The 243,793-nt window shown below is 41.7% G+C and overlaps 2 protein-coding genes across 4 annotated transcripts; one reads left to right on the forward strand and one right to left on the reverse strand.

The window, feature by feature from the left end:
- The first annotated feature begins 81,274 nt into the window (after nt 1–81,274).
- On the forward strand, nt 81,275–109,372 carry PDHA1 (pyruvate dehydrogenase E1 subunit alpha 1). Of its 2 annotated transcripts, XM_077816573.1 has the most exons (12): nt 81,290–81,425; nt 87,510–87,524; nt 91,616–91,684; nt 96,545–96,718; nt 97,721–97,847; nt 99,172–99,263; nt 99,880–99,972; nt 102,606–102,761; nt 102,906–102,977; nt 104,762–104,829; nt 106,748–106,856; nt 108,881–109,372. In XM_077816573.1, the coding sequence occupies exons 1-12, from the start codon at nt 81,360–81,362 to the stop codon at nt 109,043–109,045; spliced, it is 1,206 nt and encodes a 401-aa protein (XP_077672699.1). In that variant the 5' UTR covers nt 81,290–81,359; the 3' UTR covers nt 109,046–109,372. The 2 variants fall into 2 exon arrangements, with proteins under 2 accessions (XP_077672708.1, XP_077672699.1); XM_077816582.1 differs by lacking the exon at nt 87,510–87,524 and having other exon boundaries at nt 81,275–81,425.
- A 283-nt stretch (nt 109,373–109,655) lies between these two features.
- On the reverse strand, nt 109,656–243,309 carry MAP3K15 (mitogen-activated protein kinase kinase kinase 15). 2 transcript variants are annotated; one of them, XM_077816560.1, is made up of 30 exons: nt 242,988–243,309; nt 210,989–211,128; nt 207,187–207,210; nt 185,633–185,826; nt 183,089–183,257; nt 175,888–175,994; nt 169,230–169,400; nt 167,406–167,518; nt 166,187–166,346; nt 165,338–165,488; nt 164,887–164,994; nt 163,319–163,368; nt 159,197–159,292; nt 155,900–155,987; nt 151,370–151,503; nt 150,266–150,393; nt 144,793–144,923; nt 144,406–144,511; nt 134,383–134,540; nt 129,588–129,771; nt 127,958–128,135; nt 127,004–127,178; nt 124,115–124,300; nt 121,989–122,094; nt 117,262–117,374; nt 117,161–117,210; nt 111,540–111,652; nt 111,146–111,243; nt 110,973–111,049; nt 109,656–110,214 (listed from the first exon to the last, which is right to left on the reverse strand). In XM_077816560.1, the coding sequence occupies exons 1-30, from the start codon at nt 243,298–243,300 to the stop codon at nt 110,133–110,135; spliced, it is 3,903 nt and encodes a 1,300-aa protein (XP_077672686.1). In that variant the 5' UTR covers nt 243,301–243,309; the 3' UTR covers nt 109,656–110,132. The 2 variants fall into 2 exon arrangements, with proteins under 2 accessions (XP_077672686.1, XP_077672677.1); XM_077816551.1 differs by adding an exon at nt 198,260–198,337 and having other exon boundaries at nt 117,161–117,374.
- Between the last annotated feature and the right edge of the window lie 484 nt (nt 243,310–243,793).

Genomic DNA, 243,793 nt, shown 5'->3' on the forward strand with positions numbered 1-243,793 from the left:
AATGCGGAACAAAAATGATTGCTTTCATAATTAGAAACATTTTCAGTTAATTATACTCAATCTGATAAGTGATCAGCATCCATATGTAACAGCTGGAGGGTGGCGAGCATTCAAATCCAGATTTTAAAGGCATTTAGGCATTGCTGCACTCAGCGTTGCAACGCCTAACAGATTTAAGAGCCTAAATCTCATTTTCAAAAGGGATTTAGGTATTTAGGAGCCAAAATCCCATCAACAGTTGAATGCCTAAATGCCTAAATCCCTTTGAAAGTAAGATTTAGTCTCACTGAGTGTAACAATGCCTATATACCTTTAAAAATCTGGTCCTCAGACCCATTCCAATATCTGGGTAAATCACATACATTTGGGAGGCACGGCAGGACTGCATAAACTAAACAGCTGCAGCTTACTGTCTCATGTGACCATCTCATAAATAAATGAGAGAAATATAGCCTAGAGACGAACCTACTCTAAGCTGTTGCACAACTGGCTGGAAAACCATACTCAGAGTAGTTATGAGTGGTTCACAATTGAGCTGGAAGGGCATATCAAGTGAGATTCCACAGGAATCTGTCCTGAGTCCGGTTCTTTTCGATATCTTCATAAATGAGTTGGTTAATGGCATACAGAGTTTGTGGATGATTCCAACCTGGGAGAAGTTGCAAGTGCCTTGGAAGACAGGATTAGAATTCAAAATGATCTTGACAAAATGAAGAAATGGTCTGAGTTATAGAGGATGAAACTCAACAAGGACAAATGCAAAGTACTCCACTTAGGAAGGAATAAGCAATCACGCAAATACAAAATGGTAAACGACTGCCCAGAAATGAGGGAGTAGTGCAGAAAATGATCCGGGGGTTATAATGGATCACAAGCATCGAGTCAACAACTGTTGCAAAAAAAGCAAACATCATCCTGGGATGTATTAGCAAGAGTGTTATAAGCAAGACACAAGAAGTAATTCTTCCAGTCTACTCCATGCTGGTAAGGCCTCAGCTGAAGTATTGTGTCCAGTTCTGGGTACCACACTTCAGGGACGATGTGGACAAATTGGAGAAAGTCCAGAGGAGAGCAACAAAAATGATTGAAGGTCTAGAAAACATGACCTATGAGGAAAGATTGAAAAAATGGGTTTGTTTAGTCTGGAGAAGAGAGAATTGAGGGGGGAAATGATTGTATTCAAGTATGTAAAAGATTGTTATGAAGAGGAAGGTGATAAGTTGTTCTCCTTTAACCATTTAGGATAGGACAAGAAGGAATGGGCTTAAATTGGAACAAGGGAGATTTAGGTTAGACATTAGGAATTTTTTCCTAAACAGCAAGGGTAGTTAAGCACTGGAACAAATTACCTACGGAAGTTGTTGAATCTTCATCACTGGAGGTTTTTAAGAACAGTTTAGGCAAACACCTGTCCAGGATGGTGTAGATAATATTTTGTCCTGCCTCAGTGCAAAGAACTGGACTAGATGACCTATTGAAGTCCCTTCCAGTTCTGGTTTCAGAGTAGCAGCCATGTTAGTCTGTATCCGTAAAAAGAAAAGGAGGACTTGTGGCACCTTAGAGACTGACAAATTTATTTGAGCATAAGCTTTGGTGAGCTACAGCTCACTTCACTGGATGCATGCAGTGGAAAATACAGTGGGGAGATTTATATACACAGAGAACATGAAACAATGGGTATTACCATACACACTGTAACAAGAGTGATCAGGTAAGGTGAGCTATTACCAGCAGGAGAGCGGGGATGGAGGGTGGGGGAAAACTGCTGGAAATGGCCCAAGTTGATTATCACTACAACAATAATAATTTCAAATAAAAAGGTTTGACACAGGATTCTAAAATTTCCTAGTGTAAATTCAAAAGAAGTCTCCAACTCACAACTCCTAAAAAACAGCCTATACGGAAGTTAAAATATTGGTTATGGTCAGGAAAATGACTACTGTGATAGCGATTAAAAAGTCGACATGTTGCCAGACCATGGAATCTGAGACATGAAAATGAACGAGGTTCTTCTGATACTCTTGAACACCCTGGATATTAACTTTACTCCTCCAGGAGTCCCATTGAAATTGATGGGGTTGCTTGCAGAATAAAGTACTATTCAATATGAGTAAGGCTATCAGAATCTCATCTAAAGTAAGAAAATGCTCTGGTACCTCTGATATCACAGTGTGGTAACTATTGGTAAATGTTGACTCTATAACAATAATTGCTGTAGGTACAATTTTATCTTCTCAAAAGATCTCTTCCCTGTATTTTTCCTAAGTTAGACCTGCTTACATGACTTTCAAATATAAGTTATTACCACTATAATCCTGTTAGCACCACAGGGCCAATACAGCTGTAGAAGTGTGAGCAGGATTCTTTTCTGGCTTGCTGGTCAGCATGAAAGTCATGACTTGAGCCTAATGCTCTGAGTGAGGACTAAGTATCAGGAATGGTGTTTACATACATTTATCCATAGTAATTTTTTAAAAAATAAAGTAGGAGGGAAACAATACGTATATTGGACCAGACTTTCTGCCCAGTTAACCTTAATGTCAACAGAGTTGTTAAATATATTCCAGTTACAGAATCTTTATGACTATTGATGTTGTGCAAGCCAAAAAGATCCCACTTGGACAGTCAGCTCCCAGTCTGACTTTTGAAGGTAAAGAGAGAACATTTTTAAAAAAATTTTTTGTAAATTAAGTAAGCTTGATGCTGAAGTTATTGATCTTATCATGCCATTCATTTTTAAGCAGAGGTCTGCGTTTATCCAATTGGGGAGCTTTGTTTAAAAGTGGATCTACCTGTCTTATCTCTGTCCACCTGTTTAGGCAAACTGAGAGGCAATATAAATGAATTCCTCCAATTTGTCCCCTTCAACAGTGCACTTAAGTTCAGCAATATCGAGAAGAGCTATTGCAGGAAATCCAATCCTTCCTATCTACAAATATCCTTGAGCCTGTGATGCTAATAGCCCATTAACATTTATATCCAGATAACAGTTTGAAGGAAAGTAATTCCCTCTTCTCTACTGTTCTGCCTACGAGTTGCAGGTACGCAGAATTAAAAATTGGATGAAGGAGAGCTCAAAGACCTTTTACACATTTTGTACTCTTTAAAGATGTCTAAGTAGATCTATTTCTTCCAAGTCTCCTGGCCATATCTGAATGCAGTATTCGCAGTATTGAGGAACACCTCAAGTGTTACCCCTAACCCAACTCCTGTTCATATACACAGATCTCTAGCTCAAGTTAAGTGGAACTCAGAGGTATGGATTAAAGCTCAAGTGTTGCTGACATTGAAGCTAACAATACAGTGCAGTTGCAGCTACAGAGTTAGCACAACTCATCAACTGCTAATCCCATCACTCTGTGCTGCTAATCGAATTGCTCTGTGCGGTACTGTTTAGCAGTGTGGCTGCTCTCATTGGGAGCTAGACTAGCTCAAGTGCAGTAAATCGAGTTATAGTGAAGCCAAAGCCCTGAGACATGATATCCTAAGGCTACTTGTATATTCTCAACTCTTGCAGCTAGCTATCATTGTTATTAGAGCTAGTTGAATTAATGGTTGCACATAAGCCTTCTTTCCGTTTGTGGTTAATTCACAAACTGATCCTAACGTCTACAAACATTTGTTATTGCTAAATATGTGCCCAATAGTTGATGCAAACAAATTTCAATCATCTTTTTTTTTCCCAGGAAATGTTTGATTATTGGCTGTTCACTATTCATGGTATGTGATTAGTCTCTTCTATCTCACGATATTGTCCCAACATTCTTACGGAACAACCAAAAGATTTTAAACAGGAGAATAATGGACGAAGAATAACAAATAATGAATAAACCACCCATACAACATTTAAAAAACAACCTCGCATGGTTCCAACTGAACATGTGAACACATCTTCTGTAAAAGGCAACACCTGCTTGAGGAGAGAGCATCTAAAGTTACATTCCATTATAACTATTGGAAGAGGAAATGGATTAAAAGATTCATTATTTATTATTTTAAAATGAAAGTACATGAGTGCTTTATAACACGTCAGTACCAACACTCTGTGTCTCCTTCATTAGAATATGCATGGCCAGTCTGGGTGTTCCCAGTTTCCCCTCAGTGTCTTGCTCATGCTGATTACATAACGACAATTTCATAATTCCCTGGAAATTATTGTGTGCAGGGGTTAACATCAGCTTCTTACTGTTCTGTTTTTCCTGAGGACCTGCAAATAATGTGAAATCTGTGGTTAAATTATTAACTATAAATATGAAATGAGATCAGTGCAAGGCTCATAGTTGACATAACAACCACACAAAACATTTTAAATCTTAGAACACAGATGAATTCTATATGGGGAACTGCATCTAGTGGGAAATAGACCAATGTAAAGTGCCCTTGAAACAAACACTAAGTGCAAACCAAATGTAAATGCTTTCAGAATCCAAAAAAAATTATTTTTTTTAGCAAGTATTAACAGGTTTACCAATCCCTGCCTTGTAAAAATCAGAAATAATCATTGCAACTGTGAGCTTTTGTTTAAAGAGACATTATACGGGAATGTAGTAATCAGATGTTCCTATCGAATAGGGTGTTATGATATTATACAGAGCATCATTACACCTATGACGTGGTTTCTAGTGATTTTATTGAATTGAGTGAAATCTCTGATTACACATATTTAAAAGACCAGGCATGTCTATCAAATATTAATATTAAAAAAACCTGGACAGCTGCACTGATTTTTGTTGTTTTTGCACGCTGGGTAGACAGACTCGCACTAGCAGGGCTTGAGCTAGCATGCTAAAAATAACCATGTGGATGTTTCATTTTGGGCAGCAACTCGGACTCTCAAGCCAACCAGACCCCCTGGGTCTGAGCTGGGGGGCCAGCCCTAGTCTCCACAAGAGCCACAATATCCACACTGTTGTTTTTAACATGCTTGCTTGGGCCCTGCTCATGCAAATCTGTCTACCTGGCCTGGGAGGCTCAGTTCCAGCAGCAGTGCGGACGTACCTTTGGTACCTATTTGTCCTCTGCTTATTTCTACTTATTCTGCTGGGTGCATAATTGGTGTCAATATTTCCATAACATCAACCTCCCGTATTTTTGAACCATTCCTCTAAAATTGGACTACTTTTTTCAGAATCATTTTTTAAAACACAAATTTAATTAATCACTTTGAGATTCATTTAAAATCTTATGTCTATTCTTTTCTATAGTAATTCCGTAAGATCAATTTCAACATTAATCAATCATAGAGTAAACAAAGACAGCACATAAAATATTCCCTAATGGACCAATGTTTGTCTGTTAACTGAAATGATATTACGAAAAATCCAGTTACTGTATTGTTCAGTAAAATCAGCATCTTTTAATGGTATTAACAATTCTTTTCCATGGTAAGGAAACGGCAATTTGTACATAGCTCCTTTTGTTCTACGTAATACATATGCTATTAATATGCTAGTGACTAAATATTTACTTACTACATTCTTCCCCTATATTACTAGTTCAATCTATTATTTACACAGTCATATGATTTGAAACTGTTGCACAGGGGGATTATCAATGATTAACTAAATTACTTTGGGCTAGGTTGTATCCTCACAAAAATCCCATTGAGGGTCGGAAAATTGATACATGTTTGCAAAAAGGCTAATGCTTTTTAGTGAGTGTGTATAGAAAAATTATCCCCCCTTACCTCGATAGAATCCTTCCTCTGACCAACAAAAGCCCCTTTCTGTATTTTTGTCGCTCTGCAGTTTTGGCAGGGAATTAGAGTTAGTCAAAAATAGGTTTTTTTCCCCGACTGAAAATATTGACAACCTTTTTTTAAAAAAATCATTTTCATTGAAATTGTCAGTGAAATGTTTTGACTCTTGGTCAAAAAACCTGAAACCCAAAAATTTTCAGCCAAAACAACTGAAAACTGAAAATATTACAGTTTTTGGCCAATTTTTTTCATGAGTTCAGGTTTCCAACAAAAATTAGAAAAATCTCCAGGAAAGCAGACACTATCTGCCAAAATGTGTTTATTCAAACACCTAATTTTCTGTCCCCCCCAAAAAAAAAGTTTCACAGGAAAGTTTTTGATCAGCCCTTGAAGGCATGAATTAGTGGTTAAAGGAGATGACACCCAGGGGTCAAAGTAAGTAGTTACAGGCCGGTATGGCGTACCAGTAAAAAGTGGCCACTGGTATCGGCCCATATAGCTGACTTGAAAGCGCTGCCAGGGCAGCACTTTAAGGACCCTGCTAAAAGTGCTGCGGATTCACAATTGTGAACCCTCTCCAGGAGTTAGGCACCTAAGCCAGGTTATGCCTCTCTCATGAAAAGAGAGGAGGAGGAGCTGCCACCATCTCTTCTGTCTCCCCTGCCATATCTAATAGCCCAGTGGTTAGAGCAGGGGTGGGCAAATGCTCATGAAACTGGGGGTTGTGCTGATATTTTGCCTGAATAAATACCGAATAGTCACACTGGGATGTGGTCCTAGCTGTGCTTGTGCAACTATGATCACAAGCACAGTGAACACAAGAGGAAAGATCCAATGATGTGCTGTATAGAGATTAATTAAAACAAATGCTTAAGTGACTTCCTGAATGGAGGCCTTAGCATTTAAAAAAAACCCAACCCACCTCTGCTCTCCCCATCAACAAAACCTCTGTTTTAGAAAAAAGAACAGGAGTACTAGTGGCACCTTAGAGACCTTAAATTTGTTAGTCTCTAAGGTGCCACAAGTACTCCTGTTCTTTTTGCGGATACAGACTAACATTGTTGCTACTATAAGTTAAAAACAAAATTGAAATCATTATTTTAGAGCTATAATTAGTAAATGGGAAAGGCTCAAATCACTGTATAGAGTTGTAGGGCATCGCCACAACTGACTCACAATAACATGTTTAAGAGATTTAAAAAAGACATGCTAGGTAATCCAGTCAATCCCCACTGCCAATGCAGAATTATTTCCTACAGTATATTGTCCAGTGCTTTGTTCAGTCCTGTGTACATTTTATTTATAACAGCACATGGCATTTATCTTACTCCCTAAGTGAATTACATTTATTTTGTGTTTCAGTAGCACAGAATGATTCCAGTCTGGATTAGGGCACATTGTGCTAAGTATTGTACAAACACACAGGGAAAAAGTCCTTATTCTAGAGAGGTTACAAACTAGGGCCCTGATCCCGAAAACACTTAAATACATGCTTAACTTTATGCACATGAGTAGTGTCATTGAATGCAGTAGCAATGCTCTTGTAAATAAGATTCTTCTTGTGTCTAAGTGTTTACAGGATTGGGCCTTAAATCATTTTGGTATTGTTCTTTGCTAACTTGTCAGCATCTTTTTCTTTAAATGTGCCCCCTTTTTGAGATGTAGACACACAAGAACTTTCTGAAAGGCCATGAGTGCTATCCTGCCCTTCCATATAGGATGAAATTCATCCCTGGGCAGTGGGCCAATGCCAGATTTGTGCACTCCTTCTGACTTACTTATGCTACTCTTGGGGGAATTCTGTGCTTCTACGCATGCACAGAATTTATGTCCCCCACAGATTTCTTTGCTTCCATGCAGAAAAATGACTTCCTAATGGGGAAGCAAAGGGAAACCACAAGAGCGGTCATGAGATCCTCCCCAGCAGTATGTTTTGGATGCCCAGGGAGGCTGGCAGAGAGGTAAATCAATGTGGGGCAGGGCACGAGACTGAGGACGAGCCGGCTGTTAGCTCCTACCCTGCACTGGGCTCAGCTGCTTGTCCTGGCTGGGCTGGGGAGGATGGGACTTCCTCTTTCCCTGCATGGCACCCGAGGCCATGTCAGACCCACCCCCAGATTTCTCCCCGACTACAGGAAGCTCTGCAAACTCTTTCTCTCTCCGCCCTCCGCCGTGCTTCCTGCACCTATCGCTCTTCTGTTGCAGGGGGAGGGATTGCTGTACAGGGAGCTGCTCCCCCATTCACCCAACCCCTGTGCATCCAGACCCTCTCCTACCCAAAACTCCCACACACACAGACAACCCCCACTCTCCCTGCACCTGGACCACCCTGACGAGCCACCTGCAACTGGATCCCTACCCTACCAAGCCCCAACCAGCTTCACCTGGATCCCCACCCCACTGAGCCACATTCCCCCAGCATCTGAACCCCCGCTGAGCCTCCCGCACCAAAACCCCCCTGCCGAGCTCTATCCCTCCCACACCCAGACCCCTTCCCCACTGAGCCCCAATTACCTTCACCTGGACCCCCTTGCCATTACCATTGCATCCAGAACTCCCAAGAAGCCCCTTTGCATCCAGATCCCCCCCGCACCCAGATCCCCCACTGAGCCGCCTGCACCCAGATTGGCCCACACAGAACCCTCTCAACCCGCACCTAGATCCCTGCACACTAAGCCTCTCCACACTTGGAACCTGCCTTACTGAGTCTGCCTGCCCAAACCTGGTGCTCCTGGCATGGAGGGGCAGGGCCCTGGGGTGTTTCTGGGGCAAGCCCAGTCCTTGTGCTGTGTCAGGGTTCGGTGCAGCCTCACCACTGAGTCCGTGTCCCAGGGTGGGAGCCGCACAGTGATCTCCCACCTCTGTGCAGCCAGTGGCTTGTGCTCCCTAATGCCCTGCTGGAGCCTCCACATTTATTTGACAAATAACATTTGCAGAATTTGGCAGAATTTTAAAATATTCTGCCCAGAATTTTAATTTTTTGGTGCATCATTTTTATTTTTTGACGCAGAATGCCCCCATTTAAGTGATACAGAGGTCCGTGTGCTGGCATTTTGTACCTAGGTCAATTTCACCCACAATACAAAGGACACTCGCCATTTCAAACTCACAAAAAGCATAACTCTGTATTTCTCAAATTTTTTTATCATAATCACCATCGAATTATAAATGTAGCAAGAATGTCTGATTGTAAGCTATGCATTCCTGGAGAATTATTGAGGTTCTTGGATGGCAAAGCCATACAATCTGCAGTGTTTTTCTCTCTGGGTGCCAGAGGCATACAAAAATTATGCAGGAAGGCAAAGCTTTTGTTTAATGTCAGAAGAAAAACCTGTTCCCTGCCTACGCACATTTTACTGTATATTACCTGGCTGCTTCCATGTTTTCGGAGAGCTAGTAACCAAAAGAATTTATCTTTGTGAGGATCCATTTTTGATACTTGTATGTGAACCTGTGTTATATTGTTATTGTTTGGTTTACAGTAGGGCTGTAGATTAATCACAGTTAACTTGTGTGATGAACTCAAAAAAATGAATCGCAATTTAAAAAATTAATAGTGATTATTAATTGCAGTTTTAATCACACGGTTAAACAATAGAATACAAATTAAAATGTATTAAATATTGTTGCATGTTTTTCTACATTTTTCAAATATATTGATTTCAATTACGACACAGAATACAAAGTGTACAGTGCTCACTTTATATTATTTTGGATTACAGGTATTTTCACTGTAAAAATGATAAACAAAAAACAATATTTTTCAATTCATCTTGTACAAGTACTGTAGAGCAATCTCTTTATTGTGAAACTGCAACTTACAAATGTAGATTTTTTTGTTACATAACTGTACTCAAAAACAAAACAATGCAAAACTTTAGAGCCTACAAGTCCATTCAGTCCTACTTCTTGTTCAGCCAATCACTAAGACAAACATGTTTGTTTACATTTATGGGAAATAATGCTGCCCACTTCTTATTTACAATGTCACCAGAAAGTGAGAACAGGTGTTCGCATGGTATTTTTGTAGCTGGCATTGCAAGGTATTTGCATGCCAGATATGCTAAATATTTGTATGCCCCTTCAAGCTTTGGCCACCATTCCAGAGGACATGCTTCCATACTGATGACGCTCGTTAAAAAAAAAATACATTAATTAAATATGTGACTGAACTCCTTGGGGGAGAATTGTATGTCTCCGGCTCTGTTTTACCTACATTCTGCTATACATTTCATGTTATAGAAGTCTTGGATGATGAGTCAGCACATGTTGTTCACTTTTGCTGCAGATTTCACAAAATGCAAAGAAGGTACCAATATGAGATTTCTAAAGATAGCTACAGCACTCGACCCAAGGTTTAAGAATCTGAAGTGCCTTCCCAAATTTGAGAAGGACAAGGTGTAGAGCATGCCTTCAGAAGTCTTAAAAGAGCAACACTCCGATGTGGAAAATACAGAACCTGAATGACCAAAAAAGAAAATCATCTGACTCAGAGGATGAAAATGAACATGCGTCAGTCTGCACTGCTTTGGATTGTTATCGAACAGAACCCGTCATCAGCATGGACGAATGTCGTCTGGAATGGTGGTTGAAGCATGACGGGACATACGAATCTTTAGTTCATCTGGAACATAATTTTTGTATGTAATTCTACATTTGTAAATTTAACTTTCATGATAAAGAGATTGCACTACAGTACTTGTATTGGTTTCAGAGTAACAGCCGTGTTAGTCTGTATTCGCAAAAAGAAAAGGAGTACTTGTGGCACCTTAGAGACTAACACATTTATTTGAGCATAAGCTTTCGTGAGCTACAGCTCACTTCGCTGTAGCTCACGAAAGCTTATGCTCAAATAAATTGGTTAGTCTCTAAGGTGCCACAAGTACTCCTTTTCTTTTTGCGAGTACTTGTATTAGGTGAATTGAAAAATAGAATTTTGGTTTTTTACAGTGCAAATATTTATAATCAGAAATGAATATAAAATGAGCACTGTACACTTTGTATTCTGTAATTGAAATCAGTATATTTGAAAATGTGGAAAACATCAAAAATATTTAAATAAATGGTATTCTATTATTGCTTAACAGTGCAATTAAAAGTGATTAATCCAAATTATTTTTTAATCTTGTGATTAATCACAATTAATTTTTTAATCGCTTGACAGCCCTAGTTTACAGTTACATGTGAATGAGAGGTGTAAAACTTAGACGTGCATGTCTGCCATTACAACATAAAGAGCATACGCTTGATCTTTCTTAAATGGGAAGAAAATTATTTTAGAGCCACACTTTTCTGCAGTAGGCTTTTGTTGAATATCATGAGAGGAGGATCCTCACTTTTTTGTCCCTTGTGCTGCAGAGATTCGCAGAGTAGGGTGCATGGATCATTAGTGGCTCATAAGGCCCTTCCTACTGGTCTGCAGAATGAACCTAACAGTCATGGATGTAGGTATCAAGAGGGGTGGATGGGGTATATTGTCACTTATGAAATGGGTCCGCAGAATGCTGAGGATCGCTGTCAATCAGTATAATGTTGTAGGTTATTTAGTCAAGGAAAACAATGCTTAGAACTCGGTGCAACATCTCCCCTGGCTCACCTGCAGAAAACAAAAAGGGATTTCAATTTCTCCTCCCTTTCTGGCAGTTCTGTTTCGATCAGTACTCACTCATCTTTTCTGGATGTATTTTCTATTCATGAAGATGAAAGGATCAGTAATGCTGAAAATGGCTGCCTTTACCATTTAGCCAATGAGAGTGATGCAACCCAAGCATAGGCTACTCCTTAGTCATGGAGGGCATCATCACCCTCTTTAGCAATCAGCATCTGTGGCTTTGGGTGTAATATCTGTATTTCTACAATATGAATCAAAAGTCATTACTTTATTGGTAAGCTCTAGTTATGAGAACAAGATTTATCTTGATAGAAATAAGCCCTTTTGGTATTTCTAGTTTAATTGCTAAGAACAATAAGAATGCGTGATGGTGTTAGCAAAGATTGTCTGGGATAAGAAAGAATTTTTCAGATTATCTAGCACAAACAGGAATGTGTTTCAGTTAATGCTGATGATAGTCTATAAGAGGTTGTAGGATAAGGAAGGGACTGTTTTGGGCACTTTGAAGCACCACCGCACACTTCAATCTAACCTCAGATATAGAGTGAACTGTACCCAAAAGCTACTAAACGGGGGGGGGGGGCAGGAAAGACAGTAGGTAGCATCAATCTTTATCTGAATGTCCTTCAGGTCCAATCATATTGTACCATAAATTTCAGGTAATCCTAGCCACATGATCACTGACATAACTGTACCCCTAATCCCAGGATTTGTTGGTCACAAGGTTACAATGTAATCTTTTTTGAGCCTGTCATGGTGTATACAAACCCCACACTGGAGAGCAAGGAACAGCTCTGGGCTTAGGCAGCCCTGTCTGGACCCACTGCAAAGCCTGCCCAAGCTGGAGGCAGGGCTTTACAAAGGAGTGCAGAGCAGTTTGGGGAAGGTGGGCAGCAGGAGGCAACAGATGACTGCTGCATGGGGAAAGCACTGCCCAGAACCTCATTGCCTGGGACCTGACAGCACAGAACTGTACAAACATTCCAAGGACAGGCCGGTGACTACGTGTGCAGGTCAGAGTCTAGACTGAAGTGATTTACTCTGGGAAGCTAAAGGAGGCTGAGGTTGGAAGTGGTCCCACTGGCGGCTGATTAGCACCCGAAGGTGCTGATTGGAGCTGCCCATCCCTGGACTGGAGCCTGGTGGAGAGGGTGGTCCAGGGCTCCCCTACCCATTCCAAGAGGACATTACAACAAAAAAAAACCCCTTCACCTACATGAGAGTCCAGCTGGAAAAGACTTTGACTCTTTGAGGGGCCCAGTCCCCGTTCCATCCCTCCCGCACCCCCACCCCACACAAAGCCCTGTTCTAAAAGGGAGGACTGGAAACACTTGGGGCTGGGCACTGAAGGACAGGACTGTGTTTCAAAAGAGAGATGACAGGTCAATTCTCGCCTGACCACTAGGCAGTCATGGACCCTTTACAGAGCTGCATACAATACATATGCTAAGGTTGTGCAGATCATCTAGGGAAAGCGAACCACCTGCATTCATGGCAACATAAACATCACTCATTATACTATTTGAAAGTTGAGCCTTAGACAAACAGCTCTACATGAATTTAATTATAAAAGTACACAGTCTCAGAATTCAGCCCTCCCAAAGGGATGTCACCAGATTCCCTATAATCTAAGCATTCATTTTAATACAAATGAAAAGTGTTCTTCTGGGTGCTGAGATCAGCTTCGCAATGTAATAATGTTCCGTTGAACAGCTGGGCTGGTTTTCTGTCTCACTTCACTGGTATAATTTGGAGGAGCTCTACTGAAACTGATGAAGGTACTCTGGATTTACACAGTGGTAAATAAAACAAAATTTTTCAGAGATACTCCTTGATTTGAGTTTGCTCAATCCATCATTAGTTTCTCCCCAAGCATAAATGTAGTGGTCTAGATTTTCCCTAGCCACTCCTTGCCTGTGCCAGGGTCTAAGGCCCCATAACTACTTTCTTTGCAAGGCCACATGAGGGGCTCATGATGGGGGCTCTAGACACAAAGGGGTAGCCAATGGTTGCTTACACAATATTCCCCCTATGAGCAAGTTGGCAGGGAGAAATTGAAGTGGCTGCCCCTAGTGTACAGGGGGAGTATGTTGCACTCCAAAAGAGAGTAAAGTAATTTGCTCCCTCCTCAGAGCAAGGTTGGAGACAGGACAGGAACTGGGGCTCACAAGGTAGCAGGTCCAGTGGCAGCATGCACTTCAAGCATGTAACATTCTCCTTACGGTAACTACCACAAGGCGGGTGCCTGGAGATTTAATGGCAAGTATACAGTGGGGGTCGCACCTATGGAATAGTTGGACGTTTCAGCAACCCACATTGTAGGTAATGCCTACATTTAAAATTTGAACACCTAGGAACAAATCCTACCCCTCCTCTGGTCATGTGGAAATATTCCTGGCAGTGTAGTTCTCTTACACAAGATGAGAACAAGATTTTACAGGACCAGACAAGAGATACGCACCCTGTGTACAGTGCATAGGCCAACTCTGCAGAAGCACAAGGGTTGTTTGGGGACAGGGCTGGTGATGCCTTGGGAAGAGATCAGGCCAGAGCATTCACCATTTCTCTAGTCGTATCTCTGCAGCCCCAACCTCCATGCATAATGAAAAGGATATTCCATCTTCCAGGGAGGATTCCCCTGCTCCATCAGCAGAGATCCCAAATGTTCAGTCAAGATACATGAGCTTAGTACTCGGAGAGATTTGTGCCACAGTGCGAAACCTTTTCATGAGGCCTGCAACGTCCCTAAAATAATCGCTGTTATTTACTATCTTTCCTAATATTTTTCTAAATATAGAAGCTCAAATTAGTGTTTGTAATGAGTTGTGAAAAGGTTGGAATGCCCATTTTCTTTATTTATTATATTTTTAAAAACTACATGCAAACTGTCCAGATAAAATGCAGAATAGGTAGCATTTACAAGGCAACTGGAAAGGCCTGATAAACACTAATAGGTTGGTGCACACATTGTCAGAATTATACCATCCACCACTGGGTCAATAGTTAGTGCTACTTAGCCTGTGAGATAGCACCTTTAAATCAATAGCTCCTTTTTAATTTTTAATGTCCTTATACCATTAGCCTGTTCCTGTGTCCCTTTTTATTGCTTATCCAAGCTATTGGCAATGACCTTGACATTATTCTAGGTTTTTAGAATGGATCATGTTTCACTTGAATTAGCAAGCAGAGGAAGAGCTTTCAGTTGATTTAAAATCCTCCTACATTTTAAGATCCTCAGGTGAACTGCTATTGTTTAGGCAAAAGACAATTCTGTTGTTCTCAGTATAAAACACAACCTGGATTAGATGACACTGGATAGTACTGGTTTTACTGTATATAATAGGAGACACAAGTAAGCTGACACGTTGTGTAGTTACTTGTGTGTAACGACTACATTGCAATAGAAAATAATTTCAATCTGTTTTAAATTTTAGTTAGCAAGAGAAAACAACACCAGTCTTGGCTCCCTTTTTATTTTTCTTTATTTGGGATTTTATATATTTTCTTTCCCTATGTTCTTTACACTTTTACTAAAGTTTATGAAATGTGGATGTGAGTACTTTTGTCTTCAAAAGATTCTATTTTCAATAATAGTCAGATAGTAAAGTTACTATGGTAATTAATTATATTTCAGTGCATTTACTCATCTATAAATTACCACATTAAATAATATTTTCTATGGCAAAATAAAATAAATGCAGGAGCTCAGTAATTAAATTATGTAGCTAATGGTAAAGAGCAGAGTTTCACAAATCAATTCATACTGCAAGTTAAATGATCTTTAATCGAACTCTCCTTTTACATTGACCAATCCCCAGGGATTGCTTTCTTGCTAGTGGTGTTTTAATTATCATTCCCTTATTAACATATCACTGGCTTACAATATTTTACTGCTCTGCAGAAAGAACGAGGAGTACTTGTGGCACCTTAGAGACTAACAAATTTATTTGAGCATAAGCTTTTGTGGGCTAAAGCCCACTTCACACTGCCTGTACATTGGACTGGTATTAGATTGCTGCCATAAAATGAACCTTGGTGATTGCATTAAAACACTTGTTTACTTTTCAGTGAGTCACAGGAAATACTTTAACTGGATTGTTTGGTACAAACAAATGCATTGCACTAAAAGTAACAAAAGCAGCTAGGGCATGATCCCAAAGCCCTTTGAAGTAATTTGAGTCTTTCCTTGATTTCAGTGGGCTTTGGAACAGTCTTTTATATACATTCGCTCTGATCTGAATGTTTTTGTTATCAGGGTCCCCCTCAGTCTTCTTTTCTCAGGACTAAACATGCAATTTTTGTAACATTTCCTCATGGATCAGGTGCTCTAAACCTTTTATCATTTTGTTGCTGTCCTCTGTACTCTCTCCAATTTGTCCATCTTTCTGAAAGTGTGGTGCCCAAAACTGGACACAGCTTTTCATAGCCTTCAAAGAGAAAGCAAAGCACAGGCACTGGCCTCTTTAGGTAGTCTGGCTTGCTGGGGATATCACAGTATGGGCAGGGAACTGTGTAGCCTGGAAAAATCCTGGTATGGAGGGAGAGAGACACAGGGCTCTACCCAAGAGAATGATCGCTGAAGAGCCAAGAGCCTAGTGTGTTCTCAAGGAACCACATAGGGGGAATGCAGGTGCAGGTGCCCTGAATTGTGGCATATGAGATAGTGTGGGGTCTATGACAGTGTGAATTCTCAGCAGTCACACAGCTCTTTCTAAGTAAGCACATTTATTCTTAAGGTGACAGCATTACATAGAAAACACATTACAAACAATAAAGAAATGTACATGCATGCTCAAAAGCTTACCAGGGATCACCCCCAGCTCCAGTGAGGGTTCTGGCAGGAGTCAGTCCTTCAGAGCCCACCAAGGGGTATATCTGTGGTTGCAGGTTCATAACTGCCTTAGCTCAGAGCTAGCACACCCATGAATAGTTGAGTCTTTCCTTTATATTGCTTGGGCCTTTGATTTTGAGAGTCTAGGAGCGGCAGTCAATAGAGAATGGTCATCTCCTCGAAGCATAGTTTCAAAAGGCTGGGGGAGGTGAGGTGGATGTAACTGGAGGTGTGGGATTTGCATTCACCTCCCCCTAGAGATTCACCAGGCAGGCCACTTGACTCTGTTTGTCCCAAAAGGCCATTCTTGTCTGGCGCATTGTTCAGTACAGTCTTTTTGAAGTTCATAACATTTCCCAAGGCTCACATTACATCTCCCCATCTAGAAAGGTCACATACAATCCTGGCCCACAACAATATATAACCTCTGCATTTAGTACAATGGACCCCAACAATACTTAAACTTTACTCAATAAGGTTTTTCAAGGCTATTGCAGAAAATTGCCATGTTGGTCACACACACCCCACCAACTCCCAGTCCCCTTACCAAGCCACTCCCAGTCCCCTCCCTCCAACCCCCAGTTGCAGTTCCTCTCTCCCCCACCACTCCCAGTCTCACCAGACTCCTTGTCCTAATCTATCCCCTTCCTTCCCCCAGGTCCAGCTTTTGTCCGCCCTGCATTTGGTTTGGGAAGCTTCCTCCTCTCTCCTGTCTGCAGGACAGAACGAGGGTCACAGAGACCATGGGAGAGACAGGCTCCCTGCCTCAGTCCAGTCACTCATAGGAGCTGTGAGGAGACGGCTCATACTCAGTTGCTGTGTGGGGATGGGGGGATGCATGGTTTAGTCAGCACTAAGGGGGGGGTCAGAGGCTCGAGCATGCTCACTGAGGATGGAATCCTCAGAGATTTTAGCTGCTAAAATTGAGCACATACGATCTGTGATTTTCCAAAAGTTTATAAATTTGGGATGCGTGCTGGGGTCTACTGGCCCAGCACTGAACCAGAGCTAGGAGCAGAGCCACAGGTGCAGGGCATGGTACCAATGTTAGAACAGTCTGAAAGGACACTGGTAGCCCAGGAAAGAGATGATGGAGCTGCATGCTGCATCAGGAAGCAAGGCTGATCCTGAGCGCTCTGTCAGGAGTGGCAACAGCTTTGTAAAGGCTGCTCTCATTCTCAAAAATGGCTGAACAGAGTTGGGTGGAATTAAAACAAAACAAAAAATAGCACAAGGCAGGCACCTGGCATGTAAAATTTCAGCCCAAACAGTTACAGTTTGGCAAAGTTATGTGCCACCATAAACAGGGTTTTATAGGGGGAAGTGTCACCAGCCCTGCCTATAATATTCCTGGTTCCACACTCCTAGTACTGCTGGTGACTTGGTCTACAACCTTGCTTCTTGGGCAAATGACTTGGGCAGTTCTGTCTCTCAGGCCTGGTCTATACTACTGCGTTAGGTAGACATACACCGCATTAAGTCGAATTTCTAATGTGTGTCTCTACACTACTGAGCCCTTTCCGCAGACCTAAAGGACTTGTAAAATCGATGCCTGTACTCCACCTTGGTGAGAGGCACAGTGCTAGAGTCGATCTTCCTGGGTCGAATTAGGGGTAGTGTAGACACAACAGTGTGTAATTTGACGGGATTGGCCTGCGGGAGGTGTCCCAGAGTGCTCCAGTGTGACCACTCTGGACAGCACTTTCAACTCCACTGCACTTCAGCCAGATACACAGGAAAAGCCCCAGGAACTTTTGGATTTCATTTCCTGTTTGATCAGTGTGGAGAGTTCACCAGCACAGCTGACCATGCCTGCCTAGGGCTGCAAATACACTCCAGCACGGAGAATACAGGAGACACTGGATCTGAATGCTGTGTGGGGAGAAGAGTCTATGCAGGCAGAGCTCCAAACCTGCGGAAGAAATGCTGACCTCTGTGCCAAAATCGCACAGGGCAAGGGAGACAAGGCTATACCAGGGACACACAGCAGTGCGGTGTGAAAATAAAGGCGCTTTGGCAAGCATACCAGAAGACAAGGGAGGCAAACAGTTGCTCTGGTTCTGAGCCACAGACATGCTGCTTCTATGAGCAGCTGCATGCGGTTCTAGGGACCCAACACTCTCTGTGGATACTTCTGAGGGGCCCCAGGCGGCCTAAGGCAATAACAAGGAGGACATTGTTGATGAGGAAGAGGAGGAGAATATGCAGCAGGCAAATGGAGGATCCATTCTCCGCGATGGCCAGGACCTTTTCCTAACTGTGGAGCCAATCCCCACCCAGGACCTATTGTCCCGGGACCATGATGGCAGGGAAGGCACCTTTGGTGAGTGCACACTTGTACTCATGCTACAGGGGTTAAATGCAATTGTGGTTTGTGGTTAATGTTTAATCTGAGGTAAACAATTGGGATACAGTGGCTGCCAGTCCAGCTATGCAAAGGGTGCTCCCCAGAAAAGCCTGTTTATGTACCAAGAGTTTCCCCACCAAAAAATGTCCCTGAGTGTGCCCTGACACCTGCTACCCTTTGTGTTCTTACCATGCCTGCCTGCAAGCCGAAGTCTGCTGCCCAGCGCTCTGCCAGGCTCTTCTTTTAAAAGACAAAATGTGGCTGTGAACCTCAGGGAATGTATTTACTGCTGTGAAGTGTTTCATTCATTGCAGGACTTAACCATCTGTTTTCAACATTGTATTTTCTATAAGGCTACCCTTGTGGGTTGTTTTTTTTTTCCTTGTAGCTGAAACCTTGTCTGTGGGTGCTTCCTCCACACCAGCACAAAGGCTTTCCCAGACTAGACGGCGAAAAAAAGCAGACAAGGGAAGACATGTTCTGTGATTTGATGCGTTCCTCTGAGACTGACAGGGCCCAGCTGAATGCATGGAGGCGTACACTGTCGGAGAGCATGCACACCAACCAAGAGGGCAGGAAAGCATGCAGGGAACAAGAGCATAACATGCAAGAGGAGATGTTGCAGCCTATGGGGAAGTGAACAGACATGTTGAGACATCTGGCTCAGGTTCAGGAAAGGCACCTAGACCTTAGAGTCCTGCTGCACCCAATGATGAACCAGCTGCCCTCCTCACCGAGTTTCATATGCTCCTCTCCCAGGCACCTTAGAATGTGGTGGCGGGAGGAAGCTCCATTATCCCTTGAACTCAACTCCAGGGGATGGTTCATGGAGCAGAAGGCTCTCATTCACACAGCTCTGACTGCTAGACAGTGCAATTGTAATAAGCTACGTGTCTTTGCCCCTCCCTCCCTGTGTTATCAGGCCCTGAGACCTGAGTTATCTTTGCTATTCATTGCTGTCTCTGTTCAGTGTGTTTATTAGTATAATAAAAATTCATGGATTGAGGATGAGAGGCTCTTTATTCACTGTGCACACTGTGGCTGGTGGGGGTTTAGTTTACAGGGAAGTACATGCAAAAAAGAGGTCAGCGTGGTAAGGAACACCACACAGAACTGTCACATCAGTGTTGGGTCATTCACGAAACTGGTTTTCAAAGCCTCTCCGAGACCCAGTGCGCCTCAGTGTGCTCTTCTTATTGCCCAGGTGTCTGGCTGCTCATAACTGGCAGCCAGGTGATCTGCCTCAACCCCCCACCCCACCAGAAACTTTTCCCCCTTACTTTCACAGATATTATGAAGCACAGAGCAAGCAGCAACAATGGGAATATTGCTTTTGCTGAGGTCTAACCTAGTGAGTAAACTGCGCCAGCACCCTTTTAAACATCCAAAGGCACATTCTACCACCATTCTGCACTTGCTCAGCCTATGGTTGAACTAGTCCTTACTGCTGTCCAGGCTGCCTGAGTACAGATTCATGAGCCATGGGAGCAAGGAGTAGGCTGGGTCTCCAAGGATAACTATTGTCATTTCAACGTCACCAATGGTAATTTTCCAGTCTGGGAAGAAAGTTCCTTCTTGCAGCTTTCTGAAAAGACCAGAGTTCCTAAAGATGCATGCGTCATCTACCTTTCCCGACCATCCCATGTTGATGTTGGTGAAATCATAGAATGGCCCCTGTGATCCACTAGCGCTCGCAACACTAGTGAGAAGTATCCCTTACAGCTTATGTACTCTTTGGCAAGGTGGTCTGATACCAAGATAGGGATGTGCGTTCCATCTGCCTCACCACGGTTAGGGAACCCCATCATGGCAAAGCCATCCACTATGTCCTGCATGTTTCCCAGAATCACTACCCTTCTTAGCAGAAGTGAATTGATTGTCCTGGCTACTTGGACCACAGCAGCCCCCAAGGTAGATTTACCCACACCAAACTGATTCCTGACTGACCTGTAGCAATCTGGCATTGCAAGCTTCCATAGGGCTATTGCCATCCACTTCTCAGCTGTCAGAGGTGGTCTCATTTTGGTATTTCTGCGCTTCAGGGCTGGGGAAAGCAATTCACAAAGTTCCATGAAAGTGGCCTTACGCATTCAAAAATTATGCAGGCACTGCTCATCCCATACTTGCATAACGATGCAGTCCCACCAGTCTGTGCTTGTTTCCCGGGCCCAGAAGAGGCATTCCATCATGTTAACAAGCCCAGCTGCCACAGCCAGCATGTGCGAATTGCTCTATTCCATGACTTCCAGCATGGCTATTTGCGTGGCATCACATTCTTCCTCACAGTGGCTCCTGGCTAGGTTCTGCAAATACCGCAGGACAATGCGTGAGGTGTTTGCGATGCTGACAACAACAGTGCACAGCTGAGTGAGGTCCATGTTTGCTGTGCTATGGCGTCTGCACGAGTAACCCAGGCTTAGGCGCGAAAATGATTGTTTGCCGTTGCTTTCAAGGATGGAGGAGGCAAGTGCATCCTGGGAGGCTGACAACATGTATCCAAAACAATCCACGAAAATGTTTTTGTCCCATCAGGCATTGGGAGCCTAACCCAGAATTCCAATGGGCAGCAGGAACTGTGGGATAGCTGCTCACAGTGCATCACCCAGTGGGTTGATGCTAGCTATGGTAGTGAGGATGCGCTCCGCTGATGGAATGTGCGTAGTGGGGTCATGCAGCATCTACTTTGTAAAATCAGAGGCTAAATGTTGACTTAAATAAATTTGACTTAATTTCATAGTGTAGACATACCCTCAGTTTCTCCATCTGTGAAAAGACAGTTTACTAATATGTAGCTACTACATATGGATGTTTTGAGGCTTAATATTTATAAAGTGCTTTGAGATCCTTGAGAGGTGCTATAAAAGTTTTACTGTATAAGTTTTGATTTTATTGTTCCTGTTGTTGAAACGGTGCTTAGATAGTACAATGATAGGGACTTCCGAAAACCCAGGGAGAGTGAGAGACTAAACGTTGCAAATTTCACACTGGAAAGAGGGTGAGTCAGCAACAGAATGAGAACATAAATCAGAAAATTAGAAGCATAAAGTTTGCAGTGCTCCGATGGGTCTCACTTCAGCTACTGGACCTAAAACAGGACTTCCTCCTAAAATAACCTAAAACAACGATACTTGTCTGGAATACATTTTCACAGCTCCAAGTGGAATACAAAAGAAATGATGGAAAAAAATAGTGTTTTAATCTTTATTTAACTAAAAATACATTTACAAGAACTAGAAGGAAACAGCTTCTAATGTTCTCATGAGACCATCTTTGGCTCTGCAGAGAAGCTCTGGAACTTTGAGCATAGAACTGTGATTGGCTGAAAATGTATCCTGAACATGTAATAACTACTGCATGGAAAACCACAGAAAGAGGGCAGTAAATGGAATCAGAGAATGGGGATCCAGGAGAAATATTTTCTAAGCCTTTTTCCAGCATTTAGTGTAGTAAGACATCTCAATTTTCTCTATAGCCTAAGTCATTTCAAATAGTAATTATGATAACCTCCCAGATTACACATGTAAGTAAGAAAAATGAAAAAATTCTGCTTTGTAAAGTAAGACCAGAGCCTGTCAAAGAATTATTACTCTTGAAAAAACAACCAGCATTGCCTGAAAATTGGCCTGAGTCAGGAAATATCATACATCCTTCAATGTTAGTGATTTTTTGACCACCACCATACTAGTAAACGCCACAGTAAGTAAGTTGATTTAATAACTTACTTCTCAAAGCCTTTCTGAATAAATAGAGAATTTTTGCAATCCCCACAAATATACACTGTTCAGTTTTCATATAACTCTTACTTGAAAATGTAAAGTGGTATTGTGAAACCCTTAGCAGATATTTGTTATTAAAAAAATCTTGTTCAATTTGTACTTCTGGGTGTACACTGATAAATCCTGCATTTATGGTGAAAAATTGGGTACAGTATACCTGAAGTAAGTGATAAAAGTAATGAATCTGAATTAGTGCTAAGAAATATTTTTATAGGCTGTATTATAAATGGCTAACTCGCAAGTTATAAAAGATACAGCAGATGAGTCTGGTAGACAAAGAGGTTTCTCCTTTAGAGAAAAAGATCTTTACATAGTCCAATAAAAAAGTTTTAAAAAAACCCTGGATAGGAAGATAAAAAACATCAGGAATGAAAGATGGATCTTTGCCACAGGGGAAGTTATTTGGCTCAAGTGGGATAAGTTGCTAAGGCCTAACTACCACACCAGATCAGATCTTAATATCTGTGCAGAAGCACCATTATTTAGATTCCAAAGATATCTGAAATGTGTTGATCCATACTGATTTCTGCAATCCTACAGATTACCTGATTAGCTGGGAGAGAGGAATATGGCCGAACACCTCTGCACTCTGCCTGTTCTCAGCTACTTGGAGGCCATTACAATGTAGTGTAAATTGTTCTAGCTTACACTGGGACCAGAATGATTGCCAGCCAGCTCCAAAACTTGGAAGCCACAAAGGGAATCTCCAGAATCCATGGAATGCAAAACTTGCTCCCTACCCTTAAACTGTGCTGAGATTAACTCAGAATTTGAGCCATAGTCTGTAACTTCTTAAAAACCCCTCAGTAAATGTACTTAGTCCAAATATAGCACATCTGACAAAGTAGGAAGCTGATTCTGCAAACCATTATTTGTATGAGTAAGGGTATTCAGGATCAGGCCCTAAATAGGAAAACAAAATAAAAGAAAATGTGGAGATTAGTGTCACTACGGGGCAGGGTCTAGGTTGTTTGGGTGTTTTAACTGTGCATTTCCAACTTTCAAATGTTTAGATTTCTTTAAGGTTTAACCTAAACTCTTATTTTTCTGAGATTAAATGCCTTATTTTGTTGTTGGTTTTTAAAACTACAACAGCCTAGAGAGGTTTCTTTGGCCTTAAGGCTGATAATAATATATATCAGTAACTTAAATGCATCTTAATGAAGTTTTGCGTGTGTGAGAATTTCCATATAATATAAGCTAATCTACAGTTGTATCTCTCTCAGCCATGTCCAGTATTTCTACCAGAAAGATTCCACAATGTAGAAGATGATTATTAGTCTAGCTAAAGGGAGTCTACTGTAACAGAAGACTTAGAATATCTGATAAAAGGTGATACAAATGGCAGGTAAGCACAAGTAAGTTGTGTGATGAATACCTACCTCAGAAAACAATTATACTACCCTTAAAGCAAGAAACTACTATCCATGCTAATTTCAACCCAAAATCAAGAGTAACAACTGTGACAAGATTGCCAATTTTAGTCTGGTGGGTCCTGCGCTTTTCTTGGCAGGGAGCTAAGATGCCACCCTTTGCCCCTGCTCTTGGGTGCAGAGGGCCTAGCTACTAGCCCGGGAAGGTGGTAGAGGAGGGAAGCAGGGGAGGGGTCTGGGTTTGCTCCTTGCTCTGAGTCCCAGCCCCTCTCAACCCCGTGGGTTTCTTACCCTCATCCCCCTTAGGTGGGGTTACCCTCGGTCCTTAGATGTGGGGGGGATGGAGTCTGCCTTACTCCCATTCTCAGGTCTTCCAAATCTCTCAACACACCTCCAAGCTCCAGTCCTTCCTCCTCCTCCTCTGTCTGCCTGACGCAGGGGGGTTTATTAGGTTCCTAACAGGGCCTTAATTGACTGCAGATGACCCAATTAACCTGCAGCCACCTTCCCTAGTCTACAGGGAACCATGCCTTAATTAGCCTTGAGCTTATATATTTCCCTTTAGCACTCTCCCACTGCTCCCTGGCCCTCCTGTATTACACAACCATGAAATTATATGGTCTCAAGCATTCTAAATTGCCTTCATCAGCTTGACATGGCTCTGTTGAACAAGCCTGTGTTGGCCCATTTATATTTTACCAAAAGTTTCCTAATGCAAACAGATGCCTCTGATGTAAGTTTTGGCACTGTATTTACTCTAAACATTGAAGAGGCGGAACATCCGGTCAAAGAGAAAATCGTTTCCTTAGAAAACCAGATTGTCTAATCAAATAAAGAATGTCTCTTGGTCACAAAATGGGACACAACAACTTTTATTGCAGAGAATTCACATTTAACGGCATGAAGGCTCATTAATTTGTTATAAGTGTTTCAGTACTATTGAACACCAAAGGAATATCCAAAGGGATATTTTAAAAAGCACCTAAAATAACTTGAAGTTGTTACAAAATAATTATTTAAAAACCAAAATGAAATTTGTTTATTCTACAAAACACCCACTGTTCTTTCCAGGGACTACAATATATAAAGAATAGAGCTAGTTCATTTCAACAAAGCGGAAACTTTTAGTGGAGACATATCAGTTTCAACAAAAACTTCCGGGTGATCTGGCATGACAAACTCTACTCTGAGTGAGCCAGCATAGAAACTTGAACCTTGGTTCCCACATGCCAGGCCAGTGCCCTAAGTACCAGGCTACAGCACATGAGTCACTTACTTACTAAAAACTTCCTAAATCAAAAGGCTCATCTGAAAATGAACATTTTGACACCGAATGTTGCCTCAAAATGGAATCATTGTCCTCCAGACAGCTCTAAAGAATATATTAGCACAGATCCCCTGCTCATATCCGAAGTCTGTATAAATATGACTCCAATGCAAATGTATGTAGAATTGCTGTTAATTGGAGGTTCCCTGGAAAAGCATCCAGTGGAAAAAAAAATTGTGGATCATATAATTAAAGACTGCATCATAATGGATACATAAACAGAGGTGGAGTTAAGCGTGGGTTACCTTAATTCTGGCGTTTCCCAAAATTTGAGAGCTTGAATTTGTAATCTTAATGTCCTTTAAATCATAGTGTTTTGGATGTAGTTGCCTAATTTTTTAAAAAACAAACTTAAAAAAATAGAAACATCATCATGGGGAACCACACCGACCCCCCCAATTAGCAAGGCTCAGATCTTTAGATCCATAGTACAGACCTCTACCACTTGGGCTAACAGAACTACTACTGGTAGCAGTAGTAGGCTGTTATCTCTTATGAGGCACAGCCATAGAAGGGTATGAGACATATCCTACCAGTGGGTTTCAAAACTATTTGCGGACAGTAGAGGAATGTAGATTCTTAGGCTTGGCTCACATCCCTGGGCCCCCTCTTTTCTTCTTCTTCTACTCCTCACCCCTCTGCTGTAATCTGGTTGCTTCCTCCCTCTTCCTTCCTACTGCTTGGGGTCCAGCTGGGTGACTATTAAGAGCTCAGGTGAAAGCTTCCCTGCTCTACCGGTGGCTACCGGTGATTGGGATGACCAACTGCTAGGAAAGCCTGGTCAGTCCCTGCAGCCCTGGAATAGAGCATGTTCAGTTGCTTTGTGGGAGTGGACCATGTGCAGAACAGTCACAGGTAGGAGTTCTGAGGGGATGGAGTAGACTCGCTACAGATGAAATCTTTGGAGAATTTAGCTGCCAAACTTTCAGATGTCTCTACTGAGCATGTGCACACAGATTTTTCAGACTCTCATAATGTGGCCACATTTCCATGAATTGTCACAGGAATAACAAAAGACACATCCCTGACATGACACCAGAGTGACTGCCAAATTTCAAGCCCTTCCTCCAAAGCACGGGGGCACTACAGCTGCTCAACAAATTGGTTGTAAGAATTTTTTAACCTGGACAAAACTTGTTAGAGTTTCTCTAAACGCATTCTTGGAAATCACTGAGGCATTTTAGCTAAAATCTTCCTGCACTCCTCCCCTCCCGCCCCCCCCCCCCCAAAAAAAAAAACAACACAAACACACCCACAAAAAGTGTGAGACAGACACCCAGCTTGGCAAATTTCAGTACAAAAAGTTAAACTTTGGCAAAGTTATGAGCAACTGTAAACAGGGCCTTATGTGTCAGTCAGCCCTAACTAAGGCAGTGGTACCAGCTGCACCTATAATATGTATTCATAAGTTTGCTTTGTCTTGTCAAGCTTTCATTTCTTCACACAAACATTGCTCATTGCCCACTCTACCTGTACTGTGTCTATTATTCCAGCATATATCTTTATGTTTGAGTCCAGGAGAGTGGGGTCTAACTGTACCCTTATATGCTACATTTCAGAAAATTAGTTTTCTTCTGAAGACCAGAAGCCTGCCTTTGTAGTTTGAGAGTGAACATAGGTACATCACGTGGTTGTAGGTACAATATCTAGTCTGGCATTACCCCATGATTATCAGTGATGAAAACAATAGCTACCAGAGTCTGCATTTTTAGTGCTAGATTTAAAACATTACAATAATGTTGGACCTAGAAAAATTATTTCATTTGGAATGAATGTGTCCTTTTTGAAATTTAATTTGATGTCTCTGTCTTTGAAGGGAGGAGAGAATGTGCTTTACTTTGAGCAAGGACACTGAAAGATCTGAATGGAAAATTAAAAAAAAGTAATGATTGCTTACAAAGAGCTATAGGTACATTTTTTAAAATATAAACTTTCCAAGTGTCACACATTATGTGTGCTGCACATTTCTTTGCCCACTACCACCACCCTGCTGGAGTCTTATGTGCAAAGAGTTGTGGAACAGTTGTTTCTATGGAAAAAGGTAGGTGTTGAGGAGGGATCTGAAGGAGAGGGAGAGGATATTTATTTCTAGAAATTTTAAATGGCAATTCCAGAAATGCAGCACAGCAAATCCAGATGCCAAGCTCCTGATTGTTTTACAATATCACATCTTCCGTTTGGACACATAAAAACAATATAAAAGTGCTTCCTTATGTGCATGTAATTTCGTATTTTAAAATGAAGCATTTCTAAACATTGCTATTAAAGTAGCATCATTTGCCCTAACCCACTGCTTCTATTGCAATTAACGTAGATATGAGAGGATTACCCCATTCACATTATATTTGTACATGGATCCATAATAGTGAAGGTATTCAGCACAACTCAGATAGCATTTTTTTTTTAAAAGGTGATAGTCTGTTGATGTTGTGATGTGTCATGCCCAATTTACCATGTGTTGTAATTGATCATTGTTCACTATTAGTCAATGCCCCAAACCTGCAAACACACTTGTGCTAAACTTTACTGATGTAAATGGTCCCATTGAATTCAATGGAATGGCTCATGGTTGTAAAGTTTAGAAAATGTCTAAGGTTTGTAGGATCAAGACCAGTGGCTATTTTAACCTCAACGACTTCCATCTTGATGTTTTGTGGTTAGATTGATTGATTTAAAAAGAAGTGCCATATAATATAGGAGTTTCAGTTTGGGATTCCAACCCAGTAGAAGAAGCCCATGATGTTTGTAATCTTCCTATTTATAGGGTCATTGCTGTGTCTGGATACTCCACATTAGTCATGTGGGAAGAGAGACTGAATTACTGTACTACACAATCCATGTGGCTACATATTAAGACCAATTCAACTGTAACTTTACTAACTGCTATTGAAACTGTAGCTACCTAACCTTAGTGCTGCAAATCCTGTCCATGTTAGAGTTAGTCAATAATTTTACAACAAAACACGTTATCAGAAAATGCTCATCCAATTAAACCTAAATATTTTGTGGCAAGGTATCTGTTTCATAAGGCTTCCAGTGAATCACAGGCAGGTTTTTACTGAAAAACCTGCCTGATGCTCTGACAGTTTGACCTGGTAGACTGCTAGGGACGTCACATCTTCCAGGGTCCGTGGCTCCAGGGCAGCACAGCCATGAGGACTGCCTTCGTGTTGGGGATGCCAGGGCTTCCACAATCAGCAGCTCCAGAGCTGTCCTGACATACAGACAGCCCCAAGGTCTACCACAGAGCCAGGAGCCTGGAAACTTTGAGTGTTCTCACAGCTCCAGAGCTGGAAGTCCTGGGAGCTCTGGCTGAGATGGGAGCCTCTGAGCATGGAGTCTCAGGGTCAATTACATTTTAAAAGTTCCTAAACAATTTTTTTTCAAATTTCCCTTCCACAGGAAATTTCAAAGTGCATGCTTTTCATTCTGAAATGGAACAAATTTATTTTAAGAAATTCTGAATTTTCCATAGAACAGAAAGTCCAACTTTCTGAAAGCTCTAGTCCTTATACCTGCTCCCAACCCAGTGTTAATGTTCCATCCATTGTATAATGTCTGAAATTACAAGGGAAATTCTTTGAGGCATGCAACTAGTTATCTGTAATGTAAGGATTTATCACATTTATAGATTCCTAGATTTTAAAGCGAGTAGGGATCATTGTCATCATCTAGTCTGACCCCCCTGTAGAACACAGGGCATAGAATTCATCCAGTGATTCCTGCATCTAGTCCAACAAGCCAACACCTTGCATAGAATAGCACACTTTTTGGTGCATGCTTGGGTGCTGTAATATAAATTATAAATATGAAACTGGGAAATATATATACACACACATATAAAGAATGTGAGAACTGGAGAGTCTGATATCATAAAGTAGAGGGCAAAGAAATACTGTACTAATCCAGCAACCTGTAAAGAAAACCCATGCTGAAGATATAATCAGCACTTTGAGATCCTGGGTGAAATCCTGGCTCCACTGAAGTCAATGGCAAAACTTTCATTGAGTTTGATGGGGCCAGGATTTCAGCCCTTCTCTTTTTCTAACACTCTGAGTACTTATTTTATGTACTAATATCTGATTCACATGTTTCAGTATGCAAATAGCATTTTTCTGCTATCACAGATTATCAAAAACAAAAGTCAGAGCTCTCTGTAGCAGCATCAGTCCACCTGCAAGCTATCAGCTGTAGGACTGGGGTCTTCCTATGAAATGCAGGCAATGTGTTGCTGAATATAAAGCACTGTTATGTAGTGTAGTCTTAATTATTTAGCTTTAAATAGGCTGCTGAAAAAAATCTGACATCTTTTTCCTTTTTCAAACATTGAGTAATGTGTCTTATCTGGTATCTGAGTAAATGTTAGGGCTGGTATATTTCAGATTGGCTAGCTACAAAGCAAGTGGGCTTGTCATACTCCTAAATTAAGTGCAGTGAAAGAAAGTAGGAAATATTCATCTTATTTAGGAAATGATGAAAGAGGTGGAAGAGGGATTTCTATTTCCAATGTTCGCTTAAAATCCCTTGGAAACTCCAGAAATGTGGTCATACTCTAAGTGAGGACAGATCCAGTCTGTATTGTTGGAAAGTTTAATCACTGTATAACACTTGGAGAAACACTTTATTGGCCTTGGTTACACCAAGAAAACATCACTTAGAGAGTTCTGCTCCAACTCCTCTCTTTCCAACACCCCCACAATATAACTGACACGCTTTTCCAGCTTTCAAATCTAAGTACATTCAAATGACTATGTTAATGTAACATTAAGGTCATGCAATTAAAATAACAAAAACCTACGGAAGACAAAAGTTTAAAGTTCTCATACCAACATTAACTCATCCGCATTACACTTCCCCCACAGTATGTAGTATTTTATTACATTACATGAATAAAGAGTAAGGGTTGAATTGTGGCATTTATGCTGTTTTCTCTTGGTGAAGGGAGGAGCTCCCTCACATGTTGTGCAGGTGGTTCCTAGACTGCAGTCACTGCAACTGTATTGCCAACCCCAAGCACTCAAAATGCATGTCAAGCCCTCCAAAATCATGAAATTAGCTGAAAAATAGTGAGATTTTTAAAAGCACTCAATTGGGAGTACTGTTTATTTGGCTTTTTGGTGTCTGGTTACTTAGGGCACAGCTAATTCACATTTTCAGGCTGGTCTCTACAACCACGAGAATTAGAATTTTTTTTAATGAAAGCTAAGTTTCTTGACTCCAGAAACTTGGGCATTAAGAAAAACCGTACATATTGCAAGACTTGCAACAAAATTGCAAGGGCTATCAATCCTGCTGCCACCTGGGGCGGCTTGACCAATTTGGCCGCTCCAAGCAGTCACCGCCGAATTGCCGCCATGGGACACGGACTGCTGCCCCATTCTGAATGCCGCCCCAGACACCTGCTTGGAAAGCTGGTGCCTGGATCCGGCCCTGGCTGCCACTATACCCTATAAAGAAGTGTAGCGTGCACCTATCCCTCGGTGATTGGCCAGTTCTACCCTAGCCCCACTCTCTTTCCTGGTCTATATCTTTTTGAGAAACTGTCATTGCTGCAGGTGCTATCCCAGAGCAGTCTGTCTTTTCCCCCTGAATAAAAGGGCTAGGCTCTGCTTCTGCAACCAGTTGCCAATTGGATTGGTAATGTATGTAAAGTTACACACCTGTGCACTGTTTGCACAACTGGATTCTAGCATTGTGCCCAGCCTCTGTGCAAGGGAAGGCTCCTTATACCCACACAGAGAAAGGCACCATCAAGACAAAATTAAGTTACACGTTTAACCAAAAATAAAGGTGTGGTAAATAGATGCAATCTGGGCGAGCTAATTTGCTGTGAGAATTATAGCTATTGCATTTCCTGACTTTGTGATTTGAGTGGGACAGCCTTAAAAACATATCAATGTGGTTTTTGCATTTAATTTCCTTGTTTTGTCATAGTTTGCCCCATATATATGAGAGAGATACTTTCAGCAGGTCTGTTTACATTGTGATGATAGCTGAAACTATAAGAATTTTATTTTAAAAAATGAAAAGTTAGAATTTTGCAGAATGCAGGAAAAATTACAGAGAGACTGTAATATAGTGGGATTTATGATTTCTTTTCATGTCTTCAGTTTTCATCTGTCCTTTTTTGTGTGTGTTTGTGTTGGGGGTAGATGAGGATTTTGTTGTGGGTGTTCCCATTAAACAATCAACACTTCCCTCATGCTAACTATCCTAGCAGAGGCCTGGCTGGTAGTAGCAGTGTCTCTCTCTCCCCTGACCTTAGTCAGGCCAGGCTGGGAGAATGTGATTTGTGATAGCATTAAGGGTGGGGCTTCATTAGGATCTGCTAAAAGTCTTAGCAGATACCCTCTTAACATGCTTGCAAGTGATTTTTGCATCACTTGTAATTTTTACTTTAATCTGTTTTTCCTGAAACCAAGCAAAGTACATCCTCCTCAGTGAGGAATATGTCCCTGCCAATTTTCAGAATTCAGCCATTAAAACATCAAACTTCAGCTGTAGCCCAATTGAAAAAATAGGGATTTTTTTTTTAAAAAAGAAAAGCGATTATTTGTCACCATCACCTAACTCAAAAGCAGCTGAAGGGATTTTGCTCATACTTCCAAAAAAAGGTCACCTACAGGCAATTTTTAAAGGAGATTGTTTTGCAACTTTAACTATAGCAGAGTTCAAGCTAGTAGAGAAAGATATAACAGTCCACAGGCAGGAAGTTTAAGCTAGGCAAATTCAGACTGGAAATAAGGTGTACAATTTTAAGTGTGGGTAATTAACCATTAGAACAATTTACCTAGGATAGTGGATTCTCCATCACTGAAAATTTTTAAATCGAGATTGTATACTTCTCAAATATATGCTCTAGGAATTATTTGAGGGAAGTTCTATGGCCTGTGTTATACAGAAGGTCAGACTAGATTACAATGGTCTCTTCTAACCTTGATATATAGGAATATAAACCGTAGCAGAAATGATCAGTGCCTGTTACAGTATAGATAATATGCAGTGTTGTTATAGCTGTGTTGGTCCCAGGATATTAGAGCGACAAGGTGGGTGAGAGTATTTTTTATTGAACCAACTTCTGCTGGTGAAAGAGACAAGCTTTCAAGCTCTTTTTTCAAGAAGAGCTCTGTGTAAGCACAAAATCTTGCTCTCATCAACAGAAGTTGGTCCAATAAAAGACATTACCTCAGGGGTAGTCAGTAGGCAAACCACAGTCCAAATCCAGGCCGCCAGATGCTTTTGAATGCACTGCAAAATCTTTCTATTTACTTATTATCATTATTGCTATTGCAGCGTGAAAATATGTTTCACTGGAGTCTGGACCTTGACTATACTTTGACCAAGAAATTTGGATCTTGATAAAAACAATTACCCCTGAATTACCTCATGCACAATATAGATAACTTTTTTATTTCCACCCAAGATATCTAACCACATCTAATTACCCTACTAACTAACATACCTTTAATCATCTACTGTAACTGGTTTTATGTGTCCCACAGATTTGGCGTAGTTATTGTTCAACTAAAATTTTTTCCAGCTGAAGCTAAATGGAAGTGTTGGGGTAAAAATGCAATCCATCAAAATGATAGTGCCTGATCCAGCCACTGAAGTCAATTGAAAGGCTTCCACTGACATTACTGGGCTTTGAATTGGGCTTACAGCATGACTATCCAAATTATTTTGTGCAGTGTGGCTTTAAAGAAAGGTTAGAATTGTAATGACATTGGTGGGTGAATATGGGGAAAAAAATGAGAGAACTGGGAAATAAGAGCAACAACATTCCAAGCTGTCTGTTTGTACCACCAACAGCTTTATTTTGCTCAAGGAGCTCTCCAAGTAGCTGGTCCTTGGCAAGGAATACTGTTGAAACATCTTAGCAAGGCTGCAGGGAACCGTGACCTACAGACTCTTGGCATGGTAGTAGGTTGGGGATATTTTCCTTCTATTTTATGAAGTCCCTTGCTGTGGAAATTGTGACTGTTGGCGACTGGTACAGAGTGATGGCTGCAGTGAGTGAATAGCTTGTATTCAGCAATTTATGGTATTCATTCCAGTAATAACATAGCAAAAGCTAGTAGAAGGAGCGAAATAAAAGGGGAGAACATAATCTGGAAATGAGAAAAGTAAAAAAGTGAATTTCTCAGTATAGAAGGAAAGTGAACAATCACGCTACAAAAAAATTATACTATGCCTCCTCACAGGGGTTAATCTACTAGTTAATCTTCACCAATGTGGAAAAGAAACATAAAAAAATAAGCTAACTATTGCAATAAAAGCATATTCAAATTTACCATCATAGAACATAGCTAATAGTTTGCCTGTGTATCACATTTGTTTTTTTGGGTCCTTTCCCTGCAAATGTTTTAAAACATGACTCAATGGGGGTAGAGACCCAAGGCATATTTGGTAGAAAAAATATTCAGCCAATTTTCAGATGTTAATGAATGCAGATCTCACTAGCCTAAAGCTCTATTAGAGATTTATGGTGCAGAAATAACTGAAGGGTTGAGGTAACTTTTCCATGTGGTAACCCAGATATTAGAATGGACTGTTTTAGACTATTTGTACCTGGAATGTGTCCAGCACCACAGGCCAAAACTCATTAATGTGGAAGAAGAGTATTGGGAAAAGTCTTTGACTGTTGCTGCAAAAGGGAGAGAGCTTGGAAAGTAATTAAATGTATTGGCCCTTGGCCTCCAAGTATTTGAAGAGAGCTGGTGGTACAAAAAAAAAAAACCTATAAAGCACCAGGGTTCTAGAAAGATGGATAAGCATTTCACAGCCGTTTGCGTTATCCAAATGAAACCCTTGAACTAGAGATGGGTCCTGGATTTTGATCCCAGTTTTTTCAGAGTTTAACTATCTTCAGAGACAGATTTTTTGGTTCTCTCTTTCAGGTCGCTCTCTGAGCTGAACCTTTTGAGGTTCACACATTAACAAAAGAATAGATCATTTAGAATGATGGAAAAAGCCCTGTCAGAATCGGCCTAACAGGACCATTTCCAGAAACTGAACATTTCCCAAACAATGATTTTGGTACTACTATGATTTAATCCTGTTCATTATGATTCTTAATCCTTTTGTGGATCTGGGCCTTAGTGTATTTAAATAGTGCCTCAGATTTCAGAGTAGCAGCCGTGTTAGTCTGTATCCACAAAAAGAACGGAGTACTTGTGGCACCTTAGAGACTAACAAATTTATTTGAGCATAAGCTTATGCTCTAATAAATTTGTTAGTCTTTAAGGTGCCACAAGTACTCCTGTTCTTTTCACAATAGAGATAATCCAAAGTCTACTGTTGTTTCTTAGAATCAGTGTGTTCTATAAGCAGTAATTCCATCAATGTATTGAAGTGCTTTATTTTATTCTGTCATATTCTGCTTTTCATTTTAATGTGGCCTAAAATAGGCTTGAACATTAGAGCTTGAGTTTTCCTGCAATGCAGTATCAACTAGTTTTATCACAGGAATTTTAGTTGCCAAATTCTTTAAGCTCTCTTGTAACAGATTCTGTTTATTTTGATGAAACTTTATCCTCAGGGTCCCACAAAGAAGCTTCCTCATACCACTTTTAGAACAATATTCTCCTATGATTTCCCCCCCCCGCACCCAATTTTCTCTGTTGTCTTTTCGGAAAAATATTTGCTGTGGTAAATTAATGTGTTTTTATACAGTAATCCTATCCTCCTATGTAAAAGGTTAAGAATTCTTATTTTCTCTGAACATGTCTTTCCTCTACCAAACGGTAATCTTCATGACATAACTACAATATGGGTGTACATGGGTCTGCAGTATGAAGATGGGAGGAAGTAGACCAAACATCATTAACAACCATTGTTAACTTGCCTCTGAAGTTACATTATTCTGCAGTAATAAATCATACAATCATAGAAACAAGAGCTGGAAAAGCTCTATTAGGTCATTTACTCCATCTCCAGCCAGTGCAGGATTTTTCTCTGCAGTGTATTATTGAATGCTTTGTCTAGTCTTGTTTTAAATTACTCAAGTAATTAGGCTTCCACTAGTTCCTTTGGGACACTATTCCATAATCAAAATCAGGGTTATGAATTTTTTTCTGCTCTTCACACTAAATTCCCCTTTGCTTAATTTCAACTCTTCGTAAAAACTATTTTTGAATTATTTTTTATATTGTGTTTGGACTTCTTGTGGGTGCAGAAGTCAGGGTGGAGAGAATCAGTACCAGGACCTTGGATGGGATTTCCAAAGAAATAAGGGATTTAGGTGCCCAATTCCCATTGAAAGCAAATGGCAGTTGGCACCTAATTGCCTTAGGCCCCTTTGAAAATCCCAGCCCAGCCCTTCCCTCTTTACACACCCTACAAACAGGAGGCAAACACAACTGCAGTGCAGGTTCTCTCCTGAACACAGGGATTACTCCCTGCCAGCACCCTGTGAGGCACTAGTCACTCCAAATAGGGCCATAGAGGGGCAGGGAGGAGAAGGGCCATAGACATAACCTCACTCCACACCAGCCAGCTGTGAAAGAAAGCACAGTGTGTGTGACCTTCTAAAGGAAGGTTTGGCCAGCATACCTGCCACTGCCATAGCACAGTGCCTCCTGGAGCTCCCCTTGGGGCGTGTAGCTCCATACCGCCCCCAAGTGGCACAGTCTGGCCCTAACGGCTAAGCACATGCACGCAAATGTAGAGAACTGCTGTACCACCAAGATATTAAAACGAACCCAAAAAATCCTTCCTATCCCAAAATATTGGATAAAAGTAACTGCATACCTAATATCGTCCCCTGTGGTACAGAGGGAAGGCTGTAGCAAAGGCACACTCTAAATATAAGTGTGTAGAAAAACAGGAGGATAATTACATAAAATTATTAAAACAATCTATAATAGAAAAACATAAGGATTAAAGAAATAAATCCTTGTTCCCCAGTAGTCAGCCTACGCTTTGTAGAGTACTCAATGCAACTGGTCTACAGTAATATTCTAGTACACATTAGAAGAAATAGTTACCCAGTAATAATGGCTTAATAATTAATTGGTATACTCTACATCAAGGGCATGCTCCAAAGTCCTTTTGAAGTCAGGGGAAAAACTCCCATTGACTTCAAAGGGCTCTGAATCAGGCCGTAAGTACATGCTGATGGTAATTAATTTTACATTTAGAAAAACCACCAAATGAAGTGGGAGGCAAGGTCAGACACCCAGACGACGTGTAACCATGGCCCTTCTTAGCTGACTACCCGTGTTCTAACTTGGGAAGAGCAGAAGTAGCAGCAATGGAACTCACAGAGCAACTCGCTGGCCTGACCAAAAATGTAGCCCTTGGCTGTTGGCATGGATGGCAAGATAAAGCAGAACCTGAGGCTGGCTGAAAGTCCCTGCAGCAAAATGTACTACAGCAAAAAGTATTAATACAGTGATCAAAATCATGGAGGAAAGTAGCCATTCTCTGTGTAGTGCACTGATATTTTCCCTTTAGTAGCAAAGGGAAATAAGTATCCCTTTTGGTTGATCCAGAGCTGTAAAGGAAAAATGAATATTAGCTGGCTAACACCAACAATTTCATTACTTGGAGCTGGAGCTTTCTACATTCTGACAGAGAAGAGGCTATGTAGGACAGAGTTTTTCCTGAGTTTGATACAGGAAAAATTAAAAACCTGACCCTGAGCTAGGGAGTAACTGGTAAGAATCACAGTATGTCCTCAAATGATGATGATGATGATGATGATGATGATTTCCCCCTTAGCAGGGAAGATGCTACGCAATATATAAAGGATTAGAGAGCATTGTATGTTATGGTGTAAATTGGCATAGCTCCATCAATGCTAATTTACACCAGCTGAGGATCTGAAAGAGGAACAAAGTTGAAGCCAGAGAGCAATAACTGAGTATATACAAGAAGAATTTGTTCTGGTTTAAACTAGTCATTGGCAAAGTTCTAGATGAAGTTCATCAGAATAAGGTCTAAACTGAGGGACAGATTCTGATTGCCTTATGTTGAGTAGCATCTTACTCAATGAGTAGTCCTTGTGACAAGTCCAGCACCTCAGCGCCCCTTTGTGGGAGGGGTGGATGGGGTGTCGGGGCCTCGCCACTCTTAAGTTCCCATGCCTGTCCCTTTAAGGCCATCCCAATGTGGCCCAACGGCCAGAGTCCATACAACTCTGCCCCACGTATCAGGGCAGTGGGGCCCAACAGCCAGAGTCCATAGCCTTCCCCCTCTCAGGCAGGGAAGTGTATCCCAATGGCTGGAGTGGTAGGGGGACCCAGGCCCACCCTCTCCACCAGGTCCCAACCCAGGGCTCGCCTATTGGCAGAGTTCCCCCTCACATGTAGCTCAGTGGGGATCCGCCTGCAACATGCTCAGTGTCAGTGCAGCTTTAACCCTGCTTGTCTCTAAAGTTCCCCTGGGTCACTTCCTACCCTCAACATCTTGTTCTGCACTCCAGGTGGGGGGGGTCCCCCTCTGGTCCATCTCCTCTTGTCTAAACCTCCGTCTGGGACACCAGGTGTGTTCCGGCTTGGCTGGCCCCTGTATCCTGGAGCATTGGCTGTCCCACCACAGGTGCTGGCTGTGTGCCTCCTTCTCCCCCAATGGTCAGCCCAGACTGAGCAGCTTTGCAGGCTTTTATACCTAGTCTCCAGTTGGAGCATGCCCAGCAGGGCTTCCGAGGCGGGGCTTCCTCTGCCAAGAAGGAAGAGTTAACCCCTGCGGTACCAGTGCGGAGCCACTCTGTCCCGTCACAGTCCCACAGAATTAAGTTAAACTACTTGTGGAGTATGGTATTACTCAACATGAAAAAAAGATCAGAATCTGTCCCTGAATAAGGACTTCAAGATTTAGACCTCAGCTCTTGGTTTAGAAGGTTACCAGGATCAGAACTGAGTGACCTATTTGTTATAAAATATATTTTTTCTTAACTTAGCATTCCTTTTGGAGAGTGAATTTTTTGTGAACTGATCCTGATTTAATTTGGGCAATAAGGTGTTCATGTTTTTGATTTATAGTTTGGACAAATAATTTTGAGACTGAGTTCTTTGCAATCCATTTGCCTTAATTATTAACTATTTTCTGTTGTGAAGAGGTAATTATTGAATTGTTTCTACTTGGCCTGAAACATTTTAAAGAGGAGAACAGTCAAAAAAAAGTATTTCTGATTGAAATCTTCAGCCAAATAATCTTCATGCTAAATATTATGAAATTTTCCAGATTCACAAATGTTTTCAACAATACTTGGCAGCTGTACAAATATTTGTGAATAATTATATGAATCTATGAATTGTAGTGGTGCTTTTATTTATATTTTATATTTTTAACTGTTCAATGAGCTCTAATCAGAATTATCCAAACCACTTGGGTCTATAAAATTAGATTGGAAGTTCCGTGATTTAGTTGGGGATTGGTCCTGCTTTGAGCAGGGGATTGAACTAGATGACCTCCTGAGGTCTCTTCCAACCCTAATATTCTATGATTCTAATAGGTTCTTATGAGATTTCCAGTAGTCCTGACCTGACTAGAAATACCACAAGAACAGCTTTCCTTGTTGTGTTTAAGCACTACTGCTTCTGATCTCAGCTGGAATAATAATACTGAGTTTCACATAACAGAGATATGAATCTGAGTTCTGGACGATAAATGTTTTTGTGGGGAGAAGTTAACTGCACAAGTTTTCCCATTCCAGCACCTAGATGCTAGGGTGATAAGCACTTTAGAAATGTCTGTAGGCAACTTCAAATGTACTCACCATTTCCTCTTTTAACTGATTCAGTGACAACTGAACATCAGCCTTACTTGTGTAAAACATATATAGTAGCATGTGCCCAGAGATAAACTTCTTCTTGATAGATTTAGGAGCAAGAAAATAGATGGTGGGCAGATCAGATATTTAGACGTGGCATTAAAAATGTTATGTGTTCTCTCAGGAAGTGAATACATAACACTGCTTATGAAATTTGTATTATTAACAGATACAACTTGGTAGCAATACAATAGTAATATTCAGGGTGGATTGATTTAAATCAGTGATTTTTAAATTACCAAGTGGAAAGTCTTAATTGAAATAATCAATTTTAATCAATTTTTCCATTTGTACTTAATTTTCTAATGAAAGGTGCATTCTCATTGGTGATATAACCATTAAAACCTGTTGATTTACAACTAAATAGAATCTTTATGCCAAATTTGGTATATCTTTTTGCTACCTGGGGTGGGAAATGCTCTAATTGTATACATTTAGTTAAACAATTATGTAGCTTAATATTTTTAGATTCTTATTAACTAATTGTACATTTTAGAATGTTAGAAATGGTGAATAATATATTGCTCATTTACTAGACAATTAACTTTTTGCTCATAATTTGTGTCAAGCTGCATTAGGATGGTAACTGGAATTTAATTAAATACACAAATCAGCATATACAATTTATTCTTATTAAACAAAATCCCTTAATATACCATATGACCTATTGTGCACTATCTATAAAGCTTGATCTGAAAAGTTAGATTACTCCCTCCCCTCCCCCATTTTTTCCTTATATAGAAAAGCAGCCTTTAACTCAAAGGTTTTGATAGAGGCTCCTGGACTCAGCATATTTATTTTTTATTTCAATGTTTTAAGAGATTATAATAAATTTAGGCCTTAACACATTTTTGTATTAAGTTCAGATTTCATTTTAAACAGGTTTATTTTTAAAAAGAAAAAATTATAATTTAAATAACAAAATAAAAAAAAATCCAATTTAAGTAAAAATATCTGTATTTTTTCTTTAATCATGGATTTTTATCCACCCTAGAAATATTGAAGATTACAAATAAGAGTGGTTTCAAGGTAATACAGAGATCTGAAGGTGCTGGGAAAGTGTCTGTTTGTCTTAGTAAAAGGAATGGAATACATCATGAAAAGTCTTTTTTCCTCCCAATGTGACAAAGCCCTATTGCTCTATTACAGTGGTTCCCAAACTTGTTCAGCTGTTTGTTCAGGGAAAGCCCCTGGCGGGCCAGCCTGGTTTGTTTACCTGCCGTGTCCGCAGGTTCGGCCAATCGCGGCTCCCAGTGGCTGCGGTTCTGCTCCAGACCAATGGGAGCTGCTGGACGCAGCACGGGCCAAGGGATGCTTTCCCTGCACAAGCAGTGGAACAAGTTTGGGAACCACTGCTCTATTAAGATATGTTTGGATATGTTGCTATGAGATGTCAGTTAAGTGGGTGGATAATATGCTCGTAGACTTGTGTACTGAAACTATTACTGTCATGCTATCTATCAACTTCTGTTTTGTCTCTTCAATACATAAAGTGGCACCCCTCAGACTGTATAGTGGACAAGCTGACAAGTTCAGCCAGCAGTCCAAAAAATTCAGAAGAGAGACTTACTATACTCTATTTTTTCAAAGAAAAGCATTTTTTACTTCCCAGTTAACCAACAGACTGTTCCAGTTTTCCTTTTGAATTTGGTTAATGTTTAGAGTGGCTGCCATTAAAGTCAAGAGTTACCACATAGATCCTGCAGTTATTTCCTATTTTATTAATAGCTGGCAAATGGTCACTTATTTCTAATGGTGACCATTTGGTTGGCATCAGATTAAATATATTTAAAGGGACATTATCAATTTAAGAATAATATTTTTAATTGTTATCCTTAGTTAACTTAATAACTAGACCCAGAAACCTCAAAGTACAACTTGCCTTCAAATGGGGCTTGTAATTCTCCAGTTTTACATGTTTTCATCTGCTTATTCCTGTGGAGGTGGAGATGCCTACTGACACAGCCTGGTGCTTCCTGATCATGTGCCCCAGCATGGTGCCATCATCAAGCTTCTGAGTTGCTATGGAAGCCACTTGCACTCTTCCCCATTCACTCAGTAGGAACGGGACACGAGTAAAGCAACTGCTCCAATCTCTGGGCGAGATTTTGCCACCATTGAGTAGTACCTTGTTCCATGCAGAACCTCAGGCTCTCTGGGAAGTAAGATAATACTCAGAGTAAGGTGGCAGAATCTAGCTCTTACTATTAGAGAATTGAATATGTGTAAGTAATATAATGGACGGTTTCATGTTACCACTGTAAAATCTTTTTTTAAAGGATTTCCTGCGTGTTTTTGTTTTTCATTTATTTCTATTTGGAGCATACTATCCTGACTTTCCTCCAACCCCACAGCAATCATCATCTTCCTTTAAAAACACCAGGCTACCAACAGATTTCTCTCTTCACCCAATCCCCCAAAATGTCCCTGAAAAGATGCCTACAGGAGGTGGCCAGTCCCTCTGTGACACACAGGATGCTTTGGGTGGGGACAGAGGCCTGACATGTGGGAAAGTGGGCTGTCATACACAAGATTTTGGAGAGGAGGGAGCAGCCATGCGTGCTTGCTTCCGTCTTGAATGTCTCTTTATTCTGCATGACTTCTCCAAGAAGTGCTCCTCCTGTGACTCTTCTGGAGGAATCCCTGCAGGTGATAGCAATGTAGCTTGGCGTTTTCCTAAATGGTATTTCAGTGCCTCATGCTGCTTGTCCTTATGCATTCCTAGGCTAACATTTGCAAGGGTCTTCCAAACTAGCCTAGCCTGGCATGTTTATTTGCCAACTAAAGCACATTAACATAGGTAGACTGCTGCTCCTGGGACTAGGGTGACCAGATGTCCTGATTTTATAGGGACAGTTCTGATATTTGGGGCTTTTTCTTATATAGGCTCCTATTACCCCCCACCCTCTGTCCCCATTTTTCACACTTGCTGTCTGGTCACCCTACCTGGGACAGAGAGTTTAAATATTTTAAAATAGTAAATCTGAGCTGATAATATTCCTTTAAAGCTAGCTGTCCATAGTGAGGAAACTTTGAAGCAGACTTAAAAATAATTCCATTTACACTTGGTTTTTCATAACTTTGTTTTAGCATGTTTACAAATGTTATCAATGTGATTTGTGTTCTAAATAGTTTGCTCTTTATCCCATCTTTTCAGATTTGAGACTTCACTGAAATCATAATGTTAAATTTGTGACATCAGTCATTCCTAAAGCAACAGACTGCTGTCATAAACACCATTTATGAGGCACTTCTGTGCAATATTAAGAATGAGAGGCTGATAGAGGCTGCTTACTAAAACATAAATATCTGAAATACAAGCTGAGGGAATACAGAAGAATAATGTACCGTAAATTTTCCTGAGTGTTGCCAACACTCACAATATTATTCCAAGTTTTGCAATATCTGGTGTTTTTCTTAAAGCCCCGGTTCCCGGAGCCCTTTGATTTTGTGAGAATCTCAGCTCTCATTTAAAGAAAAAAAAAATCTTCTAGCCCTCATGGCTGCAGAGAAAAGCTTGAAAATGTGACCCAACTATACCAGAAAACAGGGGTGGCCTAACTACAGCCTGCAGGCCGGATCCGGCCCCTCAGGGCTTTGGATCCGGCCCACGGGATTGCCACCCCCATGGTGCCATGGGCCCCGCGCTGCTCCCAGAAGTGGCCAGCAGCACGTCCCTGTAGCCCCTGGGGAGGCAGGGGGCAGAGGACTCTGCACGCTGCCCTTGCCTGTGGGTACCTCCCCCGAAGCTCCCATTGGCCATGGTTCCCCATTTCTGGCCAATGGGAGCTTCGGGGGAGGTACCCACAGGCAAGGGCAGCGTGCAGAGCCCTCTACCCCCCTCCCCCAGGGGCTGCAGGGATGTGGTGCCGGCCGCTTCCCAGAGCAGCACAGGGCCAGGGCCAGGGCAGGTAGACAGGGAGCCTGCCCTGGCCCCTGTGCGTGCCGCTGCCACCCCGGAGCCACTCCAGGTAAGCGGCGCCAGGCCAGAGCCTGAATCCCTCCTGCACCCTGGACCCCTGCCCTGAGCCCCCTGCTGCACCCCACACCCCAAACCCCTGCCATGAGCCCCCTCCTGCACTCTACACCCCTCCCTGCACCCCAACCCCCTTCCCTGAGGCCCCTCGTACGCCCCACACCCCTCCTCTGCCCCAACCCCTTGCCCTAAGCCCCTTCCTGCAGCCCCTCCCACACACCGCACTCCCTCCTGCACCCCAATCCCCTGCCCCAGCCCTACATTCATGGCCCTTCATACAATTTCCCCACCCAGATGTGGCCCTTGGGCCAAAATGTTTGCTTACCCCTGCCATAAAGGCTCAAACCAAAAGACAAATAAAAAGAACCCCACTGTATTATTGTTTTTAAAAATCATAAACTGTTAAGCTAGTTTCATGATTTTGGGGGTCCGATACTTGGTTTCTAAACACATGGAGTTGGTAATACTGTTGCCTATGTAAGCAGGGTCTGAATGAGTTCTCCCCTGGGAGAGTGGGAGAGTTAGCTGGGAGTGGGAGAGACTTCAGGAGAAAACTGCATTTACATGATGTTATAAACATACAGCTAAGGGTAGCCTAGAATTCCTCCTTACCTGTAAGGGGTTAAGAAGCTCAAATAACCTGGTTGGCACCTGACCAAAAGGACCAATGGGGAAAGAAGATGCTATCAAATCTTGGGGTGGGGAAGGCTTTGTTTTGGTGTGTTCTCTTAGGAAGCAGAGAAGCATCAGGTCAGAAAGCTCCTTCTCCTATAAACCACCCTAAAAGTATCATATATTACAAAAATTGTAAGTAAAAGCCAGGCAAGGCATGCTAGATTATCTTTTGTTCTGCTTGAGAATTTTTCCTTTGCTGGAGGGAGGTTTATTCCTGTTTTTTGTAACTTTGAAACTAAGCCTAGGAAGTTCTGTTGTGTTTTTGAATCTTTTGTTACCCTGTAAAGTTATTTTCCATCCTGATTTTACAGAAGTGATTTTTACCTTTTTTTTAAAAAAATAAAATCCTTCTTTTAAGAACCCGACTGATTTCTCTATTGTCGTAAGACCCAGCGGTTTGGGTCTGTGATCATTTTGTAACCAATTGGTTAGGATATTATTCTCAAGCCTCCCCAGGAAAGGGGATGTAAGGGCTTGGATATTTTTGGGGAATAGGAACTCCAAGTGGTCCTTTCCCTGATTCTTTGTTAAATCACTTGGTGGTAGCAGCATACCCTCCCAGGACAAAGAATTTTTGCCTTGGAGAAGTTTTAACCTAAGCTGGTAGAAATAAGCTTAGGGGGTCTTTCATGCGGGTCCCCACATCTGTATCCTAGAGTTCAGAGTGGGGAGGGAACCCTGACACATGAATATACCTACTCTGCCTAAATATCAAGCAGATAGAGCAGTATTGCTCAAAGTGATCAACTTTGGCTGGTGTTGGGTTACAAATCACTTTAGTACTGAATTCAAGGGTAGTGAAATGTTATCAATGTTATTGTCTTTATTATATGAGTAAAGGGGAGCAGAACTTTGCTTAACCTGTCCCAAATGAGGGAGTCACCCTCAGCTGAAAGGACCTTGGTAAGCCAGGGGCTCAGACCCCGTGGCACAGAAAAGGAACTGTTGGTTGTAGATCTCAAGACCACGAGGCAAAAGACAGTGCCCCATGCATTCTGGGGTGGGTGTCCTGCTCAGTTTTATAATTATGAATCCTGCTTGTGGCGTTTTCCCTAAGTAATCTCAGGGGACTTCCCTCCTTTCATTATAAGTTTCTTTTCTAGACTCAGACTCTGTGCTTGTGAGTGGGAAAGTGTTGCCTCTCAAAGGCACCAAGGGTGGTATGTAATTTTCCCAGGTTACTAGGTGGGACCTCAAGCTAGTTCTGGGTTGTATTGTTGAAAAGAAACCCCGAGATTGTGAACTCGGCCCTGGTTGCTGCCGGATCCACCTGGCAGAAGGGTTACACCTATAAATGTCCTCTTGTCAAATTTACTCCAGTGTGAAAATCTCCTTCTAGTTTCTGAATGTGTATATTTCTTTTCCTTGTAAGGCAAAAAAAATAGGTTATAATAGACCTACCAGTTGTACAAGACTTATTACTTTTTTTTAGCAGGCAGACTGGTTGTTACATGAGACCACAAGGCAAGATCGGACTGGCTGGTAAAGGAAGTGCTAGAGATACATATAGCCAGATAACACAGACACAGTGGGCTAGACTAAACTCTGGTGTAATCCTATTGAATTTGGTGTAACCCTATTGAATTTGGTGTAACTAAACCACTGATTAATTTGACCCACAAGTCATCTATGTTGCAAAGGCTGTCAGGATGTCTGCTTCTTAACTGGAATTTGCAAGAAGAGTTTGTACTTATTCCTAGTTCTAATAAGCACATGAGCTATACAGTAGGTATGCCCATACAGGAAGTCATTAGCAAAATGTGGAATGCGCTAAATTCTACCAACATGCTGTCATGCATTTCTATTCTACCCTGTCAAAAGGACAAAATACAAGTGAGAGTACGACCCCTCTAGCAATTTATTATATAACTGCATGCACACCAATTTACAACAGTTGATTCCAAAACATTTTGAACAGCGATCAATAAGTTCAATAATTATTATGTTAATACAAGACCGCTTAAGCAACTTACACCTTCATTTGACATTGAATTGACCTTTTGCTGTCTATACTGAGCATCTTTGCTTTGGCTTTTGTTGAATCTCAAACACCTTTTTCATTATAGTTTATGTTGTGGCAAAAAAGTATCTGGCCCACAAAAATGCCCTTATAAAAAATAAAAGTGTCCTGGCTGAGGAATACCAGTGTTTCTTTTCAGAAAAAGAAAAAAATCTGTTTCTGATATAAATAGAGGATAATATCCAAACCCAGAATTAACTGGTAACCATCCAAATGCAATTTTTTGAAGTAGCTATTGCTCTGTTAACTGATGAAATTTGATTGTAGTTTGGTATCAAATAGTTTTAGCTGGATAGAAAAAATTGTAGAACAGCCAAGTTGTATGGATAACGGAAAGTCTGTAGCATACAGATGTTTCTGTCCTTTCAGGTCAGGTGAATAAGGTAAAAACTTTTAACTGCAAGGGAAGGCCCAGCTAAGTTAAGTTTAACTCTCTCTCCTGGGCTTGTCAGGCTTATTTGGCTAAGGTGAGTCCCTTCTAGTTCATTTCTGGCTACAGATAGAGTTACTCCATCCTGCAACTTCATGTGAGACAGCAACCACTGAGTTTGTAATTTTCCAAAGGGAATTATATTACATTTCAGAGCACATTTGCAATATTATGTTGTCCCCAACGTTTTCCCTATATTTTTCCAGTGACCAGCTGAACAGATGCCTAAACTGGCTTGTATTCGTACAATGTGATCATTTTTGTAGCAATTGAACAACAAAGTTAAACCACATCCTAAATCAGCAATTTTCAGCCAGCAGGCCATGAGTGCGTTTCAGGGGTCTGCCAAAATAAATTGGGCTTCAGCCCCGAGTGGCAGGGCTTGGGCTTCAGCCCCAGGCAATGGGATTTGGGCTCAGGCTTCAGTCCCAGGCAACAGGACTCGGGTTGGGGCTTCAGCCCCGGGCAATGGGGCTCCAGGAGGCAGCACCACCTCCACCCCCTGACTCACCTCAGTGGGCCACCCAGCCTGTGGGTCAGCGCCAGCAACAAGTTTCACCCTGAGTAAGTAAAACAAAAATAATATTCAGTTTTTTATTTTTATACCTATATTATCCTTTTCTTTTTTATATTATAAATGTGTGTGTGTTTAACTCTATAACTTATAATTTAATACAGCTATTCAGAAAAACAGTTGTGGCACAGATGGGCTGTGAAGTTTTTATAGCATGTTGGGGGCGGGCCCTCAGAAAGAAAAAACAGCACTGAAAATTGCACGTATCTGTTGATTCAGAAGTATTTCTATTTGTGGTGTTGTAATTATTATAATAATGCCTTGGAATTGAGTGAGGAAATAGCCCCATTGTGCTAGGCACCGTAGAAACAAAGAGTAGAAGACAGTCCCTGCCCCAAAGAGCTTACAGTCCAAATAGACAAGACAGACAAAAGATGGGAAAAAGAATATACAAGCGCAAGGAGGTGCTCTGCAAACATCATATTGGAGCCACAATTTGTGGGATAGTGGTGGGGGTTTGTTAGAAGAGGACATACTTAATGAAAAGACAAAAGGAGAGAGGACTTTGAAGGGAGAAGGATGAAGAAAACAGGGCGGGGAGAACAGGGAGGAAAGGATGAAGGACAGATGGAGCGAGGCTGAGTGACTGAGGCAGCATGATAATCAATATTATAGAGATCCAGATGAGAGAGAATTGAGAAGCTCAGGCTTAGAGACTGAGGGTACATCTTCCCTTCAATAAAAGCCCCGGCTGCCCTGACTGAGGCTTATGGGCCTTGGACTGGGGCTAAAAATAATGGTGTGCATGTTTGGGTTTGGGATGGAACAGGGCCAGATTAACCTTTTGTGGGCCCTGGCGCTCAGACCCCGCCCCCTGCTCTGCCCACACTCCACCCCAAGGCCCCCGCCCCCCCCACACTCCACCTGCCTTCTGTCTCAAGGCCCCATCCTCGCTCAGCCTCTTCCCCTGGAGGCCCTGCCCACCACTTGCTCAGGGGGAAGGGGTGGAGAGGAGCGAGCAGAGGGTGGGGGGGGAAGGGGTGAGGCAAAGAGGGGGTGGATAGGAGCAAGGCCTCAGGGGGAGGAGGCCAAGCGCAGGCAGGGACTCTGAGCAGAACACAGGCGAAGCAGTGGGGGTGGGCCCCATGGTCCAGGGACCCCTTCTGAGCGTGGGCTGGTGCCACTGGCACAATTGTCAACCCGGTACTTGGATGGAGCCCAGGCTCTGAAACCCCAGGAGGGGGCTGGATCTCAGAACCCAGTATCCAGCCTGAGCCCAAACATCTACACTGTTATTTTTATCCCCGCAGCCCAAGCCCTGAGAGCCTGAGTCAATTAACCCGAGTTCTGAGACTCATTACAAGGGATTTTTTACTGCAATGTAGATCGGGGAGGGCAAACTTTTTGGCATTAGATTTCTGAAATTGTATGGAGGGCCTGGTTAGGGGAGGCTGTGCCTCCCCAAACAGCCTGGCCCTCACCCCTATCCGACCCCCCCGCTTCTAGCCCCCTGCTGCCCCCCCCCCCAGGACTCCTGCCCCATCCAACCCCCCAGCTCCCTGACAGCCCCCTAGGGACCACTGCCCCATCCAACCCCCCTGCTCTCAGTCCCAACAGGCCCCAGACCCCTCACCGCCCCTCACCACCCCATCCACCCCCACACTCCCTGTCCCCTGACCGCCCCCCACCATCCCATCCAACCCCTCCTCTCCTTCCTGACTGTCCCCCCTGGGACCCCTGCCCCCATTCAGTCCCCCTGTGACCACCCCAACCCCTATCCACGCTCCTGACCACCCCCCAAACTCCACTACCCTCTATCCAATGCCCCCCCTGCTCCCTGACCGCACTGCCTGGAGCACTGGTGGCTGGCGGTGCAGCTGCAGCAGGACAGGCAACTGTGCAGCACAGAGCACCAGGTCAGGCTGGCCCCGCTGCCCAGAGCATTGTGCTGTGCGGTGGCATGGCTGTGGGGGAAGAGGGGGCTGTAGGGAAGGGGCCAGCTCAGGACGGTCCCGTGGGCTGTATGTGGCCTGCGGGCTGTAGTTTGCCTACCTCTGATGTAGATGTACCCTGAACTCACTGTATTCAAAATTAGATAGTCACTGGGGGCTTGACCAGATAGGAATTTCCTATGGATAACCTCTCACAGGCTTAGGCCCTTTGTCTATCCAATCTGTGATCAAACTGTAAGAATGTACTATGCGAAAGGGAGAGCCATGAAACGTAACATCTAAACACACACCCTGGATGAGCTGGCTCTATGCAAGAGCCTTGAGAGGTGTTTTAGTTGGGGTGTGTCAGCATTTATTACTCAGGTGGTTTAATCCTTATATGCTTTGAGCAAGAAGTGAGCGTTAATCTACATTGGTAGGGGGGGTCTTTGTTTTTCTGAGCCCTGGTATTAATCATTCTGCATGACATTTTCAGGTATGTACATTGTTTCTACTGAAGATTGTAAGGAAGATTCTGAGTGTTTAATAACCGCCTTGATTTAAGGTTGCATAAATATAAAGGTCTGGACTCTGAATTCCCTACTAGTAGATGCCATTAATAACCAAGGCAGAAAACATAGGTTAAAGTCCACTCTCTACAATAAGGGCCATGAGAGACTAGGTCTTTTTGGTCACAAATCTTATTCTTCAGCCACACTTCAGTTCAGAATAGCAGACTATCAGGTGCTCATGGCCAAATACAAGTATTTGAATTACAACAAATTTAATTCATTTATAGAGTACTTGTCAGAGGAACATCATGAACAATTTAAGGCCATTATACAAGACATTGCTCCAGGCCTCCTTTGATGCTGCTGATATGGCAACATGGTCTATATCCACTGCAGTGGTCATGAGAAGAGTGTCTTAGCTGCAGCGGTGAGGTTTCACAAGAGAGGTCCAGCGTATGGTTGAAGACCTCCCCTTTGACAGTCATAAGCTCTGTGTGTACTCAGTGGATACATTTCTCCACACTTTAAAGGACTCAGGAGCCATGCTGTTATCCTCAGGGATTTATACGCCTGTAAATAAGAGGAGATTTAGTGGGTCTCAGATGGCACAAAGAGCATACCCCACCCCGTATTCTACTTATCGTAGACCATTTAAGCCCTCCGCCAAGAGACTAAGATATTCTAAGACAAAAACCTGCTTCCCTGACAGCTATATCTTCTCAGACACCTATATCCTCCAAGCAACAGTTCTGATGGTGTGTTTGAGAGTCTCAACCATCCAACCGACAGAGTTTACAACTGCAACATCCTACCCCACTCCTTCCAGTCAGATGTTGCCTCTCCCATTTTCAGGCTGCATGGGCGAATATAACAGACAAAACGGTTTTGGAAGCTGTAACGTCGGGTTACACTATCCATTTCAAACCTGTCCTTCCTGCCCACTCTCCCTCTCCATCGCTCCTCAGGGAGCGTTCTCACAATCAATTGCTGGCACAAGATGTTACCACACTTCTGTGCTTAGGAGCAATAGAACCAGTTCTGGTACAGTGCAGGAAAGAGGATTCTATCCAAAGTACTTCCTGGTCCCCAAAAAGAATGGAGGGTGGAGGCCAATTTTAGACCTCAGGTCTCTAAACTGATATGGAAAACAGTAGAAATTCAGGAAGGAGACCCTTCCAGCAGAAATTCCCTCATAAGATTTAAGAGATTGGTTTGCGAATCTCAATCTACAAGATACACATTTTCATGTCACTATTCACCCTTCACACAAGCAAGAGGTTTCTTTGTTTTCTAATCAACATCTAGCACTACCAGTACAGGGTGCTCCCTTTTACAGTATCTTCTGCCCCAAGGTATTCTCAAAGATTCTGGTGGTAGTTGCTGCCCACCTATGTTATCGGGTATAATCATTTTCCTGTATCTGGACAATTGGTTGATCGGGGCAGATAGTATCAGGAAGTGTTGGTGGTAGTAAAGGTAGCATTCAGTTTCACAGCCTGCCACTTCAAATCAACCTCGAAAAGTCAGTTTTGACTCCAATACAGCATCTAGACTTCATAGGAGCTTCCCTGGATCCAATGACAGACAAAGCGTACCTCCCTTCCAGCAGATTTCTCACAGTAATGACTCTCAAAGAGTCAGGGCAGACTTCAGGTAACAGTAAAAAATTGCTTTCAACTGCTGGGGCACATGTCATCTTGCTTCTTTGCACTAAAAGATGCCAGATTACATCCCAGAGGTCTACAGGGGTGGCTTCAAACAGTCTATAAACCAAGCAGGCACACAGCCTAGGCAGGCTGCTGTCTGTCCCCCAGTCACTCAGCTGGTGGAAGGATCTGACCAACAAGTGCGCAGCTGTTCTGTTCTTGCAGAATACCCCTACCATAACATTAGATGCTTTGCTATTGGATGGAGGACACATCTCGGACTTCACATAGTGCAGGCAAATGGTCACTACGAGAGCAGCTTCTCCACATCAAACTTTTGGAATTGAGATCCGTCAGAAATTCATGCCTACACTTTCTACCTCTAATCAGACCCATGTCAGTAAAGATAATGATAGGCAATGGGGCATGCATGCATCATATCAACTGTCAGGGAGGGGCACATTCCCCATCTCTCAGTGCCAAAGCGATAAAGCTCTGGAATTGGTGCACAGCCAAATATTCATCTCAGCTACTTACCTACCCAGTAGTCAATACACCTTGGCAGATGGCCTCAGCAGACATTGCTAAATAATTAATGGGAACTGGACTCAAGTCCGCCCCATGATAGTTTTAGCTTGTGGCTTCCCAGAGGTCATTATGCTTGCCACACAAAATGCATCAGGTCTTGTTCCAGAGAGGGACTCAATCCCCCAATCCCTAGAAGACGTTTTCTCATCTCATGGCCGAAGGGGCTTCTGTCTGTATCCACTGACATGATTAATGTTAAAGGTTCTCAGCAAGATCAAACAAGAATGGGCCAGTGTCATGTCCAAGACAAGTTTTGTATCCCTGTCTAATCAGCTTTACCTGTCACCCTCCATGGCACCTTCCATTCAATCCTTGCCTACTGACTCAAGGTACTGGTCAAATACTTCACCCCAACCCACAGATTCTGAAGCTGCAAGCATGGTTCCTTGATAGTTCTTGGGAATAGAGATATCCTGTTCAACAAACATATTAAATAATAGAAAAGACTCCACAAGATTTACTTAGCTCCAGAAGTGGAAAATATATTATCTTTGGTGTAGCAGTCAGATTTTGCCAACTCTCCCCTGTTCCCAGCATATTCGATTACCTGGTGGAATCAAAAACATCGGGTCTTTCTATGAATGCCATTAGGGTACACTTAGCAGCAACAACTTTTCACACACCCACTGGGGATTTTTCACTCTTTGCTCACCCTACCACAACAGAATTCCTGTCAAATCTCTCCCCACAAATCAGAGATCCTACTCCTAGCTGGGACCCCCAGCTAGTCTTTAAATTGCCTTATGAAACATCCTTTGAGCCACTTGCTATGTGTTCTTTATTAGATTTATCTGTGAAGACACTCCCTGGTAGCTATCACTTCTACCCGAAGGATTGGAGAATTGGGGGCTTCAATGGCAGACCCCCCATTTCCAGTATTCACCAGACAGAAAATATTGCTATGGGCCCATCCAAGATACCCAAGATGTCCTCAGAATTTCATATTAATCAAACCATTCATCTTCTGTTTTTTCCCCCAAAACTGCACTGAACTACTCAAGAAGTCATATTCTATAGCCTAAATGTCAGGAAGGCATTAGCCTTTTATCTAGGGAAGGCCAAACCATTTAGAAGATCTGCTAGATTATTTGTGTCCATTGCGGACAGAAACAAGGGTTCAGCAATTTCAAAACCGAGGATGTCAAAGTAGATCTCCAGGTGTATTAAGATCTGTTATGACTAAACTCATGTTCAATCCCCTTCGAGGGTGATTGCACATTCCACCAGAGCACTATTTCTATAGCCTTACTAACAGGTATTCCAGTTGCAAAGATCTGCAGAGTGGCAACTTGGGCCTCTGTTCATACTTTTTCCTAAGCATTATGCATATGTTCCTGTGGCTGGATCAGATGCTGTTGTAGGCAATGCAGTTCTCTTTTATATTGACTCTGCTCCAAGCCTCCCACCTCCTTAGGGGGGTACTGCTCAGGAGTCACTTGAGCTGAAGCACCCACAGAGACACTATTCAAAGAAGGAGAGTTTACTCACCTTGTGCAGTAACTGAAGTTCTTGGAGGGGGTGTCCCTGTGAGTGCTCTGCTACCCTCCCTCCTTCCTGACTGCTCTGGAGTCTCCCTTGTGGGACTTTGTGGTTGAGAAGGAACTGAGGACAGTTTGCCTGCACAGCCCATATAGCCTCAGTGTGGGGCACAAGGATATGTGGGGCACATGTGTGGGCTGAATGGACACGGCTACCAAAAATCTCCAATCAAAGGCACACTGGAAGTGGAACATCCATAGGACACATCTCAAAGAGCTCCAGTTACTGCACAAGATGAATAATCTCTCCTTTCCTTCAAAGTCCCCACTAGAGGCTTCACTATTGCTATTAATTTTAAGTGGAATGTGCTCAGATACTACAGTGAGGAGTGGCAGCATAAATCCCCATGACAGATAGGTAGATAGAAAATATATTTTCTAATCACAAATGGTTATGAAAATAACATCAAAAATGTAAACTGAGTATATAATGATGCAGCATTGCCTTCATGAGTCTTCAGACAGCCTGAAACAATTATTTTTAAAGGGGTAAACTGTACTCTTAACGAATTCACTTCTAATCATGCTAACAGAAGCTACCAGCCAATGTGCTTATCCCACAATCCTAAACTGTGTCCCCAGGTGCCAAAAGCCCCAACGGCTCCCTAACTAGCTGATCTCCCCTGAGAAGTTCTGGGATAGGATTATGCAGTATCAGTAGCAAAGATCTACAGCACTTTGAAAGGCAAGAACAGCCTAAAATTAAATAAATTTGAGAGGAGAATAAATAACAGAGGCTTTACTGCATTTCTTGTATTATTTGATTTTGTATTTCATTTTTAATTCAAATGGTGGTGCCATAGGAGACCACTGGAGAATCAAATAAAGCCAACTACATTTTTGCATGCGCAGTTTTTCCATGGCCAAGTTTTAGCCAAGAAAAATACTGACTTGGGCAGGTGTACAAAAATGCAATTTGTGCACACAAGTCCAAATCTGTGCCTGCACAAAAACTTGGCTACACAAAACTGTGAAATTGCATCATTTTACACTGAGCTTTTTCAATTTAAAAAAATCCATTAAGTTTTCATGAAGTAGTTTCTGAAGTTGGTTCTTTCATAGAAGTATGCAGTTGTTATATAAAAAAAAATCCACTGCTTTTCACAGTTATTTTTAACCATATATTCATCTGCTATATAATGCAGAGAGCAAGCGAGACCCCTTGCTCTCTCTCCAAATGACTGCAAAACAGGCACAACTGTTACTACACTCTTTACAGTCATTATAAAATGGTGACATGACAGCATAAACAATAACAGTTGCTTTCAGCAAGGTCTCTTCCCTAGTGGAATAATCTTCACAGCAAGAAAATAAAAACAGTTAACATAAGGAAAAAATAAACACAAAAAACTCACCAGTTTGGCATTCAACCTAGACTTACATCCCTACATGGGGAGTCCCAACTTCTAAGCTATTCAGCCCTTCCAGTGCCTAAGCAACTAATTTATAGTTTTTCACTAGAGCACCTGTGAAACCAGAGTGGGAAGCTGAGATGACTCATTCACCAGGGACCCAATAGTAACCCTGCATCCTATCAGTAACATGATTAGTTACTCATGTGTTGGGCACTTGTGGGTTGATGACAGGTCTAAGGTGGCAGTGTGAGATAATACCAAGTTCAGAGCTGAATCAGGGGCGTTTTTGAGTATTTTCTCATCAACTGGAGAAATTACCAATTTTTCAAACATTTTCCTCTACATTGTAACCTTCTAAAGGTGATTAAAATATTTAAGTGGCAAAAAGAACTACAGAAAGGATCACCTGGCCTTTGTTTTTTGTGAGGTTTTTAAGCAGCGTGTGTGTGTGTGTGTGTGTGTGTTATTACTAATAAATTATACTTGTCTTAAGAACTGTCCATGACAACCTTGCTTTCCTTCTCACCTGTCTGGAGCATTACAATCACCAAAGGGTTATATAAAGGCATTCTACTGATCTAAATACCAAACGACAACTACTAGAACCATACTAGCCCGGATTCAAACCTGGGAGTTACATCAAGGGTGTATCTGGTCTACTTTGTTGTTCAGTTACACTTACTTCAGATTTGTTGGAAATGGAGTAATGGTTTTAGTTTACTCTTTTGTATCTACCTCTAAGAACTATATATAAAATATAGCCAGCCAGAATTTCTTTGAAATGAATGTGGATGGCCTCAGGGAGATATTATGTTTATGGAAGGGGCTTATCCTTCCTTAAAAAAAAAAAACACAAGTAGTCTTAAGCTATATGTTCTCATTAAAAGTACTCTGACCAGTCCTGAAAGAGTTCCTGGTTTTTTGTTTGTTTGTTGGTCAAAGTCACCGTGACAACTAACTGGTTCTACATAAAGTTATAGTACAAGCCAGCAGAGCTGTAATGGAATACATTCCTTAGAATGAGTCAATGCCTTTGCTGCAAAGGAAGCACACTGTTATGGAAATAAATTCTAAGCTGATGTGCTCTGCTCAGAGTGGAAATAAGAAATTGTTCAGAATCAGGTTTCTCATTCCTCCACATATGTAAAATTATTAGTACACTAGTTACACTTTGTTTTGTTGGATCAGTAGTCCAACTCCTGTATGGTCCAAAGCACCTGGGCCCAGATCCTCAAAAATATCTAAGCACCTAACTCCCATTGATTTCAGTGAAAGTTAGGCACCTAAATACCTTTGAGGATCTGTGTCCTTCAGCTCCTGTTGGATTCAATGTGACTGTGGCAATGAAAACTGAGGAAATGGGAGCTGAGGTTGCTCTGTACCCCAGGACTGAGACCTGTAACTATCACGTTGAAGGCAGCCCAGGAGAGTAGAAATTCAAAATTATAATTGGATAATGTACACTATGAAAACGTAAGGGCCCTGATTCTGCTCTCATTAAAACGGTGTCCGTATGGAGTAACTTTATTGAAGACAGTAAAATTATGCTGCTGTATGTGCAATCAGGCCCTTGATTTCATCTGACCAAATTGATCTGGCTTCTGATCTATGAAAAATCTTGTGTATGAACTTTTCAGGTACACAGGCAGTTAACGTTTTTTACTTTAAATATAAATCTAGAGCTCATACAATGCTTTCCACAAATTAGTAACCTGACAAGTTTGTCACATCAAATGAAATGAGTTTACACTATACGTAATTTAAATCAGACTATGACTTTGAATTGCTGTTAGAGATAGGATTTAATGTTACTTTCCCTCAAATTATCCTTCATAAATTGTTTATGAAGCCATAAACTTATGAGCCATAAGTTCTCAAAAATAAAACCAGATAGCAAAATATACTTCCTCTTTTGCTTCTTAAACCCAGTGAAGGCTTAAGAAAAGTCAAATGAGAAATATCACACTGAGAAATAAATTGGTCCATAAATATGCTATTTTTGCCCTGACCTCAAAGTCCCAGACCAGTCTCTCTTTCAGATAAAAACAATTAAATTGCCAAATATAATGCTATAAATCTTGGAAGCTCAAAAGCTTATTTTCATGCCACTACTAATGGGCAAACAGCAATCAATTTACTTTCACGGACTTTTCCAAGTGAACCTGTATGGTTTTCCTCAGTAAGGTGTGACTCTCAGGGAAGTTTTAAGGTAAAAAATTCCTTAGTAACCTAAATAATGCACTGAGTTGTTCTTTTCTGTTACAACAAATGGTAGAGTCTGTAGAGAGGGGAGAAGAAGAAAAGCAAGTTAATTTAAAGTTTCATCCTGAACCCTTTATACACACCAGTAAGCCCATTAACATCAACAAGTATACACATGTGAATTGCAGGATCAGGCCTATTCAGAGATGGAATTTCAGAGATGGAAATATTTTAAGGCCAGAAGGGACCTTTATACCATCTAGTCCATCGGTTCTCAAACTGTGGGTAGGGACCCCAAAGTGGGTCATGACCCCATTTTAATGGGGTAGCCAGAGCTGGCTTAGGCTTGCTGGGGCCCGGGACAAAGCCTGAGCCTCACCACCTAGGGCCCTCAACAGCTATCTCAGAATAGCTTATGGCAGTGTTCATTCTGTGTGAGAATGGAATGCTCTTGGCATATTGACCCTGGAGGGCCCCATCCACCTCACAAACTTTGCTGATGTTTAATATTGATTGTTCCCTGAGTTCAACACACCCTAAGTCCAAACACAAAATTCCTTCAAGCACATCTAACTTGTTCTACAAGTTGTACCTCCTAGGATTAACCACAACAGAAGCCAAATCGGGTCAAGTCAATCATATCACAGTCTATGAATAGAAATCAGTGTTGTTTATAACATGAATCAGATTAGTCCTTCGTGGGCTGTTCCAGAGTGCCCGGCACATTGCAAAAGTGACCTCTCTGGCCATTTAACTAACCTCCACTGCTCATGGCTCACCCTGGCCTGAAGCCTCTTACTGATTTACATTTCTCAGCGCAGTCACATAGTTGTGAGCTGCCCCAGTTCTGAGCCCCCTACAATGGCAGCTTGCAGTGGTAAGGTGGCTTCCAGAATGTTCCAGATCAGGACTGTGAGAGTTTTCAGAGTCTGGCCTCTCCTTCCACAATCCACCTGGATAGGTATGAGGTCTCCTGGAAGGCTGCATATGATCATCCACAATCCATTTCAGTTTGCAGTGATGATGGAAACTCTGGGATGTTTGTCCAGAAACCATTGCTGTAAACATGAGTGCAGTGCTAGTGAGGATGTGGGGTGTAATAATAAGCCCACTAAACATGTGTGTGAATACTGTGTGCTGGTTCCAATTGAGATAACTCAAGTTAGTTAAGTACAACTGAAGAATTCTCTTGTGTAGACCCAAACCCTAGGAGTGAGTAGAAGTGAAGGGTATGCTTGGCCTCTCTGACATCATTTTGTGTATCCCTTGGGCTCCATTACTAATTTTTCTCTGTGATATGTACTAATAAATATCTAGAGCAGTACCATGTGTTGTGCCATGAACTTTGCTGCCTTTTTATGTTCAGAAATTGCAAAGGATATTGAATATGGCTTGTATATGCCATCTTGGGATTAGTGGATGGTGATGTTTATGCTGTGACCATGGTCATCTCATCACATTGCTCTGTAGACATTTGTGTATAGTGGGAAAGGGCAGGGTAGCACTGGCACATGGCTTAATGCATCCTCCAGTCACTTTAGATTGCACTTCTTTCCCTGTCTGAGCAGAGCACCCATGGATGGGAAATAATGCTGGAGCGATTGTTTCATAGCCAGACTCTCTTTTGCCTGTGCTTAGAGCAGCAGTAGCATGCACCCAATTCATCAAGCTATTTGCATGGGAATGATTAAGAAGGAAAAATTCTATTTATTTAAGTTCTTATACTGCGCTTTTCATGTGGTATTGGAGTACTTTTCAACAGTACATTAAGCAACAAGACTAGCATCTGCCATGTATGGCTCCTTACCCAGTCCTTTCTGTAGGGCAAAAATTGTGCCTCGAGATTAGTTTGTTAAGGTTTCTTTATTAATGAAGGTCAAAGAAGTGTTCTTTGCACATGAGAAGAAAAGTTGTAAAGTTTCAGGAAGTTCTTGTTTCCTGAGGGGAAGAGTTCCACAGGCTTGGACCAGCCCCCTGAGAATGCTCTGTCTTCTGCACAAAAAAACTGTGGGGGATAATTCCACTGCTCCAGAGAAGTGGAACTGACAACCATCTTGATGCTGGCATGTAAGGTGACCTTTTCTGTACCCAAAGAACCTTGAAGATACAGACTGAGGCCCAGACTTTTTAAAGATATGTAGGCAATGCTTCACCCAGCATTGCAACACCTAACTGATTTAGAAGCCTAACTCTCATTTTCAAAAGTTATGTAGGCATTTAGGAGCCTAAATTCCACTGTCTCTGGGATTTTGGCTCTTAAGTGCTTTAGAAAATGAGATTTAGGCTCAGGTAGTTATGTCAGTGCTGAGTGCAGCAACACCTAACTACCTTTAAAAGTCTGGGCCTGAGATTTCAAATGTGGCAGAGTATCCTCTGAAGAGCCAGTGAAGTGAGTGGAGGGTGGGTTCTGTGTTACTGAAGTGGCGCTCTGCTATAATCTGTACCCCTTGCTGTTTTCTCAGGGCCAGCAGGATGTGTCACACACCACCAGGGGAACCATTAGTCTCTTTATTTATGTGAACTGGAAGGGAACTCTAAAATATACCTATGGCTTATTGTGTTGTTCATATTATTAGGAATAAGTAGGCCACAGAACTGAGGGCTTTTTTTTTTTTTTTAAACACCTTATTTTGTGCTGGCTGTTGTAAGATAAAGAATCAGGCCTTTTTCCCAAGAGAGCGTTTTCTTTCTAAAGTGTCTCCTGTTGTTTCTGAGTTTAACTTTAGAACTGGACTCTGCCAGAGTACTGAACAGCTCACAGGAGTACCCTCAATTCCCTTTGACTTTAATGGGAGTTGAGAGAAGCTCAACACCTTGCAGGATTAGACCTTATGATACACGAAGGTTGACGTCAACCAGATTTGTAACTTTACATATTGCAATCCACCAAAACAATTTAGGGCTTTTTTTCTATACTTCATAGATTCACAGATTCCAAAGCCAGAAGAAACCATTGTGATCTAGTCTGATGTCCTGTATAACACAGACCATAGAACTTCCCCAAAATAATTCTTAGAGAATATATGTTAGAAAAAAATCCAATCTTGATTTAAAAGGCCCATGAAGGCCCAGTTCCTGCAATCACTTACACTTATGCTCAACTTTACTACAATGAGCAGTCCCATTGATTTCAATGAGACTAATCACAGCAATAAGCATGTGCATAAGTGTTTGCAGAATGAGAGCCAAAGTGAATGTCAGTCTATATGAGTTTACCATAAGTGGGTTCCATTATATTTACCCCTTATCAGCTGCACACATCTAGAGAGTTTCTTAAAATGTGCATTTGAAGCCCGGTTGGTTGGTTGGTTTGTTGAGAATTAGTGAGATTAGTCTTGAGTTTTAAAAAAAAGTATAAGGGTAGTCTGACTAAATCTCTGTGAATCAGATATATTCCTTTTCCTTGTTTTCTAGCCCTGCATGTGGACAAATTGGAGAGAGTACAGAGGAGAGCAATGAAAATGATAAAAGGTTTAGAAAATCTGACCTCTGAGGAAAGGTTAAAAAAACTGGGCATGTTTAGTTTTGTGAAAAGACGACTGAGAGGGCACCTGATAACAGTCTTCAGATATTAAGGGCTTTTATAATGAGGACTGTGATCAATTGTTCTCCATGTCCACTGAAGATAAGACAAGACGTAATGGGCTTAATCTGCAGCAAGGGAGATTTAGGTTAGATATTAGGAAAAACTTTCTAACCGTAAGGATATTTAAGCATTGGAATAGGCTTCCAAGGAGGTTGTGGAAGGCTTTAAGACCAAGTTAGACAAACACCTGGTAGGGATGGTCTAGGTAAACCTGGTTCTGCCTCAGCAGGGGGCTGGACTTGATGATTTCTCATGGTCTCTTCCAGTGCAACATTTCTATGATTCTATAAATGAAGCACACATTGACTGTAGTCTCTTTCTTAAGTTAAACCGTGTAGAGTAACCCTGCTTTATAAAATACTGGTTTAAGGAATAAAGCAGAATGCCAAAGAGCGAGTTTAAAAAAAACACATTAATTTGACACTCTGTTTTTCCAGAGAACAGAACCAGCACCTGGTCAAGATGCACTCCAAGAGTCTCTAGACTGCAGTTTGACAGGTGAAGATTCCAGGAATGATGCAAGTGGACACTTCTGACTTTGATCCTAGAGACGAGGCACTTCATTAAATCATGTAATTATTATGTAGAAAGTCTGAGGAGCTGTGTACCATCCTTAGCATAGACTTCCCATTGATTTATTTTCCATCACTGGCTGGAGATGAAGCAGAGCAGGCACACTGAGATTTTTTAATAATAAAAAACAACTTTACCATCTGTTTGCTGACCAAGCCAAGCCAAGCTGTTCTGTAAATTTCATCCCTATGTAGCATTTGGCTTGGTCAGCAAGCATATAGTTGGCAAAAGTTCTGGGGTTTTTAATATGATTTTAAAAGTTACCTGCAATGTCTGCCCTGCTTTGACTCTAGCCAGATAGAAGGGGAAAAACCTTCTCAAAGTCATCTGGAGCATTGTTGTTAAAGAGCTGTTGTGGTTTTTGATTGTTTTATGGGAACTTGGAAAGAAGAAACAGAAGTAACTGACAGAGGATGCCAAGATCTCTTTTTCTGCTTCTTACTTCCATTTTTTCTTTCATAAAAAAGAATTTTAACAAATATATGTAGTGATATAAAATATGAAAAAATGAAGATTGTACATTAAAAAACATGCTGCTTCAGTATTTTAACTATATACTCACAGGAGTAGTACAAATACACAAATGAGACCTGGGCTGCTGACTTTATACACCATTGAAGAGTGTCGAATCCTAAGTGTTTGGTAAGCATTGCTCTGAACCTGTAGCGTAGGAGCTGATTTTCGTGATTTATACATGGTGCTAGGTATCAGAGATTAAAATCTGGATTTTTGTAAAATGCACATCTTCTCTTTTAGTCAATGTCAGTACAGGCTATCTATGTTCAAGTTATCATAGCTGGTGAACTGATGCAATGAAACTTAAGTGATGTCACCAGCATGTACTCTCAAATGATCCTATTTTGCTCCATAACACACTGAAAATTAGGTGTAAGGCCTTTTAAATCAGTGGAGTTGCACTGGTATAAGATAGGTGTGAGAGGAAGATCAGGCTTAATGTTTTGGCTTGTGTTTTTAATTGCCCTTCTGAAAATTGGGATCATCTCAAGATTCATTTTCACTATAACTCAAGCTCTAGTTCTCCCCACAACCCAAAATATGTCCCCTAATCTGCAGTCTTTACTTATCTGAGTAATCCTTGCTTATGTGACTAGCCCCATTGATGCCATTGCTCTATAGGCTTTAGAGAGAGACTGTCTGTGTAAGGACTACCCACATGACTGAGGGTTTCAGGAACAAGCACACATATTTTTACTTTACTCTTGGTAGTATTACAATTCAGTTTAGCAACCTCAAATGTTCAAATGCATCAGGAACCGATTGAAATATCCGTCTAAAGATGCTTTGAAGAAACCTTATTTTAGAGCCTGATCCATCAGTTCTTATGTGCATAAATCTCCCATTGACAACAATGGAAATGTTGTGCATGCAAAGTCAGGATTGGGTCCTTAGTTTGTTTTCAGGGAATTATAGATCATTATCCAATTCAAGTGGCTTGAGGGAGAAAACAGAACTTAAATGTTTTTTGTGATGGGGAATAGGTTTATAAAATTTGCAGATGACACCAAACTGGGAAGGGTTGCAAGCACTTTGGAGGACAGGATTAGAATTAAAAATGACCGTGACAAATTGGAGAATTGAGCTGAAATCAACAAGATGAAATTCAATAAAGACAAGTGCAAAGTACTACACTTAGGAAGGAAAAATCAAAAGCGCAAATACAAAATGGGGAATAACTGACTCGGCAGTTAGTTTGCAGACAAGGATCTGGGGGTTATATTGGATTATAAATTGAATATGAACTGACAATGTGATGCAGTTGCAAAAAGGCAAATATCATTCTGGGATACATTAACAAGAATGTCATATATAAGAGACAGGATGTAATTGTTCCACTCTCCTTAGCCTGGTGAGGGCTTAGCTTTAGCACTGTGTCCAGTTCTGTGCACGATGCTTTAAGAAAGATGTGGACAAATTGGAGAAAGTCCAGAGGAAAACAACATAAATGATAAAAGGTTTAGAAAACCTGACCCATGAGGAAAGATTTTTTAAAATGGGCATGTTTAGTCTTGAGAAAAGAAGACCCGGGGGGCGGGGGGACACGGGGGGGAAAGAGGGATCTGATAGCTGTCTTCAAATATGTTAAGGGCTGTTATAAAAAGGACAGTGATCAGTCCACTGGAGGTAGGACAAGAATTAACGGGCTTCATCTGCAGCAAGAGAGATTTAGGTCAGATATTAGGAAAAGCTTTCTAACTATAAGGGTAGTTAAGCACTGTAATAGGCTTCCAAGAAGGTTGTGGAAGACCTGTCACTGGAGGTTTTTAAGAACAAGTTAGACAAACACTTGTCAGGCCTGGTCTAGGTCAGTGGTTTTCAAACTGTGGGTTGTGACCCAGTACTGGGTCTCAGAATGGAAGGCATTGGATCGCAGTGGCTCTGGTCAGCACCGCCGACCGGGCCTTTAAAAGTGGTGGCTAAGGCAGGCTAGTCCCCACCTGTTCTGACACCGCGCTTGCCCCAGAAGTGGCCAGCAGCAGGTCCGGCTCCTAGGCAGGGAGACCACGGGGCTCCGCATACTGCCCCCACCCCGAGCACCGTCTCCGCACTCCCATTGCCTGATTCCTGGCCAATGGGAGCTAGGAGGGGCGGTGCCTGCGGGCGAGAGCCACGCAGAGCTGCGTGCTTACCTCCGCCTAGGAGCCAGACCCGCTGCGTACCTCCACCAAGGAGCTGGCCACTTCCGAGGCACAGCACGGTCCGCAGTGTCAGGACAAGCAGGAAGCCTGCCTTAGCACCCCTGCTGCGCCACTGACCAGGAGCCGACCATGCCCCAATCCCCTGCCCCAGCCCTGAGCCCCCCCAAACTCAGATCCCCCTCCTGCACCCCAAACTCCTCATCCCTGGCCCCACCCCAGAGCCTGCACCCCCAGCCCAGAGCCCTGACCCCCTCCCGTACCCCAACCCCCTGCCCCAGCCCTGAGCCCCCTCTCACACTCTGAACCCCTCATTTCTGGCCCCACCCTGCAGCCCTCAACCCTGCACCCTAACCCTCTGCCCCAGCCCTAAGCCCCTCATTCCCAGTTCTGTTGGGTCGCCAATCAACAATTTTCTTCAACTGGGTTGCCAGAAAAAAAGTTTGAAAACCACTGGTCTAGGTTATTCTGCCTCAGACTCAGTGCTGGGGACTGGACTAGATGATGGCTCAAGGTCCCTTTATTTCTATCATTTTATCATCTAGTATTTAAGAAATAGGCAAAGTACGACATTCTGAACTGAAACAGTAGTGACCTAAGTGGTAAATCTTCAGCGGGTGACAGTACACTGCACTGAGAGAAGAATATAGCCCTTCATATGGAATAACTTTTTAATTCATAATCTCCTTTGAGTACTTCAATAACGTTGCAAAATTAATTACTACTGCATCACTCTCAGATTAAATGTGCTTTTGAGGATCTGACAGCATTCTTCATTCCAAACATTTTGTCTGACAATATTATTCTCCTCTCCTGCAAAACATGTGGGTCCTCCTATCCTCATGTCCTTTCCAGTACTAGGTCACGGAATGGAAGGCATTGGGTCACAGTGGCTCTGGTCAGCACTGCCGACCGGGCCAGTCTCCAAAAAGGGGCATGGTTTGGCCAGTCTCCAAAAAGGGGCATGGTTTGGCCAAATATAGGTGTATTAATAAATTATTCCTATTCTACTGTCTGGAAAAAAGGACGATCTGGAGGCAATTTGTTCAGTAATTTATTCCAGATCCTTCCTGGAATAATTTATGCTCTTGAATTTCCTTAGATGTATGTCTAATTGGGAGCTGTCTTGCTACATAAATTTTTATAAATCTTTCAGCTATATTGGAGGCCAAATGCAGAATTAGGGCCATTATGTGGATTCAGGACTGTTCCTGAAGGGGATTTAGCACCTGAAATTAATTAATAATCAATGGCAGATTAAAGCAGTCTTTAATGGAATACCAGTATGGATCCCAGACTCGGAAAAGCCATCATCCCCCAAATTATGTAACTGCACCACCAATCTCGCCCCTGCCTTGGAACCATGCAAACAAGTTTGATGCCCCATATTTTTGTTTTTCATATTTATATTTTTTATTAATTTTTCCAAATACAACAAATATAGCAACATACCAGATTCAAAGTAAATAAAGAGGGTTAGGTTACTATCTTCAGGGTCCATGTTAATGATAGACCTCTAAAAAGTCAGTCCAAATTGCTTTCTTTTTCTGTGGCAAGCCGGTAGTTGGTTACCTGCAAAGTCAGCCAAATCACTGAGCCAGGCGTCAGTATTTGGTGGGGACTGACTTTTCCATTTTGCAGGATTAATTTTTTAGCAACCAAATCTGTACATTGGAACCACGCTGCCTTGTTACCTGGTAATCTCCAGATATCAGGAGTATATCCAAGAATGAAATTTAAAGGGGAAGGCTCCAACCTAGCATCCAATATCAAATTGGTCCTGTGACTCACCTCATCCCAGAAATTCTTGCAACGGGGGCACTTCCAAAAGATATGAGCTAATGTAGCACTAACAGAGTTACATTTCCCACAGTGGTCAGCATTTATCAGGCCCATTACCAGTAGCCCATGTGGGGACTAGTATTTTCAAAAAAGTGTCTTTTGGTGAATAAGCTGTATCCTCAGATCTATAGTTGCTTTTTTAACTTTAGATACAATTCTATTCCATTGTGTTGGAGTTAGTTAAGTATCCAAATTTCTATTCCAAACAATTCTCAAATTCTTGTTCAACCTGAACGCAAGGTGGGGTCTGTGTAGTCATATCTAACAGCCACGAAGATGCCTGACTTAACGAAAATGAGATGATCATTTTCCAAGTTGCGAAAATGAAATCCTCTCAGAGGTAGGGGGAGCTGTAATTTGTTCAGAGCCAATCTAGGTGTCTTACTTGTGCCCCAAAGGAATCTTCTGAAAATATTATTGAATTTCTTAAAATAAGTTTGAGGACTATAAGTAGGGAGACCCCACAGGATATACAAAATGCTGGGAAAGCCAGTCATTTTCAGCATATAAATTTTACCCCACAAACTGAGGGTTAACGAACTCCATCTCCAAATCATTAGCCACTTGCATAATAATTGGTTCTATATTTATTTTAGGGATGTCCTGAATATTTTTGGGAATCACTATTCCTCAATATTTCATATAAGAAGATTGCCATTGAGAAAAGGTCTTTGTGGGCATATTTATTAATGCCTAAGATTTTTGATTTACCCCAATTAATTTTATATCCTTAGGAATGGTAACTTCAGGCTTAGATACAAGTACTAAAGCATCATCCACAGAAAGCATAATTTTGTGCACTGTTGTACCTGCCCTGATTCCACGAATATGTTGATTTGCTTGAATGGCAATGGCAAAAGATTCTAGAGCTAAAACAGAAGAGGAGAAAGGGGGCAGCTCTGCCTTATACCTCTCTGAATGGAAATGGGGCAGAAATAATACCATGGATAACTACCCTGGAAGTGTACAAAAGCTTAATCCAAGCAACAAATAGGTTACCACATTCAAATTTTGCTAACAATTGAAAAAGATAGTCCCAGGCTATGCAATCAAAGGCCTTTTGCCATCTAAAGAAATGACAGCTAAGGGTTTTTCGAATCTCTCGAAGTGGCAATACAATCAATCAGTTGACGTAAAGTATCTAAGCCATGTCTGTTATTAAGGAAGGCTACCGGATTTATGTGTATAATACATGAGAAAACTTGTCCAATCACATAGCAAGAGCTTTAGCTAAAATCTTAGCATCACAACTGATTGGAGAAATTGGCCTGTAATTACTACATAGTCTAAGGTTTTAGGAATAACTGAAATTACAGCTTGTTTTAGAGTAGGCAGGAGAATTTGCTCATTCCTGGCTCATTGACCATATTCAATAATCTAGGTGTTAAAGTTCCAGAGAACTTTCTGTAATATTCAGTTGAGAACCCATCTGCACTAGGAGTCTTTCTGACCTTCATTTCTTTTATACCCTGAGTCAGTTCCACAATTTCTAGAGGGACATCTAAAAGTTCCTTCTGAGTCAGAGATCTGTGGCGGAGACAATCCACTAAAAAAGTTATCTAGGGCATCTTTACTGACGTCCTCTTCAGCTAAATATAGTTTTGAGTAAAACTGTTACAATTGTTTTTTTTTTTTATATCTGACTGAGTGTAGGGCTAGGGGAGAAGGAGTGCAGGAGGAGCTGGGGAGAAGGGGGCACAGGAGGGGAGTGCAGGGGCTAGGGGTGCAGAAGGGTGTGCAGAGGTTATGGGCAAAGGGGGGTGTAAGGTTAGCAAAGAAGGTGTGCAGGAAGGGGGCACACAAAGAGTTTGGGGAGAAAGGGCACAGGAGGGGGTTGAGGAGAAGGGGGCACAGTACAGGGGTTAGGGGCAAAGTGGGCGCAGGGATTAGGGGTGCAGGAAGGAAGTGCAGGGTTAGGTGAGAAGGGGCACAGGAAGGGTTAGGGGAGAAGGGGTTATTCATCATTATTGTTATTATTGTGTATTTTACAAATGATTTCAGATTTATGTCTCAGATTAGGTGCCTGAAATCACACTCAATTTTATCAATGACTACCATCTCTCAGCTTCTCTGCACTAGCACAAGATGGGCCCAACATCTCCTCCGTCTGCCTGGGGTCTCTCCTTCCCTTACTTTATTCTCAGGAGCATGCAGAAACCTATCAGCAGAAGACAAAGCTATGATCCTGAAACCTTTACTCTGTAAGTAGTCCTTACTCATACACTTAATGTCACTGAGCTCATGAAGGTTGCAGGCTCTGTCTCCCAGCTCCTGCTGTAGTTCAGCAGTTCAGAGTTTTGGAGCATATTTGTGTTGATTTGTCTGCAGACGTTTAGATATTTTGCCGCCATGAAGAATAAAGAACGATTCTATGTGCTACCATACAGTTGTTGCATCCTGAAGTAAAATAACATCTGGCAGACTCCTGTTGGCTATATATAGCACGTGCTGTGAGAGAGAAAGCATATTTCCTTGCCCATTCTGTGACACACATTGCAGATGTGTAATGTTGTTAAAGCTAGAATGTATGGGTTTGCACAGGAGGAATTTCCCTACAAATGAATTCCTAATAAAGATAATTTCTTCAGAATAAGCACTGAAATCAATTTTTGCAATATTGATTAGCCTATTCAAATTATTATTTTTGTAAAGACTGTTTAATAGCAGACAATGTATGCCCAAGTCCAAAATTTATACTCCTTTTTGCACTTGCTTATATATTTTTATTTTTGCTTTTATTTTTTAGGTAACATAGAAGTTGCTAAGTGGTTGCTAAGTTATACAGTTATAAGAACAGAAGCCTGGAGAAGTAAACACTATGTGTTCTATATTCTGTTTGACGGGTTATTGTGAATATGTTTTTTAAGCCTTAATCTTTTGAGACTCCAATTCCACATCTATATATAGTGGAAATTCCTGTAGTACATGATGCAGTGTCTAGCCTATTTTACTGGAATGTGTGAAAGCATCTACTTCTGTTTTAGATTATTTACCACCTACTTTTACGTAAAAATTACAAATACAAAAACAAAATGGGTAGAATAAGTCTTTCTCTATCCTTTCTCCTGGCATTATATTAAACCAGCTGGACAGAGCAGAGAAAAGAGACAAGCTCTGGTAGGAAGTGGCTTCTTTTATGATGTACAGAAAGATTGGTTATTCTGTGTAGCATTTAGAAGTTGAAATTTTTCCCCCAAATCAAATTTGTGACAATGTGATAAATTTCTTGTAACTTTGCTGTTCTCTGGTTTTTTGCCGTCAGAGCTGGGTGGCCGGAGAGCAGTGACTGCTGGCTGGGCGCCCAGCTCTGAAGGTAGTGCCACCAGCAGCAGCGGCAAGAAGTAAGAGTGGCAATACACCATATACCATGGCACCCTTACAAATATATATAATTAATAATCAAATGACAAGCTCAATGTAAAATCTTTCCCAGGAGTTAAGACAATAGGAAGAAAATTGATAATCACCCTTCAACTCTTCACACCCAGTGAGAGAGAGAAAAAAAGAAAAGCAGATAATATATCAATATCAACTGGCACCCATCAGTTTATTTAGAGCAGCCATATCAGATCTCAGAGAGTAATACATAAATTCCTTTCAGTTGGATCATTTCATAGATGTCTCCTATAGCAAGGAAGGAGTTTGTAGATTTTTTTCGGTATTTTTCTGCCTCCTGAGGGGAACTGAATGATACAGTCTTCTCCCCATAAGGAGTGTTGCCAGGTATTTAATAAAATACTTCAGGTCCATCTTCCTGGTCAATTGTTTTGTTTGGTTAAAAGCCAACTCTTGTAACTCTGAAATGTTCGTAACGCTGAACAAAACGTTATGGTTGTTCTTTCAAAAGTTTACAACTGAACACTGACTTAATACAGCTTTGAAACTTTACTATGCAGAAGTAAAATGCTGCTTTCCTTTTATTTTTGTAGTAATTTACATTTAACATAGTACTGTGCTATATTTGCTTTTTTTTTTTTTTTTTATGTCTCTGCGGCTGCATGATTGCGTACTTCTGGTTCCATATGAGGTGTGTGGCTGACTGGTCAATTTGTAACGCTGGTGTTTGTAACTCTGAGGTTCTATTGTACTGTATTGGAGATGGCAGAATATCTCTGAAGATATAAGTTGCCCTCATGTCCAAAGAATTCAGGTCTGTAAGCCAAGCATTTCAGGCTGTTTTAAGTACACTTGATATTTCCTTCCATTAAAGAATTGCCATTGCATATTTCAATATTGCATTACTGTTGCCATTGCATATTGATCTCATACTATGATGTCCAAAAGAATGTAGAGCTAATACTAATAAGATGGCTAAATGTAGTGGCAGTAACACTAACAAATTTTTGAATTTCATATGTGAGTGGTTCCAGTCTGCATTGCTGGAGTTCTGTTGACTTAGATCAATGGTTCCCAAACTTGTTCCGCCGCTAGTTTATCTGCCGTGTCTGCAGGTTCGGCCAATCGCGGTTCCCAGTGGCCACGGTTCGCTGCTCCAGGCCAATGGGAGCTGCTGGAAGCGGCAGCCAGTACGTCCCTCGGCCCGCGCCGCTTCCCCTTCCCCCCACCGGGCTGCGAGCTCAGGCTGCCATCGGGCATAGGGGCACCAGTTTAATAATACTGTGTAGGGCCCCATAAATCCTAAGGACGGCCCTGCCAGTAGCAGCAGCTGTAGCAGCTTGCTGACTTCTCAGTGCTCATACCCACCACTGTGCCTCCTCCTGCATTACCTTGCTCCTGCAGCTCTTGTCTTGCACCCAGCCTTGCCTTTGTCCTGTCCCTACCTTGAGCCTCTCCTTGCCTGTTACCCTGCTAGCTTCAGTTCCTGACTTTTCATTTGAACCTTGGCTCTAGCTCCTGATTACTGACTCTGGCTTGACCTTTGGCTCTGATATCCAGTTCCCTTCAGTGTGACCTTTGGCTACTGATGCCCCCTCTGACCACTATCCCTGATGCCTGCTCTGACCACTAGGCTAGACTGCCCTTGCCCCAGTCGGCTGACACCAGGGTATCATGTAGGTTTCCCAGCTCCTGTCTCAGCACCGGAAACACCCAAAAGCAGTTAATTTATCTCACCCTAGTCCCAGCGTTGGGCTGAGGGGGACTATTTTCAATGGCCTTTGTGCAGTATTAGCTAAATTAGGTTCTGCTTCCTGAGGATTCTAGGTTTTACCCAGTTGGCACTTCCCAGGGAGATTGGTACTGCTCCAACATTGCATCTTGTTAAACTATCTACTGGAAGTTATTAATTCCTTAACACACTGGTTTTAAATGTGTCTTCATCTATTCTAGAGCTTTCTTACCATTGTCTATATGCTGTTGTTGGTACTCAGCTTGAGTCTTGTGCTCTTTTGTTCCCTGTGAGGGGGGGCCGCTCACCAGAACAGTGCCTCCTGCTGGCTGTCTGAGGGATTAGCTTTCTCAACCAGTGCACCCTCTCCTGGTGGTGCCGCCTTCTGTGCCGGCAGCCCTAACTCAGCCCAGGAACAGCAGCAGCTTTTTCATGCCTTGGCCCTCTTGCTGTGTCACCATCCGTGTTTTCCCCCTCCTGGGGGGGGGGGAAGGATCTCCCAGTTCTATAGTCCACTTCCCCAGTGGCAAATGGGGGCGGGAAGACCTGGGCCCCCTGCCTCTCCTTAACTTCTCCGCCAATATTGCTTCAATTCCCTGGGCCACTTCCCCATGGTTCCAGCACCTTCTTCACCCTCTTCTCAAGGCCTCAAGCCTGCAAGTCCCAGCAGCCAGCTAGGTACTCCTTCTTGCTCCCCTGATCCTGGCCAGCAACGTTCAGTCTGTCCAACGTTCAGTCTGCCCAGGACAGCTCATCCAAGGCCTTAATTTCCTTTAAGGCCTTAATTTCCAAGGGTTCTAATCCTATGTTCTCTCATTTTCTTTTTAAAGGTGGCAGGGGTTAAGGGAATTTGGACCATGCCCCCAGGGAGCAAAGTCCCGAAGGAGAGCTGGAGGCATAGGCACCGAGCATCCATGGAAAAAAATTAGCAGATGCTTTGCACCCACTGGCACCCTGCCCTTCCCCTCTCCCCGGTGCCTCCTGCCTGCTGGCGTCCCTGCCAATCAACTCCTCCCCCTCCCTCCCAGTGCCTACCGCCCACCGTAATCAGCTGTTTTGTGGCATGCAGGAGATGCTGGGAGGAAGGGGGAGGAACAGGAATGGGGCACGCTAAGGAGAGGGGGTGGAACTGGTCAGGAAGAGGCAGGGAAGAGGCGGGGTGGGGTGAGGACATTAGAGAAGGGGTCAGGTAGGGGCGGGACCTGGGGCAGAGCAGGAGGTTGAGCACCCCCAGGGCCCAGAGAAAGCCAGCTCCTATGCCTGGAGGGGCAGCCAAATGACCAGTTTAGATGTAGGGGGGGGACCCCAGCCCTGCCCTGTGTAACCAGGACGGCCATGAAACCCTTTGCCAGCCCCCTATCAGCTGAGAGACACCAATGGAGCTGGTCAGTGATAACAAAATAAACTCAGTTGACAAAACTATCTGGCCGGAGAGGGAGTTCCCAGCATTGCTGCTGCTTTCTGTTCATCAGCTGGGCGTGTCCTCTCACCTGGGCAGGGTGACTGCAGAAGGTAGTAACAGGGGCAGGTTCAGCAGAGTCCCAGGGAATCACCCAGCTAGACAACCCAGCTTCACACTCTTTGGAGGGGGATTTTGTTAACATTTCAATTAACATTTCAGTGGCCAAAGGCTCAAAGATCTGTTGACAAATAGTTTTTCCTGCATCCCCGTCACCCAGGGAGTGGCGTCTGCTCTGGTCACTAATGCTTTTTACTAAGCAGCAGATCATAACTTTTTCCTATAGTGGCAGTTGTATCATCCCCTCTTCCAGCCTCCCCTCTGCATTAGATCTGGCTTTTCACCCCCTCCCCGCCACCAAGAAATTGAAGCTGAGCCCCAGTTCCTTGCTAAGCATTTATTCTGCCACCAGGAGCTTAAGTCAAACCCTTCCTTTCATTCACAGCCTCTTTGCCCAAGCCCTGGGATGAGCTTCCTTCCAAGGACATGCCCAAGTGAAACATAATGACAATGACTTGGTGTGCAACAGAATGTAATAAGAGGAGTATGGAATGGATTTTATTAACACTATTGAGCTGCTTGTGAATGATTTTGTCACTGTACAAAGTGGTGACTTCTTTCTCTGAATATCTCTGTAATTGGCAGTGAAAGTGGCTAGATTTATCGCAGGTCGCTTTGACACTTATTTCCTCACTAGGAAAACCAAAAAGTCACTAAATCTAGTGACAAAATCATTAAGTTGGCAACACTGCGACTGCTTTTGCCCTGCATCTCCCTTTTATGTGAGCTCGCTGGGCCCTGATTGGCTGCTCCATGCAGCCTCCCTCCAACTGGCTGCTTCCTGTGCAGCCACCCTTGGCTGCTTTTAACCCCTTCCTTTCCGGTGTGGGGTGAACACCCCATCACACTCCCATATACCATTAGGAAGTTCATCTCCTTCAATCTTCACATGAACTCTAATAAAGCCAACCATATATGCAGTTGCATGATTTAGTATTACTTAAACTACTTCTGCCTCTGGAATATCCAGTTTCTTGTGTTATATAAAATTTGGATACATAACAGGAAATCTGATGGGGGCTCAAATCTCCCTTGCTCATGTTTTCAGAATTGCTCTTCAGCATAAACGTTTCCAAAAAGAGCCATCAAAAATTCAAATTGGAAATCAGCACAACCCTTAGCTGATCCAATTCAGCCAGCTGGATCACATCTAAGAAACTTTTCCCACCATTTCTTCATGTTTTCACTTGCTGCATTACCTTATTAGTTTTTTAAATTAAAGGTATTGTACTGCAAGGATCCTCCAAAAAACATCTGAAAATTAGGATCATGGCTTCATCTATTTCATAAGGTCCTGTAACCTTCCTGAGTGGACCATTAAGTAGAAATAATTGTGTGTATATCCCTGATCTCAATACTATCCATTCCTCACAGATTACCATTAACAATCATTGAGGTATGACATACTAAATACTTTCTGGATGAAATGTAGTACTGGAAATTGATGTACAGTCATAAAGTACCCTGCAATGGGATTAGTTAAGTATTTTTCAAACATAAATCTCTGGACTCTTTCAAAGCATTGATTTAACTGAGTATCAAAAAGGAGAGTGCTCTGCAACTAGTAACAGCTTAAAATATTTTATTTTTTGGAAGTTAATTTATTTGTGACCTAGAGGTTGGAAAGAAAGAAAACCCAATAACACTGAAAATCTAAATAAGTTTCTTTATTTTCAGCCTTGCAAATTCATCATGGAAATTTACTAGGCCAGATGCACAATCTGCTCACCCACCCTCGCTATAAAGTTGACGATGGAAAATACTAATGAGCCCAATTCTCCATCAGGATAAAAGAAACTCCCTTTAGCTGCATTGGGAATTACTGTTGCCCTGCAGTGGAAGAATATAGCCCAAAAATTTTCCCTACTCATCCCCCCTTCCAAATACCTATCTCCTGCCCTCACCAAAATGGGCATGTGGATGAATGGGCCGTTTTTCAAGGTTGTTTTATTTAGCCAATTTGTTAATCAAAAGTAATTAACCAATGTAATTAAATAATGTTTTGTATTCGAGAATGAAGTCATCTGAACAACCAAATGTGAAAAGTTCCACCCAATGTCATTTAAAGCAAATTAGTTAATAATCGGGTTTATAATCGGGAACTGAGCTACTTTACATGGCACCATAGCAAGACTATTGGAGTCTAGCTGGCGAGAGAGGGTAGGAAGGACATAGGAGAGGATTGCTTGTCACATAAAATAGGAGACAGGTGCTGGAGGAAAAAGCAAAGTCAAGGGACATAGTATCACACTGTAAAAAAGAAAAAAAAAATCACAGGCATAATCTTTGTGTAACCCTTCTGCCTGTCAGAGTTGGCAGCAACAAGGGCCGGGTTCAATACCTAGGGGATCCATTCCAATAACACAATGCAAACCGGCTCGAGCCCCCACCCAGTGACCTGGGACAAATATATACCACCCCCGCTGGGCGCCTCCAAGAGGCAATACTTCCCCACTCGCAAGCACATAGTCTGAGTGTAGCAAAAAGCCTTTTAATAACAGAGAGAAACAATGTGGCATTATGTTGGGGAAACACCACCAACAGGATTCATAACACAACCCATGAGCAAAAAAACCCACCCCAAGCAAATTGGGGCATGCCCCTTTCCCTTTGGTTCTTGAGTCCAGCAACCCCAAATCACCCAAAGTCCCAAAAGTCCAATGACCCAAAAGTCTCTATCCCTGGTCAGGGCAGCCCCAGAGTACGAAAGTTTATCTGCGGAGTTTTACCTCCCAACCTGGGTGGAGATGGGACAGGGGTAAGAGGCACCTTACATGATCTGAAGCTGACTGCCCCACAGCTCCATAGGTCTTCGCTTCGCTCCACTCCGCCAGCCGCCCCACGAACTCCTTCGCTCAGCTCCGCGGCCCACAAGCAGCTCCCACCGTCCCACAAACTGCTCCGCATCCCACCAGCAGCTCCCGCCATCCTACGAGCTGCTCCACCAGCCTGTCCACAAGGCACTCCAGCCATCCCGCAAACTGCTCCACAATATATCTTCAGGCTCCCCCACTACTTAACACAATGCTCAGTGATTTCAGCTCTTAGTCAGTTCAGCTCTTTGGTGAATTCAGCTTGCAGTAGGGGAGCCTCAGTGCTGGTGCACCATTAGCCCAAAGTGAGCTCAGCAGCCTGTAACTAGACTCCTAATAGAATCAAAATTAGCTCTAATATTCCACAGTGGAGAGAGGAGGAAGTGCAATTAGCATGTAAGGCCCTCACCAAGGGGCCCATGCCACCAAGTATTAACACTTGTCCCCAGCCTCTCTCAATTCACAGAGTTTTAAAACCGATGACCCTTGCCTAGCGAGTGCTACTTAGTTGATGGTGAGTCCTTCCATCATAACAAAAGGCCAAGTACAGTTCCAAGCACAGTTCCCATAATCAGGGTAATAACAACTTATTCTTCCTGCCCCAATAACAGAGACACTGGGGATCCCACAGCAGCCAAAGTGACCATTTGGGCAGCTATGGCCTCATTCTAGGCGGGGTGGGTGTGCCTATGCAAATGAGATCGGCCCCTGAAGTTCTTTTCCACAACTTGCCACACCTCACCACCAGATGTCAGGGTGGAGCTCATCCTGACGCTGCTTACATCTGTAAAATATATCCATTGCCCAGGAACAACTAAAGCTCATGAGGCAAAAGAGACAAGCTAATGGTACAGAAACTAAGACTTAAAAAAAAAGAAATTAGTTTGTCAACAGTCAAAAACAGAGTATTTTTTTTATGCAAGATGGTGGTGAATCGCAGCATATGGAACTAAACGTTTAAGTACAATGAGCCAATATACCCAATGTAATTCATGTCTTTCACACTTCGAAGATAGGTGCGTTACACACACCAATGTCTTTTGCTGATTTGTATATATTATGTGAAAACTACTACATACTCACATAGGCATGACCAAAAATATCCATATTTATTGATTATTTGAAAACTAGTGCATAATGGGCCTGATCCAAAGCCTGTTGAGTCAATGGAAAGTCTAAATAAGTCTTGGAGACATTCCATTGACTCAATGGGCTTTGGAATAGGCCCATAATATGAAAACTAGTATTATAAATGTTTATCTCATCAAGATGGGTGAAGGTCCACATATGACCTTTCCCTGTCTCCATCAGCTTCTTTCTAAGAGGTGAGGTCTTGTTGCTATGACAACTGGAGACAAAGCCAAGGCTCCACTCAGCAGGCTTTGTGGGCAACTTTTTGTCCTGGAATCACTGTTGTAAATAGGACAGGCTCTGCAGGGAAAGACTATTGATGCTCACAGACAACTGGAAAACCCTGTGGGAGCTGTACAGCAACAACAATAAACGATGTGAAATGTTGCTTTTGTACATTGACAGCTGTTTGGGATTTTACTGATAGCTTTCTTGGGTATCATTTCAAGTACTGAACTGAGCAGAGATTTTAAATCCAAGTGTAACCAAGCAATATGGTCAAGAAGTTTCTCCTAAATCTCTAAGCCAAAAATAATATATAACCACCCATTTATCAGAGCAACAATAGAGGTGTGGGATAACATTTACCAAAAACTAAGCCCATTCCCATCACTAGAGCTGTGCAGAGGATGCAAGTTCCATTTTGTAAAGGATTATGAGATTTTGAAATTTGGCTTTGTTCCAAATTGGAACAAAAACTGGAAATTTTGAAATTCTCCACAAAGGAAAATTAAAAAACAAATTGGTAGACAGGGAGTGGGAGGGGTCAGTTGAAACATTTGTTTTAACAAAATTGAAACACTTCATTTTGATTTTGACTCCTTTTAATTTTGTATATTCAAAAGCCAAAGTCATTTCAAAACAAAAAACCACAACATATTGGTTGTGAGCTTTACTGGCCTGGACTGCAATTATGACTACTCCTGAGGTGGCACTTGCACCTCCACAAGGACATATCACAATCTGGTCCTTAGGTTTTAAAAAAAATGTTAAAGTATTATTCAGTCACATAAGATCCTGTGGAACCTGCAAGCTGTAAAGGGACCCTAGGGGAACCTGCACAACTTTAATTTGGCCCCTTTATGCATATGCATTATAATGCAGTCTTTAACTACATGATCATATGCTATATGTTGAACAAGACCCTTCCTCATGTCAGCAAGAAGAGAAAGAATGTTCTTTTACGTTTGTGGCACTGGACTGGGATCCAAGAAAGTGGGATTTTATTTCTGGCTCTGCCATAATCTTCCTGTGTAGGGCAAGATTTTATCATAATGCATACTCATGAGGAGCGAACTTAAGGTTGTACAAGCAACCTTCATTCTGACCTTTGCAGGTTTGATTTTGCAGTCTTAACATTATCTCACATCATTTTGTATATGTTTTACAGTGAAAAAAAGGGAGAAAAAAAACTTGAAGTTATATCATCATAAAACTGGAGTAACCCAGTGGTGGCAAGTCAGACCCACTAACAGTATTGAGAGAGAGAATGGTTTAGTGCAATGGGTCTTAAACCGAGGTCAGTGGAGCATAGATGTCTGACTGCACGGAGCTACTTTTGTCACACTGGTGATGACACATCCCACAGCCTTTAAGAAATGACACTTCCTGTTCACTGTGGACTCTTGTTGGAGCTCCAAAAACTTTTTACCATGTACAGCTGTTTCCTGTCTTTCTTTGTTGTGGGTTCCACTATTATAAATACAGTAACAACTGTGATCAAATTTGTAAATGACACTAAAACCAAATGCACAGCAGAAACACAGGAGACAAAACTAAACTGCAAATAATTGGGGAAAATTAAAGCAGTGGGAGCTGAGGCAATGTTGAGAGCTTTGTTACTAAAATAATAAATTCTTGCACTCAGGGATAGGAAATAAATAGCCTAGATATGAAACAGGGAACTATACCAAGCAGCCCCACCCTTTGCATTGAAACAATTTTATTTTCATCTCATCTCCTTAATATTGTCCTAATATTGCTTTTCCAAGTAACCAAGCAATGCTTTTCTTCTAACAGGAATTGAGTCACTACTGTGACTCTCAATAGCTACTTGATATCAGTCAGTATCTGAAAGTGAGGGAGATAGCTTTTCTCTATTCCTTATGCCATAGTGACACCTTATGGCATTTTTGTTACAATGCTGTGCTTTTTTATCTTTGTCTTATATGGTCTTTGACCTTGAACGGTTTCCAGTTGTTTCAACTCAAACATGTAAGCTATAGTACAACCTCAGTTATCCAAAAGCTTACAGAGCATCTAAGTCTTTAGATAATCATAGGTTTGATTAATTGGGGGAAGTCATTTTTATGTGCTGAAGTCAAACCTTATGGACAATATTCAGCCTTTGGATATCTGAGGTTCAGATAATTGAGAGTTGGCTGTTTTAGCAACTGTGAAAATGTCCCTAGGATCATTCATCCACTGCATATAGGCTTGGAAGGACTAGATTTTTATCAATAAATGTCAACTTCATCATATACATACACACACACACACACACAATATTTCCATTGATATAAATTGAAATTTACAGATAGGCAAAACAAGAATAATGCTGCTTGAGAACTTATTGCAGTTTTATTTAATGCTATCTAATTTGTAAATTTTGACATGTGATGTTGATAATTTGTGTTTTAATGATTATAAAGCTTTAGCTTCTTGAATCTCAAAATCTACTGTCATTAAATAATTATTGCTTGATCACCCTATTATCTGACCCCCTACATAATTTCCTGCAACTATGAAAATGTAAATAAAAACAATAAAAATGCTTAAAATATTATACATCAAAATAATAAATAAAGTCAAATTCTAAATATGCTATTGATTAATTATGAGAAATTATATAAAACTGTTACTTTCAGCAAGAGCGTTATTTTCTCCTGGTGTTTTCTACTGTTCATTTTATGATATCCTCCTTTTGATCATTTACCTCATTCAAGGGTTAGTTTTCTGAATTAATATCTGTGGCATTCAAATTATTTCAGAATAATAAAAATGACATGCTTTTCAGTTTTAAATGGTGAGACTGTATTAATACAAATAAAACAAAATGAACAAGTTTTTTGTAAACCACAGAAATGATTTAGAGTAGTGCTTTATTATTTTTCAAGAGAGAGATAAAATGGGTTCCTTTCCAATCAGATACACCTTGCATTTCCATGACTGTTAAAATATTCACAATATGTCAGTTTATAAAAATATAATTATGAAAAGTAATCTGATTTTTTGAATGAGGGCGGGGAAGAGCAATGGCCCCAATTTATATTTTTTAACTAATCCTGACATTTTCTATTTGAGCAGGAGAGATGATACAATGGTAACTGCTACATTCACAAACTTAGGGTTTCTACTTCTTGAAATGTTCAGGATATTGCAGATTTTTAGTACTCTCACCTGCATTCTGAAGGATATCAAAGAGTCCTAAATTTAAGTCAGGTTGGAGGTTGTATCATAGTGTTGCTTCTTGACACTGAAGAAATCTCAGAGCCACTCGTAATGATATTTGCAAACTCCTGGATGATGGGAGAGGTGTTGGAAGACTGGAGAAGGGTTCACAGTGCCCATCTTTTAAAAAGGGGAAAAAGGAGAAATTGGGGAACTATAGCTGAATCAGCCTGACTGTGATACCTGGGAAGCTACTAGAGCAATGTATAATACATTCTATTTGCGAATACCTGGAGGATGAAGGGGTAAATCACTAGCAACCAGCATGGATTTACCAAGAACAAATCCTGCCAAACCAGCTTGATTGCCTTCTTTGACAGGGTAACTGGTTTGGTGGATAGGGGGAATGTGGTGGACATAATACACTTGGACTTCAGCAAAGCTTTTGACACAGTTCCACATGATATTCTCATAAGTAAGTTGGAGAAATTCAGGCTTGGCAGAACTACCATTAAGCAGATACATGATTGGTTAAACAATTGCAAACAAAGAGGAACTATTATTGGAATGAGGAAAGGAGGACTTGTGGCACCTTAGAGACGAACAAATTTATTTGAGCATAAGCTTTTGTGAGCTACAGCTCACAAAAGCTTATGCTCAAATGAATTTGTTCGTGAGCTACAGCTCACGAAAGCTTACGCTCAAATGACTTTGTTCATCTCTAAGGTGCCACAAGTACTCCTTTTCTTTTTGTGGATACAGACTAACATGGCTGCTACTCTGAAACCTGTTATTATTGGAATGATGTCAGATTGGAGGGAGGTCTCAAGTGGTTTCCCTAGAGATCTGTTCTGGGTTTGGTATTGCTTAACATCTTTATTAATGACCTGGATATAGGAATAGAGAGCATACTGATCAAATTTTCAGATGACACAAAGCTAAGGGGGGAGGATGCCAAGACTTTGGAGGATAGAGCCAAAATTCAGAGGGATCTTGATAAATTGGAGAACTGGGCTATTGGCAACAAAATGAAATTCCACAAAGACAAATGTAAGGGAAAAAAAACCAAATGCACAAATACAGAATGGGGGAAAACTGGCTTGGCAGCTGCACAGCTGAAAAGGATCTGGGAGTTCAGGTGGATCAAAACCTCAACATGAATTATCGATGCTGTTGCAAAAAAAGCAAATGTGATTTTAGGTTGCATTAACAGAGGCACAGCATGCATGTCACAGGAAGTGATAGTACCACTCTACTCGGCACTGGTTAGGCCTCAGCAGTACTGTGACCAATTCTGGTCATCAACATACAGAAAGGATGTGGAGAAACTGGAAAGCAACAAAGGACGAAGGGGTAAATCATGAGCAACAAGCAACAAAGGATCCAGGAGGCAAGCAACAAAGATGATCAAAGGGATGGAATGCAAGCCATATGAGCAAAGTCTGAAGGAACTGGCTATGTTTAGTTTGGAAAAGAGTAGATTAAGGGGGAAACATGATAGTGATCTTCAAATATTTGAAAGGCTGCCATACAAAAGATGAAGAAAAGTTGTTCTCTCGTGCCACAGAAGGCAGGACAAGAGGTAATCAGTTCAAACAGCATAGCAGGTTTAGATTAAGTCTCAGGAAAGACATCCTAACTGTAAGAACAGTAGGACAATGGAACAGACAGCCTAGGGAAGTTGTGGAAGCTCCTTCACTAGAGGTTATCAAAAGGAGGCCAGATAGCCATCTGTCTTGGACGGTTTAGACACAACAAATCCTGCATTTTGGTATGGCATTAGATTAGATGACCCTTGCAGTCCCTTCTAACTCTGTGACAAAATAGCATATTGTCATGCCACAAACTTTGCAGTTCTCATGTCTAACTCCAATATACTTCGCTACCTTGAGCTAAAACAGATAACCCCTAATGAATACAGCAGCAACACTAAAGAAGATTCTGTGTCCTTTTGCCTAAGTTTACTGAGCCACACAGACACACACACTAAGTGGTATGTAGTATAGTATTACTATTTAACTCCATAGTACAGATATCAGCCATACTGGATAGTCTAGGTACTGACAGTCAAAAGAGAAATTAACTAGAGTAGGTTGAAAAACAGAAATATTTTTCATAATTTTTTAAACTATATCCCTTTTTTGTTGAAAATTTTCAAAATCTTTCAGTCAGATCTAGCCTGAGTGGTTTTCTGGCTCGAGTCCCATTCAGGTCATTACATTCTGCCTTCCTAACTTTCCTTTGCCGTCCCCCGCAGCGCATCCACACACCACCGCCAACCACCAGCACTGAAAGATCATGCGCCCCCCCACCCCCCATCTGAGATTTTTTTTTTTTTTTTGAAACAAAAGCAAGTGAAAATAATACAGGCTGATGTTTTTAACTGGGTCTTCTCTGGCGTTGACCATTGAGGGCTTCAGCAACCAGGGACAGAAACGTGCCTTTAACCTCCCAACCCCTTTCGCTTCTGCTGAGAGTCCCGGCCAGGGGCAGAGGAGCGGGCGCGCGGGTGGGGCCGAGCGCGCGCGAACGCAGGGCAAGGCGTCGGTCGGCCGCCGCGCCGCGCGCTCTGGCACGTCACTCCGCGCCGCTCCGGGTCGGCCCAGTGGCCCTCGCTGAAGGAGACTGGAGGGCAGCAGGCTGCTCGTGCCCCCTCATGCGCAAGATGCTGCTGGCCGCGCTCTCCCGCGTGCTGCAGGGCCCGGCCGCCGCCGCGAGACCGGTGAGGGGGGCCGGGGGCGGCGCTGCGCGGGGAGCGGCGCGATCGACCCGCGTCCGGGTGGGGGCGGGCCGGGCCCGAAGCGGAGCGTGGGGGTTTGTGGGTCCGGCCGGAGCGCGGCCCCGGGCTGGAGAAAACTGGGCCCGTGCGGCCGGGCGGGGCACCGGGGCCGCTTCAGGCCGGGGGCGCGGAGGCAGGAGCCGCCCCTAGGTGCCTCCTCGTGACTTGCTAAACGTAACACTAAACCCCCTGCCCGCCCGCTGCTGCTGCGGCTGCGGAAACCGGGGCGGCTGGTGTCGCCCGCACTCCGGAGTCACTGCGGGCTTGTGGCTTTTTCAAGGCGTTTAAAATGAGAACGCGAAGAATGGAGTGAGTCCGTGTCTGCTTTCTGTGATGTGAAGGGGGGATTCCCGGGCCCAGAAAGGGGCACTGCTGAGGGCAGTGTCTGGGCTCATGCTGCCACAGTGAGATGAGATCCTCTTTTACAAAATCGGATTGTTTACGCCAGAGGATGTTCCCTCCAGGGGCGCTCTCTTGGAGATCCAGGCACAATTACCCTTTGTACATGTACACAGCTGTACACAGCAAATTGGAACACAGGTTTGGTTTATTTAGATTCGCTACAAGTTGAAAATATCTCCTTGAAGTCACCTGCCGTTTCCGACCTGTTTCTGTTAGCCCGTGCTGCGTCACTTTTTGTCTTAAGTTCCTAATTCGGGTCAGATCATCAGTGGGTGTAAATGGGTACTCTTTCACACCAGCTGAGTATCTGGTCCTCTGTCTCAGGCCTGATCTGCACTAGAAAATTAGGTCAGTTTAACTGGTTTCAGAGTAACAGCCGTGTTAGTCTGTATCCACAAAAAGAAAAGGAGGACTTGCGGCACTTTAGAGACTAACCAATTTATTTGAGCATAAGCTTATGCTCACAAAAGCTTATGCTCAAATAAATTGGTTAGTCTCAAGGTGCCACAACTCCTCCTTTTCTTTTTGTCAGTTTAACTGCATCAGTCAAGGATGTGAAAATCCACGCCGCAGAGCAGTGAGGTTAAACCAACCTAAATCCCAAGGTAGACAGTGTAGAAGAACGAATTCTTCCATTGATCTAGCTATCGCCTCTCGGGGAGGTGGATTACTTACACCAGTGGGAGAATCTCTCCTGTTGGTGTGGGTAGTGTCTACACTGAAGCACTACAGCAGCGAAGTTGTGCTGCTGTAGTGTTTTAAGTGCAGATGAACCCTCAAACTGTTGCTGCATAATGCTCTTTTTCTGATCGCTCTGAATTCTCTCTACCATCACCATTTATTCTTGAGCATTGCAGACTCTCCTCATTCTGCCAGTTTCCCCCATTTATTTTGTTACGCATCTCCCATCATGCTGCTGGTACATTTGGAACAGTCTCCCTCTTTTCGTCTCTCAAATCTTGTTTCCTCCTTAGACTTTTCTTCAAAACTCACTTCGAGATTCTTTTTACCCTTTCAGTATCAATCCCCACACCTTTCCTTATAGCAGCTGGTCATGTCTTGTGTCTGTCTTGTTTAACTTACTTTGTAAATAGTTCAGGGTGAAATATGTCAACACAGGTTTGTAAAGTGCAGTATAAACTTGCAGTGGTATGCATATTATCACATGAAATGCTATTAAAACCAGATAGTAGGAGCTGGTCCTGTGTTCTAGTGGCAGAGCAACACTCTTTTTTGGTTTTGGCTCACTAGGAACTGGAAGGGTGTGCTATTTGACCCTAAAAGAAAAGAAGTACTTGTGGCACCTTAGAGACTAACAAATTTGTTTGAGCATAAGCTTTCATGAACTACAGCTCACTTCATGGGATGCATTCAGACCCTATTTACTAACTTCTATAGTTGATATGAAAAATGTTTGTTTTTTGACAGGCTTTGCAGAGTGCTTTGTCCTACCCTACTTAGGTCAGTCCAACCTTTCCTTCACCCAACGTGGGAACTCTTGGTAGTGAAGGGAAGTAAGGAGCAAAAGTGGGAGTTATCTTGAGGCACTGAGAGGGTTAAGGTGGGCAGGGAGTAGCTTGAGCTTCTTAAGACTTCAGTTGTCTTCAGTGCATCTTTTGCCAAATGTACTTAATGGAACAAAAATGTATGAGTTTAAATAGAATAGCAACTTAAAACATCAGCAGAGGAAAATGCAGAGAGGTTCAATACTGAATGGGTTAATGAAAGGTAAATATTTTGGGAAGGAAAAGGAGACTTAATCTTTTCCTGACTGCGAACCTCAGTGATCTTGGGTCTGAGGTCAGTCCACACTAATCTAGTGTAAAATTCCATCTTCACTCTCCAATTGTTTTTAGTGATAAAATAACTAAGGCTTGAGGATTAAAATGAGAATAGGTGGTTGAGAGGGAAAGTTCAAAATGCTAACAAAAATGCTAATTTACAGATACTGTCAAAACATCCTACCATTGTATGCATTTTTTTTACATACTGTTGTTGCATGTGTAATCCTAAAGTTACTAAAGATCAGAGAATACAATTCTTATTTTTCAGTTTGTCTACTTCGTACATTTGACATTTTATACAAAGGAAGCTTCACTGTTTCCCATGTCTAGTCATTTGTGTGTGTAAACTCAGAACAGTTAGGGAGGACACCAGCCTTTTTTTAAAATTGATTCAATTTCATTTTGGTTGTGAGCTTTTAAAAATAACTTTTGAAGTGTTGAAACCAAAGAAAGGTAGTGAACCACAGAAGACATTATTGAATTACTACTGTGTGATTTTACAAGATTTTTCATCTTGTGCTATGTTCTTAGGCTGTGTAACCCAATGTCTGCAACTGTGCAGATAAGTGATCTGGTGTTAGCATAAGTGGTCAAATTCTCTTAGTATGCTTTTGGAAAGAAAGCTTTTAAAAATAGTTGCTAGGTGAACTAAAGAGATTCATTCAAAGATGGATTACGATCTGAAACAGATAAGGATGTTCTCTAAATTAAGATTTCCTACATTTCTTCTGTTCACATGTCTGAGCAGTGATCCCAGTTTAAGTGTACTAACATGATTATGAAGACTGTTAGTATATATTTTTTTTTGCTGTTTGTTTGTTTGTATTTTGAGTGTGGAATTCATATGTCTCAGGAAGCATATAGTCAGACAACTCCCTAATCTTGTACTGAGCTGTTGAAATTGCTGACTATTTTAAGGAAAAAATATCCCATGCTCAGTGAAATTACTTTGTTTAATGAAGTTTTATATGAGCTTACATCTTAACATTTTGATCCCTACCCTTCTTTCGCAACTCATTTCCATATAGACAAGAGACCCCCCCCCAGTGAGTGAGACATAGCTCACGAAAGCTTATGCTCAAATAAATTTGTTAGTCTCGAAGGTGCCACAAGTACGCCTTTTCTTTTTGCGAATACAGACTAACACGGTTGCTACTCTGAAACCACCAACTTCCTGGTGTTGAAACTAATCAGTGAGGAGAATGACTTTGGGCTCTGTTCTCAGTGTGCCACTGACCCTCCTCAGTATCACATGGGGAAAAGAGCTTCCCCAGTGACTTCTTTTGCATGGATCTCACACCTGGTAGAAAAAGGCTGGCGAAGCGAGCTTGTGCAGCAGTGTGCTTTCCACTCAGTACAGACCTCCGAGGCTTGGTCTACACTAGGAACTTATGTTGGTATAACTGTGTCGCTCCGGGGTATGCATTTTCTACACCCCTGAGTATACAGACCTAACTTCTGGTGTAGACAGCACTATGTTGATAGGAGGGCTTCCCCCATTGACACAGCTACCACCTCTTGGAGAGGTGGAGTACCTATGCTGGATTAAAAAAAAAAAAAGCTCTCCTGTTGGTGTAGGTAATGTCTTCACTCAGTGCTATGGCGGTGCAGCTGCAGCACGGTAAGCGTAGACAAGCCCTCAGACCGATAGAGTGACTTGCTCACTCTTGCATGGTAGGGGCTAATGGGGAGAAGATATTGGAAGGGAGGCTAAGAATTAATGCATCTGACTTTCATCTTTCCTACACTAGTTTTATACCTGTGTAACTCTGACTTTAGCAGTGTTACTTCTGGTTAACCGGTGAAAGCAAACCAGAATCAGGCCTGCTGTATGGAGAGAGGACATGGGATTGGAGGAGGATTGTCATGCGTAGGAGTTACTTTGACAAAGATAAGGATTTAGTGGGTTAAAAATAGGAAGTAAAAGTGGTTATTAATACCTAGTTCTAATATAGTATTTTTTATCCAAAGATCTCAAAGCACTTTACAAAAGAGGTAAATATAGTTATCCTCATTTTATAGAAGAGGGAAACTGAGACATAGAGGTGAAGTGACTTGCCTAAGGTCATCCAGTAGGCACAGCGGATAAATGGGCAACATTCTGAGGAGAATAGTAATAGAGAAACTTTGTAAATGAAAATTGGCAAGTTTGAGGGCTGCGTAGGAATATAACAGGGACAAATGAGCTGAGTGGGGTATCCTATTACTCCCTCCTCCTTATTCCACACCACATTGTCTTATTACATGTCTGGAAAGCACCAAACACACTTTTGAGCACTACACTAAAAAGGTAGATGTTTTCTGAGTCAGGTTTGTGCTGACATGGTCTGCAGCCTGAACCAATGAGTTTTGTCTCTGTTGATTAAACTTGCCAGGCTGATTGACCGACCAGTCATCAACTTCCAAGATTATGGAATGAGGGCATGAGTAGAAGCAGCGAGAATTCTTTCAGTTGTCAATTGCCTTTCCTTTTCCACCCACTCGATGTCTCTGTTGCAGCCCAATTCTTATATTTGTTTTTTTTCCCATTCTTCTTTCATTGTGTATTCTTGTACACCCCACTGCTCTTATGTTTGGGGTTTTTTGCCAGTTGCTCCACTTTATGTTCAGTGTGCTTACAGCAAACTAAAATGTATTAAATTTAAGATCCATGAAGCGGTTTAAAAAATTGATTTCTAGTATATTTCATTTTGAGAACAGCTTGGGGTGAAGCAGATAACTCAAAAAACAAACCAACCAACCCCCAAACCCTTTATAAATTATAGCTTTATAGACTGACAGTACAGTCGCAGAGTGCTACCTCAGGAAGGGAGGAAAGCTCTCTTGCAGAAATCAGGAACTCTGCAGAAGGGGAGGGAGTCTCTCTTGAGAGGAAAAATGCCTTTAGGAGAATCTGTAAAGTAACTTTACCAATGAAGTGTTAAATTATTTAATATTTGACAAACTTTTTTCCCCCAGATTATGAACTTAGTACCAGGCTTTTAACTCTTAAATGGTGTCCTTTTATGCTGCTGGCATTAGTTCTTGACAGTACATGTTGTCACTGCTTTTGTGAAAATCATTTTAATCAAGAACTGAAATTTTAAGTACATTTCAGGACACTTAACATTATAAAACTGTGTACACCAATTTCAGCATTTATTAGTCTTTACTTTCAGAATGATAGTCCCTATAGAAGGAAACTTCAGGATTCTTCCCTGAACAGCAGAGACTCTAATAAGTGAAAGGGTTATTTTGTCATTTTTGTAACTGAAAGTAGCAGACTGCCCTTTCTGGATGTTAGGAGGTAATCTTTCACTGGATCTGTTCCCTCTGATGCAGCTCATTTGCCACATGTGATCTTTAAGTCATAAAATCCAGGAGCTGATTGCTAGTTCCTCAGGCTACATTAAGGCACCCAATTAGAAATGGCCTGAGCTTTCCTGCACATTTGAGTGCCCAAGCTAGTTCTATTGAGATATCTTAATATTGATTTGGAAACCTAATTTTAGGCTTCCAGGTTTGAAAATTTTGGGTCTGATTCTTTTCCTTGGATTTTGTTACTTACACTGGTGCAAGTCAGTGTTAACATACTGCCAATCAAGAGTAGCACTTATATCCACTTCATAAGGTAATGTTTTACATCTACTTTGCACTCCATGTGCACAGGTGTTAAATGACTTCATGAAGTCCAGAGCTGGGAAGAATCAAGTCATGAGGCCTTAAAGTACATCCATAAGCAAGAGAAATTATAGCACTATCTTTTATTTTGCTAGGCTATTGATTATTTTTTCCCTGAATCGATTTATTACAGCTGTTGACTCTTTTCTCTTTTTGTTTCCTCCAATTGCTGCTACCTTAGGGAGCTGTTAGTGAGGTAAGGCACATCACTTCTGTAAAGGTTTGCTTTTAGCCAGTTAAAATTACGTACATATGTAATCTGCTGTACAAACTTGCTAGCCTTTTTATATAAACCTAAACTCCTTGCTCATTTTTAATGTCACATGTAAAATGGCTAGAGAGCACTGTTAGTATTGCTACATTTTACTTATTTAATCTAATTTTCAGAATGTTTCTTGAATATCTTTAATCTTAGTAGTTTTTTCTTTTAATCTGTTGCATTAAAGAAGGGTTAAAAGGATATTGAGGTTTTTAGACTGCTTCAAAATGTTTATAGTCTGAGGAAAGTCTTCAGAGTCTAAAAGTGGAGGGTTTTTTGTTTTTAAATTTGTACTCAATTTCTGAGAGAGTACACCAGAACAATATTTTTTGTTAAGCATGAAAATAGTTCTGTTGTTCTGTCAGTTGATGCCAAGCAACAAACTAACAATAAGTATCCCAGATCCGTGGTTACTGATATTAATTATCAAAGAGAGATGTTTACCAACCCTCAGGCCAAAACTTTAATTGTTACTCGAGAAAAATAATTGTATGTGTCATCTGCTCCTTTCAAAACATTGAGGGGAAACAAACCCAAATGTAAACCAAAACAGGATAAAAATGCAGCCTCTTCCCACAAGATTTTAAAGAGTAAGTAATTGAGAGTGTAAAGAAGTCAGTGTCCTTTTAATGTAGTGATGGTACCAGTGAATTCAGTCATGTAATGTGGATTGTGCATGGTATGCCAAATTTTGGTGAATGTGGATGAAAAGTGATGGGCTGCGGGATGAAGGTTGACAGATAGAAGAGGAAGAAATGGGATTATATTTAGCTTGCTAATAATGTTCTGTAGACTGGTAGTAACTTTGTAGTATGTTGAAATATAATGTGCTTGAGAGATACTGTGTATATATATGTAATGTATGTAGTATTTGCTATAGACATAAATTTATGTGTATATATGATATGTTGTGTGTATATACATTTTTTCACAGTCCTGAGCAATGTAGCTAGGTCAGCTTACATTTTAGGTGTAGGCCAGGCTTAGATTGCAGTTCACTCTGGTTTCTGGTAATTAATTGCAACTTCATTTTTAAATATGAAAAATTTTGCACCATGAGCACCACAGTTAGGTCAGCCTAACCCATGGTATAGATGTGGTGAGATGAATGGAAGGATTCTTCCATCAACGTAGCTACCACCTCTCAGAGAAGTGGATTAACTACATTGATTGAAATGATGCAGGCTCTGGCGGGACACTACTGAGAGTATTAATTCAGGACAAATTGCTTAGAGCAGGGCAGTTACAGCCCAAAGCTGGGGTTCCTTCACTACTGAGGTACACCAAACCAGCCAAATAGAGAGGACTTTGGTTTTACCCCGCTGTCTAACCAGAAGTCATACAAGGAATTCCCTTAGACACTCCAATTTCCCAGTATCACCACCAGCCCCACTTCTTATGGGGATGAATGGTTATGAAAAACAATACCCCAGTGAAAGAAAAAGGGTTCTCCAGATCCCAAAGGACCAAGCCCCAGACTAAGGTCAGTAAACCAGTTAGATCTTACCCACAAATCACGCTGTTGCCATTCATTTAGAATCTAAAATCTAAAGGTTTATTCATAAAAAGAAAAAAAAAAAGAGAGCTAAAACTGGTTAAATGGAATCAATTACATACAGTAATGGCAAAGTTCTTGGTTCAGGCTTGTAGCAGTGATGGAATAAACTGCAGGCTCAAATCAAGTCTCTGGAGTACATGCATAGCTTGGATGGGTCATTGAGTCCTTTGTTCAGAGCTTCAGTTTGTAGCAAAGTTCCTCCAGAGGTAAGAAGTAGGATTGAAGACAAAATGGAGGGGATTCCAGGGCCTTTTATATCCTCTGCCATGTGGAAGGACACCTCTTTGTTCTTACTGTGGAAAATCACAGCAGCAAGATGGAGTTTGGAGTCACATGGGCAGGTCACATGTCCATGCATGACTCAGTTCTTTACAGGTAGAGCAGCCATTACTCACATGCTACCTTGACTGTTGTGGATTGGAGTCTCCCAAGGTCCATTGTCAGTTAAGTGTTTCTTGATCGGGCACTTAATCTGAAGAGTCCCTTCTCAAAAAGCTGGCCAAATGCTTCATTGGTGCTACTTAGAATCAAACACATTGAGATACAAGTACATAGCCAATATTCATAATTTCAAATACAAAAATGATACAGACAGCATAATCATAACCAGCAAATTACAACCTTTTCATAGACCCCTTACTTGATCGCCTTTGTACAAGTTTTGGTGCAACTATAGGACCTTGGTTGCAACAATGATCTATACTGTCACAATAATGTCACACCCGGTATGTCGATGTAGGAAGTGTCTACACCATGGTGCTGCTACAGTGTATTTCTATAGTGTAGACCTACCCCTGGGACTCTTATTCCAAAGATGTACGTGCACTGTTATGTACTGGCTTGTCTGTTTGCCCGCTCCTGGTAGAATGTCTTACCTGTTCATATTACGAAAAACATTAGGTTATAAAATCAGTTAAGCAATAGAATAAACTGCCAAGGTAACTTGTAGGATCACAATCCTAACAGACTACAGTGACATCCATCTGTAAGAACTTTTTTTTTTTTTTAAAGTAAAACTGAAAAATATCCTGTCATTGTGGGGTGGGAGGTGAACTACATGATGTGCTATATGACCCTTTCAGGTGACCATATATGTCAGCAGCTTGGCTGAATGAGTTATTGGAATTGCTCTTTTATATAGCTAGATAGGAACTTGGGCGGGATGTTAGATGGGGTGGGATCTGAGTTACTACAGAAAATTCTTTCCTGGGTATCTGGCTGGTGAATCTTGCCCATATGCTCAGGGTTTAGCTGATCGCCATATTTGGGGTCGGGAAGGAATTTTCCTCCAGGGCAGATTGGAAGAGGCCCTGGAGGTTTTTCACCTTCCTCTGTAGCATGGGGCACGGGTCACTTGCTGGAGGATTCTCTGCTCCTTGAAGTCTTTAAACCACGATTTGAGGACTTCAATAGCTCAGACATAGGTGAGAGGTTTTTCGCAGGAGTGGGTGGGTGAGATTCTGTGGCCTGCGTTGTGCAGGAGGTCGGACTAGATGATCATAATGGTCCCTTCTGACCTTAGTATCTATGAATCTATGTTGTATTCACTATGCTGTATAGACAGTGGGTGGATGGATGGATAAGCAATTGTTGCAACATAACTATCATTTATGAGAGTTACAAAGGAGTGTTGAGTGTAGAGTAGCCCCCTAATCTGTGCCCACTTTATTTTAAAATGTACCGCCTGTTCTTTTACATTTCCTTCTTGAAGCTTTCTGTGTCTTAGGTCCCTGGCCCTTATGGTTTCACACTGTTTTCAAGATCTGACTGTGCTGCTCTGGCTCAATCTATGCTATTCTTTATTCCTCAACTATCTGTTCCTGTCATTACCTTTCTAAAGTGGGTCTAGGTTGTCCCTAGAAGTGAATAATTTTAAATCCTGCCAAGTCATGGGGACTGGTCTAGGGATGAAAGGTAGCTGTTAACTTGAAATGATTAGAGCAGCCTAAATTTCAGAAAATTTGTATTTTTCTTGCTATTCTAATATAGGTGAAATTAACCCCTATGCAGAGGGCCAGGACAAAGCCTATGTCCTACTCACCCTGTGTTCTCACACGGTAAATTTCACACACCCACAAAGACAACTTCCCTTTGAGTTTGATGCTCTTGATGCTTGCAGGATCTTAAGAACTGTTCAGAATCCTCATGTTTCCATTATTACTTAGTTATTGATCACTGTTGCGAGCTTAAGATAGCACCCAATCTTCTGTTTAAAAAAACTTTAAATTCAAGTTAGAAAAGGAGTTCTAATATCTAGGGAGGGGTACAAGTTCAAATCCAAACTACTCTCTAGTACTATGGGAAGATAAACATAATTTGTGAGTTAAGCACTTTCCATTGGTATCTGGAAGTACTGAATGTGCTACATATAATGTTGACTGATTGTTTAAATGACTGGGGAAATGTTCTTTTTCCTTGGGATTGTTGTTGACTTCTACATTTAAATAACATGTACTGGGGTTTTTTTTAGGTTTCCCGTGTGGTGGTGGCATCTCGTAACTACGCAGATTTCACAAGTGAGGCTACATTTGATATTAAGGTAAGGAAGTTGAATATTTCATTTTTGAGAATTAGCATTAAATAGAAGTATTGTTGTAGATATTACCACTGTGGATTTCTTTGTAAGAAAAGACATAATTTATGACCAAACCAAACCAAACATTTTTATATCTATCTGCACCTGGCAGGAGTTCACAACTGTTATTTCCTCAGTATGTGAAAAAAAGTCAAATTATGCGACGAGTAAAAATTGTTGCTGGTTGGGATATTTAAAATGCTAATGTAAGATTCTGAGGTAACTAAAAACAGAAAATAGCATAAATTATTGAGATGAAAAACTGAAATATCGTGAATTTAGGACTGGAAGGGACCTCCTGAGTCCTGGAGCCCAGTCCCCTGCTGTTCAGGCAACCCTCACATATAATCCTGTTCATAAGTGCATCAAGCTCTATCTTAAAATTAGGGAGATTGTTTACCCCTACTAATCCTATTGGAAGGCTGTTCCAGAACATTACTCCTCTGATGGCTAGAAACCTTCTAATTTCCAGTCTATATTCATGACTAGTTTATACCCGTTTGTTGTTGTGCCAGCTTTGTCCTTTAGCTTAAATTGCTCTTGAGACATGTACTAAGCATCTGCACGGACTCATGGGGATGAAGGTCTCTTGTCTTTATACCCAGCATGCCAGCAGGCATTGGATTGACCGGGCCCCTTAGTAGTACACAATACCATTTTTCACCTCTTGGCCCTATCAGTATCCGCAGAATCTAAAGTTTGAAGTCAGTTAGTTCTCTTAAGGGGCTCAGTCATTCTCTCCTATTTGGGTTTCCCTCACAGTCTTCTATCAGAGGAATGGCATTTGCTGCTCCCCATGTGTGACAGTCAGGGTCCAGTTACCCCAAGGAGAGAACAGAAGGTTTAAGTCATTAGTCTCATAGTCATTATGAGATGTATACAGTTTATGGTTGTGAATATATGTATGTGTGTATGTAGAAAATTGTAATAGATACTGTGGTGCGACTTTAGCATCACCTCACAACAGGGCGGTGAAGCAATCAGACCGAGAGGAATTATCTCCCCACCCAGAGGAGACTAGCTTCAAACATGTAGCCATTGGCCAGTCCAAGAAAAAACAATGAGGAACCATCAAAGTAAAGGGAAATGGCTTGAAACTGAAAAGAAAATCACAGTCTTCAAAAACTAAGAAAGGAGGGAGTTTTCCCCACTTTGAATATCTATTGTGAGTAGTGACTGAAGCCGGGGGGGGGGAGGCAAACCATTTTAAATGGAAGTGATTTGAATTGAAGAGCCTCCTGCCTTGAGACTGTCCCCCAAGTTCTGGATGCTATCAGTGAATACTGACATAAGCACCAACTCTGTGGATGCTCCAGCCCTGGAGCACCCATGGAAAAAAACTAGTGGGTGCTTAGCACCCACCGGCAGTCAGCTTCTCTCCACCCCCTGCCAGTGTCCCTGCTGATCAACTCCTCTCCCTCCCTCCAATCGCCTCCTGCCTTCCGCAATGAGCTGTTCCTGCAGAGCAGGGGTGGGACGAGGTGGCTGGAGGTGGGGCCTTGGGGAAAGGGGTGGAGTGGGGGTGGGGCACTGCCGGGGCAAGGAAGAAGCCAGCGCCTGTGAATACTGGATCCCCCTTACAGCTAAGGGGTAAGCTGGGAAACTTTTAAGGCAATAGGTAACTCTTATTAGAAAAGGGATTTTATCTAATAGGAAAGTGCAAAGCCTGTGATTGTCTTTGTTTATTTTCAAACCAAGCAGATCTCTGTTGTGCAAACTGGAACACACGCTCCACACAAAATAAACTGGTATCTGAGGGACTGGCTTCATGTCTTCAAGGATGACAGATCAGATATGAAAAATCCAAGTATCTGGTAGTTAAGAACTTGGGATGGACATATTTAGGGAGACTTGGGACTGGAAGGGCTGGCATCACCCGGCAAAGAGTAATTGGGCTGGTGAGAGCTAGGGTCAAACCTTATGCTTGTGGGCCGGCTGCTGGTGTCAGAGATCTGAACCATGGCTGCACAGCACCAAGGCATCCAAAGGGCAGGCATTAGCCTGGTCTGGGTGGACCCCAAAATGTCACACCATAGCAGAAGCCATGGGTTCCATATCCCAAAGATGCAGCCTTTCCCTCAGGTCTGTGTGGATTCTGGGGAACATGCAAGAGGGAATGGGGCATCCTCCTGTAATTGTTTGATTTGCTACAGTCCCTGGAGAATGTGTTCCCTATGCCACTAGCTACCCCAGGAAGGAGAGGTTGCTTTGGAGCACAGAGAGGGGAAAACAGTTTCAGTTACTTCAGACTCTGTCTGCAGTAATTTATGCTCACTTCCTGTTCAGGTTTTGGAAAGTACCCACTTCCCACTCATCCAGACTGGTGGAAGCTTCCTGCATGGTATAAGGGTGGGGAGGGCAGTATGTTGCAAAGGTGGCGTCCCTTTTGGCAGGCAAAGGGAGATCCTGCACACAACGCCCATTGTGTGCTGGTGCACAGAATAAGACCTGGTCCTATTGTGATGGGGTCCCCGGGGTGCAACCTGGACTGTGGGACCGCTGAGCCCTCCAAACCCACCAGCCTCGCTTGCCTCTCACACTGTGATGCTGATATCAAACTATAAACCTCTGACAGGCACTGCACTTACACAGCCATCCACAGGCAGGGACATACCCAACTGACTTACATGAGTGATCTCCCAGCCACTCATGAACCAGCAATAGAGAGGTTCCAGCCAATTCTCCGCCCTGCGCCCCCACCAGCTCCCCAGCCTTGTACCCCAGAACTGTACTATCTTGCACTGGTCAGAAGCCTGACCAGTGTAAGTTCATTACTTAGTTCACCACTTCTTCATAGGAAAGTGGACATACGCCAGCCTTTGTGACCTGAGTAGATTTCCCAAGCACTTTTGACAAACTCACTGGTAAGGATAAAACATTAACTTGGTTTATTAACTACAGAAAGATAGTTTTTAAGTGATTATAAGTGGTAGGTATAAAGGAGATAGTTACCTTAAGAAGTAAAAATAGAAACATGTATTCTAAATCCTAAACTTTTATTCTAAGCAAGTGTTGGATCGAACAGCTTTTCTCACCCTGACAGATGGTACAAGCAGGTTACAGTTCCTCAGTACATAGACTGGAGTCCCTTTCCAGCCTGGGACCAAACTTCCCCATTTCAAAGTCTTTGTCCTCCAGATGTTCTTCCAGATGTTGGGGATGGGGGAGGGAAGAGACCCACTGTCTCTTTTATACTTTCTTCCAGCTTGCTGGAAAGATCTTTGCTGTGATGTGTTAGTCTGCCCCTATGGGGTACTTGTCTTCTCCAGCAAGTCTGTGGGATAGTGGATTGGGTGTTAACGAGTCATTAATACTGTCTGGCTATTGATGGCTGCTCCTTTGTTGTAACTGAAAGGCTGGTTGTGGGAGTTCCCAACCTCAGAACATATTTCCATAACACATATAGCAATACTTCACATCTTCACATACAATGATATGGTAGTATATACAATCCCACAGGATATTAATGTTCACCAGATCAAGACTTATAAAATGATATCCCTCAAGGCATACTTTGTACAAAACATATCCTAATATCACAGTGGTGAATATGGGGGCTCCAGGGTGCTCCTTTGAGGTACAGAGTGTCTCACCTATGTTGCGAGCCATTATGGTTTTTAAGATTATCTTTGGAATGTGACTTATGAAGCAGTGCTGTCTTCCTGAGTCTGCAGATAGAATAGTTGGGTCAACTTCTTCCTGGTGTAAGCCCACTGGTATCAGTGGATTGTCACTGGAGATGAAACTGCTCTACTAGCTGTGGGGTACAAAATGGAGCATTAACTTTGAAATGTAACAAAGACTGTAAATGTCCCCACTGCTAATTATTTTACAGCCGACCCCTTTAACAAACATTCTGATCATCACAGTCTTGTGGGGAGAATTTGAGTAGATTACCACCACTTCCCTATCTGACCCCGGATAGTACTGTGACCCCTTCCTCCACAGAAAGACAGCCATGTAAAAGGATCAGACTCTTTTTTTTCTGTCCTTTGATAGGGCACATACAAAGTAGACTGGCCTGCTGAAAAGGAATAGCCATACTAAAGGACTGAGTATCTAAGTTCCCTCTAAGCTGCGCAGCAGGCTATAAAGGACCGTGCAGGCACACAGCCACAGGGGCCTGGACAGGGGAGAGGTAGGGGCTGGGCAGGGAGGGGAGGAAGCTGGGGTGTGCAGGGCTGGCCCCAGAGCTGCTGCTGGTGGGGAGATGGCTAGGGGGAGTTCTCTCCTGCTGGGGGAGCCTGTACCCCACACCCCCAGCCAGAGCCCTCACCCCGCTACACCCCAAGCCCAAACTCTCTGCCCCAACTCCTGCACCCCAAATCCTTCATTCCCAGCCCCACCCGAGAGATTCAATCAACTCATCTAGATATTTGCTTTTTAGTGAAGTCAGTACAAATTAAAATTTCATACAGATGATGACTTGTTTATACTGCTCTATATACTGTACACTGAAATGCAAGTACAGTATTTATATTCCGATTGATTTATTTTATAATTATATGGTAGTAATGCGAAAGTAAGCAATTTTTCAATAATAGTGTTCTGTGACACTTTTGTATTTTTATGTCTGATTTTGTAAGCAAGTAGTTTTTAAGTTAAGTGAAACTTGGGGATATGCAAGACAAATCAGACTCCTGAAATGGGTACAGTAGTCTGGAAAAGTTGAGAACCACTGGCTTAGACCTAAAGATTCAGGTTTTACTGTTCAAAAACTATCTGGAACTTGAACATAATAAATTAAAATATTGGATTTTTAGTGCTGAGATGAGAAACAGGGACATGTACCTTATTGAAATACCTCCTTGATCGTTTCTTTAGAAATGCGATCTCCATCTCCTGGAAGAGGGCCCTCCTGTCACAGCAGTGCTGACTCGGGAGGAGGGACTCCGTTACTATAGGACTATGCACACCATTCGGCGCATGGAACTGAAGTCAGACCAGTTGTATAAACAGAAGATTATTCGTGGCTTCTGCCATTTATGTGATGGTCAGGTGAGTGATAGGTCCAGAGAGTTCATAAAACAGTGTGGAGTCTTTGTTTGTTGCATTATTTAATGTAGGGGTTTGAATGAAGAGGGAGCTAAGTTTAGAAGCATAAATAAATTTTAGAAGTGGAAAATACCTTAGTCTTAAAGCATAGCTGGATCACTGACACCCCTTCTCTTTCAGCATATGTATAAACCAAAATTTGGTCTATTTTTCCTTATTTAAAAAGACAAACAAAAAATCCACTTTAGATCATATGTGCCCCAGCTAATGAGGTTGGAAGAAGATCTACCAGTAGCTTCCTCAGGGCAACAGATGGGAGGGAGAAGGCAGGAAGCTGCTGAAGATGGGCACAGGGAACCAGTATCTGCAATGTTCTGTTTACAGCTAGTCTGGAGGTGGAGGCAGGGCTTGGGGTTGCCTGTTTCCTCCACATCAAGCTTCCCAGATGTCCTTTGGGAAGGCTGGGGCAAAAAACATTTGGCCTCTAAAATAGCATCTGCCAGCAGGGAAAGAACTTCAGGGATGTCTGTGGCCTAGTTTTGCTGCCTGTCCTTTTTCCCCCTTTTTGGGTGTGGTGCAAAATCCCCTCTTCTGTGAGATGGCTGGTGATACTTGTCTCCCCCGCTCACTGATCACGGGGAATGGAAAGGTCAGTCACGGTGAGCATGGGAAGAGCAGTGCTTAAGAGGTTGAACACACAGGCAGTGACAGTGGTCTGCAAGCTTTCCTAGTTTCTCACCTTCCTGAACATAATCATCAATCTCCTCCTCTGCTGGTTTTGATTATTTTGGAGTTGCAGACTGTTGTAGTCAAAGGACCTAGCTCCAGCCCCATGTCAGGCATATGTCTCTGTTGGGGTGCAGGACAGTTGACTGTACCTGGTGCCTCCATTGCTACAGGTCTTCTAAGTATGGACTGGGGACCTTGGCCCCCAGCCTCAAGAGCTGGTTAGAGGAGTCTCCTGTTTTGTCCCCTGTTGTCAGACTTATTTTTCCTTTACAACAGGAAGCATGCTGTGTTGGACTTCAAGCTGCCATGAAACAAACAGATCACTTGATAACAGCATACCGGGCTCATGGCTATGTCCACACACGTGGAACTCCTGTCCGAGAGATCCTTGCTGAGCTTACAGGTTCATTTTGAATAAAATAATAAAGATAAATGAGGAACCAGGCACTGCTGTACTTATCTTGCATCAGCATTTCCAGATAACATCTAAACCAGTGATACTCAGACTGAGGCTCGTGAGCCGCAAGTGGCTCTTTAATGTGCCTCCTACAGCTCTTTGCTGCACATGATATTAAAACACTGTGTGATTTAATTATTAACCAAGATGCTTTTGCTATGTTATTAACCAATTGTAGTTGATAAAATAATAATACTTGATCATTTTGCTGTGAGAATAATATACATAAAAAACTAAATATTTCCTGTCATACTGTTTAAATATGAATATATAGTCCTATAGTAAATTAAACCGTGAATTTACACTGCTGTGGCTCTTTTGGGTTAATGAGGTTCCTGAACCACTGAGGTCTGAGCATCACTGATCTAGACTAACTATGACATACTAAATACATTGGGACATGGGATGTCACACAGTAACATGGGAAAGTTAAATCATCAGTATTCTGTGACCTCTCTGGATGCCTCACAATAAAGTCACAAGGTAACTTTAATACTCAGATACTTCTCATGACTTGGAGTAAATAATACAAAATGCTATTCCTTTCAGTTAACACCACTTCTGAAAGCTTTTCTTGATATCATAGACTCTGTCTACATGAGCATTATCTAGAAGCATGTCTTGCTACAGTAGCTTTATTATTACTTGTGCTATACGTCCCATCTAAACTATGCTTTTGGTGGACCTTATTTATTCATGATAGGACTTGACGCCCTCCAGTTTTGCAGTTTGGATGGTTCTGACCCTGAGCTGTACTACTGCCTTGGTCTTTACAGGAGTGGTAGCACAGCATGGCTTCACCTATAATGCACAACTGAATTGTGTCAGGGACGACCTGATTACACGAGGGAACTCTTATTATAGTAATTGCTACAGTGAAACTGAGATAATAGATTAGACTGGTCAGGAACACCCAGGTTAGAACCTTTGTCTCAGGAACCATATTTACACGAGGTTGTGACTAACCGTGTTTCTCTGATATAGCATGTATCAGAGGTATGAGGGGACTGACTGAACACAGATAGGATCTGCTTCCTTGTTAGAAAATACTGAGCTGTTATAGAATGATGGGACTCTTCCTGTAGATGTTTGTTTTTCATTTCTCTCGCTAATCTCATTTAGTGTTTACTTTGATGCTAGTGGTAATGGTTGCACTGTTTTCTTCTATTCCCCATCTGTTTGTAGCTACCAGTTGTGTCCTGTCAGATACTTAAAACGTAACCTCTTTGGAAAAGGGTCTGTCTTTTCATGATATGTCTGCACCTTTCAGGTCGAAAAGGAGGATGTGCTAAGGGAAAAGGAGGATCCATGCACATGTATGGCCCGAACTTCTATGGGGGCAATGGTATTGTTGGTGCTCAGGTACTATGATGCAGTGTGCAAATGTCTAGCATTTTAAAATCAAATTAAATCTCACTTAGAGAGGTTCTGTGCCAGCGTCACCTTTCTTGCTGTGGGCCTGCCTGCAGCAATCACTGCTGTACGTGGCCATAGTCTAAATTGGTTTCCACTTAATCCTTTCCAAGCCAAAACATATAGCTGAATCTAACAGATTAAACTACTGATATTAGTTAATGTTATGTGAAAACTAGAGTTAAGATTTGATTCCTGTTACAATCTAATGGAAATAAGTTAACAGCCTTTGTGGCTATACTCTTCATATATACTCTTCTTCGGGGGGAGGGATAGCTCAGTGGTTTGAGCATTGGCCTGTTAAACCCAAGGTTTAGAGTTCAATCCTTGAGGGGGGCATTTAGGGATCTGGGGCAAAAATTGGGGATTGGTCCTGCTTTGAGCAGGGGGTTGGACAAGATGATCTCCTGAGGTCCCTTCCAACTCTGATATTCTATGATTCATTATTAATTGCATACATCTACAAAAGTTAATTTTTATAGTTCTCAGCTGTCTCCAACTGTTCCAAATGTTGCTCTAAAAATATCAGTTTGACTTGTTAAATCTGTTTTATATTTCACTGTAGGTTCCTCTTGGAGCTGGGATTGCCTTGGCCTGTAAGTACTTTGGCAAAGATGAGATCTGTTTGACTTTATATGGAGATGGTGCTGCCAATCAAGTAAGCTTTCTTGATTTTAAATGTGTTAAGTAAGAGTAGTCCTATGTATGCCCTATTGACATTCATTTCAATCACTTTGTGATTTATATGTAGAAGTCAGTAAGTCTGGCAGTTGTGATGGAGGGAGGGTTTTAGAATGTGGACAGTTGTCCACTGGTAACTGCTTAAGAACCAGACTCATGTCATATAGATTGCTGAGCAGTTGTCAGAGAACTTTTGGTCACTGTCAGGCTGCTGCTCTGTCTAATCACTCTATGTACTTTAAAAAGAAAAGGAGGACTTGTGGCACCTTAGACTAACAAATTTATTTGAGCATAAGCTTTCATGAGCTACAGCTCCCTTCATCGGATTAGTCTCTAAGGTGCCACAAGTCCTCCTTTTCTTTTTGTGGATACAGACTAACACGGCTGCTACTCTGAAATCTATATACTTTAGGCATTCACACTGATTGAATTATAGAAATATTTTAGAGCTTGAAAAATTTAAGTTTGGAAGGCTTATAAGTTAGGGAACCAGGCTTGCTTTCTGAAGGTAGATCTGAAAGACAAGAGAAGTGGTGGTGGAAATCTTCACCCTAGCGGTTCTTCGCATACCAGAAGTGTAAAGGATCCTGGAATGCCTACAAGGGTCTGCTTGGAAGCACATCTTTCACTTAAACTTATTGCTAGTAGGTGCCTTATAATTTTGAAGCGCCATATTCCCCACCACTCCCCGCATTTGGAGCTCTGTTCCCCTGCAGGAAGCTGTGGGGGAGTGGGGCCAGATCTTCACTATTCTAGCACTGTCTAGCCTGCAAGTTTTGAGTGGAGAGGTCTTTACATACTCTGGACCTGCCCTGTGAACAACTCTCATACTGCCTGCCTCTGCTGTTGCTCATGGCTTTCCTAAGTAGGAGAAGCATGATGTTGACATGATTCTTGAGTTTCTCTGCTGTCCAGAGTTCTCAAGTGCCGCACTCAAACTGACTAGTGGTGTTAATTTCATTCTGACTTCACTCTGTTGGTGCTTGGAAAAATCCACAAGCTGTAGCAGACATAATAGACCTGTCTTCCTGAAGACCTGGGGTGGGGAATCAGCTTATATTTGATTCACATATGAAAGGTTATTTACTCCTGAGGGCATTCTGCACCAAAATATTAAAATTTCTGTGCACAGTGTTTTAAAATTCTGCAAATTTTATTTGTCATATAAATGTGGAGGCTCCAGCATGGCATTGGGGAGCACAGGCCACTGGCTTCACAGAAGTGGGAGATCACTGTGCAGCTCCCCTCTCGGACATGGACTCAGCAATGAGGTTGCAGCCAACCCTGACGCAGCCCCTCCATGTCAGGTGCACCAGGTGTGGGCAGGCAGGCTCAGCAAGGCAGGATCCAAGTGTGGAGGAGTTTGGTGTGGGCTGAGAGGGTTCTGTGTGGGGCAATCTGGATGCAGGTGGCTCAGTGGGGGATCCAGGTGCGGGGAGGATCTGCATGCACAGGGGCTTGTTGGGGGGGTTCTGGGTGCAACAATAATGGGACTCTGCAGAGGGGGTCCAGGTGAATGTGGTTGGGGCTCAGTAGGGTGGGGATCTGGCTGTGGGTGGCTCATTGAGGTGGTGCGGGGGAAGTGACGCTCGGCAAGAGGGTCTGGGTATGAGCGTGTCTGAGTTCACAGGGGTGGGCAGTTGTGGTAGCAGCTCCCTGTACAGTGATCCCTCCCTCTGTAGCTGAGGAGCGATGGGCTCAGGAAACGGGATGGGGGAGGAGTTTGCAGAGTTTTCTAAAGCTGGGGGAGAAATCTGGGGGTTCCATGCAAGGGAAGTCCCGTCCTCCCCACAGGGTAGGAGCCACCAGCCAGGTCTTCCCCCCCGTCCTGCCTGCTGACCCGCGGTGATTTTTCTCTCTGCTGGCTGCCAGGGGCACCCAGAAAATACTGCTGGGGAGGGCTGCATGACCACTCTTGTGGCTTCCCTTTGCTTCCCCATCAGAACGTCATTTTTCTGCAGGGAAGCAAAGAAATCTGCAGGGGAACATACATTTTGCACATGCGCAGTGGCACAGAATTCCCCCAGGAGTAGGTTATTTTACCAATAAGGGCTAGAAACTTAACTATAGCAACTTCTACAGAAATCTGGGCTTTAAATCTCCTCTCCCCACACTGTGGAAGCCATTCCAGTTTCCACTAGCAAACGGAGTTCTCAAGTGATGACCTTTTCTGTGACCTCTACTTGCATAGAGTAGTTGATACAACAGTGTTGGAACTTTCTTTATTTAGCAGAAGTAGAACTGTAACACATTACATGTGTAGTCCAACACTGCTTTTATTAAAGTAGTTTTCAAATTTTGTATTGAAAATATTTTAGTGTTGTGAACTCTTTGGTGCATCAGTTTATCCTGAATGTTGCTACCTAGGGGTTAAGGATAATATTTTTTAATGGGCGAGTATTTTACTACAGATGGGTTAAGATGAAAAGTAGATTTTCAACCCTATGATTTTCTTTCAAGACTGAACTGACTCAGAATTTGAGTTCACTATCAGAGTTAAATACTAGCCAGACCTTTGATGGAAGTGAAAGAACTCCTGTAGGCCTTGATACTTAAAATTTAAAGAATCCAAAGGGGGACCCAACTTACATGTTACTGTTTTTCTTCCAGGGTCAGATATTTGAAACATATAATATGGCAGCCTTGTGGAAGCTGCCATGCATTTTCATCTGCGAGAACAACAGGTATGGAATGGGTACTTCAGTAGAGAGAGCTGCAGCCAGCACTGACTACTACAAAAGAGGAGACTACATTCCAGGGATAAGAGTGAGAACACTTTCCATATTTATGGTGGAGTAGATCATTACAGATCATGAATTCATACTGAATTTATGGGAATACTTAAATTGATTGTTCACCCTCTGAAGTCTGCTCTGACCTTATCTAATTAAAAAGCTTTTCTGTTAACAGGTGGATGGTATGGATATTCTCTGTGTGAGAGAAGCAACAAAGTTTGCAGCTGAACACTGTAGATCTGGAAAAGTAAGTTACTCAATATCAGTCCTTTACCATGGATAAGGTAATTATTTTGTGCTATATTGCTCTCACATACAAAATCTCATACCAAGCCCGTACTCTGCAGTTAAATTATTTTTGAAATTCTCTTTGCATCTCTTTTTCTCAATTAAGGAAAGTTTCAGTGTCAAACATTTATTTATATACTATTTATTTGACCAAATTTTTCTCTCTTTCTCTCAGTTTTACAGAAATGGACGGTCTAAATACCTTTTACCATTATTAATTGACTTAAGTAAAAAGACCATATTAAAACTGAAAAGCATGTATTTTCATCCATTTTATGTCTTCTGCTGAGAGGATTCCTGAATATGCTTTAAACAATTGGTTCCCAAACTGGGGGGCGGGCTGCCCGGCCCTTGAGCTCCTGGCCGGGGAGGCTAGCCCCCAGCCCCCCCCCCCCCCCTGCTGTCCACCCTCCCCCATAGGTACGCTACTGCGTAGGCAGTGTGGCTGGCACCTGCCCACCTCCCAGGCTTTCCAGTAAGCCAGTCCTGCTGCCCTGAGTGTCCTGGTAAGGAGGGAGAGGGGAGTCCTGGGGGGAGCAGTCAGGGGACAGGGAGCGGTTGGATGGGGCAGAGGTTCTGGGTGGGGGGGCAGTCAGGAGACAGGGAGCAGGAGGCATTGGATAGGCGTGGGGGTCCCGGGGGCGGCCTGCTGGGGGTCGGGGCAGTCAGGAGACAGGGAGCAGGGTGGGGAGGTATAGATATGGGGCGGGTCCCAGGGGAGTGGACGGTCGGGGACAAAGAGCAGGGGGGGTTGGATAAGGAGTGGGGTCCCGGGGGGGTGGTTAGGGGCAGGGGGTCCTGGGAAGGGTGGTCAGGGAACAAGGATGATAGTAAAGGAGAGATGCGGGGTGTGAGGGTTTCTTGAAAACTAAAAAGGGGGCGTGATGCCGAAAAGTTTGGAAACCACTGCTTTAAACATTTTATTTACCAATTAAAAGATCAGTGGGGGAAAGAGTAACAATTCTGCTGTATTTGCAACTAATATAAAATAACTGAAGTAAATCTTTGTGAGATCATGTAGGAAGAGTAAAACTGAGCACTAAGTCTGAATTTTTAGAAACAAACTGAACACTAAGTCTGAATTTTTAGAAAGTTCTCTTTAAAGAAGGCATATACAGTAATTTGAACTAACTCAGACATGATATAAAATCACAATGAAGACCTTCTGTATTGGAGTGTTTGTTCCACTTCATCTGTTCTTTAGAACCAACGTGTAGACTTTATTTTTATTGTGTAGACTTGAATTTATTTTTGAATACTGTTTTTGACACCAGAAGGGTACTGGCATGAAAGAAGCACAGGAGACCTCATCAGTGCTGATAGAGCAAGGTCAACTCCGTTACAATCTTGAAAGGGAAGGACAATTTTATGCAACTGAAATTTGCTGAATAATGATGTACTGATATCTGAAGCTGTGGAGCTATGCTGTTTAAATACTTGAGAACCAGGTAGTGAGAACAAGCTGCCAAGTGAGGTTATTAAATTGCCTTCACAAAACATATATCCAAGGTTCTTCTTGAAACCCATCAAAGAATAATTTAAGGATAATGAAATATCTCTTGTCCATGTTGCAAGAGATCATGTGTAATGCGAAGAGTGAGCTTGGAAAGGTGTTTTGGGGGAGCATTGGTGTCTCATTCAAACACAAAATTTGTAGCTGAGGCGAGTGGGTAATGCCTGGATCTGTAGTATGTTGTTGTTGCTCTTTAGGCTTATGAAAACAACCATAAACTCTTTTTCCAGGGTCCTATGCTGATGGAGTTACAGACATATCGTTATCATGGACACAGTATGAGTGACCCTGGAATCAGGTACAGTAAAAAGGGTTGTGTGAATTTACTCTATTGGTTAATCTACATACAAGGCCTAGTGAGTGGTAGAAAAGATGGTAGTAATGTTTCCTTCTTTCTCCCTGTACCTGCACACTCGGAATCAAAAAATCAATGTCACTGACCAAAATGTAGAAATGTGGGTATCTTGCTGAAATCCACCTTTAGGCATGTAAAAAAAATTAAGGTTGAAATATTGCTGCTTATGAGACTCAGTTTGACCACTCCTATCCCATTGCCCAATAACACATCACCAGTCAGTAATGCTATACTGTATCTCTTCATAGGTTTATATTGCACACATCACCGTAATGTCTGACTTAATATCTCTCTCAGTTGCTTTGACTCCTAATACTTCAAAGTGGCATAAGTCCCAATGTTAGATATATTTTTCAAAGATTCACATTCAGTAAGACCTTGTTTATTCTGCACCAACAAATTCCTTTTTCTACTATTTTATGTAAGCTTTAACTGAAAAACAGCTTGCTTTTAAACCTCTCTGGTGCATGCTTTCAATGCAGGTGATGATTGTCCTTTGGTAGAGAAATTAAAGTAACAGTATTTTATGTAGTTTTCACCCTTAGCACACTAGCTCTACTCCCAAGCGTTTTTAAACACATTGGGGACTGATCACTGTGCTAGAGTTTCCGTGTGGATTCTGTATTTCAGGAAGGATATTTTCTAGCTATTGGAAAACATGGTCTGGTAATGAGAATTTCTAGGAGGAGGTAGTCCTGTTACACCATTCCCTCTGTTTGTGTGTGTGATAATACTTGATTTTAGTCCCTGAAGGCCGGCTGCCAGTTTCTTCAGTGATCAAACAATTTTCTGATTCATAGCTGAGTATAAGAGCAGGATTCTGTTCCTTCTTGTGCTTCATCGTTAAGATTTTTTTTTTTCCTGGGTTCTAACCAGTTACACCTGTGTGATCTAAGGGCATGTCTACACTTACTGGTAGATCAGCACTGCTGCAATCAGTGCAGCGAGTGTTGATTTAGCGGGTCTGGTGAAGACATGCTAAATTGATGGGAGAGCCCTCTCCCATCGATTTGTGTACTCCACCTCCCTGAGAAGTGTAAGGGAAGTCGATGGGAGACGCTCTGCTGTCGACACCGTGCAGTGTAGCCACCGCAGGAAGTGGATCTTACTATGTCAGCTTCCGTTACATTATTCACGTAATGGAAGTCGCGTAAGTTAGATCGATTTACCACGGTAGTGTAGACCAGCCTTCAGAGAGCATAATTTGAAAATAATGGAGTTGCATGTGTATCAGTGGGGGACTAGTTTTCCTGCAGGTGGTTTGTGCAGGAAAGGAAAGACTCTGGACCCAGTTTAGAGGGCCAGTGAAGACAGCTGGAAAAATTTTGCAGCCAAACTGAGCGCTAAGTCTGAATTTTTAGAAAGTTCTTTAACCTGAAAAGGGAAGTAATGGAAGCCTAAAAGTGCAGTCACTGAACCCTAGAGGAGAGATGAGACTGAAGGGAGCAGTCCTCCAGGGGCTAGGGCATGAGATGGCTTTAAGTATTTTTCATTTCTAAGTTTAGGCACTGCCTTATGTAGGCAATTGTCTTAAAAATACAAATATATTCTGTCTAAGTACTTAAATTCCCCGTCGTCTGACAGAGATGAATTCATTAACACACCCCTCACGTGATGGAGCATTATCCCTTTTTGAGGGAGTAAGTCACTTGCCCAGTCATGCAGAGTGGGAGCTGGATCCAGATCTCCCAACATTTTATTAGCCTTCACACCAATAATGACTTTTTTCACCGGTAAATAAACTGTGTTGATTGATTTCATTCTAATTCTTGCTCTGTGTCAGTGGGTAATCACAACTCCGATGTCCGGGTGTTCGTGTGGGGGGGACTTATATAATCATGTCTTTCCTTGGCTCCCACAGCTATCGTACTAGGGAAGAAATTCAGGAAGTCAGAAGCAAAAGTGACCCTATTACTCTGCTGAAGGACAGAATGGTTAACAGCAACCTTTCTAGCGTCGAGGAATTGAAGGTATTAAGTGATATTTTGCAGATGACTCTTGGTGATAACCTGTTAAGGCGTAAATGAGCAGCCTGTGAAAGAGCAACAATACGTTGCAGTAAGTGGCCCCGTGAGATGGTGCTGCCAAGAGTTTAAGGGACTAATAAAAATATTCAGGGTTTTCCTATTTAAACAAAAGGAGTCTAATAACGTTAACTAACTGAGACAAAACTACATGCAAGTGAGTTTATGCTTTACTCCATGTGTTCTGTTTCTGAACAACAGAATTCAGTGCAGTATTTCCCCTTGCAAACTTTGAAGTGAGTGACAGCTCTTGGAGGGGGTGGAGGGAAGGCTTTTTGTCACCTGGGAATTGTATTTTAAAATACCTACTACTTGGTGCATTTAAAAACAGTTTTTTTAAAATTAGGCTATTTTGAAAACCCCAGGGATAAACCACTGCTTCTAGGGATTAACTCTGAAGATGTCAGTTTGGTGGTGGCAGGTCCCAGAAAGTCCTCTCTAACATCTCCACCCAAGTGTTGCAAATACTACACTACGGCTGTGTTACACTCTTTCTGCACTTCTTTTCAGTTTCTGCTGTTTATCAAGATAAGATTTTTCTTCTTTGAATTGACTAAACAAATCTGGCAAGAGGCACAGGCCACTTAAAAAGATGAAAGCTTTAACATCTTAATTTGTAACCAGAACTGAAAAAGAGGAAATGTAGAATATGCGTGTTGTTAATTACAGCTGTAGCTCTTTAAGTAGTGTGTAGGTTTGAGTCTACAAAATAAAAGCATGTCAAATAGTTTAGTTTCCGATAAAGAACAGAACTTTATCATAGGACTTCCATGTAAAAGTAAAGGGGATTGGCCAGATTTACATGCTTTCATTTTCTGCCCGGTTCATAGAAAGGTGGTTATATTTTACCTTTGAAGGCAATTTGTGTATAAGAGCCTTTCCTTATTCTGGTCCCAATCCCAGCATTTGGAACGTGAGAATATGCCAACTCTGAAGTGTTCCATCAGTGCATTATAAATTTCATGATGAGGGAGTTATTTTGTTTTTAAATTGGCCTGGAAGGATTAAATGATGATAACCATCCATTTAACCACACACACAAACCCATGAAAAAAATATTTCCATTGAAGTTCACAGAAAGACGAAGTAAGAAAAATGCGGTAAGAACTAACTTAAGGATATTTACTTTATGATATAGACATTGAGATTCAAAAGTTAAAACTTTGTCATTAAATAATTGTCTGACCCTGCCCCCCCTCATAATTTTCCACATCTCTGAAACTTTAATTGTGCGGGAGGGGGAGCTTTATCATTGATATTGTACACTGCACTTTTTTAAAAAAAGAAAAGTAAATTCTGCCAAGCTCATCTTGTAAGTCTACTAATAATCATACTAAGCAAGTTACTGAAACATAATTAGCAGTAATTCTAGAGAAGAGTTAGACTTCTGGTAGTTTATTAATTCTCAGTGTCCTGCATGTGATTAAAAAGTAATTTACCTAACAGGTTAATGACTGCAGTATAGTCATTTGGTCCTGTGGGGAGGAGATAGTTGCCAGAGTTCAGTAACCCCTCAGGAAATGGCTTATTATTCCCTGCTTGAGAGTTTTGTATGCTTAACTAACAGGTAAAGTTTGCAAAAGCTCTCTCCACATGTGTCTGCCAGTCAGCAGCTGTAATAGAAATGGATAGTGTGATCATGAGCCCTATGGAATGACAAGATGACTAAAGTGACCTTTGGGCTTGAAGTTTAATTTTAGCCTATTAGGCATTTGAAGCTCCCATGTTTGGCCAAATCTTGCCGTTCTCATTCAGGCAAATGTAGTTCCTATTGAATACCACTAGAAGTTTGCCTGAATATGGATCTTCTGATGTAACCCTATCTCACTCTGCATTAGTTGCTGAAAGGAGGAAATCCAGCAATGGGGCAGTAACTATTCCATCTGCCACGCCCTTTTATACAAACAGACCAACATTTCTTTTAAGATTGCTTTCTCTGTCACAGCCTCACCTGTCTTCTGTGTTTTTAGGAGATTGATGTGGAAATAAGGAAGGAAATTGAGGACGCAGCTCAGTTTGCTACCACTGATCCAGAACCACCCTTGGAAGACTTAGGCAACCATATCTACAAAAACGAGCCACCCTTTGAAGTACGTGGCCCCAGTCAGTGGATCAAATACAAGTCTGTTTGCTAAAATGAATGCAGTTTACTCCAGCAGCCTGTGGCCTTTTTGGGAGGATTAAATTTTGTATTCATAGTAAGAATGAACTGTTCATATTTAAGGTTTGTTTATTTGGAAGAATAAAATTGCTTTCAGCCAAGGACAGCTAAACATTATGTAGAAAAATGCATGAACCCATAGATAAGGAGCTGAATTAGGATAAAGCAATGGTTATTTAAATCGCTATAAATTTGCTTCAGTGGGTGGTTTTGGATTGCTTTACTTACGAAAGTTACTCCACTAAATGTTTTGAATAAAAATCATGTTATGTACAGTATATAAATATACTGTCACACGAAAGTGGTCTACCGTGCCTGTTCGCTTTGGGTGTGAGATCAGAGGCTTGTGATACCATTTTTTGTTGTCAGGCCCCAACTCTTTCAATAAGTTGTAAAGAGATTTACTTTGGAATTTAATTAATAGAACTTGAAGATGGGACTAACACTATACAGATTAGTGTTTATGATTTTGTTAAATTGGTTTTGCTGCTTAAGGAAATGAAACTCTAGCCACAGAAAGCAAACATTTCAATATTTAATTATCCAGAAGTTCTAGGTAACCGCATACATTTCCCTGTCTTTTATATACATTTGGTTAATACTTAATAATCAGTGCACATGATAGCAGAACAGTACAACACATTCTAAAAAATCTGACGTATCTAAAATTAGAATGCATTTTAAATACAAGACTGTTCAACAAATAGACTGGTCTAGGTATAAGGCATGTGCTTTATTAAAAACAGCAAGCTGGTTTTTTCAGCTGTAGTTGTATTTACATTGACAGATGCATTACATACATAATGCACTTAATTTTTACAAATGATTAGAGAGTGGTTTTACAGACTTTTCAACATCCAGGATCTAATGGGCAAAAATCACAAACACCCGCTTAAAGAAAGCTATGCTAATGTCCACTGTGCATTACATTTTGAAGTCAAATTTTTACATTGATAAACAGGCCATTTAGCTGTGCAAAATTGCAGGACCAATATACAACAATCTAATAATTTAAGGCTTACTTGGAATGTGTTTTCTGCCTGTGCAACTGTAAGAAAGAATTAACTGTTGGTTTCTGAGGGCTTATTAGCCATTTTTCTGTGGTTTAATATTGCATTCCAAATTCTGCAGAGAAGACCACCACTATAAAGATGAAATGAAAATAGGAAATAACACTGAATTAGAAACTATATTTAAAATTCCAAAACATTATGCCAATAGTAATTGCACTCTTGGAAAGCGTTGGGAGAATTTTTTTAAGTTCTATGTGTGATCTCTCCTAGGGAACAGGAAATTCCAAATAGTGATAGAGGGGAGAGCTGGCTAAAGGAAACTGGGAATAATAATTTTCATCTATCACTAAATATGTCAAACTGCTTTTCCATTACTGCCAGAGGTTAATATTTTTGAGGAAGAATTTTGATTTTTTTTTAAATCCTTTCACAAGGCTGTAAATAATTTGTGCATAATTTCCAAAAATTTACTCTCTCAGTTAGTAAGTAATTCAATCACTGTGAACTTTCTGGAATGCCAACATAGAAAAGCCACCCATAATGGCCCTCATGTCCAAGAAAGGATGACTATGTAAAGAAAACTTCACTTAATGTTAAGTCTGTGGCATCCCAACTGTTCTAGATAAAATTAAACTTGCCCCAGTGATCCTGCATGAAAGTGTCCCTTGCGCCATAGGCCTTAACACCTACATATTTAAATATTCTTTCACGTTTACTAAAAGAGAAAATTAATCTTTACAAGGGGTTCTTGCTATTAAATAAGCTTTCACAGCTTCGTTGCACAAACTCATTTTTTGATAAGGACCACTACAGTGATCCTTGACATCTTTATATTAAGACCAATAAAATGGCAAGCACATTTCTGGCAGTATTCAAACATTGCCTTACCGTAGTCTAAGGTATCTCAAGTCATCCTTAGTGATACTATTAAGGACATCATTTAGTGCGTAATCCTCTTCAGCAAACTGAAAGGCAGAGTTGTTCCTAAATTAAGTTATGTTATTTCATTGAAACCAAACTGGTATTAACAATAAACAGATTGTTAATTTTTGGTTTTTTACCCTCTCAATTGCATCTGAGTCAGCTCCTTGTTGTCTTAACCAGTCTAGGAGCTCCTGGTCTACATTCTGTAGAGGAGCTCCTGGGGGCCTTTGAAATTCTGTAATAATTTAAATATGTAGGTTAACTGGTCAACAACATGTAGAATTGTACAGCTGTATGGGTATTTTCTAGGGCAAAAATAGTTAGCATCAGCTTGCTGATGCTTTCCTCAAATAGAAGGCACCCTATGTCTGTGGGCCACCCATTTCTTCTTAGACTATTCCAAGGCCGAAAATACAATCATGCAAAATTATTTAGTAAGTCCCATTTAATGAGAATCTGATTCAAGCAAAGCTTTTGGTAAGCATTTGGAATTGAGTGCAAGGCAATCTACAGAAATATAACCCCTCCTACCTGTAGGCTTGGACTGTAACTGAAGCAGGTGTAACTCTTGTGTTTTCTGCTCTAGAGTTTGCCGTAAGAGGGTTTGATACTCGCTCTCCTTCTGAACCAGGACTTCCAAAAGCCTATGAAATGTGACCAAACCCGTAGATAGTCAAGTTGAGAATAAAATCTGTATTCATATTTTAATGTCCCAAAGAGTATCTTGAGTACTTTCAAAAATAAGAGCTGTTAAATATCAGTATTTACAGAAGAGCTATATCTACACATTACTGAGTTAATTCCCTTTCCAAATGAGTACTTTCTCCTACACAAACAGCCAAACAAAATGCAGTCCAATTCCTAACCCAGAGTTGAAATCCTTTCCTGTAAACATACAAATACAGTAACTGTAGTCAAATATTCTAGCAACTATTTTCCTTTTATTAAGTAATTTTGGTTTGACGTTTTACAGTCTCTGAAAACTAGGATAAAAGTGGCATTAAGAGAGATGTATCCTATCAAATCGTGTTTCGTAAACTCTTCGGTGCAGAGTGTGAGTGGAAAAGGATGTTTCAGGTTGACAAGTGCCAAATAATTTTCTCCAATATTACTAAAATTTATAGTTTAGAGAAACAAGAAAGGTTCGTTAAAAACAAATTTTAATTATGTGCCAATACAGCGAAAGTCCTCCCACTATTTTAATCACGTGGGGTTTTTTTGCCAGGCTTTAGGGGACACCAAAATTATAAACAAGCAAAATCACAACTATTGACTTTACTAATAAAATTAAAACTAAACAAGCAAGCAATAACTGTTACTTCAGTTAGTCTTTTCGTATGTGGAGAATTAAAAAGATTACACCTTAAAGAGTGGGCCTGCCTCTAGTAGGGGAGCTCTTTTCTTGCTAAATTAAGACCCAAGTACATTATTCCCCAAATTAGTATTGAGTCCAGCCTCAATGTAAAACAGCTTCTAGAAGGGCTAGCGAACTTTAAGCAGCTCCGACACCCGTTTCCACATCTATAAACTGTTTTATGATGATATACCAAAGGTAAGTGATCCTAGGCTAAGTCTTATGAACCCAAGGAAAGTGTTTTAAATCAGTTACTCAAAAGAAGCCATTCACAGAGCTGTCTTGGGGTAGAGAAAATAATCCAGAATTTTAACCCAAATTACATCCCACATTTTTGCTGTTTGCCAAGGTTAGTTTATGACACTCTGTAGCAATGCATAGGCTAAACAATCTTTGTTTTTAACAAAAGGAGCTGTTAATACCCTAAGTCCAAATATTGCACTGCAATTGTAAAAGTCACTGCAAGAAAAATTTAAATTCTTTGAGAGTCCTTTGGCAAATTGCATCTCACTCGTGCTGAACTGGAAGGCTGCTGCATCTTGATGCTGTTCTGTGGCTTCTTTCTTGTTAGCTGTCCAATTGCTGTTATTGCTTGCTTGCAGAAGTGTCAAACAGGCTATGTCATGAGTGCGCTTCTGAGAGCTGCCTGCTGAAGTTGAGAGACGTGAGCATTGTGCTACTGGTTGCTCAGCACAGCAAGCTTTTATATCCTTTCCGTAGTCTTACTGAAGGAGGAAAACGTCCCTCTTTGGCCGGATTAAAAAATTAGCTGCTGTTATCCTTTCATTGACTCAGTGCCTTCATGGATTGGCTACAGCAACATCTTCAGTTCAGGAATATGCACTCTGCTACTGTCTATGCAGCAGGGTGGTAATTTTTCTTCCATTCATTGGCTATATTGACTAAAGATGCTCTAAGCTGAAACTCTTTTTCTTACATTTCCCTTGAATTCCTTTGGGGGTTAATAATTGAGTTTCTACTTCAAATGGGTCCAAATACCCTTTTGCCATATGTAAAGGCCTTACAGCTCTCAGTAGCCTTTTTAAATTTCAGCATCCTGAAAATTGAATAGCCATTCAAGAAGGCATGGGAGAAGTGACTCTTGGTAAGTAATTTGCCAAGCAGTGCCAGAGAACTAGTAGAGAATTATTTATATTAATGTGTGGAACTAAAGTGGCTTTTTACTGTAGTAACTGCTGATAGTATCAAATGATCTTGCTATAAAATCTCTGTTCTCACAATGTATTAGGAATTTGAGACTTGCATTTAGATACAAAACATTTGCAAATACATAAGGTGCTTAACCATCATTAAGTATTTGTTGGAGTTTTAAAATGAAAGTGTTTTCTTTGGTGAGAAAGCCCGTATATATGGCTCCTGGTAACAGTGCATCCCTGAACATTCCTACAAAGTCTCTTGCTTTAGACAAAACAGACTTGTATCACATACCAGAGAGCCTCACTTGGATCTTTAAACAAACAATTTTACTGGTCTGCTGGCCCTTTTGACCAAAATGGTCCTGAGATTTAGGATTCAGAATTTGCATAACACTTTCAACTTGCAATTTAAAAGCGTCTTTTTAAATATTGTATACAAAGAACAAATTAAACTACTGCTTTATATACACCTAAGAAAAATATGAGAAGCTAAAGGAAGACTGAAATTATAAAAGCTGTATGGGGGAGTATGTGCTGTTGACAAATCAGACTTTCTGAGGCTTTCTTAAAATTCAGTCAAGGCGAAGGCAGGTTTGTAATCACCCAGCCCCTAGGTACCCCCTCCCTCCACCCTAAGGTGTTTTCAAACTTTTTGAGCTAAGCCACCAACCTTTGAGTTACAAGTTTTGGTTGCACCTCCCTGCCCCAACCCAGACAGGCTGGGTGGCCTGCTGAGGTGAGTCAGGGAGTGGAGGTTGCACCCCTTCCCTGAACCCGACCATGCAGAGGTGGCTCAAGTCCTTCTGGCCCCAGCCCCCTAGCAATAAGTCGTCAAGCTATACCTATGCCCTGCACTCCTACGCCCCTGCTGGGCCCTGGCATTTTTATAGCATATCAAGGGGGGGGGCCTCAGAGAGAAAAAGGTCATTTATCTTCTAGCCAGTTATAGTTAGTTTAGTCTCATTATTTCCCAAAGAAGAAAGGGGGATGGCACCCTTCGAACCTCTGAAACTCAAGTTCATCTATTGGTTCAAATTCCTAATCTCAATGCTGGATCCTCAAGATGGGCTCTTGGCTTGCAAGATATACTGTCATGTAGAAGTCTAGCTGGCCCACAGGAAATACGTCAGGTTTCTGATGGAGAAGTCTCATTATCGCTATACATCTGGCTACACATCTGAGAAGGCAAGGAATTAAAATTGACCCCAGAGTGGCTGATTCGAGGTCAGTCAGCTCCACCCGTGAATGACTCCATTTGAGTACTTTTGGTTCTCTTTGCCATAGTGTGCCTCAGAGTTAACAGACCAAAGTCTACTTTCAGCCCTGTCCCAAGTATAGAAGTCATGGGGGCCTCCCGGACTCCTTACTGGCAAAGGCCTATCTGCCCCAGGACAGATTTCTCACCATTCACAACCTCGTCAAACAGCTTCCAACTTAGCTGACAACATCAGCCCAGAACCTGTTTGAAACTTGTGTCTCATGCCATGTGAGACAGGTTGCCAGAGTTTCCCTGCACTGCATGCAAAGACACCATCCCCTGGCAGGGAGGGGTGTGCAGCACTAGGTGCAGGCAGGGGGTAGCTCAGGTTGCAGGGAGAGGGATGGTGAGGGGATGCGTGCGGGCAAGGGGGTAAGCTCAGGGTGTAGGGAGGGGGTAGGGGCTGTGTACTGGGAGGACTCCCCCGCAGTCCCTGTTCCCAGAGGGTGGCTGCAACTGCACTCCAGTTCCTTGTGTTCTGTATCACAGCCCCTGGCAAGCACATGTAGTGTTTACACTGTGTCATGTTAAAGGTCATGATGTAGTATACAGAGGTTACAATTCCCCAGGGGGTCCTCTCATAGGATTGGTTGAAGGACCATCTACATGTCTCCAGCAGTGTCCTGCTCCACACCTCTCTCCAGCGTGACAGACTTGTTCATAATAGAATGGGGACTGTATCTGGGCCATCAGAATCAATGCTTCTGGCTCCCCGCAGAAGGCCAATATTCACTAAAACATCCTGGAATTGAGGGCCATTTGGCTAGTGTTCATAGTTTTCCTCCTGACTCGTCAAGGTGTCACAATATTATCTGGACAGAACAGTTGTTTTAAGACTTCTCCTAGACTGTTCCTAGCATTTACACACAGAACCTATCGCCACCTAAAAACTGTCAAAATGGGTCTCTGATTGTATTAAGGCATGCTATGTGGTGGTACGCTGAGGTGCAGTGAGCACATTAGGACCCGTTCCACCAGAGCTTAGGCAGCTTCTGCAACTTCCCTGAAAGGCATCCTAATCATAGAAATCTGCAAAGCAGCTACCTGGAATTCAGTTCACACTTTCACCCTGCACTATTTGCTGGTGGACAGCTCCAGCTCTGACAGCCGCTTCAGCAGAGCTGTCCTACATTCATCAGACTCAGTTACTGCTTGAATCTCACCAGAAGTGGAATCCATGTGGGCAATCGCTCGAAGAAGAAAGGTTACTTATCCTACAAAAACTGGTTCCTCAGGATGGTGTCGTCCACATGCATTCCATAGCCCACCCTCTTTCCCAGCTACTGTACAGTCCTTGCCCCATTGGATTCAGCATTAGCGAAGGAACAGGAAAGCAGTAGCAGCTGTCCCATTCTTTACACACTGAATTACGAAGCACAAGGGGACCCATGCACGGCCTCACTGGCTGTTCCTCCTCAAAGAGTCCAGTCTCGCGCACATAAGGCATGAGTATACCTTAAGTGGAACACACATAGACAACACCTCTCAAAGAACCACAGTTCTTTACTGTACAGTAAGCATAGTTACTAGGGGGTAAAGAACCATTCTTTCATCAATAAGAATTTTTTACATGAATATTGAGTTTTCTCTGCCATGAAGGACTCTCTTTCCTTTATGTTTGCACAGCACCTAGCCTAGTGGGCCCCAATCCTGATTTATCATGATGGTGCCCAGAGATCCCAAAGTTTTAGTAATTCAACAAATCAGTGCAGTCCTTATTTTACTGTGTGGTCCCATATTAAGCCTGTGTTGACAGAGCTGCAGCTTTTACAATATTATCTACGGACAAGGACTCCAGATTTTTCATTACTGGGGTGAAGGGGCTGATGTGAGTCCTACTGTACAGGCATATATAAAACCTTCTGAGTTGTCTAATGCAGATTGTGTCCCCACCACTGGGCATTACATCCTGAATTCTTAGACCAGTAATTGTATGTGATTATTTGGAATTTTCTGACGTGACATTTGACACCTCCTTTTAGTTGCCACTACTCCACAACACTGGTGAGAAAACTGGAGTTCAGATCACACTGGGAATCCTGTGCTTATATTTAATATCCAGTGTTTGGCACCCTTACCTGAGCACTCTCATTTACAAATAAAAAGCGTGTGTCAATGCTTACTGGGACTCCAACATTTTTTCCATGTACTTGCTGTGAATTGCAAGATCCTAAGTGGTGGTGTAAGATTTGGTGAAAGTTATACAAGTGCCTAGATATATTGCTGGGTACCTTTCTGAGACCACTTGGTGAACTCTTGACTAGAGGATACTGTGGTTGATGAACATATGCCTATGAATAAACGTTCTTTTTTGAGTGCATTTATTCTTGAAGGCTTTCGGAAGGCCACATGAAAAAAGGCATAGCTCTACACGTGAAAATACCTGTTTGTCTCTTGTTTAAGTTTGGCTAGCTGCAGATTAAGATGTTGCTGCTGTGATTCATGTGACACCACAGAACCGAGTGTGCTCACTCCAGATGTGACAACTGGCTCTTCATTTCCATTTTGTTCCACTGGGTGGCAATCATCTTCCACTTCATCGGCATCTTTTTCCACTCCTTCAGTCTCTGAAGCTGGCTCAAAGTGAGCTTGAAGTTCTGCACAAACCAACGAAGAAGTCCGTTTAGTACCACTTACCCTTGGTTTTTTGGAGGCAGTGAATGTGGGAAAGCTACCAGAAAGCAACTCCTTTTCTGGACAGCTTATGGGCGGCATATTTCCTCTTTAACTGAAAAAAGCTGCCTCAGCTGAGTAAAGTAGTGATGAGATTTTATCCTGATGCTTCCCACATGGAATGTACTTTCCTAGGGTGTTTAATAAAGGAGACACCAGTAGCTAGGAGTGAAATGTAACCTTGGCAAATATTAACACATGATAGCATTCATCTCTTACATTAATTGGACCACAGACTTTGTGGCATCATTTCCGAACAGGATTAAACAGCAGCAGTAGCAATATTAGTGCATTCATCTGTGGATAGGTCCCTGTTTGTATGGTGTTCACAATCTTACTAGTCTATAAAATGGCAAGCGCACTGGTGATGTAGCAGAAGTAATAAATAGCATGGATAGGCGGTAGCTATTCAGGATTCTGTTTACATAATGGGGAAACAGAGTTGCTTTTAGAGAAAGAAGAATTCCAGAAAAGTTTGGTTACTTACCTTGTGCACTAACTGGCATTCTTCAAGATGTGTTGTTCCTATCTGTATTCCTCCTAATGTGCACATGTGCTCCATATGCCTGAGACCGGAAGATTTTCACTAGCAGTGTCCAATGGCTCATGCCTGCACCCTTCTCCTTCTGCTCCAAACCAAGGGTACAAGGAGTGATGTGGACTGACTGCCTCTCCAGGTCCTTCTCCACAGCAAATAACCTTTGGATAAGGATCTGAAGCAGAGGTGGGCAGTGGAATACACGCAGGGACACATCTCAAAGAACTCCAGCTGCTGTACAAGGTAAGTTACCAGACTTTCTTTGAATGATGGTCCGTATGTGTATTCCATTCGAGGCGACTCACAAGCCATACTCATTGAGGAGGAGGGTGTGAGGAACCCTGCTGTACCACAGACTGAAGGATGCATTTTCTGTAGAAGCTTGTACCAGGACAAAATGTCTCAAAGGTACGCACAGAGCCCCACGCTGCTGCTCTGCAAATCTCTAGAAGAGGGACATCTCTACATGAAGTTACAGATGTACACTGGGTTCTCGTCAGGTGTGATCTCTCACGCTGTGGGGGAGCAATTGCTGTCAACTCATAGCAAAGCAGAACGCAGCCCAAAATCCATTTAGGAAGTCTCTGTGAGGAGATGGCTAAATGTATGAGGGGGGAAGCAAAGGAGACAAATAATTTAGGAGATTTCCTGAAAGATGTTGTCCACTGTAGGTAAAAGGTCAAGGCTCAATAGACACTGTCCTCTGTGGTGGCATGAGGCTTTGGATAGAAGACAGGTAAGTGGATGACCTGAGTCAGATGGAATTATGAGATTACTTTTGGATTGAATTTAGAATGTAACCTCAGGGAAACTTTATCCTTATGGAAGGACATATAAGGTGGGTCAACCGCAAGGGCCTTCAGCTCACCTACTCTTCTGGCTGAGGTGAGCAACCAGATAGGCAACCTTCATGAACAGAGGAGTGAAGGAACTTGAGGCTAAAGGTTCGAAGGGAGAATTTGTTAATGCTGACTGGACTAGATTGAGGTTCCACGTCAGAGTAGATTTCAGCACTGGGGGAAAGGATCTTGACAAGTCCCTTCAGAAACCTGACTATAGTCGGGTAGCTGAAGACTGAATACTTGTCCATTGGAGGGTGAAAGGCACTAATAGCCGCCAAGTGCACTAGAGAACTTCGATGTTTTCAGAGAGAGGAGGTAGGTCATAATTGTTGGGAGTCTTGGAATTGATGTCATAAGGAGAATCTCTTCCATTTTGCTGCTTAGCATTTTCTGTTATTGTTGAGGATGGACTGTACGGTCTCCAAGCATGCTCTAAGTTCATCATCCATCCAAATATCAGCAAAGGGAATGTCGCTCTTGAGCCCCTAAAGGTATATAATGGTTAGTCCGTCTTCTCAATGAACAGGTTATTTCCCTTGATGGGCAGATCTTCCAAGGTTGATTGGGCTTCTTTGGGAAAACCGGAGGATTGGAGTCACAAAGCCCACCTCATGACTACAGATGGTGCCATCGAGTGGGAGGCTGTATCTGCTGCATCTACCAAAGCTTGGAGGGCAGACCTGGCTAGCAATTTACCTTCTTTGATGATTGTTTGGAATTGAAGTCTGTGTTCTTGAAGCAGCCGGTTGACAAATTTAGAGAACGGATTATAATTAATAAACTCATACTTGGCCATTAAAGCCTGATAGTTTGCTATTCAGAACTGTAAACTTGAGGAAGTGTAGTTCTTTCTCCCAAAGAAGCCTAGACATTTGGCCTCCTTATTTGTGGGTGTAGATCTGGGTTGATATTGCTTGTTCCTTTCAGTGACAGCCTGCACCACTAGAAGTTCAGAGTGGGATGCAAGAATAAGTATTATGCCGCTTTAGACGGTATAAAATATTTCTCCTTTGTTTTTTTCAGAGTGGGAGCACAGATGGCTCGAATATACCAGACCATCTTGGCTAGACCTAATATAGCCTCATTGATTGGCAATGCCACCTTGCTAAGATCTGAACTTTGAAGGATATCCAGTAATGTATGAGGGATAACCTATGCTTCTTCCAGGGGGATATGAAGCATGTCTGCAGTTCTCCTTAGGAGATCCTAAAATTGCTATAGTCATCAGGTGGTGGGGCTGGTGTGACTGCCTCATCTAGTGAGAACAATGATATCCCCACAGTGGCTAGTGGCTCTGCCTTGTTGAGTTGTTTCTCTTCCTCAGAGCATTCCTGAGTGGGTTGGGGTTCTTCCTCAACTTGCATTCTTGTCTGTCTATATTCAGGATGTCTCATAGAGGGATCCCTGGGACCCCAGTAAAGCCATTGACAGAGTTCATAGGGATAATGAGGTGGTCTCCAGGGAGAAGGGTACTACTGGTCCCAAGCTAGGTCCTGTGGGAGTGAGAAGGTGCCCGTGAGATTTTAGAGCCTCTGCTGGAGCTGACTTCCTGTCTTGATAAGACTGGTAAGCTCTCCCCACTGATCCCAGGCTTGTTGGAGGAGCACAAGGCCTCTGCGTCCATGGGCAGGGCTGTTAGTACCAGTGATGGTCTTACTATGCTTCCACTGGTAGATGGTACCAATGAGTGACGAAATAATGGTGTGGGGACAGAATCAGTGATTCTGGGTCTGCACAGACTGTAACATCCTCCAAGATAGCATAGCTGACCACTGTTGCTGGTGGGCTTCTGTCTCTTGGTGGCACTGGCAGTGCCAGTTTTGAGCAGAGAGTGGTTCTCAGTACCAATGAATACTCCTCCATCCAAGTCAGCACTTGTATAGGACTTGTCCACTCACTCCTTTCGCCCGTTGGTACACAGGACGGTCCTGCTCCTTCAGGGGTTGATGGTCTCGGGGCACTTTTGCCTCTTGGGGCCATGGAATTGGTACTGTGTTCCTTAGGACCTCCTGACACACCCATATTGGGGTGCAGAGTGTCGCCCAACATAGAATGCGCTGGGGAGAAAGTCCTCTCCTTAGATGAGGACTTAGAAGGGGATTTCTCACATACGTTCTTGTGAGAGTGTTTACTCTTACCCTTCTCATGTCTGTCCTGTTTGCTAGAGTCCTTAATTCTGTTCCCAGTGTGGACACATCCACGCTCTTAAGACTGCTTCTTGGTGCCTCTGCCCAACGTACATAAGGTCTGATGGGCCAAGGTTGGACTGTGGCCTCCTTGAGCGATCCATCAGCAATGTTTGAAGTCAGAACTCTCAGGGTTGGTGGGTCGAGTGAGGAAAGGACCGACAAATATTATACTTGGAGGAGATGTGAGCTTCCCCGAGGCAATACAGACAAGTGTTGTGGTTGCCGCTGACCAGGAAGGCCCAGGGGAAAACCATGGAGATCTTGAATCCTGGCATCTTGGACATGCTAGGAATCCTCTACATGGGCGTGGGGAGTGCAGAGGTACCCCCAAACAATGGCTCCTAAAACTAACTAGGTCTAGAGGAAACTTATATAAGAACAAACCATTTACAACTTTTTACACATAAACAAAGAACACTAGCTAAAACTGTGGATAATGGAGGAGCCCTGTCTCAGACCAAAGGTGATAGGAAGGAACTAGAGAGGCAGTTGGTCTGCACCGCCCCTGGTTGGAGCACCAGGAGAAGGCGGCCACAGGCACGGACCAATGGACACTAATAATGAAAAGTCTTCCAGTCTTAGGGGTGTGGAGCGCATGTGCACCTCCAATGGAATACACGCAGAGACCATCAAATGAAGCACTTCCCTTTCCGTTTAAGGGTAAGTTATGGCCTAATTCCAAAAGCTTTTAGAATTAGGTTTCCCCAGTTATAAAACTATCAAATATAAATGAGTAAATCCATTTCACTCTGTGCAGCCTAGTTCACTGGTAATTTGAAAAAACTGTTGTCCCTGTCCATCGCCCCGTCCCTTCCAGCTGAAGAGAAATCACTCAAGCCCCTATGTCCCCGCTACTAACAAACCTTCAGAAATTAGATGGATCAATCAGCTGGAAAGAACGTGAAACCATTTATGATGCATTTTGTAAGTGTTTCATTTAGAAACTAGTACTGATGTGTTTTGATTTACCTGGAATAAGAATAGTGACTGCTGCTTGGACTGCACGGCGAATTATGTTATCCATTGCAAACATCCAATGAGGCCTAATTAAATGATTCCTTAATACTTTGTTCACCTACAAGTATAGAAATAAGCAAAAGCATCAGCCAAGGACCTAGACACTACAGACAAAACTTTGTTTTGTAAAGATTCAGATGAAGCTCTGTAAATTAATGGGAATCTGTATTGTATAAGTCAGCACAACCCTCTCCTCTTGAGACTAAAATTATTAGATGCTGAGTTCAGACTTCACCAGCTCATGAACAACAACTTCCAAATCTCCCATATGTTAATAAAATGCAGTGCTCTCAGCAGCCACTCAGATATCTCAGCATTTGTAGCCATACTAAACAAAATTAAAATTTTGCAAGACTAAGGATACACCCATATATATATATATATATATATAAAGACAGGAGTTTCTTGAACACTCTTCAATTTAGCTTAGAATAACTAAACTGATAAATGCAATGGTGGGGTTCACAGATGAAGGGAGACTGACAAAAACTTATTTAGCCTGGACAGAATAGGATTAACAGGAGATGTGATAAGACAAGAACTAGGGCATAAAGGGAATATAGTCAATGCATAAGAAGAATTTGAGAAGTATTTTTTTACAGAAAAATTGGTGAATGGGTTTCCAGGTAAGATAGTGGAGCCAAGCAGTCATGTATTTAAATAAAATAAAATAAAAAGATAATGACAGGGAATGTATAAGTCACGGGATCCTGTCTGGTGCTTAGGAGGAGTCAACCAACCTTATTAGGGGCCCCAAGGAAGTTGTTCACTGGTAACAGCACAATGCTGCTGTCGTCACTGCACGTGCAACACCAGCTCCCGCTGAAGCCAGTGGAAATTCTGTACATGGAGGCGCTGAAGGATCCGGCCCTGAGCTGGTTTTTTCCCCCCAGACGAGCAAAAATATATAAACCTTCTGATATTTTGTAAAAACCTACAAAATCAGGACAGTGAGGGGCAGTGGGATGTATCGGAGTGGCCTCTGGGGCAGGAGAGATCGTAGGGAAAGCGATGCTCTTAGGATTTGACATCTTGGATGAAGCCCTTACAAAAGCCCCGTCACAGTTGCCAAATTCATTCCTGAACTACAGGGCCTGATATGATTATCATGGGACAAGACAACAAAAGAGCTGGGACCCTAAGGAGATATGGGAGTTCAGCAGAGCCCCATTTATCCAACCCTCCATTAACCAGCTCTCTGAGTTAACCAAATAACCAATGCACACAGGTCCAGAAGCAGGTGATCTCTCCTGTGACCACCAGATCGCACTGCAGCCTCGCACTTTCCCATTCTCTGGATTATCCAAATTTTTGATGATCCAATCCAGTCCCAATTAGATCAGATAAATAGGGCTCTGCTGTGTAAGTGAGGATGGGGCAACAAACAGAGAGCAGGGATGAGTAGGGCCCTAGTGGGCGTCACTAGCAATGTCTCGGGGGCCTGCTGGGATGAGATGTATGTGCAAGGACCCTGGGATCACCCACACTGTGCCAAGACATAGCGTTGAGGAAGCACCAATGACCTTGGCTTACTCATGCACCAGGCAGTAGTGCTTGAGGAGCCCAAGTGTTTCTGCACTGAGATTTCCATGCACCTAGAGCTCTGCATAGTGCTCAGTATGCCAGGTAGCAATGACTGCTGCATCAAGAGAGACCATTTAGCATTGATGACTCAGCACAGAAGCACTGGGCTCCTCCCTCACCCTAGGTTGTCCACACAGCTGTTCCCCACTACCCAGGTCTCCTCCAAACAGACCTTTTCCCCGGACCCTCAATAACATCGAGCACACATCCCTTCTCACCTCCCAGCTCACCATATCCCAGTACCTCTCTCACTTACCCAACATACCCCCCCAGTGCCTGACACATCACACAGAAGGGCCAAGAGGAGGTATAGGAGTGAATGGCTGTGCGGAGGGGACCATTAGGAATGAGCAGGGCTGGGGAGCAGCGAAAGCTGAGGGAAGTAGCAGGGGTTCAGCCAGGAAGGCCCTGGGAGTAGGAAGAGGAGTACAGGGATTTCGTTTATCAGAGTGGAATGCCACTCCCTTCTGCTTCTAGACAAAGGGAGGACGTACTGCATCCTGAAATCCAAACAGCACCAGGTGAATCTGATTGATGGAAGTGCTGTCAAAGTCCAAATCCATTTTCAGCTTGGATATAGTGGAGGCCATCACTCTGTGCTCGGGAGAACGTATGAAGTCCCTTAAAATCTCAATTATCTGCTTGATGTGGGTGACTGAAAGTTGCAGTTCTTCAGAATTCTGGAGAAAAGGTATTCAATGCACTATATCAAGACTCATACGAAGAAACAATAAATCCACTGATAAGAACCTAATGGTTTAGCAGTGCTAACATTACAGGGTTACAATTTATATTTGCTGCTGCTGTTTCTCACACAACCACACACAAATGACGGAACTTTAATCACCCAGCTGCAAGTCATACTAAACTTGTATTGTATTCTCTGCTCTAGTCAAACCTTAAGAATTATATTTACTGTAACTTAACATTTACTTTGTGAAAACAAAACCAAGGGTTGTAATGACTGTCCTTGAGGACAATGAAATGAAAAGAGAGTGGATACATAGTTGTTTAGTCAGTGCCCTTTATATTTGCTTCTCTGTATGTAAATAGAGAGGATGACAATCATATGAAAGTCCAGTCACAATATGGGTTCTCTCAATTTATCCCATTAGTAGACGTGTAATTAGTATATAATTTACAGTTTAGTGACTTCTTGTGATAAATTAAGACCTAGTAAGTTTGTTAAATACAGAAAGAATTTGTTGTAACTCAGCATGAAAATCACTGTGTCAGAAGCAGTCACCAGCCCTAAAATATATTTTAAGCCCTAAAATATATTTTTGCTTTGTTTCCATTCCAATAGGCTTCTCATGTAATTCTACCAATTCACTGCAACTGCAGCTTTCTCCAAAAATGCAGGCAATAGTGCACTGCATGACTAAGTTGGCTGTTAAGGCAGGATACAGATAGTGAGCTAAATTCAGCCACAGTGCAAGAGATAGAGTTCCACCTGGTTACGCTAGGGCTGAACTTGGCTCAACATGTCAGACCAAGTCACTCATGTCCACAATGTTTAGCACTGGAGACAAGGCCTGTGCACTACACCCTTTCTAGAAAGGACTCAGTGCACTGGCATGACACCACTCAGCATTTTACCTGGACTTCGTCTGTGCTTCTCTAATAGAATTTAGATTGTTTTGTGTCAGAGAAAATGTAGATGAATAAGAAGAGCTGCATTGACCAGTGAAATTAAGATGGTAGTTTTCAAAGATGTCCTACACTTTCAGGATCCAATAGAAAGCAGAACTTTAAACCAATTCATTCACCATCATTTCTGGGTGGGAGAGGTTTATATAAGACAAAAACGTACTAGAGACAAACATTTTCATTTCTATCCGATGATGATAAATTTTACTTCTGTTTTCTTGCTTGCAGATTAATTGCACTGATACCGAATACAAAAAGTATGTAAAGAATCCACCTGCTGACTATGTTAGGAGTTCAACATACTTGGAGTGTTTCCATCAAAAATTTCACTTGAAAACCACCAAAAAAAGCCCCAAAAATGTCTAATTTTTTTTATCAGAATTGGTTTCATTTCTCATCCAGCTCGAATTAATTTACACTTATGCAACCACACAAGCTCTTAGATTATTGGAGATTTTCCGCACTAAAAGGAAATTCCTGCCTCTATCTCTGTAGGTGTGAAGGTCCTCAAATACAGTCGGACTGTTGCCGTTCTTTTGGAAGCCTACTTGACTCAGCACACTTAGGGCACGCTCCAGGCTTCTTGTTCTGCAAGCCAGGCTTGTGGGGAGGGAACGGGGGGAGGTGGAGGTGCCGGTGGAACTACCTCTACACCCATTGTTCTCCATTGAGCAGGGGCACAACATAATGACTTATCACTCACAATGGGTATGTCTACACTGCAATTAAAAACCTGCAGCTGGCTCGGGCCAGCTGACTCACGTTCGGGCTAATGGGCGGTTTAATTGCGGTGTAGATGTTTGGTTTCAGGCTGCAGCTCGAGCTCTGGGATCCCCCTTAGACCAAGCCCCTTACCCCAAGGCAGCTGACACAGGCCAGCTGCGGGTTTGTATTTGCAGTGTAGACATACTCACTGTGGCCTGAGGAATGGACTCTTTCCCTCCAACACCTGCAGAGATCACCAGTTCACACAGCCTGGCTACTCAAGAAGATTTTGTCCCTGAGAGAAAGGCATTTTTACCTTTGGTTGTTCAAGTACTTCCCTACACACTTGGTTAGCTGGGGTTTATATGTTGATGATTCAGAAGGTGGTGCTCTTCCCTTTGGTTGAACACTGAACCAACACCCCACTACAATGTATATGCGCTTCTCATACAAGTAAAGTCATAACCCCCAGTTTCCTGGCCAGTTTCCAGTTTGGATAATTACATTCTGCCTGCCTAAGTTCCTCTTGTGTTTAAATGTATAAAGTAATTGTAATGGAAATCACTTCTGATACCATGTCATGTACTCCCTGTACATAACAGGTTTCAGACTGCTACTATCAGGTCAGGGTCCTGTACCAGATATGGACTGGCTACAGAGCTACCATCACAGAGAGAGTACGAGAGAAGTGCACTCTAGAAGATCTTTAAATGCACTGCCACCTATAGCTGTTACACACTCAAGTAAGGCATGTGACACATGCTATAATACAGTTTAGCATTCCATTACAGAAATCTCTTCCTGGAGGAAGACAGTAAAGAAACAGAAAGTTAAAAAATCAGATGCGACTACCAGCCAGTGACCACTGAAAAGGGGTACAGTATAAACCTGGAATGTGGAAGGATGAGTTGCTGTGAATGGTAAAATCTACAAGTACCCTCTCTCATCTGTCATAAAAGAGGAATGCTACATACTACTGGATTTTTAATTTTCCTTTTTAAACACGAAAAGCAGCATTAAAATATTACCTGTGCAAGACACTCCTGTAAGTTTGAAGCAACTTTATTTTGTTCCTCTTTAAGAATTTTATAGAGAATTGCCCGGCGTTCACTGTCCTTCCTTAGCAGAAAGAGACCAGAATCTCTATCCTCAAGGGAAGGAGAAGCACTCCGATCCTCTAAGGCAGAATTCTCATCAGGAACACTGGAGCAGAGACAAGAGAAGATGTAGAAGACATAACTAAGCATTAGAAAAAACAAATCACAGTTGGAAGTGGGTAGGGATATTTACATAGATGAATAAATAATAACTAGTACTAATCTCATCTTATTTCACTGTCACTGCAATTTTCGTTTCAGAATCATTGTTGAAGACGGTTCAGATCTCCAGCTGGTAAAATTCATCTAGCACCCCTGAAGTCAATGGAACTACACCAATTTACTTCAGCTTAGTCTGGCCCTTTAGGCTGCACCAAGTCAATCAATAACAAGCAGTGAAAATAAAACAGAATGAGCATAACCATGAATTTCATTCTGAGCACACTTTGCAACAAATGTATCTGAAGGCGTCATGTTTCATGTTCTCTGATCAGGACACTATTTTCTTCCCAGGCTTCTTAATGTGTATTTAAATAGAGGGAACACTTGCAATTACTGTTCAAGGGCCTGAACCAAATCCTGCTGAAATCAACAGAAAGACTGCCACTGACTCCAATATCTATGGAGCCCTCATGTGCCCCATGCTTTATCTGCTGTTATAAACTGGCATAATACTTGGAGACATTTGGGGGAAATCTCCATGAATCAGTTAAATATAACCAATATTTAAATCAACTGACATTTTGATTAAGCAACTGATTTAATTGTCGAATACATCTGTTATCTATTCATTACATGCTCAAATTGCCTTGGACAAAATGTGATGTGACTCTAACCTGCATAAGCTTTGTGTAGGTCACGCCAGAAGCAATTAGACAGCTTTACCTTAATAAGTGGGAAATGGGATGCTTCGTTGGGTTCTCCGAAACAGATCGCTTTGTCTTGTCAAAGAACATATCATGTTGTACATCCGAATCTGGCGAGACAGAGCCATGTTCACTGCTGCTACTGCCAGCCTGTTCCCCATGGACTGGCAGTGGGAGGGACACACTACGATTATAATCTAGCAAGAGACCACAAACAAGCAAACCACACCCATCATTTAATAAAGTATATCACACAACTGTAAGAGAGGGCAGTGCTTTTCAAACCATAGAACTCCAAAACACTGAACGCTATAATTTGCTCATTTGGCAAGGTACTTAGAGGTAATTCTGCAGGGTTGGTCATTGTGAATATAATGAATCAGCATTTTTAGCTAATTAATATTTTCCTCCTATGACATAACTAACACCAAGTGCATCCCATTTCCCCAGCCAAGGCCACGACTATGGGACCAAGATTTGATCTCTCACTGGCCTCCTAGCTATCTGCCTCTCTTGCATCCCCTGCCTTCTGTTATCTCCTTCAGGACAAGCCAAGAGGCCTCTTACAATCCCTCCCATTTCATCCAGAAGCGAGAAAAAAATAAATGAGTAGTTGGGTGCCCGCTATCGCCCTACAGGCCCATTTACTAAAATACGATGCAGGAGGGGTGTTGCAGGCTGGGAGTACATATTTAGGCTAGGAGGCTAAAAGGCCATACAAGTTTCTGAGTGTTTGTCTCCACCATCGCAAACTGTTGATATTTTGTAAGGGAGGGTTGGGTGTAAAATTCTGGCATAGTCATTAGGACACAGTTAATCTTCAAATAGGAGTTTAAATTGCCACCAAAATAAAAACACATGTCAACTTCTGGCTCTTCACAGTCCTGTGTTTACTGGGTAGGCCCACGTCCACTTGCCACATCAGGAAGTTGCCTGTGGTCATATTAGGAAGAGCTGGGGCCACCCAATATTGGTCAGACAAGGAACCGCCACTTGCAGCAAAAGGAAAGGAAGCAAGGTTGCTTGGCATGGAGCAGTTCCTAGTGTGGGAAGAAGGCACCTGCAGACCTTTCCTGGTGTGGGGTGGGTAAGAGGATGAGAACAGGTGAGCTGAGGAAGAAAATCTGAATCTGGTATTCTGTGAACCATTGAGGCACGGTGACAGCACCAATGTTTGAAAATCCTGTCCAATATGTATAAATTGAACACAAAACATCAAGGTGCATGGCCAAGATTTTCAAAACTGATTAGTACTTTGGGTATCTTAAAATGTGGGTTCCCTTAACCCATCTGACGCATCTTAAAAGGGACCTGATTTTCAGAAAGTGCTGAGCACCAATCTTCTGAATATTAGACCTCTTTGAGGTGACTCTCGGTTGGCACCCAAAAGTTTAAGTAACTTGCGAAAATCTTGGCCAAATGAACTTTTATTTTATTATAAATGGTTTATTCATTTGGCCAGTGGGGAGTTTTTCACAAGGCAAAACAAGATATAAATATAAATCACAAGGTACTTTCTACAGTTTAACTCCAGTTGATTTCTTGGTTTGTTCAACATCCTGAATAACAGGGAGGAATTGGCTAACGATTCAAATCTTTTTATGTAACACTTAATGATGTTGACTTGTACTTGGCTGATAATTCCTTACCTAAAGGCTTGAATGCAATTCTGTTTTTCTTGCCCTTGTTCACCTGCTTTAAGAAGGGGTCTTTGAGTAAATCAGATGCTGTGACACGCTTATTCGGATCAGGTTCAAAGCAGAGCAAAATAAAGGCCCTTGCTTCAGCCGATAGTGATTCTGGGATTTCAGGATGAATTTTAAACATCCCAACCTGTAAGTAAAATATGGACAGAAAATTATTTGGCCTCAAATGAACAGCTGCAAAAGGGCCATTAGCTAGCTCCTCACTTGGTGTAAACTGGCATAGCTCTATTGACGGCAGATGGAGGGTTTGACAGCTGCAATGCAGAAGTCCATTGAAGTCAGTGGAACATCAACGGGGCTCCATTTATGCCAGTAGGGGATTTGGCTGTATTTCTACTGCAAATGTTTAACCCTGCAGATGTGTATCATAACTGGTTACACCAGCCCAACTCAAATGTCAAGACATGGACATGTCCAACTATCTAAGCCTCATGCAACCCCTAGGCCTGACCATACTCACCACAAGTGCTCCAGACTCTAGCCACACTATTAACCGCCAAGCCCTTCTATTCTATATGCCAGCCAGCGCCTCCCTCCCAGTTCCCTCTGAACCCTCTCAGTACACTTCCCCCCAAACACCAAAACCAACTTCCAGCCCTAATGCTGAGTCCCTTCATTGCCCATTCCCTCTGTCTGGTGCCCAGACCTGTCCCGCTTTGCAGATGCCAAACTACCCAGTGCTCACTCTCAGCACAAAGGGCGAACACCCAGTCCCCGGCTGCCAGATACACTCATTGTACCCAGTGCTGAGACCCAGTGTCTTTCTTAGCCCTTCAATGGCAGCCAACTGGAAATTACGCAATGTTCAAAGGGTTAACGTAATCCCACATTTGGATCATGTGATTGGACAGATATTTAATTTATTTCAAAACATCACTGGATAGTAACTTGATATTGCCCTCTGCATCAGCTTGAGCTACCCATTTTTAATCCCCAGGGCTGATTTTACATAACTATTTTTGGGTATGTCTACAATGCACACAAACCAAGCAACCCACAGCAGCAAATCTCTAGTGGGGCTAAAAACAGCAGTGTGGACGTTCAGGCGAGGGCAGAACCCTGAGACTGAGCCTCAACCCCCTCGCCAGGTCTGAAGCCTGAGTTTGAACGTCCACACTGCTGTTTTTAGCCCCATGGCAGGAGACCAGAGTAGCTGACCCAAGTTCTGATACTCGTTGCTGCAGGGGGTTTTCTTTGCAGTGTAGGTGTACCCTTTACACCAGATGTGTGCCACACATTCTGCACATGCAGTATACATCTGGCAAAATTATTCTTTTCAGCCTTGACATATTTATGTAAAATAGACTCTGGAGACCAAGCACCAGAAGCCTGGAAATTATGCTGGCCACAAGGCAGATAGTAGCTAAGTGGTTAAACAAGTGGCAGCAGCTTGCTAAAATAAAGAGTTGTCTGAATAATCACATTAGATAACTATTAATGCACTGTGGCACTATTATACATTTACATTAGCAATTTAGCTTTGTGAGATCCAGTAAGGTCTACTCGCAATACAGGCTGAAGCCAAAATGCTGAACAGCAGAGCCTGTATTAGAATTTTAGTGCAGGGTATAAAATGTCAATGCATTAACCACTTCCAAGCTACGTCTCCATGCGCATCCAAAACTATGCCTTTAAAAGCCAGACCTAATACTTCCTGTGCAGTGTAAGATTCCAAGCAGCAAATTAATAGGCATATAGCTGTTCTAAGCTCTGCTACTACTCACTATGTGACCAGCAGGCCACCTGGTCACTCTGCACTTCAATTAACCTGTCTGAGGGACCATCTCTATTTGATTTGTAAAGCACCATGCACACCAAATACAGTGCTTTACTAAGTAATAAATAGTTATTGTCTCTTACTGTCAGCTTTGTATAATTTACATTCCCGGGCAGCACAGACGGCAAAAGAAGCCAGCTGCATGGGGAAGCATTTCTCTCCTGTGCTCTGATAAACGGATCCTCACATTGTGGGATTCTTCTTGACCCATCAACCCTTGACTCCTGCTACATGCATTCTAGGAATGGGCTCTCACAATGCAGCTTCCTCTGGGGCAGTAAAACAAGCAGATCACATTATGGCACAGATGTCACCAGATCACTATACCACTATACCACAGATCACTTTACCAAGCCAAAATACACCACTGTTCAGCGAAGCCTAGTGGTGCTAGTTCAAGTCTGAATATATCTCCCCAAATCATTCAGCCAACCTTACTCAAACTCTTCTAGAGCCACATGGGAGCTTCATCAGTACTATTATACAGCTAGATGCTCCCCTGTCTCCAGGGCCCTGTGTTCTCCACAGCACTATGGAACCAAAGTTGGCAGTAAGCACCCCTACATTCTGTGGCAATGTTAGGGTTATTGTACCTCCATGAAATATCCTTTGTTCCCATCCCTCCCACCCCCAAACATACATACAACTCTGACTCACAGGTGAAAACACTCCGTGATGTACGATTGGTCAATGATTACTTTCAGCAACGATTACTGCTGGACCAACGATGGGCTTTTTCACGGTGTTCTCCGACGGCCCAGCTCTATAGGCCTTAGCAGTTACAATGCTGCCTATGCAGTTCAACTCAGAATCCTCTTCTCCTGCCCCAGCTCATAGTCAGCTTCCGGGGTTCATCTTCTCAGCTCTCCAGACCTGGGCTACTTGCTGTTTTTTTCTCTTAGGCCGCCCATCTACCTAGCCTGCGCTGCCAGCTTCCTGGCTGCACACTGGAATCTGACCCTCTTCCTGACTGGTGCCACAGAATAGCAAGGAGACCATGCACCATAGTCCTATTGGTTTGTTCCCCTTTTGGGGAAAGATGCCAAGCAAGACATAACTGCAGTCAGGTCCCAGTGGGGAGGGAGACAGAAAACAAAAGATACGCATGCAATAAAATATTGTAATGAATTATTAAAATGCTAAATTAGGTGGTATTCTTTGAAAAATGCCAAATTCCATGGCCAAAGAATCATGGTGTGCACGGGGCCCTGAGTGAGATGAAAGGGACAGTTTACACCTCTCACAGTTACCGTTTCAGACTCTTGGCCGACTCAGACAGCAATTAGCTTATGCCCTGTCCATTTTTCCAAGGTTGTGGTCACAAACAGAAGGGCAAGAAACTTAACTTAAAAAAAATAAAGGAACATTAAATATTAAAGGAGATTCAGGAATACCATTTTGTGGCAAAAGGCAAAATCTGTGCAAACTCCACAATTGCAAATCAGGGAACATGCAAGGCCCTGCTTGCCTCCCACACTAGTCATTCTGTGAACTTGTGCAAAGCCCACCAGGGCATCCAGAACTTTGAAAATATTGTTCCATATTTTAACAGCTCAAAAGCATGTCTTAAAGAAAAGATACATCTCCCTTCTCATGCAGAGAACAGTCCTACAAAGGGCCAGAGACTAGAAAAGGTGTCTGCTAACAGAAACTGACCACAAGGGACATTTACAATGACATGGAAATCGCTTTTGCTGTTCATGGATCAATCAGACAATTTAATAAACCAGACTATGTAACCAAAAGACTATTATAAATTCCTCACTCTTCCATTTCTTTTTCTTTTGAGTTCAATGGGACTACTCGTGCTTAAAATGATGCATGTGCTTAAGTGCTTTGCTGGACTGGAGCCTAATTTACCGTCTCTAATGGTTGATATTTGATTTTATTGTGACAGCTCTAGTGATAATTATAACACTATTTGCACAGTGACATTTACCAAAAGGTCACAAAGCACTTTACAAATATTAATGAATTAAGCCATGCTTTACCTGGTTAGGTGGATGATATTTCCCTTAATGCATGGGTGGGGAAACCGAGGCATAATGAGAAGTTAAGTGTCTTGTTCCAGGAAGCCAGTGGCAGAGCCAGGAATAGATTCCTGACTCACAGCCCTCCTATCTTATTACTTAGATCATACACATCTTGGAAAGTGCCGTAACTGGCATTCAGAACAAAAAGTGAACAAAAATAGATCTGATATAAAAGTTTATTTTAGAAGTTAGTTAAAAGCACTTTTCTATGTCTCTTTATTCCTGACCAGGCATATAGCACCACCAGTGTGTGCATCACTTTACCAAACAGAGCAAGACACATCCCTAGTCCAAAGACCCGGCAATCTAAGGGAATGATGCTGTAAGGGGCAGCACACCCTCAACTCCCATGGAAATTACTAGGAGCTGAAAGTGCTCAGTATCTCCCAGGTGGTTCTTGGCATCCAACAGGATGGGAGCATTAGAAAGACAAGATAGATTTTCTGGAAGGGAGGCTTTTAAGGACAGATCTGAAGGAGCAGAGAGGGCATTTGTCAGGTAATAATTGCAGGACTCTCTGCAGTGCCAAGAAAGAAGGCATAGAGTGAAGAGTAGAAAAGGGTGATGACGAGAGGATTGGAGGAACATGGGGAGTGAAAGGTGGGATCAGGAACAGCAATTTTCAGAAATCCTCACTCATTTCTCAGCACATTGAGTCCTGACCTGTTTCCTGCCCAATGGAAACAGCACTTCCCTGAGTGATGCATCTTGAAGCAAATGGGATCATTCACATGTACAAGGAGATCACAGTTTGGAAGTTGACCCAGTGCAGAGCAACTCATATAACAATAAAGGCAGGTAATTACAATGTCAGTGTAGATTAAATTGCCCAGAATGTTTAACTTGTAAATATTAACTATATGAAAATTTAATTAACAGGTACTATTTCAAGGTTCACAAACCATCCAGCAAATAAAACAATTCTTACTTTAAACATTGCTGCTTGCGGCTCCCCCAGCTCATGAAATGGAGGTTTTCCTGTTGCCATTTCAATGATAGTACAACCCAGTGACCAGATATCAGCTGGTGCCCCATGTCCTCTAGGCCCCTTATCTATAATCTCTGGAGCCATATACTGCAAAGTACCTGAATAAAGACAAAAAAGGAAGAACACAAGTCACATATTTGTTTTTCTTATCAATCAAACCAATACACCATACCATTAAATCCCTTGCAGGTTGTCACTTCAGACGCGGCTTGTAGGAGTGAAAGGTGAGCCCTCTAAGTCAAACTCCACCACCAACACTAAGTCATAAGATTGTATTTTCCCAGGTCTTTTCTATACAAACTCTTAGTTCTTCCCCTCACATGAAGGACTTCAGGTGGGAGAAAATATATTTACTGTACAATCTGAAAGCTCTCCCTTGCCTTATTTAAGCTAATTTCTGCAAATTTCTGCAAATTTCCTCCATTTCTGCAAATGATGAATTGGAAAGATATGTGAATAAAAAGAGAGAGCAGCCAACTAGTTGACAGGTTTTCTTTGAGGGAATACTTTTTTGCTGTATTCACAGCCTCTGGTGGGAATACAGAGCAGACGAACATCAGCAATAACGAAGTGAGCTAGTCCATGGAGAGAGGGTGAGGCCTAGCAGAAGAGGATCAGGAGCTGAATGAGAAATCTTGAAGAGGGAGCGAGATGGAAAGAGGTAGGGCTAGAGAGATGAGATCTGGAAAAGAGATAAAGCTCCCAGAAAGAGGAAAAAAGTGTCCTAGATTACAAATGAAATATCAGGGCCGGAGTAAAAGAAAGCAAAAGAAACAGCCTCGTGGAGGCAAGTGTCAGAAGTGTGACACAAACTGGGTGAATGTCTGCATCAAATTGTGAACTCCACATTTTTGGGGATTCCCATTTGTTCTGAGAATACCAGTGATTGTAACCTTCACTGTGACGTTTGGTCTGTATTGTATTCTCCATGGTGGGTTCAGACATCCAGGTAGTGATGAAATCTTGACAAAGGAAGTGTCTTGTAGATGCTGTGTGCTCATGTTAGAGGGTCCGACACCTTGAAGAGGCTAATAATGAGAGAGCCATCAAGGACCATTAACATGGAATGACTCTTCCCTGCTGGAGCAATTGGTTTTCTACTAGCAGGACCTGTGACTTTGAATGGACTTCATACACAGAAACCTAGCTGGGAGAGCATGCAATTTCTCTGCCTGACCATCTGACTAAAGACGGGAGACTTTATTTATGGAGGCTGCTTCTCTGAAGAAGGGGGCCATCCAACACCAGAAGGCTGTGCTGGAGAGAGGAAGAAAAGGCGGCGGGGTGGGGGGGGGAGGCTTGCCTTGCCAAAGGATACTGACCAGAACTAGAGCTTTCAGATGGGGTGAGATCAGACCAGGGAGTTATGTTTAGGGTTTTGTTGTTTTCCATGGATCTGTAACTGTGTTGTGCTTTGTTAAGAGTAAATGTAACTTTGGTTAAGAAATTCGTTTGCTAAACCTGTATTCATTGCTTTACTGCCACATTGTCCCTAAAGGGATTAACTAGGAAATCAGAGCTCGCACAGCCAGGGGAAACATGTCTAAGCAATGGAGTGCTTGGGAGGGCTGTGATGCTGGTTCTAGGGTCTGGGCAGTTAATTGAAAGGTCCTGCTGCCCAAGGAGGATCAGACACTGGTTTGGCACCTGAGAGTGCATGTGAAAGACCCTAAGTTAGGAACAGTGACCAGTCACTATCAAGACCCAGGGCACTTAGGAAGCACGTGGCATTCAGCAGATGGATCCAATCATAATGGACTGAGTTCCATCCAGAGGGGGGGACTGGGCTGGGCTGCACATGTGTTTGATGATTACTGATGATGATAAGATGTAGTTTCATACACTTTAAAGAATGCTTCTGTTATCAGATATAAATTAATGCAAAGAAAGATTTTTTTTAGGGTGGTATGTTTTCTTCGCCACTATGGAAGAGTGTCATTTTCAGTTTCCAGGTCCATAACACAGTACAGGCACATTCTCATTGCTTCAAGGAAAAAGAAGTCTGAAAGCTAAACTTCCCTAACTTCATAACTAACTTCATAAGTGTAGTTGGCTGCTCAAGCAGAAATAAATTGAGGAAGCAGAACTCAGTGAGGGGTCTTAGTAACTGTAAATCATCAAAAGTTATTGAGTAAGAAACAGGCTTAACAGACTTGTAATATTACATGTACAAAACATATGAAGAGCTCTATAAACTCTCATGAAAGAGGAACACATATTATACAGTTTCCTCTGGGCTACAAGAGATGCTAGTGACAACAGTGAAAAGGCTCTGCCTGGAACGTTAATAAATTAATTTTGGATTAGTTAGTTAAGAAACAGGTTTACAAAATTATATAATACCAATAATTAAAAAAAAAAAACAGGCATTATCAACTTACTTACCATACTCAAATAGCTACCCATCTCAGAGATTTTTGTAATAATTATATATTCCAGGAAGTTATACTTAATCAAAAGATCAGTTTGTTTATAGGTGCAAAACAACATAAATCATTTAAAACATAAAAGTCTCATAATACCACTAGAAACAAATGCCTAAATACCACACATCGGAGTTATGCTAGTGGCGGGGGCAGTCAAAAAGAAAGTAACAACATAATAAGAAAAGGGTGAAAAACTAAAACCTTGGGAAATGTAAATGAAAATTTTTAAAAGTCACAGCATTTTTAAATGAAAAGGTTTACCTTCATGAAAGAAATTCAATTATATGTTGATTGCAAAAGCTGAAGTGTTTTAGTATAAAATGCAGTTTGTATATGGGTTTTTTGGTTTTAGATAGCACTTAGGTTTTGCATTTTTTAGCTGATTAGTATTACAACAAAATCAGCAAGCAATCAGTACAAGAATAACACAACAAAAATGGTATTCTTGGAATACTGAATTGCAGTGCTAAAGCACACAAGAGTTTACAATTCTACCTGTTAATAAAATAAGGCCCGGATCTTGCAATCTGATCTGCATGGACAGATCTGCATGCCTGTACAGAGTCCCATGGCCATCAATCTATTTGTACAGATCTGATTACAAGACTGAGGCTAAAAATTATAATATTGTTGAAGAAAGTAGTAAAACATGCAACAAGTTCGTCTGGAACAGTTATTGTAATCTTTTACTAGGCCACCAAGTCAAATGCACTTTGTACCCTCTTATATACTGTAAAGTTGCTCTATAATGTTTAATGTATTTTCAGTCAGTACATAAATAACTCTCCATTCACAGTAGAAGAACTCTGCACATGCACTTGGGTGCTTGAAGGATTTTATTAGGTTCACAACTTACAAACAGAGAAGTTAGAGAAAAACCTAACATACTCTTTCTGGAAAGTTGCAAGTAACACTCTGACTTAAAAATCCAGAACCTTAGCACAAAGAACCAAAATCAGAGAGAGAAATCAGGTTGCTTCCTAAGCCAAAAGGGCACAATTCACCTGGCTCTAGGCTGGCTCTTATCATACTGACTGCTGAAGGACCCAGATTGCACGATCCTAGCCTGCAAGCAGAATCAGGAAAGGCTTTATGATTTAAAGTGACAGCTTATAATTTTTACACAGTTTGCAATACAACACAGATTTCAGAATATTTCTGCATGTGAATTGCTTCCTTGGACTCTTGTCCATAAAAAGCATATGGAAAAGTTGCCACTCAAAAAAAATAATGTAGCCAACATCTTTATGACATTTTTACTTTCAAGGAAATTTCTTTTCAGGAATCTTGTAAAATTTGTGTAGGAATGGCCAACTCCCACCACGTGCACCCCCAGAGGGCAGATAGGGGATCATCCTGCAAATAATCAGTAAGCAGCTGCAAATAATCAGTAAGCAGTCACAGACCACCCTCTCAGCAGGGTGTGATGGGGTAGCTGATGGCACAGTTACCTCCATAAAATGCCACTTAAGCCCCATGATGACGACATCAAGTTGAATAAAGACTGCCTTAAAATCAGTCTTGCTGGGCCAGAACATTTGGTTTGAAATTGGAATGTTCCTTCTCCTAGGTGTGCTGTCTGCTAAGGCTGACAAGCCTCAGCAGGCAGCTCACCTAGGAGAAGGAAAAGTTCATGGAAGAGAGATGGCAAGTAGCTATGGTCTTTGTGGACCCGGAGAAGGCATGGGGTCATGTTCAAGAGAACTAGTTCAGTGGAGTTTGTGATGGAGAGGTCTGCCAGAAGGATACATTCCTTTTATCCAGGATATGGATGATGGCGGGACTACCACAGTCAAAATTAAATGGGACTACAGTAGAGAACTTCCGATAAATACTGGCCTGCATCATGGGTCAGTGCTGAGTCCCGTTTTATTTGTGATGGTCACAAATGCAATAAGTGAGAATACATGGAGGGAGCCACCTTGGAACATGCTGTTCACTGATGACTTAGTGATACATGTGGAAGACTGAGAGCCCCTGCAAGCCAACTATGAACAGTGGAAACATAGTTTTAAACAGACTGCACATAGAGTGAACTTTGGTAGGACCAAGGCTATGAGGGAGGAGGACTCAACATAAAGCACACCACTGGCTGCGAGCTTAGAAAAGCAGAAGTATTTAAATTTCTAGGATCAATGGTTGCTGACAGTGGTGCCCCCGAGTGAAGCCTGGCATCGTACTGAAGTTGGGTGGGTACAAACAGCGGGACCTGACTCCAGTTCTCTGTGACAAAATGATGCCAATAAAAGGTAGCGTGTATAAAACTGTAATTTGATGGAACTTAATGGATCAGTGACTTGGCCAGCCACAAGAAAGGAAATCAGCATGCTTTCCACCATGGAAATGAACATGTTGAGATGGTCAAACGGTTGGAGACTCCATGACAGGAAATAAAACGAGGATGTAAGGGGCCTAATGTAGATTTGCTCCAGTTGAAGACAAATTGAGGGATACTAGCCTGTGTTAGTAAGGGCATATCCAGTGGAGACTACTACAATTACATGTAGGTAAAATATATCCACAAAAAGCCCTGAAAAAATGTAGGAGGGGATGAATGCAGAAACAAGATGAAATTTTTACCTGCTCTTGTCACAATATGGCAACTGTTCTTATGCTGTCATTTGGTAGTTCCTTTAAGACTGTATTAAAATGCGCCTATTTCATATGGTTCCCATGTGCAGTATGCTGTTCAGTTCTCATTATTTTATACAACAGCACAGAACCACTCAAATACTTACAAGTAACAATTGCAAGTATTCTATTTCCAATATTTAATGAAAATTGTATAGATATATTTTTGTTATTTATCCAGCCTCAAAAGCTATGTGAATAATAAAAACTGTTTATTGAATAATCTATTTGGAAAAATATGGTGATATTTGTTAAAGAAATTATTCAACCAAACTCTACCCAAAAATGTACTGTACATTTGTATTTCATGTTTTCATGTCTATGAGCTAAAGAGATAGTTCATTTCATGTTTCCCAAAATGGGCAATCTCAGATCTATGTAAATTGACAAATATTATTTTAATTTCACATAAATAAAGCATTTTATTAGGTATCAAGATTGATGATTTTTAGAAATGCTATGACTATAACTTGCCCTTTAATTTTACTTTGCCACTTTTTAAATGTTAAGTGGTGAGATTTTTTCCCTTTCAAATACTTCAATTTTTAAATCAAATAAAACCGGTCTTTATTGGAAGAGAAATTATATTTGTGGAAACTGTCACAGTTTCAGGGTTAACTGCACCTTTGACCCCGATCCTGGTCTTCTTAGAGGGCACCCACTTACCTAAGAACATAAGAATGAGATACTGGGTCAGACCAGTGGTCCTTCTAGCCCAATGTCCTGTTTTCTGACAGTGGCCAATGCCAGATGCTTCAAAGGGAATGAACAGAATAGGGAAATTATCAAGTGATCTCTGTCGTCCAGCATCTGGCTGCCCGAGGCTTAAGGACACCCACAGCACAGGTTGTACTCCTGAGCATCTTGGCTAACAGCAGTGATGGACCTATCCACCATGAAATTATATTATTCTTTTTTTAATCCAGTTATACTTTTGGCCTTCACAACATCCCCTGGCAAGGAGTTCCACAGGTTGACTGTGTTGCATGAAGAAGTACTTCCTTTTGCTTGCTTTAAACCTGCTCCCTACTAATTTCATTGGGTGACCCCTGGTTATTGTGTTATGTGAAGAGATAAAATAACACTTCCTTATTCACTTTCTCCACACCATTCATGATTTTACAGACCTCTATCACATCCCCCCTTAATCATCTCTTTTCCAAGCTGGACAGTCCCAGTCTTTTTAATCTCTCCTCATATGGAAGCTGTTCCACACCCTTAAACATTTTTGTTGCCCTTCTCTATACCTTTTCCATTTCTAATATATCTTTTTTGAGATGAGGTATCTAGAACTCCATGCGGTATTCAAGGTGTGGGCGTACTATGGCTTTATATAGTGGCATTATATTTACTGTCTTATTATCTATCCCTTTCCTAATGGTTCCTAACATTCTGTTAGTGTTTTTGACTGCCTCTGCACATTCAGCAGATGATTTCAAAGAGCTATGCAAGATGGCACAAAGATCTCTTTCTCGAGTGGTAACAGCTAATTTAGACCCCATCATTTTGTATGTATACTTGGGATTTATGTTTTTCAGTGTGCCTTACTTTGCATTTAACAACATTGAATTTCATCTGCCATTTTGTTGCCATCCCTTTGTAACTTTATAGTCTGCTTTGGACTTAACTATCTTGAGTTATTTTGTACCATCTGTAAATTTTGCCACCTCACTGTTTTCCCTTTTCCAAATAATTTATGAATATGTTGAACAGCACCAGTCCCCATACAGATTCCTGAGGGACACCACTATTTACCTCTTTCCATTCTGAAAAATGACCATTTATTCCTACCCTTGGTTTCTTGCCTTTTAACCAGTTACTGATCTGCGAGAGATCTTCCCTCTTATCCCATGACTGCTTACTTTGCTTAAGAGCCTTTGCTGAGGAACCTTGAAAAAGGCTTTCTGAAAGTCCAAGTACACTATATCCACTGGATCACTCTTGTTCATATTTGTTGACCCCATAAAGAATTCTAATATATTGGTGAAGCATAATTTTTCTTTACAAAAGCTGTGTTGACTCTTCCCCTACAAATCACGTTCATCTATGTTTCTGATAATTCTGTTCTTTATGGTAGTTTTAAGCAAATTTCCTGGTACTGAAGTTAGGCCTACCAACCTGTAATTGCCAGGGTCGCCTCTGGATCTTTTTTTAAAAAATTGGTATCACATTAACTATCCTCCAGTCATCTGTTGGAGAAGTTGATTTAAGTGATAGGTTACATTCCACAGTTTTTAGTTCTGCAATTTCATATTTGAGTTCCTTCAGAAATCTTGGGTGAATACCATCTGGTCCTAGTGACTATTACTGTTAAATTTATCATTTTTTTAAGGTTTCAGGCTCCCAGCTGTCATCTCTCTGGGGCAGAGACCCACATCTCTGTCCCTCCAGACCAGGGGCTTAGGCTTTCAGTCCCTCTGAACCTCACTGTAATTTCCCCAAGAGGGATGACTGGGGTTCAGCACCTGTCATTAACCTTTCCCCAAGGGCTACAACAGTGTCTATAGGTTACCAACCAGCCTTCACAAAGCAAAATACATTTATCCTTAAGGTAAAAGCATTACAGAAAAAATACACAGAAGTCAATAGAAGTTCCTATATGCATGCTAAAACACACCAGAGGTCAACCCTCAGTCTTATAGGGCCCTAGTAAGCCAAATTCATTCCAACCCTTCCACAAGGGTCCATTTGCTGAATCAAAAAAGGCTCAACTCAACCTTTGTATACCAAAAGCCCTTTCTTAGTCTGTTGGCAACTGGAAAACGCACCTTGAATCAGTATATGTAAGCCTCTCTGGGGGTGGTACCTCTCTGGAGGTGTTTACAACTTAAGTGATTTACTTTAATCACCCCCTCACTGTTTTTGGTTCCTGGAGGAGCTGTGGTAACTCTCCCCCTCCTCAGAGTTGAACACAATCGCTGGCCCAAAGTGATACATAAGCCATTCATAAACTTAATACTATATGGTCCCCTAAGATATTGAATGTAGTTGTAATATCTAAAGCAACTACAACTTTTCTTTCAAGTATTTCAATTTTTACATGAAATAGTACTGGTCTTTATTTCTACAGATTTAATTTCTCTTTCAGTATTTAACTAAAACTAGTAAATTTTGGTTAAAAATCCCTCTTATTCATTTGGCAATTCATGAATGCATACTTTCCTAAACTATGTTTTAATATCAAATAAATACTTTAGTTTGAAAAGTTAATTATAAAACACAGAAAAACTGGCTGACCCATTGTTTGTTATGGTCAATAAAAAAGAGCTCACATTGTTTGGAAATACGAGCCTGGTTGGTTTTAGCCAGATTCTGATTTGCATAAAGCAAAAAGAACTCTTACACAAGAAAGGAAGTAAAAGCTTGCAAAGTCAAGAAGGAAGGAAAACTTGCTGTTTCAAAGAAGCTATGGACTGGAAAGGGAAAATATGCTTACATAATTACTCAATTTTTTGCTCAGTCTGAACAGCGAAAAACTGGAAGGATAATATTTTATCATCTTTAGAGCTATCATCTGTTTCCTAAAAATCACAGCACAGATTAGCTACTGGCCTGCAAAATGGCAGCAATCTTTTTAAGTTTGGAAAAAGTTGACACAGACATCATGATTGGTGAAGACAGAAAACAGCTTCCAGCTTCTAAAGGGTGTGTTCACTCACAGTGATAAAATAGCTTTTCCATCATCTCAATCTGGCAGTGGTTATGTAATTCCTCTGGTTTTCTTACAAAGGATGACATACATAAAATTATGTAGGCCCAACTCTAGTTCACATTTTAACTATTTGTTATTGACACAACACTATTTTATTGTTTAAACACACAGCACACTTAACTAACTTTAGTGGATCCAACTACAAAAAAAAGTTTTGAAAGCTTTGTCAGTCAAAAGTAGGTTCTCACTGATTCTTATGATGCAATTTGTGGTATTTTGTGAGATGTGGGAGTTTAAAGTTTTGCAATAAAACTTTTCAAAGACATTTTTGGTCTAAGATTTTAAATTAGAAGGTTTAAATAAGTTATTTAAAAAAAAAGAAAAGAAAAAAGCCTATCCTTACATGTGACCTACACCAATTTACTTTCTTTGTTTTCTTCAAAGCAGAAGTCCCTTCTTTCTTTGTGGCCCCAAAGCTCTTGGTGGCTTCAACAGGACCTTTGGATCTGTGAGGAATCCAAAACTGAATCCTAAATAAGAATAGGTTTCAGAGTAACAGCCGTGTTAGTCTGTATTCGCAAAAAGAAAAGGAGTACTTGTGGCACCTTAGAGACTAACGAATTTATTTGAGCATGAGCTTTCGTGAGCTACAGCTCACTTCATCAGATACATACCGTGGAAACTGCAGCAGACTTTATATATACACAGAGAATATGAAACAATACCTCCTCCCACCCCACTGTCCTGCTGGTAATAGCTTATCTAAAAGCCAGCAGGAGAGTGAGTTTTTGTGTGTATGGGGGTGGGTTTTTGGAGGGGGGTGAGGGAGTGAGAGAACCTGGATTTGTGCAGGAAATGGCCTAACTTCATTATCATGCACATTGTGTAAAGAGTTGTCACTTTGGATGGGCTATCACCAGCAGGAGAGTGAATTTGTGTGGGGGGGTGGAGGGTGAGAGAACCTGGATTTGTGCTGGAAATGGCTTTTAGATAAGCTATTACCAGCAGGACAGTGGGGTGGGAGGAGGTATTGTTTCATATTCTCTGTGTATATATAAAGTCTGCTGCAGTTTCCACGGTATGCATCTGATGAAGTGAGCTGTAGCTCACGAAAGCTCATGCTCAAATAAATTCGTTAGTCTCTAAGGTGCCACAAGTACTCCTTTTCTTTTTGCTAAATAAGAATATTAACTACAGCATCAAACCACCACCACAAAGGGGAGACTATTAAGAAATTTGTTCAGTTCCTCTTACCTGTAAATGTCTCAGTACATGGATTGATCCCTGCGAGCTTCTTGGAAGTCCCAAAATCAGAAATTTTTACCACCCCACTATATGTGTTCACCAGAACATTATCTCCCTGGAGACAAGAAAGAGGCAGATAGATGTAAACAGATTCCAACATGCTGACAACAAGATTCCAGCAAGATAGATAACAAAGATAACACTTTTTACAAAGGAAACTGCCAGGGGCAATGGTGGTTTTTGTTGTTGTTTTTTTAAAAGCTCCTTCCTACCAAAAGTACTACTTCTGTTTATAACAAAATTAACTATCTTGCAAGAGGTACTGAAATGAATCTCTCCCCCCCCCCCCCCGCCCCACCTCTACTGTACACAATACAACACTTGGAAAAAATTTACCTTTATATCTCTATGTACAATCAGGTTCTCATGGAGATATTTAAGCCCTTCCAGAATCTGCTTGGTGTAAAATTTTATTGTGGGTTCTTTCATTGGGCCCCATTTTGATTTTAGAAGAGCAGAGAGGCTTCCTGGGTTAGATAAAGAGGAAAACATGTCAGGATAGCACAGTCACAAGGTCAACTTTTGGAGGTCAGTAATAATAAATTTAGATCTAGGCTTAACCTCAGGTCAATGTCCTGAGGATGGTGATGGGGTGTAGCTACAGCACTCCAGGATGAGCCCAAGACTTTGCTGGTCACCCACTTCCTCCAGGGTAGAAGTGATTTATTGCAGTCTTTGATGCAGGTTATTTCCCTCTTCACGTCAGCTCAGCTCCATTGGCTGGCACATCAGTGGAATGGCATCTACCCATCTCCACCACTTGTTTGATTGAAAGGGGCATGAAGTAACTAACGCACAACCCATTCCTTAAACCATGACATGAGGAAGCTGTATGTCAGGACTGGTCTCACTCCCTTTTAGACCCCTAGGTGTGCACGTTAGGGTCCACCACACTCTGGCACTTAACGAAAAGCAGCGTGGACTTGGGTGAATGTCATAGTATGTCACATGAAATATGACAAACTATATGTAAGTTAAGAGAAGGTGATCTACTCTGACAGCAAAGCAGTCTAAACCCACCTCCCTTTGATTTGTTAATATAGCCTTGACCACTGGGAACAGAGGGAGGTAGAGGAAAGAATATTCCAGAAAGAAACTAGGGGCTGGAGGCCTCATAGACTCAGATTGGAAGATGGGTTGCTGTTATTTCTCCTACTTAGTAGAGACAGTGAACCAGATTTCATCTTTTTTAACAGACAACGTTCTTTGCTCACATAGCAGCATTTTCTGCAACAGTTTCTGCTTAGAAGTCAGGTACAGAATTTACAATGGGCTCTATTTAAGTTCTAGCAAACTTAGTTGAGGGAGTTTTCAATCCATGCCAACAGCTTTCTGAGTTGGAAGTTTCCTGACAGAATTGAACCATAGGTTTTCTAAGTAGCTGTCCCTTTAAGGCTAGCTGGTGGTGAAGAAATGTACGTGTTAGTGCAGTCATGTCCGGTCTCCAGCAGCTATTCAGAGTGCACAATAACATATATAGGAGGAGGTGTGCCTGGACAGAATGAAGCACCAGGTAAGCAACAGCAGCTGGTACTGTCCCGGGGCAGGACAGTGACTGGAGATGTTGGGATGAATTTAGCATGTTAGCATGGCAGCATAGGCGCCGATTCCATGGACGCTGTGGGGCTGGAGCACCCACAGAAAAAAAATAGCGAGTGCCCAGCACCCACTGGCTGGCCCTGCCGATCATCTCCTCCCCATCTCCCGCCCAGAACCTCCTGCCTGCTGCTGATCAGCTGTTCAGTAGCAGACAGGAAGTGCTGCGGGGGGAAGGAGAGGGTGGAGGGGCAGGAAGAGGCAGAGTGAAGGTGAGGCTCGCTTGGTGTCAGAACGGAAAGAGGTGTAGTGGGGGTGGGAAGAGGTGGACGGAGGGTGGGGCCTTAGGGAAAGGGGTGGAGTGGGGGCAAGGCCTGGGGCAAAGCAGGGGCAGAGCACCCACGGGGGAATCAGAAAGTTGGCACCTGTGCATGGCAGTGTTGGCAAGCAAACACATTATGGTCAGGAGGCAGTGGGAGTCTAAAGAAGGGAGTGCAATGGATACAGGATTATCGTCTCGTGCCTCCCAAATGTATTTTTAAAATGCATTCTGAATTACATTTTTTGAGCCTGAGTCTTGGAAGTTTAACCTTAACTTTGATTTTCCTGCCTTTTAATAGCTGCTTTGGTGAACTACTAGTAAGGATTTTCCCCTCGAATTATTGATATATACTCTCTCCTTAAACAAAGCTTTTGTCCGGGAATTATTATGGGGTGGGGAGACTAATCCCACCAGCTATTAAAAAGATTAGTTGTCACTTAGACTCAGACTGTAAGGTCAGAAGGGACCATCATGATCATCTAAGTCTGACCTCCTGCACATTGCAGGCCACAGAACCTCACCCACCCACTCCTGTAATAGATCCCTATCCTGTGGATGAGTTACTGAAGTCCTCAAATCATGGTTAAAAACTCCAAGTTACAGAGAATCCACCATTTACATTTGTTTAAATCTGCACATGATCCCATGCTGCAGAGGAAGGCAAAAACAACAACAACCCAGAGTCTACTAATCTGACCCAGGGGAAAATTCCTTCCTGACCCAAATATGGCAAGCAGTTAGACCCTAAAACACACTAGCCAGACACCTGGGAAAGAATTCTCTGAAGTAACGCAGAGCCCTCTCCATCTAATGCCCCATCACCAGCCATTGGAGATATTTGCTGCTAGCAGTCGCAGATCAGCTACATGCCATTGTAGGCAGTCTCATCATACCACCCCTCCAAAAATTTATCAAGTTCAGTCTTGAAATCATTTAGGTTTTTTGCCCCCACTGCTCCCCTTCCTATTAGAAGACCCTGTTTTCAATTGCTTATAAGTTTTGCCAAATTTTAACTATTTGGAATGAATTTACCATGCTGGGTGTCTGCCTCAGGCTGAATGTTTTTTGAAAAAGCTCAGTGAAACAGTTCAGTCATTTCAGAGAATGGGGCTTAGGGAAATTATATTGTTTTGCCCTTTGTTTAAAATTTCTGGCAATTTTTTAAAGCAATAGTGCCCCCATATTTTGGAACAGGAATTTTAAATTTGGCAGGAGGTAGTCTCTGTGTCAAGCCTGTACTTTATGCCACCTGCCTGAAACATCTAATCCAAATTTGACACCAAGTTATAAGCCTTTGGAAAACAAAAACTGCAATTCATCCATGCTCAGTAGAGAAACTGGTGAATATAGTGGTTAAAATCCCATGACATTCCATTTGCACTGGGCATGTTCCTGCCAAGGATTGAAAAGGACTTTCCTTGCAATTGTTGCTCTGAGCTGCGGTGGGCCATGCCTGGATCAGGCAAAGTGTGTGTCTCATCCCCCTCTAGTGCTGGTCCACAGAGAGCATGACAACCTACTACTGCTATCAGTTACTCTTTTAGCTCAATTGGCAGAGGACTATGTGGTGGATCACAGATTTCATAGAAGATTAGGGATGGAGGTCATCTAGTCCAACCTCATGCTCAAAGCAGGACCAACCCAAACTAAATCATCCCAGCCAGGGCTTTGTCAAGCCAGGCCTTAAAAACCTCTAAGGATGGAGATTCCACCACCTCCCTAGGTAACCCATTCCAGGGCTTCACCACCCTCCTAGTGAAACAGTTTTTCCTAATATCCAACCTAGACCTCCCCCACTGCAACTTGAGACCATTGCTCCTCGTTCTGTCATCTGCCACCACTGAGAACAGCCAAGCTCCATCCTCTTTGGAACCCCCCTTCATGTAGTTGAAGGTTGCTATCAAATCCCACCTCACTCTTCTCTTCTGCAGACTAAATAAGCCGAGTTCCCTAAGCCACTCCTCTAAAGGTTAGAGCCATGCTAATGAACTATGTGGGTATCAATATGATGCCACAGATGGAACTTCTGTTTTTTCATTTTCCATTTTTAAAAACCTAGGCAATTATACCCACAGGAAAAAAAAGCATTATTATTACGTGCACAAAATTTAGGAAATGCCAGAATTAAGGTAGCCCCCTTGTGTGCATGCATGATAATACAGTCTTTTAGTTACCTAAGCACATAATATTTTTGCCTCAGGATCCCTGCCTCATTCAGTGCACAGGCTGGACCTGCTTCTGGAGATGAATCGGGGTTGTGTTGTGAAAGAAGCTGTGGTCTACAGGACCCCGTCTCATTTCTTGCAGAATTTGGAAGGTGTGTAGTAAATGAGGCAGGCAATTGCAGGAAGAGAAAGGATGGTCTTGTGGTTAGGCAGTTGAATGATGCTCTGGAGAACTGGATTCTACCCTGCCTGTGCCACAGAAGTTCTTTATGTGATGCTAGGCAAGACATTTAACCCAAACTTTTCATGAGTGGTCATTAATTGTGTTTTCCTCATTTTTGGGTGCCCTATTTGATGCCTGAGGGTCTGATTTACAGAAATGCCGAGCACTCACAGTAGCAACTGATGTCAATAGGAGCTGTGCTTTGAACATATGTGCTAACTAATGCTAAGTATTCTGAAAAATCAGGTCCCAGCTGTCTCAAATTGGGCATCCAACATTACTTTATATTTTTTACCTTAATCTCTCTGTGCCACTAAGTTCCCATCTGTTAAACGGGTATAATAATACTTCCTTATCTTATTGAGGCATTGTGAAAACAAATCCATTAACAAGTGTGATGCACTCAGATACTCAGGTACTCCTTTTCTTTTTTCAGATATGATTGTGATAAGTGCCATAGGAAAGACCGTGATTAAATTAATAATTCTGTTTTCTGAGCAATCGTGTGCAGTATATTAAGCCTGGAGCTACACATTGAACATTAAAAAGAAAAGGAGGACTTGTGGCACCTTAGAGACTAACAAATTTATTTGAGCACAAGCTTTCATGAGCTACAATTCACTTCATCGGATGCATTCAGTGGAAAATACAGTGGGGAGATTTATATACATAGAGAACATGAAACAGTGGGCGTTACCATACACACTGTAACGAGAGTGATCACTTAAGGTGAGCTATTACCAGCAGGAGAGCCAGGATTTTGTAGTGATAATCAAGGTGGGCCATTTCCAGCAGTTGACAAGAACGTCTGAAGAACAGTGGGGGGTGGCGTGGGGGGGAATAAACAAGGGGAAATAGTTTTACTTTGTGTAATGACACATCCACTCCCAGTCTCTATTCAAGCCTAAGCTAATTGTATCCAGTTTGCAAATTAATTCCAATTCAGCAGTCTCTCGTTGGAGTCTGTTTTTTAAGTTTTTTTGTTGAAGAATTGCAACTTTTAGGTCTGTAATCGAGTGACCGAAGAGACTGAAGTGTTCTCCAACTAGTTTTTGATGTAGTTATAATTCTTGATGTCTGATTTGTGTCCACTTATTCTTTTACCACAAGTACACAGTCTCTACATGATTCATATCATCAAGTTCTCCTCCTAACAGCAACACCCCGAATACTGACTAACTGCTTGAGCCAAAGGGGAAACAACCTTACTTCTGGCATTTCTTAATTTCTGAGTGCTCTACTTTGTAACCTTACAAATGTTCTTTTAACCTAGTTTGTGTGTGTGTGTGTGTAATCATAGAAAGGGATTTCACAGGACCTCAAGAACTGTACCACTTCATATCTTTTGTTCACATACAGAGAATCTGCTTATAAACAGAAAAATGCCAATTGCAATTAACTTCTCAACAGGAAGGACAGCTACAGCATAGCAACACATTAGTCCTGGGATTTAGTGAAGTTCCTAAAACATTTGAGTGCTCCACTCCTATTGTCTGTTCCCTGGAGTTGGATTCCTAATATCCTTAAGTGCCTTTGAAAATCCCAGTCCAGAATTATACAAACCTCCTGGCACCTGCTCCATAAAGATTTTAATGTATCCATCTTCAGAGACAGAACCAAGGTACTGGACAATGTTCCGATGCTTTAGATATTTATGCAGCACTATCTCTTCATGCAGTGGCTGAGAATATCTATCAAGGAGAGGTAAATTGTGGACCAGTTGAAGATGCATGCAAATATACTGGAATAATATCTTTGGAGACCTAGTTTTAAATCCTGGTTTACAAATAAAACAAGTTTAGTGGTTTCATCCAAGTCTCCAAAAACCTAGTTGCTAAACTCAAAATGGAGCACGACTGGCTGGCTGTTCAGAAAAGACACAGCAATGGAGTACAAAAACAGCTTCCCAAAAGGATAGAAGTGCATTGCGGGGGAGGGAGGAAGAAATTACGTGCATCTCTTCCTAGCATTTTCCAGCTCTATATGCAAATGGTTTAAAACCCTTTCGCAAAAAAGGATAAAAATATGATTGGATTGCTACCTGGAAAACAAACCGTTTCATATCTAAAATATTCCAAGAAATAATGTTTGACTCTTTATTCAAACAATTAAAAAATCCTGATCCCTACAAAGGATTTTATCAAATTAGCATATATTTTTCGTGGTTTGGTAGTACTGGGAAAAGAGGAAGACATTAAAGTTGCCCTAAACAGAATGAGTAATGCCATATTTTAACAGATTAATTCAATTATCATGTATTGGAATATTATACTACAATCCATTATACTTTAATACATTTTAGAAGGAAAAAAGTCTTAGCAACGAGCAGCATTTTTCATTGGTGATGCAGGTTTATTACTACATTGAGGGCTGGTCTACACTTACCGGGGGATTGACGTGCAGCGATTGATGCATCAGCAGTCGATTTAGCAGGTCTAGTGAAGACCCACTAAATCGACCGCAAATCTCTCTCCTGTCAACTCCTGTACTCCACTGGATCAAGAAGAGTAAGGGGAGTTAACAGGAGAGTGTCTCCCGTCGACATCGCACAGTGTGGACCCCGTGGTAAGTAGATCTAAGCTACATCAACTTGAGTTACGCTATTCATAGCTATTGCATAGTTTAGATAGACTTTTCCCTGCAGTGTAGACAAGGCCTAAGACTCACCTGCTGTCTCTCTCAGGGATTTCCTTGATGGCTATTCGGACTTGATTGCTAAGATCTCTTCCAGCATAAACTATTCCATAAGTACCTTTCCCTAGTATCACTCTATCGCCATTCTCATCACAGTCATATTCGTACTGAAAGCAGAAAGGTATACGTAATGGTACACAAATAGTTACAACTGAAGCCACCTTTCAGATTGCAAATAAGTGTTAGTAAGAATGATGAATTACATATTGGTCTATACATACAGAAATAATTTTTAAAAACTCACTGGTCAATTATTTACTTTTTGCTTTATAAAATGTGGCCTTCCCTAACAGGAGTCCAGATATATAATTGCTAAATAGATTTACTCGAAACTATTTTGCCTGAATAAGGAATGCAGGATTGGGCCCAAATTGTGCAAATATTTATAATAAAAAACAATAATATAACGTGAGCACTGTAATTGAAAGCAGTATATTTGAAAATGTAGAAAACATCCAAAAATATTTATAATAATTTTTAATTGGTATTCTATTATTGTTGTTTAACAGTGTGATTAAAAATGCAATTAATTGGAATAAATTTTTTTAATCAAGTTAATTTGGTTTGAGTTAATCTCTTGAGTTAACTGAGATTAATTGACAGCCCTAAAAATATCCTGATCTTCTAAAAGGAAATTAAAAATACAAAACTAAGTAGTTGTATACATTTCTGCTGGAACATACTGGGTCATATCTGCAGCTGGTATAAATCAATGCAGAAGACTGACTTCAATGGTGCTACACTGGTTTGCACCATCTGAGGATCTGGTCCACTACTGTGACCTCATTGTAGAGAACTTGTGTTGCAAAGATCTTTGCAGACAAAAGGCCTATTGATTCATGAAGCAAATTCATAGGTACTAAATGAACCTCTATTATGAGAGATGGGCTAAACAGTGCATTCTTGATTCATATACAAATTTGAGAGTGAGGAATTAGCGTAGGACATTTTGAAAGCTTTTACACAAACAGAAAACAGAGATTTTTTTTTTTAAAAGAGGTGTGTAGCTTTATAATTGTCAAGATGAACCACTGGAGTATGCAGACTTCCCCTCATTCCCAAATCCAAATGGCTGTTTATGCCCAATCTGTGAGACTTCAGGCTTCCCATGCTGTGTCTATATGAATTCCCTACCTTTAACATTATTTTAAATTTTTTTTTACTGCTGTAATTAATAGACACTTTTCTCATGGTACCATTTTTTCTGCTATGACACATACGTCCACGTCATGCTGTGGTACTGAATGCAATCTCGAGACCTGTCTTCTTTGAGCATGTCCTGAGTTCAGTTGGTGCTGTTTCATGTTGCCTTCAGAATGCTCTCTGTTCATTTACAAAATGATTACCATCTTTGTGTCGCTGTACAGAACATGCTAAGGAATTCTGTTGTTGTTGAACTCTAACACCATATCCTACTCAGTGGATCTGTACTTGGATTAACACAACCTTAATATAGTTTCATTTTCCATGTTTTAGTTCTTCAAAGTTCATAACATCATCCTGTCATGTGACATGCACAATTGACCAAAATGTCACAAGTAAAGCTTGTCAAGTTCTTTGGCAGTAGCACACCCAGGTTTCACAGCTATGGCATGATACAGCTGCATGACAGAGTTTGAGGTTAGGGTGCAGCTCTGCAACAGACTAGTTCTAAGGTTAATCTTCTCAGCCTGGAGAAGGAGTCGATGTTCCCCAGCATACCTCCCAGGATATGTGAAGTCTGTTGAGATGTGTAATTCAGTGCTTAACAGTAGGTTTAGTGGACTGTGTATCTGATGCAATTTGGTATGTTTCCATTCCGTTTCCTTTAGATGGACAATAAATCCATACTAGTTTGCCACTGCAGAAAATCTGCACACATGATCAACTACTGAGCCTCCTTGATGCATGATTCAACTGCAGCTATGAACAAGCAGGCATTCCTCCTAAGACCTTGGTCAAGGCACACAGTCTGATGTTCCCAGGCCTAGGGGATTTCCTATTTGGGATTGAGTAACACTTTTCCAGTGATAGAAATTTCCTCAGTATCAATGTCCAGATGTGCACAAAAGGTACTACAAGTAAATCCCACTTGGTTCAAAGAATCCCAAAATTGGCTCTAGTTCTAAATCTAAATTCTTATTAACAATAGCTTTTACTCCAAGTTATAATAATTTTCAAATGCTACCGTTGTCCTTATCATGTAGCTCTTTACCCAGACGACACTCGTAATCACAAGAATTTTGACTGAAAACTGCAAGATCAGATCTTAAATTCACAGGTTTTCTTTTTCCTTCCAAAGTTTCTTTTCCCCTTAATACCCTGTGTGGTTTCCAGGTGAGGCTTTCTCGTCAAGTCCATCAAGAATATGTCACCTAGCATTTTTCATGTTGTCACTGCGATGTTGGCAGACTGACTGTAAGCCATTGCCAAGGTTTAAGGCCTCAGCTGAGCACTGACATATTCATTGCTGGAAACCAGTCTGTTTCACCTGTGTGTTAGTATGGTTCAGATGGGTATTGGACTTTTAACGCGTTTAGTGTTTAGACACTATGAAATGCTTGTAAGTTGCTGCATGCATTAATCTCACTTATAATATCTTTATCATGCTATATGATATTTTAGTTTTTGATTTATGACTGTAAAAAATGTTTGCTCTGAAACTATGAACTCAATCAGGCGGGATCGTCTCCCAACCATCAAGAAGGCCTATCAAAACTAAATGGGCCATTGTGGGACATCACAATACAAAGACTTTGACCTGAGGTTGGCACTCATGGTCATGAGCCACTCCAGACAGCATGATAGTCCTTCTTGAAGTGAAAAGACTCCATAACTTATAACTGTGGAGAGATATAAGATGTCTGATCTCATTTATGAACCTGCTGTTTCTGGCTAAAACTATTGTTTTTCATTTAAAAAAAAATTTTTTAGGGACTGTAATGTCAAATAATCAACCAAAGTTCCAATGTCCAAGTTAAAACAGTGAAAAAAAAACAATCAAACAAAAACCTCAACCCAAAAAAAACCTTTTCCCATACAGACAAATCTGCTTAGGGGCTCTCAAACCAAATAGCTGTCCTGGATGGATGGATGTTCTGCCTTTCCCTCCCACACCTTGTTTCTACTTTGCCCCTTGTTACATAATAGAGTAAACTTAATTTAACAAATGTGAAAAAATGCAGGTTGCTTATAGAATCATGCAATGTAAAGATGCAATATATATATATATATATATATTAAAATATCATTAGGCCACCATTTTTATACATGGAACCTATCAATGCATGATTATGCCCTACAATGTATCCTTAAGCATTTAGCTCAATTCAGTTTTTAAAAGGCTTAACCTATGGTGAACTCACTTCCTTTGAGAGACTATTCCTCAATCAAATACACTGTATTGTTTGGAAGTGTTTCTGCTGTTGGCTAAGTACACAAATATGCAAGTAAAACCCATTGCTCCAGATATAACTATATCTATGACCAAGCAAAATACTGCTTCCCAGATCCTGTTTTCTCTACAGTAAATGCTGAGGCCACAGATATGAACTATTTAGCTGAGCCTTAATAGACTCTCTCAACTGATGCATTTTACATTGGCAGGATGAGAGAATTCTGCGGCCAGCACTCACAGACTTGGTTGTGGAACCTTGTCTTTCAGCTCGTGCACAATCTCAAACAACTCTTCCCTCCTCCAATTCATGCTTGAAGCCTCAACTCCTACAGGAGAGTCACTATTATGAAGACCTATTCTAATCATAAAGGTAAGTAAATTGCTCCTGGGAAGTGCCCATTTGGCAATGGCTTTTGATGGGATAAACAGGAGCAGAAAGAGCTTAGGTTCAGGTGAATTACAGAGAGTAAGTATTTTTTAAAAACAGCAGCTGGATTTACTTTTACCTGCCCATAAATAAAAATGACATGACTCTTTTAGCGATGCTTTCCCAATTGCAATAAAACAACAGAATGCAGTGTATACCCTCAAAACTGACAATTCCTAATTTTCTGGATGAAGAGACCAGTGTTCACATTCCTAAGAGTCTGGTATTCAATCACCACTGAAATAGCCTATCCATTTAATTTATCCAAAGAGATGGCAACATCGTGGATCTGGTTAGAAAAACCTGAATGGAAGTTTCTAAATAGGTTTTCCTTGGGAAGTATGCAATACCTGCTATCATTATCTAACCAACTCCAAGCAGGATCAGGTGATTCTCAACTATCTATCATATGTGCAATAATTTTCAAGATCAATAACTCATTCTCATGTACTCATATGACTCCAGCCACTGTAGTAGCTGGCTCACTATGTTAAATACAAACCTGTATTTTTCCCCCATAAGAAAGTTAACTGTTTTATATAAAGAGTTACAGGAGTGTTGCAATTTTCTATATATTTTGAAGGATTTACATGTTATTTCCTTAACCTTGTTTCTCAGACAAATTCATTTGAGACAGGAAAAATGGAAAAGGAAAAATGGTTTAAGGTTTTCAGCTATTTTACCCATAAACATGACTTACTTCCAGTGTGTCCCCATCAATCTCTCCTTCTAATTCCAACGCACTGCCCACAACATCAGTCAAAATCTCCTTAACCAAGCCACAGAATCTGCAAGCAGTAAGTATCACATCATCAGCAAAGATAACGGCCTCTCTGAAAAAGATTAGCTAGAACTTTGTAATCCATGTGCAAAGCAATACATTTACTAACAAACTGTAAGAGGGTTCCTTCATTTACTTTCCATCTTTACTTTTACTATAGTTTATCTGAGGAAAGATATCAAACATACATTGAAAAATAAAAACCTACTTATCTACAAAGTGGTTTAATCAGCTGCAGTGTACCTAAGGATTTGTTTGGGTTTTTTTAATCGTAATTCTTTTAACTACAATGTTTTAGTTAGCTAAATCTATAGATTAGCCTTAGTGTGGCCTAGTCTTTACAAATGCAATTACAGAAACATGAAAACCAAGATATTTAAAAGTGGCTAGAGATATTCAGTGCCTCAGTTTTGGGGTGCACAATCTGAGACCCCTTGGTAACGGCTGACTTTTAGAAAGTGCTGAGCATCCTACGAAACTCAGGCAGTGGTGCCTGCAGGCATGCGGCTATTACACTGTACATAGCATTGGCAGGGGTGCCTAGGGCTGGGGTCCTGGAAATGGGGCATGGCCAGGCAGGCTATCAGTGGTGTGGGAGCCCTGCTTCAGGATCCAGCCCCTTGGAACCGGTGAGGAGCAGCAGACCTGGCTTCCCCGCTGCCCACTTATGTTGTGCCCCACAGCCCCTCTGTCATGATGAAGGGGTGGGAGGCAGGGCCAAAACTGAGTGAATGGCATTGTGGTCTGGTGTGACTTTAATTTGGCCGCCTTATGTGTATGCATTATGATGCAGTCCTTAATTAAATTATCACATACTACTTTCTCCACAGGACACCTACCCTAAGAACACAAAATGAATGGTACTCATTTAATTAGCAGTTATGCAATATTTTGTTTTAGTTTCATCATTCCATGTGTGGCCCATGCCTTAAATACTGCAAACTATTCAAACTCTGCTTTGAAGATAGAAATGCTAATTTCTGCACATTTTTTCTATGGCACTCATTACTTTAGTGCTTGAGTGCTATACAGCCATTTAGTACTTTATCTTCACAATATCTCTAAAGTGAGGGGGTTTCCCCAGGGAAGCAACGAACAAACAATAGGAAGTACTTTGCGCAACACACAGTCAATCTGTGGAACTCATTGCCAGGGGATGTTGGTGAAAGCTAAAAGTGGAATTGGGTTTAAAAAAGAATTAGATAAGTTCATGGAGGATAGATCCATTAATGGCCATTAGCCAAGATGGTCAGAGATGCAACCTCATGCTCTGGGTGTCCCTAGGTCTCTGACTGCCAGATGCTGGGACTGAATGACAGGGGATGGATCACTAGATAATTGCCCTATTCTGTTCATTCCCTCTGAAGCATCTGGAAATAGTCACTGCCATAAGACAGGATCCTGGGCTAGATGGATGGTTGGTCTGACCCAGTACAGCTGTTATGTAATTGAAGGCAGAGAGAGATTAAGGTCAACATTTTGCACGAATTTTGGGTGCCTAATTTGGACCCAATTTTTGAGAGTACTTAGCATTACATAACACTTAATATGTTCAAAACACAGCTCTCATTGACCTTCTCTTCTGACAATCCCCTGCCTTGTTCACTGCACATTTTCCAACTCCTTCAAACAAATAAGGCATGGGTCCTACACCCCTACTTTACTACACGCTCTCATTCACCCCAGAGCAGGTGTAGCCTCTGCACCGAGTGAGCCAGGGTCCTGTGGAAAAAATATTGTGTGACCATGTAATTAAAGACTGTATTATAATGCATACATACAAGGGGCCAGATTTAAGGTTACACAAACAACCCTAATTCTGGCATTTGCTAACTTTTGAGAGCTTGACTTTACAATCTTAATAATGTTTAACATATTTCTGTGTGTTCCCCATTTTATATAAACACTAAACACAGATTACAGCCCAAAGGAGGGAAAAAACATTAGACACATTAAGACAAACAGAGCTGAATTCACTCCTGGTAGAAAGTCCACTGATGTCACCAGTCAAATTCCAATCCCAGTGGAGTTATAGACCAAATGCTCTCCTAGTACGTCTTCCACCTGAATTTCAACTACTGTACTTATTATTTAGATCTGATATTCTCTGTCTGCAGAGAATATTCAGACACCCATGGCAAACTTCAGAAGGGTTACATGCGAGGTAGTAAGTTAGACTCTCCATTACATTTCCTTAAACCTACTTACCACCACTTTGCAGGGTATAAGGAAGTCCAAGCAGGTGTAATCTACATGCCAAAGAGCTAGAAGAAGGTTAAAGTAGGATGGGGGCTACTTTAACTTATACCTTCGTTCAAGCTTTTTTACATGCAAGTTGTACCAACAGAGACTCCCCTAAACATTGCAAAAGTAGGTGTAGGGACAGTCTGAGTGTAATGGGATCTAGCTCATATCATCTTATATATCATCTCTGAATTCAACCCATAGTTTCTTAATAAGGAAAAAAGTTTCAAGATAAGTGCACAAATGAACTTTTATTTATTATCTGAAAAATTGTCAGTTTTTGTCCTCTACTTAGTGCTATATATCAGTCACCAGTGATGCCATAGCCCTCCCTCTTCCCCCGAGGCCCAACCCCACGGCCAGGCCAGTGTGGAGCCTGGCTGGGGAGCCTGGGCAGTTGTGGGAGCCGCGCAGACCACCTGCCCACGGTGTGGGGGAGCCTAAAGCAGCCCCCGGCCCATGTCCCTGCCCAACCCAGAGCAGGTGGAGGGTCCACGACTCCATGCTGACTCACCACAGCTGCCCGCGTGGCTCTCACCAACTCAGCTCCGGCTGGGGGGTGGGGGAGACACGGGCTGGGGGCTGCTCTCAGTGGGCCTCCCGTACCGCGGCAGGTGGAGGGTCCACTGCAGCTCTCCACAGCTTCCTGCACAGCTCTTATCATGGCCAGGCTATGGCTCCATGGCCCTGCCCCGAGCCAGGTCAGGGAGAGCCACACGGGCAGCTGTGGGAAGCATGGGTCCCTCCATCTGCCCTACGTGGGATGGCTGGGGGGTGGGCACACAGGCAGGAGGATGCTTTCGGCTGCACTCCAACCCAGACAGGGGAACAGTGGGCTCCCCGGCCCCGCTCCAGCTTCTGGCTTGGCCTGGGGAGGGGTATGGGCCCCTGGTTCCCCCACTTTTGGGAAGGCTCCAACGCCCTTTCCAGTCACGTACCATAGAAGTTTTATTAGTGGTAAAATCAACTCACCTTCTACACTGGTCCTCTGTGGAAAAGTAGATTTGAAAGTCATCAGAATTGTCATGGACATAAAGAAAACAACATCGTTCGTCAAACTTGGATATGCTGTAAAATTTCCATCAAAAAAAGTTTTACTCTATATGTTCATATAAGACAGCATGGAAGAGGAAGTAGTAATATCTTAGGAATTATTCAATTTCAGACAACTTTTCTTTTCTCAAGGACACAGTTAATTTACTCACAAATGCAAGAACAGCTGTAATTATTCTCCTTACATATAAAATGTCTTTTGTGTCACCTATGATTTAGAGTTAAATCCTGGCCACATTTAAATCACTGGCAAAACTAATGTTGACTTTGGCAGGGACAAACCTCATCCCAAATGTTTTTGGTTTTTTTAACCTTTCTTAGTAGACTCACATGATTTCCTAGTATTTGACGGCCCATGTGTGGAAACTGAACCAATTTAACATCTATTTAGATTCCAGGGCTGTCTTTGTTTATGTTAACAAATTTAGTTTATACTTCTGTTACATTTGCAATAAACCTTAAAAAGGAAATGGCAACATACATTAGTGCGTAAGCTTCTTAGAACTCTTTAAAGACCAGATTAATGCGCAACCACATCTGCCATTGAGGCAAGACCCTTTGTCGAAAAATTGCCTCTCTTTGATCACCCCTGCACAGAACCCATGTAAATGGGCTACGTGCTGAAGAACTATGCAGGAACTGGGAGAAATGGAATCCACCTTCAGTCCATGCACATGGAAGTCCTATGGTCCCTTCATAGCTGCTACTAGCTTTTGGATTGGAATAACTTCTGAATTGCAAAACATTTTGCATCCTCCATACAGGAGTTCATAGTCACAGGATCTGCATAACTTCGAACTCCTGCAACTCCTTCCTCCCTTGCCTGAGCAGTCACGAGGCTCTCCCTCCACACTAGACTGCACAGAACGGTCATGAAGCCCTGTTCAACTAAGTGTAGAGTTTGCAGAGATCTTTTATGTGTCCACTTTGTAAGAGAACCTCTGCAGTTCAGCTGCATTTCATAATTATATTTTCTTCTCCCATTCAATAATTTTTGACAAGCACTTTACTTATGTGTATGAGGCACCTTATTTTGTAAAAGCATTGTTCATTTGAGAACATGAAATAATTGAATGGTCAATATTTTGGGTTGCTGTAACATTTAAGGGTAACACAATAGTGCCAACATTCTAAAATACATATTAAGAATTCTGCCAAAACAAAGAAAACATTCTGTATAATTTTTTTAAAAAGTTATATTTAGTAATAATTCTACTCTGGAAACATAACATGCGAAGAAACCCCCATTTTTTGCAGCCAGCTCTATTACTCTACAAAACACACAATAAAACTCTCCATTTCAAATGTCACTGAATCAGTTGGCTTTGACGAAGCAATCTCCAGTGTAGAAATATATGAGGCAGATTAATCTATCTGACTAAATTAGAATAATAAACAAAGTGAATTTTCAAAGGTTATACACAGGTGAAACAACTCAGTATCCATGCATATGATTTTCAGTTTACTAAATATAACAGAACTATATAAGAATACTCAGGTATTTAAGATTAACTGGCTACCATAAAAAGCGATTACATTTGACAAAGGTGTGAACTATGATTACAAGTACTATTCTATATTAAATAACTGGTGAGAGTTTCAAAAGCATGAAGAGGTCAAAATAACTCAAAATCAACAAATACAAACGTTAAAAGAAATCAAACCTAATTCAATCACATATAAAACTGTACTTCCCAGGGTTTTAGATTAAGAAAGGAGCCAAAGCAAATAAATCGTCACTATTTAATTAAAGTTACCGTGCTAAGCAATGATTAATCATGCTAACTAAGCCCATTGTAAAGTAATTAATGTGTGTTTTAGAAAATTAGCACGATAAGGGATTCCTTATCTGGTGATGGTGCACACCAGCAACAATAATCATTTCATTGGTCTTGGAACCTTTTGGGACCAAAAATAACCTAACAATTCTCCAGTGCAACAAAGGGAAAATCCTGGCTGCGCCCATCTCAGTTGCACAGGTGCAGAAGGACTAGTGTTGGTTCTGCAGTACTGAAGGTCAGGTAGGCAGGATTTGAGTGCAAGTGTCACAGTCGGGGCCTGGGTGACCAGGCCTAACGGGCAGGGCTGGGGTCAGCAAGTTAAAGAAGTACGGGCTGGATGAATGCACTATAAGGTGGGTAGAAAGTTGGCTAGATTGTCGGGCTCAACGGGTAGTGATCAATGGCTCCATGTCTAGTTGGCAGCCGGTGTCAAGTGGAGTGCCCCAGGGGTCGGTCCTGGGGCCGGTTTTGTTCAATATCTTCATAAATGATCTGGAGGATGGTGTGGATTGCACTCTCAGCAAATTTGCGGATGATACTAAACTGGGAGGAGTGGTAAATACGCTGGAGGGCAGGGATAGGATACAGAGGGACCTAGACAAATTGGAGGATTGGGCCAAAAGAAATCTGATGAGGTTCAATAAGGATAAGTGCAGGGTCCTGCACTTAGGACGGAAGAACCCAATGCACAGCTACAGACTAGGGACCGAATGGCTAGGCAGCAGTTCTGCGGAAAAGGACCTAGGGGTGACAGTGAACGAGAAGCTGGATATGAGTTAGCAGTGTGCCCTTGTTGCCAAGAAGGCCAATGGCATTTTGGGATGTATAAGTAGGGGCATAGCGAGCAGATCAAGGGACGTGATCGTTCCCCTCTATTCGACATTGGTGAGGCCTCATCTGGAGTACTGTGTCCAGTTTTGGGCCCCACACTACAAGAAGGATGTGGATAAATTGGAGAGAGTCCAGCAGAGGGAAACAAAAATGATTAGGGGTCTGGAACACATGACTTATGAGGAGAGGCTGAGGGAACTGGGATTGTTTAGTCTGCAGAAGAGAAGAATGAGGGGGGATTTGATAGCTGCTTTCAACTACCTGAGAGGTGGTTCCAGAGAGGATGGTTCTAGACTATTCTCAGTGGTAGAAGAGGACAGGACAAGGAGTAATAGTCTCAAGTTGCAGTGGGGGAGGTTTAGGTTGGATATTAGGAAAAACTTCTTCACTAGGAGGGTGGTGAAACACTGGAATGCATTACCTAGGGAGGTGGTAGAACCTCCTTCCTTAGAAGTTTTTAAGGTCAGGCTTGACAAAGCTCTGGCTGGGATGATTTAATTGGGGATTGGTCCTGCTTTGAGCAGGGGGTTGGACTAGATGACCTCCTGAGGTCCCTTCCAACCCTGATATTCTATGATTCTATGAGATTAGACAGTTGGCAACTCTAGACTGAGACCTTGTACTTTTATCTTGCAGCCTGAAGACTTCTCTATAAATGTCTCCTAATGTAAGAGATGTCTTCAGCTGGCCTCTTCCAGCCCTCTCTTGTCCTTGTTTTTAAATACAAAAGTGTCAACCACGGAAAAGAAACTAAAATTTATTTCCCGGAAATCTAGCTTCCACTAACACGGAACTAACAAAGTTTAAACAAGATTGCACCAATTGAGGGTTGGTTTAGCTCAGTGGTTCCCAAACTCTGGGTTGTGACCCCAGATGGGGTTGTGGCAATCCCTATTGCGAGGAGGATGCCATTTTGCTCCACACAGCATGACCTCACATGTACAGTGCGTGCCAGGTCATGATGCTCTACAAAATGGCATCCTCCACACAGCATGACTTCACATGCACCATACATACAAGGTCACTCTCCGCAGAGGATGTCATGTTCTGGGACAAAATGGCATTCTCCAGGCAGTCTGGGGTCCTGGGAGGAAATAATTAGTTAAATGGGGTCATGGTGGCAAAAAGTTTGGCAACCCCGGCTTAGCTGAATATAAGAATTGTAAATACAGTTCAAAATACTGATTTTCAAAATAAAACTCTGACATTTTAGGTCAGACTGTACAGCAGAAACTCACTGCTCTGCTTGACCTAAGGAAAGACAGACAAGTCTTACCTGTTACAGTGTTTTGAAGCAGTTTAGGTAGAAGAAAAATGTAACAGCAAATGAAAAGCAGAGTTCATTATCTCAAATCATAAGGCATGATCATCTGACATAAGCGAAATATAAAATGTGAAACCATAATTAGTTATTTTCAAACATACCAACCTTATTCCCCTAATGGAGGAAGCTGTAAAATTCCATTCATGAATCTGTTTCTGTAAGGAACAAAGATCTAAGTCAACCACAGGTTAGTCTCAGCTTGTTATTTGAAAGCAAAGTCACGCAATACATAGAATCTTGTCAAGAATAGCCACAGCTCCATTTTCTTATTTGAAAGGATGAATAGATTTGGGTAGATGTAGGACCTACATTCAATGCTAGTTTTACTCACTTGAGGAAAAGCAAATTTAAAAATATCACAATAAATTAAGATACATATTTTCTAGTGTAAAATTCAGTTTCAAAAGCAAAGTTGAAGCTTGAAGTGTAATTTACCAAACAGTGCATCTTTGTACTGATTGATTATTCCTTTCATATTAAAAAAAACCACATAGGGCAGATCCGCTGCCCTTCTCTTCCCCTTTAGGAATAGAACGCTGCCGTTTTCAGCAGACAGAGCACTAGCGTAATTGGTTCCTATGACTTCTCTTCCCCTGGAAGCTCTGGCACAGAAATAATTGGAGGCAGAGAGGGAGATGGACAGAGTGTGACCAGAAGTACTGCCCTCCAGCTGTCCCCAGCGAATGGACGGTGTCTTGGTTACTGTTGTCAGCTAACATAGGTTAGGGCAGTCCACAAGGAATCTGCTTTGTAAGGTAAAATTGTGTCATATATGCTGTGGCCTGAATTGGGAGTAGTGCACAACCCCACCACACCAGGTCAGGTTAGATTTCAGGGATGCACAAACATTTAAAACCTTGATCCATGATTTGGTCATCTCTTACTTTGGTTATCATAACCTGTTTGGGTATCATACCTCTTTTCCAGATCTCACCTCACGGAGGCTGCAAAAGCTGTCCTCCTCCTCATGCCTCTCCAACAATATCTCCCCCTTCTTGATCATTCTGGGCTTTCTATTCTCCTTTCTCATCAAATTAAAGTTACTTCTCACTTTCAAGGGTTTGGACAACTTCATAACTGTCTGCATCACATCTCTTTACAAATTTGCTCCTACACCCTCTCTCATAACCTCATATTCCAACAAAGTTTTTCTCTTGACTTTGTCCTTCACCGGCTCATGACCTTATATCTTCGTTCATGCTGCCCTCTACATTTGGAAAACCTTTACAATTTCAACAATGCCATGCACATTGTGGTGCTTTATCAATAATAACTAATAATGAATGTAGGTTATGCCTGAATTGTATCTCTGTAAAATCATGTGCTAATGTAAAAAACAAAACTAAAGAGGATAATAGTATCAAACCCACTACCCAAAAGGACTTCGATAGAGCATGTTCTAGTGAAATGAGCCCAGGACTGGGAGCCACAAACACCTGAATTCTAATCTGAGATCAGCTACTGAATAATCCCATATCTGCAAGTCATTTCACCTTCTCTATAGTACCTCAGTTTCCCAATGTGTAAAATGGAGATATTAATTATCCTACATCACAGGGATGTAGAAAGGTTTAAAGTGTTTCTAAAGTGCTCCAAGATCCATAGGTGAAAAAGGAGCCATATAAGTACAAAGCATCATTCGCGATGTGAAATGTGTTTGCCATGTGTCTTACCACTTCAGGGGGCGAGACATGCCACAGAGAGACAGTTCTCTCTTCTGCTTCATTGTTGATTGACACATATGCAGGCTGGTAGACCTTAGTTGGTTCTATCACTAAAACCTAAAAAAACCCAAAGTTCTGTTTAGTGAACTGTAACAGCAACTATACCGTAAAATGTCAAGAAGAATAATGATATAGGATAATAAGCAATCTCAAACCAGACATTAAATATATATTTTTTTATTTTATAAAAATCCATGTTTTTTCCCTATTTACAATAAAACAATATTATTGTGGTATTTGTTATTGGGCATCAGAAGAGGGCATCAGACGTTCTTAGGTTGGTCAAATGACTACTTAGAAGAAGGGAGATTGAAAAAATGCTAGATTTTGGTTAGTGCCATTCAGTAAGATCTGGAGAAATTAGGATTTATATGTTACAACACTTATTTAGGCATCTTACTGGAAATCTCAGTCCATTAGTTGTTTCTTTCGTTGCCTCAAAAATGATATCTAACCAGAAGTTCAGTCTCTCTTGTCTGGGAGAATGCTCGATGGGGAGTTTCTTGAAACGCTGAATTAACAACAGGTTCTGCACTAATGACCTCAAGTACCTAGAACACATACAGTCAGTCAAAGGTTGGGGGGTGAGCGGGGGGGAAGGGAGAGAGAGAGAGAGACTGAATGACTCAGAATCCCCCTCCCCCCCCCCCTCCCCAAGCTTTTCAATAAGTTAGTAGCTCACATGTAATTTCAAACAAAATTAAATGTATTCTACAAGATACGGTCATTTACATATGACAGTGTTGGTTTTACAGATTTATAGGCCTGATATCAAGCTTAGACATGAATCTATAGTATGCTTTTGTGCACATCTGATTTGAGAAGTACATGGTTACATGGATCCCTATGTAGTGATGCCAATGGACTGATCACATGTGGGGGCAGAATTGGTTGCGCATATCAAAACTTAGAAGAGAATTCTACTTCCGTCTGAGTCATCTCCACCATTCTCCTTCCCTTAACATACACATTTCAGGGGAATCTAAAACCAGCTCTATCAGTCTGATGGATAATTTTATTTTCTATCAGAGTAAAACCACAATAAAGAATCAAGTTCAGATTACAGAGGTGCAAAAATTTGAGATTTAGAAATGTATTAAGTCATCTGGTTCATCCAATTGTCTGTGTAGGATTGTTCCCTACTGGACATTTTCTAGTATTTTGTCTAGTCTAGTTATAAAAATCCCAAAAGATAGGGCTTTTGACCCAGACGATATATGTACATTTAATGTAAGCACACACTACTTACCAAACTGGAGGCTTCAGTTTGAACAGTTTCTCCGCTGCTTGCACTGCCTTACCAATGTCACTGGCCAGCATGCTCACACTGAAAAACTGTCCCACATCCCAATAATTATTCATTTTTTCCAAGCTTCCTTTTCTTCCCAACAAACTGTTCAGCCGCACACCTGGGAAATTTCACATTGAAAGAAAGCTTCTATTTTAAATTAAATTTTTGCCTATTATGCTATCACTATAACAATGATCATTCAGAGGTGGAATTGTCCTTAATGAAAGAATGGGGAGTATTTACTCCTACCTGGAGATTATGAGCCAGATGTTTGACCCCATTAAGGCTACTCTGTACAGCTGTGGTGACAAAACGCAGCCTTAAACGTGGCTCAACTGGCCAGTGAAGGATTTTTTGTGTATAGGGCCCCTGTAGGAGCTCTTACACTACCTCTCTCCCGGCTCCGAGTGTAGGGGATGTACCTCGGTGCCCCTATGCCCCAGAGAGCCCCACCTGCTGGAACAGTCCCTAGGTCAGGAGCTGGTACAGACTGGTCCCAGGATTGAGGTGTAAAAGTGGTTAAAAAGCCACTTTTGCATCCCCCTGACCTCCTTGGCTGCAGGAAGGGCTGTTCTGGTGCAGCTGAGGATCCGAGTCCAAACGTAAAAGTTTGATTTTTGGCTATTATCTTTCTAGAACGCAACTGAATCTACAATACAACAGTTTTATTTTATAGATCTATTTATATCAGGGAGTTCAAGCTCTTAAACTTTGGGGAAATTAGAATCTGAGTTGGGCAATTGGCTCCTAATTCTGTAATGGGCTAAACCAAATTCATCTCTGCACTGATACGGGGGGGGGGGGGGAAGGGTCATCTACCTGATTAAGTGTCTGCAGTGACACACAGTGTCCCTTAACTTATACCTTTGTTGCAACGTCAGGTCTGAACCACTGCACCATCTTCCTCCACCTCTGCTGTGTACTCTAATTCCCCCCCCTGTGCCCAGAGCTCCTGAAGGGGTGGCACAGAGCTGTCTCTGCAGCAATTGTAGGGGCTACTCTTATCTGGGGTCTGTTCCCTGGGGCAGATTTATGCTTCTTCTGTGGCCCCTTTTATGTGGGTGTAGCTGGCATAAAGGGACCAAGGGGCAATGATGAATACACCTCAGACCCATCTCTGCAAAATAAAATTGAACTGTTCTTTATTAAAGAGAACACAAACTTCTTGGTTTTTTACCTATTTTTCTTAGTTCCATAGAGGTTTCAAACTGCTGCCCTGCCACAATCAGCAAAACTGCAAGGTTAATTCCAGAATACAGACTTGACTGGAGCTCAAATCCTTTGCGGTACCTGCAGAGACAAAGGGTCCAGAGCTCATGTCTTACTGTGCTTTAAACATAAAACACAGCACAGTTGAGAAAAAAGGGGCTCATAGCCCCCTGGATGAAAGTATTTTTAGGGACCGTGTAACAAGTTCATTACTTTGTACCAACACCAGTGGGTCTCAACCAGGGGCACACAGAGGTCTTCTAGGGGGTACACCAACTCATCTAGATAGTTGCCCAGTTTTACAAGCTACATAAAAAGCAGTAGCAAATCAATACAAATTTAAGTTGCATACAGATGACTTGTTTATGCTGCTCTATATAGTATATACTGAAATGTCAGTACAATATTTATATTCCAATTGATTTATTTTAAATTATATGGTAGTAATGAGAAAGTAAGCAGTTTTTCAGTAATAGTGTGCTGTGACACTTTTGTATTTTTATGTCTGATTTTGTAAGCAAGTAGTTTTTAAATGAAGTGAAACTTGGGGGAATGCAAGACAAATCAGACTCCTGAAAGGGGTACAATCATCTGGAAAGGTTGAGAGCCACTGATTTAACCTGTCGTCAGAGAAGAAAGGTGAGGAAAGGAGAGGAGAGGAAAATATCTGCATACAATTTTGTATCCCATCAATTTGCATGATTTGGAAGAAGGAAAATCTGAGTTAGTTATTTTAAAAAATTAACATTTAATGCAACAGAATGTCATTTTATTCCATTGGTGATATAGGAATGCCAAGGAAAATGCAGCAAGATGTTCTTTCTTAGTGAGAATTTTACATAAAGAGCTGTGAGTTACACATGTTCTGTTACTTTATGTCTCTTTGCCCCAAATCCTGTTCCTTAGTAGCAAATCTCCCATGAACTTGGCTAAATCATCTAGGGCCAACTATTTTTATGCATTTATTTTATTTCAGGAGAGACCCATTTACATCTTGGGGGTTCTTTATTCCCTGCACATTGTAATATTACTCTTGCTTGAGACATCTCTTCTGAAAAAAAAAAAAAGACAGTATTTTACAGTAACTATCCAGAAAATACACCATTAATCTGTATTGCAGAAGTTTGAATAATTACTGTACAATATGCAGCTTACATCTCTCTCTCTTCCCACATGTGTGCACCGTGACTGCATTAGCAGACTTTATTATGGAGTTTATCAACGCAGCTCCTTAAACTCACTGGACAACTTGCTATTGAGCAACATGAGACATCTCCTTTCTCAGCACCCCCTCATGGGACTGAGGATAGAATTCCTCCCTGTGCAGAAGACCAGCATGACTCCGATACACTACCTGCATCTCACTTAAACCCTCAAAGTGGGGTTTAAGTGAAATGTAAATAGCGCTAGGTCTTCTGTGGTGTCTCTGCACAGAGGTGACTTTTACCCTGAATTCACTGTTTGTGTGGCATTCCCAACACATACCAATACACAGAGAAGAGTAAGAGACCAGGAATTTGTTTGCCTTAAAAAAAACAAAACAAACAAACCACACTAAGATACAGTTGGCCAAAATGGAGATCCTGACTCAAAGTTTTCTCAATTCTGACTAAACCAAGTGCAAATTTTACTTCAGTAGGAGTTTGCTTAAATAAGGACTGTGAGGAAGTAAAGACCTTGGAGTTTAGCCTTATAATTTGGCATAGTCTTGTTTAGATAAATTCTGCTGTTTTTTCAAAGCCAGATGAAAAACTTTGAAAATGCTGTTAAATGGGTTTGCTTTTTCTGTTACCATTCAATGGCAATGTCTCGGCTACTGGTATCTTTACAGTCAGAATCAAGGAATATGTCCTTGTAGATTCTCCCGCACAGGCAGAACATATCTGGAGCAGGGTGATCACAGGTCTGCAGGACTTGAAGCATCACTTGTAATGCCTTCCCTCTGTCGCCTGTATTGTTCCTTCTAAAATCAATGCAGAAAATGACACGAATGAGTTCAAATCCAAAACAGCAAGTTTGAGATGCACAGTAGATTTAGTTTTTGCTGTCATTCCCCTGAAATGTAATTGTGTATTGGCTGGTAGAAATGAAACTCTGTTGTCATAGGGGAACTACTTGTTCTTCCATCCATGAATAGACAGGTGTTGGGCATGCTGTGAAAGGGAAAACAGCACTTCACATGAGGCTCAGTCCGCACAACAGTTGCTACAGGGTAACAGTCGTATTTCCATGGTAGTCAATGGGACAACTCACTGTACTATACCTAACAGTGTCTACAGGCATGGACCCATAATTCAGAAGTGACCACCACCAGCCAGTCCTGTGGTGATATTGACTGGCTGTGCAGGAAAGCCAGGTTGATCTCTCTTTGTCCAGCAAGACGAGGGAGATCAACATGAAACCTTTGGGGAAACGGATATTGAGGGACATAGTACTGAAGTGAACTACTTTAATTCCTTGATTAATTTGTGGAGGTAAGAGATAAAAAGTGTAAAAGATCTAAAAATTAACAGCTGTAATGAGCATCTAATTAAATGTAACATTTAACATGTAACATTCATAGTCATCACAAAAATCAAGCTAGTAAAATATTATATACTCTTAACATTTTTGTTAACATAATTTCAGAATTCCTGGCTAAATAAACCCAGATTTACCTTGTAGTTTTCAGTAAATTTAAAACTCACTCTCACTATTTACATCAAAAAGGCATGTGTGAACAGAAAAAAAATGTCAGTGTGAACAGGAAAAAAATGTATTTGCAAGTGAAAAGCAATCCTGGTTTTAGAGCTTAAAATCCACTTACCAGCATTTTGCTAATCACTAGAATTCAAACTATTTACCAACCCATTTTCAGATCTGCTTATGGTTTCCTGATCCCTAGTATCTAGGTATACAGAAACAGACTTACGCTTAAGAACATCTATGCTTACTTTGTCAGCAATGCTAGGGGCTCAGAGCTGCTTCTGGTAATTTTAGAAATTTTTTCCGCTGAAAGGATTGTACCTCCAGTAAAGCTGTCCAGTTCCTTGGGTAACCAGCAGATGGAACAGGGCCCACGAAACATACATACAGCAAAACATGTTCTTCTGAGTGTGAGACGTGCAGGATAAAAGTGTAATATGGCTATACAGATTTGTAACTAGTTCTCTACATTTTTTGCTGCCTGTGATGCCAGAGGCATGATATAAACTGTACAGTAGCAAGTACCAGAGAGTTTTAAAAGAGTGCATTGTTTCTTCAGATTGAATTTGAACTACTGTCATGAGAACATGAGTCAGTCTAATCCATCATAAATATAAATACAACCATTCATAAAATAATTGGCATTCAAAAGCAGCACTTTCTGTTTACTGTGACTTAATACATTCTGGAACACTTACTTGCACTAATAAAAAATAATCAATATGCATATCAAAGCAGTCTTAAAATGAGGATGAGGTCTGATAATGACTGCTGAAAAAATAGCATTACAGCATTACAATATTTATTGCATCTCAATTACTCCATATCAGATTTGCACAGTTTATAAATACAGATGGACAACCCAAAGTATCACTAAGTATATTAAAATCTACAGCAAGAAATAGGCCTAGAATTATTTACAGCAGATACTTTAGTGGTGTTCCACATACACTTTCATTAAAAACACAGTACTGATCCCACTGAAGGCTAATGGGGTTATATATGTGTCAATGAGGGTATAATTTGGCCTGCAGATCCTTTAATACTGGTGATAATGCATACGTGATGAGAACTCAGCTTGACTTTCAGATTATAGGTTGAACTTGCAGGGCTCTAGTCAGGAAAAAAACATTTTTTCTTGAAATTCTGCAAATGTTAGATACAAATCATATAATAAATATAATATAATGAACTGCATATAATATATGCATATAATATAGACACATAATAAACTGCATATCCCCATGATGCCATTTTTACAGAAGAATTGCATTTTAAAACACTTATTGCTTTTTAAGGAGAATAAGTTCCTATGGCTTTCATTACCAGTAATAACTAGTTATTTACTAATGAATCCCTTGTATAATGTTATTCCCAACACTTGCTAATAGCTTCTCTTTGTATGCTAATACATTGTTAATAATCAGTGATTGCATCCTCCTTTATCTTTAATATGAGTAAAGATGGAACTGGGTGGGGGCTAAAAAGATATCACACACACCAGAATGTTGAATAGCAGGAGCTGTAATATCTCTACCCTTCGCCTTATGCGAAGGCTGAACTCGGCCTTAAGGTAGCTGTAGTCTGCTCTGTTTTTTGAAAAATCAGATGTAGCCCTTGGGCGCTGGGCAAGCTACCAATGCAGCCATCATTTGAGCAATATTTGGACTGTCCTGGTTAGTCTGTAAGGACCTCTTCAAAATATTAATTAAATCATTTTTAGTTGATGTGACTAAACTTTAAATCACCTATGGACAGCCATAATGTTAAAATTCTAGCTGATAGTGAAAATTTAGACTTTATTAATATTCAGACAAACTACTGCAGTAAGTAAAACAACAAAGAGCCAACCTAATGTGCCATTTAATCATTCTCTTAGTATTAAGCTATCTAATTACAGGCAAGTTAAAGCTCTAACCTAGCCTCTAGACAACCCCCTCCCTACCCAACGCTCACCCAAATTTTCTGTCCCAGTCTCCCTTCCTGGGCTTCTCATCCAATCTCAGTGTCTCCGTCCCTCTCCAGCTCTCTGCTGCATTCTCTTTACTCAGCCAGTCCCAGTTCTACGCCCGCACTTGTCTCCTCATCAGATCTGTCTCCCTTCCACTCTCATCTCCTATCCCCGGCCCCACTGATTCTCAGTCCCAGTCTCCTTACCCCCCCTCCTTACTTACCCATTCTCTCCTCCCCCTGCAATCTGGTATCAGTTGCCCCTCCTCCCATTGCCCAGTCCCAGTTTCCTTGTCTCCCTGCTCACGGCCCCAGTCATTCCTCCAGCCCAGTCCAGGCTATGTCTACATTTAAAACACTATAGCAGCACAACTGCAGCTGCACCACTGTAGCACTTCGGTGTAAATACTCACTACACTGACAGGAGGCGTTCTCCTGTTGCTGTCGTTATTCCACCTCCCCAAGAGATGGTAGCTCAGTTGAGAGAAGAATTCTTCCATCGATCTAGTGGTGGCTACACTGTGCATTAGGTCAGATTAATGAGGTTGCTCTGGGGTGTGGATTTTTCACACCCCTGAGTGGCATAACTGGGTTGATGTAACTTTTCCATGTAGACCAGTCCCCCAGTTTCCTTTGAGAGCCTCAGCTTTCTATCAACCTTGCTAAATCTACTCCTCCCTAGCAGGTTCAGCTCTTTCCCCCTCTGCACTGCATTGACAGCACTGGAGAGACAGTCTCCAGTGTCTCAGTTCAGGTGCCCAGGCTCAGCACAGCCTGCAGACACAAAGACCTGCAATGGCAGGGAAAGTCCTGCTCAGCCCAAGTTAGAGCATGCCCAGAGTTGATGGAGATCTGGGAAATTCAGCTGCTAAAACCTAAGAAGTCTCCACTAAGCATGTGCAAACTGTGATTTTTCTAAAGCTTTTAGATTGACCAGATGTGAGTGGAATTTCATGGGGAAGGGAAAGGCACATTCCTGATACAAAGGGCCCCTACCAAATTTCAAGTCCCTGGCTCCAAGGCATGGAAATGCTAGAGCTTTTCAAAGAAAAGCTTAACAGAATTTTTTAACATGGGCAAAAGGAACATAAGTTTTTTCTAACCTTGTTCTCTGAAATGGCTGAATCATTTTGGGTCAGTTTCTTCAAACAGTTTCAATCTGAGGCAGACACATGATGACTCATGAGAACATACAATGGGAGGATTGCGTAGGAACCACTGTATTGACGGCAGAGGACAAAATGTGGTTGTATCATCATACCGGACATATCAGATTCCTACAATCCGTTATTCTGTTATTACTTATGATGCATGTTGTTCCTGCTGCACTTTATTGTAGATTCTGGGTAATCTTTACCCTGTTTTGCAAGGCAAGAATCAATATCTTAGGTATAACTTTTCTTGTGAATACTACCAAAATTCAATAAAACAGGAATAAAAAAAACAGAAAGTTAACAGCACAAGCAGGCTGTAGAAAAAAGTAGTTAACAATTAAGTTTTTAGGATGACCAGATATATGAATAGACCTGGTCTAAAAATATTTTCAAGTCCAAAACAAAGCTTCAGTAGCAAATACATTTTGAAAATTGCTGAAGGGAAGTAATTTAAAAAGATTACTCTTTGATTGGACCAAAAAAATCTATAAACAGGAGAGAGTACTTTTTGCATTCTCGCTGTTGGAAAATTAGTTGTTTATTTCTAGGAAACTATTTACCATAATACATTTCCTAATCATTTCCAAAAGAACATAAGAATACCATACTCGAGCAGACTGGTAACTCAGCGCAGCATATGTCGATGAGAATAGGTGCAGATCATTTTGCATGGGTCTTTTACAGAACTCTGACTCCATCAATATCTTCAAAAAGATGCATGGGATTTAGTGGCACTAATATACTAATCATACAATAACTAATCATACCACTAATAATAACAATGAATTATACAAATAATTAACAACAACAACGAATCACACAAATAACTAATAACTAACTCTGCACTGTGCAGATAGCTACTCGCTCCAATTCCCTGCCCCCAATTCCCTCCCAGGGTATGTCAACATGTCAAGCTGGAGGTGACATAGCTGTGGTAGCTACGATTAAGTGTAGCCACAGTAGTATGAGCAGTGGGAGTGGCTAGCCATCCAAAGTATGTGCCTAATTGTGTCGGATGGGAACATACTCCGGGAGGTTAGACCCTCCCACTGTTCATGCTATTGCCGCTACACTGCATCAAGCTAGTGAACTCATCTGATCACAGCTAGCATGAGTATGTCTCCAAGCTGGCGGCATCAATTCCAGCTCAAGAAGTGTAGAAATCCCCCACACTTCACCTTAGATTCACTCCACACATGCCCCTTTCCCCCTCCTCTCCTTTCCCCCCAGTCCCCTTCCTTTCAATGTCCCCTTTTCCTTCCCTTCAGCTCATCCTCTCCTAACTAAACCCACAATAAATGAATAAATAAACAAACTGTGGAACTAACATGACATTTGCTGCCATCCCACTGTTCACTCTGCTTGTGTGTCTACCCTGTCTCTCTGTTGTCTATTTAGACTGTAAGCAGGGGCTGTCTACTACACTGTGTTTGTACAGTGCCCAACACATGGAGCCCCATTCTTAGTTGGCCCTAAGGTGCTACCACAATAAACATGATTAATTAATAAACTTTACTCCACATATGCAAATGGCAGCTTTTTGCAGCTCATAACCTGGTCAAACCTAGATAAATTTTCACAGAGACAATGAAAAGTATTTTTCTGGCCCCAGGACTAGCTCTCTGACCAATTTCAATTTCCTACATCAAATTCCCAAGTCAATAAAGGTGTTCAAAAAAGTCACCAAAAATTTTAGATGGGGGGTCGGGGGAGACAGTTTTGACAAGCTTCATTCTCAGAAAGCCTGAATCCCTTTTGCTGAAACACTCACACATACATAAAGGTACAGTGAAGTGGGCACCAAAAATGGAAAATTTCAGCTATATTCTGGGAGAGTTTTAAGAATGGTGTGCTGTACTAAGTGAAATGCCTTACAATAACCTAAGTATATTACATGTATACAGTTACTTTATTATCAACCAAACTTGTAATCTCATCAAAGAACAAAATCAGGCTTGTTTGACAAGACCTATTTTCCACAGAAACAAGCTAAAAGCTTTCTTACTATAATTTTAAAATGCAGTAGCCATTGTAGATAAGTGCTATGGAAAGACCAGCCTAGAGGAATACAGGGAGAAAACAGAACATTTATCTTTGTCGCTTCAGGAGAGGTAGAGTGGATGAAAGCAGGAAGGCTCAAATGGGCTTTTCTTTCCTCAACTGGAGATACAATGTACAGTTCAACTACCACTTGTCACTGATTACTTTAATAACTCACCCATGTTTCCTTTTTGCTAAATTGCTATTAGTTAAAGGTAAGCAAGAACTCAACCATTTAATGAATTTGGGCCTGATCCAAAGCCCACTATAGTCAATGGAAGTTTTTCCATGGACTTCAGTGGGCTTTGATTCAGGTCTTTTATCCAGTCTTGTGGGCAGGCTATTCTTTTACCAAATGGGGGCTGTTTGAAAGCTGCACTGAGATTTCAAATGTTAAAAGCTGTCCTGGCGCAAACGGATTAACACATGGTTATGGCAAACAAAGCAATTTATTTCATAAATATCATCCCCAGTGGTGTGGGTGTGAGTGAGAAAGATGTTACACATATATGCATGCACACACACACACACACACACGCAAGTATATGCACATACATTTTAAATTTGTGCATATACATATACACCTATAGAGAATGCAAAAAACCTAGCAGTTATCCTTACCGATTCAATGCAAATGCATAATGAAATTTAATGTTGTGCTGATCAGCCAGATCGCAGGTAGGCAGCATTTCCAGTGTTTCCACCAACTTCACCATAGCATCATAGTTCTGATAACAATAAAAAAAATCCAATCAAAGAAAATATCACTAAACCAAATCATTTGATCATATTCCCAGCTGGATCAGGCTCTTCACTTGGAAACGTAAATCAATTTAGTTACAATAATAATTACTGGTCACTGTGGACAAGGACAACTCACATTCATTAACAGGTGAGGCAGAGGCGCACAAGAAGTAGTTCCTCACCTTGTGCAGTAACGATGGTTCCTTGAGAGGTGTTTCCCTAAGGGTGTTCCACTGTAGGGGTGCTTGCTTTCCTGCGCTGCTGACTGGAGAACTGTGGTAGCCGTGTCCATTAGGCCCGCACATGCGTGCTCTCTCCTTGTGCTCCGCTAAAAGGCTAGTCAGCACGCGCGGGCTGACCCCGCTCAGTTCCTTCTCTACAGCAGAGTCACTGACAAGAACTCCGAAGGAAGGGGGCAGAGGGTGGGTTGTGGAGCACCCATAGTGACAAACATCTCAAAGAACCATCGTTACTGCACAAGGTGAGTACTGTATATACTCATTCATTAGCCCATTTGTTTATAAGCCGACCCCCCAAGATGGATACGTAAAAACAGAAAAAACTGTATGACCCTTTCATAAGCTGACTTTGGCTCCTGGCCCATTAGGCGCCACTTCCCGCAGCTCCCATTGGCTGGAAACGGAAACCGCAGCCACTGGGAGCTGAGGGGCTCTGTGCCTGCAGACGCTCCAAGTAAACAAAACGTCCCAACCCGCCAGTGGCTTACCCTGATGGGCCAAGAGCCAAAGTTTTCCAACCCTGATATATTTTAAAAGCTGGTGTCACAAGAAACACTCAAAAGTTTTGCTAGAATTATTTTAATGTAACCTAACGAAAAACTTGTTGTTGTTATAATAACTGAACAAATATGTATTCATCTTCAAAATTACAGTCAATATTTAAGATCAGTAAATGGATATTTAAAACAAACAATATGAGACTTTAAAAAGCCTTAAAATCCTTCAAAGTCTGAATCAGTCTCTGATTCACCAAACAGTTCATTAAACTCGGCTTCAGTCACAGCTGCACCAGCATGGTCATCATAGATGTCGGCAGTGTCGTCTTCAGACTCAGATTCCTTCTCATCATCAGCCTCTGTTCTGTCATCATCAAATATGGCATCAGCTTCTGACCTGTCGAGTGCATTGCTGATACAGCATTTCCTAAATGATTTTTCTATCATTTCCGAAGGAATGGACACCCACGCATTCTTGATCCACTGGGAGACCAGATTGATTTCGGGCTTCATAAGATTCCTGCCTTTTGTCAACTTCGCCATGCCTGAGCACATCCATTCAGACCACATTTTGCATAGCCTGTCTTTAAAGGGTTTGTTCAGGCAGACATCAAGCGGTTGTAGAACTGAAGTTAAGCCTCCAGGTATTACAGCCAAAGTAGTTTTCATATTTTTGGCCACATTTTTCACCTCATCCGTCTTGTGTGCCCTGAACATGTCCCAAACGAGAATAGCAGGTTTCTTGAAAAGTGCTCCTGATCTCTTATTCCACACTTTTTCCAGCCAATCAGTAGTCCTACTTTCATCCATCCATCCCTTTTTGTGTGCATGTACGATGACACCAGCAGGAAATTTCATGTTTTTAGGCAAGGTCTATTAATAAATATTAGAGAAGCATTCAGATATTCTGGTGATGGCAGCCATGTGAACCACACAGAGACACAAGTAGGGGGGAGGGATAGCTCAGTGGTTTGAGCATTGGCCTGCTAAACCCAGGGTTGTGAGCTCAATCCTTGAGGGGGCCATTTAGGGATCTGGGGCAAAAATTGGGGATTGATCCTGCTTTGAGCAGGGGGTTGGACCAGATGACTTCCTAAGGCCCCTTCCAACCCTGATATTCTATGATTCTATGAAACGTCATGCAGATCTGCAGCACCGCTCTTTTAGTATTCCTTTCAAGCCAATCAAGTCCACTAAACAAAGCCTTTGCAACTTTAAAAGGCTGCAGAATTGACATCAATAAATGGGTCAGCAAACTTTGGCTCCCGGCCTGTCAGGGTAAGCCACTGGCAGGTCGGGACGTTTTGTTTACCTGGAGTGTCTGCAGGCATGGAGCCCCTCAGCTCCCTGTAGCCGCAGTTTGCTGTTCCCAGCCAATGAGAGTGGCAAACTGTGGCCACAAGGAGCTGAGGGGCTCCATGCCTGCAGACGCTCCAGGTAAACAAAACAACAATGTATTAGATATTCAATTCAATGATTCCATAGAGTTTAAAATCATCAAATTTTGGTGTAGACCCATTTATAAGCAGAATCCCACTCTTTGATGTGTCACTTTTTTACCAAAAATATTCGGCTTATGAATGAGTATATACGGTAACTTCTTCTTCAAGTAGTGTTCCTATGGGTGCTCCACTGTAGGTGATTCCAGAGCAGTATCCCCAGTGGAGGGCTGGGACTTCAGAGTCAGGTCAGTTACAGATGTCAGCACTGTGGAACCGAAGATGGCATGGGAGGCAGAGTCCCCAGTGATCGCATAATGTTGTGTGCAGGAGTAGATTGACACCCATGTCGCCGCTCTGCAGATCTCTGAGACAAGCACATTCTTGAAGAAGATGAGGGATGAGGAGATTGACCTTATGGAGCGTGTACGAACAGTATCTAGAGAGGTCATACTGTGAACTTGGTAACATTGTCTGATACAAATGAGACCATCTTGGAGAGTCTTCGGGCTGATATTGCTGAGCCCTTGGATCTTTCCGCAAGAGAGAGGAAAAGCCTGGGGGAGTCTCTGAAGGCCCTCATCCTGTCCAGAAAAGAGTAAATCATGACCCCTTGGGAGTGTAACTGGGCGGCCACCACTGAGAGAACCTTGGAAAATACTCTTGGGGCTGATGATAGCCTGAATGGGAGTACCATGTAGTGGTAGTGCTCTTGTCCCAGAATGACTCTCAGAAATCATCTGAGAGTCGGTAGGAGTGAGATATGAAAGTAGGTGTCCTGAAGGCCAAGAGCTGAAAAACAGTCTCCCTGTTCCAACACTGAAATTACAGGTGCTCAAGTGACCATCTTGAATTTTTGAGCCTTGACAAACTTGTTGAGAGCTCTGAGGTCTAGTATTGGTCTCCAACCTCCCTTCCACTTGGGTATTATGAAGTAAGAGTAGAACCCTTTGCCTCAAAGATGTTGAGGTACTGGTTCTATGGTTCCTAACTGGAGGAGATGATCTACCTCTTGTCGTAGCAAACGCTTGTGAGAAGCGTCCCTGAAGGAGTATGGGGAAGGGTATTGTGAAGGGGGCAGGAAAGCAAAATGGATAGAGTACCCATTAATCCAATATTATGCACTCCCAGGTGCTGCAGAACACTGCCAGTTGGTGGCCAATGGGTGGGTAGTGGTGGCCGGTTGTAGCAGTTGTGGGGAGTGGTCTAATGGCACCTTGTCCAACACCTCAAAATGGATGTTTGGATGTGGATGGCTGGGATAAGAAAGATTGTGGGTCAGATTGTTTATGTCTTGAAAATTTTTTTTTTTTCTCTGGGTCTCATAGTAACTTTGAGCTGGGTATTGGAAAGTGCATGGCTTGTGATGGGCTGCAGACTAAATTTTCTTTTCTGTCCTGGTGTGTAGATGCTTAGCAAATGGAGAGTGGCCTGAGAATCCTTCAAGATGTGAAGAGAGGCATCGGTCTTTTCTGCAAAGAGCTTAGCGCCCTCAAGGGGAAGAACTTCAATGGTTGACTGTACCTCCTTCAGGAAGACCAACAGATAGAGCCAAGAGGTACACTGCATCACTACCACAATGAAGATGGAGCTGGCCACAGCGAGGGCAGATTGTAGCGTTGTCTTTGCTACTAGCAGACCCTCCTGAATTATGGCCTTAAATTGGTCGCGATGCAACATAGGCATCTGTTCAATAAAATCATTCAGTTCTGAATGGTTTACATAATCATATTTTGCCATGAGGGCTTGGTAACTGGCAATTCAAAACTGAAGCATAGGTGAGTAGTACACCTTCCTCCCAAAAAGGTCCAGTCCCTACCATAGGAAGTGGATCTCATCTGGTGTTAATGGCCATGAGAATTTAAAGCACCCACCACGATGGAGTGAGGTGAGAGAAGAGGAATTCTGTCACTCTTGCTGGGACATAATACTTTTTGTCTGCCAGCTTGCAGGTCAGTGCAATCGATGCTGGGGTCTGCCATACGGTTTTCACAGGGTCAAGGAGAGTCTCATTAATACGGAGGGCAACTTTTGAGGAGGAAGATGAATGGAGGATGTCAAGAAGGTTGTGGTGTGTGTCCTTGACTTGTTCCAGCGGTATCTGGAGAGAATCTGGCACTCTTTTGTGAGATCCTGGAAGAGGCAAAAGTCATCTGCCAGGGACAGTGGGGGAGGCATGACAGCCTTATCTGAAGAGGATATGGCCTTTGAGCCGCCTCTTCCTCGACATCACCCTCACACTCCTGTAGGTTTTCTCCTGGAGGTTCTGAAGCCCTGGATACCATGGCCGGGGGAGCACCTCTCCGAGGTTCTCAGGTGGGACTAGAAGCCTGAGAGGTATGGGGGCAGTATGCAGCCCAGAGGTCTCAGTGTCACCATTGGGGCAGTGGTGGTATAGAGCCCAGTGGTGGTACCCAGGGATGCCCATACCAGGATGACGGAGGTGGGGTCATATGAGGATATGCCTTGGGGCACTGTTGGTATCAGGCACCCTAGGGAGCCTGGGAGGAGTACTGAGATACCCCCTCCTTTGGTTCTCTATCCAAGTCCTCACTAGAGAGCAGGGGAGCATGGCAGGGCACTGGGGAAGACTCCTGTGCCGGACAAAGACTCAGTGTGGAAGTCCTGGTACTGAGGAGAGGAGACTTCAACATATCCATATATGCAGGTCACTCGATGGGGACAACCAGCTCGGTGCCACTGACGGTGCCAGGAAGAATGAAATTCTTGCCCACACTGGATGTTCAGGTGCCGGATGGGGCATCGGTACCGATGAGGCATTGCGTACTGGTAGCACCTTCGAGTGCTTGTTCCTCCTTCTCCCTCAGTGCTGTTGACTCGGTGCCTGTGCCCACTGGGTCTATAGGCATGTCAACAGTACCTGCCGCTGTAGACTTTGTTGAGCCATGAGTACCAGGTTTGATCTACCTCGGTGCCAATGGTACCGAGGATACCAAACATGCCAGGGATCATTTAGGGCTAGCTCATGGCTCACTGCGGGGACTTCCTGCTCTCTTTTTTAATATATGAGAGGGATCAGCAGCTAATTTCTTCACCCCATAGCGCTTGGATGTTGAGGGCTGTGGGGAAGACTCATGTCTGCCTGGTGACTCTTGGCATGGGTCCAGAGAAGGTCTGAGGGCCTCCTCCATGAATATAATCTTCAGCCTCAGCTCTCTGTCCTTGCGGGACCAAGGTCTAAGCTGCTGGCAGAGAGCACACTTTTGAGGGATGTGTCCTTCCCCGAGGCAACAAACACACCGTGAGTACATGTTTGCGATGGGGATAGCCTCGTTGCATGAGAGGCGCTTCTTGAAGCCCAGAGAACTGGGCATACCCTGTTTGGGGGGGGGAAGGGCCCCCCAATGAGAAAGGACAGGAAGAAAAAAAAACAAATAAAAATCTATCTATAGACCTATTTAGAGAAAATAAGAGAAAATAAAAGACACTAGAATAACTACTACCAAAAACTAAGTTTTAGGCTACAAAGGTCGAAATAATAGTCATTAACAGACTGCTAATAGCTCCGTCTCTAGCCAGTGGCGGTTGAGAAGGAAGTGAGGGGGGTTAGCCCGTGCATGCTGACTAGCCTTGTGGCGCAGCACAAGGAGAGAACGCATATGCGGGCCCAACGGACATTTCCACCAAAGTTCTCCGATCAGCAGTGTAGGGACGCATCTACAGTGGAGTACCCATAGGGACACTACTCAAAGAAGAAACCCTTGTCTCAGCAGGGCATAGCCTCATCTTGTTGACATGTACTGACCATGACATGTTCAGGTATATACTGACCAGCTCCCATGGGGTCATCATCCTCTTACCCAGCCTGACTTGTGTTTAAATATGATTATAAATATTAATAAATTGTGTTTAAATATGATTAAACTTCCTAATGAAGAGAGCCCTCAAAGGAATAAGAAGGAACATCAGAAGGTAACCAGCTAGTGGGAAGTTCATCACTGGCAATCAAACAGATAGATAAATTGGGGTGGGATGAAAGGGAACTTACAATGGAGAGCTGGATAAGACAAGACAATATGATGATCTCTCTCTTGACCTGCTAATGATTGACAAATACCCAGTTTAGGTACATCTACACTAAAAATGAAAGTGTTATTGCAGCGTGGGTAGGCCTAACTGTGCTAACTTTAATGTCGATAGTGCGGGTAACAATCATGGGGTCACAGACCCTGACATGGGTCAGCAACCCAGCAGGCTTCTACTGGGGCACCAAAGCCTGTGCCACCAGTTCCTCGCTACCACTGTACCCATGCCAGCTAGATTAAAGATAGAGTGGGTATGCCAATTCATACTGCAATCACATCTTCATTTGCCAAGTAGATGTACCCTGAGGGAGGAACACAAGAAACAAAACTGCTAATTATCAGAAGAACAAATACTATATTTCGATAGGATTGGTGAAAATAAGTCGTCAGAGGAATATCACTCACAAAGATGGACAGTTCATAAGTATTATAAGTGAGGCCCTGTTCTACCAAAACCAGAGTTTTTTTAAAAATCCAAAAGGTTGTTTTTTCGGGGTGGAGGGAGGGTTTTTAAAACAAACACAACATTGCTTTTTATACCAATTCTGAAACTTCGTAAACCTGGGCTCTTTTAGCAAATGTTGAAATCACAACAAATTCTTTTTCTTAGTTTCCACAGGCTTAAAGGTTGGATTTAAAAATTAAAAAACAAATACACTTCTTTTTTTCATAGATGAAAAAGAAAAAAATAATTTACTTTAAAACCACAATACAACCTGATTTAGCTTGAAACTAAAATAATACAGTGGTCCAAATTCAAGAAAATATCAAACAAACAGGCAATAAACAAGAACAATAAACAAGGGTAAAACCCACTTGAAAAGAGTATCTTCCTTACTTTCACGTCAATAATATACCTGGATATCTCGATAAGAAAGAAGCAGGTTTATAACAATGTCAGAAGTCAGGACTTCGGTATTATCCAGACGGAGCTTAATCCTGGCCAGCTCCTTTGCTAGTTCATCTCCTTGATACTTGTCTCTAGCTTTTCTAATATCATTCAACAGCGTTTCCTTACAATGTGTGCTAAAGAAATAAAAATGGAGATAAAGTGTTAGAATTTTCTAAATGGAGGTTTGATTACAACATTAAAACAGCACTAATATTTCTTTATCCAAATGAGGTTTAAGTTAACTATTCCTTTCAGTTTACACTTTTAAGAAATATTTTATATGAGCATTATTAAATTACAAGTTCTAATTTTTTTAAATTATTATTTAACAGGCCTAGTAAAGTAGAGGAACGGTGCCCAAAATAAACAAATTAATCTACACATTTATCCTGAAGAAAGCAGAAAGTTGCATGCTAAACAAAGAGACTACAGTAATTTAAAATAAAATCCCTCATCTTTATATCTAATGGAGACGAGCAGCTCTTATTAAATAAACCAACCAGAGCCATCCATTATCTGACTAGCTGTAGTTCACAAAACATAATACATACTATTACACAGGAGGCATGCAAAAGCCACAGTAACAACAGTCATGTATTTTTTCACTAAAAATCAGTTTATATTGCAATGTAGGAATGTTAAAAAAAATAAATGCAGTCTATTTAAAACTTGTAGCGAGCAATTACTAAGCCCAGGGCTTATTAATTAATATCCAGATCCTGACAGGTACTGAGCACATATAACTGCTTTTCTTGTCCAAGAGGAGTTACAAGTGCTCAGATCCTAAATCCTAAATATAGAAGAGGAAATTCAGCTTTCTCTTAATATCCACTAATATGGTGATACTAATAGCCATAGAATATATCACTTGCAAGGTATTCTCATGAGATAATGCAGTGAGGGTCTGAAGAAATGGCCAATAGAAGGCTTTTTCATTTTATTTATTTTACTGTCACTGCAAACTCATGTCTAATTTGTTGCACACTATCTCTCCTATTTCTCATGCACTGTTTCCAGGTTTATGTTAATCAGTTCTTCTTGCATTAATAAGAGCGGACATAGGTGATTTGAAAATTGTACCCTAAGTCACCTAAGTGACTTAGAAGCCTGAGTCCCATTTTCAAAAGTGACTTAGGCACCTATGTATCTCATTAAAACTTATCTTTTGTCTCTTGTCTCTACTGTATATCTTCACATCTATCTACCACCACTCTTACTAACTCTACAACTGTACAATTAACTCTTTAAAGCTTTTTAGGAGAGAGGTTGTATAAAAGGCACCACATAAGCAAAAGCTTTATTGACTGCATCACATTACCCCTCATCTTTACCTTCCCCCTTCATATTAATATGCTTGTAAATGGCAGGGTCAGAAATAGAGGAGCAAAAGAATAATTTTACAATCAGTTACTTTAAAATTAATACAAAAATACATCACAAGTTCTAGGGCACAGTAGGAACTAAGTGTAGCAGCTGTCACAAACAAAAATGCACCAACTTAAACCTGAGCTCCACTGATAACACTGAATGAAGGCAACTCTGTTCAACAGTATGGCTGAAGTTCAGCAACACTGAAATTGGCTGCTGGGCAGAGACCATCTTTTTGTTCTGTTTGTTCCTTCACAGCCTTGCATAATGGGGTCCTGGACCATGATTACGGCTCCTAGCTGCTACAGTAATTCAAATAATAAATAACAATAGCAGCAGCATAGGATAGTTACTGATCATTGCACATTGCACAGTTTCAAATGATGCTGAGTTTGGATCCAAATTGAGTTTGCCTCTGACTGTGCTACGACCGGACAACAAGCACAGTTGAAAAGTGATAATGATCATGTAGTTTACCCAGCGCATGGAATCTATGCCATAACCCGGGAGCTTTCTTGTCACTATAGCAACAGAAATTACACAACATTTTGACCGAGGAAGGGAATGTGAAAAGTGCAGAAGAGGTACAACGGGCAGTGCCTAGTAAACAAAGGGGTATCAAGATGGGTCTGTAAACAGGAGTCACCATGGGACAGCTGAGGCCCAGAGCAGCATTCTACAATTACTATGCAATTCAACTGTTAAAAAGGTTCCACTCAGACACTAGTCTGTGTGACCACAGTTAATACCATATTGTATGCACACACTTAGTTGGTGCTAAGAAAAGATGGTCTTTGGCTTCAAGACTTACAAAGAAGCTGAGGTATGTCTCTCTCATTACACCACTATGCACTATATTTTATGTTTTCTTCTCTATACCCTCTCTTTTCCAGGGGCTGTGTCCGCAGTTCTGACTCTGCTGACTGGTATTTTGGATAGTAAATGCAATCCGCTGCTGTCATAAGATGGTTAGTTTACTACAACAGCTGCATGACAGCACTATAGTTTAGATTACATTAAGGTATTTCTTTTAACACAGGGTTAAACATGTTGAACACTGAACCTTGGTGGGGATTCTGAAACCCCTTGCAGCATAGGAAAAAATATCCATGGGCAGGAAGTGTAAACGTGGCAAGATTACCATGACGTAATGTGAATGTCCTTCAGAAGACAGATAAACCTGTCCATCAGTGGAACACAGAGAGGACCCAGGATGTTGTCCCAGTTAGGCTGCATGTACTCAGAGGCTCTCCGCAGGGCATCACTTTCACAGCAAAAATAATCAGCACCAGGTGTTACAATGTATGGAATAAAATAGTAATTCCCACTGGAAGCCTAGAAGGAAAAGCAAACACATTCAGATAGCAAATAGAAGCACTGCACAGTCAAACTGGATGGAGTGATCTCATTCTGAATCTTTTGATTAATTCCTTAAGAGCAAATAATGGGCAGCTAAGTTTGCACAAGCGTTCACTAAATTTGCATGCCTCCACTTTTTGGATGCTCAGCTTGAGACACTTTGGGCCTGACTTTCAGACATGCCAAGGACCACAGCTCTTATTGACTTCAGTAGGAGTTGCTTTCTTGAGGGAAGACTTAAGTCTTTATGTAAATATATGCTTAATTGGAAATCCAGGTTTTTTTTAAAACACCCAAGTTTACTGTACACTATACATTTTTGTTTAAAAAGCAGCAACCCTCAGGATGTCATGGTGGTGTCACCAGAGCTTTAGAATTTAAATAACAAAACACATTTTTTAAATTACCTTATTTTTATTTAACTGAAATTTTAAATTAAATATTCTGAATATGGGTAAGACAAATTGTATAGCGTGACAGCTGTCACAATATTGTCACTGTTATTCAGTAGATCAGTCCAATGACAACATAATAAGAGGGGACTGGCAGTAGCATCCTTATAACTGAAAAGACACTTCATATATATATATATAATATTAATATAAATATATATATACATTTATATATATGTAACACTTCAGCAGATTTTTGATCTGACCCATACTGAGAATGAACTACAGAAGGAAGCAGTTGCTGGGAAGCAGTCCCTGTAGTCAAAGAAGGATAAAGGATTAGCTCCTGTTGGAGGAAGCAGGTAGAAGGCTCTCTGTAGAGGAGGGGAGGGGAGAGGAGAGAGAGATGGAAGTAACAACGACAAGAGGGCCATACTTAATATTTTAAGATCCAGACACCTTACTGCATTCCAGAACAAGAGGCCCAGCTCAGTATCGCCAACCCCAAGCATTCAAAAATTATGACTCAGGCTCCCCAAAATCAGGAGGTTTTAAATAATAATCAAACATTCTGTTTGCTTTCTGGTTTTTGAGACTTCAGGGTTCCTATTTGCAACCTATTTATCCCCTAAAACCATGAGGGCTGAAAAAACTTACTTTAAAAAAAAAGGGGGCAGGGGAGCTGAGATTCATGACTCCAGGAGCTGTGGCTTTAAAAACCCGATCAAATATTGTGAGACTTGCAGAAAACAACAAGTGTTGGCAAAATGAACTTCAGTGAGACTCCTCACGTATGGGAGGAATATACACATTACTAAGGGTGAAGGAATCAGGCACTAGACCTGAACAGAAACAAATTAGGAAAACTGTTGCCCTTTGTGACCAGGTGCGCAGATCTCATCCCCCGGTCCAGCAAGGAATAGGGCTAACCCTTATTCTGCTTTCCCAGCCCACCCCACGGAAGGGCCTTAGCTGTTTGCAATCAGTGCAGATGCACTTAGAAAGAGGCATGTGGCTGCCAGGCAGGGCTATATAAAGCAGTGCTCTCAGCTGAGTCTGAGAGGTGCCATAGACTGGGAAAGACTTTGTGTGGACTGCTCCACGGACTTGCAGAAAGACAGCCGCCTGCAGTAGACTGGCATCTTCTGTGAAAGAGGGGAGACTAGCACAGGCCTGGAAAGGAAGGACTAAGAAGCCCTGATGCAAGAGTGGAGAGCTGAACATATTTTGTTGTATACCAATAAACCAGTCACTAGAAGGGGAGATTTTTCATTTGGAACCCTCATTTCAGGCATGTGGTTACCCCAAAGGCAGAGAAAGAGGAAGTAACTGAGGCACAGTGACCTGTTTGCCCCTCTATTTGAGTTCATTATGATTCAGAACTATAAAAGATCCATCATTTCTCATAAAAACAATACCACATTCCTATTGACTGTACTTGAACTAAATGTCATCACACAATACAGTATTCACATTTCTAACACTGTGATCATCGGTCGCACTGCTGTCTTTATTTTCTACCACCTGCCTCCCCAAAACTAGCTAAATAAATCAAGCTCAACTCATGCACGCAGCATGTCAAGTTGCTCAGTGCACATTTTGCAAAAAATTAGTTTTGTTTTTTTTCTATTATTTTTAAGGTAGTTTTTGGCCTGGAACACTGTGACCTCGTGAGAAAGCAAGTCTGCTCCCACCCCTCAAACCTATAAAGACAAACACTGTAGGTCAATAATACTCCTTGTATATGAATGTTTGAAATTTAAAACTAACAATCCATGAGCTGTTAGTTCTGGGGGAGAAGATTAAGATCAGCTTTGATAGTTCATATAATTTTCTTATGACTACAATTTGTAATAGTAATGAAAACTGTAGTTATTTGCTGGGAGAAGAAAAACTTTAAATTTCACAACTAACCTTCAGAGATGTTTCTCAAAAAGTTACCTATGTGGAATAGTGCAACACACCTGTTTGGACAACATTTAACCATTTTATTCACATTCCCTGCCTCCTCTTGGATGTTTGTACCCCACATAAGTTTCCACAAATTTTCATCCATAATGCAGAAGCACATATTTTTATGCGGAAATTAAGGCCTATCTGTATTTAAACACATTACCTTATGTGAAGAGTTCTAGAGGTACAAGCAGTGGGACTTGAGCTGAAAATTTAGCCCCATAAGTTTGTGATACACAGCCACATTATCAGTTCATTCAGCTGCCAGCGTAAGCCATCAGTGTTATAAAAAAACAGGCAGGCTACCTCCTGGCAGAAGTAACCTTGAATATTTAAGGGATGCCCATCAACGCCTAGTATTTCTGTGCTATCTCATGACTAATGATCAACAGTTTCCCGACTCTTCTCTTTCCTGTTTAACATATGCACGCAATAAATAAAATCCAAACACCCCACACAGTATAATATGTGGACTGAAATATCTAAAAGATTCCATCAAATCTTCACTACTTAGGAACAATTCTGTTTATCTACTTCCTTTTTATTGTTTTCATTATGACCCACAGGCGTCTGAAAATAACATCTTTATTCTTTAGGAAGTCTCTGCTCTAGTTGCCTATTCCTCACCTAAAGAAAACTCTCTGACTTATCAAAATTAGCCACTGTGGAAAATTATTGTAATGTCACAAAGAAATTACTGATATTCTAGGTGAGAAATAAGCAGCGGATGACCTCTTAAGCAACTTATATACTATTGCCAACCCCAAGTGTTAATAAATTGTCAGCCAAGCTCCCCAAAATTTTGTGATTGGCTTAGATTATTATGACAGAATTGGAGCTGCTCTCTAATAATTTAGGAATAATATATGTTGATCTGGTTATCACGATGTTTACTGTATGAATATACTGGTTTAGTTTAACAGGAGGCTGTAAGAAAAAAAGCAGAATGTGAAAAGAATGGCTGAAGATAAGCCATTCCTCAGCAAACTCTTGAGGGTTGTTAAGTGACAATGTCCAAACTTTTAGCCTTGAAGAGTTTACCTCTTGCCCAGCTAGCCTGAAAAAGTAGTTTTGACCAGAAGGGCCAAACCTCAAGAATACAGAAGAACAAAGGAGTATAGCAGGGTTTTAAAGGTCTCTCTCTCTCTCTCAAGAGAAGGAATAGGTGTTTGTGAGCAACAGACAAACATACCCATTGGGGGGTCTGAAAAGTTAGGCCTACCTAGGCTACCATCTAGGGTTAGAAAGATAGACATGTGTATAGACTGTTTTTTGTTTTAAAATCTTGGCCTCTAAATGCTTTGTTCCTACTGTTAAAATTAAACAATACTTTCATTTAAGAAGCTGCCTGGTCACTGGTCACAGTCTCCCAAAGGGAAGAACTGCTGACTCACACTCTGTCATGCCAGCTCCCATTAAGGGAAGTAAATGGGAGCTGGCTAGAGAAAACCTGCAGCTAATTGGTGAGTGGGAGACAGCTGCCTAGCCAATTAGCCTGGGGCTACACAAAAGGCTGGGCAGGAGGAGCAAGGGAATAGAAGTAGCGTGATAGCTCTTCCTGCCTGGGTGAAGACACTAGAACCCAAGCTGTATATGGTGAAATGATGGTGGGAGCACAACCTGCAAATAAACAACACCAGTGATTACTGAGCCCCAGGGTCTCCAAGTGACTTTGTCAGCACAGCCCTGCAGTGCTCTGCTACATACCCAAACTCAGTTGCAGCTACCGGGTAAGCATGACACAGACATGCCCAGGCAGGTATATTACCCCTGTGTCTGACCATCTTCTCAATATTTCACTGACGGGGGTCATGTGTGGTATCTGCTGAGAGCTAAGAACTAGCTGAATGTCATGATTATTGCGATGTGTTTGTATGGGAAACCATTTTAGAGTTATGAAACATGTAGGCTATGGTGTTCCAAAATGGTTGAAAGTGAAACTTGCCACTTGAGATGGAGGAGTCTCAGACCTGACTCAATCAACAATGAGACCAAGGGACACCCATGGAGCCAGCCCAAGCCCTGGACTTACTGTCTGGACCAGATGCAGGCCTGAGCGTTTACCAAAACAAAAGAACCCCCAAGAAAAGTCTCTGGTTAGGGGACCACTTGGCTCAGACACAACAGTCTGTAACTGTCTAAGGGAAGAAGAAGAAAGGGCAAAGGTGTTATTCATTAGGGGAGGAGCACTGTGCCAGTAGGAGTGTCTCATGAAAGGTGGAACCCAGCTTTCTGGACTGGACAAGTGCTGCAAGGATGGACCACTGGATGAGAAATACTGTCCTGTCTAGGAAGGTAACTTGTTAATAAGTATAGGCTATAGATTGCAGTTTGTTTTTCTTTTACCTGTAACATTATGTTTCCAAACCCTTTTACTTTTATTTTGCATCTTTCTCTCAAGCTCTGTTAAACTTAAATTTGCTTTACTGTAGACACGTATAGACACCTTGTCCTAAGTAGAGTGTTGAACTGAGGAGAAACCGGTGAACTGAGATGCACTGCTTCCATGGAGGCAGCAGATCCGTGTAAACCGTGGGTGTCCACAAGACAAGAAATTGTGCACTCAAGTGTAGTAAAGTGGGGTGTGTACATTGCTAGCCTGCACTGGGAAAGAGTGGGCTTGTGGAGCCTGGATTGGAGCACTTGTGTTGCCAAGAGGGAGGGTGGTGGGCAGAGATGAGGCTTGCTCCTGCTGTAAGCAGGTGGCAGCGATTAACCCAGGACACCTCTGTTATAGTGACACCCAGGGCACACATGCCATTGTATTCAAAGTGGTAGCTTGAGGAACTACAATAGTTTGACTTTATTTTGTTTCTATAGAATATATATTAAATCCAGACTCAAACTCAGGTAATATGCTTATACGACCTAAGGGAAACATTCCACCTTGACAAACAGTATCCTGATCCTGTAACTAGATGCATGAGTGCACGGGTCCACTTGCATGGAGTCCGTTGCAGGATTGGAACCTAAACTGGTGACACATCCAATCAGGAAAGATTTAGTTTTAAACTCTGATTACTCTCAGTATTGCTACCAGAAGAGCAATGATGAATGACTTACATTACATAGTCCCTTTACTGCAAATGACCCCATGACACTTGATAAGCTATAGTACCGATCAAATGCCCATTGAAGTAAATGGGAATTTTTCCTCTATGGGACCAATGTTCTCAGTTTCATTACAGGAGCGGTCCTACGAATTTTAATAGAATTACTTGCATTTGTAACGTGAGCAGGAAATTGCCCTCTATGGAGCATATAATCATCATTTCACCAGTCAGTGAAATGCAGAAGTTGTTTAGTAGAGAGGAAGTGAAGAGCAGCAAGATGTTTTAGGAAGAGCAAGGGACAAAATTATATAATAGCTTTATTGTGCAAAGCATGTTTATGAGATCTAATTTGTATTTAAATATATTGCAAAATAAGCGGTAGTGGCCTAAAATTGGACATTACGAAAGAAATTTCTTAGCAGCTAGAACAATCAGGAATTTCAACTACCAAAACTAGTGCTTCCCCTACTATCACGAGAGGTATTCAAGAAAACACTCAATAAAGAAAGTAGAAGGAATAACAGAGGGAAATCAAGTGCTCATGAACTAGATGATTCCAGCCCTATGATATATAGATTTTATTCATGCAGGTGAACACTTCACTGCCATTCATAAGTAAGTGCTCACTAGTGCAAGAGCTACACAACCTGATCCTGGAGCCATATTCTACGATTGTTCCACCAACCGGAACTCCTATTGGCATCAGTGAGAGTACATTGTAAATGTCTAAAGGAAACAGTCTTGTGAATCTAACTTTTTTGCCACATGTGCAGCAAATGCAAGTGCTGTTACACAGTGATCCAAACAGGACCAATATCTGCCTGCTAAACTTATCGTTCTGCTTGTGCAAGATAAATAAAATTAATGCCTGCACAAGACTGTATAGCAACAACTAATAACTTTAGATTATCTAGATATCTGAATTAGTTTGAAATATTTCTAATCTAAAATACAAGCAAAATAAGTATTTGCAGTTAGAAATGATACATTTTAATAACTTAAAATTAAGTTATTAAGGAATAAGTACAGAATTTGTATTCAGTTAACAGTATAAATGTACTATAAGGAAATAATTTTTTGCACTTATACACTGATTTAAGAAATAATTCTTAGTATTTATACATCAATTTTTTCATAGCACTTTAAAAACATGATAGAAATTAAAATTTCTTATTTCAATTGAGGTATGTGGGTGGCCTTCCAGAATATAACTAAAAACAATCTAAACAAAGACAATTCAGCTCAAGAAGGAGATATCAGAATCAGTTAAATGAACCCCCAAATACACTTAACAACAACAACAAGAAGTTTTACAATCTTTTCCTGGAAGGATGCGATTGCTATATTTTGGCATAATGTGGGCGTATCTTCACTGAAGAACAAAAAGGTGTGTTATTCACTAACTCACTCAGGTTAGATAACTAGAATTAAAATCCTAATGGAGACTAGGCAGCCACAGTCATCACTTGCAGCGGTGTTGGAACAATGTGTATAGTGGGGGTGCTGAGAGCCACTGAACCAAACTGTAAACCCTGTACATGATGGAAACCACTTCAAAGCCAGGAGTTCCAGCACCTATGACCACATGAGTTAGCAAACAAGTTAAAGTCTACAGGGAACCTGGGGTTTAATAGTAGCGGCTCACTACTGTTAAAGTCATAGTTGCCGGCCTTGTCTTCACTAGGTTAAGGATTAAGACCTTTCCAAAGCTACATGACCTCAACAACATTGACTCTCCCTCCCATATTCTCAAATATGTGCCTTGGGACAGTCAGTAATTCCAAACCAACTAATCTCTATTGACATAAAGGAATCAAGATGAAAACATGCCCCCTTCCCTCCCCAGTGAACTAGTCCTCTATTATATAAGGATTTCAGAATCAAACAAAAGTATTTGAAGCTCGTTCACTGGTTAACAGACATCCAGTGCATATTACAGGACTCCATGAATCTATGCTACTGCATTCTGCCAGAGTTACAAACTATAAGTGGTTTTCAAAGGTAGCCCTCAATAGAGCACCTTTAATACCATACCAAATAAATTACTGAAATTTAAAAAATTGTCTTTACAGATAAAGACAAACTTTGCCACTGTAATCTCTATCTCTAGAAGAAAAGGTCACAATTTCAAAAGATTTTGCAGGGAGGCAGGTGGGAGAGAGCTATATCTGACCATCATCAGTGAAAAATGGGTTTCCATGTTCAGCTCCCAGTAAAAAAAAAAAAAAAAAAGAGTCCCCATATAAAGGGCCTATCAATCCACAGTCATCAACAAACACGGCAATTTCTAAATAAACAAGATCTTTCAAAAGCCTTCCCCCATCCAACAAGCAACACTTTCAATCTTTTCCAAGTACAGCATGAACTAGCTGCCTCATCAATTTAGGCCATGCACCAGAACAGCACCTTGCAGGAATCAGTGATCAAAAGAGATGGTAATAAAGAACCATTTTATTTACACATTTTGGAGTCAAGGGGGAAGAAGATATCTATTACTGGAAGTTAAACATCTTTTAAAATATCCATAGATAAACTGCAAATAAGATTGGTGTAAAAAGACTTCCTCTAAAACACCGCTAACATTAAACGTATAGCCTGATATCGAAGAGAGTGACAGGTCATTTCAAACTCAATGAAAGATTCAGTTCTCGGTTTCTTTTCGGATGAAAAGCTTGCAGAGTTTGGAGAGTCTGTTCAAAATGCTATTCCTAAGACAATCTTCCAGGCCTTTTTTTGGTCCCTCCCCTCATTATCCACTGCAACAAATACAAGATTGCCTTCAAGGTCTTTCACAGTTCAGTTCCATCCTACCTATCCCTCTCTATTATCTTATCATCCTTCCTCTTTGCTCTGCCAATGATGAAAGTCTCAGCCATCATCTGCTTGTCTGTTTCTCCAACAAGCAGCTTCATCCCTTCTTCCATGTTATCCCTTACGTGTAGGGCTCTATTTCCAAATTCATGGTCCAAATTCCACTAATTCACGGTCCATTTTGGTCAATTTCATGGTCATAGGATTTTTAAAATAGTAAATTTCATGATTTCAGCTATTAAAATTTGAAATTTCATGGTGTTGTAATTGTCGGGATCCTGACCCAAAAAGGAGTTGTGGGGGAGTTGCAAGGTTATTGGAAGGGAGGTTGTGGTACTGCTACCCTTACTGCTGTTGGCGGCGGCACTACCTTCAGAGCTGGGCAGCTGGAAAGCGGCACCTGCTGGCCAGGAGCGCAGCTCTGAAGGCAGAGCCGCTGCCAGCAGCAGCGCAGAAGTGAGGATGGCATGGTAGGGTATTAGATTTCAGAGTAGCAGCCGTGTTAGTCTGTATCCGCAAAAAGAACAGGCGTACTTGTGGCACCTTAGAGGCTAACAAATTTATTAGAGCATAAGCTTTCGTGGGCTTCATAGGATCCATAGAATGGAACATATAGTAAGAAGATATATATATACACACACACACACAGAGAGAAGGTGGAAGTTGCCATACAAAGAGGCTAATTAATTAAGATGAGCTATTATCAGCAGGAGAAAAAAAAAACTTTTGTAACGATAATCAAGATGGCCCATTTAGACAGTTGACAAGAAGGAGTCAGGTTACTTAACATGGGGAAATAGATTCAATATGTGTAATGACCCAGCCACTCCCAGTCTCTATTCAAACCCAAGTTAATGGTATCTAGTTTGCATATGAATTCAAGCTCAGCAGTTTCTCATTGGAGTCTGTTTTTGAAGCTTTTCTGTTGCAAAATTGCCACCCTTAAGTCTTTTACTGAGTGGCCAGAGAGGTTGAAGTGTTCTCCTACCGATTTTTGAATGTTATGATTCCTGATGTCGGATTTGTGTCCATTTATTCTTTTGCGGTTTGACCAATGTACATGGCAGAGGGGCATTGCTGGCACATGATGGCATATATCAGATTGGTAGATGTGCAGGTGAACAAGCCCCTGATGGCATGGCTAATGTGATTAGGTCCTGTGATGGTGTCACTTGAATAAATATGTGGACAGAGTTGGCATTGGGCTTTGTTTCAAGGATAGGTTCCTGGGTTAGTGTTTTTGTTGTATTGTTGCTAGAGAGTATTTGCTTCAGGTTGGGGAGCTGTCTGTAAGCGAGGACTGGTCTGTCTCCCAAGATCTGTGAGAGTGAGGGATCATTTTTCAGGATAGGTTGTAGCTCTTTGATGATGCGCTAGAGAGGTTTTAGTTGGAGGCTGAAGGTGACACAAGCGGTCCATTTCCTGGACACTACTGTACTAATAAGCTATGGTCACATAATCACCACCCTATACCAGAAACCTACTGACCACTATCCTTACCGACATGCCTCCAGCTTCCATCCAGGACACACCACACGATCCGTTGTCTACAGCCAAGCTCCAAGATACAACCGCATTTGCTCCAATCCCTTAGACAGAGACAAACACCTACAAGATCTCTATCATGCATTCTTAAAACTACAATACCCATCTGCTGAATTGAAAAAACAGATTGACAGAGCCAGAAGAGTACCCAGAAGTCACCTACTACAGGACAGGCCCAACAAAGAAAATAATAGAATGCCACTAGCTGTCACCTTCAGCCCCTAAAACCTCTCCAGCAAACTAGATACCATTAACTTGGGTTTGAATAGAGACTGGGAGTGGCTGGGTCATTACACATATTGAATCTATTTCCCCATGTTAAGTAACCTCACTCCTTGTCAACTATCTAAATGGGCCATCTTGATTATCACTACAAAAGCTTTTTTTTCCCTCCTGCTGATAATAGCTCATCTTAATTAATTAGCCTCTTACAGTTTGTATGGTAACTTCCAACTTATCTGTGTGTGTGTGTGTGTATATATCTTACTATATGTTCCATTCTATGCATCCAATGAAGTGAGCTGTAGCTCACGAAAGCTTAGGCTCTAATAAATTTGTTAGTCTCTAAGGTGCCACAAGGACTGCTGTTCTTTTTGGTAGGTTATTGCCACCCTTACTTCTGTGCTGCTGCTTGCAGAGCTGGGCCCTCAGTCAGCAGCTGCCACTCTCCGGCTGCCCTGCTCTGATGGCAGCAGCGCAGAAGTAAGGGTGGCAGGGTAGGGTATTGTCACCCTTACTTCTTCACTGCTGCTGGCAGGACACTGCCTTCAGAGCTGGGCACCCGGCCAACAGCTGCCACTCTCCGGCTGCCCAGCTCTGAAGGCAGCACAGAAGTAAAGGTGGCAACACCTTGAACCCCCTGCAACTCCTTTTTGGGTCAGGACCCCCAATTTGAGAGAAACTGGTTTTCCCTATGAAATCTGTATAGCATATGGTAAAAACACACACAAGACCAGATTTCCCTGGGGAGACCAAATGTCATTGTCTGTGATGCGTTTTTCATGGCGTAAATTTGGTAGGACCCTACTTAGGTGTAAATCACTGCTCCATAAAACACGTGCAAGACCATGACTTTACCTCCTTCGTACTCACTTCTATTCAGCACTGGGCAAAGCATAGGAACATTAGGCCCATGCTTCAGGGCATCAGCTCCTGAAGTCATGTACTTACTTCAGAATCTCAGCTTTTGTTGAAAAATAAACTAAGAAGTTTCTAGCCCTTCTAGCAGGGGAGGTGGGGGTGAGGGAAGCTTGAAAACAAGACCTGAGTCTAACTAACGCACTGATGATCCCATAAGTCTGCAGTAAGCCTGGACCAACAGCTCACAGAGGTTTTAACACCTAACTTGGCTGTTATCTCCAAGACCTCATGATCTCAGGGAGAGGACTCAATGTGGCAGGAGGAGAGGAGTGCAGCAGTCCTGACCCATCCTCCCACTCAGATACACCCTGGCTGTTACAGTAAGTACGGGAGGGGTCTCTCCTCTCAACTCTGCTCCTCCAGGGAGGGAGGGAACCCTTTGGTGTTCCTGGAGTTGAGGAGATGTGCGCTGGTGTGCATAGGACCTCGGATTTCCCTACTTCTACTGTGATGCCTAGAGCATACTATTGGCTGATAGTGGTTAGGCAGGCTGCAATTTAAGACTATGGCTACTGATCTGCTTATATATCACCATTATTAAAAAAAATTCTACAAATTGTGCACACAGCTAGTCTATGAAAAAATATGCTTATATTACGGTTATCCCATTCTCCCTCCTCCCATTTGTATGTTTCACCAACCTGTCATGACTTGTCTTAAACTAGCATTGTAAACTCTTAGGGAAAGCGACTGCCTTCTACTAGGTGTCTGTACTGTGCTAACTGCAATAATGGGTCCTTGGAGCTAGGTGAGGATAACAACAGTGAGTAGCAAACTTGTACATATACCATCAACTTTAAAATAATTGCTCAGTCCCTCCACACAGAGTAATTATACCACCCCCACCTCCCCCCCCCAAACACCTTAAATTACTTTTATTTTGAAATCAGAGTATCCCACATGGGGTGTTATACTGGCATAGTTATAGTGGTAGAATTATGCCGCTAGAGCTATGCGAGTTGAGATCCCTGTGTAGATAAGTCCTAAGAGTATTTAAGATAACATGTAAAAGACTCTCATAATATGGTTTAATCCATAAAACTGGACAACAAAGAACAAACCCAATTGATTAGAAGAATTTGGATGCTTGTAAACACATTGCCTGTCTGAACACACTCAGGGAGTTCAATTAATCAGTTGTCTTAAGGATCAAGAAAATTTTCAACAACGCAGAAAAATATGACGGGCTGGAAACTACAGAAAATTGTTGTGTGTGACTGATTTCCCAGCAAAATTAGAGTACTTTATATGTAGTAATTCATTTTAAAAGTCTGAATGTAAATATATTTTGTGAAAATGCAGGGTTTGTGTTCTATTAAAAAAGAATCCCTAGGCTACAGGATATAATTTCCAAACAACATCTATTCCAAAATAACAATTGCCTGAAAAATAAGATCCAGACCAGTATTATTTTTAAAATATTCTTAAATAAATACAATTGTAAAGGCACAGTAATAAAATAATTCTAAAATTACTTTAATTCAGCCAGAAAGCAGAATAGAAAATAATACATACTTTGCCTATCACATAACCACTGTGGTACTCAGGAGGCACTTGGACCTGAAGAAAAGCTTTGTGGTTGGCAACTGCAGCCTGCTCCAAATTGAAATGGAACAGCATGGAAAAATAAAGAACATGGAAGTATACAAATAATAAAAAAAGGCAGACAAACATAGGACACATGGAGAGAGAAATTATTAGAAAGAGTTACAACAGAAGATGAAAACAAACATACAGCAAGTTTATATATAATCTTTAAGATCAAGGAAGTTTGCAGAAATCACAGTATAACTACAATACAAGTTTGTCAGCATATGTTCTTGTTTTATAGCTGACATGCATTCAGGGAAGTTTTATATACAATCACTAGTTAGATTATTACATGAATACTGTAATTAACTACATACAACATATATATAATGGAGGTAAACTAGTGTGTGCCTATTAAAACTTTACCTTTTGCATTTCTAGAACTCTTTGCTTTTAAACATATATCCTTAACTTGTATTAACATATTTTTCACATTTAATATATACCGAGTATTAAAATCAGAGGTATGTTATAAACATGTTTAATGCATAAAAACACTTCTAATTATACTTTATTGGTTACTTGTTTGTTTATACTACTTTCCTCAAAGAAGCGCACTAACAAGGGTGTTTTGTTTGTTTTAAACTTTGTATATCTGTGTTTAAAGAGTCTCTAATCCTAAATAAAACAGTTTTCATTTGTGTGTCCTTCCGGAAAGTCTTTGAAATATGTTTTCTACTTCAGATGCTTCTCTAGAAATATACTTAACATTTTGATCTTTAAACTTACTACATCGTACAAACTTTTATATAATGTGGTTACAGTATGAAAAGAGTATGCAAAATTATTAATTTTAAATACTTGCTCATCAGGATCCTTACTCATCCTTACTGCATTAATATAGAATGCACTGAATGCTGTAGTCTCTCCAGTTCAGTTTGACAGGGACTTAAAACTGTGTAAAGCACTACACAATGAGAGTATAGGTGTCAGAACCAGCTTTCCTGCAGATTCATTAATTGCAAGTACTATTTACAATCTAATTGACTATTGAAACTTTACATAAGTTTCCTACTTAGATGGTAACATAACAATTCCTTGTGGCAATGATGCTATGTGAAATCCTGTCCTATTGAATGCAGTAGAAGTTTTGCTATTGACTTCAAAGGAGGCAGGATTTCACTCACTGTGTGTAATAAAAAGCTACCACAGTGCTTGGTTCAAAGCCCATCTAAGTTAAGGGAAAGTCTCACACTGACTTCACTGGACTTTGGATCAGGCCCATAGATATTTAGTAATGTAACCAGATTGATTTATAGATTTCTTTTAAAATCTCTGTGTTAATTTCCTTTAAATACCTTCACCAAAACAAGCGTATAACAGATTGTTAATTCTAAATCATTAGAAAACCAACAATTTAAGGGAAAATCAGTTTAACTATTTCCCTTCTATTATCTACATATTCTATTTTTGTCCTAGTTATTATCAACTTGTAAGCTTCTAGAGCAGGGGTGGGCAAACTTTGTGGCCCGAGGGCCACATCGGCATTTCAAAACTGTATGGAGGGCCGGGTAGGGAAGGCTGTGCCTCCCCAAAGAGCCCAGCCCTCACCCCCTATCCTCCCCCTCCTACTTCCTTTCCCTCTCAGAACGCCCAACCCATCCAACACTCTTTGTCCCCTGACCACCCCCTTTCAGGACCCCGGCCCCTGACCACCTCTTCTCCCTGTCCCCTGACTGCCCCGACCCCTATCCACACTCCCACCCCCAGAGAGGCCCCCCTGGAACTCCCATGCCTATCCAAACTCCCCTGTCCTCTGACTGCCTCCCAGGATCCCTTGCCCCTTATCCAACTCCCCCCTTACCATGCTGCTCTGAGCAGCAAAGCCCTGCCACCCGGGCAGAGCCAGCCATGCTGCTGCTGAGCTGCCTAGCAGGAGCAGCAGGCCAAAGCACTGGCGTCGCATCGCGCTGAGGCTGCAGGGGAGCAGGGCAGCTGGGGGACAGCCTCCCTGGCCAGGAGCTCAGGGGCCGGGCAGGATGGTCTCGCAGGCTGGATGTGGCCCATAGTTTGCCCACCTCTGTTCTACTTACGACTACAAGGAATAGCCAGTATGGATTTGTTAACTAGCCTACTGGATGGAGGGAAGCTGTAGACATGATATATCTTGATTTTAGTAAGGCTTCTGACACAGTCCCAAATGACATTTTCATAAGAGAACTAGGAAAATGCAGTCTAGATGAAATTACGATGAAGTGACTGCACATCTGTTAGAAAGATTGTACTCTCAGAGTAGTTATCAATGGTTCAGTGTCAGACCAGTAGGGTCCTTCAGGAGTCAGTCCTGGGTCTGGTACTATTCAATATTTTCATTAATGACTTGGATAACGGAATAGAGAGTATGCTTATAAAATGTGAGGATGACACCAAGCTGGGAGGGGTTGCAAGCACCATAAAGGAAAGGATTAGAATTCAAAATGACCTTGAAAAATTAGAGAATTGGTCTGAAATCAACAAAAATGAAATTCAATAAAGACAAATGCACAGTACTACAGCTTAGGAAGGAAAAAATCAAATACACAACTACAAAATGGGAAATAACTGGCTAAGCAGTAGTACTATTGAAAAGCATCTGTGGTTTACATTGGATAACAAATTGAATGTGAGTTAACAATGTGATACAGTTGCAAAAAAGCTAATATCATTCTGGGATGTATCAACAAGAGTGTTGTATGTAAGACACTCGAGGCAGAGGTGAAAGTAAGCTGGTATGGCTTACCAGTAAGAGCCGGTACACAACCGACCGTACCGGCAGGGCCACGGGGGAGGCAAAAGGGGCAGCTTTCCCAGGGCCCAGCAATTGAAAAGGGCCCAGGGTTCCTGGCAGTGGCCGGAGCCCCTGGCCCTTTAAATCACCGCCAGAGCCCTGGGGTAGCGCTAGTGGTGGCTGGGAGCCCCTGACCCTTTAAATCACCGCTGGAGCCCCGGGCAGCATGGGCCAGCCAGCACTGAAGGGCTGGCTGGGGGAGTCTGGCCCCAGCCCTGCCCCTTCCACCCAAGGCCCCGCCCCCCACCTTGCTCAGGACCCCGGCCGCCCTGTGTACTGGTAAGTCCCGTAAGTTACTTTCACCCCGACTGGAGGTGATTGTCCCCCTCTACTTAGCACTGGCGAGGCCCGAGTTGGAGAATTGTGTTCAATTCTGGGCACCACATTTTAGGAAAGATGTGGACAATTTGGAGAGAGAGTCCAGAAGAAAGTAAAAAAATTAGAGAAGGTTTAGAAAATCTGACCTAGGAGGAAAGGTTAAAAAATCTGGGCATGTTTAGATTTGAGAAGAGAAGACTGAGCAGGGACCCAATAACAAATATATTAAGGGCTGTTATAAAGAGGACAATGATAAATTGTTCTACCTTTAGTGGACATGGAGAACAAGAAATAATGGGCTTAATCTGCAGGAAGAAAGATTTAGATTAGATATTAAGAAAAGTTTACTAATTATAAGGCGAGTTAAACTCTGGCATAGGCTTCCAAAGGTGATTGTGGAGATTGTGGAAATCACTGGAGATTTTTAATAACAGGTTGGACAAACACCTGTCAGGGATGGTCTAGGATTATTTGGTTCAGCTTCAGCAGAGGGAGCTCGACTTGTTGACCTCTCAATGTCCCTTCCAGCCTGACATTTCTATGATTTTGTGATTACTTTCCAGGGTGGGCTGTACCTAACTCACCACCCTTCACTGCCCACATTCAAATAAACCAAATGCATCCCACTTTCATGGAATCTTAGATGTGTACAACTGAAAGGGACCTCAATAGGTCATGTAGTGCAGGCCCCGAAACTCAAGGAAGGACTAAGTAATAACTAGACCATTCATGACAGGGGGTTGTCTAACCTGTTTTAAAAACCTCTAGTGATGGAGATTCCACAACCTCCCTAGGCAATCCATACCAGTGCTTAGCCACCCCGACATTCTATTTATATATCATGAAGGATGGGCAGTCAGGGCCAAAACTATTCTGGAAAGCACTGTCCATCAGCCCTTTGATTCTAGCAACCTTTTAAAAAAGGCTTAATCCCACTTCTTCCTATGTCTTGTGTTTTCTAGATTCTGTGCCTTAGTTTTCATTAAATCTAGTAGAAATTTTCTGACTTTTGATTCTTCATCCAAAAAAATGACAAATTTGCTACAAAAAAAATTGCGAAAAGTCAAGTTTTTGACCAGCTCTGGTCCTCATGTTTTTCTGAAGTTGCACTCCTACAATCAACCAGTTGTGATTCAGAGAAGAGAAGTTAGGAAGCCTAATAAAACACACGTTTATCCTTGCCCTCTAAGGATAAATACATTATCCCCATACACACTCTCTACAAGTCCAAGAATATATCCTCAAGCCAGCTCCCAAATCTTCATTGCTTCATGGTAACAGAGATGAAGAGGAGACTGTTCCACAAGGCTAGATATTTGTGGTTTATTTTATAGATAACTACTTTGAAAGAAACAGTACAGCTGTGCCTACACCATCTCTGAGTGAAATAAGCAGCTGACTGCCTTAAGACTAAGATCAGTTCCTCACAAAAAGAACCACCTAATGGAAGGGACATGGAGAATTTTGACCTTTAGTTACATGCTAGGGCAATTCTGTCTTGGGAACTGAGCTCCCAGTTGCAGACTGCATGCTTTAAACATCTCAGTGGAGCAGTAAATTAGCAACACAGAATTTTAATTGCTTGCTTTGGGGGAAGTCAAATAGAACAGACTCTTATCCCAATCTTATCTCAAAATATTTCATTACTGATGATGGAAGCTACATCCCGAGTTTTCCCACCCTTATACTTTTCAAATAAGTTATTAAATCTATGTTGCAATCTGATCACTCAGCATTACAGAGCTGCTCTGTGGTTTTCACATTTCAGCTATGGACACAGGCCAAGTCCCAAATGAACTGCTGAACTGTTGGCAATGTAGTATTCTCTGTTTATATTCAACTTTCTCTCCACTCCCTCTTTCCGTGAAGCATAATTAGTATAATGATTTACATTTTCCTTAAAGGGAAAACATTAATAATTTTTCTAGGTTTACTTACTTATTTAGAATGAAGAAACAATCACTGTAAAGGAAACATCTACATCTTTATCAGTTTCAACTACTGTTCTACACTGATTTTCTTTGCCCTTTTTATGGGATTTGAGATTTCCAGAATAAAGGATAACACTAAAATATTAAGTCCTTAAGGGCAAGGATTCTGCACCTCGCATACACCACACAGGGGACTGCTTTTGCACTGCCAGGAAAAAGGGATGATGTAGCTAGGGACAAAAAGAAAAGGAGTCCTTGTGGCACCTTAGAGACTAACCAATTTATTTGAGCATGAGCTTTCGTGAGCTACAGCTCACTTCATCAGATGCATACCGTGGAAACTGCATCTAGGGACAGTTTCAGTTGCCCTCTTCCCCCAACAAAGCATAAGGCATCACTACTGCCTTAAGGCTGCAGTTGCAGCTCTGTGGATTCTCCAGGGCTCAGGGCAGGGATGGGAAGTAGTCTTTCCCCTACTGATCTCTACTGCCTGACAGAAAGCACAGCCAATTTGTGTTGGGGTTTCCCCAATGGAGAACAATTAAACCAGAAAACAAAGAAAAAACAAACACCACAGCAGCAGCATTAATTCTAATGTAAATATTTGCCATTTAAACCTAAAGGGCTAATTAGCAGTTCACTTCATTTGATTTACATTTAAACTGACACTGTAATTATCTAAGGAGTGAAGTGACCCTCCTTATCCAAAAGCTTCAAATGAAGCATTGGTAGAATATTGTAACAGTGACGAAACACAGACTTGTCTACAGCATGAAGTTACTTCTGGAGGGGAAAACAATAGACTTGTTTATGCAGAAAGACAGTAATTTCAGCTTAGGTATAAAACTTTGATCTACTAGTGTAATTAGTTTGTTAAATTAACAACATTGCCACAGTAATCTCAGATAATTTGTTCTCTCTGATCAGTTTTAAGGAAATAAATTTAAATATAATCTACTATCAAATTTCAAGCAAGCCATATTCTTTCTCCCCCCTCCCCCCCCAAAAAAAAGTCAAGAATACTTGCTTAGTACTCTTCAGTAAAAGGTGTCAGGAGTTACTATAGGCCGGATGGTGCTTTTGTGATCAGTCCTGAATGAAAGGGCAGCACATAACTGCTCTGTCCCAAGAGCAACCCCTAGAAGAAACTGTGACTATCACAATGATTCCTCTTCTCCTCCCTTGCTCTGGGTGGGGATGCAGTGAATGTGGCTCTGGAGAAGGTCAGTTTATTTCTCCTCCTACTGCCTAGCTAGCTACTTAGGCCAGCTACAGGGTAGGTGGGGTTCAGAAGCAAGGTTCCACCACCCATACCCCCTACCCTTAGTTTGCATGGAGCTTTTTCAGAGATAGTAGTGGGTATACTCCATACCACATCTGGAGCTAAAGTGAGCCTTACCAGGCAGGCCAAGCAAATGGGTTGAGGGCCTTACACCCCTTACTCATGTTTACTTAGTCTAATCCAGCCCTAGGTGTACTGGTCTACACAGTAGCTTTTTTATCTACACAGTGTGTTAAAGTTACCACATTTAACGTGTAACTCCAATTAAAGTTTTCAAACCGCTGGTTTTCAAAGAACAAAATAACATGTTCATGTCTTTATTCTTGCTCTGTAGATGCAAAATAGAATAGAAGCTTTGGGTGTGTGCGCAAATGGAAACAAAAAGTGATAAAGCAAGGTTTCAGCTCTGTACAAATTAACAATCAGTTCTCATCTTTAGAAAGTACGGTATTAAATTGGGAATGGCCACTTTTATATGATCTGAAATATAAGCAGCTATGGAACTGCTGAAGGAGCTAAATCAGGGGTCGGCAACCTTTCAGAACTGGCGTGCTGAGTCTTCATTTATTCACTTTTTAATTTAAGGTTTTGCGTGCCGGTAATACATTTTAACGTTTTTTAGAAGGTGTCTCGCTATAGGTCTATATATTATATAACCAAACTATTGTCGTATGTAAACAAGGTTTTCAAAATGTTTAAGAAGCTTCACTTAAAATTAAATTAAAATGCTGATCTTATGCCGCTGGCCCACTCAGCCTGCTGCCAGCCTGGGGTTCCGTTCACCTAGGCTGGCAGCGGGCTGAGTGGGACCTGCGGCCGGGACCCCAGCTGGCAAGGGGCTGGCAGCTGGGACCCCAGACCGGCAGTGCTGGTCTGGAGTTCCATCTGCCAGCTCCTGCCAGCCAGGGTCCCGGCTGCCGGCCCTGCTCAGCCCGCTGCCAGTTTGGGATCCCAGCCCTGCCCACACAGAGTGGGTACCTACCTTCTCCCTGGTTCTAGCCCATTCTCTTCCTCTCTCTCTGCACTGAGCTGAGGGTGGGAGTGCACTGAGCACAGGGCTGGGGGTTGGGGTGTAGGGTCTGGCCAGGAGCTAGAATGAGGGAGGGGGCTCAGGGTTGGGGCAGGAGGTCTGGGTGTGGAGAGCTTACCTGGGCAGCTCCCATTTGGTGCGAGGGTGCAGATGGGAATGGGGGGGGGTACAGGTGCTCCCGTTTTCGTGCTCAGGGTGGGGGTGGGAATGTGGGGGGTGCAAGAGTCAGAGCATGGGGGGGCTGGGTATGTGTGGGGGTGCAGGAGTCAGGGCAGGGGAGGACTGAGTATGTGTGGGGGGTGCTGGAGTCAGGGCTGGGGTTGTGGGGGATGCAGGGGTGAGGGCAGAGGGCTGGGGGTGTGGGCTAGGGTTGGGGGGAGTGCTCCCAGCCCCCTGCCCAGAGTGGCTCATGGCAGGGGAGTGGAAGGGATATGCCCTGATTCCACCCCCCTTCCCCACCTCTTCTCCGCCTCCTCCCTGGAGCAGCAGTGCGCTGTGGCTCCGCTTCTCCCCCTCCCGTGCAAGGGCCATCAGCTGATTGGCGGCAGCGAGGGAAAGGAGGAGGGGCAGGAACCCAGCACCCTGAGGGAAGAGGCGGGGGAGGGGGAAGCTTGCCTGCCCTGCAGCAGCAGCCAGCAGGACCAAGCTGCTTCACCCTGCCCCCGCCAGGGACGGAGAAGAGCAGGCTGGGGCGGGCAGGATTTTTAATGGCACGCTGCTGCCTGCCGGGGTCCCAGCCACCAGCCCTGCTCAGCCCACTGCCAGCCTGGGTTCGACAGCGGGCTGAGCGGGGCCAGCGGCTGGGACCCCGGCAGGCAGCAGAGTGCCATTAAAAATCGGCACACGTGCCATAGGTTGCCGACCCCTGAGCTAAATCATCCTTTAATATTAGTCTACATATATATAATGCAATAGAACTAAAACATCCAAAAATATGTTTTATATTGGACTGGGTTTTCTGGTCTGTTTAGTTTTAGTTGGAATCAAGAATATGTAATAATAATAACTTTGTTTTGAGAACCAAGCTTTTGCATCCACAAGTCTTTTGTAAGAACCATGAATCTCTCTCTATATGTTTCCTGGAATTTGAAATGCACCCCAGCAAAAAACAAACAAATAAAAAAAAAACTTTAAATGTGCTGTCTTGGTTGTCCATCCATAGTATATAATCATCGTTAAAATCTCTCTGAAGCTTTTTCACCAGACCTCCAGGGTCATGTAGTCAAAGTCTATTTTGTACATCTTCCCGGCAGTCACAAAGACAATCTACTTTCTGAAACTGTCACCAACAACATACTTTGGAGAGGAAGTCAGCATGATTTACAGTAATTTACACTGCACCTAAACAAAGTGGCCTTCTTGATTACATTATAGCAACTACTGCATGACTTGGCAGACCCACTTATGCAATACTGAGTGGCATTTTTCATGTTCGTCACTTCAAATTAAATCATTTGCGGCATCCTCACATTATGTTAAAAAAATCAGGATTTAATACTTACTGTCAGGTTCCAGAGTACTTACTGTGTTTTTCTGAGATACCATGTCCTGGAAAACAAAGAGATCAAGGAAAAGTTTAGGAACATTTGCCTGGATTGTTATTTTCAATAAAAATACTTTGCATAGCCCTATCAATGTACATATTGATTTACAGACTGAGTAAGTCATATTTCCTGCCTCAGTAAGAAATAGCATAACAGTTCAGATGAGGGAAGCAGCCATGAGGAGAACCAAGGAAGGCTTTCTAGAGGAAGTCATTTTCAAGGAGGGACCAAAAGGAAAGAAAAAGCATGCTTGATGGACAAGTGGAAGAGATGGCTTGAGAGTGTAGAAAAAAAGATGAAAGGAGGACTGGGAAAGGTTTTGAGTCTGAGTTGGGAGGGCAAGAAGAGGACAATGAGACAGAATTTCATTTGAGAAGAGACAAAAAGATAATGAAGAACCTAATGTTAGGTGCTCAACATGGTTAGAATGTCACGACAATAAGTAGAATGTAGCAATGGCTTTTTCCACAGTAGTGGAGTGGGAAGAAGTGAAAAGCAGACCAGGTGAAGAGGAGGTTATAGTAATCAAGACAGGAGAAGACCAAGGCATGGAAGTACTGATGCCATCATACAAGGCATTGATAAGACATCTTCTGGAGTATTGTATACAATTCTGGCCACCAGAAGAACAGCTACAGTGGGTCAGTTCAATGGTCCATCTAAGGCAAGGATCTTGTCTTCTGACAGTGGCCAATGCCAAATGCTTCAGAGGGAATGAGGAGAACAGGGCAATTATCAAGAGATCCATCCCCTGTCATCCAGTCTCAGCTTCTGGCAGTTAGAGACTTAGGACCCCCAGAGCATGGGGTTGCATCTCTGATCGTCTCGGCTAACAGCCACTGATAGACCTATCCTCCACAAATTTATATGAGGGCAGGTCTACATGACAAACTTGCATCAGTGCAGCTGCACCACTGCAATGCTTCTGCTGAAGATACCCTAAGCCAATGGGAGAGAGCTTTCACACTGGCTTAATAATTCCATCTCCACAAGAGGCAGTCACTATGTTGGCTCTGTCTACATCAGGGATTAAAGTCGGTATAACTACATTGCACAGGGATGTGGATTTTTCACACCTGTGAGTGATGTAGTTATACTGAAGTAAGTATATAGTATAGACCTGGCCTATGTCTTTTCTGAACCCAGTTATATTTTTATCCTTCACAACATTCCCTAGCAAGGAGTTCCACAGGTTGACTGTGTTGTGTGAAGAAATACTTCCTTTTCTTTGTTTTAAACCTGCTGCCTATTAATTTAATTAGGTGACCCCTGGTTCCTGTGTTATGTGAAGGGGTAAATAACACTTCCTTATTTACTTTGTCCACACTACTCATGCTTTTATAGACCTCTATAATATCCCCACTTAGTCATCTCTTTTTCAAGCTGAATAGTCCCAGTCTTATTAATCTCTCCTCATATGGAAGCTGTTCCACACCTCTAATCATTTTAGTTGCCCTTCTCTGAATATTTTTCATTTCTAATATAACTTTTTTGAGATGGGGTGACCAGAATTGCACGCAGTACTCAAGATGTGGGCATACCATGGATTTATATAGTGGCATTATGATATTTTCTGTCTTATTATCTATCCTTTTCCTAATGGTTCCTACATTGTTAGCTTTTATGACTGCCTCTGCACATAGAGCAGATGATTTCAGAGAACTATCCACAATGACTGCAAGATCTGTTTCTTGAGTGGTAACAGCTAATTTAGACCCATCATTTTATTTGTATAATTGGGACTATGTTTTCCAATGTGCATTACTTTGCATTTATCAACACTGAATTTCATCTGCCATTTTGTTGCCCAGTCACCCACTTTTGTGAGACCCCTTTGTAACTGTTCACAGTCTACTTTGGACTTAACTATCTTGAGTCGTTTTGTATCATCTGCAAATTTTGCCACCTCACTGTTTAACCATTTTTCCAGATCTTTTATGAATATGTTGAATAGGACTGGTCCCAGTCTGGGGGACACCACTATTTACCTCTCTCCATTCTGAAAACTGACCATTTATTCCTACCTGTTGTTTCCTGTCTTTTAATTAGTTACAGATCCACGACAGGACCCTCCCTTTTATCCCATGACTGCTTTCTTTGCTTAAGAGCCTTTGGTGAGACCCCTTGTTAAAGACTTTCTGAAAATCCCAGAACACTCTATTCACTAGACCACCTTTGTCCAAATATTTGTTGATCCCTTCAAAGAATTCTAAGATTGGTGAGACATGATTTCCCTTTACAAAAGCTGTGCTGACTCTTCCTCAACAAAGTGTATTCGTTTATGTGCCTGGTAATTCTGTTCTTTATAGTAGTTTCAAGAAATTTCCCTGGTACTGAAGTTAGGCTTATTAGCCTGTAATTTCCAGGATTGCCTCTGGAGTCTTTTTAAAAAATTGTTGTCACTTTAGCTAGCCTCCAGTCATCTGTTACAGAAGTTGATTTACATACCACAGTTCAAGAAAGATGAGTTTAAACTAGAACAGGTACAGAGAAGAGCTATTAGGAAGATCAGGAGAATGGAGAGCCTATCTTACCAGAGGACACTGGAAGAGCTTGGTTTGTTTAGTCTCTCTCTCTCTCTCTCACACACACAAAAAATGGTTAAGAGGGGATTATGAATGCTCTCTGTATATACATTAGAGGGGTAAGTATCAAGGAGAACAAAGAGCCATTTAAGCTAAAGGACAATGTCGGAACAAGAAGAGATATAAACTGGCCATGAATAAATTCAGGCTGGAAATTAGCAGAAGGTTTCTAACCATGAGATGGGTAAGGTTCCGGAACATGTACTGGGTTGACCTGGTGGCTGGTTAGCTTTCTGGACACCAGGTCATCCCATTGGGTAGAATATTTGCCTGTGGGAAACATTTGTCCAGATTTCTATGGATCTCATTTACTTTGGTCTCATTTCCATTGTTGGGTTTAGTGTGTGGGTGCTGGGTGGGGCTGGTGGCCTGTCATATACAGAAGGTCAGAGTAGATGGTCTAGTAGTCTCTTCTGGTCTGAAACTCTATGACAAAGGTTTTAACAGTGGGGACAGCAAAGAACTACAGGATGTGAAGATAGGGACAAGAAGGTAGGGATAATCTGCTGCACAGAAGAGGATGTCTGCTCTTGACACAAATCATAACTCATTCTGTCCGTTTCAGCAGAATAGAGGCAGTCTATCCATGGCCAGATAGAGTACTTAAAGTGTAATAACATTTATTGCCCTAATATAAAATTAAATGACAAGCTTATAAAAAGCTTTTGTGATTACATCTTTCTTATCTCCACCCCACAGCAACAGCAGATGAATTTTATGATGACTGTGTATGCACATAGTTTCACCCACTCAGCCTCTAGGAAATACAAAGCAAACCTATAGTAATGGAGATGAGTACGCTGATTAATAATAAAAGTATGTTAAAATATGGGCCTAAATCAAATGAAATGTGTCATTATTAAACAAAAATCCTAAAATCTTTTTACAGTGTACTTACAATAGTCAAGAGAAAGAAACAAACCTTACTTGTGACTGAACTATTAAAAATCAGAACTACACACTTGTTTCCATGTCTAGCAGTCTGAAGAAAAACAATTACCATATTATGGGCCTATAAACGTGCCTGCATGTCATTTTAGAAACACAAATACTCCCATTTTGTTGAGTAGTCAACATGGCTATGCACAGGGGTAAAGCTTCCAAGACACACAAGTGTTTGCAGGATCAGGCTCTACATTTGCAACACAATTAAAAGATACATCTGTATTAAAATGGATTTTGAAGTGAGGACCTTACCTTAAGTGACAGAGCAGTGTCAGCATCAGTATCATGGTAGAGTATAACATTATTGGCCATGTCAAAGCTTTCACGCACTCCAAGGTGGTAGAAGAGTGATGGTTGTCTGGAAACATCACTCATGTCCACGACTGCAACATCTGCAATGAGGGGCAGGGGGAATAATAGCTAAAACCAAAACTCACTTCCAAGCGGATTCTTATTTTACAGAATTTAAAATTAAAAAAAATGGAATTAAATTTGGACAACAGATAAAATCCATATATTCAGTACAGTGTTTGGTCTATTTAAAAGTAAATTTACCCATCACCCTGGGAAGAGACAGAGACACACACACTTAGTATATTCAGTAGTAAATACCTAAAATATCATCATCATGTTACTACTTTTGCCAGAAAGGAAAATGCTGAATCTGAGGGAAAGCAAGTCCCATTTACCTACCCCTATGCCATTATAGCAAGAAATCTCAAGGGGTCACTTTGGCAAACCACACCAGAGCAGCCAGCCAGCCACCAGGGCAGTAGCCAATTCATACTAATGCACAAGTGACCCAAATCATGTACTAAGGCACTGAGGCACCTCCTGAGACCAACCCCTTTCACCATTCCTTAGTTGTTGACTTCCTTCAAAAATCATGGGGGGCTGTAGGGAGAAGAATCCACTGTCCCCACAACCCAAACCAGACTGGGTGCCTCCCAGCCACATCTTGGTGTACTTTCCAACCAATTCAACTTGTCCTCGCAAAGCTTCCACAGAGTTCCCAGTTTGCTGAAAAATTCAATATCAGAATGTCACAGGCTATATGTCTGTACTGCAGCTGGGTGGCATAATTCCCCGCTCCGGTAGATGAAGACATGTTAGCTGTGCTTGAGCTAGCAAGCTAAAAATAGCTGTGTGACTGCAGTGGCATGGGTGGCAGCTCAGGCTGGCTATCCGAGTATATTCCCATCTGAGATCTTAGGTATGTACTCCAGGTGGCTCGCCTGAACTGCTGTCCATCCCACTGTGGCCACGCAGCTCGAGCACACCTAGCATGTGTACATCTACCTGAGCTGGGAATTACACCTCCCAGCTGCAGTACAGACATACTTATAGAAACCAAGAGGGCTTGATGTAGAGTACACAGTGCTTTGAACATACATCAAAAACTACAATTTTTTTTCTTACAATAATTCAACACCACATTTAAAAAATGTAAGTTGTATATAACCAAGGGAAATTTAGAGAATTTGATTATGGATACGCATACTAACATTCAGAGAAACAAGTCTAAAAACTCGAGAACTGTGGGTTTTGTGCCTGTGTAAATTGTTTTTGTGGAAACAATGCTATGAAATCAAAATCACCTTCCTGATGAGAGAATTTAGACAATGTGCGCAGGTAGGACATAGATACTGCATTTGGCATACCAGAATATAATTTATTGAAACAAAGTTATATTTTTCAAATTCATAATGCATCATATAATATGCAAATAATATATTGCATTTTGGATCCATGTCCTCCATGGCTAGTGCGAATGAATGATGGGGCATTACGTCCATTGGAGGAAACCGTCAAAGCCTCTCTTCAGAACAGGAAGGGGTAATGTACCCCTACAGAAGCAACTGTTAACACCTGTTCTCAAGAAACCATTGCTTGATGCTGATAATCTCACTAATTATTGCCCTATTACGGCCTCCCTTTTTAGCAGAAACTAGTATTGAAATTCTCATAGTGAAACAAGTCTGGCAATACCTGAAGTGCAGAGACTGCATCCTGGCTACCACAATTCCAAAGGGACAACTTGCCAACTGGGCATTGCCAGAGCACAATGCTCCAGCCATGCTGTTGGATCACATTAAAAGAAGTTCTGTATTTAAATCACAAATGAGTTTGATTCCCCATAGTTTAAATTCCAGGGTATTACTAATTAAGAGGCCTCTTGGTTTTTGGTACTGTTTCTCTCCCTCTATGTGTGAAACTTGCAAACTGCTAATTGTGTTAGTACATCCTAAGACAGAGTCTATTCTCAAAGCAATTCTTTGTAACAACAACTACTCACACAGAGAAAGACTCAAAGCAATACTCTGTAACAACAGAAACAGCACCCAGAGACTTCCCCGCCCTTTTGTTGTATTCATCTCGCTTTGTTAACAATTGTGATTAAAATAGAGATAGAGTGGATGGATGCTTGGTGTGGATAATAACTGAATGATCAGGGAGGTGCCAGCCTAAGAATCTAGTGTCCATCGGCTGAAGAAGGCATCAAGTGGAAATAACCAGAGGACCCCCGGAGGGCAGACTGGAATCCACCCAACAGCCTCAAGAATGGGAGAACCAAAGAACAAGATAACATCTGGCAGCATGTCGCCGTCAGGAATGTGCCATCTGCTGATTGATTCAGCAACAGCATGATGAAGCAATTCCCATAGACTGGCCTAGGAAGAAATTCCTATAAAAATGGACTCTAGAAAGTGAGAACTTTGGGGTCTGATTCTGCAAACCAACTTCCAGGAGCATCAGATGAGCATCTGACAAGGCCCTGCTCCCTCCTCATATCCAGGCCACCTGGCCAGTGGCTTGGCATAAGCAACTCTAAGGCTGGTAACTATGATAACAACCTTGCAGAACGTGTGTGTGTGTGTGTGTGTGTGTGAATAAATAAGAAATTGAATGGAATGTTATAGCTATAACTAACTGCTTACTATGATTCTTTCTGTATTCACAATAAATGTGGCATTTTGCCTTTTTCCCCTTTAATAAGATCCTGCTGGTTTTTATTTTATTGGTATAACAATGCCAGCTCCTGACTCCAGCCCGCCCATTACCTTGGGTTTTGGGAGAGATGTAGCACAGGTAACAATTACAAGTAATGATAATAACTGCAGCCAAGGCACTAGTTTTCTGTATAGTTGTTATCCCAGTGCGTAACTAGTACTTGTAGCTATAGATCTTACATCTGATTCTGACCACCAACAGTAGTTCCAATTCTCATGATAGTGTTGTGAATCTCACAATAGTTGGTATTTTTCTTAAATTCCCAGCTCTTGGAGTCATGTTATTTCATAAAAAGAAAAGGAGGACTTGTGGCACCTCAGAGACTAACAAATTTATTTGAGCATAAGCTTTCGTGAGCTACAGGCCACTTCATCTACTCTGAAACATGTTATTTCATGAGAATCTCGGCTTTATTTAAAAAAAAAAGAAAAGAAAAAAAAAAAGTAAGATTCTACTCCCTATGGCTGTAGAGAAAAAAGCTTGAAAATGTGACCTGAGTATATGCTAATGGACAGGATGGATAAACATTGATTTAAAAGAAAAATCAGATTTTTAAAAAATTTAAATTAAACACAGGTTTGTTGGGGGGGTTTAATAAATGTATTTCAAATAAATTTGAAAAAGACAACCTACATTAAGACCTAAGCCTAAATACAAAAATAACGTCAATTGGTACACACACAGGCATAGGTTTGCCACAGGAGGCATAAGGTTTGAAGACCAGGAACTGAGGCATGCCCAGCCCTGGAGTGGAGGAGTCCCTCGACAACAGAAACTAATCTATTTATACTAATTATGCACACTAATACGAATTACAAAAGCTATAGACACTAAACTATGGTAAGTAAGAACAAAGAGCTAGAATCCAAAAACCACTGGGAAGTAAACTTTGCAGAAGCAAAAAGGTAAGAAGGAACTCAGAGAGGATGTGCCCAGCAGTGCCCCTTATACCGGCACATGAGCGTGTGCCTCCAGAGGGTGCTAGAGCTGGCCCAAAGGATACCACTAAGGGAAAAAATTTCCAGCAACGGTGCACACGGCACACGCACATCTAACATGGAATGGACATGAGCAAAGAAGAACTTGCCTCTTTAAAAAAGCCTTTCTATCATAAGAATAACACTCACATCACTAGACACCCCTTCGAGCTGTAAGCCTCTACCAAAACAAAAACAAACAAAAAGGGAAATTAATAAAATCCTTTAAATATGACAGCCCCAAGGAGAGTTTTGTTTTTATCACGAGGAGTGTGACATTACTCCCACGAATTCCACTAGAGACTTCACTGTTGCTATTTGATGTTATGTGGAAAGCATTCAGTTATTACAAAAATGGGTGCCAGTATAAAATGCTTAGATAGATACACAGATATTTATTAAACTAATTTAAGTAATCTTTCATTTACCTATCATTTTCCACTTTTGTTTTAAAATTTATTTAAAAAAAAAAAGTAAATCCTAAAGTCATCTGTATAGCAATTAAAAAAACTAATATGCTACTACATTTTTAAGTTAATCATTTTTTTTCTAGTGCTTTTAATTATTTTCCTGGAAAATATATTCTGATGACACTGGTCACACTTGCACTACATCAGGCCTATTATAACACTAAAAGTTACATTCAACCAGTCCAAGATATTATAAAATAAGCATTTTGAACAAATAGAAAAATTATGATAGTTACAATTAAAAGATTCATAAGTCCTCAAAAAGCAGTACAATGGAGTGAAGGAAATGAGTTACGGGTAGTCTCCTTTACTGGAAACAACAATAATAAATATAGTATTATAAAGAGTTGTAACATTATTCCCCAAAATGGATTACCCATAAATTTCTGTAAATACATAGAGCATACCAGTCAGTTCCAGTTAACATCAGTATGTGTTGAGGGAAAGATGCTAGATGTTCTTCTGTTCCTTCCACCACATTCCTCTAGCCTTTCCACATCTTTAAGAGACAACTATTAGCTCAAGCCCAGACCAAAGACTGAGGGCTTGTCTACACTTACAGCACTGCAATGGCAAAGCTGTACCACTATAGCGCTTACTGAAGACACTACCTATGCCAATAGGAGAACTCCTCCCAACTGTGTAGGTAATCCACCTCTCTGAGAGGTGGTAGCTATGTCGACAGGAGAAGCCCTCCCATCAACATAGTGCTGTCTACACCGGGGGGTTAGGTCAGTATAACTACATTAAGTTGCTCACGCCCTGAGCAGTTATACTGATGTACGTTCCTAGTGCAGACGAAGCCTGACTTCAGTTTGTGGTGTGCCTGTGTCTATATTAAAAAAAGTCAACTACTTTTCCACCAAGCCGTCATTATCTGGCCCTAAGAAATATAATTTTCCCAACAGAATCTGTCAGACACTTTAACTGGGAGCTGCACTTCAGTCTTTCATGATAACATGGCTCAGAAGCACCACCACAAGGCCTTCCTCTATCCTGTAGCTGAGCACATCTTGTCACTAGACACAAATCTAGGAGCTGTTAGCACCCATTGATTTCAATGCGAGCAGGATCAAGCCCATAAATTAATGAACAGACACATTTTGTACCAGCTGAAATTTCAAGTGATGAAATGTAGCCTCAAGGAAAGCATATTACGGTAATTCAGTATATAATGATCAAAAGACATGCATAACTATAGTGGAGTCAATAAGGGAGCTCTTAAATGGTAAATAATGCACGTCCCTGGTGGAGCTAATCAGACATGTAGCCTAAAAAGTACTTTACTTTAATCCGGCTAGGGATCATGAGAAATACAGAAAATTACTTTATTGATTTTACATGGCAGACTTTTAATCAGAACTGGTACCACTCATCAGTTCAGTTGTTATCAGTAAACATTTTGCAATGGAGCATGCTCCTGGGATGCTTTATGGTGTCATTGCCTTCAGTGCCTGGCTAGCCTGATTGATTGGCTTCAGAATTACTAAGCACCCACAAATCTCTCTTAAGTAAACAGAAGCTATTGTAGCTCAACACCTTTGAAAAATCAAGCCACTTTTTTAGGTGCCTAATAAAATAAGACACAAGCAAAATAATAGACTGACAAAATTGACAGGTTTTTTCCTTCGCTAATTTCTATAATTCTGTGAATATATAGTGTACACTATACAAATAAATAAATAATACACTGAACTCCAGTATAGGGCTATACTCATACCCAAATAGTATAACTACTAAATATATACCAGCAGCATGGTGTTGAGTTACAACTGTGCCCAAACACATCTACAATCCACCTTACAGTACACAGAACAAACATTAAAAATAGAACTACTGCATATTTGTCACTCTCTTCTTTCATTTATTATGTCTCATAGGAAAAACTGGACACAGTTTATTGTTCAGCTTCAATGACTAAAAGACTGCATGGCACATTTAAGAACTAACATGCAAAGTAGAATATTTTGAGAACAACATCATTATTTTGCTCCAAAAATGATTATACTTATGATTATACCAAGAAATTATACTTAATTCTAACTAAAGAGATGACAAACAAAAATAGGTTATCAGCATTGCCAACCTCGAGTGTTGTTTTTTTTTAAAAAAAAACTCATGATTTTTTAAAACATGGAATGTTGGATTCTTTTTATTTGCTTTGGTTTGAGAGACGTTAGGATGTGTTTGCTTCAGGAATTCCATCTCTTCTCTACCACTATTGAAGCTAGAAACTTTTTATTTATTTTTTTAAATAAAGGTTGAAATTCTCCTGAAGTCTCCTGATTCCAGGAGCTGGGGTTTTAAGAAAAACGTCAAATTTACCATTAAATTAAGATATATTTCTGCCCGCTCACTCAAAAGAAAAAAAACTAACAACAAAAAAAAAACAACAGTTCAGATGTTTCCAGGTGCAGATGTTTTATCTGTGCTCCTGTCTCGGGATAGCTGTGTAAACAGATTCAAATAATGACTGGTTTAGGCAAATATTTTGCTCTAATGTGCTTGAATGGAACATGGCAAAATATCAACTAGTTGTGTATCCTTATAAAAACAAAACAATAAAGAACACCCCCCCCAAATACACAAAGTAATGCAGCTAACATGCAGATGACAATCTATAATATATTTAGAGTAGCTTTAAACCTTCTTTCAAATATCTAAAGATAGCGAGAGGTATTGTTATTTGAATAATGAAAGGAATAAATGTCACTTAAGTCACTACCAGGGGTCGGCAACCTGTGGCAGGCATTCCAAAGGCACACAAGCTGATTTTTAGTGGCACTCTGCTGTCAGCCGGGGTCCCAGCCGCCGGCCCCACTCAGCCCGCTGCCGGCCTGGGGTTCCCTCAGCAGGACGGGGGGGCCAGTGGCCAGGACTCCAGACTGGCAGCGCGGGCGGCAGACGGAACCCCAAAATTAAATTCATAATTTTGCTAGACACTAAAATCATAGCCTTAATAAAGATGCTGGATTTATGGCTTATTACAACAATCTGTAACTTACTAAATGCATTTATTTGTCCTATGACTCACAAAAAAGAAGTGAAAGATTTCCAGCCTATTTTTTATTCTGCAACTTTGGGAAAAGAAAAAGGGAAAAGCAATTGATCCTCATGATAAAATTTCTTGCTACACTACTGCTACACTACACAGGACACCAAATATTACATTATTACCTCTTTTGACCACAGTGCAAGAGCATTAGTTATACCGATAGAAGTGCTGGTGTGGACAGCACTATGTTGGTGGGGTCTCTTTCATGGCCTGCTGCCATTATAGGTTTTCCCCTCTAGCAAGAGAACAGTATGGTAGATCTCAAATCAATGAAGGCTGCACTCAGAAAGACCTCAAGAATTCTGGAATATGTTGCTCAGACAGTTTAATTTTTGTTTCTACTGCCTGTCCCTCCTTTCTCAGATTTATCTCCAGACTTTTACTTGTCCAGATCTATTCTGCCCTCAACAATCTTCTATTCATTGAACTTTTTGAAACTTTGCACTTTTAGAGAGAGGTAAGGGACTGACTCTGTGTACACAAATTTGCAGAGACACAATAGGGTTGAGGTCTGTTATTTCTCACCTCTATATTTATTTATTTAAAAACATTTTTGCTGTTAACAAGCATGTTATCTCTGGAGACACAAATCCACGGTTTGAGAACTGAGAAACTAAACATCTCTGATGGTCTCTTCTAGACTGAGCACTGAATCCCATTGGGTAGATACTGAGCACTGAATCCCATTGGGTAGATAGAAAGATTCACCTAAATAATCTATACAGAAGCCCCTGGAACCCCATAAGATTGGGTCCCTAATCCATGAACTATTGGAACTCATTTACAAAACTTTTCTTAAACTTTACATGAATATATTGTCTCCTACTATAGAATTAGAATTTATAATCCCTATTCCATGATGAGATATCTTTGAGCTATAACGTATCTTAATTAAAACTATTTTTAGATAGGCTTTTTTCCTCAAAAAGCATTTTATCAAAAAAATCCGATTTAAATGAAAAAACCCCCACATTTTATTTATTTTTTAAAAATGAATGATTTTTATCCACCCTGCCAGCTATTGATACATTATTCTGGACCTTGTATCCAATGGCAATGCCTACTTCATTATTCTGAAAATGTCTTTGGTGAAATCCTGAATCCATTTAAACTAATAGGAGCTTTGCCCTTGGCTTCATCAGAGCTAGGATATCACCTCTTAACTTATCAGCTATTAAAAAAAGGAATATAGTAACAGTTTTTCAGGTCTTTAGGACCTATTTTCAGAAGAGCTAGGGTACTCAAATTCCCATTAAAATAAAAGGGAGCCAAGGGTCCTTAGCACCTTGAAAATTAGGACCCCTTATTTTCAAGGTGGTTTGGGACAAATCCAAGAATCCGCTGAAAGAAAAAACCTCTTCCTAATATTCTGCCTAAACCATTCCTTCCTACCTTCCATCATGATTATGCCCGGTTTAGTATTCATGAAAGGTCACAGACATAGCAACTGCAGTCCTCCACCTACAGAACAGGTTACAATACTGGCAATAGGCTTCCCCATCATGCACATAACCAACACACCAGAATCCTATTTTTAAAAAGGCCAAAAGTAGTCCAGCCTCCATGCTTGTTCAATCCTTGCCTAGAGCTGCCTGAATACTACAAAAGTAGCGTCCACAAATTCTAACCACATTTTTGTTATTCAAGAACATCTGCACAAACGAGTATTAGAGGAGTGGCTCTTCTTTGATGCAGGCAAACAGAAAGAGTCATTCACTTTTTATCATCTGTTATTCTTTGGTTGAAGACGTTTCCGTCATCCAACAGGGAGCACAGGCAGCATATGGTTTAGCTGGCTAATCACACACTGCAGTTAATGATCAGTGAATAGTTGAACTGAATAGTCAACAAGCGACCTATAGGTTCAAAAGGTGTTCATCCGAACTATCAAACAAATACTTAGCAACAATGAATATATATTCAGAAGCCAGGATCTCTTAAATTATTCACGAACAAATAACTACATTTGTTAGATAATTTGCCTCCTACTGACATACTGCATGTACTACACTACTATACATTTTTGGCATATGGACATGGCATTGCATGGCATTACAAATGGATGTCTAGACCACAACTGTTGATGTTTTGCTTTTCCTGTCCTTTTAATACATATAACTTTATTTCCTAAATTCTTTTTGCATAAGAACCTATTAATTCTGCTAGGTTTCAGAGTAGCAGCCATGTTAGTCTGTATCCACATAAAGAACAGGAGCACCCGTAGCACCGCAGAGACTAACAAATTTATTTGAGCATAAGCTTTGTCTCCTGTCTTTACCGGGATTAACTCAAGGGAACAACAGAAGTAAATTGAAAATAGACATTGCACACTTGCCAACTACAGTAGTAGATGTGCCAAGTGTCACATAAGAATATTTCCATCGCCATGTTAACTAGGGCTGGGTGAACTAGTTTGAACGGAACCAAATCTGAACAGACCCTGAACATTTCTTGTCATTTGAAAAAGGTTAACTTTATTTATTTAATTTCCCCAATGCTCTGCACATCCTATGCTGGGTCATCACTTGTAGTGAAAAATGGTGAAGTACGTTGAGAAAGGTTGTTCATGGGGTATTTTTGACTAAAATATATTTAAAGTTATATGAAAAAGGCGGTTTTCCCTCCATCCCTGCAATAATACATCCAGATGTATTTCTAGACAAAAGTTTCAATCAGCTCTGAATTTCTGGATAATTATCCAGACCAAACCTCTTGATGGTCACCCATCATTTAATGTTGAATACCTTGGCTGGGTAGCAACAGAAGCCAGCCAAGGCTCCACATTTCCTTCAGGTCAGACACTGGCCATCCTGATTTAAGAAAAATATTTGAAAAAAATATAGGAAGGTTGATCAGTATTTTCCACCCACTGCAATGCAAATTGATAACATGAAAGTGAACACAATATGATATTGCAAGAAAAGACTGTGCAAAATATTTCCAAATTTCAAATTTTTCACTAGAGAATTAGATATCAATTTTTTCAAACTTTTATTTATTTTTATTTAATATGAATTATTTCAATTTTTTTCAAATATATTTTAAAATGCATTGAAACAAAAACCCCATTCATACAGTCAAACATAAAATGACTTACTTCTTCAGGCTTCTGTCCTTAACAGACACAGAATTAAGCAGCACAAACCCAGCACAACCAATCCCTTTCCTTCCCACCAAATTACAATTCTCTTTATAAATTAAAATCAAGGGTGTGATGCTATAACAGATTGCCAGCTCAGGCTAGACGAATAGGGCAATACACTGATGTGTGTATATCAAAGAAATGCTAAAGAGGTCATAGCATTTTACATTTACATTTTACATTTGCTCTAAAATTCATGAAAATTAATGAAATGTTAATGACATTGTCTTCACTTACCTATAAACCTGTTGATTGCTACTCCGTTACATTATGTATTTCCTTGTACTTAGTTAATGTATGTATTTCCTTGTACTTAATGTATGTATTTCCTTGTCCCTAGATCAAACAGATGTATTAGCGTTTAGATGCGACGTTTCAGAGTAACAGCCGGGTTAGTCTGTATGTGCAAAAAGAAAAGGAGTACTTGTGGCACCTTAGAGACTAACCAATTTATTTGAGCGTAAGCTTTCGTGGGCTACAGCTCACTTCAGAAGTGAGAAAATTGGCTACAGTGTTATTTTAGGTGAGATCAAGAGTATCCACTGACCTAGGGTAAGTGACTAGCCCCTTGGGGTTGGGAGTAACCTAATGTGTGGTGAACTTCAGTTTTAATAACCTTTCATCATAAAGTCCAGTCTGTCTGGGCGGTAAAGTAGGGGCTGGAGAGCCTAAGGGGGACTGTCTGGCTCCATGGTAAGACTAATATAGTGATCCAGGAGTGCACACTTGTTACTGGTTTGGTGAAATCTAATAATAAAATATGCTACCAGTTTGGGGTGTCTGCCCTGTTCTCTAACAGTCTGACCTGAGATTGGCATTCATAGCTGTGACACTGTGACACAAGGGTTCTGTCACATACAAAGGATACACACACAAAAATTAAAAAAACAACAATAAGGAGTCCTTGTAACACTTTAGAGACTAACAAATTTATTTGGGCATAAGCTTTTGTGGGTTAGAACCCACTTCATTAGATGCATGGAGTGGAAAGTACAGGAGCAGGTATATTTTATACACACACACACACACACACACACAAAGTACATGAAAAAATGGAAGTTGCCTTACCAAGTTGGGGGTCAGTCTAACGAGACAATTCAATTAACAGTAGAATACCACGGGAGGAAAAATCACGTTTGTAACGGTAATAAGGGTGGCCCATTTCAAACAGTTGACAAGAACAGTAAGTTCTTGTGAGTAACAGTAGGGTAAAATTAGTATGGAAAAATAGGTTTTGTAATGACCATTCACTCCCAGTCTTTATTCAGGCCTAATTTGATGGTGTCCAGTTTGCAAATTAATTCCAGTTCTGCAGTTTCACATTGGAGTCTGTTTTTGAAGTTTTTTTGTTGAAGAATTACCACTTTTAAGTCTGTTGTTGAGTGGCCAGGGAGGTTGAAGTGTTCTCCTACTGGTTTTTGAATACTGTAATTCCTGATGTCAGATGTGTGTCCATTTGTTCTTTTGCAATAGAGACTGTCTGGTTTGACCAATATATCAACAACAGTATGTGTCCTAAAGTGTACCTAGCTCCAAAGCTTCCACCCACACTGAGCTAAGAGACTTAGGCTCAGATAACAATACAGAGTCCCTGGTCCCAATATGGAGTTCCTGGTCCCATCCTGGTCTGGATGCTGAATAGATATATTTTCAATTTGTTGGTTTATATGTCTCTCCATAGCATAGGCTCTATGGAAGCACGTGGACCTGTCATATATTGTTGTAGTAAACTTTATAGTCCACTGAGCAACATTATAAACACACACAAATTCCTCTCCTACAGAACACAAAAAGTTTGACTCCAAGTACTTAATGATCAGTAATATTTAGACCTTCTGTAGCATTTTTAATTTTCAAAGCAGATTACGAACAATATGTATAATAGCACTATGAGTGCAGTAGGTATTACTTCTATTTTGCAGAAGGGAAAGTGAAGCAAACAAGTGGGTTGTTCAAGGTCACAGAGAAAACTCTATCAGAATTAATACTCTGGACTTCCCAATCCCAGTGCAATGATTAAAACCTCTTTAACCACATGCTCCCTCTCCTGATAGAACACTAGAAATAAATGTTTATGTCAAGCTGTCTAGAGTGACTCAAACATGAATACCAACCTCAGGGCAGACAGTTACAAACCCCAAACTGGTTGTGTGTTCTATACTTAGATTTCACCAACCCAGTATCAAGTGCAAACTCCTCAAGCCCTGTAACAGCCTTAACATGCAGTCACAGACAGTCCTCTTGGGTACTCTGATCTATCCTGCCACCAAGGCAAGCTTCCTTTGTGATAGCTGGTCCCTTATACCAAAAACCACAACAATATTCAGGTTACTCCCAGTCTCAAAGGACAAGTCACTTACCCCAGGTCATTTGCACACTAGATCTCACACCAAAGTCAACAACGCTTATAGTCAATCCTATAATAAATAAAGATTTATTAACTAGGAAAAATAAATTAGAGTGGTTTACAAAAGTTAAAACAGGTGAATATGCACACACAAATGAGCTACAGTTTTAGGTTCCAAAAGGTAGTAAGAGTTGCTGTAATATGCAAGGAACTGAAGAACTCCTGCTTAGAAATCTTTGCCCCTCAGAGTCCAAGCAGCATAGAGGTAACAATTTCTTCTTGACAAGGATTTTGAATCTCTTCCTCCCAGAGTTCAAGCTGAGGGGACAAGTGCTTGTGTCTTCTTCATAGGTGTGAGGGCAGCAATCAACGAAGTATTTTGTCCATTGATGTTCCATAATGGCTTGTTTGGTGCCTATGGGCCTTCTTTTGTAGGAGAGGAAATGACACTCTTGTCATAAGCAAGTATTTCACATTTGGTAATGCTTCTCTCACTCCTGTAGGGGTTTACAGGTTTAGAGCAAACACTTTTATAGTTACAGAGCAAACACTTAATTACCACCTTATAACATGGGAAACAGATATCATAAATGAGATTAATGCACACAGCAATTCACAAGCATTTCATGAAATCTAAACACTAAACACATTTTTATAAATCTAATACCTATTTTAAGAAACACTAACACACAGGTGAGCCAGACCAGTTTCCAGCTATACATTTGTCAGTGTTCAGTGGGGTCCATGGGCCTTGGCATGAGAGGGCACCTTGTCTGTCAGCATCACAGTTTACATACCATAACACATTGTCAGAGCACAACGATATCTAACTTTAAGATTATTTGCCTCCTTATACTCTTTCCTCTTGTTTAAAAAATTCTATTGTCATTTCTTTTGGGTTAATCTTTAAAATTATAGTTCAGAATCTTGGAAGTTACAGGTTATCTAAGAAAAAAATTCTTAGATATTGGAGTCTGTGACCAGAATTATTCTAAACTATGTTTTCAAATTGTTGCTTTGTGATGTTTTGTTTATCAAACTCATCTGCATTCCTCCCAGGAAGTGCTATTTTAGTGTTTTATACTGCTGCTCATCAACATAGTATCTGAGTGCCTTCCATATAAATTCAATATGAATTACAAAGTCTGTAGTGGCTTTCATCCAATCTCCAGCACTTCTCCTTTTACATGGTCAGAACTCTGCTTGAGGGAGGTTGGGAATAAGATGGGTGTTTGAATTGTGAGACAGTGCCTCTTACAGTGAAACAGCTTTCTCAAAAAGGAAGAGTTTGTAAAGTTTCCTAAAGATGGTCAGACACTGGATTCACCTGATCTTCTTTGGAAGAGTGCTCCATAGCCAGATCCTCTCTTGAGAAGATGTTTTGTACCCAGCTCTCACGTACTTTGTTGTGGGCTTTGTCGTCTGCTTTGTCTCTGAGGAGCGCAGTTGCCTCAGTGATTCATAGAGTGAAAGTCTTATGTAGCTAGAGCTCAATTCATTAATTGCTTTGAAAATTAGGACCAAGGCCTGAAAGTGACACCAGAAGCTGACTAGAAGCCACTGAAGAGATAGAGTACAGTCCTGATATCCTTACAGCGCCTTGGGCAATGGAAAAGGCAGGCAATTGCATTCTGTACCAACTTGAGCCTGTGCATTATCTTCACATTCAGCTTCAGATATAATGAGTTACAGTAATCCAGTCTGATGGATTACCGTAGCTAGGTCCTTGTCTGTGAGGAAGAGATTACGTTTCCCAGTGGACTGGAAGTAAAGAGGCACGTTTGGAAAGTGATGCTACCTGGTCATCCAAGCTCATTGAGGAGTCAGACGGGACCCTGGCACTTCACACCACTTTGATAAATGGGGGCTATATGCCTTTAAAAGAAGGCAGAGCCAATGTCTTGGCCAGCTCTTTGAAGCATTTCCTGTTTCTGACCAGCATCATTTTGGACTTGTCCGAGTTCAGCTTGTAGGCATGCTGGCCTTTTAGCAGTGATGGAGGATGCATCACTTGAGAATGAAGAACACAGCTGAATGCTATCAGCATACTGTAGGCAGTTGAACCCACAACAGCTCACTATCTCCCCCAGTGGTCTCAGGTAGATATTGAAGAGAAGTGGGAATAGCATGGATCCCTGCAGTTAACTGTGTCAAAGGCTGCAGAGAGGTCCAGCAGTAGGACATGGAGATCTTACCTGTATCCATAAGAAATCTTTCAGTGCAACTAGAGCTATTCCTGCTGAGCCTTGATCTGAGCCCTGATTGTGACGAGTCCAGGATGCTGGCTGACGTCATGCTGTTGGAGTTGGAGCTGGGTGGTTACTATCCTTCTCAATTATTTTGCCCAGAAATGGGAGCTTAAAGATGGCAGTTGCAAATATTATCAGGGTCAAGTGTTGGCTTCTTGAGGATTGACTGAACCGTTCTGTTTTTTCCAAGGAGGATAGTAGCTGTGCTTCTCTCAGGGACCCACTGCTGAACTCAAACCCTGCTCATTGCCCTCAGCTAATTCAGCTAATGAATCCAGTCTCCTGATTGGCTGAAAACTCCAGTAGGCACAATCATAACCTCCAGCAGCCCTGGTTCCCGAGCGGCTCAAACTGTAACAACCAGGAGGTGCGTGGCCTTGCCTAATGGTCAGGGCAAGAGGCTGCCTTAATGGATAAAACAGAGGTAGCGAGGCCATGTGGTCAATTCCAGGAGGCGTGCCAGAGCCAAGAGCCAGAGACCAGGAGCCACGTTGCACTCAGAATAATAATACCAAGTCCATGGAGCAAGCTGGAGCTGGGAATCAGGCATTAGAGCCAGACTATCAGCTGTGGTGGGCACAGGAGCCAGGAGTGGGGACTAGGAGTCAGGTGTAGGAAATCAGGAACAGGGACTAGGAGTCAGGTGTAGGAAATCAGGACCAGGGACAAGGAGCAGAAGCAGGGATCTGGAGTGAGGGCTGGGAGAAAGAAGGGAGCTGACAGCAGGAACAGGAAGCAGAACCAGGGGTGCTTGATAGTGTTCCATGCCTGCCGTGAGGTCCCAGAGAGGCTGCAGGGTTTAAGACTGTGCCTGCTGGAGTCTTCAGGGAATCAGGAGCTTGGGTTCGTTAGCTGAGAGAAACAACCAGTCTAGGTTCAGCTGTAGTTCCCGTAGAGCTCCTCTGGAGGAGGCATTGACTATTCCCATTTGTAGCAGCCATAATTCTTCTCTGGCTTTTACCTGCCAGGTGTGGAGAGGATCTGTTTCAGAGATCGTGGCTCTAATATTTTTCACAGCTTCTTGAGCATCTTTATATGCGATGGGGCCAAGCTCAGTCAGGGGTGGTGGGGCGGATAATACAATGTGGTCAGGGTGGAATTTTCCTTCCCAGTTAGCTCCATAAGTAATCTGTTGATCTTATCGGTGCCGACAGCTTTTTACAGTGGTTAGCAACTGGGTTATGCAGTCTGAGTTGATTAGCCGATTCTCTAGGTAAAACAGTTCTGCTGGGCATGATTTTGCCATGTTCATCGTGAAGGATTAGGAGGCTCATTTTGCCTCCTTTGCTGCCATGCCAGAGTCTGGCTGTAAGTGATGTTTGTGCTGCTGACAGAGGGATTCAGAGTGGCTTTTGAGCCACTTTTCAGAGTAACAGCCGTGTTAGTCTGTATTCGCAAAAAGAAAAGGAGTACTTGTGGCACCTTAGAGACTAACCAATTTATTTGAGCATGAGCTTTCGTGAGCTACAGCTCACTTCATCAGATGTATACCGTGGAAACTGCAGCAGACTTTATATATACACAGAGAATATGAAACAATACCTCCTCCCACCCCACTGGCATTCTAACTTACTACCTGCGTACATCATCTGCCATAGTTCATCTGTGAACCATGGTGATCTAATGAACTGATGTGAGGGAGTGGATGGTTTGGGGCTAACTAAGGCAGTGGCTCTCAACCCTTCCAGACTCCTGTATCCCCTTCAAGTTCAGATAGTGCAGAAAAGATTAGAGTCAGCTCCCTATGTTTTGAACCCTTATCCAAATCAAACCCAATCACCAAACCTTTTGAAAGTTCTGTCATCGTTAGTTGCAAAAAACCCCACAAAGTTGATTGTTTGGTATGTATTCTTCTTCTAAGAGTAACTTGGATGTGATTATTATTTGATTTAACTTGAACAATAAAACAATATTCCACATTCCTGTATGTACTAACCACACCCCAAAATTAAATTCCTCCCCTGGTTTTACAAAACCAAAAATCATGACCTCCCAAATAATTCATAGATTCCAACATAAGAAGGGACCATTGTGATCATCTAGTCTGACCTCCTGTATAACACAAATCACAGAACCTCCCCAGAATCATTCCTACAGCATATCTTTTAGGAGAAACATCCAATCTTGATTTTAAAATTGTCAGCTATAGAAAATTCACCATGACACTTGGTAAGTTGTCCCAATGATTAATTACTCTCACCGTTAAAAATTTACACTTTATTTCTAGTCTGAATTCGCCAAGATTCAACTTTCAGCCACTGGATCATGTTATACCTTTCTCTGCTACACTGAAAAGCCCATCATCAGATATTTGTTCTCCATGTAGGCACTCATGGACTGTAATCAAGTCACCCCTTAACCTCCTCTTAGTTAAGCTAAACTAATTGAGTTTCTATCTAGTAGTCTATCACTATACAGCAGGTTTTCCAATCCTTTAAATCATTCTTGTGGCTTTGCACCCTCTCCAGTTTATCAATAGCCTTCTTGTATTCATGGATACCAGAAAGGGACACAGTATTACAGCAACAGTCACACCAATGTCAAATACAGAAGTAAAATAACCTCCCTACTCCTAGATTCTCATTTATGCACCCAAGTATCACTGTAACCCAGACACCTCTTGATGCCAAATGGCAGAAGATGCTACGGGTTTACAGGGATCCTCTGGGTCAGATATATGCATATTAGTTCACTAAAGTGTGGCAAGTAAGGTCTCTACCAAGAGGCAGTAGCCCACTGGTCATCACAACCATTGCAAAATGTACATAAGAATAATATTTAAGTTATGTATCTATACTGAAAATTATGTTCTTAAGGTCTTGGAGAAGACAACATGCCTCGGACAGGTTCCTTTCAGGCAGGAGGTAACAGATGTTAATTTTTCAGTCTGGTCATAGGTGTATTGTGTATTAGTCTGCTTCACAATGGAGGTCTATGTACATACTTAGCCTGATGCTAATCCAAAGATTGCAAAATTGACAAGAGAAGGAAGGCACGGGGGGGAAAAAAAAGTCAGCTAGGGTGTCCTGTTTATGAAAAAGAACAAAAGGACTGTCCTGATATAGGAAAAGGTACCTTGATCCTTTACTGGGGAAGCAAGCTGACACTGTGTTCTGTCTCTCAGAAGAGTGGGTAATAGCAAACCTGGCAGTAAAGTGCTAGCGAGCAATACTTTATTAGACATGATCGTATCTTGTAAATAAGTCTAGGCTCTAGAATGTGTTATGATTTTATTCTGTGTGTGACCATTTACTTCCAAAGCTGTTTCTCACTGTCACTTGAATCTCTATTCTTTGTTAAATAAACTTTATATGGCATTTCTCTATAGATATAGCTAAGTGGTGTTTGTTAAGTGGAGTGGTGATCTGAGGTGGCAAGCTGGGGTGTACTGTTTCTTGGAAGCACCAAATCTCTGAGTGTTCAGTGGATCAGGGGCTGGACACTCCAGGGAGACACTTGTAGGGCTCAGAGGTTGCAGTGTGCCTATCACTAACCTGTGGAGAGACAACAGGGCCTGTGTAGGCCTAGATGGGAGTGCTTCTGTTGCCTGTGGCTGGTGGAATCGAGGAGCTGACCCACAGTAGGCACAGACAAGGCTTTTTCATGCTAAGGGCAGGGGGTAGTGAGCTACCTCACAATTCTGGGCACTCCCAGGAAGCATCACAATCACATTAGCCCTCTGGCCATAGCGTTGCACTGGGAGCCCACCCCCAAATCTTTTTTCAGAGTCTCTGCTTTCCAAGATAGAGTCCTCCATTCTGTAAGTATGGCCTAGTCTTTGTTCCGAGATTTACACATAGCCATATTAAAATGCCTATTGTTTTCTTGCACCCAGCTTTCCAAGTGATCCAAATATCAGTGACCTGCCCTCTTCATTATTTACCACTCCCCCGAATTTTTGTGTAATCTGCAAACTTTATCGGGGATGATTTTATGTTTGCTTCCAGGTAATTAATAGTAAAGTTAAATAGCGTAGAGCCAAGAACCAACCCGAGGCACCCAAATATAAACACGCCCACTACATGATGATTCCGTTTACAATTACATTGAGCCTGTTAGCCAGCTTTTAATCCGTTTATTGTGAGCCATGTTGATTTTATATCATTTTAGTTTTCTGATCAAAATGTCATGCAGTACCAAGTATATTATATCAACACTACTACCTTTATCAACCAAAGCTGTAATATCAACAAACAAAAAGATCCTGTCAAACTAACTCAATATACCTTCCATAAACCCATGCTGATGTGTTACATCGTTATTTTCCACAGAAATTCACTCATCACATTATCAAGAAGATGTAATTTTTCAATTTCTACACTTACTTTTGGTCAGATGCAAATTTTTTACATTAAACAGAGAACAACTCTGGCTGTTAGCCATTTTTAGGCTTCGTTCCATTCTGCTTCACACAAACGCACTTTGCATCTTCTCCACTTCAGTACCTTGTGGAGCATGAATAAAACTAATAAAAACAGCAGACGTAATGTTTGGCTTTCAGCTTAATAAATGAATTAAGTTATTACACACTTTTCTCAAATTTGCTTTAAAAGATTTAATGAATGTAAAGTATCCATTTAGATAAAAAAAGAACACCTGACACAAATAATTCAGACACACAGACTTCCAAGCACACCAAGAGAGAAGCAGCCAGTAACTGAAGTGGACAGTTGGCCCATTACACAACAATGCACATAGCAATTCTGCTCAGCAAGGAAACCCGGTGCCAGGAAGGAATACCACTGTTAACATTAGCTTTTCTACTGCAGATTTTCATTTTCAACCCAGATTAGAGCAGTAGAGCTGACTGGTCTGGCACTATTCGAAAGAGACACACACACAGTACAATCCTGTAACACTATTTTCATTTACGAATTCCAAACTCCCATTTCATCCTGTCACTCTCTTTGCATGCAAGACAAACATTCCAAAAAAACAGGACTCCTAAGTATTTTTTCAAACTGCCATGTATGGGACAACAAGAGAGGTAGTTTTCGCAAACTAATAAATCCGATCTCACCTTGTATTAAGTTAATTTACAGATGGCAGATAATTAATTCTCTGTATTAACCCAGATGCCACATGATTAATTCTCTGAATTAGCCCAATCCTACATCCATGACTTCTATCTGAGGGAAACTGACTGAATTCATGAGTACTATGAATAAACACACTTGGATTCACTATAAGTTTAACTTTGCTAATTACCAAATGTTAGTAATGCTAATTCATAGTACTAGTAAGATGGGAAATAACAGTTTGGTTAAGATAAGTGCAGACCTAAGCCGTCACCCAAAACTTGAATCAAGCTCAGATAACTTTTCCCCTGCATTAATCTCCCGTGCCCCTAATTTTCATATGTTTCCGCAACTCTTTGTTCCGGAAGCAGTGAAATATTACACCTGAAGAAAGGTTTCTCTCACAATACTGCTGACACTATTAGAAGCAGCAAGTACAAGAGTCTTATGAAAGAGCCTGTTGAGAGATGTTGCAGAACCTGAAATTTTTCACATTTGAAATAAGGCTCCAAAACATTGGGGGTAATGATCTGAACAAGATTCCTTGAGCTTTTGAGCACGCCCTGTCACAAGCAGCAGCAGAATTATAGCTGTGTGAGTAGGCGGGAAACAAAGTGTATTGCTGCACAGAATCTGGACCTTCTCTCTGATAATTTTATGTACAAGTCAGGGATAAATAAGACCAATCCTAGTGAAAGGTTTCAAAACTGCTTCAAATCAACCTTAGATGATACCTATAATATATACCTTTTCTTCAGAGGTATGACTGAAATTGTTCCATGGGCTTACAGCTGCATGTACTGTGTCACAAGCTGTTTACCTCAAGTTTCTCAATCTGGAAAATGTGAGTTAAATCAGTATTATTATTCCTAAGTGTGGTAACGTTTATGAAGCATTTTGGTTTTTTATTTTCAGTGTATTACATGGGGAGAAGTGTATCATGAGAAAGCAATGCATGAAACCGGTGACTATGGTTTCCTCCTTATGTTCATCAATTTTGTACGAGGAAAAGTCAACATTTAGTACTGAAACTTTCATCTTTTGACTTGCAAACATGCTAACATTTTAGCTACAAGACTTGAGTCTTACCTCAGACACATTACCATACACTGAATCTGTAACACTCTATGACTTTGTTGTTGACCAAAATTTCACTAATTGCCTCAAATCCACCATTTGTTGATATCAATGAAGTGCCTGCAATATGATTTTTGTCCATTTCACAATACATGTTGGACCATATGGGCTACTTTATGAAAGGTTCATGGGATGCAAGCATGTCAGCAAAGGGAAAGAAATCTTGCAGTAATTCTCAGTGAGCATGACAAATTACTTTAAGAGCTTGGTGGGGGGGGGGGAAGAGGGGAAGACATGGAAATTTATGGAGGCCTTCCAATGATGTCAAGGAAGTCTGCAGGTAAGAGCATATGAAAAATGCCATGTATTGCATATGTTCCACCAGTGTCAGATTCTGAAGTTGGCGTTATGATTTTGTTCCTAAAGATAGTGTCAAGACAGTTTCCCCCCAGATTTTCCTGTTTAATGGCTTTATTTTCAAGCCATACAAAATAAAATAAAAAGGTTTTTTCTAAATGCAATGAACATGAAGCTCACCAGTGAAGTTTTTCAAATGTGGCCTTGGAGTCCCTCAAGGAAACAGATGACTATCACTGCCTGTTCTGATGTAGAACAAAATTTTTTTACTGGTTGGATTATTTTTGTGGAAGGTCATTCTTTAACTGCTTACATTTGATTCAAACAAAAGCACTGTTTTACGCTGGAACATTATGTGCTGCACTTAACTTAACCACTCCAAGTATGGTTTTATGCGTGGAAAGAACCTTTGCTACCTTTTGAGGTGATGAATACTTATTACACGAGCACTCGAAAGCAACAGAAGCTCTCAGCTTTAGTTGCATTTTCAATTGATATTGTTTTTGACTGAAATGACAAGGTCAACTTTTCTACAACCCGAGTCCACAAAAGGGGGGGGGCGGTTTAAAAGGAGATTCATCTTTAAATAGGTTAAAGTGTAACTCCTTTCCTACTTGTTATAAAATTTCAGAATGTAAAACTATAATAAACTAGCTTCATGCCCTGCTACTGTCCCCATTTTGCAGTTGGAGAATTGTTTCTCCCCCTCCTCCATAGTTCTGATTAATTTGCAGACCTGTGCTGTGGGCTGCAATCCAAGTATTGCCAACCTCAAGCATTCAAAAACCATGACACGAGCTTAAAAACAATGAGATTTTTTTTTAAAAATTAATACACTTTGGTTCTATTTACTGGTTTTCTGGTTTCTGAGCATCTAGAGTACAGTTTAGTCAAGTTTTCTCTACAACTATGAGGGCAAGTCACATGATGCCAGAAGCTGGGGCTTTAAGAAAAAACATCAAATATGGAGAAATGTTAAAATTATGAGAGTCGATGACACTAAAATTAGCTTGTAACATCATTAGGCACTGGCCACAGACATTGTTAGCACTTCACTTCCAAAGGCTCCATCTGACATCTCTGACCAAGTTGAAATGCAATAAAACAGAACATGAAGGTCATATGGTTGAACTATTAAATCTCAAACAGGAATATTCAAAATAATTTACAAAATATAAAGTATGTGTGTCTGCAAAAGTAAAGGACCTAAGAGCTTAAGTTCTCTCTTAATTCACTGACTAGACAGGCATAGCGCAGACAGTCAGAATTGTATGCTTCCCTCCCTCACCCCACACATGCTGGGAAAGAGTTAATATGGGCAGGAAAGGATGAATATGGACCTGAAAAGCCAGTTAACCTGCCTGCCTGCACTGGAGGGTGGGCAGGGCCCAATTAGAAATAAAGCCCAGCTGGCGGACAGTAGGGCTTGTTGCCATAAAGTGTTGGGTTAGCCCAGATGAAGGGAGGAGACCCAGAGGAGAAGATGTAGAGAGGCCCCTCTCTCTGTGAAGCAGCCTGAATGAAGGCTGAACAGACAAGTGATTCCAGGCTCAGGGTGCTGTTTTTGGTGTTAGTGACAAAAAGGAAAATAGAATGTTTCAAGTAAAATGTTTCAGGTATTCCGTATGTGTATTCATTTTTCACTAACCTCCTAGAATGTTCTGGAACTTTGTAGGATCTTGTGGAACCTTCCGGACTTTCTGAGAACTACATTTTCTTTGAACCTCCTAAAATGTTGTCAGCCATGCCCCTGTGGGCATATAAGTGGCGGGGCGTCACCAGTCAGTCAGTGAGATATAAGAATGAAGTGAAGTGAGAGTTCAGCTGCAATATTGTGAACCTTGTTTTACTGTGTAATTGTGAAAGTTCAAGTCTTAAAACACAAGTACAGAGTGTAAGTAGCGACTAATAAAGGACCTATTTAATGAGACGCCAGAAATAGCTATTGAACCCTTATCTGCGCAACAATATAAAAGAAATACTGTTACTTCTTTTGCCATGCTTAATACATAATGTTTGATGATTTTCTAAAACTGAGAAACATAGACTTTTGCTCTCCCTAATATTGCCTGTTCTCCCCCGTAGAAAAGAAAAGATGCCCTGAAGAAGCCTTCAGGAACTCAGTACAGGAAGCAAAAAACTCAATTACAATCTAGTCTGCAGCAAGGGGCAAATTTGATGGGAAAAATATGAAACAGAACAACATAGATCAGGCTTTAGGCAGTATCAAACCTCTCAGTGCAGAAGAAATTGAGGAACAAAGAATAAATGATGGAAGTCCTATTACTAAGGAATTAGCAGATTTACCTTAAGGAATAGGAAAATGAGGAAAGTGATGAAGAATCGTCCAGTTTTCCTGGCGGCGTAAAGGAAAGTGATGATAAAGAAGAATGTGGCTCACATGAAAAGAAGAATAATGACAAAGAAAAATCTGGTTTACATGAAAAGGAGGGAAACGATAAAGAAGAATCAGCCTCGCATGAAGACATAAATAGCAGTGAGAAAAATTGCACACCATAAATCGATACATCAGATCCTGCTTTATTGCCAGTGATCCTAAACTCTGCCAATATTGATCATATAATTTTGAATAAGCTGGGCAAAATCGAGATATGACATTTCCAGTTAATGAGCAGAAGCAACACTATGGAACAGTGCTCAAAAATGGTGAGAAACTGAATTGGCATTGGCTAGTTTACTGAGAATCAACTGACAAAGTGTTCTATTTTTGCTGCAAAATATTTGACAAGAATGCCAAATCGTTGTGTGCATTTTTTGGGTACAATTACTGGAATAACTTAGCTGATGCTCTAAAGCAACATGAAAAGTCACCCAGCCATTTTACAGCCTACTACAAATGGATGGAGGTCAAATCCAGGATCAAGACAAATAAATGCATACACGCAGAAAACCAGTGCATTATTATTAGAAACCCAACATTAGAGAAACTTGCTTGAGTGTATGATCTCAATTACTGTGTTCCTTGCAAAGAATAATTTGGCTTTCTGGGGCTCATCGGATAAATTGTTCCCAAGCAGCTCTACCAAACTGTTATGTTCAGTGAAATACGAGAATGTCATGCGTGAGCACCTACATCGAGTAGTTTGTAAAGAAGCTATAGATCATTACTGCAGCAAAACAATTCAAAACGAATTGACTGGCCTTATGGCAAGGAAGATAACATATTGGTGCAGCTCAGTAAGTACTAGGCCACAATAATGGACTGCACTCCTGACATTAGTCCAAGTGAAAATATGTCATTTACAGTAAGATTTATGGAAAACGAGGATGGCTGTATCCAAGTAAAGGAAAACTTTATCTGTTTCTGGTCTGTAAACGACTCTAATGGAAAAGGCTAACAGAACTGTTTACGAACATTCTGAATGAGAATAAAATAAAGTTTCAGGACTGTCATAGCCAAGGTTACAACGACGGCACAAACATGAAAGGAAGAAACAGTGGCGTACAAATAAGGATCCTTGTCCCGAATGATCCAAGAGCTTTTTTCATGCCTTGTGGCTGTCATTCCCTCAACCTGGTTGTATGAGGTGCAGCGTCATCATCTTTAGATTCAGTATCTCTCTTTAGAGTACAGCAAAGAATATACGTCCTGTTTTCAGCATCAACTATCAGATGGAAGATCCTCACGGACAATGTTACAAATCTGACTATGAAGCCATGAAGCTTCTAAGTAACACTTGCTGGGAGAGCTGCATGGACAGTGTAAGACCAGTGAGGTACCAAGTGCCTGAGATTTATGATACCCTGATGGAACTGGCATAGTTGAGTAAAGCCGAGGCCAGAATGTGACACAAGGTGCAAACCAAAGTACTGACTTCAAATTTCTGGTCTCAATTGTGGTTTGGCATGATATCCTGTTCCACGTAAATGTTGTAAGCACAGACATTGTGACCACTACTACCTTGATGAGATGCTGCCTTGATTTCATTGTGGCCTACAGAGACAACGGATTTGAAGATGCCATCACTACCGCCAAAGAAATGGCAGAAAACTTAGGAGTTGAGCCTGTCTTCAAGGAAACTCATATTCATCAGAAGAGGAGACTGGTTACGAGGGCAGAGATGAGACGATGGGACGCTCAGAAGAAAAATTCAAGGAGTTTTTTTGCCTAGTCGTTGACACTGCTCGAATGTCCATTTAAGAGATTCGGACAAATGAAGCACCATGAAAAGACCTGGGTGGGGGGGGGGGGGGTTTATGACCTTAGTAAAGTGTTGGCAGACAGGAAAACACTCTTGAACAATTGTACGGACCTTCACCAGACACTGATCCATGGGGAATCTTCCAACGTCAATGATAAAGACTATGTTGAATTGGACAACATCCATCACATTTTGCCACACAGCAGCTTTGCCACTGAAAGTTCTCCAATTCATTCATGATGCAGAGCTGAAGGATACTTTTCCTAATGTGTGGATAGCTTTGAGGGTTAACATTCTAAGACTGTCACCTACTGTAACACTATTTAATACTGGTCCACCCAATGTTGGTGCACAGTTCAATTTCTTGATGTGAGTACATTTCAGTTATTCTTAAAATGAAAAGGTTTCTATAAGCTTAGAGGAAATGATTTTTTTATTTGCTCACATATGGCATGAATAAATACAGATTTACAGATCCTAGCATGCAAATTTATCATCTTACATGACTGGGATAAATCATGCATTCAAATCATTCAAAGTCATGAAATGCAAATGCAATAAAAATAGGTATTGAACCATTTAACACATGGAGGGTGTGGGGGGGGGGGGGACTGAAGATGTTCCTCGTCTGGGTGCCATTTGGTCTAAGGCCTGCCCTGCACATGACAATATACATGGTAGATGCATCATACCAAGGTTTTGCATTTTTTCAACTTGACTCATGCTTCCGATATGAGAGGGGGTATGACATTAATACATAATGTAATTTTGGTGAGAAGGCATTTAGATTTAAAAATTAAAATCTCAAGCTGTTGGGACAGGTGGAGAAAAAAAGAGTAAGGGAGGAAAATGAGGTCCTATTGAAACAGAAAACGAATCCAGTTTTGGTTACAAGAGCAATGATAATCTCACCAGCCTGGGAAAGAACCGGTGCCACACCAGGGTCCATTTCAGGCTGTGAAAATAGGCTGCAGCATGTGCTTGGTGACATAGAAGGTGCTTTCAACTTCTGAAATGTGCCCAGGGCCTCATAGAGAGCAAATGGAAGGTCCAGCTATTGGTACAGTCCAAATGGAGTGACAAATGCGGTTATATCCTTGGATTCCGGGGCCAAGGGCTTTCCGCCAGTACTCTTTGGTGAGGTCCAAGATTGGTTCTATACCCAGCCTTTTCTAATATATCCAACATCTCGCCCACCTAAGACATGGGATAGGAACCACATTCTCCTTCCTGAAATCAGTCAAGGAACAGATACTCTTCTCCAGTTTTGGGACCAGCAAAGTCAGGCTGCATACTTCCTCTAGGACTCTATTACCCCTAACCGGAGCGGAGTCTAGTCGTTCCCATAGATAGAAGGCATACTGGTTCGCATTATGGGTTGTGGTGCCTTGCTTACGCCAGGCCTCTTATTAGCGGTCCAAAATACTCCAAGGCTGTCTCTCCTATAACAACTCAAATGATGAGAAATCCAGGAAGGACTGTGGGATCTCTTGGACTGTAAACAATAAGTACAGCTGCATCCTAACCCAATTTTGGGTTTGGCAATCTCAGTTTTTTGCAGCATTCCCTCCAGTGTCTGTTAAAGTGCTCTACTAGCTAGTCTATCTGCAGGTTTCACACAGGTTCTTACCTATCATATATCAAGGAGGGCACATACCTCCTGGATTAGCAGACCCATGAATGCAGTGCCCCAATCTATTAAAATCACCATCAGGATTCCTAATCAGGAAAATACTCTAAGGAATTCATTAGCCATCTCCTGTGCTGATGCCAAGTAAAAGGATACAGCTTCCAAGTATCAAGTGGCCTCAATACTCGGAGCACCTACCAGCAGGAGAAGGACTACAATGAGTCTTGTAGGCAAGCCTAAATGCCACAAACTGGCACTCAGAGCAGGAAATGCAGTAGTCCTTTACCTCTTGGTAGACTACTGGCCAAAATAATTAGTCTGGCACCTCTCTTTGAGTCTACTCTACGCCTCAGTGGCCTCACCCCAGCTCATCATGGCCTAGATTCAATACCTATCTCTGGTACAGTTTGGGAACAATATGCAGAGGTCAGCATGTTCCACTCTGGGTATCCCAGACAACCCTTACCAGGATGTGCCACTGAAGCTCAAAGTGGGGATACTGAAATCCTGGGAGGAGTCAACCAGTACCCCATTCACCCTAGCCAGTCATCTATATAGAGCCAACAGAATGCTGCATCATCCTAGCTTTGAATAAAATTGGACCCACTTGGTATAGTCTCAGCTATCTCAGGATGGAGGTCGCTGTGGGGTCCAGATTACATTGCACCGCTGTGCTTTACCTAGCTCTTTTTCCTGGGGTTTCCTGGTTGCCCAGAGCCTCTCCCCTGGCATGATGAGGTGTCCTTTTAGACATAGGCCACTCACAAAAGAGTTTGGGATCAGAGAAGGAAAAAGTCCCCCTCTGGCCAATTCTGAGTTGTGATGCCTGGCTTTGCCTTGCTGCCTCACTTTAGAGACTGGATACGGGGCCACAGTCACTGCTTAGCACCACTGAGTAAGACAAGTGGTTAGCCACAGGTATAAGCCATCAAACATCATTTCAGTGTTCTAGCCTACCCACTAGCAACTAAATCCTGGTCATGGGATAGGGTCAAATGTCCTCCTGGATACAGTCAATATATAGCCATTTTCCTATCCCCTTGCAAATTCTCCAGGGATATTAGTGTTCCTGCACAAATGTCTGTCCCAAGCCTGAATCCACCAGCCCTGACACCTGTGTTCCATTTACTACAACAGAAACCACCTACCTTTTGATCTAGAGGGTCTCTTGATGGTTTCAGATGTATGTGGTTATTCTAAAGTCTACTTCATATTGGGCCAAACCCAGTCCCAACAGCCTTCCTGCCCCCAGAAGCAAATTAGGGGACTCCACACTGGGATTGCAAAGACCCCCTTTTCTTTAGCCAGGGACCCATTCACCTCAGGTCCATCTTCTCCAGGAAAAATGTCTGATGAATTGGGAATGTGGTTGTACAATTTACAAATTCTGGTTGATATTGTGAAGTTGTATTATGAAAAACTTAAGTTGTATCGGAGTACCCATATGTACGTGGATCCACCACTGCTGACAGGTACACACCAGACAGAGACAATGCAAGCATTAATGCATTATACACTTTGCACAGAGGCTGTTACATGCTTCATAGCTGCTGCATGCCCCTGAGAGAGTTGAACCTTAAGCTTCACACCTCTGGGTTGGAGTTCTGGGAAAGGGTGCATTTAAGTAGCTAGGGTATTTCAGGAGTCCATGCTGCCCCTTCCTTAAGTCCTCTGTTGAGTCATGTGAAAGGCAGGTAGCCATTAACTTTTATTTTTAAAGAATGAGGTTATCTACTTCTTGGGATAGCTCAGAAATGCAGAGAATCAAAGTACTGAATGGAGAAAGCAGGAAGGCTGAAAGAGTGGAAGTACATGGGAAAGAGAGCATAAACCAAGGAAGTGGGAAACCAACAAATTATGTGCAGTATGAGAATACCTTATTCCTGACCTAATGGAATAAATTAGATTGCAGAACACTAAAAGCGGAGAGGAGTATTTTGTCTATGAAGTTCCGTGTACATCCATGCTGCTATTTGAATAACAATACTTTATTTTACTCAGTTTACACTCTGGAAGCTTAATTCCTTTTGGTTTCTAACTTTTATTAATAAGATAACAGAACAGAATGACATGACATACAGACAACATATGATTACAGATTCTCCATCCCCCTCCTTTGAGAGGATATGGAGTAAACAGTGTAGAAAATATAACTTTATTTTGTAGTTAGCAGTAGTATGAAGGTTGAACTGTAACTCTCAAAAGGGTGAAAAAGAAGAGAAAAGGATAGAATGGGCAGAATTGGAAAGGTTCTCAATGTTTTGTACATGTCATAATTAATATAATTTAAACTAGATTTGAGCATTCCAAATAATCAAGAGAAAGCTTTCCAAATGTCATAACTGGCCCTATTGTCCTGTAGGTTACTCTCTCATATGGCTCAGCATTTGAAAGGATCATGCTCTATTCTATACCATAATGAAGGAGGTCTTTCCAACACCCAAGAAAAACTCCCCAACCATCTTTCAGAAAATTCTCTACCTTCTTTTTGTGCTGATTGCCTTCTCTGCTTGTTATTTTGAAAATTAATATTTGATGGCTTATACACATCACTGCATATTTTATTTAGAATAAAAATCATAAGATAGGAGATACAGCATCAGTTAGCAGTTCTTCAACTCCCTGAGGCATATCATCATGAAAACAAAGTACCAAAAATAAACTGAGTGGGTAAATATGAATTGAAGGAAACACAATAGTTATTAGAATTTTTAATAGCGTCAGAAAAATGGAGGAGGTACAGGCCTGTTCGCACCTAACTGGTGTGATGGCCTACTTAATTTAGACCACTAATGCACTAGGATGACACGAATTACTCAACAGTAATATGTTTGCCCTTTTAAAGAACAGTAGCACTGGCTACTTCCAACTGGAATAACACCAGCATTCGATCGGAACCAGAAGGATGGGGTTATCTACTTCTTAGGATAGCTCAGAAATGCAGAGAATGTAGAAGAATGCAGAAGTAGAAAATGTAAAAAGCAAGAGAAAATGAAAAGTACATTTAAAACAATATATTAAATAAAATAACTCTACAAGAATTTAAGAATTTTTTAAAAAATCATGTTATGGATTCACAAATTCAACAACTACTAAGTAAGCTCTTGAAAATTTAAATCCACTTGTGCCCCTCTAAAATCCAGTCTTCCTTGCTCACACACTCTGGCTTTCCCCCTACCTTGAGAGAAGGAAGGGACTTCTGGGAAATTGTTTCTAGAGCGACAACAGGCTTTTCAATACAGCATTTTATAATTTTTTGTTTTTAAAGTAAAATTCAGTTTCTTTGTGCACAGTGTTGGATTGATGGTCCTAGAAAATGAAAAAGGCTAAAAAAGTTTATTGTAGTTAATATCTTAAGACACTATGGCTAGGGTTTAAAAAGAGCCTGAAGGAGGGGAGTTAGATATCCAAATCCCCTGAATTTCAATGAAGCTCAAATGCCTAACCCCCTTAGGTGACCTAAGGGCAAAAGGTTTTTGTCCCATTAACAAATGCCCTCAGTCCTCCAACCCAGTGCCAGTGCAACAGAAGACGTTCCCAGATTGTGGTTCATGGAGCACTTCTTGTACTTTCCAGAGAGCTGGTTAGTCACATTTCCTCATCCTTCCAGCTACTAAATCTCATTACAATGCAACTATAGTACACTAAACATAGTCCTAACATGACTTTGCCATGGAAGCAATAGCTGCCACAAGGATATTAGGAATCACGAAAGGTGGGGGGAGTAGGTAAGGTGGTCTGCAAGATTATCAGAAGGGAGCTGTCCATAAGACAATCTCTCTAAGAGACTTACACCATGAAAAGGTCTGCTAACCCCTAGTATAGAGGAAATGCAAGAGCTCCCTCGAGTTGGGGGCAAGGATATTACCATGCTCACCTCATTCCCCTCCAAGAGGGGCCCCCAACCTCTCATCCTTCCATCTCACCCACTTTTTTTTAATACTCTACAGGCACCAACAGCTGCTCCTCTGCCTGGCATGGGTTGCTATGTTTTCACACATCCCTGGGGTGTGCTCTGTTCCTGCCCCTCTTCTCATTTCAAGGGATAAGAGGGGATCACCATCTTCTACTGCCCATACAGTCCCCAGGGAGCCAGCAAGATGAAGACTAAGCAGAGCGGAGTGTGAATCAAAACCCTGGAGCCAAACACCCCTGTTGCCAGTCCCCAACATCAGAGGAGAGGGGGACAAAACCCAGAACTAGGGGAGGCACTAGGCATAAGCAAACTAAGGAACTGTTTAGGGCCCCACGCAGGTCTGGGGGGTTGGCGGGGAAAGGAATCTGATTTATTTACATGAGAATGGCCATACTGGGCAGACCAAGGGTCCATCTGTCCCAGTCTGGCCCTGCAGCCGACAGAGGCCAACGCTTGATGTTTCAGAGGGAATGAATAGAAGAGGCAATCCTCCAGCAATCTATCCCCTGTCGCCCATTCCCAGCTTCTGGCAAAACTGAGGCCAGGGACACTGACTGCAGCATGGGGTTGCAGCCCTGATGATCTTGGCTAGTAGCCATTGCTGGACCTACTGTTCCCCCCCCTCCCCCCAAATTTAAGATAAACTTTCTAACAGGTGTCTGAGTCCGTGCTGGGTCTGGCTAGGTGCTGGCTGGTGGAAATAACGCAGTCCGTATTGGGGGAGAGGGGAGACCATCCCCCAGTGAGCTAGCCCCGCCTGTGCCCAGCACCCGGCTGCTCCCGGGGCTGGGCGCAGGGGGAGGGTGGCAACCCGGGCGCCGCTCTCCGCCCCGCTCACCTGCGTCGTAGAAGGCGTCCAGCACCGCCGTCTCCCCGAAGTCCAGCTCCCCGAAGTTGACCGTGGTGAGCTGGGCTCCCTGGGCCTCGCAGGCTCGCACCAGGCACTGCAGCGCCCCGGCCGCGGCTCCGGCCCCGGCCCCCGGGCTGTCGTTCAGCACATACACGGCCCGCAGGGAGCGCTGCCGCGGGGCGGGGACGCTGCCTTCGCCTCCCGGCCCCGCCGCCGCCGCCGCCTCGGCCCCGGGCTGCTGCTCCGCTTCCCCGCTGAGGGAAGGCAGCGGCTCCGCCGCGGGGCCCCGGCTGTGCTCCATGGCGCCCGCCCCGCGCTACATGGGGGCGCTGCCCGGCCCCGGGAGGGTGACGACGGCGGGGGGGGGGGGGGCTGCTCCCGGGCAGGTGCCGGGGGCAGGAGCTGGGGAAAACTTCTCCGCAGAGCGGCCGCTTAAGTCGTCACGGTGGGGCAGGGAGCAGCGGCCCCCGGCTGAGCTCGGCGCCGCCCGCGCTGGGGCGACTGGGGAGAAGTCTGCTCCCGCCCCGGGCGGAGTCAGCTTCGCACCGCACGGGGGGGTGCGGGGGGTCAAACAGCTGGGAGCGGGGGCGGGGCTCAGGGGCAACACTGGAGCCGGGGGGAGGAACCGCGGTTGAGAGCGGGGCCCGGGCGCTGCAGGGCGCGGGGCAGCGGAGAAGCCGCCTGGGATTTGGGCTGCGGCGGCTGCAAAAACCCAGGGTGGGAGAATTTGCCTCTCGCAGGACGGTTCATCTCAGCCCCCGCTGCGCTCCCCAGGGCGGTGCCGCCAACTCCGG

The sequence above is a fragment of the Eretmochelys imbricata genome, chromosome 1 (genome assembly GCF_965152235.1).
Source record: "Eretmochelys imbricata isolate rEreImb1 chromosome 1, rEreImb1.hap1, whole genome shotgun sequence".
In the NCBI taxonomy this organism is placed as follows: Eukaryota; Metazoa; Chordata; order Testudines; family Cheloniidae; genus Eretmochelys; species Eretmochelys imbricata.

Coding starts and splice junctions, on each gene's coding strand:
- MAP3K15 (XM_077816551.1), bottom strand. CDS start 243,300: ATGGAGCACAGCCGGGGCCCCGCGGCGGAGCCGCTGCCTTCCCTCAGC. Junction 144,924..150,265: donor TATGGAGCAGGTGCCAGGAG/GTTTGTATAATT, acceptor TATCTAACCCAG/GAAGCCTCTCTGCTCTTCTA. Junction 111,653..117,160: donor CTTAAACAAGAGACAAACAG/GTATTTTCACGT, acceptor CACATTTCATAG/GCTTTTGGAAGTCCTGGTTC.
- PDHA1 (XM_077816573.1), top strand. CDS start 81,360: ATGCGCAAGATGCTGCTGGCCGCGCTCTCCCGCGTGCTGCAGGGCCCG. Junction 91,685..96,544: donor AGGCTACATTTGATATTAAG/GTAAGGAAGTTG, acceptor TCGTTTCTTTAG/AAATGCGATCTCCATCTCCT. Junction 102,762..102,905: donor ACTACATTCCAGGGATAAGA/GTGAGAACACTT, acceptor TTCTGTTAACAG/GTGGATGGTATGGATATTCT.